Raw genomic sequence first — 288,358 nt, forward strand, 5'->3', positions numbered from 1 at the left:
GGGTCCTTATTTTCTGCGCCTAGCCAGGGTGTAGCCTGGTGCTTAGTCACGTTAAGTGTCAGGCCGCCTTGCAGCAACCCAGTTCCTAGAGTGGGAGGAAGGACTGGCCTGGAAAAGGTGTTCTAGAAACACCTGTCTCAGGCTGCTGTGTGTGTGGGTTGTGTGCTGCAAAGCTCTAGGAGGTGTCATTTACATTGTAGTCTGGGGGACACACGAGCTTGGAGAAGGGAGACCGTTTCGGAGGCTCATGTAGCATCCAGGCCCAAGGTGAGCAGGAGCCCCTGAGCAGGGCAGGTGGGCTGGAGGGTAAGAGGGAGGGATAGAAGGGAGAGGTACTAGGCGGAGGCTCGACGGGGCTTGGTGGCTTGATGGAGGGAGGAGTAGGACAGGGAGAAGGTTTCTGTGTGGGTGCTTGTGCATCTAGACAGGAAAGCCAGGAGAATGTGTGTTGGGGAAGGAGTGTGAGGAAGGGGCTGAAGGCCAAGGCCCCTCTGGTACCCCCTGAGGATATGTTGGGAGGTAACTGGATACACCAGTCTGAAGCTTGGGAACAAGTCCGGGCTGGAAAAACAGACTTGGGGATCACCAGAGTGTATCTGGAGCTGGAAACAGGCCCAGATTCAGGTCCCCCGAGAGCATGTAGAACTGGATTTCCAACTAAGGTGGGAGTAGGCCTAAGGGCCATTTTTACTCTTTTCCAAAGAGGGTGGAATTAAAGAGCGCTGAGAAACATCATTGCAGGGTGAGAAGACTGCTGAAATCTGGGCGGCTTGGCATTTGGGAGAAAGGCAGAGAAGAACAGGGCTGGGCCAGGACACGGCCTTGGGAGCCCAACGGAGGAAGTGCTCTAGCTCCATGACGTGTGAACTTGCAAGCTGGGTCTGTCCTAACCAGGCCGGGGGCGGTGGGGAGACAGTGCACTTTCCTCAGCCATTTCCGTTAGAATAAGAGAGATGAAAGACCCGAGGGGAATCTTAGATGTACAGTATAAAGTTTGAAAATTATTGCATTTCTTAATTCTGTTTTGGTCTTTGGATTTAAGAGTTTCTGAACCTGAGATAAGGCTTTGTTTTGTTTGGTAAAAGTGCTAGTCGTTTTTCTTTATTGAGAGCAGACTGAAGTAATGTTCATAGATTCATTGGCTGAGGTGCTTCCATGTGGCTTGGAAGCTTAGCAGATGTGGCACCTCAGTCTTCCTGAACTGCCATCGGTCACACACTGCACATCCTTATGTCACAGTAGATTAGAACTAAATAGAAAAGATACTGCTCCAGAGGAGATGAGGCTGATTCAGAGGCATTTAGTCACTTGGATATGTCATGGGTAAAAAGCAGCACAGACAGAATGAGGGTGCACAGCTCCTGATTTATTTTTTCCTTTTGTTCAGAGCACGGTGTATTGAACTGTGGAATTCGTATGGTAAAACTGTCTTGCCTTGTCTGGGTAAGAAACCTGTGCTTGTTGGGAACAGAATTATAAATACAGGCAATGCCAACCTTCCCTCTACCCCAGCGTTGCCTTTAATAGTGTCAGAAAGGAAAACTTAGAAGAGGGTATAGTTTTGTCCATGACTTTCTCCTGAGCTAAGCCACTGGGACTACAGAGGACAAAGAGGAGGGGATGGGAGAGGAGGGAGACTAAGGGTAGGATTGATGGGGGTTGGTGGGACCCTACTGGGTTTCTGGGTGGGCAGAGATGTCGGGAAAGCACGGAGGGTGCAGATTTGCCCCTGTGGTGGTACCACTCCCCATGGGGAAGATGAAGACGAATGGCGCCAGGACCCACACAGCTGGGTCCTTAAGGCAGCTGGGACCTGAGCACAGGCAGACATTGTAGCCAGGCACGAAGACACACCGCATCCCAGGACTGTGGGATGACCTCTTACGACTTCCAAAACACGGTCAGCGTTCAAGGCAATAAGAGGGAAGCACAGCAGAAGGAGGACTGAGATCTGGGATTTGGACCGAAAGACACGTCACAGAGCAATAAGGAAGAAATCGGGCAATCTCAGCAGGGTGTGCGCAAGCTTACTGATCACAGGTATGTAATGAAACATTTTCTACAATCTCTTAGGAGGAGGTTAAAAAACTTACAGCCATCTTTCTTTGAGTTTAAGAAGTTATGTTTTAACAAAAAGTAATGCTTTTCACATAAAGACTAAGAACAAGAACCTCTTAGATGTGGCAGGAGTGTCAGAGTCTGCTCTTCCCATGCTCACTGAACGCTTCTCTACTTTTGGTATTCTCACTTTAGAAGGAGTGTGGAGAAGCTGGAGAGGTTTCAGGGAAGAACTTTCAATATTACTGAAGTTATGGGAAGGAAAAATAATTTTAATATAAAATCTGAAGAAATAGGTTATGCTTAAGTAAGACAGGGAGTTTGGAGAAATATCCCAGTGGTTACAGGTTTTAGTCACCAAGGTAAAGGGTGAAATTTGAATATCTCACATAGATTTGATAAAAAGGGAATTGTAGTCAGGATTAGGAAACCAAGTATTTTCGTGGTAAGTAAACAGACTAATGGCTAGAGTAAAAAAATCAAGAAACTAAAAACAATCTCAATTATATGCCAACTGTTTTAAGCTTTACTTAAAGTAAAATTAAGAGTATGAAACCTATTTGAACAATACATGAGTACAAATCCAAAAAAAGCCCCCAGAACAACAAAAAAGCATACATAAATGCTCTGAACAATGCAAAAACTTCCACCTAATAAATACATAAACAGCACTTGGTTAAATGCAACATATATTTTATACTGACCTCTGCAGTCAGTTTTAATCAAAGGCTATACAAATTTTGATATGATTGGTTTCAACAGTTTAAATTAAACCCAGTTTTGATGTGAAACAGAAAAGCCCGTGAGCTGACGGCCACAGCACGTGTAAGAGGAATGACTCCCAACAGACTTATTTTTGCTAAAAAAAAGAAAAAAACAAAAGAAAAATCTGGATAACTGCTAATGTTCAGATCTGAAATGAAGAATGAGGTAATTTTATTCCTCCATTGTAGGATTCTGTACCGTGTTCTAAATCCTAGATCATACGTAAAATTTTAGACCAGGAAGGAGCCTTAGCAATGCTGGCGGAAGCCTCCCATTGGACGGATGAGCAAGGTAAGGCCGGACAGGCGTGAGTGACGGGGGAGGTCATGCTGTGGGCCCAGGCCTCCAGCTTGGATGCTCTCCTTAAAAGAATGAGCGTTGGCTTGTTGTGGAAGAGAATCTTGTGTGTGGCTCTGTCCGGTTTTCTGAAGCCCTTTGACTAGCTTCTTGGTCATACCAGCTTTAGTTAGTTACCCGATCAACACATCATTAAGCAAACCAAAATGTGTCATTGAATCCAGGAGCGCCACAGCAAGCCTTGGGGATGTGGCACCCCTGGCGTAATGGGCCCACCTCACGGTCACATGCCGATGCTGTGGGGTGCCGGATGATCGGTGTTGGTGTGTACCCTGTACCTCCTTTCTTATGCAAGAGCAGTTTGAAATTTGCCTTCCGTAGCTGGTTCAGCCAAACTGTGGGTCCCCCCCATGTTCACGGCCCCACATTCAGGGAACTGGCATCCACCTGGCTGTAATGTTTCCCAACTCCAAGGTGCCATTTCCTGTCTCTGGCTTATAGTTGGGGAACATCTGCCTCTAAATCTTACAGTAATGACCAGTCTCCATGTCACTGAATTTCCACAAAGTTGTATAGTGAAGGTTACAACCATTTTTAGCTGGTCTGTCCCCACCTGCCCCATTCTTTAACCTTAGGAAACCACTTATACCCCTGCAGAGAGAAGGGTTCCTAGTTCTTGTGCGCTTTTATATACATGTTGTAGAAGCTGACGTCAAGTCTTGTGAGTAAAGTGCACTTTAAGATACATGGCCTAACTTAAAAAGAGGTACCATATAAAAAACATTTGCTGAATCTGTGAAAGTGCATATATCTTATGCAGTCTTTTAGAGACCCTGGTTGACTGCAAATGAAGTGGAGGAAAAAATATTATCACTAAAATTAAATATTTTTGAAGGTATTGGCTATAATTTTCCTGGAACCACTTGGATTTGGCAAAGATAATTTTTTTCTTTTTTAAATGATTTTGGAGGCCCACCTTTGATGCTTTCCCTAGCGGAGAGCTGCAGCTGCTAACAGATCTACCCTCCCCTCCTGAGAAGAAAATGAAGTGTAAACTTAAAACAAGGTCTCATCACCTCTTCATTCTTTTTTCCTTTTGTGATCACTATGTGATTTATTATACCTTTTCTGGCATCTGAGTGGAGTTTGCGTTATTTTGATTACATTATGTAATTTCTCATTTTGACCATTTGTGTAATTAATTTTAGATGTTTTGCCTTTGAAAGGGCAGGCAACAGGGCCTTCCGATTTTTCTTCAGATTTTCTCTACATCCTGTTTTATGTGTGGTTAGATCAGTTGATGAGTCACATGATGTTTTGCTGCTTCAAATGACAGAAATAGAGATTCAAAATAACCACACAGAAGTATCTCGAATGCTCACCAAACACGTTGCTCAAAAACATGCTTTTCTACAGTTTAAATGCTTTTTTTTATACAGGCCGTCAGAGGGCTGGGTGTAAGACGCCATCTACAAAGGGCAGCAGGAGCAGCTGGCTGACTCCCACACCGTGTCGCTCAGAGCCCTACTACACGCTGCAGTGTCATTTTGGTTACGGAAATGGCAGGGACAGGACTCAGAACATAGAAGATCCCTCTTCCTGGACCGTGCACTGGTTTGACCGATGAAGACCTCATCCTAAGTGTAGAGGTCAGCGCAGCTGGAAGTTGGTAAAAACCAGCACATGCTGTCCAGGGCCCTGGTCTGCCCAGAGAGACACTGGAGTAGAAAGATGTTTAAATACAAGAAAATAGTTCTCAGGGAATGTAATTTAATCACAACAATATATTTTCTGTTATGCAACACACTCTCTTCACTCCCACCTTCAGTTTGAAGGAAAAAAAATTCAGTCAGAAAGCTACTGAGCCTTTAAATCGATGTGTTTCTGGAAACCATGGATACAGAAAAGGTTACCCTCCCCCACCTCTTCCCCCCAGAAGAAAAAAATCCCCACTTGGGGAATAATTAAGAGGGTAGGAAGCCGGTGACATTTTTCACTCTAAAGACGTAATTGGGTAACTTTTCTGATAGTTGGGACACGTAATGGCTGTCCCAACCCTGAGAGATCCAGATGGAGAGTGAGGACACAGCCTGGAGTCTGGAGAACTTGCCCCAGTCCCTTCACTGCCCTGGGAGCCCGCAGGCCTCCCGCCGTGTGCACTGCCCAAGGTTGTTTGGCGGGAGGACTCAAAGAGTGACATAAAGTGCTTTGCTATTGTAATGAGGCTTTCCCTCAGCCCCATCTGCTGTATCCTAAACCAATGTTATTATAAATGTTTTAGTTTCTTAGGGAATCAGGCATCCATGGACATTTCCCAGCCAAACTACCTGCTAATGCTAAAAATCAAAACAAAACAAAAAACAAAGAGTAATTCCGGCACAGGACAAGCCCAACACAGGCAGTGATGGTGGGGGAGTGACTGGCTTTTACCCAGAGATGCAAACAAGTGGCCTTCCGTGCCCAGTTAAAGAATCCTAAAAGAGTGAGGGTTTCTTGCCAGCATGCAAATCCTTCAGTACTCCCTGAGCCACATGGCTGGCAGGTCCAATCCTATCATGACTTTCCTGGAGCAAGCCTCGTCTAGTTCTTTTTGCTCAGTTCTTGGCTGTCTTACTGATGCCCTGTGCTGCTGAGATCCCTGTATGTCGGTGCAGAACAAATGGCAATTGCACATTTAGAATGACCTCCCATGTGCTCCTCAAAAAAAAACAAGCAAAACAAAAAAACAAGAGGGGCCACCAAAGGAGCTGATCTGACCTCAGCTTGCTCAGAGAAAATCCTTACTATATATTTACTTACTATCTATACTTTGAACTGCCCAAACTTATTTCTCAACATTAAAAGAAAAACTGCTTTATTGTCCTTGTATTTTTAGATTGTATTTGTCTACAAACAATCACTCAACTTTGAGAAAGTCACACTTGGTCTTTCTGTGGTCCTTGACATGAGAATCTCACAGGCATGGTGCTCTTCTGAATACATCTGTCAGCTGCACTCCCTGCAGTGAAAAATAAACAAGTATCGGGAGAACATTTCTTTGGTGAGTACAGTCAAAGGATTGTCTCTAACAACTCTGAAAAGCAGGAAGGAGAAATTTGCTCCCCCGGTTTGATCTGTTCTGCATTTATCTGAATGATAAAATTCTTGGTTAAAACAGATGTAGAAGAATAGACTAGCTCTAAGTTTTGCCTTAGGAGTTAAGGTATTTGTTAGGCCATGACTTAAGCGAACCCAGTGAAGGCAACGTATGAAGAATCATGTGCTTCAAGGTGAAAGTTTGAACAAGTCCTGCAAAATCACAGCTTCATGGCCTGAGTCTGCCATTGCTTCCTGTGTTCTCAGAAACTCTAACAAAATAGCCCATTAATCTTTATATCACTGAAGGTGTCTCCGGAGTTATAATTACATATTTTTGTTGCATAATGAAAAGGCTCTAACTTATCTTTCCTGGACTTGGAGGGAAAGGATTTGCTTTTTCAATTTGATCTTTACTGCTGTTTGTTTAATTTTCTAGTCATGTACTTTTAAAAAGCTAATACAAATAGATGTTTTTTTTTTTTTTCTATCTTCTTAGCTCTGCCCCTGAAACTACTGCAAAACAGCTATGTATCTTAATTTTCAGATATATATGGATAAACGGAGGAAAAGCCGCTTTGAGGAAGCACGAAGGACGTTTCCCCCATCGTGGGCATGCCCAAGGGCAGTAGGTATCCAGACATGTGAACGCAGCCCTGTCGTGGTCACAGCTGACTTTATGCCCTTCCATTCTTCTTTTCTATGAAGAACGGTGTGATTACATAGCACTGACAGCAACAGACACAAAAGACCTGCCTTTTTCTTTCTTTCTCTTTTTTGCCCTTCCAGCTCACACTTTCATTCTCACTACTGTCTATACCAGTGGGCCCATTTGGCCCCAAGTTACCCATAATGAAAAATAGTTCTCTTGTCATTTACTGACCCTTACATTCATATGCAAATGATGGGCTTTGTAAAACTGCTGCCAATAAGGTACAATTCTCACTGATACAATACGTTTCAACTGCAGGTATGTTGAGCACGCAAGCAATCAGCGTATTGTATTAGAGACATTTTATTGAAAATGCGAAAATAGGAAATGTATTATAGCCTAAAATAAATTACATAACATATACAGCATATATTTATATCTTTAAAATATTTTTTTTTGTTTGTTTAGGTTCTTTCAGTCTAGGAATTTTGACTAAATCAACAATTTAGTGAACTGTGTCCATAATTTTTTAAAGGAAAAAACCCGCTTTCCAAAACTTAGAAAAATATACTGCACTAAATGGATTTCAAATGCGTTATTTCAGGGAGTATCACATAGTGACTTTGATATCGTTAGAAAATGTCTTGCTGTATCATGTGGTGTGAGAGGGACGTACCACAGAACACTGGATTACCGGAACTGCACGGTTAGGACTAAGAGCGGCAGAACCAGGTAATACATCTACTTCAAAAGTTACGATACGGCAACCTGGCATTAGAATGCTAGATTATGACTTAAAGCTTCAGTTCACTGTAAAACTAAAACGTAAAGTTAGAATGCTCCGTTTCACTCGCTCTGGTGCCATCTTCAGGAAAGGCGAGTGAACAGCAAGCCTTTGGGGGAAGTCATGCGGAAGGATGCTGAAATTTGGAGATGCGAGTTTGTGACAACTTAGAAAAGTTAGCTCTTGTATGTACACGGTGGGGGGTGAGAACTGACAGCTCACTGGAATCTAGGAAAACACAAAGTGAAATGCTATCCTTCGACCGTGTCAGTTTGCTACTCCCATGGCATCTCAAACCTTTCTACGGATTATTTCCATACATCATCGGCCCGGCGTGGTCCCAGATCTCTGATCCTCGGTGTGCACGGCGACTCCAGGCTGCCACCCGCCTTCTGCATGTGTGTAGTAGACGGTTTATGTCTCCATGGCAGAGGGGAAACATACTAGGCCACCAGGGTTGCATCTCTGCACAGCCATGTGACTGGAAAGCAAATCAAAGGAAGCTGAGTTTTAACCTGTTGATTCTTAAGAGAGATGAAAAGGGACAGGAGAGAGTCTGTAGCCTGCTGGGCAGGGTGACCAAGAGGTGATGGCACAGCCGCAGTCCTTTGGTTCCAAGTGGAGATTGTCCAAGGGAGAAGGACACAACTTCAACCACGAGGCAGCTGTGTCTTTTGGGTTTTCAGGAAGCAGGGGCATGAAGTCAGTTGTTTGGTTTGTTTTTTACAAAGCAACAGTAAAGACCTTCCTCTAGGTCCCCACGTCAGTGTGAGCATACCTAGTATGCTGGAGAATTGACATGAAACCTTTGAATCAAGGCCTCTTTCATGACACAAAAAAAAAAAAAAAAACCACGATGGAAAGGAGAGGGAAGAGATGACAGTGAAGTGTCGTCCTGACTGTCCCTGTAGTGCCCCACGGTGTCCCGTGCCTTATTCATTCTCCTCTCTCATTTCTACGATGTCCGTCACCTCTTCGGTCTGAGGCATGTCAGTCATGGCGGAGTCTTCCCCCTCTGTGGCTGACTCATTCTCCATCTTCTTTTTCTAGATCAGAGAAGACTCATCAGTGTGGGGCTGAGGACAGGGACACACCACAGAACCACAAGCATGGAGAGGCCACCAGGATCTCATTTGTATTTCTGGTGACCTCACCGAGGCTGCCTCTTAATTCAGCACATTCCTTTCAGTTTGGTTATCTGTGCACCTGCTGTGTGCCTGGCATTTCAGGGGACATCGTGTCCTACCTCCCTGCCCCAGACAGTCCCCACCCTGCCATTTCAAATTCGGGGGGGCTGTGCTCTACCCCACGCCTCATGGTCACCTGTAGGCTCTTTTCCCTTCCTCCTCCCGAAAGCCCTGAGCCTGGAATGTCATGTTATCAGCGTATTTCTCCTTGTTCTGGGACAGCTCTGGGCTTTCTGTCATTCTCCCTCATCACTGCCTGTCCTAATTACTGGTGACTTTCTTGCTGCGTTGCCCGTCCTTGCAGTAAGTGGCCTCTCAGGGATCAGGCCCTTAGCCCTACCTCAGCGACTCTAGGCTCACCGCAGACCTTGTCATTATCCACTGTTCACCCACCATCTCCTGGTCCCCAATCCACCTTTCGTCCTTTCACTGTGGTCACTTCAATGTCCCCTTCCCCTCTCTCAGCAGCTTAAATGAAAAGCTCAATAATTGTAACACTTCCTGACCCTGCTTTTCCTTAATCCTACCTGCCAGGCAAAACCCTGACTGTGCTTAGGCCCAAATCTCCACCAGTCAGAGCTGTACCCCTGGGCCACCATGGCTGGGGCAGCCTGCGGCTGGGGGATGGCCAGTGTCCTGACGTGTACGTCACAGGCCGCCCAAACAGCCTGGCTGTCACAGGCTGGCGTCCCCAGCCCGCTCACTTCGCCACTCTCCCTGCAGCTATTTCACACGTCGTCCTCTTTCTCCCAACCTCCAGCATCTCTCTTTTCTCAGCTGATGATCTGGCTTCCTACTTCACTGAGAAAAACACAGCAATCAGAAAAATACTTGTGTGAGCGCCCCACCCACTGCTGCCCCCCACCCTGACCATCCCCTTCCCCAAGGCCAGCATCTCCTGTCTGCTGGATCATTCCCGACACAAACAAGCTGAACTTCACCCCGTCTTGATTGGTTTTCTGAAATCCACGTCCACACCTCTCTCTCCTTTAGAACAAACTCCTCAAAGGGGCTGTCTCTACTTGCTGTCCCCCTTTCTCTTAACCACTTCCATTAGGCGCCTGGGCAAGGTCACCAGCGAGCCCTGACTGATGACTTCCACTGTCCGACCCTGGTGCCCCCTGCACCGCAGTCTCACCTGCTTCCGGTAGACGTAGCACGCGGCGATGGCGACCATGGTGGATTCTCCCACGAAGCCCGCCAGGAGGGAGCCCACGCCCAGAGTGGCACCATGCACCCTGGGGATGAGAATGCACATCTGTTAAAGCCCAGCCGGGCCCAACGAAGTCAACGCCCAAAGCAGGAAAGTGAGTGTGGCCTAGAGAGGCGGAGACCAGCAGCGTCCTCACTCTGCCAGCTTCCACGAGGGCTGCACCTGATGACAACCATCCGTCTGCGTGGGGGGCCTGGAACTCGGGGCTGAGCCACCCCGCCCACAGCACGTGGATCCCACAGCACTTCCCTCCCTCCCCCAGGGGACAGAGCTCCCTGAGGGCAGGAACTGTGGCCTTCCTCGCTTCTGTGTTCACCTCCCAGCGTGTGCCCCAGCCCACCTGCGGTGGTAGGCACTGCTGACCATTACTCGCACATGGGCCTGACCCCAAAAGTACTTCTCTAGAATGGACCTCAAGAGCCTCAGCCTGGTGCTCAGGCAGAAAAACAAAACATTCTGAATCTCTAATGCTAGAGATGCTTGGGGATTTCACATGAAGACGTACCTCTGGACAGGGTGCTTAAGTGGCAGAAGGACCCACAGCCCCGAATCCCCTGGCGACATACCCCAGGTAGGGCAGGACCACGAGGCTGGCAATGAGGACGATGATCCGCAGCACGGAGCTGGGTGCCAGGACGAAGGTCTTCTTCAGTGTCATCAGCCACCCGGTGAGATGGGCCCTCACAGTGACTGCGGGAAGAGCACAGAGCGGTCAGCGACACCTGCCTCTGTCCCTTCCTGCTGCCTTGGCCAAAGCAGCACAGCCGAGGTTCAGGGGCTGATGCGGACCCGGGCCTTGCTGCTGTGGCCCAGCCCCTGTCCCTGCCCTGGGCTTCCCACCTTCTTAGAGCCCTTTGGATTCAGATGACTGGCGCAGGCAGGCTGCTTGTGCCACTGTGACCGCCATCTCCCGAGCTGATGGTCCTGTCCCACCCCCAGCCCAGCCTCCACCTCTGAGCATCCATCTCTCGCAGAGAAAACTCAGAGAAGAGCTGCACCTTGACAGGGCTGTACACTTTGAAGCTGGGTGAGCAGAAAAGCTGAGACCAGAAGCCGTGTTCCTCTCCTGCGTCTGACCCGACATCCTCGGTGTGGGAACTGCTCTATTCCCTCCAAGCTGCCCCGACCACCCCTCGCTCCTCCCCTCATCGTGCGGCCATAGTAGTGCATGTTGTCATTTCACAATGACGTGTCCCCCTGAGCAGGGGTGCAGGGTGCAGGGGACAGCAGGGATCGCTGCATAAGGGTGTGTGCAGGACACAGAGCCTTGCCCTTGTCAGCAGGAAGTGCCCTGAGCATCCAGATTCTATCTGAAGCTGGAAAGGGCTTGAGGAGGTACAAGCCAGGTGGGGACCTTGAAGGGAGGGGCCCTTCACCTTTAGGGGGTGGCACCAGACAAAGGCTCTAGGAGGGGAAGTGCTCACTCCTGGGATAGCAACTCCTTTCCAGAGCATGTTTGTTTAGAAGGAAGAATCTGGGTCTTCTGGGTCTAACAGAGCGTCCAGCCTTCCCCGGCTGGAAACCTTGTACTTAGGAAGTTCACCTTCTCCCCTTAAGCACAGACAGACCCACAGGCATACACTAACCCAGTTGGTCCAAACCAGACCATACTGGCCGGAGTGGCAGCTGTCTGGAAGCCCTTCATCTTACAGGCCAGGAAGTGCAAGCAAGAGGAGATTAAAGGCCATTCGCACACCCAGTGACAGCCTGCTCCCAGCGGGGCTCTCCAGGACCCTCAGATCAAGCCCACGGGAAATGAACCGTTGGTTCTTAATCTCTAAGTGCAGCTTCCTCTCGGCAGCGTCACTTTCCAGAGCTTGGCTCACCAAGTGTCCACTCAACACAGTCCAGGCACCATCCTAGTGCTATGATGTTCCAGCCATTCCTCCATTTCTGCCACAGCCCTGACAGTGACGCCACAAGACCTGGCCTCCAGGAGTGCTCAGTGTCTCAGAGTAGGGCTGCTTGTGGCCTACCTTGGGGACAGCACAAGGCTAGCAGGGTACACCAATGGCCCTTGCCAGGACTAGCTCCATGGCTCATTTCTTAGCCTAACTGAGGCTTTGTAGATTCTGACTTCTCGGGTTAATGATTTAGGTGGATTTTTTTTGGCAATTGATTTTTGTCTGGATGCCATACGCTTGGTATAGAATTTAAAAGGTACAAAAGGGAATACAGTACAAAGGTCTTTTTCCCAGTTGTGACTTCCCATACCCTTGTCCCGCTTCCCACAGGCAACCACTGTTAGCAGCTTACTGAGTTACTTCTAGAAACAGATTACAGCTATGCAAGCACTTACCATATACACATGATGATGAAGATATGCATGGATATTTCCTATCCATTTGTTATAGAAATGGTCACCTGATCAGCCGTCCTGCAGCCTGCTTTTCTCATTCAATCTGGAACTACCTTACTCTTGTATAGCCCATGCTGCTGTGTCAGCTTGGTAATTTTCAAACCGGCTTACGTGTTGGCCAGGGGCATTGTCCTTTCTGACCGTTCACCATTGGCCTCAACTTACACTGGAGTCCCTGTCTCCAGCAGGTCTCTGTGCACATCTCCGGGTTTCAGCAGTAAACGCATTCTATTTTCTTTTTCTTTTTTGCATTTCACTTTTTAAATTAATATACTATAATTTGTTTTTTTGCTGTACAGTTCTAAGAATTTTAATACATGCGTAGATTTGTGTAACCACCAGCACAATCAAGACAGAGGGCAGTTCTATTGTCCCCTCAAAACTCCACATGCTGTCTTTTCGGGTCTGTTTTCTTTTTTGCTATGTTTACAATCACTGCACGCACTTTAAAAAACAACTTATGCCTGTTTGATTCACTTCTTGAAACTATCCTACTAGCTCTTTCTAATCCATTGTGAAATTTTACTTTTTGTTGGTGATGTGCTTATAAACACTTCCAGTGAAAAAAGACTTAAATGAGCATGACGATAAATAGGAATGTTTCTTTCATTCTCTGTTTTTCCTTACCTGGAACTGGGAAGAAAGAGAAGATCCGCAAAGGAACGACACAGAGCTCTGCAAAGGCAAAGTCTACTCCAATGATGTCTATCAAAATTTTCTCAGAAACGTTGGGGGTCCAGAACATCACAAAACAGAGCTGGAGGGAAAAAGACATGGAGCAAGCGTGTAAGGACAAGGTATGAATGAGTGAAATGGGAAAGGCAGGTGTTGCACAACCCCCGAGGACCAACTGTGAAAGATGGCGGACCTGCCCGATGGTGGCAGCCACGCTAGTCCGAGGGCTGCCACCTCCCTGCTTTGCGAAGCAGATCAGGAAGTGCAGCAACAGGTCCCTCTGGAAGCCGGGGTGAGGGCAGGGCCCGGCACAGGCTGGCTGAGAGTCTAGACAGTAAGCAAGTCACTCACAGTTCCACTTCCAGTGCTAGCGACTGTGTCTCACTGAACTTGGCAGGACACAGGATTTTAGTCTCTGGATAAGGCGAAACAGGGTACCTGGCATGGCTAATAGCAGAGTGACTACAGGCGAGTATCCCTTATCTAAAATGCTTGGGACCGGAAGTGTTTTAGATTCTGGATTTTTTCAGATTTTGGAATACGTGCATTATAATTACTGGTTGGGCATCCCTAATTCCGGATGGCTCCAATGAACATTTACTTTCAGTCATGTTAGCAGTGCTCAAAATGTTTCAGATTTGGGGGCATTTAGGATTTTGGGATTAGGGATACTCAATCTCTACGTGGAAAACATACAGATTAAGGGAAGGGTGACTTTGTTGTCCCAGCTTTCTTCCTCTCCTGGACTCCCAGAACACGGGAAAACAGTAGAGTGCCACCTAGCCCACACCAGGCAGGAGACCCAGAGTGGTCTCGAGGAATCTGACCAGCAAGAAAGAAAACCTAGAGTTCCTGAAATCGGGCTCCCAACAAAGCAGCCCCACTCAGCCAGCTGTTGGGGAGGCCTGTACGGTGATCTCACCTCACTGTTCGCGGCTCCCAGCCAGCTCCTAGCGCCCCCTCATACACCCGCGGGACACCAGACCTTAACGAAGGCCTCTAATGTGAAGAGTTCAAAACAAAGGCACAAAAAACAACATGGAGGAAACAAAGACAGTGCAGAGACAGAGGGAAAAAAGCCTTTTTTCCACTGATACTCTGAGAGATGGGAGAAGAAACTGCATCCATGAAACAAGAACAGGACGGAAATGTTATAAAAAAGATACTCACAGAACAAAAGAGAAGTTCTGGGAATTAAAAACAGGAAAGCAGAAATGAAAACGTCACTGACAGGTAAAGTTAGGGATATGTACCACAAAGGCAGAACGGAAGGATAAAGGTGTGGAAAGTACAGGAGAAGAGACTTAAAGAGTAAATGTCCACCATTCAAGTAATAGTTGTTCCAGAAAGAGGGAACAGCAGAAATCTCAGCTGACAGGTCCCAGTTTCAAGACCGAAAGGCCCATCAGGTGGAGGCAGCGCAGAGGGTGGGAGAAGACCTGCCGGGCCTGTCACCGAGCACCACTGGGGACAGAGAAGAGAGCTTAGGAGCTTCCGGATGGCCTTCGGCGTCTCAATAGCAGGGACCGCTAGAAGACGTGGCACAGTAAGTTGGGAGGGAAAACGATTTCTGTCCTAGGACTCTAAACCAAACTGGCAATCAAGTTGTGTTTAAAAGAAATATTTTCAATATTCAAGGCCTTCCAAAAGTTTGCCTCCCGTACATACTTTTTCCAGAAGCTATTGTGGGGGGCGGGTATGCTCTGCCCAAGCAAGTGGGTCACCGGGGAAGAAAGGGAAAGTCATGGGATGGGACACAAGGCAAGAGCAAGGCAGGTCTCTGCGGTGGGGGGAAGGGACCCAAGGAAGGCTGCGATAGGCCTCCAGGGCAGCTCATCTGCACGGGTGGGGGCGGGGGGCGCCTCCAGGAGGCGCCAGCTACCTGAGGGGTTTGAATACACGAGCTAAGAAAAATTACAATTAAGACAATTATTAAGTCCAGGAAAAAACTGAAGATGTTAAGAAAGGAGGGGAACCAGGGCTCAGCTGTGACAACCTGTCAGAGGGCTGGGGGTGCCTGTGGGAGCAGGCGAGGGACGAGGGTGGGGAGGCAGGAGGGCTGGGGCATGGCCATTGTTGTTAACCATCCTCGTAGAACTGCACACTTCGTGCTGATTTTAAAAACTTGAATTAAAAAAAAATGTAATGACATCACTTTGGAAGATAATGTTAAAAACATGCCTGTTCCATCAAACAGTTCTCTCCTTTTCTTGAAATGCAAGAGATTCTCTGAAATAAAACTGAATATATTATATAAAATGAATGACAGTCATATAAAAACAGAACACTGAACTTTTAGAACATAGATCCTTTTAGGCTTTGGGTAAATTAAGTTTCATGGAATTAGGCTGGCTCTATTTACTGTCATGTTGAAATATTTCAAAAAATACACCAGAGAGCTATCATAAATATGTTTCATTTTATAAATGCAATGGAGCTGTATCCCTGAGTACTTTCAGTGTACTGGCAGAGGTACTATCATTTAATCCCTATTGCCTGATGCCAGTATTCACAACGCATCTTTCAGACAAAGGGAAAAATACTTCCTTAGATCTGGCACCTCAGAGCTCAGGGACTTTATTACCTGAATGCCCTGGACAAGTGGCTCTGCCGTGTTTGCCCGCTGCAAAGCTGGCAGCCCGAGATGGTGAGACATCACTCCCGGGTGCAGCCCAGGGAGGGCAGCAATTTCATATTATGACTCCAAAACAACACCGAGCACGGCGCTGGATCATAACTCATTTCCTGGTCTATATCCCATTCTGACAAAGAGATGGATCATCCCTGATCCCAGCTTTGCTTTATATTAGGCCCCAAATATTTCCCACAGCAGCAAAGCTGTAAAGAACTGAGATAAGGGAGAGCCGTCCGGAGTCTGGGCTGGACCCGTGCCAGAGGTGGGTGAGCCATCCTGTGCTTCCCTCACGGCTGGAGTGCTGAGCGTGACACCTGGGCCACGTGCTGCTAGAAGCTTAAGCTCCCAGGAGAATCATTAACATGCTTTATTTATTTTGCAGCCAGACAGGGAAGATCTGAATGTGAGATAATGCCTCAAAGGAATGTTGCACTCTCTGGGCTTTGCAAAATCATTATAAAGAGGCTTTAAAGTTACAAAGAACCAGGGAAAAAGGAGGTTGTAATTACATGTCACGAGAAGGATGGTGCCAGGGACCCCCTGTGGCTAACAAGCCAGGTAATTCCCCCAGGCTCCACGTACAGGCATTTTACTATCCTGTAGGAGATGATCCATTAACCTTCGGAGGAGGGAGTCCAATTTGAGGACACAACAATAGCGAGTGTGCCCACATCACTTGAGACATTTACATTAACATCAGCTAACTGCATGTGAGCACAGTGCTCGTTCCTTGGACACAACCACACCGGTTTGCTGGATCTCTAATGGGAGCTTCCTGGGATGGCGGCTCAATATTCCATTTCTAAAATTCCACAGCATAATTTAACTTGGCACTACACCAAATCACTCTGTTCTTGATCTGCTGTCTGTGCCACACAAGTGATTCTTCAGAGTTTTCAACCATATACACCCAGAACCTAGATTGGGTCTTCTGAGAGCATCGTTCCTGGAGCTGTCAGTCTGGCCTGGAGCTTGGACAATCAGTAGCTAAAGGGAAGGAACACTGCAAACCTCCCTTCTCTTTCTCTCTGAAGGCTTTGAAGCCTTTGCCATGCTTCCGGTATGAAAATGCCGCCTCACCCTCCAGAAAGGAATGCATGTAACTTAGAAGTGGGCATGGTGTTTGTTAAACACTACAATGCCCATCTGTGGCTCAGCTTCCCCTAAGCAAAGTACTGAGCCCTAGCATAATATCAGACCAAGTGTAACCAGCCCGTTTCAAAAAAGAAAAAGAAGCCTTAGAAGTTCCCCTGACAAAGACTGTTTCAGGGAAAGTGTCATTCTAACGAGTTCACCCAGAGTAGCCTTGACTCAGAACATGCCCTCCCCGCTGGCCATGACATGCTGTGTTCTTCAAATATTTGCAGAGCCTAATGGCATTGCCTTTTCCAAACCAGAACACAAACCTAATAAACTCCTGTCACTGAACGTGATTTGTTCCTCTGAGCAGATGCAGGGCTGGGTTTTCGGTTGTAGAGTTTGCCGTCAAGATCATCTCATTAGATAGCAGCTTTCAAAACACAACGACCCACCATGTCCCCAGACCTTGGTTTTTCTATTCTCCAATGAGGGGAATCAGGGCTCCTTGGAGAAATGGCTCATTCTACGACCAAGGCAGAGAGAGACTGTGCAAGACAATTAGCCTGGAGGATCCGTAGTGCCAGGAATAAGGAATTGCTCAAAAACCAAAACAATGGGGACCCGTCAGAGGGACAGGAGCCCATCAGAAGGAGCTTCCAACGGCCAAGGCTGAAACAATCCGAGCAACATAAATAATGCAGTATCGAATCACATCCCAAAGTATAAAATAAACATCCACAAGTCCATGGTGACGTAAACAAATGGGGGAGAAGGGACAAATCTACACAGAATTCTAAATAATTCATCAGATATTCACCACCCTCTGAGGCAGGTGGAACACGCCTCCCCAACTCCCTATGTGTGGGCAGACCGTCACTTCCTTCTAAAAAGTACAGTATGCAGAAGGACAAGTAGCTTGACGGTGGATAAATTAGCAAACGTTACCTTGGCCAGGTGATCAAGGTCAACTCCAGCAGTTGACAGTACTTACCCTTGATAAGACACAATGAGAACAGCACCTTATCTTTGTGGCCTTCCTCCCCCAAATCCATAAGCCCCGTCTAACCATGAGAAAAACCTCAAACCAACCCACGTTGAGGGACATTCTGCCAGATACCTGGCCGGTGCTCCTCACAACTGTCAAGGCCTCAGAAACAAGGAAAGTCTGAGAAACTGTCACGGGGCAGAGGAGGCTAAGGAGACATGATGACTAAATGTAATGGGGTGTTTTGGATGGGATCCTGGAACGGAAAAAGGACACGGAAAACAAACCAGTGAAATCTCAACCAACTGTGGAGTTTAGTTCATGATCATGTCCCAGTGTTGGTTCCTTGGTTGTGACAGATGTTCCACAGTAAAGAAAGGTTTCAGTGAGGGGCATACAGGAACTGAGCACTAAAAGGTTATTAAAAAAGGGAGAAGACCCATAACCCCTTTCTGTTTTGGGTTTTTTTTTTTTTTTTTTTTTTTTTGAGACAGAGTCTCACTCTGTTCTCCAGGCTAGAGTGCCGTGGCGTCAGCCTACCTCACAGCAACCTCAAACTCCTGGGCTTAAGCAATCCTACTGCCTCAGCTTCCCGAGTAGCTGGGACTACAGGCATGCGCCACCATGCCCGGCTAATTTTTTCTATATATATTTTAGTTGGCCAGATAATTTCTTTTCTTTTTTTTTTTTTTTTTTTAGTAGAGACGAGGGTCTTGCTCTTGCTCAGGCTGGTCTCAAACTCCTGACCTTGAGCGATCCACCCACCTCGGCCTCCCAGAGTGCTAGGATTACAGGCGTGAGCCACCGCGCCCGGCCCCCCTTCTCTTATTTGACAGATTGTGATTCTTTTCCTGAGGACCAGACACTGACTGTGAAATGTCTGCTTTGAACTTTGAAATACTTATGTGTATTCCAAGATATTTTCATCCCTACCAGAGAGTAATCCCCTTGCTGTCTCTTATTCTGCCTTCATGATTGCTGGGTAGGCTTCCTCAATTCTGTAATCGTAGGAGCCTCTTTAGACGCTAACCACCATTGGGCCACAACTCTTGTATCCCCAACCTGAACTCACAGTTCCAGTCAGTATATGTCTTGACAAAGTGTTACTACCCACATTAAGGTCCCCAAATAGGTGTAGAGAGTGCAGAGGTGATGAAGGAAGCCCCCAACCTTACAGAAATAGCACCCCTGTGTCTGATAGTGCCGTCGGAGTCAACTGTAACTAGAGCCACAGGAGGGAGATCTTAACCAAGACCTGCTTCCCTGGTGGAAGAGGGAGCCCTGGGTGGTCCCTGAGCTGCTCCAGGGATCATCTGAGTCGCTTTCCCAAGAATCTGAAATTGGGATTCAAAGACTCCTGTTCTCTCCATCAGCATTTGAACCTGGAAATATACAAACCCAGCCACAGTGGGACAGCCATTGCTGGGTGTCCTTGGAGAATCCGCTCTACAAGGGAACATTGCCAAGGGCTCTAGGTTTTGACTTAATTTCCATAAACCATTGACTGTGCTTTTGAGGAACTCACAAAGCTTTCTCCATTACCCCGAATAACTGAAATTAGTAGTAAACGAGAAAGTCTTTCACCCTGCAGTCAGAAAAAGTAAAATACATGCAGCTGTTTGGAGTAAAACTTATTGGCCCTGGACCTCATTTTTGTTTACCTGGGTTTAGTCCCACCAGTGGTTAGCCCCGAAGGACACAAAGAGCACGAGGAGGTGGCTCCAAGCCCGGCTGGCGGATGGAATTCCTGCCCCACGTTTCTTTGGAGTTTGCGTCTAGGCAGGTCCCGGGAGCACGCCCGGCCTCAGCCACGTTCTATGAAATGGGGATGGCGTCCCTTTCATGGGGCTGCTGGGAGGACCGGGGCCAGTCTGCCAACTCTTTGGACGGGTCCACGCTGAGATGAGGGGCTGACTCCATAAAGCAAATCAAGGCCCAGCTGCCTTCACTAAGAAAGTCTTGCCACCCAGACAACAGCCGCTGAACCACACATCACAGTGATCAAGCTGATTTACATTCTGGTGCCGGCTCCTCCCATCACCGCTGACCGGACCACCAGCACCGGCGTGTGGACCCGAGCTGGGGAGCACATGACACCTCTACCAGCGCGGGGCACGTTGCACGTGGTCGATCAATATCAGCTGTTATTGTACTTTTCTATGGTTTCCACAAAGGGATATGTGTTTTTTATCAGAAAAACATTTTAAAATAAAACAGACCCCCGTATGTCTTCAAGCACATATGAGATAAAGTCAATCCTCATGTGTGCTTGAGACAGGGATGTGAGGAGTCTTGTCTCAGAGGGATGGGTGGCTTTCAGAAGGTGGCTGACAGCTCTGTTTTAACAGCCAGCATCTTGGGAAACCGTGTCCCATGTCACCTCATGCGCGCCGATCTGATGCACTTGGGGGTGGGGAGGCCAAACAAGGCAGGACTCAGGTTACACGCGTGCCTGTCTTGCTGGACTTTCAGAGAGAGCTGACGCAGATCTAAGGAACAGCACTTGGCCCTGACTCTTAGCATCAGATTGCATTGGCTCTACACACGTGGGGCGGGGAAGGCATTCCCGAAGCGCATCACAGGTCACGTCATGCCTCTGGCTTTCTTGCTGAGAGAAATGGGAGCCACGGCAGGTTGTGGGTGGAGGAGGGACATGATCAGAACTACATTGTGGCAGCCTCACTCAGGGCTGTCTGGGGGCCCAGGGCAGAAGCCAGGGACCCCATTACGGGGCTACTGTGCCAGTCCAGGCAAGAGGCCATGAGGGCTTGAACCAGCAGGGATGGGAGAAATGGTTCAGTTTGGAGGTGTTCAAAGACAGAGCTAACAGAATGAGCAAAGGACCAACGTGTAGCCTAAAGAGAGGCCAGGGCAGAGCCGTGTGAGTGAGGCTGCAGGCGTGGCTGCCTCTGGGAGGCCCACTCGTGAGTTGTCCCATGAGCTAGAGGGGACCTCTCTAGGAGCCCGTCTGATGTGACCACAGCTCGCCACATCCCAGATGGAATGACACAACATTTCATCAGGACCAACTCTTAGAATCAGGGTGATCCCCAATGTAGAAGGAAAGAAATAGGCCATTTTTACCAGGTTGCAAATGCCTAAAGCAGACATGGGGTGTGAAAGGGACACTTCTGCGTGGTGCCTTGCTCAGCAGGCCAGAGCCGGGCACCCTCATGAGGAAGGAGAATGACTATTACGATCATACACAGTGGGGGGAGGTGGCAGACTTTTTATACAAGGTCAGGCTAGCAAAAATTTTAGTTGGCTGAAATAGGTGTAGCAAACCACACCTAATTACAATAGATGAAACTGCATGTATTACTGAGAGACACAGAGCTTAGTGTTCTAAGCTAAGGAGCTTGGAAGAGCATATTACAAAGTGCTTTTAAAGTCTCTGATATCCTGTTTGGCTTGTTGATAACCATAATTATTATCATACATCGATCTTGAATATTTCCATAAGAGAGTTGATGCTACCATCGACTGTTACAGCATATTCATGGTAAAATTAACATTTTAAGATGTAGCTTTATAATCATTTTTTCAAGATTATGAAAATGAAATCATCACTGCTGTCATTTAGGTTTAATGAAATTGCCAAATATACACAGTGTCTTTTAGATCTAAGGCTAAATTCTTACTAAGGCGCAGTGTTGGCTGCAAGACCCTTAGACAGCAGGGGGCGCCATGCATCAAGCCCACGAGGCTGCTCCAGTGGTCAAACCTCTGCCCGTTCCTTTTATCTGCAGGTTTAATTTTTTCCTATTCTCACTCCCCTGATCTGAAGGATATTTAGAAAGTTCCACATTCCAGCTTCTGTTTCACCTTTCCTTTTCCTCGACTAGTAACAGTCAATGTGGAACTTGTCGGGGGATGCAGGGAAGAAGCAGGGGAGCGACTGTTTAATGGGCCTGAGTTTCAGTTCTGCAACTCAGTGATGGCTGACGACAGGAGCACCACAGTGTGAATGTGTTTAACTGCACCCTTAAAAATGGTTGGGATGGTACATTTTATGTATATTTTACCACAATTTAAAAAAAAAAAATTTTTTTTTAAAATTGGAACCTGCTTATTACAACACCATGCTTGTTCATTTGCTATTTTTTTTTTTTTTTTTTTTTTTTGAAACAGTCTTGCTCTGTCACCTGGGCTAGAGTGCTGTGGCGTCAGCCTAGCTAACAGCAACCTCAAACTCCTGGGCTCAAGCAATCCTTCTGCCTCAGCCTCCTGAGTAGCTGAGACTACAAGTGCAAGCCACCATGCCTGGATAATTTTTCTATTTTTTGTAGAGATGGGGTCAGTCTTGTCTCAAACTCCTGACCTCAAGCGATCCTCCTGCCTCGGCCTCCCAGAGTGCTAGGATTACAGACGGGAGCCACTGCACCCGGCCAATTTGCTAATTGTTTAATAATACACACCTGGATTTGCCCTGGTTTTTTTTTTTTTTTTTTTTTTTTTTTTGAGACACAGTCTCACTCTGTTGCCCGGGCTAGAGTGCTGTGGCATCAGCCTAGCTCACAGCAACCTCAGACTCCTGGGCTTAAACAATCCTACTGCCTCAGCCTCCCGAGTAGCTAGGACTACAGGCATGTGCCACCATGCCTGGCTAATTTTTTTTTATATATATTTTTTTAGTTGGCCAGATAATTTCTTTCCATTTTTAGCAGAGATGGGGGTCTCGCTCTTGCTCAGGCTGGTCTCGAACTCTTGACCTTGAGCGATCCTCCCACCTCAGCCTCCCAGAGTGCTAGGATTACAGGCGTGAGCCACCGCGCCCAGCCATGCCCTGGCATTTTTATTATTAGGGCTTACATAGAGCTTTAGGGACCAGTCTTGTGTTTTAATCTCTCCTGTGTCCGCTCAAGCAAACCAGTCGCCCCCTCAAATCTACAATGTGAGCTGACAGGCAAACTTGAATGCTGGACTCCCAGGGCGTGCAGAGAGCAGGGTGGAGCAGGTGGAGGGGGCAGGAACTAACTCTTTCCAATCACTCATCTATGCCAAGGGCACCCCGTACATTATTTCATCTAATCCTCATACGATCTCGGGATGGCTGCCTTATTTTTGCTCCTCTGATGAGGACACAAGGCCTAAAGGGACTGTGTGACTTGCTCCAGGTCACCCACTGGTGAAGGGGTAGAGAGGGCAAGATTTCAATCTGGGCTGTGGGGACTCGGAAGCTTCCTCCCCATTTCCGGGATGTCTTCAGCTGCTGACCCGTCCAGCCCGGCACTCAGTGCACTGGTACAGCGAGGGGCACCAAAGCAGAAAGTTTTGAATTCCATTTCTTTTACCTTCGGTTCTCTTTCCATCCCCCAGGCACAAGAGAGTCATTTTGTTCTACTGGAGCCTGGGAACAATGAGGCAGCAGTCTCTACCTCCTGGTGCGGGGGCGGGGCGCCCCAGCAGTAACAAAGCCCCAAACAGGCCGCCTTTGTTCAGACAAAGGGTCAGCATGGTACCACAGCTGGAATAAGGCCTTTGGGATCCGCCCAGCATGGCTGAGTGACAGCGGAGGCTTTCGGGGAAGGCTGGCAACAGGAAGGTGAGACTGGGTCATTCTTACGAACCAAACTTTTGACTTCGAAAACAGGTGGACAAGGTCCTGCTGGATAGCGGTTTTGACTGTAATATTTATCAGCTGGGATTTTGCTGCTCTCTAGCACACAATGGAAGGAGTCAGGACTACTGCCCTCGACTGAGATGCAGCTTTGAATAACAGGATGCAACCGAGAATGAGGAATTCTCGGTGTGCTGTGCCCAGAAGCAGCAAGACAGGAGCAAGGAAAACTTCCCAGAGCACCGGGCCCTCTCCTCTGCACAGGGACAGCGTGTAGCAGTTGGAGTGGAGCCCATCCTGAATTGTGAGGTGCAAACTGGCCCTTACATCATGAAAAAAGGCTTCTAACTGGGGAAATGGAAGACTCAAGAGGCAGTGCTAGACCAGGCTCCAGACCTCCAACTTCCAGCCAGAGTGTTTCCCTTCCCCTTCATCTGCTAGCAGCGCCTTAAAGGAGCTGCTCAGACCCTCAGAGGCGCAGGTGGCCAAAGCCTGGGCTGTGCCGGGCATTAGGGACACTATAAATCCTGCCATGGTCTGTAACCTTGCTGCCTCTCAAAGATGGCGGCAGGCTCTGGAGGGGAGAGGCAGAGGCAGAGCTGGAATTCTTGTTTATATCTTTGGGAAAGGTGCTTCCCTAAGGCTTATCTAGTGGTGAGCAGCACGGAAAGCATTTTAAGGTTAGGTGCAGCTCACTGAAGGGGATTATCTCCCCGTGTTGTAGAGAAAGCCCCTGACGGGCAGATTTTTCAGCCAGCGTCCCTCTCTGATGCTGCGGCTCTCTGCTTTCTCTCCCTCCGAGCTCGGTGCTGCTGCCGTCTGCAGTCTGCAGTTTCAGGACTAAGAGGTTTTACGAGTGGAGCACCTTCATCGGGACTGAGCCGCCCTGCTCTGAGATAGCACCTACCGCCTCCCCGAGGCGACACAGCCCCATGGGGCAGCCGGCCTGTTGCAATCCCTGCTGGGATTGCCCCGGGAACGGAAAGTCAGGAGAGAACCTTCCAGACCACTAAGTCGCCACACCTGTCTCCAGCAGGATCCAACCCGATCCCAGTAGGCTGGCAGCCTCCCTGGAGGCACTGGTGACAGGCCTGGGGGCGATGGCCATTATGGGGGGAGAGTGACCTTGATCTCTTTGATTCACAGGAACCAGGGACATTTAAAAAAAAAAAAAAAAAGAAATTAAGGAAACATTTCAAAATTTGTGGAAACAAGCCAAATACAATCTAATAGCACCAGAGTCTAAAAGGAGGCTGGAAAGCTCTCAGAAGAGAAATTCCCTCCACACAACCAGAAAAGAGGCCGGCGAGGAAGACGGACGGCACCTGAAGTCGGGTGGTCCCGGGAGTGGAAGGGGGTGTCGACGGGCCAGCTCGCCTCCAAGCCTCCGTCCGCCCACGCACCCTCAGGCTGTCACACCCAGGTGCTGCCAGGCCCGAGCCACCTCTGGGCACTGCCTCCAGAGCCCGTGGGAGGAGGGGGCCCACCTGCAGTGCTGACGCACCTGGTGCACTCGGCCTCAAGGACCTGGCGGAGCGCAGGGCAAGGGGCGCCTGTCTGCCTGGGACAGGGGGCAGAGGAAAGGCCCCTTCAACCTCTGGGAGCAGCAGCCAGAGGTGAATGACAATCTGGAGGGTGCTGGGTGGGTATCGAAAGGTTTGTTTTCCGAGGGTCTTTGTCATTTCCGAGTCGGCCATGGGCCAGGGCAGCAAATGGGACGGGACGAGGGGAGTCCTGGGGCCGGTGGTACCAAAATGACACGTCCTAAGCCACAGAAGAACAAGGTCCGGAAGATGAAAGCCCAAATACTCTGAATGAGTAAAAGTGCTCAGATCAAGAAAGAGAACTTTAAAAAACTATGCCCCAGTAAGAAAAAGGAAAGAGCTGCCAGGGCCCGAGGGCACCTTCCTGCCCCTCCTCCTTACCTGCCCTCTCCGCCGAGGAGGGTCCCCTTAAAGCTGGCAAGGGTGAGCAGACAGGGTCGAGAAGGCTGTGAAGACCAAAGACCGACACTGACAAGAATGAGGAACGCACTTTGTGATAACTTTAAATATGGGCAAGGCTCGGCTCATCGGCTCATTCACATCAGCCGTGGCGAAACACCCGCAGCTGGGACTCAGCAAGCACAGAGACTCGCAGGCCACGAGCCTCCACGTGGGCAAATATCCCACAGATGACTCTAGAAGGCGCCGGTCCTCGGCTGCCAGGAGCATTCAATCAACTGGATCTCCCTGGGCCTCGTGTTTATCCTGATAACAGAGCCACGCGACTAATTTTAAAAGCCGATGTAGCCTTAAGGCTGCATTAATGAAAATCATGGACGTGTCCTGCTCTTACTGCCTCGTTAGGTGATCTTGATAAGAAAAACCCGCGCTGAAGCCACCTGAGACCCCCACCGCTCACGGAAGACTCGCATCAGCATAACACTAACACCTGGCCCATCAACTAACCTATTACCTTACCCACCTGAGACCCTACCCCTCGGACCACCCCAACTTAATAAAAGTGGGAAAAACCGGGTAGACGGGGCTCAGAATTTGGTGGTGAGACCCCTCTGAGCCCGCTGGTGAATAAACTTTGATTCTCCGTGTGCCGCTCGTTTTGTCCTCGGGGACCCCCGGCTGTGACACTCGCTGTAATGATCTGAGCAACAGGCACGTCCACATCTGCGTGAGACGCGGCGACGTGGGGGGAGACAAGAGAAATGGGAGGCTGGAGGAGCCGGCGAGTGTGTCACAGGAACAGGGGATGGTGGCGTCCTGAGGAAGCGCCACGTGTGCCCCGGAGGACACAGGATTCCCACGTACACGGGGAAGGTCTTTCCAGTCTGGGGACTCCAAGATGCAAACGTGCTTACGAGGGCCACGTGCGACTTAAAATCTGCCCTTCCTGGCATTTTCTAACGTGTGGCTGGTGTCCACAGGGCTATCACAAGTCCAGTGAGAGGACTAAACATATTAATTCCTCTTTCCATCCAGCACTGCGGCTTTGTGGGGGGCGGCGTTCCTGAGTTAGCTGGAGTGAGCACCGTCCTTCTGAGCAAAGGCCGTATATTAAAAGCAACTCAAGGGCTGCCTGCAGGTGCTGGAGACACCCAGGCTGGGAGAGGGACACCGGTGAACTCGTTCAGGGGGAGCAGCGTGTTTTGATTGTTTCCTTTTGTCCCTGGGTCAAATGGTATCTTACTTCATGGAGAACACAAAATGGCCATTTAGCATTCTAATCAGGTCCTCACTGTGCTCATTCACACACTGCTGGATGTAATTACCTCTGTTTGGTATTTTTGGAGATCTTTTGAAATGAGTTACAAAAAAAATATTTCGAGAAATTCTGCACGGGCTTTCCTGGGCTCGGCACCTGCTGTGGACAAGCACAGCAACGTCCCTCAGGAGTTTCAGGCCACCGGGAAGTGCTATGGGCAGAGCCCGAGGGACTTCAGAGCCTTTGAGCAGGTGCTGAACTCAGAAAGCTGAAAAGCCACGAACACCAGATTCTTGTGTTCCCCTGGATGTTTATGGCAAATTCTTGTTGGGAGCGTCCTGACCAAGCACCTTGTGAAGCGACGTCCAGTTCCTACACATCCTGACGTGCTCACTGGGGAAGAGGAAAGACGCTCCCCGGATGGGGTTTTGTGGGTTTTTTTGTCTTTAAGCTGAGACTAATAAAAACAATTTTTTAAGAAAGCCACAGGGAGTCATAAGATATTATTCCTGGAAGTCTATTAATGAAGCCCTATGCCTGTAATCCTAGCACTCTGGGAGGCCGAGGCGGGTGGATTGTTTGAGCTCAGGAGTTCGAGACCAGCCTGGACAAGAGCCAGACACCGTCTCTACTAAAAATAGAAAGAAATTATCTGGACAACTAAAAATATACATATAGAAAAAAAATTATTTGGGTGTGGTGGCACATGCCTGTAGTCCCAGCTACTCGGGAGGCTGAGGCAGGAGGATCCCTTGAGCCCAGGAGTTTGAGGTTGCTGTGAGCTAGGCTGACGCCACGGCACTCTAGCCCGGGCAACAGAGCAAGACTCTGTCTCAAAAAAAAATAATAATAATAATAACGGAGCCCTACTGAGCTACTTTGCCATTGTGTGGAACAACAGTTCATGACTGCATGACTGACATCTCCCTACGACAACTCTGCTATTTAGACCAGTGAAAACCGCAGGAGCAGAGCTGGAGCCGCGTCTGTGAGGGGGGACCAGGTGGGCAGCACCTGGAACGTGCCGGCATTGGCGGGGCCCAGGCTCCCTCCCTCAGTGCTCGGAGGGGCAGGTGATGAGTGCTGGTCGCAGGCCCGGGGTGCAAACAGCATCTTCTCTGCGGTTCTCACATTCACGCAGGTGGAGGGGGGCCCACAAGTGTTCTTGGCAGAACACGGGTATGAGCTGACACATTAAACTGAAAATAAGTGATTTTTATAATTTTGTGCCAAATCAGATACCATTTATAAGGTTCAGGTGGCAAACAGTAGAAGGGATCAAGATTTTGAGGCAATTTGGGGGATAAATACAACTGAATAAAATACTAGCAACTTACTTTTCCTGAAAATTGGGAAAGTGTTTGAGCTTTCCGGTGTTAGTCGTGGCACAGATTAGCCCTGGATTCTGCAAGGGCCTAGTTGAGACTAGATTGATTATTCAATTAACAAAAAGCAGAATAAAAATAAGAAGTAACCTAAGTCTAACACTGGTACTTCCATCCGATGCTATGATGCCAATAATCAGCCTCCCAAAAAAACCATCAGCAAAGATATAATTAAGCACATAAATGCAGGCTGTGCTGCACCCCATGAGAAGTATTCCTAAGCAAATTCTCTACTCACACGGAGAATCTGGAAATAACATAAAAGAGATGAAAGAGGCAGCCTTGCAAAAATAACAGGAAAATACCTAATCCCACAATTTCCTAGTCACAGTTAAAGATCCATCCACTGAGTTCTCACGCTAACAGGCACCCCGAGGGAATTCTGTTTTGCACAACTTCTGAAAAGAGCTGAACAGACAGATGGAAAAGAGATAGACATCTTTCTCTTGAAATTTGTTTTTGAGAATCTGCTTTTACAGAGTTCCCGAGAAAACAGCAGGAGAACAAGCTACAGCCTCAACCGTACCTTGAGGGCAGAGGCACATCTCCTGTGATAATCCGGTCCACAGGGACAGGCAGGGCAGCCAACTCTTGGACTTTGACATCCTCGCCGCCTTTGTCATCTCCCTGCCGCCAAGACAGACAGCAGCGGATGCAGCAGTTTCTCGACCGTGCCCTGCCATTTACAACCCCCTTAAAAAGCCTCAATGGCTGGTTTTCCTTTTCCACCTCCGTGCTGGTCCTTCCCAGACCGGGGAAAAGTAAATAAACCTCTTCTTTCTATCCTAATCTTTCTCTGCAGAAATCTTCCTCAAAACCCTCATGCACTAGTTCTCCAGCCTAACGTCTTGTGGAAACCAAAGGGAAAGAGAATCTAAAAGGAAGTCAGTTAAATAGTTAAATGTCTGGTTAATCAATCCATGTGGCCTTAAGGGATGACAAGAAGCAGCTTTTCTTTCAGAAACAATAGTATCTCAGTTTGCCAGGGCTCCTGAAACAAACGACCACAAACTGGGTGGCTGAGAACAGAAAAGCATCTCTCACGGTCCGCAGTCCGAAATCAAGGTGGGCAGAGCTGGGGAAGGAGCGGTGCCAGGCTGCCCTGGCTGCTGGTCCTTCTTGGCTGTGGCCGCAGGACTCCAGTCTTCACATGCTGTTCTCCCCGTGTGCTCAGAACACCAGGCACACTGGCTCAGAGGGCTACCGTACGCACCTCCCCGAACCCCACCTTAACCCTATTTCCAGATAAGGTCACGTTCTGAGTGACCGCGATTAGGACTTTAACATAAGAACTTTTGGCAGACACAAAACAGCTCCTAACAATGAGAACAGCAGGTTCTGGGTTGAGTGCAGGTTTACAGTCTCCCTTTTACCACCACTGACTGCAAAAAGCAAGGCTCAGCAAGATCCAGAAAGATCCTATTTTCACTTTTTAAAAAAGAACCAGCTCCAACAGCCACTGACCTCAGATACCCTTGGGTTCTATTGAGCAAGGCCACGTGGTCGGGCTGGCGTACTGTGCCAGTGTGGCACCCTGGCAGGCTTCCTCTCTCTCTGCCTTAAGCGACAGCAACACACGCACCCACACACACCACACCGAGCAGCCCCCACTTGTTGAGGCCGAAGGAGGCCAGGCATCAGGTGGCCAGCGGGTGCAGTCTGGGTCCCTGGCACTGTCCCACGACCTCGGCATAATCTGAGTGTGGGTGTGCAGGGCCAACGCTGGTGAGAATCCCACTCCACGTCTGCCTCCTTGGAGCAGGCCACTTCGCCAAAAAATCAGTCTGTGGAGTGACCAATCTGGCCAATTGACAATTTGTCAAATTTACTGAGTTCTTAAGAACTTGTCTCTTTTAAACTCTTCTAAAGGTTATAGCAGGCCGGGCGCGGTGGCTCACGCCTGTAATCCTAGCACTCTGGGAAGCCGAGGCGGGCGGATTGTTTGAGCTCAGGGTTTGAGACCAGCCTAAGCAAGAGCGAGATCCCTGAAAATAGAAAGTCTCTCCTGAAAATAGAAAGAAATTATATGGATAACTAAAAATATATATAGAAAAAAATAGCCGGGCATGGTGGCGCATGCCTGTAGTCCCAGCTACTTGGGAGGCTGAGGCAGGAGGATCACTGGAGCCCAGGAGTTTGAGGTTGCTGTGAGCTAGGCTGACGCCACAGCACTCTAGCCCGGGCAACAGAGCGAGACTCTGTCTCAAACAAACAAACAAAAAAAAAGTAAAGGGTATACCAATTTGTTCTGGAAGGGTTGGCAGGGCCTTGAGGGCTGTGGGGGCTCCAGGGTCTCTGGGGCCTTCTCATTCTCCCCATCAGTCTGTACCCCAACCTCTGCCATTCTGCTCCATCTTTCTCTGACTTGTAACCCCCTCTCTCTTTTTCTGACCATAGTCTTTCCCCCTCTCCTTTTCCTCCTGACCTTCCCGCTACTCCATCTTTCTGACATTCAGTCTTTCTCCTTTCCCTGATTCTTGCTCTCCCCCTCATCTGATTTTCTCTGGGCTCGGCATCCAGGGGATGCTGGGTATGGCTGTGTAGGTTGTTCACTGCACAAAAGTGCCCTGCTGGCTCCGCTTGCCAAGATCCATCTGGATGGATGCCCATTTCCATTGTGTGCAAAAGGGATTGGGAGGCCTTAGCAGCAGCCAAGCCTGTGCAGATTCTTCTCCACCTCTCCCGAAGCAGAGGGGCCCCCTCTCTTGGCACCAGCTCCCCAAAGCTAGAGCAGCAGGGAGCTTGAGAAGAGAAACACCAAATGTTCTTAAAATGCCATTGTGAAGTCAAAATGGAAACTAGTCAACTAAAAGTATCCAAAGCTGTTAAAACTTCCCCATTTAATAGGATTTGCTCTGAACTTCAGGAAGAGTTAAAAACAAAACAATACAAAAAAAGAAAACCCCATGTTCTAAGTAAATCAGCAAATTTTGTAAATTTAGCAGCCTGATTTGGCTTTCACAGAATTGGCCCAGCATCCAGGAATAGGGAAATCCGTTATCCTTTTGGGATACTTCTTCCCCACCAAAGGACTGTTGGAAATACACGGCCCACCATGGTTAGTGGTTTCTAATTTACCCCTAAATATGGAGTCCAGGAAGGAACCATGAAAGACCCCCAAGGAGTTTAGGGAGGCTGGGTTTCCGTAACTTTAGCGCTGCCAGCTGCCTCCTCCAAGCAAAAGGAGAACTGCTGTGCCTGCTCCACTCTTGTAAGCTCGTTGCCTCCTCAGCCTGTGGTCCTTGGATTGTCTACCGAGAGAAACACAGCCTTCTAGGGTCCTCTAATTATCACTGTGCTCTACAGTCAGGCACATGAGTGACGGAGACCGCGGCTCTCCGGGAAGGCTCAGGGCGAAGTGGCCAGGGGCTCGGACTCCAGCACCAGTGGCCACCTGTTTGCATCTTGCATTGCTGGTTTGCGATGTTGTCTCCTCCACGTGGCCGATACCCCGCACATCTCCACATGGAAGCAGACCTTTGAAGCTGTTCTTCCAAATGGCTTTACATCCTAGATATTTGTGAACTCTGTTTGTTTTCCTTTGCTTCAAACAGCAGCTTGTCTGTGCAGTGGCCTTTCTAACCTCGGTTTGCACTGTGTCTCTCCCTTCTTGCTACTGAGGGATTCATTTTCACCTGACAGGTGCACCGTTTTGAAGCTAATCTTTTGGATTGACTAAAGATACCCCTCTCCTCATCCCCACTCCATCACATGGCTCCGAATCCACCAGCCCCCCCGCTGAGCACGCAGAATAGCCACTCTGAGGACAGATAGCAAGATGCTGATCGGAATGGAAAATACACTCCTCAGAATTCACCTCCTCCTCCCAACTGGGCAGAAGACATTTGCTGCTTTTCCTGAAACTGAATGATATAAAAAAACAAACAAACAAAAAAAAACTTCTGGATAAGAGTATGAGGGCAGAGCCAACTTTTGGAGTAGGGTAGATACACTAAATTTAAATTGAAAACCTACAATAAGGAATAAATAAACACGCGTCACTGTAGCATGCTGAGATATTAGTCTCTTGTTAGCTGTCAAAAATGACACAGCTGTATTTTTCATAGGCAAAGACGGATGGATATCGAACCCAAAATGTCACGGCCTGAAGAGAGAGCTACTCCGATGGAAAGCGTGAATTTTTGTTCTGGACAGGGTAAGTTTTCCCTTGAAAAGCAGTTAGCATCACTGAGTCATTGAGTGTCTGTGGGATCCGTCCGTTCGGCCCTTTTCAAAGACCCAGGGACAAGAGGTAGCCTCCCCAAGGAAGCCGAGGGCAGGAAAGTGCTAGAGCTCACGTGAGGCCATGCACAGAAGGCTGCGGAATCATCATGAAGCTCATACCTCCCACCTAAAACCATCCACTGAAAGAAGCACAAGGTGTACTGCCCTTGAGTGTTCAATGACCTCGCTACGTTAATTTCCTGACATTAAGAAGTTTTTAAATTTGAAAAGCGAAAATAGGCCGGGCGCGGTGGCTCACGCCTGTAATCCTAGCACTCTGGGAGGCCGAGGTGGGCGGATCGTTTGAGCTCAGGAGTTCGAGACCAGCCTGAGCAAGAGCGAGACCCCATCTCTACTAAAAATAGAAAGAAATTATATGGACAGCTAAAAATATATATAGAAAAAATTAGCCGGGCATGGTGGCACATGCCTGTAGTCCCAGCTACTCGGGAGGCTGAGACAGGAGGATCGCTTGAGCCCAGGAGTCTGAGGTTGCTGTGAGCTAGGCTGATGCCACGGCACTCACTCTAGCCTGGGCAACAGAGTGAGACTCTGTCCCAAAAAAAAAAGAAAAAAAGAAAAGCGAAAATAGAATTGAAAGTTTAAGACCTCTTAAAAGCTTTAAAAATAGGACAAACTGAGCATGAATGTGGGAACTGTCACTCCCCAAAGGTAAATGCCCATGGTACCTTCCTGACCCTTGTCTCCTAGTTAGGAATTAGTTGATTTATATGTTTATTATGTTTATTAACCTGCTATTGTGCCTCTTCTAGGTGTCAGGCAGATGCTAGGCCCTGGGGATAAAAGGTGACGCGGACTCTGCCTTATGAAGTTCAGAGCCTGAGAGCATCAACACACGTACACGAATGAATGTAAGTGCCATAAAAAGGCATGCGCACGTTATACTGACAGTTTAATGTTCAATTTGGAAAAATCTCCCTTTACATTTTTTTCTGTGTGTCTTTATATTGCCCAGGCTGGTCTCAAATTCCTGGCTCCCAGCAATTCTCCTGCCTCAGCCTCCCAAAGTACCGAGGTTGCAGGTGTGAGCCACCGTGCCCAGCCTCTACGCGTCCCTTACCGACACTTCCTCTAGCCAAGATGCTGGATCAGTTGATTGAATCACTATAAGGATATTGTATGTAAGACACTGCCTAAGCTGCAAACTCAAACACCATGATTTCTAACATTGAAGAAACCACTGTTTCAGGCATGGCAGCCAGTGTCCAGGTCTGGAGGCCTAAGCACCAGGATTTGTTTCTGTCCCCTGGGAACAGCACAGGTCAGAGGACAGGGCCCTGGACAACAAGCCCAGAAAGCTTGGCTCTAGTGGGTTCTATTACTAGGTATTTGGACAAGTCACTTCTCCTGTTTGAGTCATTTCCTTTTCTGAAAAACTATGGGTTTTGACTAGCTCTTCTCCAAATTCCTTTCCAACAAAGGATTCTGAGTCTCTAAGGTGAACATTTACCCTGAGATACTTCAAGGTACAGATGGCTTTTAGATCAAAGATTAGAATAAGTAATAAATATCTATCTAGGAAATATAAGCATTTTCACAGATTGTAAGTAATTATTATTTCAAAATAAACTTTTTGCAGAATAATTTTTTAGAAGGTACAAATTATTGCCTGTGAACTAAAAGAGATAATATCTTTAAACCCATCAGATTCAACTCTAGCCGTGGGAAGACGTTTAAATGCAGTGGAGGAAGAGAGAGAGGCAAGTCTGATGGCAGAGCCAGCAGCAACCCAGCACTCCTAGCTCTGGATGCAGACGACATCCAAGTCACAGAGCCAGGCAGCAGAATCAACTCAGCTTTGGACTTCCCGTCCTTTAACCGTCTCTAAGTGCTGAGGTTTGTTCCTGGAATAGAAACCTTCTCTGTTCTGCCTAAAACGTTCTTTTAAACAGTTTCAAAGTTGTTCTGTGTTTTGCTAATATTTTAGGGAACTATGGAAAAACTTACACACCCTGGAGAGAAATAATGCCAGCACGGAGCAGGGCCAGCCGAGGAACCGGCCGACTCAAGCAGAAATTCAGAAATTCTCCCGCAGTGAGACAGCACTGGAAGAGGTCTCAGATGCACCCCATGTTCTACAAGGGACAGCCTGGTGGGAGGGGCTGTGTTGGCGGTGACAGGGGCAGCTGAGGACACAAGGTCATGACTCAGCGATGTCAGAGGTGTTCTGTGATGGGCTATTTGTCTCTGTTGCCCTCGTGATGATCTAGTCAGATGTTGGATCAGTGGATCAAATATTAAGCCATAGACTTTCAAAAATATTAAGGTACAGGCTTTCCAAATCACAGGGCTTGATTTGAAAGGACCACTGATGGGCTCATCAAGCCCACCGGTTCTTGTGCAGATGATAAGAAGGACCACAGTTCCTACGTCCCTGTAATCAGCACAACCCAATACTGTGGCCATAGGTCTTTATTAGTTATTTACGATGACAACTGCACGTAGCCAGACCTTTCTGCAGTGCACCTGTGTTGTGTATGTCAGTGCAACATTCTACAGGACTTGAAGGAAATGTGTTGCCACAACAAACAGGGACAATAGAACTGAGTCCAAAGACCCTTATTTCTTTTTATCCTCTTCTTATCTCCATCTTTTTAACCCAAAGGGCACAGTCTGCAATGTATGATTGTTTATAAATGTTAGGGTTTTTGCTACTGTTGATAAATGTTCTAAACCACCAGTCCTCAACCTTTTTGGCACCAGGGACTGGTTTCATGGAAGACAAGTTTTCCACAGACCAGGATGGTGGGTATGGTTTCGGGATGATTCAAGCGCATTATATTAATTGTGCAGTCATACCTCTCTGTTAATGATAATCTGCATTTGCAGCCATTCCCCAGCGTTAGCATCACTGCCTCAGCTCCACCTCAGATCACCAGGCATTAGGTTCTCATAAGGAGCGTAAAACCTAGATCCCTCGCACTCGCAGTTTACAGTAGGGTCCTCGGTCCTATGAGAATCTAATGCCACCACTGATCTGACAGGAGGCGGAGCTTATGTGCTGATGCGAGTGATGGGGGTGGCTGTAAATACAGATCAAGCTTCACTTGCTCACCCCCGGCTTACCTCCTGCTGTGCAGCCCAGTTCCAGTCTGTGGCCCGGGGGTTGGGGACTACAGTTCTAGACAACCTTAAGTTATATACCATGGCCTCTGGATTATAAAGCATGTACATATTTCCTCCATGATTTTTGTTTGTTTGTTTGAGCCAGGGTCTCTGTTGCCCAGGCTTGAGTGCGGTGGTGTCACCACAGTTCACTGCAAGCTCAAACTCCTGGGCTCAAGAGATCCTCCTGCCTCAGCCTCTCGAGTAGCTGGGACTACAGGCGTGTATCACCACGCCTGGCTAATTTTTGTATTTCTTGTAGAGATGGGGTGTCCTGATGTTGCCCAGGCTGGTCTCAAACTCCTGGGCTCAAGTGATCCTCCCACCTCGGCCTCCCAAAGTGCTGGGATTACAGTTGTGAGCCACGGCACCTGGCCTCGTCCATGTTTTTTGTTTATTTAAGGTTGTGCACAGAGACACCAACAGGCCCTGCTGCTGGTGTGGTGTCATCAGAGGTGTCCAGCTACATGGGGCCTGGGATCCAGCAGGGGCTCAATAAGTAAGTGCTGAATGATGGACTAGTTGGCTACATCAGCAGAAATGTAACTGCAAGGGAGTTTTACCGGGAAGCGGAAATAACACTGATTACATTTAGAAAAGGGGCAGGGATGGTTCTAAAGTTGGCTCTGAATATTTAAAAAAATGAGCTGGAAATTATTCAGCAAGACCAGAGTATTATTCAAATGAAAGGCAAAGCCTGCCTTTCTCCAGCAGATAAGAAGTTCTGACAAATGCCAAGCAGATCCTTGACTCCTGGATCCAATGGCCTCCTTCCATCATCGGTCACGTCGGGAGAGGAACATGTATGGAAGAGGTTGTTAATCCGGTGGATAGCACATTGTGGAATGCAAGATTTCGCCCTTTAAAATGGTAATCTCCCCCTTTACAAAAACCCAAACGGAGACAGGCAGACAGGCAGACAGACAACGCTGTCCTTACCGTCAGGGATAAGGCCATGCAGACGAAGGTGAACTTCTTGATGTGGGCTGCTGTGACCGTGTTGCTCGTGCTCACCAGTTTATTGCTGGGGTTATTCTGGGGAAAGAAAATGACAGTCGTGACTGGAGTCCGGCTTATCCTTGGCTAACCCCCCGCGAATCTTCTAGAGCATCCCGTTTTTGTTTGATTTGATGCATCTGCAGTATAAGTTTCAAGCGATAGTTTGCAAGGCGGCTGCCACGTTGAGTCTCTGACAGCTGTCAGGTTCCTGCACATGAACATTGGCCAAAGCGAATTCTGGATTCAACGCCCAGCAGGGTTGCCTGACTCAGTCGCCGCCTTGCCCATTCCAGGGCCTTGGCTCTGAAGCCTGCTCTCTGCCCCAGCAGAGTCTGTGCCACATCACGGGCATCTCCCTAAACGCCACAGCCCTGCTCAGTGACCTCGGGGTCCCTCTCCTCCCGACCAAATGGACATAAATTCCACTAGGCATTCAAGGCCCTGCCCAGTCTGACCTGGCTTCACTTTCTGGCCATTAGTTCTCCACCTACATCCCAAATGGGGCCTCCTGCCCTTCCGCTAGCACACTTGTGCTTTTGTTCCCCCTTCTCCTGTTGGATCTTCTGGTTTTCAAAAACACCCCTCTCTTTGAGGTCCATCATCCTCACAGCCCATCTGTTCCCTAAAGCCTCTCTGACTTTTGCCCTCCAAGCTGACTCTGGGTCCCACCTTCTGTAATGCCTGATGACCCTGGAGCTCTCTCAGGGCAGGCAAGGTGCCCTGCCACATGTTCAAAGCCTGGTGAGGCTGTGTGCACCCTGAGCTAAAGCCCTGTGTGTCAAGCCCATCTCTTCAGGCCTGAAGCTCTGAGCACAATCTCTGAGTAGAGAAGTCGCTCCAAGAGCATGTGGAAGCTACAAGCACCAGCCTCTGAATGATTGTACTTTAATTCTAGCCTCTCAATACATATCTGCACTTTTGAATAACAAACTGGATGCTGTAGCAAAATACAAATCCCAGTGTTGGAGATCTCCATCTCGACTCAGGCCCGGGGTTCTGTAAGAGCAGTGCCCTGGTGGGTCCGGTGAGAAGGAGGCCCACGTTGGAAGAATTAGGGAATCCCACCAGAACACACACACAGTCACAGTGATGGCAACAGCTCCTTCAGGGCCACTGCTATTTGTAAAATAGCAAATATTTCCTCAGAGACAGTTAAAACAAACTAGCACGTTTCATCAGACTGGCACTGGTGTTTCGTTTCGTTTGCCCACACTGCTCAGAAACATACTCGTTCACAGATAACTGACCATTCAAGAGAATTTGCACTAGTGGAAACCTCTCTCAGTTCAGGTTTAGCTAGAGCTTCTCAAAGGCCATGTGAGACATTTTAAATCCTCAAAGAGGCAAAGGACCTCAATTGTCAATGAAGCACATTCTGAAGTCCACACAGAGGTGTCTAAGATTCGGGTGAACAGCGGCTTGGTGTAGCTCGCTGGGGTGCCTGGAAGCAATGGGTGAGGTCTTAAAAGGAGTCTGAGCAACTCGAATTTCTGGCTAGAGGTATGCTTGTTAAAGGCATTTTTTCAAAGCTTCTAACCTCTGTGATCATGAATAAAACAAAGTTTTTCTTGGATGCTCCTGCTGAAACCATACAGTGCTGTATTGTTAAGTTTTATTATTTCGAGGTGGCCAAAAACAATTTCAGATGAGACTTTGGCAGCCGGGAGGTTCTAACACTTCAGCACCTGTCCTTCTCATCAAGTTTCATTAGATAATCATCTTATGCTCCAGGAGCTAGAATTGAAATTTACCAAGAAGACTTACGTCCACGTTGGTTTTCTAGGATTTACGTCTATACATGTGTTCCTTGAAATGAAAACAATGATTTCTGTCTATAGACCGAATTAAACCCACTCAAACACAGAGTGTCAGCTCTCTCCAGCGAGTGACTCGCGCCTTCCGAAGTCCACCGTCAAAGGCCTGGGAAGCAGGAATCAAAAGCATTTTGTAGGCTACGCTCTGCCTCCTGATGTTGCAACTAAGTATCTCCAGTAGGTGCTGGGTCCTAACTATGGTCTACCGAGGAAGCTCCACACCCAGTAAAGGGTTCTGGGCCTGTCTCCCGTTGGGTTACGTGGGGGGGCTCCAGTGCATTCTGAGGTGAGTGACTCTTCATGGGGGAAGCACAGGGACGGAACAGAAGAGGAAGGTGACAGTGGCCTGGGGATCTGGGCCGTGTGGAAGACTGCGTGAAGGGGAAGTGAGAGCAGGTGCGTGTGTGTTTGCACGCACACGCGCCGACGGGGAAACTCCGCAGGGGACCACAGAAGCAGAGGAGGCACTGCACGGAGCGTGGGTGATCTCTCCACGCTTGATCCTCCTCCCTCTCCACCTCAGCTCCGTCAGAGGTGCTGGGGGGGATGCCCTCGGGTCCGGGTGCAAGGTGGGGCTGGGGGGAGTCGGAAGCCTCTCCTGGGTCCCCACACCACAGGTCTTGCCCCCTCCCTGCAGGCCCCCCACAGTTGAAAGCAGGGCAAGGGGTTTCCTCTCCTCCCTCCACAGGGCGCTTGTTGGGGTAAGACAGGAAGATGAAAGCCCTGGCTCTGAGCTAGTTCTACAGGAATTCGAGGCAAAACGGCTGCTAGGAAGCGTACAAGTGGCAGGTTGTTTGCTTCTTTCCTATTTTTCATTTAAAAACATTACATACTATTTTGGGGTATGTTTCGCTAGCCATGTTTCAGAGTACAAGCCTGTGGGGTTAAATAATAAAGCTATAATGAAACAGACATTTGCTGAATGACAGAGGCATAGCCCCGACCAGGCCAGAGGTCAGGAGGGTGACGAGCCTTCAGCGGCTGGGGACGACAGAGCGGCTGTCAACAGACAGTTGCTAATCCTTCTGCCAGAATCAGTCTGCCATATCAAAACCACGCTGGACCCAAGTCTCAAGGCACGGACGGCGCGGGCGAGCGTGCAGCCCAGCGCAGCCGCGGACACCCGCGTGCCGTGAGCTCAGGCACAGATACTGTCTGTTCCTGAGCCAGCTGGTATGTGTTCAGTGAAGTGTTAGTTTAACTAAAGAAATGAACCACAGAAGCAAAATCCAATATATAACATTTTGGGGGGTCTATTTTCCCTGTTGCAAACAAATCATTTCTCTTTAGGACTAACCCTGTAGTGACGCTAGGAACATCGGTGTGGAAAAGCATCACGAGATCAGCATCAAGGTAAGCTTCAATGTGCCCTCGTTATTTTCTGAAGGAAAATAGTCCACGGTTACCTTCAACACCCCCAACATCACACGAACCTCGTAAAGGGAGGTAAGACTGAGAAACAACGGAAGTGTCCATCATCAGAGAGCCCTGTCTATCAAACCTAATTTTAACAAGTGTGCTTCAGACACTGTACCACGCGGGTTCTCACCTTGTCAAAAGCAGGATAGACAGCACGGATTTCCGTCAACCAGCCATATGGCATGTGACCCACGGGGTACGTGGCTGTCAAAATTGCCACTGCCTACAACAGAAGAGTCAGCAGAGTCAGCGTGGGCATCAGCAGAACGTCCCCCCAGAGCTGCTGTGTGTTACGTGACAAAGTGAGCGGTCTCAGATTCCTCCACCCTGGGTGACAAGCATCGGCCAGCTATGGGACGGCCTGCGGGGGTGGAGGGTAAGGCCTGACCACTAGCTGTGCTCTTAGGTACCACACGGTGTCCCTGGGAAGGGGGCGAGTGAGCTAACCGAGTGCACGTGAGACCAGGACAGTGTGTATGTCTTGTTTTACACAAATCCAGCAAGAAACAGGTTCAGATCCCAGGTTTGGGAAGCCAAGATTTCCACCCAGGTGCACCAGATTCCAGAATCTTTGCTCATGTCATTGAGCCCATCTGAACCTTCTGGCTTAGCCCTCTTCTTGATGCTCCAGATGGAACTGTGACCCTCCCTGCTCTCCGGAGAGTCTCTGCTCCACCTCTAAGCGCCGACTCTGTCCTTTAGGGTGGCTGGCATTGCTCCTGTTGGACTCTGCTGTCAACCAGCTCACCCCCAGTCTTCCCCATCAGTATGGCCCAACTCGATTTTTAACTTAAGAAAATTCAGTAAATATTTCATACAGGAAGGTATCCAGGGGTTTCTGTGAGAATGAGAGCTGCTTCTTTTATGTGAACGAAAAGGAAGGAAAACCAAAACGAGGCATCTGAACCCACGTTCTGGCAGCAACAACCGTAACTAGCTGGTAGAGGTACAGCACGGGCTTCATCTATGCTAATTAGCAGAACAGCGATGCACAGGTGTGTCAGGAGCGTGAGGCCAGTTCCCAGGTGTGGCGTGGCGTGGCGTGGCACGGTTTGGCAGAACAAAAAGAGCACTGAAATCAGGCAGATCTAGATCCAAACCTTCACCTCGTGGCTTCCCAGCTGTGCGTAGCAGGAAGCCTCCCGGGGTCTCCCTTCCTGCTCCTCCAGTGGGACAGGAATAATAGTCCCATCTCGCAGGGTTGTCGGGAGTCAAGGAAACGCACATAAATGCCTGACACGTAGTAGATGACCAATAAATGTCAGCTGGGTACCCCATAGGCTGTGCTATCTGTCACTGATGGCAATTCTGGAATGGCTCTAACCCATAGTTTGTCGAGTTCTTTTCAAAGGGGAAGATGGAAGTCCAGCACCCAGGTGATGCGGGTCCCATACTTTTTACCGGGAACCTTGAACTGAAGTGTTGAAGCACAAAAGCTGCTATGGTAGCCACCCAAAGTGACATTCATGATTCAAAAAACAAAATCCAGGAACACAGTGAGGCAAGAGAAAGTATTCTGCTTCTGATTTATGGGCTTCTCTTTCCAGGCCAACATGAGCAGCTTCCCAGGACATGGAAACTGGCGGCTGCTCCAGGCTGGGGACCTGCTGACAGCGCAACTAAGGGCTCCAGGCTGCGCCTTGCAAAAGCAACGCCTAAGCAGGAGCCCTAATGAGCAGCCTTTAGCCTTCCCTAGGACCGGCGGTTCCAGAGACACGATGAGTTCTCCAGAGGGCAGTGGAGGAGGAGACAAGTGAAGTCATTCTGTTTGTTCAAACCCAACTTGAGAGGGAAAAAATGAGTCAAGTCTTTCTTTGGAGTCGCTGCCAGTTTCCAGATACAGTTCTCGAGTTGTGAGCAAGTCAGTGGAGGAGATCCAAGCGGGTATGGGGGGCCGGGAGGGAGCAGGGAAGTCACCACGCGTGGGGTGGCTCGAGCGGGAGGGCGCGGGGCAGGTGAGGGTGGGCCAGGTCAAGTCGGAGGCCGCGGCCCCGCACCTCTGGGTGCTCCCACCTCTGCTGCCGCCTGGCACGTTCCATCGTCCTCTGCAGCTGCAGCGAGGAGCCACGTGCTGACGCCACGGGGAAATGGAAAACTGAGTGGGAGTCAGAGGCTGGGACACTGACACTCGCCAGCTTCCAGCCAGTTCTGTGTTTCTGTGTCTCGGTTCCCCATATGGCAAACGAGTATGAATTAGATGTTTTCTTCCATAATCATAAAAATGTAAAATGACATCATTATAAGTTACTGAATGAGATCTTCGTGGCTTCCTAGCGTGACTGTGTCATGTAACTGAATCTCACGGCATGACCTGAGCTCTCAAGATGACCTGGAAATACATTTTACCCCCTCCACCCTGCAAGGTGATTACAGGTGCCCGCATGCCCCAAAAGTGCCCTACCTCCGTAGCCGCCGAACTGCCACCGAGGTCCCGGGAGACAAAGAGGTTGACGATAGGCCTACTGATTCTCTGCGTAGCCAAAATTAGAGCCAAAGGCCACCAGAAACTCAGCATCTTTCTTATGGTTGCATCTCCCTGCATTAAGAAATGGAGAAAAAAGTTTACTAAACTCTAGAAGCAGAATAGGAAAAAATGATTGAGAATCAAAGCTTTTCCTTTTTACGCCAATCGAGAGGCAATTCACTACACTTGTAAGTAATATAAGGAAAATTCTCTGTAGACGAGCCAAGTTGAATTAAAATAAAATGTTCCATCGTATTAGAAATTAACTCAGACAGTTGGCAAGCGACTGTGAAATCAAAACACCCATCGAAGCTTAATAGATCCCAACTGCTATTTTCCCTGCAGGGAACCTCTAACCAAGGTAGAATTCAACCCCATGTCCTGAGAAACAGGTTCGAAATTAGTCTGTTTATGTCATCAAACTGACTGGCTAGAAGTCATGTTAATAAGTAACTCTTAGAAATAAAAAAAATTATTATAATTTATTTGGGAATCAGTCAGCTCATAGAAATGTGCCTAATTATTTCGGCACTGTATAAATCTAAGACAGAAGTTCTTACTCTCAAAGCTCTCACAGATGTCAAATAAACTGCTCAGAAGCACAAGCAAAACAAAAGCATGGTAAGGAACAAATGATTTTTTAAGACTTCTGCAGCAACGGTGTGTGGTATCCTTAAAGCCTGGCTTTCCTTCTGCAGTTTTTGTTTTGATTCTTCATGAGGGTGAGAGTTACATCATGGAACGACCTCAGCCACTTTACTGTACTCCCCTCTGCTGGTGGCTGGATGATCAGAGATGGAGTGTTACTGTCCAGACCAATTTGTGGTTGACCGAGTGATGGAAATAATAGATAGGATTTCACTGATGGCCTGACTCGGACAGAGGTAAGGTGGTCAATACCATTACTGTTTCGACATGACAAAGCTAACATGTGGTCCAAGCGGGAATTGGGGGTGGGGAGTGGTGAGTTTTTTCAGGGCTATATATGATCATTCGTATCTGCCTTATAGCTAAATGCAGAGAAACCCAATGATGTCTAATACCTGTGGGTAAGAAAAATTAGCATGCATGTGAGTCAGACATTGTTTATGCTTAGGATAAACAGAATGCTTTCGTCACTAGTGTAAGATTGTGTATGTTACTGTTTCAACTTCCAAGGCACAGGCCAAGCTCTACCTCCTCCAAGGAGGCTTCTCAGACCACATTACTATGTCTGTCTCAACTGTGGTGGCGTACTGTGCCTTAGATGCGTACTGTGCTGTCTTGGATTCGTGCTGACTGTTGCTTCTGTGTGGGTCTGATCTGCCAGGCGGGACATGAAGCTGCTTGAGGGTAGAGAACATATCTTAAAATTTTCTTGTTGCCCTATAGTACTGAATGCTCTGCTGGGTCCCTAGGAGGAACCTGAATAAGAGGTTGTGGTTGGCCAGTGCAGAAAGTATCAACAAAGCCTTGATCCCTGCTGTAAGATTAAAAATAATAAAATGTGAATGCAAAGGTATCATGGGCCCTAAAATCTTTATTGATGATGGAATAACTACGATAGAGAGTAAGAGAAACCATAAATGTTGCATCTGTTCCTTGGCCTGACACGACTTGCTGTGCCTCAGTCTCCTCATATGGGATCAGGACGCTGGACAGTGACCTCCACGATCACGCCCATCTCTTAGGGTCCATTCATTCTCCAACTGCCTTTCCCGGTGGATGCTACCTAGCACGTGGCCTGTGGGTGTATGGCATCATGGCCAATCTGACTACTTGATTTCCTGGATTTCTCATTTTACGTGGACGTGGAATACAATTTTTATTGATCTCTCATTTCATATAGACGTGGAACAGTTTTACTCTGCCCTGAGGTGTAAAGACGTACCCCCAGCTCCGGCCCACTCCTGTCGGGGATGATGTCGTGGATGTTCTTGTAGTAGCCCAGGCACAGGGTGGTGCAGCGCACCAGCGCGCCCATGTACAGGGAAAGGATCGGGATGAGCAGCGGCTCCCGGCACTCCAGGTGACTGTGAAGCAAAATGGCTACAAAAACAACCTGGGAGAAGGGAGACAGGACCCAGTCAGAGGGAGGCGAGGGCACCCAGGGACAAGCGCGGGCCCACCCTCCCGGACCCGGAGCAGACAGGTCTTTGATGCAGTGGGGACGGAAGCGTGGGTGATGACTCAGTGTTGCTCCCTTGTGGTTCAGGTGCGGATGTGGGGGGCTCACTGGAGGAACTCACTGATGATTCTGTGAGATCCACCTAAGAGATTCTTCGAAGGCAACTGCATGTCTGATTGAGGTTATTGCTTTAAAAAAAAAAAAACAATCTAGAAACGTTTGCCTCCCCCCCGACCAATGTAGTCGAGCTTTGCCCTCTCGAGGCTGATACTGAGGTGCACGTGTGCCCACACCTGCGCACCTTCCACGAAGGAAAATACAGTAGCGATCAATGACTGTATACAGGAAAACAGATATTAACATTCGTAGGATGGGAGTTACTGAAAATGCTGCAAAAAACACCAACAGTAATTATTATAAAACAACCAACATTAAAATTTTAAATACAAACTTATAAAAGTGGAATCAGTTGAAATACTCAGGGTCAGGACAGATTGACATTATAACAAAGCGTCAATCTTTATTCAATCATACTGTCTCTAAAGCACATTTAACAATGTATTAACCTCCTGGGTTAATCAGAGACTCAACCCAGCCTCTGTCCAGAGTCCTCCTGGGACCCGCTCATTCAGAAGACCCCGGTAGCATACTGAGTGCAAAGGTGGGGTGATTTGTCGGGGGAGGTGTATTTCTGAGCTACGCCAACCTTAACAGCCAAATACTCGTGGGAAAATAGGCATATTAAAATATAATGCCCCCGAGTGATCCTGACCAAAGGATTGTCCTGATCACTGCATTATCAAGAAATCAGTGATGATGGAAAATTACACAAGCTGGAGAATGGCGTGATTTACTGTATTGGTACATCCCACCGCCACAGGGAACCCAGAAGAGCAGGCAATGGAGAGAAACATTTCTGAATGAAATGAAGGGGTTAGGTGCTAGAGGTGGTTTGCTTATAGCATAGACCAACACGCGTGTCCTGGCTGTCATTCTGAAACCCTACAAATGAGACCCACCTTGTCACTGAATCACCAGGTGATCGCAGAGGACAGAGGTGCTGCTTGGACACAACCAGGCTGCCAGGAGCACAGGCAACGCCCGTGAGCAGACCCGAGTTGGGGCAGAAGTCACGCTCCCACGTGCTCACACTCACGTTCACACTCATGCTCACGCTCACACTTGCCAGATACAGTGGGGTTCAGTGATGGAAATAAGGATGTCCATGGCTTTCTCCATGCATCCTGCTTCCAAGTGGACCAACTATAATGTATTAATGGCAAGATGCAAAGGGACACATTTAACTTCTACAAAACCTACAACGTAAACTGAGATGATGTTTAGAGGCTGAAAACTAAGTTGTGTGGAAAATGAATGCTATACATGAAGATGAACCCTGGACGTAGTCTCTGCCAAGTCCAGGAAGGCTCTGCAAGACAGGAGACTGAGCAGCAGGACAAAAGCGGGGGTCTGAACGAGAGGGGAAAGGGAGACACGGGCACAAGAGCACTAAGTGTGGAGATGACAATACGATGCGGATGGGTCCAGCCAGGAGGGCTCCCAAGGCCCAGGTGAAGACGGTGTCAGCCTCCCCTGCATCGCACAGACCCACGCCAGGTGCTGCAGCACTTACCTCGGATCTGACATCTCTATGGGGGACTGTACTGTTTATCAACTTAAAATAACACACTCGTGCCTTTTGCATTTCAATCCAGAATTAAGATTCTGAGTCTGAGACAGCCATCGGATATAGGTCAGATTATTTCCTGAGGGAACCGACTGTCTGAGTGGGAGGCAGGTGTGTGCTGGCCCCGGACCAGGTGCTGGGATTCAGTGATAAACAAGACAGTCCCAGACTCTGTTCTTCCGGGGCTGACAGTCCTGGAAGAAGCAGGAATGATAACCAGTGGACGATGCTGCTGAGTGTCCACTGAAAAATGCCATGGAGAGCCGTGGGGAGGACAGGCGCCACGAGGGGCTGTGCCCTGTGGAGCGCTGTGCCGTCCGAGCTGAGACCTGCAGCCTGCACAGGGCGGGCAGGAGCTGGGAGAACCGAGGCAGGGCATTTCCTCCTGGACAGAGGGGGCTGTGCCTGCAATGACCCCCATGGTGGGGGCGGTGTCTGCCACACTGAGGCCCTGAAACGAAGGCCTATGGCCGGTGTGCAGAGAGCAGGGGGATGAGAAGACTGCCGGAGAGGCGCAGAGCCCCTGGGTCTTTAGCACCTTGGAGTCATGATCAGGATTTTGGCCTTTTATCAAGAACACCAGACAGTTACTTTTAAAGCAGGTTTAAGCAGAGGGGAGGTGGCCAGGATTTCACTGGGAAAAGATCACCCTGACTGCAGAGGGGCTGGGGGGAGGCAGGGCAGAGGGGCAGGGCGAGCGCGGCGGCGGCTTCCCTAGCAGTGCAGGGAGGGCTGGGCAGGAGGGCTGGGCAGAGTGGGCAGACTGCAGAAATACCTAGGATTAACATCTGAAAGGGTTGGGGATAAAGGGAGACTCTTCTTGGGTGGTTCCTGGCTTTCTGACGGGGTGGCAGAGCCATTGGCGAGCTCAAAAATGAAACTCTTGACACAGAGGGTCATTCGGTCAGGGTTCAGGTGCCTTTGAAGGATCCGAGTGGAAACGTCACGGGGACATTTGGGGAGCCTTGTCTGGGGCCCACAGGAGAGGGCTGGGCTACAGGTATTTATGTGGGATCATGAATCGTGTCACAGACGGGATAAACGGAGGGCGAGTTAGAGTCTTCAGGTACACAACACAGAGTGAGGAGAGGGAAGGGCTTTGGGGAACTTCAATGTGCACAAGTCAGTAGAGGACAGCAATGCTCCACGCCAAGAGAAAAACCAGGACCGCAGTGGGGTGAGGGCCGGTGGGAAGGAGTAGGCCACAGAGTGAAGGAAACTAAGGTTGCTCTCTGGGGTTACCGCCGTGAAGGTCACTAGTAAGAACCATCTGGGTGGAAGTCAGGCTCGAGTAGGGAACAGAGTAAAAGGGAAGTGAAAAGATGAAGGCCGTGAGTGGAAACCATCCTTCCGAACAGTTTGGTTATGACGCAATGAAGAGGGGGAGAGAGAACTGGAGCGAAAGAGGTTCGTGGGATCCACAGAAAGCTTCTTGTTGTTCTTTTAAGAGGGCAGATATCTGAGCTTGTTTATATGCCAAGAGAAAGCAGGGGAGAAAGAAGGAATCACTGATAACTGATCAGTGGGTTCCTGAGAAGTGAGACAGGGGGTGGCCCACAGGACGAATGCCTCCTCTCCTGGGATGCAGGGAAAATGGAGATGATCCAAGGGTTTGAAGGTTTGGTGGCTGGAAGTTGAAGAATGTGGTTGCTTCAGTTTACTGTGTGAGGTGGGGGAGATGCTCTGAAATCGTCCCTGCAGAGTCAGCAGAGGTGCGGGATAAGATTATGCATTTGTGGCTTGGTCGGTTTGTCCCGCTGTGTAACTTTTTGCAGAAGCCTTTGCTTCTGGGTCCAGGTGGAGAAGGAAGCACGACACGGGGTTGGTTCAGGATTGGGATTTTGTTGGACGGCTGAGATGAAAAGGCAGGGGATAAGGGAATTTACAGATTATGATCTCATCATCCTTGGGATGTCAACTGACCTCAAAAGGCAAAGGGCTGATGACACCAGAGAGGTCAGAGGATGAGGGAGCCCAGGGAGGGTAAACAACCTTGAGAGAATTTTCACTTGGATATTGAGCAGACTAAGAAAGTCTAGATGGCCATGAAATAAAACAAAAACAGCAGTATTTTTTCCCAAATCCCTTGGCAATATGAGTGACCAGAACATATAACTACTATAATAATGGTGGCAGAGAAAAGCCGTTGCACGTTTGAACCAAACCAAGAGCTTTTTTGTACTATTGTGTGAAATCGATTAGCTTAGTAACATTTAAAAAAAGAGAGAGAGCTGCCGTTGAAATTCAAGGCATTATAAATGATTTCCATTTTATCATTGTTGATTACTTGTTATTTATGCCAAGGTGGTATTTCAAGGTACTTTGCATAGGATCTATTTACCCATTATGGAATTAGGTAACTAACAAATGCTTCCAGGTAATGAGAGGAAACTTGGGAGTAAAAGACTTAAGAACAAAAAGAGAACTTAATTCCTCCAAACAAATTGTGGTAGGAACTCAAACAATAAGGTTTAAAATAACTATTGTGCCAGGAACAGCCTGAGGCCAGATGGCACCTGAACTGGCTTCCACACTCCTGCTAACCAGACTGCTTGTACTGCACTTGCCAGCCCGCACTCGGCAGGCAGCGACCAGGATCGGGCTTAAAACTGAGAAGGAAAATGTCTGTAGGTGTATTGGCAAAGTATTTCCAGATACATGCATTTTCCCCTCTGTCCTTGGATGCCTACTATATTTATTTTAGGCAAAGTTAAGGGTTTTCTTTCTTTTTTTCTTGCCTTTAAAAAAACACACATCTTGGCTGGGCGCAGTGGCTCACGCCTGTAATCCTAGCACTCTGGGAGGCCCGGGCGGGCGGATTGTTTGAGCTCAGGAGTTCGAGACCAGCCTGAGCAAGAGTGAGACCTTGTCTCTACTAAAAATAGAAAGAAATTATATGGACAACTAAAAAAAAAAAAATATATATATATATATATATATATATAAAAATTAGCCGGGCATGGTGGCACATGCCTGTAGTCCCAGCTACTCGGGAGGCTGAGGCAGAAGGATTGCTTGAGCCCAGGAGTTTGAGGTTGCTGTGAGCGAGGCTGACACCATGACACTCTAGCCTGGGCAACAGAGCGAGACTCTGTCTCAAAAAAACAAAACAAAAACAAAACAACAACAAAAAAAACACACATCTAAAACGTGTGCTCACAAATGCTCACTGAATTGCTGATGCCAACGTTTGAAATCAAAGGTACTTCCTTAATTTAAAATTAAGTGATTAATGTGAATAAGGTAGTTTAAGTACTTCTCTCAGAGGATGCTGAAAGTAAGACTGGGACAAAATTCTCTAATAACTCCACAAGAAAATTAATGGAAATATATCAAAGAATGATGTTAGCCAGTACTCAGGCGGGCACACACACACACACACACACACTCACACGTGTGCACAGTGTTAGCAGAAATTAATTTAAATTACTTTTAATAGTGATCCACAGTGTAATTGTGATTAATTTGGAAATTTAATTCTTGGTCTTTTGGGAGATACTAACAGTTCAGCCGTAGATTATTCCAAAGTGGTGGCTGAAAGATTAAGGCGTACAATAGGAGTAAAATGCATGGCAATGTTTGTAGAACAGAACTGAGAATTTGGAAGGGAGCTTAAAGATCATAGTCTAATTTCCTCTTCTGTGATGAAATCATTCTCCCAAGTCCCTGATTGTAGGAACTTAGTTTCATTTATAAATTTTAGGTATTAAATCTAATTTTCCACTACAATTTTTCATGGGGTATCCTTGGTGGAAGAAGGAAGGAAGGACAGAGAGCTGGGCTGCAAGCCAGACCTCCGAGAATTGGACCCAGCAGGGCATGGATGCAGGTCGTCTTCTCAAATTACGAGGGAAGGTAACAGAACCAACTTCCTGGGTCTTTTTGAACGTGGACAAATGACCTGTGAATAGCAGCCCTGCACGGCAGCAACGTAAGAAACAAGGCTTAGGAATAATTCCAAGAGTGCTCGCTCTAGAACTGAGTGACAGACTGCATATTGCCAGGCCATGCAGAGGGCACCCGGCCAAGTGCACGGCAATCCTATGACTACCCAAAAATGGACTGGGCATGACTTTATAGTCATTTCACATGCACATTCTTTAAAAATACAAGTCAAAACCTCAATACTAAATTTAAATTCATACAACCCTTATTCTTGCAAGAGTATACATACTTCTATTCCAGGGAGCCCCCTTTTCTCATCCATTTAACCAACATTTATTGGTGTCTACACTGATGTAAGAGGATGGCCGAAACCAGGTGAATGCAGAGTGCACTGCCCAGCGAATGAACACAAAACACGCCTCGGTTACACACACCAGAAGGGGACCCTGAGTAGGTCTGATTGACACACAGACCATATTTACCTGAGCTATGACGTCTGAGATTGAGGCACATCCCACCAGGAAACTGTACTTGTGTTTTAAGAGAATGCCAGCATGGGTCCATGCCTGCCAGAAAGAAAAGAATTTGGCATGAGATACACTGTCAGGATGATATTGTTCCTGGCTGTAGTGCTATACCAAGCATTCCTGAAATACACTTTATACCACAAAAAAACCTTAGCATGGTCGAGGTTTGATAAGTTTTTGGTTGGTAAAATTACTGTAATTTGGTCTGGTGGCCAGTTTTTCCACATTAGATTTTAAGTGGAATGACCAACCCCACATATTTATTTAATACGCCCTAAGTGGGCTAGCACACCGTTGGGTTTGTACACCTGGCAGGAAGCTGAGTGAGTCCCAAGAATGGAGAAAACACGACTCCTCTCTTGGAGCCGTCTTAATCACAAAGCAGAGGCAGCCTTCTCAGATGAAGCGTGTTATAATGAGGGCTCTAATTTGGGTCTGAGTTATTATTAATACAGTCATCACAGGTTCCCACTGGCTAATTAGGGTTCTACTGCTTTCTTCTCTGATTTTGGGCTGGATCCGATCTGACACTTTGTGTCTTCAAGGGAAATTAAGAGGAAGGTCCTAAGAGAAGAGCAGGCATTGAAGACCGCCCCGCCTCTGCCCCTGCCCTGGGACAGCAGGTTTGGGGAGGATTTCAAGTTCACGGTAGGATCTGTTTAAGGATCATCCTCCTTAAGGCCGATTTGGACTGACAGAAATAACATTCCACCCGAGCTGCATGCAATCAGACCAGTAGAATCTACTCCCTGGGTCTGTGTCTAGACTTTGTGCAGCAGCGGTTACTTCCCTTGCAGCAACCAGGTCCCCGGGTGCCAAATGTTAGAAGAAATGCAAACTGTAGACAACATTTGCAAATAGCAGCCTGTAGGCTCTCTGCTGTCTGACAGCCATCTGGACGATAATATCCTCTCTCCCACCGACACATCAGGGCCCTGCTGCCAGGGGTGTGTGTGAGTCGGGGGAGGAGATGACCTGCTCTTTATAAATGTTCGGTATTTGGGTTTTTATTAGCAGTCTCTTACTGTTTTACTAGGGTCTTTGGGGGAATTTATGGAAGAGAAGGGTACCAATCACAAATGTTCTGGTGTTACACTGAGTTGTAGAAACTCTCTCATGGCAAATAAATACAGCCAAAGGGAAGTGGACTACTGGGTACCTAAGAGTCTGCGATTCACTTTTATTAACAGTCCCAAGTTGTTCCTGGAATTCTCTGTACAGTTGTAATTCTTCTAGGTGTTTAGATTCCCACCACGAACATAGATGGAGGACAGATATTAGAGCAGTGTCGTGGACTCTGTCCAGGAAGTCAGGCCTCAGCCATTTCGGGATGTGGGAGGGGTCACCGCGTGCGGTTCTCCAGCTGATTGCAAAGCCCTGTGCTCCCACCACAGGCCAGTTCACACCGTGGGGAGCCGGTGCTGGGGACGACAGCCCCTTTGCCGCCTTCTTCTTCCTGAGTCAACTGTGTCACTCCAGAGTGTGTACATGCAGCAACAGGCAACAAAAAGAAAATCCGGATCCCGGTGTGCAGATGGCCCAATCCTCCCACCTACAGTGACGCCACAGCAATTAACCAGAACTTTCATTCACAGATCAGAGTTTAATATCGGAGGCTACCATGCAAACCAGTAGAAAGCTATCAGGGATTCGATGACAATATGCCAATAATCTACAGGCAAACTGAGACTTCAGATAACACGGGAGACAATGAACCCCACATATTTTTACCTTCCCTCATTCCTGCCAGGATTTGGGGCTGCTGCCTCACCTCAATGCAGACATCCACGTACCCCACACGTCTAATGTACACAAAACCTGGGGTAGGGGAGGTAAAAAACCACACAGACTAACACATTCTCGTTACCTCCCAAGGGACACTCAAAATGGAGCCCAAAGAAAGGGTTTACTTTCCAGCCTTGGACATTATTGGAATTTTTTTTTTTTTTTGCTATGTCTCTTTTATATCTATAACACAGTTGGAAAAAAAAAAAGCATTGTCTAAGAACTCTTCAGTATCATGACAAAGAATGTATGCAGTGAGCAGCCCTTAGCTAATATAGTAATGCTAGTTATTAAAGTAATAATAGGAGGGGTGGGGGAGCATGGGGCAATATACATAACCTAAACTTTTGTAAGTCCATAATATGCTGAAATAAAAAATAAAATAAAATAAAGTAATAAAACCTTGTCAGGGTGCACAAGAGGTTCTTACTCTACAACTTTGGGTATTTATACCACTAAGTGGTAAGTTTATCAGAAAGCTATTCTGACCCTCTGATGCAGAGTACACCAGAAAAGAACTTTATATTTGAGTCAAATTTGTCATATGGGCGCTCTTGCCATCCACCAGAACTTGTAGCAAATATTGCACAATTGTCATAAAACAAATTGACAAGATGGACTGATTAAAAGTCCACAGCCAACTGGAACACTTGTGCCCTGCCAGTGGGGATGTAAAACAGTCCAGTGGCTATGAAAACCAGTATGCTAATTCCTCAAAAAATTAAAAATTCCCCTATGGTCTAGCAATTCTACCTCTGGGTATGTACCCAAAAGAACTGAAAGCAGGGACTCAGGGAGACATTTGTACACCCATGTTCGTAGCAGATTACTCATAATAGTCCAAAGGTGGAAGCCACGTGAGTGTCCATCAGTAGAGTAACAAATACACAAAATGTGGTATATCCATACACTGGAAAATTATTTAGCCTCAAAAAGGAAGGAAATTCTGACAATATGCTACAACGTGGATGAACCCTGAGGATTATGCCAAGTGAAATATGCCAATCACAAAAGGACAGAGTCCACTCATACGAGGTAGTCAAACTCATAGCGTCAGAAAGGAGACTGGGGGTTGCCAGCAGGTGTGGGGAGGGGCGTAGGGAGTTACTGTTTAGAGGGACCACAGTCTCGGTGTTGCAAGATGAAATGAGTTCTGAAGATTGATTACACAACAGTGTGAGTGTACTTCATGCCATTGAACGGTAAACAGAAAAATGGTCAATTTTGTGTTATGTATACTTTACCACTGTTAAAAAGAAGACGCCAACAATCTTTCCTACTCACCATGGCATCCATGAAAGGGAAGGCAGCAAGATACAGGAAGGCCCTTCGTGTCTTGTTGCCCACTGACTCGTCCACATGGTGCAGTTTATTGATGATGTAGTAGCCTAGGTCACTGTAAGCTGCAAAGGCCCAAAAAACATACATGAAAATATTTAGAAAAAGATATCTTTATATGCTTCTTATTTCAAAAGCTTAAAAACAATTTTAAACGTAGCATTTATTTGTTATAGAAAAATTAGAAAATTTAGATAAGCAAATAGAAGAAAATCATCTCCAATCCCATGCCTCTACACAGAGGGGTCCCAGCTAACACTCTGGGTTCTAATCGCCAAGTTCTTTTATGGTGTGTGTTTTAACGTAAGAATGAGATTGTGTTATACATGCACTTTTTTGTAAACCATGGTAATCTTTCCATGACATGCCTCTACATTTTAATTCATTGAACCCCTTTTTGTAGGTTTACTTAGTATCAACTTACTCAATCTCCTCTTCTTGCATATTTAAGTCATTTCCATCATTTTTGATATATAAAAATGCTTGGATAGGCTTGAAGCTACATGTTTATACATATTCTTAATTATTTACTAAGAGAAAATGTCTAGATGTTAATATGCCTTTTCATCAAAAACTCTGAAGCTTACTTTTCCACACTGGCCAGTCCTTTTATTTTATTTCTGGGGAGGAGAGTAGCTACGTTGGGTATAGTCCTGCACAGTGGAAAATGACATCCACGAGGAGCTTTTGAAGTCCTTCCAACATCAGGATTTGTTACCAGTGTGTGTCTGGAACGTGGCGGGTACTCGGGCAGCAGAGGCTGAATGAGTGCATCCGAGCCCAACAGGTGTAAGGGAACACAGATGCTTCCTGATGCACAGCTGGGCATCCTGACAGGTGTTATTAGCAAAGGTTCAATGAACTATTGAGCTGTTTTCTACCTCATTGATATAGATTTAGATTACAGATGAAAATAATAATTTTAGTGTTTTTCACAGTTTGACAAGTGCTCTGACAGTAAGTGTTCCTGCTGCTTTCACTCTCCTCTAACTATGGATATCAATGTACTTAAGTACAGAAGCTGCTTTAAAATCAGAAAGGAGCTAGAGTACAGAAGGAGTCTCACTTTAAGTCAGCCATCCCCAACGTTTTTGGCACCAGGGACCGGTTTTACAGAAGATAATTTTTCCACAGACCCAGGGCTGGTGGGGAAGTGGAGCTCAGGAGCTGATGCGAGTGATGGGGAGCGGCTGTAAATGCAGATGAAGCGTCACTCTTTCCTACTGCTCACCTCCTGCTGTGTGGCCCAGTTCTGGTTCCTAAGTTTCATGGGAGATAGTTTTTCCACGGAGGGTGGGGGGTGGTGGCGAGGGGGGAGGCTGAGCTCACTGAGGCGGTGATGTGTGGCCTGGTTCCTAACAGCCCATCGACTGGTCCGGGCCGCAGCCCAGGGTGTGGGGATCGCAGCTTTATGAGGAATAATGAGAATCCTTCCAACATTTCAAAGTTTGGGGACAACTTATTACTGTATTAACTGGTAAAAAGAAATAACCCTCCATCCTTTTGTCAGGAAGCATCTTGAATTACGGGAATTTTGGATCAGGTGAGGTCTTGGGGATGACAGCCAGGATACCGACAAGCACAAACGGGAATCGCAGCGGGGGTGGAGGTGCACGTGAGTGAGTTCCCGGTGTAGGAGCTGGGATGGCTCATTTCCAGAGAGCAAGGTGGCACGGGGTGGGGGGGTGGCAAGTGCAGGAGGAAAGCTCACATTCCTCCCAGGAGGGACAAAGGTGAACAACCCAAAGCCCAGGTGCCAGCTGAGCAAAGGTGCCGTGTGGAGGTCGCAGGGTCAGAGCCAATGAGGCAGCAAGAAAGGGGATCCAGGAGAGAAGGTGTCCCGGGGCAGACAGAGAGAGGCCTGGAAGGGTGGGCTTACTTATGGCAGGGGACATGGCAGGAAGGAGGCAGCTGTGATGTCCCTGCCTTGGGATCAGAAGCCCGACAGAGACGGAGAGAGGATTAGAGGAGGCCTCACTTGACCTGGGAAGGCTCCACTCTGGGAGGGAGAGCTCCACTCTGATTTTGCAGCGCGGTAAGAACTGCATTCAGACATGAGCTAAGCTGGCTGACACACAAAGCCAGAGGGAAGATGTTGCTTAATCATACGAATGGTCTACTTGGGGTGCCAAACCGTGGAAATTTTGTCTCAAAGTTTATTGTTGCTGCCACTGTTTATTTGCACATTTGTTTTCATCCGGTCAACAAATGTTCACTGTGCAGGGAGGTACAAGGAGACAGTGTCGACCCTGCCCACGCTGCCACCCCCCCGACACCTCAGCTGAGGCCACTGGCAATGACAAAGGCAGCCACACCGGGTGAGCAGAGCAATGCAATGCCAAGGGCATGAGCACGGGGCTGGCTATGAATAGCTCATGAGCTAAAATCCCCTGGTAAAAGTTATAGTCCAGATAAAACACCAGCTGCGTGGACTTAACTGCAGTGGCTGGAGCTGGGACGATGGAACTGAGATAAGACTGAGATCTAGAAGGCTGGTGTTATAAGCTGAACTATGTCCCCTCAAAACTCAGACATTGGATGTGACCTTATCTGGCAATAAGGTCACTGCAGATATAATAATAGATAGGTAACATGAGGTCACACGGGAGTCGGGTGGGCTCCCATTCCAATACGGCTGATGTCCTTACAAAAGAAGAGATTCAGAGGTCGATGCACACAGGGAGAACTCCCCGCAAAGATGAAGGCAGAGAGCGGAGTGAGGCCTCTACGTGCCAAGGAACGCCCAAGATTCCCAAGCAAACCACCAGAAGCTGGGGCGAGGCATGGGACAGGTTCTGTCACAGCATCTGAAGGGACCAACCCTGCCACCATGCTGGTCTTGCACCTCCAGCCTCCAGAACTGGGAGACTATCAATTTCTACTGCTGAAGCCACCCAGTTTGTGGTACTTTGTTAGGGAAAACAGAGGAGGGCGGCTTCTGAGAAAGGGAGACAGAATTATTTCATGTTAAACTCTGGGGTCGTGGCAAGAACAGATGGACCATGTGACTTTGCACAGTTAGAGCAGAGCATGCCGTGTGCATGTAGTGCCTGGAAATACAGGGATCGATGTAAGGAAGGTTCTCCAGCCTGAGGAAGGACAGAAACTTTATCTGAGGAAGGGGAGCCCCTTTTAATTATCAGGCCCAGAAAGGCATTGCAGTGTGACAGCGTGAGACAGCAGTCACATCTCACTACCCACCTTGAGCTACATAATTACCTCTTGAAGCCACTTGCTACGTGGCTCTAGACTGACACCAGGTAGCCATCGAGTGCCCTGTGCTGGACACAACTCAAACCCTACAGTTCAGCAGTGCGCGGCCAGTCACCAAGCAATGCTATTTCTGTGAACCACCGAGAATTCCTGAGAACAACTTTGCGTCATCCCACTCCTTGTCTCCTTTTGCCTTTAATAACCTGCTTGTAACAAAGGCTGAACGGAGCACTCCCCAAGGCAATTTGGAAGTGTGTCCTCGGCAGCTGTCCTCAGTCCTCAACTTTGGCCCAAATAAACTTTTTTTTCCAGAGACAGGGTCTTGCTATGTCACCTGGGCTGAAGTCTGAAGTGCAGTGATGTGATCACAGCTCACTGCATCCTTGAATTCCTTGGGCTCAAGTGATCCTCCTGCCTTAGCCTCCCCAGGAGCTGGGATTGCAGGTATGAGCTGGGATTATAGTTGTGAACACCTGGTCCTAAACTCTTTATATAAATTTTGCCTCAATTCCTCTCTTTAGGTTGACAACCCCCTGTAAATTTAGTTACTTGACTATTCTAACAAAATCATCAAAGACAGTGCCTTTATGTAGGGTAAGTGGAATAAACATGGAACGTTTAACAGGTTCTGAAGGAACCTGTCTCCCTGGGATGAACCCGGCCCTGATTTCTGACTCTGCCAGCTTGTGTCCCCACCCCGAGCCTTTTTCAACATGCAGGGCTCTTCCTGGTCCCCAAGTTCTAGAGTACTTGGGGACCTCTGGGGTCCCAGCTGCTTTTGCGTTTTTTGTTTTTTTTTTAAACTTCTTTTCATTTTAATCTCTTCTTCTTTCAGCTGCTAGAGGAGAAATTTGGAGGCCAGAGGGAAGAAGATTTTTCTCTCAGATTTTCTTCCCTCCTTTAGCTCCTCTCCTACATGGTAGAAGAAGAGTCTGATTATAACTACAGAGGTTTTTTTCCACCCTGGTGCTGTAGGTATAAAACCCCAGCAATGGTTTTCACCTACTCTCTCCCACCTTCCATCCATCCCTCCCTCCCGTGCCCCTGCGCTATTTCTAGCTAAAGCTGTTGGAGGGAGGGTGATTTGTTTAAAGTGCTTTGCATAGAGTCCATAATTACCAGGCTAGCTGCCTTAGCAACATTTAGTAACCTTCGACTTCTATAAACCGCCTTACCAAGATTGCTGTGAAACAGCTTTATGTTCCTTGCAAAGAGAGAATGCTATATTAAAAAAATTAAACAAGGCTTTTGAACAGATGTAAGAAGGCACAGACTTGACCAGTTTACAGGTGGAAGCTTTGAGTCTGCCTAATACAGGGAAACAGAAAGGGCCCTTCATATGCATGGCTCCCTGGACCTCAGCCTGGATGACGGGTACTTTCTGGAAGGAGTGGTTCTCAAACCTGGTCATCCAGTAGTTATTAGCACTTGTTGCAAACCATGAAATGTTAATATTAATTAAAACAGGTCTAGGATAGGCGCGGTGGCTCACGCCTGTAATCCCAGCACTCTGGGAGGCCGAGGTGGGCGGATCGTTTGAGCTCAGGAGTTCGAGACCAGCCTGAGCAAAACGAGACCCCCATCTCTACTAAAATTAGAAAGAAACTAGCTGGACAACTAAAAATATATACAGAAAAAATTAGCCGGGCATGGTGGCGTGTGCCTGTAGTCCCAGCTACTCAGGAGGCTGAAGCAGAAGGATTGCTTGAGCCCAGGCCTTTGAGGTTGCTGTGAGCAAGGGTGACGCCATGGCATTCTAGCCCGGGCAAGAGAGTGAGACTCTGTCTCAAAAAAACAAAAAACAAAAAACAAAAAAACAAACAAGTCTATATGCATATATTTTTCTACATCCAAGAGGCAAATTTGAGAACTCTTGTAATTCAAATTCCGTAGTTCTCAATGCTTAAAATTCTCACAGGTCCTATTCGTTGACCTGCGGTATCCTGCTTACAAGGCTTTTCATGGGAGCAGGTAACTTCGCCCCTGTGCTTCTAGTGTATTCTTTCCAAAGTGTGTGTGTTCACATGGCTGACAGGCCATATTTAAATCACGTCGACAAATATGCGTTGAATGACCTGTATGTATCAGGGTACAGCTGTGAAGGGGCCAGTTTCCTACACGAGGGCTGGGATGTGGACATATAAATGATATAACTCATCCATAATCTGTACTGGGCAACATTTGTCCAGAAAATATAGGGATGGGAAATGTAAACATTGCCTAGGCTTTGAAGAGATACATAAACCCGTGTATAATGTAATTAAAGTAAATATGAAATTTTAGCACAAGAACAAAAATTCTATCTCATTGATATCAAGACTTGGTAGAGCGGAGTTCATAATAATTTACTGCAGGATATTTGCATCTTTCTAGAGAACATGTCTTATTCACGTCTGAAAACCCAGGATCTAGCCCAGTCTTTACACATAGTAGGTATTTGATAAATGTTAATTGAATAAATGCTTAAATCCACAATCCCAGAAGTGGTGACTGGGATAGATTGATAGCAAAAATGTCCCCAATTCTTTCCCCTTCCTTATAGCGCCACTGTTTGTTCACGTGATTTTGCAGCCCCACCTGTCAAAAGCTGGGGCCTCTTCCCCTCCCCCTTGAACCTGGGCTGCCCTGTGACCCGCGCTGAGCAACGTGCAGTGGAGACGATGGTGTGCTGGTCCTGGTTCTTGGCCTCAAGAAGCCATGTGTGTGTCTTTTTTTCTTAGTTGGAGGACGGCCACTGCCACCTAGAAAAGTCCAGGCAACTCTGCTGGAGGATGAGAGACTGTGTGGAAGAGAGCTCAGCTCTCCCAGCAGACACCATCCAGCCCAGCCTGCACCCAGCTGACAGCCCCCCAGGGAGCCCACCAGGACGGCAGAGCCACCTCCTAACCCTTGGCTGACTCCAGAGGCACAATTCCAGCCAGGTCCAAAAGAACCTCTCCACTGCCACCCCACAATCTGGTAAACAAAATTAAATGCTTGTATTTTGAGCTACTAGGTATCGGGGTGGTTTTTTACATGGCAATAAGTTGTGAGACTATATTGAACTTGCTCATTCCTAGCACCCTTGCTGGTTTAAATTATGTCAAATTGTATCAATTCACCCTTTACACAGCTGGTTAATAATCCATGAGTAATGGAAAAATTTGAAAAGACAAGTCTGGTCAACAGAATCAGTCTCAAAACTACTCCAGTTGCTCACTGCAGGGGCAGAGGAACCTGCAAAAGTTTTGTTCCCCTGGGTTCTGCCAACTGTTCAGGTCGCTTCAGAACACGGTTACAGGTTATCATGGAGAAAAAATGTGTAAAGAAATGTGTAAAGAAAGCTAAACCCCACAGCAATGGTTTGGACATCTCTGTGAATTGGGAGGGCAGGCAATACTCCATGCAGGTGTATGGAGTATTCCCCTAATTTCCATGCAGGTGAAACTAATTTGGACCCAAATGGAACCAAATACAAGGTCAGCAAGTTTTCCTCTTCTGTAGATTCATTAAGAGGGAGAAACAGGATAACACCTGTACTGCAACCACTGGCCTGAATTACGGTGTGGTGGCAGTAAGCTGTGTGTGCTGCAGTTTGTAAAAATAGTGTCTCATAGATGAGTCCATGACAGAAGTCCTGGCTACGGTTAAGCTAAGAAAGGGACACTTAACTGGCAGGTGCCCAACAAGGGCCAAGAGATAGTCCCAAGGCTCCTGCCATTTGTGTATCTTGAGCCAGGCTTTGGGTGCATAGAGTAGACAGTAACATGTAGGCCAGCGGACCTTCTAGACTTCAAGTCTGTCAGTCCAACACGATTCCAAGTGTGTACTCATTTGGCTCCTTGCACAAGGCTTGGGTGGGTGGGAGGTGCTGCTGAGTACATTCTCTAGAGCCATCTTCCCCTCACAGTCTCCACCAAGCACTCCTGTGTGGTCAGTGGAATCCGCCCCAGCCTTGACCGGGAAAACCCTTGACCGGGAAAACCCTTGACCATGTGCAAATGTCTCAAAGATGGAAGAATGCCTAGCTCACCAGTGGGGCCCAAAAAGAAAAAAAAAATCAGGAAAAAAAATGAAACACAAGGTAAAGATTCCTTAACTATAGCAAATGTAAGAAAAAGGACCTAGTAAAAGGCTTTTCCTTCACTGGGGCAAACACAACAAGGGATGGCACTACAAAAGAGCTTTCAGTGCTCTCTGACTTGAGCCTATTTCAATCATGCTCCTATCACCCGGTAACGGATGCTCGGAGAGGTAAGTGAAGGTGAGAAGCTACACTTGCCACTGATTTTTCAAAGCTGGAGATGTTTGCATTTGAAATCCCTTCTAAGTAAAGAAGATCCTCCTCCAAGGACTGGTAAATTATTAGTAAATGCCGAAAAGCATGAAGTGTTGAACTTCATCCAGACTGGGAGAAAAAAATCTAAGAGAAGACCATGCCAGGATCACTTTAGATGGCCATAGCAAAATGTTAATTTAGAGCATAGGGTCCAATTCTTGACTCCATTCTCTATCCAAGGTAAGGAAAGACTAGAAAGAGTTGTGCTGAAATGCAACTCATCCTTTCAGAGACAGTTAAGAAATGACACAGTCCCATAGTCCCCAACCTTTTTAGCAACAGGGACCGTTTTCATGGAAGACAATTTTTCCACGGACCGGGGAAGGCGGGCAGATGGTTTCAGGATGATTCTAGAGCATTACATTTACTGTACACTTTATTTCTATTATTATTACAGTGTAATATATAATATTTATATAACTCACCATAGGTTGGGGACCCCTGACCCAATCCCGAAGGCCTATCCCAACACCCCCAAAAAGATTCTCTGCTTACTGTGTATTCTCACATATTCTTATATAAATGCCATTGAAAAATTATTAATTAGAATAACTTGATAAAAAGAAATAAATTAAGGTGATGGGGAACTAGCACCTAAAGAAATGTTTAAGGCAATTAAACTAGTTTTTCCTTCACAAAAGAATAGAGAGAAATTCAATGTAAGCCTAGATTTCTCTGGTTCAAGTTCCCACTCCGTGAATCAAGCATGGTGATTTCGTCATATGTGTGTACGCACCCATTCTAGGCCCCACACAGGAGCTGCACACGCAGAGAATATATGCTCATTTCAATATCAGCCCAAGCAAATATACTTAGGAGACTGCTTGATATCGTATTAACATGATGGCTTCTCATGTCAAATATCTCTGGAGCATTTGCTTTTTTGCTTTATCTATGTCAATATTCCCCTTCCACAAAGCATAGTTACCCAAGAGCTGATTGTTAACAGCTGAGATGTAAGTAGCTGCTGTCAGCATCACTAGTAAGTGAAAACGGGTTTAAGTGTCTGATGTAGATGACACATGAAGTGGAGACTGACACTGGGAGGGAAATGTGCGATGATGTAGGAAAATGGTGGTAAGAATAGGTGGGGAATGGACAGAGAGCACCAACCCATTACGGAGCTTGTGGTCAAGATGATGGGAAACAGGGCCGGCGAGATCTGGGAACAGAAGAGCGCACAGGACTACTAAAAAAGGAAGGAGGCAGGAAGGTGAGCAGAGATGCATGATGCAGCAGATGGCAGAAAGCGAGGCAGCGATCAGAGGGTTGGGCAGAAAATGGAAGGGCGGCCAACACACCAGAAAAGGGCAAACCATTCAAATCTGAGTTGGAAGTGTTCCAAAGAAACTGATAAGTGCTTTCTTAGCAATTTTGGAAAACATTTGTTTGGTGAAAGAAAAAATGCTATAACTATAAAAATATCAACAGTGATAAAATGATTTAAATATATCTGTGACATAGAACCATTTTGGTTTAAATTTAAAATTTCATGATTCTATTTTAAAATTGAAAAACTTAGATTTGCTTGGAAAATGACATTGATTTATTTCAATGACCACACTTTCCTCTTGACAATTTCAGTAAGACAGTACGTTCAGCTTTTCTCTTCCATAATTATTGACCGCTGGTAACTAGCTGTTGGTCCTAAAGTCTCACTCAACCACAGCTGAATAGGGAATGCGAGTTTTATTTAGAAGACCAAGTAAAAAGACCAGTAGCAGAAGGGAACTCATTTACCTATTTAGAAATGCTCCTTATTTAAAAAATATGTGGCATTTTTTCCAAACACTTTACATATAATACCATCTTTTAAAAGGGCCCAGATCAAATCTAGCTGCAGAAATTTTCCTCAAAAACAGGTACACATGCAAACACTCAGTCCATGGTTAGCCTTCAGGGCATAAATTGCAAGAACAAAAGGCATCTCCTCTTCATCTCACGCCCTGAAGCTCTGAGCACAAATTAAATGATCAGTATTAACGCTTTGGCTGAATATTTGGCCCATCGGTAGACATGCTCTCTTCCACACTGTTCTGAGTACAAAATTCAATGCCACCCTCAAAAGGAAAACCACAAAGGCCTTACCTTCTTTATTTTTAGATTTCCAGTTATGTGAGTAAACATTAGCTGCTTGAGAATACACCGTAAATGGTTTGCGTTAATTGTCTCGGTCATTTACTCTTGACATTCATACTTCTCTTATAACCAGCAACAATCTTAAGGTACACAATGGATTTGTGAAGTGTCATTCACAGTGCTTTATGCAACTGGCTTCAGTAGATGTGCCATTCAATGTTTATGCCAGGAAAGCAAGGCTGTTTAAAGCCAAGAGGTTCTGAAATCGTGCCCTCAAGGTTTTATTAGTATTACCACCAAGATGGCAGTGGAAGTAGAACTCCAGCCATAAAGGAGAGTGCTTTTCCAAGATCTCGGTTAAACTGTAGACCAGTTACCCTATGTAGGAGATATTTTCTTGTTGTTCCATGAAAAGAATGTTATGCCAAGAGTATTTAGTCTTGTCTTTGAATAAAATACAGTGAGGCCCTAGAACAATTACTTTAATAAATGAAACAAACTGTTTGTTTCACTGTTTGTTTCACTGCTGATGAGCATTAATTCTAAATGACAATCATTCCATTTTCATTGTTAAGATTAAATAAGTCAGTATAACAATTCATGCATATATCTAACACAAGCACCTGCTATTTTACTGGGCTTACCAAATGCTATCCCTAGATATCATCACCTATTAATGAAATTACTCCATCTCTGACTTTGGGAATCAGGGAGACAAAACTACAGCTTTCCAGAGAAAACACATTTTATTTTCTTGGGCTAGGAACACAAACACCATTCCTCTCATTCCCTGAAATTTTCATAAGAAATATGTGATAATCAGTGAAGAAATCAGTTATCCCAATAAACACATTTAAGTCAATGAAAAGGAATACAAAACTGCCCAAGCTAGATTCTTCAGCGGCGGTCAGCGCCTTACCTATCAGTGTGTGGAAGATGGCAGCGATGGCCCCGGCCACCACCATACACAGGACGGCTTTGGTCCTGTCTCGCTTGCTGTTCACGAACACCAGGCCCACGTTTTTGAAGTCACTCATGGGGCCCGTGAAGAACTTCATTAGGGAGTACGCCAGCCCGTAGCTGGCCAGCATTTCGACTGCATCTTCCTTGACAGCAGCAATGCCCCGGTTCAAGGCCTGGGCAGGGGGAAAAGAAACCCACAAACAGCATTAGAAATGTCACCTCATCTCTGGGGAACCACACTTCTAAAATGAAACTCAGCACATCATGTTTCTATAGAAACACTAAGCAGCTTATAGGGCAAATCTCACTGTCATTTGATAAAAGTGATCGGTTTTCATTTTCATCTGCATTAGCTTTAGTTTGATCATCTTTTTGTGAAAGAGATACCTGTCCACCGCAGTTAAAGTAATAGAAAAAACCCAACAAGTATTTTATGTTAATAACAGAAAATAATCCTAAGAAGTTTTAGTTAAAAGTTGATTAAAAAAAGAACTAACATGTTACATTTGTGGACTGAATCTACATAGCAGGAACAGGGATTGTGGAAATGAACCAACCAGTTTATACTGGGGAGGGAGGTGTTCTTTTCCCTCTATAGCCACGTCTCAGTGCTGCCTTGGTATGTTCGCTAAAGCTAATTTGAACAACACTAAGTGAGCCAACAGGCGCTAGAAAGAGGAAAGGCGGAATACAACAAAGAATTCAAGATAATCCTCAGACGCACTTAATATGTAAGAATTGTACACTGTTACAACAAAACAAAGTCAAGTCAGTCTATTGGGTTTCACTGAATCTGGTACTGTTGATTGTAAGATAACATTATTAGTTATATACCGCCAAAAAAGAAAAAAAAATGCTCCCAATTATATCTGTAAGCCAGTGATTTTAAGATGCATTCAGATTTCAGAGATGCTAAAATATGGGGGTGGGCATGAGGCGTGCCTCAGAATCTATGAGGTAAGGTATTTCACATTACACTTAAAGTTACTCCTTAGTTTCGGGGGCTGATCTAGGTTTGGTCTCTAAATTAATACAGTGTCAGCATACTCTCAGCACAAGCACAGGTAGAACTAATCAGCAAAACCCAAGGCCTTCAGCTTCTTTGCCTTTGTTTCAGTCCTTTATGAGACACAGCTGACTGATATCATGAACACGTACAGTTGAACATTCTTTGCAAAGAACAAAATGTTGTTATAGGAAAATACCAATATGTAAAAATGATTTTAGAAAACCTTAGAATAAAAATTTATGATAGCTGTGGGAAGTCATTTTTCTGACAAAGTTGGTGTTATATAAGCTAGTTTCTGATAATTATTTCCAATTGTATCTCTAATTCCCTTTTCCTTTCTTCCAGTAATAACTTGAAGACTTCCATAAGAACCTTCTCAGCCTCTGCAGTGCACACCTGCTGCGATGCCTTTCTTAGAAACAAATCTTCCTTTACACCAATGCTGATCGAATGCCTTAACACCCTAAAGCAAAATAAAAACCAAGAAGCTCCTTTACAACGAATCCTCCTGTGTTTGACAGGCTTATCTAGTCAGAGGGCTCCTGCTGTGTCAAAACCTACCACTTGAGAATTTACTGAATTAATTCCTTCTGGACTTCTGTAGTAGACGCCACGCTGTGGGTTCCCCACCCAGATCCCCTCTCTTGGGAAGTGCACCCATCCGAGCTGCTGGGAGTTGGCACCCATGGCTCACAGCTGCCTTCTCTCAGGGCGCAGCACCCCAGCCCCTGCGCACTGGGGAAGCACACCTGGCATCTCTGCCAAGCCTCCGGGCTGGCTGACACGGGGTATGAAAGATCAGCGCCTGCCTCCACGTGGAACCACTCAGGTGTGATTCCCATCCCAGGATTCCCCTATCCCAGGATTCCCTGTGGCATCAGAGGAAGCGCATCCCCAGTGGAGACCAACTCCTTGCTTCACTTTCCCGCCGCCCAGCCTGCTTCCTCCCACACGCACCGGGTTGGCGTCTGGAGAACACAAGGTAGGACGGCTTCCACTTACTCATCTTTCAGACATCGGGAATAGTGTATAGTTTTTTTCTTTTTCTTCCCTATCCTTCTCCAAATCCAGGATGGTGAATTGTTTACTTGTTTTTATTGCTCAAATGTGTTAAAATTTATATGATATATATTATTTAGCACAGGTTTTAAAAGCACCTAGTAGGGCACCTAAATAACCGAGGACTTGACTTTATAATATGTCTTCTTAGCAAAGCTGTATTTTTTGCTAAAAACACATCAGCCCTGGCTGAGGCATCCTTTGCAATGAATTGTATTTCCACCAACAATTCTTTGGTCCTAAAGCCAGTGCTGGGGAGGTGGGAAGAAAGACAGGCCCAGGTAATGATAGCTCTGTCAGCAAGACCGAGTGGGAAACTTTCATTTAGCCCAACAATTACGGTAATTTGAGGAAAGAGCATGGGGTTTAGAGCCGTGCAGACTTGAGCTGGAATCTGCTTCTATCACTTAACTGCTGAGTGGCCTTGGCCAACGTATTTAATATTTATTCTCCCTGAAATAACCAGCGATCTTAGATGGAACACAGAGAGAGTGCGGCGCAGCACGCAGTGGCTGGCCTAGGGGTATTTGAAAGCAAGGACTTTTGTCGGTTGTGTTTACTGCTGTATACCTACCGCCGTGGTGACATCGTAAGCACTTCAATATTGAATGAACAAACAAATTAGCTATTGTCTACCAAGAACTTTAAGGTTCATACTGATTTTTATGAACTTAAATCACATTTTAACTAAGATATAATTGCTTGTAAGATATGCGATTGATTTAATGTTTTTAATGACCACACTAAACATAAATTATTCACAAAAGATCCTGATTTCAAGACACATTAAAGTGCATGAAGAAAAGCTTCAGAATCGAGGACATGTGCTACATCCATGTTATTAGCCCTTTGTCATTCCCACGTGTCGCGAGTATTTCCCCCAATTTGTTCACTTCTCAGTTTCATGATTTTCTTTGGATACTAGAAATAATATGTAGTCTGTCAATCATTTTATGGAGTTTCTGTCTATGCTTTTAGATTTGCTATTTTACCCCTGCCCCCATAGGTAATTTTGTTCTAATGTATGGCTCCATTTGCACACTTAACTTTTTAATCTTCCTGGAACTTATGAAGTGAGTTATGAATTAATTTCCTCAAACCACTTGTTGAATAAACCATTCATCTCCCACTTATTTGTGATGGTTTCTTACCATGCATTAAGTTCTCCTGTGCCCCTCAATCACCTGTTTGCTTCAGCTGTCTCTATTGGCTCACCCTGTTTTTCCTTGCAGCATGTTCACTACCTGACGTTGTATCATATCTACTTGTAATTTCTTTTATGGCCTGTCTGCTTTACCCGAATGTAAGCTCCAGAGAGCAGAGACCTGTTTCTCTGCTACATCCCCAGACTCCCAGCATGGTAGGACATCACCTGACATGATTGGTAAGTATTTGGAAGAATGAAGGAAAATGTACATAAGCAGTGTAAACATTTACTGTGATATGTACTGAAAAGAAAAAACACGGTAGTTTCCCCCCCTTATCCACAGAGGAGATGTTCCAAGACCCCTGGGGATGCCAGAAACTGCAGATAGCACCGAACCCTATATATACGTTTTTTCTTATACATACCTATGATGAAGTCTAATTTATAAATTAGGCACAGTAAGGGAGTAACAACTACTAATACTCAAATAGAACAATTATAACAATATACTGTAATAAAAGTTACATGAATGTGGTCTCTCTTTCAAAATACACTAATATTTTCAGACCACGGGTTTAACTGAAACCAAGGTAAGCGAAGCTGCGGATAAGATGAGACTATTGTGTGTCAATGAGCTGGATGCTTTTTGGAGAAGCTTACAGACAAGGCAACCCCTATAAGGAGGTGACATCTGAGCTGGGACCTAAAGAACAAGCATGAGCCAGGTGTATGAAGAGCTGGAGGAAGGCTTGTTATTTTTGAAGTAGAGAGGGTAGAAGGTGAGTTTGGAAAAGTTGGCAACGCTAAGCTCATTCCAGGCTGCGATGAAGAACGTGTGTTTTGTTGCAAGAGCAGAGGGAGCCGTGGATGGGGCTAGGCAGGGACAGGACGGAGGAGGCTCGTGCTGGTCACAGCAATGGAAGCAGACTGCGGAGGGAAGGGAGGCGCAGGGCTCTGCGGCAGGCCAGACCAGGGAAGGTGAGGGCCCAGGCTGGGGAAGCAGTGGAGAGAGAGGCGCAGACAGACCAGAGAGCATTTGGGAGGGAACATCAGTGGTCTGGTGATGGACCACACGGTGGGCATGAGGAAGGGAAGAACCTGATGATGACTGTTGAGCTTCTGGCTTGAGCCCCGGTCAAGCGCTGCTGCTATTTACTGGGGTGGGGAGATGGTGGGGAGGAAAAAGCAAGAGCTCCACTGGGAGCCTCACGCTGGTTTGAGACGCCTGTTGGAATTCCAAGGAGAGAAGTCAAGTAGGATGGTTGCCTCCGTGAGTCTGTGGATACACATTGGGAGGTCTTCAATACATAGACAGTATTTAAAGCCAGGGGACCGAACGAGATCGTCTAGAAAGGGGGAAAGGAAAGGAGCCCAAGATTTGGCCCTATAGCACGTCGGGAATAAACGTAAACATGCCAAGGATGTGGCGAGCCTGCCTTGTCATACGGTGATCCTGACTGTGCTGTAGAGTTCTGTGTTAATTAGCTAACGAGTATTCTTCTGGTAATGTCACTCCCAAATACTGCATTCTCCTGGTAATGTCACTCTCAAACACTGCCACTTCTCTAGCCAAGACCAGGAAGAAAGTGGCTGTGGCTGGTAGAGAGGAACAAGCTACGGTCGTGACATTCAGCTACAAAAGCGTCTGCGATGCCTTCAGCATGAACTGGGCCTGGAGGCAGAATTCCGGCCAAGACATTCATAAGCACAGAGGTTCACCTGCTGTTTCAAGGCAAGTGTCTAAATGTTCACAGGCCTTCCAAAGTAAAGACACTTTGCTTCAGATTAGGGCCAGATCTAACAGCACTCCGACAATTGTAAATACGGAGCTGCCCTTCCATCACAGCCTGGCTCCGGCCGCAGGTACATGGCACGGGCCTGTCCTCACACTTCACACCAGCACTCTCTACACCACAGGCACTCGGCAACACGCAACGCCTGACTTAAAAACATATCTGGGTCCAAAAATCACTGAGTGGGTCATACGTGCTTGCATATCTCCCGGTATCTGCCAGGTCCATGCTGTTCTGTTGCCTTTTTTTTCCCCCACAGTAAGTTTGCAAAACCACAGGATATTAAAAAGTAAAAAATACAACCTCCAAGGAAATGGTCACCAAATCCCACAGGTATGAACCGATCTCCCTGGTATGAGCTGTCTGGATCATTAAACCTTAAAAGAGATTCCCGACATTTTTAAACCTCAGACCTAGAGACCAGAAATATCTCCATACTGTAGATTGAGATTCTTCAGGACAAGAGTTGCCAACTCACCCCAGTCCTGCCAATCATTTTATGCCCATGTCAGCAACAAGCATTCCTTGCACGTGGGGACCCCTGGAGCCCAGGACACGGTGGGGGGAGGGGGAGGGGACGACTCCTCCTTGGGAGTGGGTCTGGTGCACAGGCTGCTCAGCCCATCTCCTGTCCGGGAAACCTGCGAGGCACTGATGTGTAGGCAGATGATTTTCCTGAGATCAATACAAAAGCTGAGCCAATGAGCCATGGTCACGGTGACAAGGTGGTACACTGGTCTGATTGCTCTGGGCCTCTGGATGAGAACGGTCCTTTCTCATCCTCCCTGCAAGTTTCATCATGATTATAAGACCCTGGGCAAGACCCTGAGGTCCTGCTCAAACAGCACCTCCCTGCCTCTGCCACACTTGTCACCTGCACCCGAGAGACCCTGCACAACCCCTGGCTGCTGCTGTCTACCCACTGGCTGAAACGCCTGAGAATTGCAGAGTTGGGCAAAAGGAGGTGGTGGGCACGAGGGAGGGCACTGCAATAGCATCTTCCTCGGGTCAGCCCTGCCCTTCCGTTCTGCAGGTGGAGTGAGCATCACCCTCCACGCCTGCTTCCAACCATCCACTCTCTGCTCTTCTGTAAACTCCCTGCTGCTTTGAGACTCACACCATTTAGCCATAGTCCTCTCTAATCTCATCTCCCTTTAGAATCCCAAATAGAGAAGTCAAGTCCCTTCTGGTCCCTTTCACTTTCCCTGGGGGGTCCTGCCACTTGGCCCATAATCTCCCCAGCACCTTAACTCTGGGGGAAGGTGTTTCGATATCCATCTGGTCAACCCATACAATGCCCTTTCAGTTCTCCGACCTCCTCCTCGCCAGTGACTTTCTCTACTCTGTTTCAAGCACCCACTCTTTCAGCCACACCTTTGCCCCATTGTCCAGTTGTTCCACCTCTCGTAGTCCAGTTAAAAATCTCTGGCTGCAATCTTCTGTCCTTCCAGATCTCTCCATTTCTCCCATTCCCTCAGTTCTAAACTTCATCAAACTTCTCACTCTCTTGATTCTCCTTCTCGCCTCCTGTCTTCCCCTCCTGACCACTCCAGCCTACACTTCATGGTCATCACTTAACCACACCTTGTGAATGCCCACAACTCACTGTCTGCAATCCCTAAGCCTGGATTCATCTGCTCACCTGCCTGTCCCACCCTTGTGTGTATCTGTAGACTTCTACCTGGGTGTTGAGAGCTGCTGGAATCAAATGTGCCACCGCACAGCCTGCTGTCACCACACACGTGTGATCGCCAACCTCGACTGGGCCGTTAGCTGCTCAGACGTCCTCCTTCCTTATTCCCTTCTCTGGGGGAAGGCCCAGGAACCCTGAGAGAAGCTTCCCTCCTGCTCAGCGATAACCTCACCTCTTACTTCATCTGGCACAGCAAATCCATCAGGTAGAAACTAAATTTCTTGTTGCTTCTCTCTCTCTAAAGCAACAAAACCCAACCAAACACATCTGTCCCCAAAGGCTTCCTCACCTCCTCTCTCCCGTGACACAGGAAAGTCCAGTCTGCCCAGGGTGAGTCTGAGCCACCCATCTGAGCTCAACATTCCCATCCCTTGGAACGTTTCGGAGCCTGCTCAGATTCCCCAGCCACCTCCCCCATCTGTCTGATCTTTGCTGCCTGAGGGCTCCTTCCCAGCAACCTTTACGGGCATAAGGCTCTTCCATCCTTCTCCTGACTCCATCCGTAGAGGACACCAGCCTCTTCTCGCCTCTTCTTACCTTCCCTCCTGTGTGGGGTCCCAGGCCCCTTACTGCTCTCATCAGGGGGTCCTGTGCCTCCTGTTTATGCGACTGCCCAGATCACAGCCTGTTAACTTCTTGAGGCAAAGGCTGGGCTTATTTGTCACTGGTTTTCTTGCATTTACTTAGCACAATGCCTGAAATTCAATACATGAACAAATGAATGTGTGTTAACTGTGATATATAATTTGTGTGTGGTCATTCATAAATAAAATCTCTCCACTGTAGATTTTAGTTTTCTGGGTAAAAAAAATATTTTTTTTTGGTAGAATCTATGAACTTAAAATATGCAAAGTGATGACAAGAGCACTGCACACATTCATGCAGTTCTGAGATTGTCTCGGTAAGCAGGTACTTCCTCCTCCACGCCGAGTACCGCCTGGCTGCTTAACTGCAGACCCACACAACGCGGCACTGGGCCACAGGACTAGCCTCTTCAGTGTGGGCTGCGGTAAAGACTTTTTCAAATCCCTTTTTGCATTTCCTTTAGTTGGATATCAGCTGAGATAGAGGACACACTGTTCCATTATGGAGTGAAATCCTGGAACAGAAGTTAGCTGCTGTAAGGAGAAAATCGGAAGTTTACATTCAAAGTGTAAGGGAGTCTCTTCTGACGGGACCCTGGAGAAGCTGAGAGAACCCGGCTAGGGCTGAGTGTGCTGACAGAGGCATCCTTCGTTCTGACAGAAGGGTGCTCGGAGGGGCGACAGGGCACTCGAGAGGTGGCCACGCAGTTCAGGGAGAGCTAAGGGCTTTCGTGGCCACAGGGAGAAAAAACGATCCTGCTCACATGGAAATGGCTTTTCAAATTCTTCCACGAAAAGGTGTCCAGTTGGACACTGGTATTGTTCCTTAAAAGAGCAAGAGGTTACTATATGGAATGTTGAAAGTCTCCCTTTTTTTTTTTTTTTTTTTTTTTACTTTTGGTAGGCTCGATACTTCCTTCCCTTGTCTTATCCCGGACGAGAAAAACCGGTGAGGCATTAGGGCTGGGTTATCCTTTGGTTTTGCTCAGAAACAGCCCGTTCCTCCCTCTAATCCCTTAGATAAAAGACAACTCCTCCGCATAAAGCTTCAGTGATCCCATGACACCTGTGATGACATGAAGTAAACTGACTATTGCAGCAGCTGACATCTAGTTTAATAATCTGTCTTCAACCCTAAGTGCCCAGAAAATTTACAATCGGGGAAGTGTGGAAAAGTCAGGAGGACACGTCGAGGCATAGCCACCTGTGGGAACAGCTTCCTCCAGTGACATGGATAATCAGCAACTGGATTTCAATCCTCCCAAGGAGTCTCGGTTGCAGTAATTTTCCACTGTTATTGTTCTGTTTGTCTGAGTTTTCAAAGGTGGTTTGGGTTAAATTGGATCATTTGTCTTCCCGGTAGTTTTCCAGCCATGCTTTATTTTCTCAGGGATCTATAGGGCTCTAAGCGAGGCGCCCTCCCTCTGTTTGGCTGCGGCTCCAGCCAGGAACTTCACGCCCACACACGGGGCTGCGGTTAGCGGGAGCAGCAGAGGAGGCCGGTCGCCAGGGCAGTGCACGCTCCTGCTCCGAGCAGCCCTGTCCACAGTCAGTCCCCCCTGAGCCCCCGAGACGACACTGGTGTTTTTTGTCATTTCCACACCTGGAGAAGAGTCTCTATAAAGAAACTGCCAAACAGGGTAAGACGATGTCTGGCCGACTCAGGTTTCTGTCGGTTTCTTCAATACTCAGGGGAAATCAAAAGCACTTTCCTGTGTGACCTCTTAATCTGAAAATGTTCCTTCTCTAAAGAGAGTATTTTAGTGTCGTAAGACCCTCTTCAGACCCTCCCGATCTCTCAGTGAAACATGAAGTGGATTCACCCAGCTAAATTTAACTTTAATTCAAGGTGGTGGAAGGCTTGACAGGGCAGGGACACTGCTAGGAAAATTCTAGCGTACTTAAAAAAAAAACCAAAGGCTTCCTGTGCCACTTACGAATACTTATTCCTCACCGTGATCTCACATCTTTGCTGTTACTGAAATTCCCACATTGTCTACTGATTTTTTATACTTCTATAGGGTTCCTAACTCAGGATTTTGCCCATTGTACTTCAGAGCTGAGTTTAAAATGTTTTTAAATTTAAAAACAATAACAACAAAAACGCCATAAGCAATAACCTGGAATAAAAGACTAACCCCTGGGAGTTACCCTAAACCTGGGACTCCCTGGGATCCTGGGAGTCTTTTCGCTGACTCCCTGTTCACTCTCTCCTTCCTTGGTAAGGGATTATTTTTCTTGGTTCTTCCAGCACCTTAACTCTGGCTGTGGATCTCTGAGCAGCCCAGAACCTCTGTTGCTTTTTCTGACTCGACTGCACCACAAAGCTGTGTTATCTGTTGCCTTCCAGTGACATTTATAAATGCATTCGTACTAAGTGGAGAAAGAGTGAATGCCCATTTGCATTTGGACCATAGGAAATCCAGTGACCACAATAATGATGACAGTGATCTTAGCAGTAGCATCTCCTAAATGCTTGCTCTGTGGCTGACACCATTCTATAATAGGATCTTTACTTCTCCTGACAACTGTGAGGGACATATTATTTCCCAGCTTACTAGGGAGGAAACTGCTGTATGGAGAGGCTAAATCGCTTGTCCAGGGTGGACACAGAGCTCAGAAGAATCCAGAGAGGTTGGCCTCAGAGCTGGTGACCCTAACCCTCACTCTATGATACGAAAACAAAACCCTCCTTTCACTTTGAATTAGATATTATAGGTGGTGCTAAATTCTGCCTGGTAGCAACATTTTAAACAGAGAGCATTAAGTATCAGATCAAAGAGAACTTTTGGATAAAGACTATTTTTATGAAAAATTTCAAAGATCCTAAAGTAAAGGTTATTTTTTTTTTCTTAGCAACCTGCATTGCTCAGGAAGTAAAAGTTATTTTTTAAACAATACCGTGCCACAAGCATCCCAGTGTAAACGTGGAGAATGAGCTGTGACTGAAGACATCACATATCTGAGCCATGCCAAGAAAATCAGGATAAGTAGGTTGATTACGTTGTGCAGTCAGCACCATGCAGCTTGCAGAGTTCAAAACCTGTAACTACGGCACCACGTGGGCTGTGGTGCAAAACTCAGGCACCTGCTCAGCCATCACCAGAGCAGTGGGGACACCACCGAGGCCTCTGCAGTGGCCTTCTGAAGACGCAGACAAGAATCTTTAGGGCTCCTTCTGTACACAGGATAATGCATCATCTCAGGATCACTAACTTGTCCAAAGTTTTTATTCACTTTTCAGCTGTGGGGTTCATTGACTTCTGAGTGGGGGTTCAGGTAGAACTCACTGTGGATATTTATGCAACTGGTACACATCAAGTTTTGGGAATGATTTCTAAGGGCCTGGGGCTTTTGATCTGATTGTTCACTCTGATTGTGTTTAGGAGGTGAGAGACAGTTAAAAGTAGTCACTAAAGAAGGTAGCCCAGGCCATCAGGCCTGTAATCCTAGCACTCTGGGAGGCGGAGGTGGGAGGATCGTTTGAACTCAGGAGTTCGAGACCAGCCTGAGCAAGAGCGGGACACCGTCTCTACTGAAAAAAATCGAAAGAAATTAGCTGGACTAAAAATATATATAAAAAATTAGCCGGGCATGATGGCACATGCCTGTAGTCCCAGCTACTCGGGAGGCTGAGGCAGGAGGATTGCTTGAGCCCGGGAGTTTGAGGTTGCTGTGAGCTAGGCTGAAGCCACGGCACTCTAGCCCAGGCAACAGAGCGAGACTCTGTCTCAAAAAAAAAAAAAAAAAAAAGGTAGCCCATCTGATCCACCACGAGCCTCACGGAGCCGAGTTTGTTGGGAATCAGCAACATTGCCCAGAACCAGAAGGACAAGAGAAAACCCTACAGCACAGAACAAGGGTTGTCACCGTTTTAGACACACACACACACACACACACACACACACGAGAATCCAACAAAATCCAAATAGACAATTGTGGCAAAGCTGTTTTGAGCATTAGCTTTGCTGTGCACAAGTCGGATTGCCATTATCTCTCCATCCCCTCAATGCTGTTATTGGTTTAAATTGTTGATTTATGATATTCTAGGTGAAGTAAAATATCTCAGTAAAGCTGTTTATAACACAAAGGACAAAAGTTATCATCATGGCATGAGCAAATTAGCAAAGAGTCGAACTTTGTCATTAGTTGCAGCAGTGATTTAAGAACTATATATCCTGAATTTATTTGTCTTTACAACTATAACCATGCTTTATGCCTAAGATTTTTCACCTAGAAAAGTGACATGATGAAGTAATAAGCTATAGAATAATGTGGATAAAATTAAAGTGCCATGAAAATTTCTAGACTAAAGATAGGAAAAGGAATTCATTTTTATCACTTACTATTTGATACATCAATAACACGTACGGTCGTAAATGCACATGCTGAGATTCACTCTGTAAACCCAGATTCGCTGCATTTCAGACCTTTTATCTTTGAGAATCAGGGTAGTCCAGAGAGTGGTCTTGCTCCAGCCCTACCACCTGCACAGGCAAGGGGACTGAGGGGACCCAGGGAAAGGAGACAGCTTTGTGCTCCACCTGGCCCGCAGGGCCGTGGGAGGATGCTATGACATAACGACATGTTTATTGATGAAGTATAATAATTCATTCAAAAAACATTTATGGATCACATGGAGAATAACAACCTCTTAAATAAGCAATGCTGCAGAGTCTTGAACATGGCTTCGCACGTTATCTAACAACTCTACAGCAACAGGTAAGAACAGAAAAGTCCCGCGTTATAGATCAGGAAACTGAGGCTCCAGGAGAGTCTGTGTCTTGCCCCAGATTCTTGGTTAATTTATGGTGCAGCCGAACAGCATCAAGGAGATGGTTGGCTGCTTGGTGCTCTTTCCTCGTCCCTTCAACACTGGACAGAGCAGGGTGGCGCGGCAGGGGCAGGATAAGCACCCTTCTGCCATCATGGGGAGAGCAAAGCTGGGACGGGGCGTGCATGTCCTCACACACACATGGTCTACTACCTCTGCAGACATTTAAGTATGAGAAATATTTGTTACTAAAGGAGATTTTTTTTTTTTTTTATGCCAATGCTATTCAGTTTGGGGAACTGGAGAGCCCTTTTAAAGAACATACGTTAGACTGCTGGAAGCTTTTCCCTTTGACTGGAGTTAGGAGCAAGGTCACAGCATCTGATGACAGTGTTGTCCTGCTCAACCTCTACCCTGCAGTCTGGGCAAAGAAGTTCTCCAGGTCAAGCAGCTTAATTAAGCACCCAGGACTGAAGCTTCCAGGGAGATCCCCGAAGAAAAGGGAAGTATCTCAAGCACACGTCACTCCTCTCTGCCTTCTCATTCCTACTTACCTAACGTGGGAGAGTGGGCCCTGGAGAGGCATCTGTTAAAGTTAGTACAACCCCAGTCAAGGCCCCAGTGACCCCAAACAGGAAGATTTGTGATGCTGTCCCCAATGGCAGCCGGACGGTGACGCAGCACCACCGACTGCAGAAAGCTCTATTGGTCACGCTCGTGCAGTGACTCTGGACAGTGCGTTAAATCTTCCGCACGTGGGGGACTCGGGGCTTTCCTTAATTTCTGTTCATCTGTCTGACGGCAGAAGGCTGAGAGCGGACGGTGAAACACCTCCCAAAAATGCCCACTGCCCAAGTGGGGTTCTTTTTTTTTTTTTTTTTGAGACAGAGTCTCACTCTGTTGCCCGGGCTAGAGTGAGTGCCATGGCATCAGCCTAGCTCACAGCAACCTCAAACTCCTGGGCTTAAGCGATCCTACTGCCTCAGCCTCCCGAGCAGCTGGGACTACAGGCATGCGCCACCATGCCCGGCTAATTTTTTCTATATATATCTTTAGCTGTCCATATAATTTCTTTCTATTTTTAGTAGAGATGGGGTCTCGCTCTTGCTCAGGCTGGTCTCGAACTCCTGAGCTCAAACGATCCGCCCACCTCGGCCTCCCAGAGTGCTAGGATTACAGGCGTGAGCCACCGCGCCCGGCCCCAAGTGGGGTTCTTTAAGCCTTTGTAAGTCCTGTGAGATTTCTACACAGACTTCAAAGCAAAAAAGACTAATATAATTAAGTACAAGTACTAAATCTTACCAGTTGAAATTGAAATTGTTATTTTTAAAGCATCACTTATGAAGATATTGATATAATGTATATGTTAGGAGAATAACTCCCTTGGTCTTCTCTAATAAAACTCCTTACTATGTATTTATTATTTAAAAGTAATATATGTCAAGGGGGAAAAAAGCCCATTTGTGTTTTATTAGAATGACAAACTACTTATGAGACTGGCATACTTATTAGACCAATATTAAACTAACAGACTGCCTCTCTCCCACTATAAAAGAGACACAACTATACAATTCTTGGGAATAAATTCAACAAGTAGTTCCCAAAGAAAACCAGAGCATTTTGTAGACGTCCAGAAAATGAGATCTGAACGAATGTTGGAGGCAAACCATGTTCCGTGATGAGAAGACTTGTCAGAGTTCTGAGTTCATTTGTAAATTTAATGGAGTTTTAGTCAGAATTCCAGTGATCTGGGTTTTCATTTGGACCAGGGAAAAATGAGTTTTAACTCCACATAGGAGAAAAACCAAGAAAACCGTGATGCGGGAGCCTAGTGAGGGGCGTTGCCTTCGCAGATACTGAAGGACGGGAAGGCAGCTCGCAGAAGAGAGGCTCAGAGGCTCGTGCAAGGAGGCCTCGCAAGCGAAAATTGAAACGAGATTGCCATCAGATTAAAAACATTGCAGCTGATAAAATCTAGCACTAGGGAAGATAAGGTGTAATGGGAAATGTCATGTAGTATTGGCAGGCACATAAACTGCTGTCATTTTGTGGAAAAAGAATATGTCAAGAGGTATTAAAAGAAAGTGTACCAACTTCTTAGTCCAGTAATCCCGCTTTAGAGATCTATCTAAACAAAAGTCCTAGTGCATAATGACATGCGTAGAAAGATGTTCAGTAAAGGGTTGTTTGTCATGGCACACAGCTGACAGTCCGTCCACCGCCATGCGAAAGGGGACATCTGGGTAAGGGGATGTGACATGCACAGCATGAAATGGAACTAACTGTACTGAACTAGAATGACGCCCGTGAAACAGTGTTAAGTAGAAGGAAGTTGCACCTCAAGCAATATAGTATATTCTCACTCTGTTAAACAGAGAGACCCTCAAAAATGTGTAAATATATTTGTATGAGCAGAGAGACGGTTGGAGACTGCCACACACTGAGCTGCTCATACTGGTTATTTTAGGAGAGGTGAGAGCAAAGGGGCAGGGAGGGAGAAATTACTACCGTGGTACACATCTGTACTGTTTTATTTATGACAAAGAGCAGATGTTACTTTTATTAGTTTAAAATGAAAAAAAGCACCTTTATCAATGCAAAGTAAATGAAATGCCTAGTTTCCTAGGGTGCAAAGCCAAGTAACTGCCCGGCAACGCAAAGGCCAATAAGTCATTGGTGTGCTTTTAGCGATCACCAGTGATATCTCTGAGCAGAATCATCCCTGCTCATCTTGCTTGAAAAACGCCGTGATTTCCGACAGTTGTAAATGCCAGGCTAAATACCAGGAGCTGTGTTGGCCATAAGATAGCTGCGAAGCTCCAAAACCCACACGTTTGGGCGTGAGTGAGTCACCCTGTTTGACTGACTCTCCTGCTGCCACTGGTTTGAGCCCTTTGAGACCCATTTCCCCCTTTCTTTTTGACTTCCAGACCTAAATCATGCTTTGTTTACAAATAGGTAAAACAATTTTAACAGTCTGATTGGAGCGTAAAGGCATTTAACCCAGTCTGCTGGGTCCCAGAAGGCTTCTTGGAGTCCTAGAAATATACCAGGACTATCAGTGCAGCCCCTGTTAGAACTCTAGATTAACAAACCCAATCTCTCAAGTTCCTGGCTGGGCTCTCTCTTAATCCAGTGGAAGTGCCAGCAGGATGCTTTCCTCTTGTCTGCTGCCTCCTCTGAGAACAAGGTCCATTCCTCCATCCCCCAGCCCATCTAAGCCACAGGGTCGCTCCTATCTCAGGGATTACGTCACCATTTATCCACAGAACTGCTTCATTCATTCAGATACACTTAGCGTGCCGTGTCTGCCTGGCCCCATGCTCTCTGTGGACACATGTACAGGATGGGGTGGCCAAACAGGTGGTTACCTTTTTATGGCCACCACATCACGTACACGGGTAATAAGGAGGCTGGGGCCAGGCAAACACCACACTCGCTAAGTCTATTTACACATTTCCTCATACCCCTCACAAACCTTAGAATTAGGGGCTTGTATGTAACAGCTACTGACTAATTCCAATAAGGATTAGGGCACTTCCATGGGAGGAGGAGGAGGATAGTCTCAAGGAGCAGAAGGTGAAAAGATGGGGAGAAAACAGTGGAAAAGCAGAAAGAAATACACATAGAAAGACTATGGCCAAAACAAAGGCTGAGGCAGAGACACAGTAGGGTGGCCACACAAGTCACACAGACGGGACAACAGCTAACAGATCAAGGTGAGTGGAAAAGGAAACTTCAGCACAGAAGTATATGCATGCTCCCTAAGCAGCTGTGCAGAAAGAAAAAACACGTGCTTCCCATGGCACAGTGTAACTTGGACTCTTGGGGTGTGACTGCACCTAAACTCGCCTGGCACACACAGCAGCAATCACAGAAGAACGCGGCCGTCCTCCCAACGCCAGTGTTAGAGCTGTTTTCACCAGGGCTCACTCTTGAGCTTCCTTATGGCTTCCATGCATTTTTTTAAAGCAAATTTAATATCCTTGTATCACATTCAGGTCCCATTCAATTACTCTAAACTCATGCCGTGCTTCCAGAGTGGTGGTGATTAAATAAAAAAAAAAAAAAGAAAGAAAGAAAGAAAAGAAAAGGAAAAAGGTAAGCTCCTTTTCTAAGCTGTGTCCATCTAGAAATTTTCTTTAGTGTTCAGCATTTGGCTTGGTAACCTCTCCATAACACTAAGGAATAAACTAAACATTTCTTCCTATTGTACTAAGAGTAAAAGGTTATTAACTTTCAAAATGGTCAAATGAAGATTTTTAAAGCTGCACTTTTAATATAAAACAGTGATAATTCTGGACTTTGAGTAGGATAGATGTTCTTTTTGTGTTGAAATTAACAGCTGTGCCCGTGTAGTTTAGTCTGCTTTGTGATACCTCTCAATTCCCCACTATAGAATGACGCTGCTTCACAAGTTAAGATGCACTAAGATTCCCTCCCCTCGATCGTTCTAAAAGTACAGAGCAACAATGTTTCTACATAATTACTTATTTCTATGTGAAGATAAAAGTACACTAAACAGATAAAACATCACACAAACTATTAAATTACCTAATTTGTTTTTTTTTTTTTTTTTGAGACAGAGTCTCACTCTGTTGCCCAGGCTAGAGTGAGTGCCGTGGCGTCAGCCTAGCTCACAGCAACCTCAAACTCCTGAGCTCAGGCGATCCTCCTGTCTCAGCCTCCCGAGTAGCTGGGACTACAGGCATGCACCACCATGCCCGGCTAATTTTTTCTATATATATTTTTTAGCTGTCCATATAATGTCTTTCTATTTTTTTTTAGTAGAGACGGGGTCTTGCTCTTGCTCAGGCTGGTCTCGAACTCCTGATCTTGAGCGATCCTCCCGCCTCGGCCTCCCAGAGTGCTAGGATTACAGGCGTGAGCCACCGCGCCCGGCCTATTACCTAATTTTTAAACCTCTCAAACGCACATGGAACTTAAGACTCTCGTCCCATATGACTGTGTTACATGTTTTCTTGGCTCATGCAAAAATTGGAGAATTCAGAGAGAAAAACACAGAACAGGCCGGGCGCGGTAGCTCACACCTGTAATCCTAGCACTCTGGGAGGCCGAGGCGGGAGGATCGCTCAAGATCAGGAGTTCGAGACCAGCCTGAGCAAGAGCAAGACCCCGTCTCTACTAAAAATAGAAAGAAATGATCTGGACAGCTAAAACTATATAGAAGAAATTAGCCAGGCATGGTGGCACATACCTGTAGTCCCAGCTACTCGGGAGGCTGAGGCAGGAGGATCACTTGAGCCCAGGAGTTTGAGGTTGCTGTGAGCTAGGCTGACGCCACGGCACTCACTCTAGCCCAGGCAACACAGTGAGACTCTGTCTCAAAAAAAAAAAAAAAAAAAAGCACAGAACAGGGAAAAACAGGAAGTCCCAACTTTGAAAAACACTCAATCCACCTTCTATGCAAACCACAAAAAGATTCGACAAACTAAGTATTTGTTGACACTGGCTGTAATTTTTGAAAAGGGATAGAACCTTAAAATATATCTGGAATGAGACCCAAATCACTTATTCCCTGGTTCTTTTCTTATTCTTTCTTTTTGTAAAAATATATTTTAGAGGAACTGCTAAGTAGAAATCTAAAATTATTCTCATATTCATCCCTGAATAGATTAAGAGAGTTGCATGGAGATTGGACTGTTTTCAGGGACCCTCCTACGTGTGTCCTGGGGTCTGTGCTGGGCATTCTCTCATGAGTTACCACATTTCCTTAATCCTCCTGAAAACAGCAAGGGAGGGAGTCTTAGCTCTTGTGAAAGACACTCACAGGGAAAAATAATCTACCCGAGGTCATAAAGCTACTTATTGGCAGAACTGGGACCTTGGCCTCTAAATCCAGCCAAGTAAGCGGGCAAGCACGTGGACCACCAGGTTTGTTTCTCAGTTTCGCCACATACTAGCTGCGTTAAGACCTCTCTGACATCCAGTGTCCTCAGGAACACAGGGATGCTCCTCCCAATCTGCCTCCTGTGGGACAGATTTTAGTGTTAACAGATTATGTACCAAGGGAGGCAGACCACCAACGCTCTCTTTCTCCCTCAATCAGAACACCGGAGCTGCAGGGTTTGGAGGTGTGAGTACCCGACCTAAGCCAGAAGCCCTGGCATAGGAGGGACTCTAAAGCCCCCTTGGGACTTCAGGATGCAGTTTCAGTTCAGGGCAGACTGAGTATTAGTCCTGAAGACCTCTGGCACATCCAAAAATCTTCTAGAATCTACTTGCTCTTAAGAACAGCCACAGTCGTAGACAGATGCAGGCCAAAAACTACTGCCTCGTTCATCTGGGTCACACTCTTGCGGCCCCTTAACGTGGTCTGGAGGGCCCAGGGGCAGGGCCTTCACCCTGGGGTGGGCGGATGAGCTCCTCTTCCAGAGGTGCCCGTGCTGACCCAAACCGACTGAGATTAACGACCCTCCAGTCAGCAGACGGGTGAGGAAGAGCAAGAACTGTGGTAGTTGCTTTGTGATCTCCATAAAAATGCAAAGATACAGACTCAGTGACTTAGTTCTCAAAGCGCCTTGTATACCATGTCCCTCTGCTGCCTGCCCAGGCTCCTCTGGCTTTAATAAGCCTCTTCTTATTTTCATTTTCTTTTTTATAAATATAGTTCCCTTGCTTAAAAATTCACCCTCCCCAAAGTCAGCTTTTGACTTTTGCTTAGTCGAAAGCTAAACAAAATCAGGCAAACTTCTCTTTACTCAATATTTATCCTCATCGAATTTGACAGCCTTAGAAGGAAGTGTGCCCAATGTGTACAATGAGCACTGGTTTTACATTTTCAAAAGCAGCTTCTCGTGATAGCTCACGAAGGCAAAATCTACCTACTTTGGGGCTCTCTGAACTCTCACCTTCTCCTCCGGCAAATCTCTGCCATGCAGGTGCTGCCGTGAACTGGCCCATGTGGCGATCACTCGGTTAAGAAGTGTTTGTTCAGTACCTGTTATATGCCTGGTGCTGTACCAGGCAAAGGCTGTGGGGCACACACAAGAGGTTTAAGGGGCGGCCCCTGCCTTTGAGGAGGTTACGATGAAAATCTGCAACGAGCAGAGGACAGTAACGGTGGCACTGATTCGAACAGCAAGAACAGCGTGCGTGTGCCAGAGAAGACAGGGTGGGGTCCTGGATCCCTGGAGAGAGGGTGAGGGCTTTGAGGGGGTGTGGGGAGCGACTGAGCTCAGCCTGCAGTGGGCTCGAGAGGAGACGAGGGTCGCTCAAGGAAGGGCGCAGTGGAGTGGAGGGAAATCGGGCCGGGTGTCTAGAGTCCAGTCCATCATACCAGCAGGGCATGGAGATCAGATGTGACTGGCACTAGGCAAGACTCTGAGCTTGTGACGCAGAGTTTATGACGACTGACCTGGTGGGAATGTGCACAGTGGGCCACAGTGCCAAGAAAATAGAGTCAGGAAACCAATTCTTGTCATGGTGCCCAGGGAAGAGCTGCTGTGTCTTGGACCCGTGTTGCTGACAGTGGGAAGGGAGAGTGGGAGCCATCATAGGTGTTGATGTGAGAATTAAGACCTGTTTCCTGTCTGCCTCCAGTACCCTTCTTCCCCAGGTGACCCTCCCTACGGTGGGGACTGCACCTCCTTCACCACTGGATCCAGGTTGTCAATCAATGAACACCGATCAAAGGGAAGAATGGTTTTGGGGTTTCGAGCTGAGGACACCCCCTGGGACTGACTACCCATCCTTGGGGTTCCATAAAATACAGCAATACTTAGTTACAACAAAGCCTAAAGTAAAAGAGAGGTGGACATCCTTACGAAAGTTGAAACAGGTCAGGGTGTGTGGGCAGAGCAGCACCGCCTTAGACTCGGTCTGCCTTCACACCGACATCTAAGGGTTCTGGGCGTGACAGAGGCCCACAGGGACACTGTGTGCTACTGGAGACCTGGTGAGGATGCACCTGTGCCACTTAGTCAGCCCACGATTCCACGTGTGCAGTAACAGCTCAGAGGATTCCCCTCTCCCCTGACAGTGCATGGCCAGAGACCTAAACCTTAAATGTCCTTCACCCCTGATGGCTCCATCTAGTAGCACACAGGAATCTCCCCAGTTCCCGGGGGTTGTGCCCATGCAGAGCAGGCGGCATGGTGAGGACTGCGGGGAATCAGGGGCAGTGAGACCACTGCACACGCAGGGCACAGTTCCCTGGGGATGCACCGAGGTCTGTGGGAAGAGGCTGAGCGACCAGGAGACGCACAGGGAGGAGGAGGCAGAGTCAGTGGGCAAGGGGCACAGAGCAGCCAGACCAGGAGGTTCACAGGACTGGTGGCCGCAAATCTCAGTGCCACTGTCCTGGCCTGCGCTGCCTCAGCTCCTCCTGCCCTGGAGAAACCCAAGCCCAAGTGAGTTTGTCCTGGAAGCTTGCAAGTGACACCTGGTGGCCCAGCTAGCTGGAGGGCCTCGGGAGGGCAGCCAGTGAGGCCCTGGCAGGAGAGCTTCCTGCCCCCTCGGCTCTCTCGTGGGGCCGTCGGTCTTCTCCCTCTGCATTTGCTATCAGTGCGTTTCCGTGTGGCTGACTGTTGAACAATGAAAGGGGCGACCGCCCACTGGGGGAAAAATGTTTTTCTCTAAGTGGAAGAAGTAATGCTAACCAATGATCCATTCTGGCCTGCAAAGCAAATGTGTTTGCTAAGCTAATGCTTATCTGATGGCAAACTTCTGCTGGGATAAACAGAAATATCATTAAGATCTCTTTACACTGGTGAAAACCAAATCTGGTAGGATGTAGACAGAGTCAGTGCAAAAAACTGCACGGCTCTGTTCTCTTGCGCAATGGATAACTGGCGTGTGGACTCTGGGAAGCCCTAACAGTTTCAGGCAGGAAAGCATGCTGGAAAACCAGCCTGTTCTGGGGCAGAACCTGTTTTCAAAGGCCACTCATTTTAGCCACAGTGGAGACCTGGAAAGAGCTGAATTGCACAAACTGGAACTGGATTCTGCAGTTTCCTGCGTGCCCAGCACAGACTGCCGATCCATAGCGTAGCTGTCGTGAGGACACACAGGAGGAGGCACTGGGGCTGCAGTCAGGAGCCTGCGAGAACATGAACTAAAGACTGCTCGGGGAGGGCCTTCAAGGGCTTTGGGGAGGTTCCAGTTAAATGCCTCTTCTCTCCCTCTCCTTTCTTCTTTCTCACTCTACTTAATAGTTCTCCTACCACAGAAACTCCTTTTGCTTACTATTAGATCACAGTCTAAAGATAAATGTTCCCAGGTTTGCTAACTGCTCTCATTTGGAAATGTGCTGTGGCTAAGGGCTGACCCCATAGGAAGATCACCTCTGGTACAGTTCAATTCTTTTTCCCATGCAGGTGACAAGCATAATAAGCAAACGAGAGAGCTTGCTACACGTCATACAATAAGCTTGCTTATTCACAGACATGGCCTTAAGATGGGTAAGCCAAGGTTTAGAACTGACCAGTTTGCTTTCCTTGGAATTATGTTAGGGTTGCATTCAGTACTGCATTGCCCTAGGATTTTGAAGAAGTATGTACTGCATTTGTCTCAGCACAAGCTGAAGCAATGGAAACAGACAGAATTCCTTTTGTGCACTGGAAGGTATGCTCTTGTGTATTCCCTTTCTGTACTGTGTACTTTCTGAGGTAAGAGCACTAGTAGTGGTGCACAGAAACAATGTGTGCCTCAGACTACCTGTCTGAGTGACAGAACAATGCCTGGACCCAAGTCTGGTCCAAGTGCATCCACCCACTGCAGCTCACTCATCAAGAGCCACCGTGCGCGGCTGCTCTTTTCTGAAGCGGGATCGTTCACGTTTGTGCACAGAAACTTGTGTTTTCTCTGAGACATGCTGATGGCAAAGCAAAACTTGGTCACTGACTTGGAGCCATTACTATCAGCCATGAAAGTGTAGTCAGCAACAAGAGGGTGGAAAAAATTTATCTTCAACAATGGCAGTAAAATCCAAGCATGGCCTACTAAACACTGTTGTTCATGATTTGAACAGTGAACACATTTTCTGCATTTGAAAAAAAAAAATGGAAGCAGCTTTTGTCCTGAACTAGAGAAATCCCCATAACAATACTTTGTGGTTCTTAAACTCATCTGAAGTGCAAATAATCCCCAAATCATGTGAAATTGATTAACAGGATATGAAAAAAACAAGAAGGAAAATGCTGCATTCTTTAAGCTAGTTTTTCAAGTGAGAACTGTACAAGGAATGTTGCAAAAGCAGATTACAGCCCCAAATGTATAAAAGCAAATATCCTAAGATGAGCCCAGAGACGGTGGGACTGGCTAATTGTTCCTTCTGCAATGTGACACCTTCTTAGCGTCCTGTTCCTTGGAGTTTTTTATAGTTAAAATTATTCTGGACTTATTTTCCTTCTGGATTGTTAGAGTAGATCTCAGCTTAAAAATTCTTTTTGATGTGAGATTTTTACAAAGAAATTTATATCTGTGCCTTTCAAATCTAGGCATGCCTTGTTTTATTGCACCTTATTTCGTTGCACTGTGCAGGCACTGCATTTTTTTACAAATTTTTACAACTCACAACCCTTAGTTGAGCGAGTCTATCAGTGAGATTTTCCCAATAGCATGTGCTCACTTTGTGTCTCTGTGTTACGTTTTGGTAATTCTTGGTAATATTTCAAACTTTTTCATTATTATTATTATATTGTTATGATGATCAGTGATCTCTGATGTGACTATTTTAATTGTTTTGAGGCACCATGAACCACACCCATATAAGACGGCGAGCTTGATCCATCAGTGCTGTGTGTGTTCTGACTGCTCCCCCCACCGGGTGTTCCCTGGTCTCCCTCCCTCTCCTCAGGGCTCCCTATTCCCTGAAATGTAACAATATTGGAAATATTGAAATCAGCCAAGTTAATAACACTACAGTGGCCTCTAAGTGTGCAAGTGAAAGGAAGAGTTGCATGTCTCTCACTTTGAATGAAAGACTGGAAAGCTTAGTGAAGAAGCTTAGGGAGGCCTAAGCTTTTTGGCGAAAGCTTAGGCCAAAAGCTGGGCCTCTTGTACGGGTTAGCCAAGTTGTGAATGCAAAGGAAAAGTTGCTGAAGGAAATTAAAAATCCTACTTCAGTGAACACATGAATGGTAAGAAAGCAGAACAGCCTTACTGCTGATATGGAGGAAGTTTTAGTGGCCTGGATAGAAGATGAAACCAGCCACAGCATTTCCTTAAGGCAAAAGCTAATCTAGAAGCAAGGCCCTAAATCTCTTCAATTCTGTGAAGGCTGACAGAGGTGAGGAAGGTGCAGAAGAAAAGTTGGAAGCTAGCAGATGTTGGTGCATGAGGTTTGAACCTGTCTCCAATACATAAAAGTGCATGGTGAAGCGGCAGGTGTTGACGGAGAATTTGCAGCAAGTTATCCAGAAGATGTAGCTCAGATAATTCATGAAAGAAGCTACACTAAATAATGGATTTTCAATGTAGACAAAACAACCTTCTACTGGAAGAAGATGCCATCTAGGACTTTCATAGCTAGAGAGGAGAAGGCAATACAGGCTTCAAAGGACAGGCTGACTCTCTTGTTTGGGGTTAATGCAGTTGGTGACTTTAAGTTGAAGCCAATGCTCATTTACTATTCTAAAAATCTGAGGGCCCTTAAAATTTCTGCTAGGTCTACTCTCCCTGTGCTCTAGAAATGCAACAACAAAGCCTGGACGACAGCACATCTGTTTACAGCATAGTTTACAGAATGTTTTAAGTAAACTGTTGAGACCTACTGTTCAGGAAAAAAAATATTTTTTAAATAATGTGATCACTCTTTGACAATGCATCTGGTCACCCAAGAGCTCTGTTGGAGATGTACAAGGAGATTAGTGCTGTTTTCATGTTTGCTAACACAACATCCATTCTGCAGCCCTTAAATATTTGTATTTTACACCTCTTCTTCTTCTATACTTCCTTAGGCTTAGAGAAACCAAGGTTTCAATTTACTGTATGATCATGTTGATTTTCAAATCTATCCCTTCCCCAGCCAAGCACTCTTTCCTGAGCTCCTTCCGCAGGGCACTCCGGGTACCTGTAACTCTCCGTGTCTAAAACGAACAACGATAACTAGTAATACCATTTGTTACTGGCGAGGACTGTGGGAACAGTTTTATCATTTGGTCCTATAATAGTCTTATGAAGGAGATAATATTATTTCCCATTTTCTACGGAGAATTTAAGTACTCATCCCAGATCACACACAGCTAGGAGAGAGCCAGTCTGAATACGGGTCGGTTTGCAATGCATTGCCTCTAACTCTGTACCTCCCCCAACACAGCAGCTCTGCAACACACTGTGATGAGGTGCCTGCTGCATCTCCCAGTAGATGACTGCAAGGTCTAAGCATACAGAGGGGTCATCTATCCTTTGTTCTCCCTGCACTTAGAACAGTTCTTGGCTCCACACAAATATTTGCTGAATGGCAGAATAAATGAATTTGTAAAGGTCTATGATTGATTGGCAAGTAGGAAGCAGGGAAGGAGCCAGCCAGAGTGAGACTATGTATCTACTTAATGTTTACTTTGTTTCTTCAGTAAAAATAATTCAATGTCAGGGATGCACTGAATGTTGTTGGAGCCTCAAAGGGGTTGAAGATTGGAATAAAATTTTGGGACACTACTGTTGACTTTCCTAAAATAAGACATATTCTTGCATAGGTATGTACATGTAGTTGAGAAAATGTATGTACATACCTACATACATTTTTTAAACAAAAAAAATAAAGACTCACTATCGGCCCTCATTGACAGTTCAAATAGGGTGATACCAGATGGAGAATCAACAAGTGTAGGATCTAGTTCTTTCTCTGGCACAATTGGTTTTGGGATATTGGGGGAGTCACTGGGTCATTTTGTGTGGTTCTGATGGCCTCAGAGGGCCTCTAATTATATAACTCTCAATACATTTGTATGATAGCCTACATAACTCTCAATACATAACTATATAACTCTCAATACATAACTATATAACTATATATATAACTATATAACTATAACTGTATAACTATATAACTCTCAATACATTTGTATGATAGCCTACAGGAGATGACCAAGGTTTGACTCTTTAGTCTCGCCTTGATTGCTTTCGATTCTGAGGTATCTAGTTTGCATGGAATTTGCCTGACCTTCCTCAATTACCTGTTGTCTGCAGACCCAATGCATACATTTATTTACATATTAGACAGTATCTCCCACTGATTAGCTGACATAATGTTATGAAAACTAGATGTACAACAACTTTGTAAATGGTTCCAACTGGCTGTAAATATATTCACCCTCTCTTGCTACACAGTTCGGACAAAATTGTTACTGGATAGCATGTGCTATTGTTTGCCTGGTAAAGCCAGACTCCCTACATAACCAGGTGTCACTTAATAGGCTGTTTTGACTGTGCTTCTAAGTACTCTGATTAGCATTGAGGTAGGTGTTTGGGGAAGATATATATAATATTAATATTTCTGACTTGTTTATAATCTAGATGGGGAGACAAGGTAAATGTATAAAACGAATAATACAAGTAGACATAGTTATGCAACTTGGGTGTAACTTGGTAACCATAATTTTTGATTCTTCTACACTTCTGCCATTTTAACACATTTGGTCAGAAAAATGTTACAAGTACAAGCAGCCTAATTCAATAGCTGTTGAACAAAACTAAAACGTTCATCAGTTAAAGAGAATTATCTCCCATGTAGCACCTCTTCCCCCTCACAACCTGCCCCACTCACAATCCCCCCCAATTCTAAATATCCCATTATAAAACATATTTGGGTGGGGAAAAAACCCAATCTATATGAGCCTACTGCTTATTCAGGGTTAAAACAAGAGACTTAAATGTTTTCAATGGAATGTTCACCACAATTTTGTTATCATTTAGTTGTCTTGGAGTCCAAAAGAACACTCCTAGCATGGCAGTCTCTGATGAGCATTTGCTAGTTTATCACTCGTGCTACGGATCCTTTTCTTTTCTTTTTTTTTTTTTTTTTTTGACAGAGTCTCGCTTTGTTGCCTGGGCTAGAGTGAGTGCCGTGGCGTCAACCTAGCTCACAGCAACCTCAAACTCCTGGGCTTAAGCAGTCCTACTGCCTCAGCCTCCCGAGTAGCTGGGACTACAGGCATGCGCCACCATGCCCGGCTAATTTTTTCTATATATATTTTAGTTGGCCAGATAATTTCTTTCTATTTTTAGTAGAGACGGGGTTTCCCTCTTGCTCAGGCTGGTCTCGAACTCCTGACCTTTAGCGATCCACTCGCCTCGGCCTCCCAGAGTGCTAGGATTACAGGCGTGAGCCACCGCGCCCGGCCCGGATCCTTTTCTTGAGAGTTCAGAGAGCACCCACTGTGGCTGCAGCAGGAGGTCATGCTCCTCCGCTGGGAGGGCAGGAATGACTCTGTGGACCATCAGCAACAGAGCGGGCGAGTTCCTGTGTCTGTTGTTCTTGGAGGCCCTTGTAATGGGAACAGCCGTAGTGGCTCTTCTGTTAGGTGTGGTCATCAGTTTTAACTGTCCTCTTGTGACCTCTTCTAAGTATAAAAACAAAATGCTGGAAAAGGTACAAAGAATCCCTGAACTGATACTGATAAAGTAACAATAGAGAGAGAAACACTGCAGGTAGTATCTCTGCACTGGAGAATCTCTGCTTTAGGAAGCCCATGTTATTTTAGATATAGAATGAGTTCTCCATATTCTGAGCAATATTAGTTGTTATGAATTCAGAAACAATAGTTTTATTTTTTAAAAAGCCTCATTTTTAATTTTTTTTTTTTATTTTCTCATGTGATGAAATGCTTCTAGTATCTCTTTCTTTCTGCCCAGGCATTACAACGACTACCAGAAAAAGTCACAGCTACGCAGTTATAGCTACACAGCTGTCCTATGTGGTTTGCCATAAGATTCCTTACTATGTTGTTGAGTCAACACAATGAGTTTGTGCGGGTTTAAGGATTATAATATTTCTTGAGCATTGTTTCCTTAGGTACCAATCCTTAACTTGAACCAGGTGTGAGAAAGGTAAACTTGTTAAAATATATTCCATTTTTTATGTATGCCTTTAATACGCCTGCAATACTGTCATGCGCTTTAGATTACAGATCTCGAAAAGGCAGGCACTGTGTCCCCCTATAGTAAGTCTATTATGTCAGCAATGTGGCACATGGAAAGGGAAGTGTTTAAATGCTTGGATGAGATGTATGGACATCACAACAGAAAGCTCTGACTGTGTTCCTCCAGTTTTCTAGTTCTCCTTGATACAAACTGTTCATGGGATGAAATGATACCTTTCTGTAGGTATGAAATACAGAAGCAAGAATGACCTGCAAATGTTCCATTCTCATCTTTCTGGGTTTCCCAGACATTTTGGGCCAAGGCCAGGGAACACCTGAATGAGAAGCCTCCAAAGAAAACTCTGGACCCACAGGATATAGGGTGATGACCAGCTGGAAGGATCCTTCATCTGAATCAGCTTGGTCTCAATGTGATCCTAGAGTAGGCAACGGGCTCCCAAAGCCAAAACAGAATTGAGATCTGAAACCAAGATTTTGTTCACAAAGGAGCCTACAGAGGAAGCTAGTTTCAGAGGCCAGCCGAATTCAAGCCACAGACACGGGCTCTGTTTTCATTCTCTGGTGGCATTGGTGCCTGTTATTCTGACTTCCTGGGTACGATGTACCACCAACAGCTTCTGGATCCCTCTGAAGGACGGAAGACGCAAGATACAGTTCTGAATTTCACCGGGGGGGAGGAAAATAACTACTACAAAAGCATACAAATTATTAACTTTTAAAACATAAAGTAGAACAGCGATGATTATGTCTGTACACGGTTGCACTGATAAGTCAGTTCAGAATTGACTTTCATAGATTTGGAGTTTAAAGTACCCAAGTGACGTGACAATTACATTAACCATGAATTCCGTGCCTGGACACTTATCCCAGCATTTCAAGCTTCAGGAACCTCTTGCAGCACTAAGAAGCCAGAGAGACAGCAGCATGTTTAACTTCTCCCTTCTGTCCCCTCAGAAGCTACTACTTGTCTGTGGTTCCCTGACTCCTTATTCCAGGCTGAACATAATGTTTCTAAATTTAAAAGTCTGCAAAAGAAAAAAAAAAAAAGACTTAGTATGAGATCAAACCTCATGAATCATTGTCAAGGTCATTTTTTACCTCTTCTATACCTAGACTACCGGATGGGACAATGCGTTCATAAAATTCCAGGTTCAATGCTATCATTTCCGTGGAGACAAAATGTCACTTCACAGAGAATTATGATTTCACTGGGGCACTGTGGGGTGAGGAAGGTAGGTGGGAAATAAATGGACTATAAAAAGCAGAAGATAAATTATGTTTGTGCAAGTACAGATCATGATCCCTCTGGTACAGCCCACACAGCCTCCTAAGTAAATTAACCTCTTTGCCCCGAGCAGCGCATTTGATTCTGATCACTTTAACTTGGCCAGTAACAAAATAGTTAGTTGGCTTTCAAGAGTCTGAGCTGTGCCAGTGAAACAAGCTCAGTCATTTCACACCCTTACTCATATGAGATGAAAAGACAGAGCTGACCAATAATGACAGCACAGAGACAGGGAAGGGGCAAAGAAGAGAAACCTGTGGTCTTAGTAGGCACCAGGACTCTTCTCTGTCGTCTCCACTCAGACACATACTTTCCAAAGGAAGCCTTGGTGTGCAATTGCACCACGGCAGGGGGAGGCAGGACTGCTGGTTTCAGCTCAGAAAAATCCCAGTATGCTGTAGATCCCTTCGAATTGCCTTGTGGGTGTGTACTGTTGGAACTGACAGCTTAAGAGCATTCCGATTATGTCACACATTGTCCCCAAATACAAGCAAATAATTAACCTTGTGTGGTAAGACAGCAACAAAAGTAATACTGAAACTTTGATGTTCAATCTGCTGAATTTTTAGTTCACTAACATTTTAACACATTTCTATTTCAGATGAAACCTCAAAACCTCTTTCCTTTGTAGTCCCTTGGGTCTAACTCAAAGAGGAGAACTTTACCACTTTCTCCTAAATTCCTGTTTTCGGCTAAACAATTCCTGAGCACTGTTAACCCTTTTCTAAGCTGAACAACAAAATCAGCCATGGCAGCAAGGCCCAGGCCTGGGATGTCTCCCTCACTTTTTCCTAAAGACTCAGTATTATCCATCTGAGTCCAGTTCCTTCTATTCTTAATCCTTTAACGTCTCAAGACCACAGGACAAATAAATGGCACCACGGTGGCTGATGAGAAGCACTTTTTAAAAGTTTGAATATAGAAAATAATCTAGTCTCCTAGTTCAATCCATGGTACTATCATCGTCCATTCTTCCCTCTCTATTTCCCTCTACAAAATTCTTGCTGAGATACTTTTAATCATTTGTTCCTGAAGATAGTTGTTTCTGTTAAGAGTATTTATCTTACAACAAAACAAAACAAATAAAACAAAATTAGAAAGGGCCCCAGGAAGTTTGGAAACTACCAAGGGAAAACAGACTTTACTCTAAGGGTTAAAATGTTCTCTCAAATTAAAACCAAAACCCCAAAGTTAAATTTTTTACCAAAATGTAAATAAATAGAGTAGTCAAATTTGGGGCAAATGTTTCTGATCTGGGCCATGCTCTCCAAACCCGCTTTCCTCGGCCCATGTGAACGCACGGCCAGCTCCTTCTCTGAGGACCCCTGACTACTGTTACACAGCCTCGAATGAGGCCTCCTGGTCTGGAAACACTGCACATGGGCATTCAGAACACCCCAGCCCATAACGCTACAAACACTGAACAAATAGTTCTAGGGCGTGTGGGTGACAAAGATTCTCTCCTTGACCAAACTTTAATCAGGCTCCTCTTTGGAGCCTCTTCTTTTCCTTGTCTGTGGGCCAGTTTTCTGCTTGCCTGGCCCAGCTGCAGCAAGAATCCTGCTCAGTGGGTTTAGCCAGAATCCCCCCCAGCTCACCCCTGATATCTGTCTGGTAAAGTTCCTTATCTCCACTGTTGATACCAGAGCCCTTGGCCTGCCTTCAGCAAGAATCCTGTTAGGTTGGTTCATCAAGAGTCCCTGACCCTTGATATCGCCTCTTAGTGATTTTCCACCCACTGACCATTGCCTATAAATCCCCACTTATCTTGGTGTTCAGAGTTGAGCCCTATTTTTCTCCCCTATGGGGATAATCTTGACACCGATGGCAATAGTTATCTTCCTTACCATTTTAGTAAGTGTCAGAATAATTTTTTCTTTAACATGGGGCACAATCAAAAGATGAATAAAGTACAGTCCTTGAACTCAGGTAATTGACAGTCTATCTAGAAACAGACATGCAATAAAGCAATGTGAATACAAGACACCATGCAATGAGTGCGACCTACAGCAACAGAACAAACAGAGTGCTATATTTTATTTTTATTCAGTGTAATCATCCTGGTCATGTTAATACATGGTTCAAGAGGTCCTTATTAGCATAACCCATTTTTCAGTGCATGTAAAAGTTTTAGGATGATATAGGATATGTTAAAAGTAGGTCCACAGATACTCACAGACTATGAATTTTGGCAAAAATACTGTGCAGATTAGTAATATGAATTGTCACCTGAATTCTCTAGAGAAATGTTAAGTTTAGGTGGCTATCAAAGAGTTTTGGGCAAAAATGTAAATTCAGAAGAGTCATAAAAAGAAAGAAGGAGAAAAACAAAATGTGTGACAGCGTCCTCAGCATTGTGGTGTGAAGGTGATCACAAAGTTCGGTGTCATTCTGGGAACCCCTGATGTGAGGACGAACTGTAGTGATGTGCACCAGGATGATCATCAGTGCCTGGACCCTCCTGTGGGCCCCTGGCCAGGGTGTCCCTCCGAGGCTGAGCTTCACTGGGACGAGGCCCCTAATCTGTATCTCTGCCACAGCCATGAACTCCAATTCTGTCTCTCCACTCTGCATCGCTTCCCCTCACTGCTACAGCATCACCTGCTCAAAACATGCACAAGATCATGCCACTTCCGTCTTCGAAACCCATTAAGGACTCCCACCTCTACAACATAAATCTAAACTTCTACCCACGGATGACAGGCTGTGTTCTTCCAGCTTCCCCTCCCACTGTCGGTCTCTTCACCCCGTGTTCCAGCCTCCCTGACCACTCGCCGGCCCGAGCATCACACCCGCCACTTCCCTCCCTGGCTTGGAAGGTGCCACAGGCCAGACTCTCCTCCCTCCTGTTTTCCGCCTTATCCCAGTTCTACTCATCCTTCAAGATCAAGTTCGGATACTGAGGTCCTTGAGACAGCGTGTCATCTCTCACACCAGAATCAATCATGCCTTTTTCAATGTCGTTTTCATACACAACTGTTATCCCCTGCATGACATTTTGACATTTATTTCATTCCTAGATAGCTTTATAAAGTTAGTTATTTATGTTTGTCTCCTCCACTAGATCAGAAATGACGTGAGGGCAGGAGACTGGTGAATGTGTATGTGTGTGATCAATGTACCAGCTCAGCTTCTAGCAAATACCAGGTATCTAAAAATGTAACTGAATGGACCCCAAAGTGGATAGATTAAGTTAGATCCCTTTTTTTTTTTTTTTGTACCTCAATAGTCTATTTCCAAAACCAAGGTGCATCTTATGGCAGTCCTTGACTCAGACTCAAGGACATACCTTGGATCTATCCATCCAAGAATCTATCTGAACAGTAAATACTTTCAACAACACCTCCTGGTGGCACTGAATTCACTAATAGTCACCCAATCCAATTCTCTCTCTCTCCCTCCCTGCGCTCTAAATAAAAGTACCTCCTTCAAATTTTACTGGGGGTGGGGTCCTAATTCCAGAATGCCATAAACAAGGCCTTTTTACTGTACCTGAACTTAAAAACACAATTGGAACATCTAACAGAGCTTTAGCCCTTCCACTCTGAAAAGTCCTAAGCTTTGAAGTCTGTTCTTAAACACCAGCATCACATCTCTGTCCTTTTAGACATGTGTCACTTGGCCCTCTCTGGAAATTCTGTAATTCTAGAGGCAAACTGTGTACAATATTCTAGGTCTATGGCTTTCAAGAAAAGTAAGGGCAGATTTCGTTTCACTTTCAATATCCTCTACTTAATGACACCCACTGGGCTATAGCAGGACCTCCAGGCTGATGTCTTCAGAAGAGACTCCAAGTCTCCTGGGTTGTACTGCGTACAAGGACTTAAAAGTTAGTGCTCATAGGGCTGTAATAACAGGGACAACCCCCCCATATATCCACTAGTTAGGTGGTGTCCAGGCTGAAGCTCATCTGTATGTATGTAGGTGAATGGGCATGTGTACACATGTCTGTATTCTGTACAACAAGAGCACACCACTGCCCTGAAATTGCTCACTGATAGTCATTCTCATCATCTGAGTCTTAGCTATTTCACCATTTCCTTTCACCCATCGATCATTAAAAAATCATGAAAGATCTTCAGGTCCGCAATGATTTCCAGGGACTCCTAGGGCTTCTACATGTCCCTGGCTATGTGCCAATTGTCTGGTTCTTGTGTCTAAGTCCTCAGTTCTCATGGATGGCGAATTACTCATTAGCCCATACCAAGGAGTATTCTTTCTTTATGTAGTAATAACTTCAGCCACGTTCCAAACAGAAAAAGGAACACCCAGTGTACGCACAAAGACAAGGGGCCGGGAGGTGGACAGACACAATGGCCATAAGTGTCCAGGGGCACAGAGTCACTGGAGACTTAAGAGCCAAATACTACTAAATACAAGTCAGAAAGGGTTGGGGGTTTTTCCTGGTTGAGTCTAGCCACTCTTACGGTAACGATCAAGGGCTCTGGCCGGTGAGCCAGTCAAGGCCCACGGTGCATGGCGGACGGCGGACGGTGGACAGGTTATTGTTGGAAATGGCCAGTTCTGAGTTCCAGCCCTATTTTTCTGTTTGCTCTTCCTGATTTACTAGGTTGCCCAATCCTGGTTTCCAGCTGGGTTTAGGGTATCGGTTTGACAAACCACTGAAGATAAGCTGATGGAAAAGTATCCCTGACCTACAACACACCCCGGTTGGTGTTCTGATACGGAGCACACATTATGCTAAATTCTTTTCTCTTCCAAAGCTCAACATATTTTACTTTGTTGATCCTAAAGAGGTAGAAGGAAAGAGATCAGAGGTCATTGTCTTAGGAGAGGACATTCTACTTCTAGGCCTGCACCTCTGAGCGAGTAGCCTCCATGGGCCTCAGTTTCCTCAGATACAAAATAAGAGCAGATTGATTTAGAAGCTCTGAGATAGAGAAGCTACTTCAAATGGGTCTAAGTTTAATGTTTTCTGAACCGCAAATAGCTTCCTGGAAGACTTTCTTCCCTCATAATGCTTTTACTCCCGACAATCTGATTCAGCATCAGTGACTTGGGGTATAAGAAAGGAATAGGACCCAGCGTGAGAGGACGGCGATGATTCAGTTTAGAAATTGTCAATTTCTGAAGTGAGAATAAGTCATTACTATCTTACAAGGGAGATGTAAAAGTCTTCGAAATGACGCGTGTCTCTGGCGCTACTCTCTCACTGAAGGTTTTTATTCAGGCATCAATATTTTCAAGAGGCCCAAGCATTTCCATCGTCTTTTCTTGGAACGTTTATGTCAAGTACAGCTGACTGTACCTTAGTAGAGTCTCTGTAACAGGCTGGTTTAGTACCAAGAAAAGCTTCTCAAAAATTGACCCAACCAAGAGGCAGGACAGCCAACACTGCAAGCCACGAGCAAACAAACTCTCCCACAGGGACAAGAAAAACACTCATTTGGGATGTGGCCAAAGACAGGACCACAGGCCGGGAGCTCAAGCTTATACCTGATCATCTGCATCTCAGCTGCTTTACATGGATTGCTATGAGTTGCTGCCGGGCACAATTTTTAAATTAAAAAATAATATACAGCCTGCTTTGATGATTCTGTGGCACAGGGTTTTCTAAATTCAAATATTTCACTGGATAAAATGCTGCAATTCCTTTAGACATGAGCGCTCATTTTTCTGTTGTTTTTGCCAAATAGGCAGATGGAAAGGATGTATCGTGCAAGAGTCTAGGATTGGGCACTGCGGGGTAGAAATGATGAATCAAAGCTTACTGATCCTGTTTGGCTTTCTGCGGTGCATTTTGGCAGCCTTGCGTGGATGTGTCAGAGTCTGTCTGACCATGCGCGGTGCTCCGTGATGGTGGTAGATTTCGATGTGTAACGCTAAAACACCATGGAAGAAAATGACGGAAATTGTTAAAAATGAGTGGAAATGAGTGAAATGGAAGGATGAAAATAAGAAGAGCAAAAAGAGAATGAAAGAAAAAACAAAGAGCCCAATGAATTTAAGAAAGAATATAGGTATTCTGAACTACTATGAGATGGGATACAATTGTAGTGTTAAATTAATCTTCTTTCAGTTATATACTCTGCATCCTTCCCCCACCCCCAACCTCAGACTGCCTAACCAGCTTTCTTCTTACTGCTCTCTCCTCCCACTATATTTATCCTACAGGGAACCAGTCAAGAAGACAGTCTTGACAAAGTGTGACACCTGCCATCACTTCATATGTTTAGGTTCACAAGTGTGAAGAATCAAAAGGCTGCTTATTTCCCCAAGGTATTTTGTCTAGTGAGCTGTCCCCGGGTGGTAGCAATGCCTCCAACAATTCTACATAACGGGTACACAGCTTCACCTGGATGGAGGTGTCAACCCACACTTTCATTGTAAAAAACAAAGAGTTCCTTGTAATAGGAGCAGTAAAATTTAAAATGTAAAAGCCAATGCAAACAAAGCACGATTTAAAGAAACCAATGGCTAAGAGGGGAGCATATCTATCTCAGTAGTCTGCCCATCGCCGTTATAATTCATTATGCACCCAGATGAGGCCTTTAGCTCTTTTCTCTCACCTATGTTATCTACATGGAAGCCCAGAGGATGACCGTACTCCATATTTAAGTCTTTATCACTGTCCAGTATAACTGGGGGGAGGAAAAAGTCCCACCTCCGCACTCCATCTCTCCCTCCTTGTGTGTTCACGCTCACTCTCACTGTCGCTCTCTCTCCCCTTAATGAGGCAGAAGCAGAAAAAAGGATCAGACTCCTCTAAATGCATCTATGCACATTGGTTTCCACACTACCCCTATTCTCAAGGTTGCCACTTTACTAATGGAAATGTAGCAATTCTGCTCCTCATTCTCTCACAAAGAAATAAAATACCTCACTAAAACATTATCATTCTGGTCTCTGCCTTTTTGAAATATGCACCCAATGGACACTCAGTAGAGGATATCTTAATTTAGCAAAGGCCTTAACCTAGAACTTATACTGAATTGCTTTTGAAGAGCTACTTTTGGAAAAAGCTAACTTTTTAAAATCATGAAATACTCTATTGTAAAAACAGACACATTACGGTTTTAACACAGAGATTGGAAGTGGCTTCACCATAAGGCACTGAAGGCTCAGCTCTGAATGGGGAGTCAACGGCCAGGCTGCTGGCAGGAGCCCCCCCCCCCCCCCCCCCGCGTCTGGTGCAAACGGGCACTGCAGCCCAGCATCCAGAAAGAGCTCGTGTAGTCCTGGGAAGGAACTCTCTGAGGAGTTTCCATAATTATCTTCAGAAAAATGAAATACTGAAATTACATTGTATTCTGTTATCTCAACCGCTCTCTTTTATATAACTTATAAAATAACATCATTGAGGACAGACATTTGGAAACAAAACAGGCTGATACACAAATCTATGCATTCAGATCTACATGGGATTATATTATTGCAATGCTCATGAAAATTTACAAGGGCCTGGGCTTTCTGATGAAATAAGCCTCTGGAGGGGGCCAACATTTGCACAAGGAGGCCCTCCCTGCAGTAACAGTGGCTCACTGAGGTTACAATGTAATTCTGTCTTACACTCAATGCAATATGTTTATTTCTGCCATAAAGACCCATGTTCTATGCAAACTTCCACTGACTTCCTACAAGTGGATTAAAATACATTAAGCCTAATACTCTAATAAATTTTGCAACTCAGTATACAGCATCAATGGGAGAGACATGCCCACATATTTTGAGTCAAACGTCATGATGTAAAATAAGAACATCTTACTCCTGCAGAAATGAGAAACCTAGTATTTTATAAAGTCTAAGGCCAGATTTTATACTTTTGTTGTACCCATAATAAAATGTCTACATAATAGTACTATAATAAACAATGAACTTTCCAAGTAAGTGTAAACTTCAGTTCTAACCGTAGAGTTTACTTTAACCTATCTAATACAGTTTTTTTTAGTTTCTTCAATGGGTTGAAACAAATTAGAACTTACGGTGTATCACTCTACAATGACATTGTCCTAAAGTTTTAATACCTGGGCTTTCTATGTAACTTATTATCTTGTTAAAGAAAAAGGTTATTTTGATGCTTGTTAAAATGGTAAGCCAGACTTTATTCAACACTATTGCGATACAGGGAAGAGTTCAGATCTCAACTCTAAATACAAAGAACAAGTGGAGATTATAGCCCACAAGCCAAGGGGATCAGGGGATGGAAAATTACTAAGAGGAGACGATAATGGTAGGGTATTCTTGCTAAACTGACCTAACAGGATTCTTGCTGAGGGCAGGCCACCGGCCTAAGACCAAGGGTGGGGAAATGCTGAACCTGTTCAGAAATCAAAGGCATCAGATACCAAGGATAGGAGGAGTCTCATTAAACTGAGCAGGATTCTTGCCAAAAGCAGATCACTTAAGGACAGACTCGGGAGGTTGAGAAGGTGGCCCAGAAGGAGCCTAACTCTAAAGCTTAGTCAAGGAGAGAATCGTTGTCAATCTCTACCATACAAAAAATTTAAGCTATTAAACTTCAAAAATATGCCAGGGCTTTATGAAAGCCCGACATCATATGAATGATAGATTTGTGAGTTTGTAGATACATTTCAAGTTAATTCCAAGCACATGCCTCTTTTACTAATCCCTTGAGGGTAATAATCTAGAAAAACTTCCCTCTCCAATCAACAGTAATAAACTCAAAGGTCACAGTTTTTTCAAAATGCAGGCCATCTGGTTGACAACAGCCTTTGTAATTGGCCAGGAAGACAGAGAGTGTTATCACCTCACTTAGAATTACAGTAACAGCTCTTTGACTCTGAAAATGGAATGACATAAAATAGTCCATATTCCAGGGAAGCCAGGGAGGAAAATCAGATCAGATAAAGACCCTGTGACATGTTCTGGCTTTGAGTTAACATTAATTGTTTTTGGTAATTATAGATTATACTTGCTACAAGGGCTGCAAAGCATTCCAAATGGCATCAAGTTCTCCACTGACCATACCAAATCGAAACATAAACATTCCCTAAGCAAAACTTCCACATTTTCAGGGGGGAAAGCCCAGCACGATAAAAACAGCCTTTAGTTGAAAAGTAATAAGATAACCAAAGAAAGCATCGTGACTATAACTGGAGCCTTTAATTTCTACTGTATCCCATCCATGTGGCCATGGCAACAGTAGAACAAGATATATGCGTGAAAAAAGGAATCCTTTACATTAAGGCTCTCTGATGTGGATTTTTAATTTTCTTTAGAAAATGACTAACATCAGATCAATGTTTGTGGGTTGGTTGTTTTTTTTGTTTGTTTGTTTTTTGTTTTTTTCTTTTTTACATGAAAATAAAGTCAAACTCTGCTATGGAACAGCATTTGACTTGTGCAAGTAAACATCAGAAATAAGGTTATATTTCCCAGAAAGTCCTGTCACCGTTTTCCTTTTCAAGAACTGACATTTAGTCTTGGGAAGACGAAGAGGCATGACAGATGATCCCTTTCTTCCTCCTATCTGAAGCTGCCATCAAGCCATGGGCGGACCTGTGCTGTCAAATGCGGCAACCACTGACCACACGTGGCTACTGAGCGTTTGAAAAATGGCTACTCTGAACAGTGCTGTTAGTGTAAACGCACACTGGATTTCAAAGACTTAGTACAAAAAAAAAGAAAGTATCGCAATAATAATTTTATTTTGATTGCATGTTGAAACGGCAGTATTTTGGATATACTGGGTTAAACACAGTACTAAAATTAATTTCACCTGCTTATTTTTACTTTTTAAATAAGGGTACTAGAAAACTTTAAATTACATATGTGGCTCGTATTACGCCTCTGTTGGCCAGTGCTGCATGAGACACTTCTTTGGGGGAGGCTGTTTTTCCTAGCCATCTGAACAGAGTGAATATTTCACACTTCAGAAATAGCTCTACCAGCTGAATCACACAATGACCCTACGCTGGGCCCATCTGCTCAGATACGGATTCAATTCTGTTACGTAATCTCTTTAATGTACATAAAAAGGTAGTGGATTTCATTTTTTAAGACATACAGCATACATTCAGAAGCAATACTAACTGCAATAGTCAAAACTCTGCCAATAAACAACAGAAACTTCATCAATACAAATCTTCACATCCAAGAAATCCATGAAAACCACTTTTGCCTTTTTCTTGTGCCCTAAGTACCTGCCATTAATTACCACTATTACTGTCATTAATTTGAGGTTATCTGGGGTTGGCGATATGAAGTATACACTAGTATGTAATTCTATAACACCAAATAAAACCAAGCATTCAATTACACATCTGACACTGACTATATTTGTTGCAAAGGCCAAAGTAGGAACTTCAGTGATTACTGGTAACAGTTGTCTGGATAGTCAGAAAGCTGAATCGATACTATTTTATACCTATATTATAAGAAAATTACTTATTTTATTGGTCCCAAGTGCTTTGAACTGTGATTCACTTAAATGTCAGTGTGTCTATCTCCCAGGGAATCAGGAATAACAACAATAATAATTTTTATTTTTATTTTTATTTTTTTTGAGACAGAGTCTCACTTTGTTGCCCAGGCTAGAGTGAGTGCCGTGGCGTCAGCTTAGCTCACAGCAACCTCAGACTCCTCGGCTTAAGCGATCCTACTGCCTCAGCCTCCTGAGTAGCTGGGACTACAGGCATGCGCCACTATGCCCGGCTAATTTTTTCTATATAGATTTTTAGTTGTCCACATAATGTCTTTCTATTTTTAGTAGAGACGGGGTCTCGCTCAGGCTGGTCTCGAACTCCTGACCTTGAGCGATCCACCGCCTCGGCCTCCCAGAGTGCTAGGATTACAGGCGTGAGCCACCGCGCCCGGCCTACAATAATAATTTTTAAATAAAAATATTTTTTACAAATCAAAAATCCTATTTGTAAAATGAACGACTTGCAATGTTACACGGCAAGAAAGTGATCACAGCATGGAGTTTGAGTGGGTGACCTTCCTGCAAATAATTCAGTAGTTGAGAGAGAGAGAGAGAGAGGGAGAGAGAGAAGGGTGGGTATTTTCAAGCAAACTGGAGATCAAAACTCGCAAATGACTTCCAAGTTCACAGCCTCTGACGCATAAAATGAAGAAGTCATTTCCACATTTAAACATTCCTTTCTTCCTGTGGTGCTGCTGCTGCCCAGATAAACAGGCAGCAGACAGAAACCCACTGAACAAGTAGGTGGTGTGCAGGAATATCTCATACTGACCACGAGTCTGCAGAACAGGCAGACGGCCCCGACTGTAGAAATAAACCCATCTCCATTACGTTTTGTCTCCACAAATAAAGACTGAAATGATCTGTTTCCAGCAGGACCATCCTTTCTTAAAAGAGGGAAAAAGTAGGCTCTTCTGAAATATGAATAGGAAAAAATGAAAAAGTGGTGTATATGGATTTTTTTTTCAGATTTCTTATTGGCAAAAAAAAAATTAGTTGAGCAGACCTAGCCCAGAAAAGAAAGATTTGTCTACTGCATACAACTTGTTCTCGTTTGAAAATCAAAACCAAAACTGGACTAGAAGCCTAAAAAGCAAAAATGACTGGATGATTTTTTCCAAGAATAGAAATATAAAAAAGAGGTTTCTTTTAATGTTAAAATTAAGCTGCATTTAAATTAGGAAGAAACGATAATGCACGTTCACTCTCGTGTAATCTAAAACACAACAGGTTAATGTGCCATAGAACCAAACAATATAACCCTCAATATTAGTTCATGGAATGAGAATAACTGTGTTACATTAATCATAAAAAATTAGCAGTCATTTCCAAACAATGCAAGTTAATAAATACAATGAGAAGTCCTGCAGTTTGTGAGATCATTTAATCAACTTATAGGAGTAATTGCCAACACTCCTGGTTGCCGGTGTGTTATAAAAGGGTTCCTGGCACTAAAGGATCAGGTCCCAAGTCCAAAATCTCTATTAAATTACCACTGTTACAGCCCATGGAGTCAGCCCTGGACACTTCTATGTTCTGCCTGGCCCCCAACTTGAGCTTGGCCTGTGAGAGCTCATACCAGGGTCTCCCCCTACCCACCTACCCCAGCTGTGGCTCCATACCCTGAAAGGTGAGCAATATCACTTTCTCGACTCAGTGAAAACTACTTTGAAGAACAAATGTTATAAAGAATATTATAACTTTGCACAGATGACAATGCTTTGAGATCTAGAGGTGAAAGGCATGACATGATTGCCTGGTAGTATTGGACAGACTAGATGGTCTGCCTAGTTGTTCCTCATTTTTTTATAAATCAAAACAAAGCAGCACGGAAAAGAAAAAAACACAAGCCCATAGAACAAACACTGAGGAATAGGTGCTTTCCTCATTCGGCTACCACTACCGGGATTTTCAAAAGGCAGATGAGGCCACACAAACGACTGGGCAAACACCCAACTCTCTGGTGGCTTAGCCAAAAGTCTTTAAGTAGATACTTGGGCACACAGAAATTCTAATTACTCAGCTATTCCATGGCCTATCAAAACTCTTTGTACCACTACACATCTGCTGCTGCTTCCATCTGACATCTGTTTAAATCTCCACTTCTCAGGGCTTTGACAAACACATCTTAGTTCCATAGAGGGAACGAACTCCATGGAACAGACACAGCCGGCAATGAGCTGACTCATCAGAACTGATCACGCGGGTTCTCTTCTCTTAACGCTGTCCTTGTACAGGGGCTCACAGAATTGAGCCTTCATCTTTTTTCTCTATGATGCTATACGTGAAAAATTAAAGCACAAAGATCAGTGACTTCAGGTTATGCAATCTCTATGATTAAAATGTTAACAGTAGCTCTAAGTAAGGGGCCTAGCAAATTTTGCAAGGAATAACTAAACAGATATAAGAGGTTAAGACACTAAAGCCACTTTTCCAGACTAATGCAATGTATGCATGGCTAAACTGATAATAAACACGGCATGTTTCTCTAAGCAAATAATTAAAGCAAACCAAAGGATAAAGTACACACCAATGTGTGTTTTTCCATGCACATGTGTATTAGGTTTTCTTCAACCACCCAGCTCATGACAAATTAATGGGTGCTGTATCAGGTGTAGTGAATCCACTGTACTACATTAAGTCTCTTCTGCTATATATCTGTATTTGGTCTCCCTAAGCAGAAAACGGAGTTGACAACTAAGTTCTCTCTCCACAAAACTTTACCAGCTTATGGATTAAAGGGACAATGAAAAAGACCAACCAGCAATTTTTTAATCCTGTTTGTGATTCTTCATTAACTCATACTTGCTTATTTGGATTAATGATGTCTCTGTAATTTAGTTTCTTCATCCAATAAATGGGGATAATTCTGGTACCTACCTTATAAGGGCAGTGGTGAGAATTAAATAAATTAATTTCATCTTATTAAATAAGATCAAATAAGTGAATGACTTAGTATTTGATACACAGTAAATGCTCCATAGACATTAGCTTTCATTATTTTATTTGGAAATGATACTGTAGCTGAATTTTTGCAGGAATATTAGAATTTGAATGTAGTACGTCAAATAAGGGAGTAGATTTTCATATTCCTTTTTTTTTTTTTTGAGACAGAGTCTCGCTCTGTTGCCTGGGCTAGAGTGCCGTGGCATCAAGCTCACAGCAACCTCAAACTCCTGGGCTCAAGCAATCCTGCCTCAGCCTCCCAGGTAGCTGGGACTACAGGCATGCACCACCATGCCCAGCTAATTTTTTTCTATATATATATTTTTAGCTGTCCAGATCATTTCTTTCTATTTTTAGTAGAGACAGGGGTCTCGCTCTTGCTCAGGCTGGTCTTAAACTCCTGACCTCAAGCCATCCTCCTGCCTTGGCCTCCCAGAGTGCTAGGATTACAGGTGTGAGCCACCGCACCCAGCCCAATTTTCATATTCTTAAAATTAAACTGGAGAACTGTATATGCTTCATACTGAAACCATACACTGAAGTCAAAATCAATTTGCTATCCACATTCTGACCAATACTCATGTTCTTCTCTGCTTTGTAGGCCCACAGCTAAACTACATTTCCCACTTTCCTCTGCAGTTAGATGGAGCCATGTGACTATTCCTGGCCAATGGAAAATGGGAGACGTAATGAATGTGTAATGACATCAATAGAATGTGAGAGAAGTAATGCAGTAGTGGAGCCAATGGGAGATGAGAGAGTGTGAGAGGCAGGCCCCCAGGAACTCCTCTTCCCTCACCTGCTGGCTAGAAATGAAAACTCAGTGAATAATCCAGAGGCCCTGGAAGATGGCAGAACTATTATCTACAAGAAACCCAGATTCCTGGCTGTCCACATGGAGCAGAGTCACCTCACTGACCTGAGCTAAGTGGCTGAGATGTCACCATTGTGTGTTCTGGCAGTTAGCACACTCTAATCCGCGGTTTTCCCTTCCTTCAGGCATGACTCTAACATATTTTAGTAACAACAGCTAATAATTTTACCATGTGCCAAACATTGCTCTAAGTATTAATACTTCCTATATATCTTAGTTCTTTTAACTCTCGCAACAACCCTAGCAGCCTCTCTTTTACAGATAAGGAAGGTGAAACACAAAGAGTTTAGGTGATCTGTCTAAGGTGCACAGCCAAGGTAAGTGGACGAACTGATGAACTGGGGCTGGGTACCAATTGCAGTCTGGCCCTAGAGTCCCTTTTCTCAGCCACTAGTCTAGGCTGGCTTTTACAGATATGCACACATATTAGACACACACCTTGGGGATTATTTACCTGAGTGTTATGTAGGATCAGTCCAGGCATAGTTGAGAAGAAGCCTGGTTATCAAGGGATTCCCAAAGCTCCTCTTCAAGGTGACTGTGTTGCACAATGGATAGTGCATTGGATTTCTTCCAAAGCCCCTTTTCATAGCGCCTCTCACTGCCTCTCCTAACCAGGTATCTTATCAGGTAGCAGGTAATCGGGTATCTCATCATTTCTCTCCGCTTCCTGGGGCTCCCAACTTAAAGGATCCTCTCTGTGAAGTATTAAAGTTCTCCCTAACTTTGTTGTATCTCTCTTTATATCAAAACCACTCCATCCTAAGACCTATTTTTCTTGGGATCCTGCTAACTGAGAGCTGATAATTCAGCAATTTTATACATAATAGAGGTTCTCTCTCTCAGATTATCCCTCATTTCAACGGAAGCCTTCGGGGGACAATGCCACACTCTGAAATGGTTGTATGATTGCTAACATTCCCAACACCCTCTGGTAGGTGTAGGAGCCGTAGCTGTTTGAATGAGGAGGAGTATTTGGCACACCTCAGATCACATACACCTATTCTAGCACAGGATAAATCACATTAATTACAGACAAACTAAAATACATTGCCTTGTTTCTAGACTGTTGCTGTAACACCCTACTGCATGCTGTTTAGAAAAAGGAACCATGGTCATCTCATGACACAATGAGATATAAAACAGGTCAGCTTGGATACCACCCAAGCATATCTTCCAACATCAAAAACAAGCTCCTTTCTTTACCATATAATGCAGTTCTTTGGGCCCATACCATGGAATCAGATCAGCAATCTGTCTTCTAGTGGGGATCTCAGTATATAGAAAATTTCCTTGTGAAAATCTTTCATGGCCTAGACTCTAGACATACTCTTGGAAAATATTAGCTTATTAAAATAAGGCACACCCCCTCGCACTTTGTCCGAATCAGAGGTAAAAGAACAAGCTAGAAATGATTTTGCCCAAGTCAAATACTTATCTTTAAGGTTAGAATCGCTCAAGGGAATTCTTTATATGGTAATTATTCAGAAGAAGCGATTACAAAGCATGGACCTTTACTAATTTTAGTTAACTGATGACTCTTACTGTCCATTATAATGAAGGGAACAACAGAATCCAGAGAGATTCATTTAGTCCAGGGTAAGCACTCCACTTGTTCTATCTAGTCAGACATTCACTACCGACCCATGAAATACCTTTTACTATCATCTCTTTGCCATCACTAACAGAGGAGGCGGCAGGCTGTCAGGCTGAGTGACTTGCCCAAGGTCACATTGTTAGCAAGTGGCAAAGCCAGGACTTGAACTCAGGTTAATTCATTTTTGACCACTACTATACCATATATAACCAGAAACACTTATTTTTATATACACATGACCTAGGTCTCTCTGTTCTCCTTCTGTTTTGATGGTCAGATTTTAATCCAATTAAGCAATCAAAAGCTGAATATGCTATACAGTTGAGATTCAGCTTCTGCTGGAAAATGTCAAAATTCTACAAATAATACAGGTTCTGAGATATGGAAGAGAAGAGTGTCAAATCCCTACGTTATAAATAAACTACCAAATGCTTAGGAAGAATGTATTTGGGCAAGTTGCCTGTTCTTGTGCAGCAAATCAATAGCAATGCCTGACATACAATCTAGCATTCACTTCTGCCAGGTTAGTGCTGCACAACCATTACACATCGTGTGTGTGTTAAGAATCAGTCTTTGCAAAACCTCCTCACAAAATCATATTAAATGAAAAGAAGGCCAGGTGCAGTGGCTCATGGTTGTAATCATAGCAGTTTGGGAGGCTGAGGTGGAAGGATTGCTTGAGGCCAGGGGTTCGAGACCAACCTAAGCAACGCAGCAAATTTTCTCTGCAAAAAATTTAAAAGTGAGCCAGGTGTGGTGGCATGCCTGTGTAGTCCCAGCTACTTGGGAGGCTGAGGCAAGAGGATTGCTTGAGCCCAGCAGTTGGAGGTTGCAGTGAGCTATGATCACACCATTGCACTCTAGCCCGGGCAACAGAGTAGGATGCTGTCTCAAAAAAAAAAAAATAAATAAATAAATATTAAAAATTAAACAAAAAGTTGTTAACATTCCCTGTGTTTCATTTAGGCAGATACCTGAGACAAATATAAGCTGTCTTCTCCATCCTCAAGATAAATAGAAGATGTAATATATACACATATATATTTTTATATACATAAGTTCTACATTTTCATCACAGTTTACAACATAACTGAATAATAATGTTAGCAAGGAAAACATCAACCTAGCCTCTAAAATGATTGTTCTTAATATTACCAAGTTAGCCATTTCATATAAATCCAGGTAATTATCGATATTTGACTTCTGATCCTGGTTTTGCAATTTCTGGATTGAGAGGAGTCACTTAGCCTTTCTCTGAAAGACAGACGGAAGGACGAATTAACCTTAGCAAAGTCCAGTGTTTTCAGCTGTAAGGCAGCTCATTAAATGATACACTGAAATCACTATGACAGATTGAATGCATACCTAAGGATAACCACTAAGTATGTTTTTTTTTAATGGGGGTAGTAAACAAAATTATGACATAGAAGTCTTCCTGTGTATGTGAGGCTGCCCTTCAGAATGAACCCCTGTTACTCTGGGCTCACTGAGCAACTGTGCTTCCCTAACGCAGCGCCGTATCAGACTGAGAATACACTGCGTGTGGCTTGCGCCCCGCGCTGGCCCTCCCTTCTGCCTGCTTACACACACCCGCATGGGCCGGAATAACCGAAGGAGGGAACAACATGAACAGGAAAGTAGGGAGAGCACACCCCGGAGCTGCCGAAGTCCAAACCAAACACGCCCGTGGGCTGCCAGGGGGAAGGAAGTGGCTGCAAAGTTATTCCCTGGTGGCTTGGGATAGTTACATATTGTAGGGCTGGCGGAGCGTGTGCGTGCGTGCGTGCGTGCGTGCGTGCGTGCGTGCACGCATGTGCACGTGCAGCTGGAGGGCTAAACAGCAACATCACTAACTTAGAAAAATAATTTGGTCATAACTGAAAGAGAGGAACAAGAACAGATCCAACCGAGACCGCAAGGAGCTGTTTAAGAGCTCACGGTTGTAGGCCTATTTTCCCAAACTGCCTCCCCAGCGACCGTTTTCACAAGCACTGCCTGGAAAGGAACTAGCTGGCCCTCCTGGTAAAGCACTGAATTTGATTCACCACTTCACCCCCAATACCGAGCCTGGTGCCTGGCATTCGGAAGGCACCGACTGACCTGGATTGCCCGGGACTTGCCCAGCTCTGGCACTGAACTCCCAGCCTGGGAAACCCCCAAACTGGGTCACTTGGCCACTCTACTCTACGTTGGACTCCTTTCTTCTGTCTGCCTTCATGAAGAGGTGGTTAAATTGTTCTTTTTTTTTCTTTTTAAGGACCTACTTTTAGATAAAGTGACTGTCTTCTGATAAACAGAATATAATTCAAAGTAAAACTATAACTCTGAATATTTCAAATGCTGAACCACTCACAGGGTGATAAATCAAAAGCATTTAAAGCTGTTTTTAAAGTCATATAAGAAAACTCATTTTTTTTACATTAAGATGTACTATTTAATGGTACTATTGATGGTACATTTAAAAAGCAATATTCTTTCAATTCAAATTTGCACAAAGTTTTGCAATTCTTGGTTTCAGAGAACTCCTCCCATACAGCGGTGAGCTCTGGAAGCCACGAAGCCCAGGACGCAGCATTCCACACGGAACTCTGCCCCTGGGCGGAGACGAGGCAGGTGCACACAAAACCCCCAGCTCCCCTCCAGTCTCCACTCTCCCTTTCCAGTGCCTGAAACCTTCCCTTCTCCACTCTCCTTCATGAGAAGCCAACTTCCCACGCTCGGTTGCTTCACTCGCTGTCTCAAGGGAGAGGCGAATGTGCAGTGGTAAGTCAAGGACAGACTCCAGCAGAGGGGGCAGGACAAGGCAGGGGACTCCAGGAAGGACTGCATCACCTTCCTCATCCTGGCCCCTCCGCTGTTCAGCCTATGCTGCAGCAAAACGCCACGGCCACGTCATCAGGCACTCAATTGCCCCTAGAGGAGTCCTCAGTGACCGCGGGCTGCCTGCCTGATGTTGCTCTTTCGCTCATTTTACTGCTTTGGGATTCTGGCGGAGGCACAGCGCGAGGCTGCCTGGGTTTTGTCATTGATTATTTGCTGATTTTGGAAAAGTCCCAGAACTCTACTTTTTTCAGCGGGTGTTTAAATACATGCTAATCATTTGCAAAGGTCAAGGATCAGAGAAAAAGCTAATCTTTGAAAATGCTTCAATTCCAAAGTGATGAGTTTCGGTGAATTTCAGCACCAGGCACTTCCTCTAGAGTTGATCAGAATGGTACCAGGACAGTTCCGCCGAATGGTTACTTGCTGGCTGGGCTACAAAATGCAGCTGTCCACTGGGTGGGACTGTGGTGTCCCACTCAGGAGACCTTGGAGAGATAAAAGCCTTAAAAGCAAGGGTGTGAAAACTATATAGAACCCGGATCTTAGAGACAGCCAACCCTCTTAATTCCTAACTGGAGAAATTTTAAACTTTCAATATATATTCAAACATGAGTGCTTGTACGAGGAGCCTACTGAAGTGAAAATCTGCCTAAAGACCTTCCTATGTGCGCTGTTTGAGGAAGGCATCTTACCTTCCAAGAGCAACTGCATTTAGGATTCACTGTCCTTCCTCCAGACAGCCTGCTGGCCCCGCCTGCTGCTCACAGCACCTCCGACCTGGGTTTCCTTGGTTTCTGCCCTGCTGGCCACCCTCAGAGCCTTCAAGGGTGGGTGGCGTGCTTGGGGTCCCAGCCCATGGGAGCTGAGAAAGGGCCACTTGAGCCCAGGAGATCACCCCGGACAAATACTAAAGTATCAAAAATAAAAAACTATTGTGTGAACTGAAAAAAAAAAAAAAAAAAAAAAGACCTCCCTATTTGCCATTATTATTATTGCTTCTCTTAGCTAAGTCACTAAACATCTAATAAAAAGACACTTCTGTGTTTCCCATCTCTCCGCACTGTGCTGTAGTTGAGCTCACTGGTGACTCAAGGCGCTACAATGACATTTGCTAAGATATACCACCCACGATCCCATGATCCCCCTGAGCTGGGGAAGGCTTTCACGGTATTTATAGCTGTGATTACCACGGTGCAAAAGGAGCCATGGTCAGATGCCCTAGGAGAGCCTGCATGCCAGCCCCCAACCCCGAGAAATCCTACGGTGTAACAAGCCATCTTCACTGCCCTCAACCTAGCATTGCCCAGACTCATTTGACCACAAGGTCTGATTTCCACCTAAGACTTCATATTATCTGCAGCATATTCTGGGAAACTTACTCAACTACGGTATTCCCAGACTTGAAAACAGTCTTTTCCTCAACTAGCATAATAATCTTGCTAATTAAGGAAAAGCAGTTACCAAACCATAGACGATTTCCCATTGATGAATCTTTTTAATCACCAAATTATTAAGAAACATAAGGAAGAGGAATGACCTTTAAGGAAAAAAGATTAATAATTTATGAAATATACTTTGTCTTTAAAACTTTCCCTAAATTTTGAGGGTGGAAAATTCTTACCCAGCAAAATATCCAATTCTCTGTGGTTTTTCTCAACAGCTCATAATACCAACAGTGCACAACACTATCCTAAATTATAGTGTAATTTCTTGGAAGCCCCCAAGAAAAAGCAATCTTTAGATCAATAACCTCCAAATACAGGTTTTTTTCATATTTTCCTGTGTGAAAATAATACCAAGAAATCAGTCTTTAAGCAGTTTTCTTTCCAAAATAGAACATAATCCCAACACCAAAAATGTAACAAAAAATTTGTAAAAGTTACTAAAAAGTTGTTGCCACAGACATAAATTTTATTATCTCTGTGGAAATTCTGACAGCTTTCCATGTACAAATAAATATTACTTCCACTATCGTGGTTTGTTAAAAGCTCCCAAAATAGTTGCAATGAGGAAAAAAACATTTCTAGATTATAAACAAGCAGTATCCTTTCCAAAAAATTAAATAACTAAAGTCAATTATTAAATTGCTAGTTTGTAGTCGTAAGGGTAAGGGCAGAAGTCAAAATAAACAGATTTTATTCAGTAAATAAGCAGATTTACAGAACTGTTCAAGTCACCTAGAAAACAGAGTATGAGTTTTAAAAACAAATTCTAATAGGTTTATTTAAAAGTGCTAAAGTAGGAGTTGGAGGAGGTAAGTTTCCAACAAAAGATAAATTAAATTGTAGTAAGTATTCATGCTTCAGTTTTCTAGTTTTCAAGTTCTCATCTACTTCACGGTGGAGCTTGTTGGGCTGTTAGAAATACCAATCTCTACGACACCTGGAGCAAGGGAGGCTGAAACAAGATTCACAATGGGAGGAGGACATAGGTTCCACTGTGAAAGCAACGAAAAATCTGGAAGGAATATGGCTATCAAGATAACGAAAAACATACCAACACCTAACCTTTCTGAAAAAGAGAAATTTAGTTCACAAAACTTATTTCTAGCCTACCTTCCCCATGGACAATTAAAACATTAACTAGTCACAACTGAATAAGCAACAATTTCTAGTGCTTAATATGTTCTCAAGCTCTTGATGCAATTACAGTGCTGCTTTGGGGGAGGGGCACAAGCTTGGCCCCTGCCCTGTGGGGTGGCTCCACCCACCTGCACTGTCACTCCTATAGTCTCAGATGGACCAGTCAGGCAACAAACAGGACCACTGCCAGGACAGCGGTTTCCCTCCTGCTCATGTAAGGCTAGCGATGGGGTTTACCTTCAGATGTCCCAGAGGCAGGTAAATAGTCATTTCATTCTTAAACCATAGCGTAGCCATATATTTTGGAAGTTCTACCAGAGTATAGACACTAAAAAGAAGAACCACTTGCACACGCGCATTAGAAACGAGCTGTCTTGATATTCCAACGCCCCTGCACTCCAAAGCTCGGGTCTTGAGGAGGTGTCATTCATTCATACACATGGGGGTTCGCTATTCACGGTAATGGGTAACAGCCTAGTAAGAGTTCTCATCTCCTAGGGAGGCCAAAACAGGATTCTTGCTTGCTCTTTCCCTGGTCTGAGCACATGGTCCAGGATTGACTCCCAAAAGTGACAGGAGAAAAAGGATGAGGATGACGTTCAGCATTCAGGATTGAAAAGGCTACTGTCCAACCTCAAAGGCAAATGCTGGTATCAGCCTGAGACCTTTCAAAATAGCCAAGATGTTACCCTTTGTGGAATGGTCTATGCTGGGCCTGCGGGAAGCGAGCCAACCCACCTGTAAGCCCTGCCTAACTTATAACCTCATGCAAAGTAGAAAACTACTTTATGCATAATTATATCGTTATGGATCCCTTCTGTATTCAGGTAACATAAACATTTATGCAAAGGAACTGCTGGAGCCCTGCAGTCCAACAACACTCTACTTCTCTTTCTTGTATTAGGACTCTCTTCAGTAACACAACTATGTCAGAGTTGGCAGCACGAAAAAAATCAGGAAAATCAGGAAACCAGACAGAACCAATGTGGTGCTTACGTGGGGCTCACGCCAACACACATGCACTCACACACCGACCCGGCCTAACTTCAGAACCTGGCTCACTTGCCACAAAATGCACTGGCATCTTTAAAGCACAGAGGCAGGCTACAGTGACTGTGCATGAAATTTAAAAGGACAATGACATAAGGACTAAGGAAGTGGTGAAGAACATGGGCTCTACCCTTTGTCTGGGCACAGATAAAAGCTCCGTTGTCTGCCCCTAGACAAGTTATCTAATGCCTTTAACCTTAGTTTTCCCACCTGTAACCTAGAGATAACAGGGCCTGCACCACGGGGGAAAGCATCCCGAAATGCTTAGCCTCTGCATGGGCTGGAGTAATAAGCCCTCCACAATGGCAATGGTGCTGCTATTGCTATTGCTAAGCACAGGAAAGGCACACGCTGGAAGACGACAGGAGAAAGGACACTGCTGTGTTGGGGTGGGGGGAACCCATATACTGGGGACTTGCCAGGGAATTTCTTAAGATTCTTAAAAAATATAAAGACCCATTGCGTGGCCCCGGCAAGTGCACTTACCCAACCTGTGCCTTAGTTTCCTCGCCTGGAGAAAGAAGGTAATAACAGTAGCAGCTTCCTAGGATCGTGTAGAGGATTAGCAAATTTGCATAAAGCACTCAGAGCAGTTACCTGGAACACAGTCGGGACCACATAACTGCTTGTTATTCTCACCATGATCAAGACAAAGAAGAGCACTGTTCTCAAATGAACAGTGCCAAGTAGGAAAGAAAGGGTTATTTACTTCACTGATATTAATCAATCAAGCAAGATTAATCATTACTTCTGATACTAGCACAATTCATTTAAATTTTTAGGTGATACAATCTTACAATGCTTTTTTGTTTTAAATAATTGTGGATTTGTGTAGAGCTTGTTACATTTCAAAGTGCTTCTACATATATATATATATACATATAATTTTTTTTCTTTTTTGCATGATCAGTCTTAACTGGAAGCCACATAGACTTTTTTAATTCTGTCGAGACTAAAAGAGATGAGTGTCGCCAAGAGATGAATGTTGCACCTCTGGTTAATCATTAGAATGACCTACCTCTTGGAAGAGTGTGTCCCTCTGTGAAAGGAGCCCTTGGAAAAACCTGACAGTCCATGCCCACAGCCAACCTGGGACATGTTGCAATGCTCGAGTCCAGCACTATTGACTTGAAAACCGTTCTGACAATCGAGCCCTTCATCTTTCCAGACACCTGGGTGCGTTCAGGAGTAAGAAGTCCTACACTATCTCCGAGCAGGCTCTGGTCCCACTTTCCATCCAGAAACTGATGCCGTGTCACCGCACATTTGTGGCTGGTGAGATTCTGGCAGGTGCCCCTGCTGGCTATTAATTACTTTTCCTGTTTGTCTTTTTGCCTAACCAGCCGCTCTCTTTGTGTCCTGACAAAACCACGCTCCGGGGCAGGCCTCTCCAACTCCAGAAAACCACACGTCTCTCTGGCTGGGGGGCCAGCCTCTTCCTACGTGCAGGCTTGAAGTGGAAAGCCCTGCTGGGGCCCGAGTGAGCGCAGGGCTGGGGGGCCACACCCCTGCTCGAGGTGACCAGAGAGGAGGCAGAGGATGGGACAAACTGCAACACAAACACCCTGCTCTGAGGGCTCTTCACTTAATTCCAACTAGATTATTTCACTTGGCAGATGACTCCTTGCACACGTTTCTGATAAAGGGAAGTTTAGAAACAGTTTATTTTTTCAATAAATCACTTAACGAGCATAACAAAACATTCCATGGTGTGAATTTTCCTGCCAGTGTACACAAACTGCAGGTGTGCCCAGGCAAAAACCCAGCCAAGGCCCTCCCGGCCCCGAAGGTGTGCATGTGAAGGCACTGTCCACGTGAAGGCAAAGAACACGAGGGCCTCAGCACTGGGTACTTGGGTGTTTGTTAGCGACAAACAGACTCTCCTCGAACAATGACCCAAGTAAAAAATTGTTCATAAAAATCTTAGCAAAGATCCTTAAAGGGATTTTGACCCAGTTATCCAAACAGACCTTTACTTCACTTTTAGCAAACTGAGCCTAGTGCTGTGTTATTTAATAGGGAGAAAGGTCTTGAACGTACAGCATGGGATGTATGAGTGAGTCACGTGTGTGTGGAGCACTGTGACCGCAGCACTCGCAGTCCTCACGTCCCAACTTGAGTCCTTCGGGTTAAACCTAAGCGCTGAATTCAGAAAGACATAGACTGATTTTTCGTTTCTGGTAAGGAAAGATTATGTTCTTTCATTATAATCCTTAACATCAACAGTAGTGAAGATAAGTAAAAAGAGAACTAATGTGGGTAAGTTAAAACTTTATAATTTGAAGACACACACACACACAGAGTTTTGGCTAAATGTCTCACCTGGTTTTCTCAAAGAACAGTATAGCTGTGTATTCTGCCAAGGCCAAGCATCTAACCTCAACTCTGAAAGTTTTATCAGTTAAAAGTAAAACCAGAGAGATTCTTTTTTTTTTTTTTTTTTTTTTTTGTTCCTTCAACATGAAAAGGGGTTTTTGTTTGGTTTTGTTTTCCATGCTGGCTAGATTTTGATCAATCTCCAAACTCACATTACCTCCCGGCTGAGCTGAAATCAAGACGACCAAAGGTCAAGCCCTTGATTTTCTCTTTCCTAGAAGAAAGTACAAGACACCAGAAAACAGAATGAAAGTGCTCATGGCACTCACTTTTCTCAGCCTTTCATTCTCAATATTCTAATTCTGCACCATGAATGAGGTACTTCATGTATGCCGTGCGTATCTGTGGGACCGAGTATTGACCTGAGAGGGAAGGTAAAGATGGAAGAACATTCCGAGTCAGAGGCAGAAACATTGTTTTGACTGGCAGAGCACCATCTAACCAACAGCCACAGGAAACCACCAGAAATCACCAATATGTGACCTCTTTGTGATTGAACCTAATAAACGTCCAGGCTGGACCTGTCTAAGACATTGAGCCCCATATTCCTCCATGCACGCCACAAGCCTTCTGAGAAAAAGTAAAGGAGTATCCGAGAAGTTCTTAAATGTTTTAAAAGGGGCTCTTGGCATATAAGCAACGGGTGATAATAGCTGCCCTGATCCTTAACCACTCCTCCTCTGAACACGTCAGGGCTGCTCACGAGGAGACTCCAACACTCTTCTAGTCTCAACAAGTGGAATGCCTGGGTGTTTTTTAAATAATGGCTTATTTTTTCCCTCCTTCTTTCATTCTAGCAGGGTCTAAACGTCCACTGTTTTCTACTTTGCCCCAGGACAGAACCACGTTAAGAAAGTTGTTTCATTTGGTGTGAAGGGCTGAGGTAACAAATTTAAAAAAAAAAAAAGAAAAGAAAGTTGTTTCTGCTGCAGTTTCCTAGGAAGGAGGTGCCTGTGGATGGCTGTTTGCTGGATCCAGAGCTCAACCAAATTCTGATTTTTCTAATTTGGTTTTGCCATATTTGATTTGGGATCAAGGTAAATCGAGTTGTGCCTTTTCTTGATTTGTGACAGTTGTTCTAATGGTTCATTCAGCTGCCCGTTTCAAGCAAAACTTGATGCTTATAAATCTGCTTCAAAAGATGGTGTCTAGAAATGACAAATGATCCGAGTTAGCAAGTGCTGCGTTTTCAAATTGTCTGCTTCAAAATTCTCCTGACTTATCAGGTGAAATGGCTTTCTGAGGATGCTCAGACAGCCTCACTCATCGTCAGCCCAAAAGGAGAAGGTTCTGACACCTAAAGTCAGCCAAGGTGCCTCCTGGAAGGGGACCCCAAGGACTTCTATAAAAACAGAAAACAGGGACTTCCTGAGTGGGCCTCAGAGCACTCACGCTTCTCCACAGGAGCCTGACGTTGGGCTTTTGTAACCTGACAGGTTAACACTCTACTCATGACTTGTTTCTCCTTCAGCCTGCAGCACGTGTCTGGAACTGTCCTGCAAGTTCTGAGGGTGGATAAATATGACTAACATGCATGACTGATGCTTCCAGGGAGATGAGGTTTGACAACCTTGTAAAGCAGAAGGTTAAGAGGGAAGATGAACTAACATACAAAGTTTTGTTAAGAAACAAAAGAAAAAACTTAGGCCTCTTCAATCTGGCCAAAAAAAGGGGGGTTCTAAGAGAAAATAATTAATGCATAAAATATGTGATACTCTTTTTAAAAGTTATTTTTAAAATCATGGTATATTATACATAATATAAAATTTACCATTTTAACCATTTTGAAGTGTGAAGTTCAGTGGCACCAAGCACATCCACAGTGTTGGACAACCGTTAGTTACCACCGTCCATATCCAGAACTTTTTCACCTTGCAGAACTGAAACTTTGCCTCTATTAAACACTAACCCCCCATTGTCCCCTCCCCTGGCAACTGTCCTTCTACTTTCTATCTCTATGAATTTGGCTACTCTAAGTCCCACGTGTGAATGAAATCAGACAGTATTTGTCTTTTTGTGACTGGCTTCTTTCCATTGGCATAGTCTTTAAGGGTCACCCATGTTGTAGCCTGTATCAATATGTGACAATTTAGTTCATCAAAATCCTAGAATTCCAGAATTAGGTGTCGATTCCAAAGTCTTCAGGAGTTAGCTTTAAGAAAAATAAAAAGAATTAGTGCTTTACAAAGGGATAATAAACTTTGAGAAATCTGTACTCCTAGAAGATAATAAAAGGCTAAATAGATAAATGCTTTCACTTGAATTAGATGAATTCCTGGGAAATAGATAAATAGGAAGCTATTCAATGTAAGGAAATTTAAAGTCCTATGTCAGCCTGCTTTAAGGTAGTGGTAAACAGCTCATCTGTGTCTTTTCCGAAACACCGACTGATGATGGGAGTGTGGTTTCTTCGCATGGCGACTGCCTTGCCAATCATTTGTGCACCTGCTGGGCCTGGAGATTGCTGACATGTTTCAGGCAGAAGCAAACCATAACAGTGGCTCAGCTCACTGGCATATCTGAAGGCCAAGGACAGAGACCAGCTTTGACCAAGCAACACCCTAACAAGACTGGCCTGGAGAATCTAAGCTAGTTTGGCAATGTCTTACAGAGTCCTAGGCTGACCCTGGCTGTTCAGTTTTGGCAAGCATGGTTTGGCCTATAGGACATAAAATCTCTTCTAGGGCCTTCCTGAGGGACCAACCATGTCTCAATTTGCATGAGACCTGGAGGAACTAAATGAACTGATACAGGCCTGCAGAGTGTCAAAGCCTTTAGTTTATAGCAGCCTAAGAAAACATTCCGCCAAGCTGCTTGGGCTGGACTTGGAACAGATGAAGCCGGCAGGGGCAGGGAGTGGGAGTTTTCTTCTGTCTAGCCCAGGTCTGCATGACACACACTGAAGCATCTCTTCTGTACGCCAAGTTCTCATGAGCTATGCATGAGCAACCCTGTCACCCATGGATGGCGATTTCCCCCGCTTTCTTCCTACAGTAATAGCTCCTGGAGAGAATGTTCTGACCATCACAAGGCAGAACATATGAAGATTCCGGTAGAAAACCTGTTCTGCCCAACCATCGCCTACGTCTGGCATGTTCTGTTCCCGTCTCGGTTCTGCTGTGGGACAGCCAAGTCTGTTCTGGGAGCTCCAAGGTGGCAAGGGCCTCACGTTGTGGCCAGACGCCTGGGCGTGATGAGAACACTCACAGACACTGCTTCCTGCATATGGTGAATGCCTGCATCTCAGCAGGACAGCCCGTCTCCTGGGTCACTTAGCGTCCTGACAAACGAGGCCTTTGCAGAGCCATCGGGCTTCTCATCTTCTGTGATGCATCAGACCCCAATGAATGAGTTCCCTTCCTAAACAACTGTGATGGGGTTGGTCAAAAAGAAAACAAAAAGAGCCCACCACCTAACAGTGGCAGAAGGATGAAGGGCAATGCTGAAGCCAGGGCAGACCAACAGACGCCGGGTGGAAGACTGAACACGAGCAAGGAGGAGGAGGAGGAGGAGGAGGAGGAGGAGGAGGAGGAGGAGGAGGAGAAGGAAACTCAAATTTAAGGTGGGTTTTTCTCCTACTGCCTTGTCCTAAGAATCCTCCACTGACTTTCTCAATGTACCTGGGAGACAGTCTGGGTGAGGGAGGATACGGGCCATCATCTGGAAGGAGTATAGAAAAGCAGCAGGAAGGAGAGCCTAAGGGTCACGGTAACGCACTAGCAATGACTGCCAAACCGACAGCTCCTGACAGCACCAGTCGCACACGGGCATCCGTTTTGCATATGAGGCATGTAAATAGGAGCATGGGCCCTTTTAGAAACCCGAATGTGACCTTTTTGTAATAGACATCACGTTTTTCTCTTCCTCCTTGAAGTCCAAGAAGATGGATAAAAGAGGAAAACGGTGTTCTTGCACCATCCACAGACCTGACCTGAAGTCAGGTTCACACTCACAGCGCAGCAAACGAGAAACTTGGCTGCAGTGCCGAACAGCTTCGTTAGCTGGGCGGCAGTAATCCGTCTCACTCTGCCTCGTGCCTTAGTCTTCTGAAGCTGGGGGTAATACAAAGCCTTTTTTAAAAATCCCCAAGGTTGGCAGTCTTGGGACAACTCTGATATCCTGCGTACCTCTCACCTCTCAAAGCAAAGGTGCTTATTTTCTAAAAGTACAATTAAGTTTCACTTGCCGAGTTTCTCTGACCTTACTTTTGGCCAAAGGTGTTTCTAGTGACATGTAGTACCTTCAGTGCTTTTGCCAAATTCCTTGGCTACCAGCTCAAAAGAAACAGTCAAACTTTCATTTAGAAGAGGTTTTTCAGCTACAGAAAGACATTAATGCTATTATTTCTCTCCACGTTGCAGCCTTCTGCCTCTTCAGACTTGCTCTCACTTTGTTAAGCTTTCAGTGTAACTATGCAGATTTTTATTAGGGTGTCTTAGCTGCAACTAAGGGATGTGGAGAAACAGTAGAAGTCAAAGACAACCCTGTATTTTCTCCATTCCCAATTGCAAATGGAAGCTAGGCCATCTGGACGCCGCAGGTGGCTGCTGAAAGGTGAGCCCCGTTCACTGTCTGTAACTTACTGCTTCCCAGTGGCATGAGAAGAGTCGCAGATGTGGGATTGGTTTGTTGGCACACTCCTCAGACTTTAAGGATTTTTCATGCTTGTTTTGAGTTTGAGAGTTATTTCTGCCTTTTGTGTCCTCTCCCTCTCCTCTTTTCTTTGTGCACAACAAGCTCATTGTCTTGGTCCCAGAGAACGCTAAGTTTCTGGGAGTATCTTCCAGGGAGGATTGGAGCCATAGGGTTGGGATCAATTTCCTGCTTAAAAATGTTTCCCTCATTTTTAAGGGGGAGAAATTACTTACCAGCCTATCATATTATCAACTTCTTCCTGCTCTCTTGTTCTTGTTTACCTGAGCGTGCAAAGGGGGAAAAAAAAAAGCAAGCCCTTTTTCTACAACTGAACTTTCCAAGAGGACTGTTTCTGAACTTTCCAAGAGGACTGTTTAACATCCCGATGAATGGTGTCAACAGAAACATGCTTTCCAATAATGCCTCCATTTTGTTATTTTGGCAAAGAACAAAAATGCGTATAGTTTTATCTCTTTCTTTAATGAGCATATATGGTGACAGTCTAGTTTGGATCAATAAATGAGTCCAGGACTGTGTATCTTCCATCTACCCTATACCTGAAACCACCGCACTGAGGTTTGAAGAAGTGACTGTTGGCAGAAGAAAATCTGGTGGTTTTTGTATGTTTGTTTTTGTTTTACCTTTCTGGTCTCATTAAGAAAGGACAACAAAAGAGGATAGTATAAAGTACAACAAACAAAATGGTGTGTGTATTTAGGAACTAAGTTCCGATAAGATAGTTCCAGTAAGAACTATTTTGGGATTTTTTCATAGGATTTTTGTACCTCCTGCCCTTACCATAAAGTGCTATAAACTTACAAGGGTCTTCTGAGCCCCTATACAAGCACTTGGGTTGATAGTGACTTCAGAGGAAGTTACTGTGGGTGCAGCCCTTGCAGAAGAAATACAGGGAGTGCTGGGGTTACCCTGGGGTTCCAATCCATTGGGGGGCCAGCAGAGTCTAATGTGACTGTCCCCACACTGAACTCCGAGGGGTACCTTTAATGTCCTACACACTGGCCAATGACCACAGGTACAGGGTGACCAAGCAAATATCTAACCAGCTATGAGCCAAAAGTGACAGATCACTACCCTGGAATGGCACACCATGGCCACAGAAAATCCCTGCGTATAGGCGTCTCACCAACTAAGAGAGTCTAGTAAAACTCTTACTGTGATGCAGCCAAATTCTACCTTCTGAGTATCTTTCGGTAATCATGCTTAAGGCAGACTGTTACCTAAGTGTCTAAGACTACGATTTCCATGGTACAAGTGTTTAAGGTGGCATTCCCATTGCTTTTCTGTAAGTTTCCATACAACAAGCAATGCCATGACACACCTCACCATAGAGCAGGAGGAAGACAGCAGTATTTACAATGACGTTTACATGTATACAGTTTAATAGCTAGTAGAGTTTGGATTATGAGAAGTGGACAAGATTTATTTAATAACTAATTTTATGTGATTTTCAGTCTTTCAGCTTTTCAAAGGATTTTTAAATTATTTCACCTATGTGCAATGGAATGAGGTTCAAGAGTAAATGACAAAGCCCTGGATAGGCAACTGATTATTGTCTCTTGGGCTGTTTCTCCTAGAGACCTATTTTATGTCACCCTGTATAATTCACTTAAGCGAAAGCACACATACTGGACACACAGGGAGAAGCACTGCTAAGGATGAACCTGGAGCTTGTGATTTTCAGACTATAGTCTTACAGGTCAGGCCGTCTTGTAAGATGAAGGGCGCTTCAACAAAAGCAGTGCGTTGCTCTCAGGGAGAGGAAGGGAGCCAATAAATCACGAAAGACATAGTGTTGGTTCACAAGAGCAAAATCTGTAATGTATTATTTTCATTCATATTGGGGAAAATAAAAAGGAGAAAAAGTAGGCACCTCAAGATGAATGTTTATGTTGCCAGTAAAGAAACCACGTAGGTCACTCAGTGAAAAAAAGAGCTTTTACTGGTTTTGAAATAAAGTCATCGCTACTGCAGAGGCTGATGACATGGTGCTGTGAGTAACAGCTGTGCACCAGGCGCCCTGACTGTAGAAGGAACTGCCCTGTCATGCCTGGGGACCTGCATGCTGCAGCCACACAAGGTGGAGTCCCCAGGGCTGCTAAGTGAACAAAAGGGTCTTGATGAAGGAGGATGGTGTATCAAGGGCTCCAGTATTCCTGAGAACCAGCTCCAGGCAGGACTGATCCTTTTAGCTGTCTTTTGGATCCCTAACTGCCTGGGGCCATGTCAGCTGGCTGACAGTCCACAGCTCAAGCTGCCAAAGCACATGGATTGGAACGGTAAGAATCTATTTATTTTGTGCCTATAGATATGGACCAGTCTCTCTGACAATCTTAGGATAAAGAGATTTTCTCCTACTCAATATGGGAAGACCATATGGTTTTGAATAACCATTGCTGTTTACGAGACACTAGGAAAGTGACAGAAAATTCAACAAGGATTGTCATTTTTTAAGTTTTACACTCTGTTCTACAAAGAAGAAAAATGTTAAGTGTCATATTGTACTTTTTTGGCAATAAGCAGTAATAATTATCAGGAAGAAAATATTTTATTATGGGGGGGAGGTAAATTATAAATTATTTTTAGTGATTCGTTGAAAGAAAAATATTGATTTATCCCTGTCTACTCTCCCAAATCCCACTCCTCTCCCCCCAGAGAAAACCCTAAAAGACACACACACACACACACACACCCCTAGAAACAAAACAAACAAACAAAAAACCCTGAAAGAGGAGATAAAGGAAGAAAAATGATTTCATGCCTAGGAGCTATCTACCCCTGAGGGGGGGAGGGGACAATAGCACATGCGTATTTTGGGAAACCGAACAGCACGTGCATATTTCTATATTTTGGGAAACCACAATATGTCGACTCCATGGAATCTAGAGCCACTGAAAGATTAATTGTATGGGACTCTGCTCCAGTTTGGGTTGGAAGCTTTATTTTTAGAAACCCCACTATCGTCTTTATGGCAAATTCATGCTTTGCTTTCTAAGGTTTTTGTTTTGCCATTTTTTTTAAATGAACTCCATCCCATTTTTAACATAATCTGGCCTATTTCAAATAGCCTGTAAATATCTTCTACCATGATAAGGGAAGCCTCAAACAACAGAAAACTATCAAAACGTTGCCATAGGTATGTATTCAATGATTTAATAACCTCAAAAAGGAAACATTCAATTTTAAAGTAATCCCACACAAGCACGCATATTGGCTGCGGGTTAAGGGTTTTAGTTCACAACGCAATGTTACAATGTTTAAAAACATACTATGCTTACTTCCATCTTTTCCCCTGCCCCTCATCCTCCGTCGCTAAGGAACTGGTACATACTAGAGATCAGATTTCTTCTCTGTCAGATTTGCATGGCAGGTAAGTCCCAAATATATTTCTTCTTCCATCTTCTCATTTGGACATGGGGGAGAGGTGTTCTACTTTTTTGACTACATTCTTCCTCTCTGTGTAACGGTAAATGATGTAACAAAGTCAGCATCCCTAAAGCAAAGGGCCTTCCCTCTTACAATGTTAACTGTGTACAGGTGGTCCATAGTCTACGGCTGTTCATGTGATTTGCAGAGAAAATTATTGTAAGCTATTAAGCTATATATTAGGTGGAGGGAGGGATGGGGGAGGGAAGGTGAGTCAATGAGCAATACTGTTTGCTAGCTAATAGGTTACTATTACTTCAGTGTTATGCAATGTCAGGTCTCATTGCTGACATGTGACACATTAAATGCTTTTCGGTTTGACCACAGCCACTCCAGTGATCAAAAGTGCAAGGTGCAGCACAGAATGCTCTTTACTAGGAGGTAATAGCTAATAAAATAACTCCTCTCACAAATGTTGCTCTTCACATCCAGTCTGTTCAGTCTACTCTAATCACAGCTGTGCAGGACGATCCCTCTGCCCTCAATGAAAACACATACTTGTCAATCAAACAAGACACTTCCCATTCAGGAAGACAGTGCTTCTCATGGTCACTTGGATGTGCATCCTCCAGAGAAGCTGGCCTTCCCTGTGGACTTCCATGGCTGGGGCGGGCGTGTTAACTAGGGTGGTCAGGGAGCCCTTTCCCGCACCCTTTCCTGCCGTGAATCTCGTCTGCCCATGGTGTACTCTCCAGGGTTAAGACCTTCTCCTAACCAGGGCGCACCCCTCTAGTACGCAAATCACCCTGACTTTGTTCCTTCAGGCAAAATTGACTCACCCGAAAGGCATGTTTTTGCATGTTTCCTCTCACCAACAAAGCATTTCTCGAACCAAACCCAAAAATAACTGTTTTTCAAGGTAGCTGGCCTCCCTGGCACTGAGATTATGACCAGTCGATGAACCCACATGTCAAGTCCATGCATGGCTAATCCCTCCCTGCCTGGCTCCAGATTCAGCCCAGGAGGAGCTGCCTCCTGCCCTGGGCGGGGAAGGGAGCCCTTCCCGGCTGCACATGGATGCACTGCCGGTTTCCTGCCGCTGACCTGAGCTACATGTGTGCACAAGGTATCGTGTCTAGGAAGAAATCTAATGAACTCAGTTTGGCGTCCCTCCATTCTGAAGGGAAAACGTGCTCCAGCTGATAGATGGGGACAACTTTGAGCAAACCACGCTTGGTAGCTTATATTTGCAGGCATTCATTCACTTCGTCTGTTGATTCCATTCAAGCCCCCTGAAGCCCCTACTGTGTGCCAAGTACTTCAGGAGAGGCAAGTTGGGAGACAGGGACAGTGGGTGGAAACACATGCCAGCCCTGCCTCGGGGGGTTCCTGCTACGATGGCGACAGCATGTAGCTGCCATGAGGAGGAAAGGAACTCATCGTGCAGCAACCTGGGCACCTGAATCTGAAGCTAATGAACGCGTGGAAGGGAAAAAAGTCTTTAGAAAGACCTGGTTTATGAAGAGGTGCTGAAAAGCAGAGAAACTGCCACGTCTGTCAGAAGACACAACCAGTTAAAGCCTCCCAGCCCTCATCGCCTGATGATTAGATGTGAAGAGAGTCATTGTCAGCCGTGGAGATAAGGAGGAAGGTCAGGTTAGTTTAGGGAGGGCAGAGGGGGCAGGGGAGTCAGAGGGCAAGTCACAGCCGTGTGTTAGAAGGTCTAAGGAGGACCAGCACCACGCATGCAAGAGCAGAAATCTAGGAGGACTGGGGCAGAACCTGCAAGCGACACGGAATCCTGCTAAGGCTGTGCTGTGACCCAGGCTGAAAGCTGCACCTCACCCCTTCATTAGACAGCGCACGGTCCTTCCAAGGGGGAGAGGGAGGAGGCCTAGGACACCAACACCCAGAGGAAGGGAAGGCTGCCGCTGGCTGTGATCCTCCTGCTGGGCCATGGGCAGGTCTGAGTCTCGCTGCCTCCACCCTCTGTAACAGTCTTCCGTAACCCCAAGACCGGACTCCACACTGCTCCAGGCTCCGAGAGGAGCCCTGCACAGACGCACCACCCAGGGCTCAGAAGGGAGATGGCTTCACCTCAGAGGACGGACACAAGGGCAGCCACTGGCCAGTGGGCTGTCACACCCACTGGGACAGCCTCACTTGCTTCTGGGCAGGGTCATCCCCAGCACCCACAGATGGTGGAGCAACTCTTATATTGATGGCAACATATTTCACACACTGTGAAGCGCTCTAAATGTGAAGGGTGCACCAGGCAAGGGAAAGCGCACTGTTCATTTTGTGGCATCCTAAATAAGACTGTCACTTCTGCTGAATTAAAAAAAAAAAAAAAAAAAAAAAGGATTAAGCACTTGTCTTCCACGTCTTCAATCTAAAGCATTTGTCTTACATTGGAGATGACATGAGTGATTCTCAAAAACAAGGAACAAGGCCGGGCGCGGTGGCTCACGCCTGTAATCCTAGCACTCTGGGAGGCCGAGGCGGGTGGATTGCTCAAGGTCAGGAGTTCAAGACCAAGACCAGCCTGAGCAAGAGCGAGACCCCGTCTCTACTAAAAATAGAAAAAAATTATATGGACAACCAAAAATATATATATATAGAAAAATTAGCCGGGCATAGTGGCGCATGCCTGTAGTCCCAGCTACTCGGGAGGCTGAGGCAGGAGGATCGCTTGAGCCCAGGAGTTTGAGGTTGCTGTGAGCTAGGCTGACGCCACGGCACTCACTCTAGCCTGGGCAACAAAGTGAGACTCTGTCTCAAAAAAAAAAAAAAAAAAAAAAAACAAGGAACAAACAAAAAGGGAACATGTTTGGATGGAATATATACAATTAGAGATATTCCTTTTACAAAATGGAAATGGTCTGATTACAGAAATTTTTTCACTTCCCCAAATTCTCATTTAAATGCTGAGTTTCCTAGCAGCCTGTGAGTCTCTTACTATTAAATATTGCTCTTTAAGTTATTCTGCAAGAAGAAACCAATTGAATGAAGGTATAGGAAAGCCTAAATTGATGGATACAGTTAGGTGTTTTTAAAATTTTACCCTCACTAAAAAACATAGCAATCACACACTTAAAAATAGAATGTGAATGCCACTTAAGGACTAATTAAGGAAAAGGAAACATGATAGGCAAGTGGCGGAGTCCTTGGATATTAGCTGGGCACACAGGACATGTTTAGGTCACAATAAATTGCAGGGCAGGGAACATGAATTTTAAAGTCCAGATAGCTACTGACAATGACAATCAGAACAAGCATGTCTCTAACTATAAAGAAATGAGAGTTATTTTCAATTGGAAAACACTTAAAACTGCCTTACTTGGTTGTCATCATGCTTGCTAAATTATAGAAAAAAACAAAAAAAAAAAAAACAAACTGCCTTACATGTGTCCCTAGTAGCAGACGAGTTGCCACTACCATACTTAAGATTACATCAAGTTACAGGCAATGACTTTCAATCCCTGCCCCTCCCACACACACACACATACACACACAGTCTTTCACATGCAAATAAAGAACGTGCATTACCTTCCTCTCACCCTACTCCCCAGGGCAACCCACTCCAGCTGTCCTGGGTCAAGAGCCTGCAGGGAACCCAGCAGGAAGCAGGAGTCTGCAGTATCCTCTGGGAGGGGCAGGGGTCCAGCCCCACCCAGGAGAATTCATCCCCGACCCCACCCATGAATTCCGCCCCAGATCTGTTTCACACCTACCTCCTTTCTTCCAAATCTTGTCACAGTATCCCCCTGGGAGTCCATGTCACTCATCTCTCATTAATGAGTTTTCAAATGATCATAATCACAGCTAATGAGTCATGTGCATCCAGAAGATGTTTTATTTTTAAACTAAACCAATCCGAAGGCCCCTGGCACCAACTTCTCCCCAAACTACCATCCCCTGCCTTACAAGGTAGTTAAAGTGTTCTTACGGTGTCTTTAATCAATGTTTTTCCATAATCTTGCTTTCCTCAATTCCTACTATTCTAACAGTGTGGGTTTCTGCTCCTCATTGCAAATATATAATATTTTAATAACATCAGAGGTTATATAACTTAGGTGGAATGGCCTAGAAACCCAATTTATAATATTTCTATAGAAAGACATATTCTAAATAAATTTTAAGAATTACAACCACACTGTAAGCTATAGACAATACTGAAAGCAAACAAACACACAAGCAAACATAAAGCCATAAAAGGAAACCCTCTAAGGTTAGTCTACTCCCTACTGTTTACACAGTAAACATTTACTGTACAGAAAGATAGAGCAAACCAAGGACCTCATCAAATTCAATTCCAGATGGTGTCTCTCTGCTGTCACCAGGCACCTGTACAACTGTAATGTTATCCTCAGCAGAGCATGATGATGATGCAGACAAATTTGCTTCCCTCTGAGGCCTAATGTATTCCAATGCCAAATATTAACAAATATTTTTTTAATTTTCTATATCACTATTTCATGAAGGCAAATGGCTGAGAACTGACTGTATTACAATAAAGCATTTTTATATTTTAAAGGAATAAATGAATATTCATAGAATTTACGTTTAGTAAAAAATGAACTCAAGAAAAGATGCCATTTATAGAGAATGTCTTGAAGTTGCTGCAGGGAGAGAGAAAAAGGGAGAAAACAGAGAAAGAGAGGGAGATCCAAAAGTATTTAATGCAGTTCCTACTGTTTATTCATAATTTGTATTCTTTCAGGCAAGCAATTTAAAATATTTCACTAAATCTACTAATAAATTAACGCTACTGAAACAGAATTCATTCTCTTCACTTCAACCCAGGCTTCCACTCTAGCCTCTCCCACCCCATCCAGTTGACTCTAGGTTGCTGACTCCTCACCCTTCCCTTCCTGCTGGACCTTGACCCAGGCCACCACCACCTCCTTTCTCTTTCTCTTTGGTGGTTATCACAATAGGCTCTTTTCTTTTCTTTTTTGTCTTTTTTTTTGGAGACAGGGTCTCACTCTATTGCCTCTGTCCCTCAGGCTGGGGATCACAGCTCACTGTAGCCTCCACCTCTTGCCTCAAGCTTTCCTCCCACCTTGGCCTCTCAAAGTGCTAGGATTACAGGCATGAGCCCCGCCCATGGTAGGCTCTTAATTGGTCTCCTAGCTCTAGCCTCAACTCCCTCTAATTCATTAGCCACACTGAAACCAAAATTATCTTTCAAATATGCAAAGCTGAGCACACCACACCCTACTGGGAACCCCTGAAAGCTCTGCACTGCCAGCAGGGCCAACCCCACGCTCCTCCCCCCGACTGGGCTCACCTGCCCGACCATCCTCACCTCCTGCCACTCTCTAAGGTCTTAATTCCTGCTCCAAACACACTAAGCATCCTTCTTCTTTTCCAGAATGGGGACAGGCTATTCTCTTTAGGACTCAGCTTGAACAGAAAGCTCCCCTGACAGTTAGGATGGGCTAAGGGTTCCTCCTACAAGATCCCAGAGCAAAGTCCCTGGTCTCCTCCTTCCAGCCCTGACCGCCTTGTTTGGTAAGTGCCTGCTTGTCTATTTGCCCTACTAGACAGACTCGCTTGAAGGCAAGGACTGCATCAGTCCTTTTTCCAGCTCCGTTTTCAGTGACTAGCATTGTGCCTGAGACATAGTAGGTGTCCAGGAAGCATGTGTTGAATGAACAAATTCATAAATACACTCTTGCCCTCTGTTCCATACTGCCCATTATTTAATAGTGAAAACACTCCACAAAGCATAGTAAGCATGTGGGGAAGTGAGTTACAACTTTTAGCTCATTAAGCAACCATCACACGTTGTTTCAGAACACCTTGATGTGTTACTGTCAAAATTGTCTACAAAATTGAGAAAGGATTGGTTCCATTTGTATGACTAGACAAGGAGCCAATGGTATATGGTAGCCACTCTCCCCCCAAGCCCATGTCAAACAGCAGCCTGTAATTAAAAGAAAATTAAGTTTAACCTATCATTTCAAAAAGCACATGTTGCTTAAATACTAGTAACTCAACTTAAAAAAAAAAAAAAAAAACTGAGAAAATCCAGCCTTAAAGGCCTTTCCCCAAATTGAAAAAAAAAAAAAAAAAAAAAAAGCAGCATGCTGACATACATGCTGCAAAATCCAAGTGTCCCAAGCATCTGTCACCCTCTTGCTGCTGCTTGCCCCTAATCTAGCTGGCTACAGTGTAAGAAATCCCCTTAAAGCAAGTCACTGAATGAATACAAAGCAAGAAAAGTCAGTCAAGAATGAATAAAAATACACAGGCATAGCAGCAGCAGCACACCAAGCTCAAAGTCTCTGCAATACTATTTTACATACGTGTGGTGCTTTATACTTACCAAAGCACTTTTGCACCCAGTCTGTTTGGTCTTTACTGCCAAAAAATGGTACATCAACCCTTTATCCCCATTTGACAGCTGGGAAAGCTGAAGCCCAGAGAGGTCAAGTTCTTTGCCCAATGTCATAAAGCCTGTGGGTGCAGGGACAGAGGTCCAATCCATGGTCCCGACCACCAGGATGGGTGTTCCTTCTATCCACCATGCTGGACTCAGCTGGCTCCACTGCCACTGGGAGCAGAGGACAGACCCCAGGAACTCAGTGCACTCCTGAATGAGCACAGACCATGTCCCCCGCTCCTTCCTCTTTGTCCCTTTTCTCCAACATGGACTCTGAAGAGCAAGACCAGGTGAGGTGGAAGAAACGACGGTCAGAGTGATAGAAAAGAGAAGAACGTCCCCTCTTCCATTTCCCCTAAATAGCACTAGCTCCGCATTTCTCTAACACACTGTCGACACCAAATATTCTCCTAGGAGACTTTAGGCTTTAGGCATGAGCCATCGGTCAGACAAGCCTGGCTCCAGAGCCAGCAGCTATTCATCTATTCATCTTCACAGCGGGGAAGGTCACTCCCAAGGTGACTGCCCCATACCCAAGCCCTGGCACAGAGGAAGGTCTGCAGCAAACCTTCTTCAGCACAGAGAACTCACTCAAAGAAAGTGCATTTCTCTGCCTTGAACCCTGCAGGAACGGGGATCTTCCCAGATACACAGGCATATAAAACTGGTAAAATCCCTGCCCTCCCCACGCTTCTGCCTAACCATATGTGCAGTACATATTTGGTCCCAAACGTGCTTATGGAAAAGAATGAAAGCCCAGAGAATTTAAAAGTATTATAATATGAAAAATTCAATTGATCTCTCAGCATTTATAAAAATGCTTTTAATAAAAGAAATTACGTAAAGGAGTTCAATGGTGTGGCTGAAGAGACTAAAAGGCAGATTCTCAATATAAAATCACAGGACAATAAAATACCTGCGAGGGCGGGAGTGCTCACTACGTGTCAGGGACCGGGACACGGGCTCACCCAAACTCAGCATCTCTGAGTGAACTAGAGCAGCTCGCTACAGAGGCGTGTGGGGCCACTCAGCAAGAGCCTGGAAAAGGTGCACACATGCAACAAGTGTTTCTAAGTAGTAATCATTAGTCCAAAGAAATAATCAGATGCATACAAAGATTTCTGTATAAAAACATGTTTCTTGGCATTATTTATCATAGGGACTAAAACAGAAACCACCTGAACATCTAATCACAGGTGATTAGTGAAATAAATTATGGAATATCCATGTGACAGAATGCCAGGAGCATTAATCATCACATTGTAGATGAATATTTAAAACGAAGAAAAATTGCCTATGATAGAAAGTAGGCAAGGGTTATAATTCTGTTCTAAAATATATGCATAGAAAAGAGATGAGAAGACTATGTACTCAAATAAGATACAGATCTCTGGCAGGTGGACTTGCACAAGATTCTTATTCTTAATACTTTTCCTTCTTTTTACAATGAAAATGAATTACATCTATAACTAGAATAAAATTAATAAATGTAGTCTTTTTTTTTTTTATAAAAGGGAGATCATCGTCAAAAACCACGGGCTTTCCCAGTAGCTTGTAATGTTAATTTAAATTTTTTTAATTCTGATAAATTACACATAACATTAAAATTTGTTTTACTAATTTTTAAGTAGGCAGTTCGACGGCATTAAGTACGTGCATAGTATTGTACGACCATCACCACCATCCATCTCCAGAACTTTTTCATCAACCCAAATTAGAACTCTATAACCATTAAACAACAACTCCAGTTCCCCTCTCCCCCTGGCCCCTGGTAACCACTATTCTACATTTTATCTCTATGAATTAAGACTACCCTAGGTACCTCATTTAAGTACAATCATACAACAGTTGTCTTTTTGTGTCTGGCTTATTTCACTTAGCATAATGCCTTCAAGATTCCCTTATGTTGTAGCATACATCATAATTTCATTCCTTTTTAAGGCTGTATGATAGTCCATTGTGTATATATGTTACATTTTGTTTTATGATGTTAGCTTTAAGCAGACTTCCATTTTTAACCATGTCTGAACATCAAAATGATGAGCAGTTCATGTAATTTAAGATGAATGTCCTTGGGGAAATTAAAAACACCAGATTAGGGGAAAGGCTATTTGACACAGAAGCTCCAATTCTCCACCTGCCTAAAAACCACTAAAATACCCAAAATTAAGCTGTATTTTGCAACAGGAAAGAATAATGGTGCCACACACTGTAATGACACTGTATATGTGTCATCTGTGTGAGCAACTGCAAAGGCTGACACAGGAATCGGCACAGGGGTTGCCTCTGGGAAGAAAGCCGGAAGACAGCAAAGGGGCACCACAGAACTCCCTGGGCTGTTAGGAATGTCCCACCCACATCCTGATGGGTGTGGATTACACAAAGGTATACATTTGCCATTTGTCAAAACCCATGGACCTGTATGCTTACGGTCTCTACATTTCACTGCATGTTTCCTTTAAGCCTAAAGGAAATTAGAACAAGTAAGAATTTTAGGGAAACAAAGGAGATTCTGCAGATCAGCTACTGAGGCTCACTGCCACCAAACTGCTTCAGGGTCTCCACTGTCCCTGGAATTAAGCCCAGGCTCCTTTCTATGCAGTGCTGCAACACTGGTTTAGCTGGCAAAGGCTGGTCAACACGCGGGTGGACTAACTGCCTTCAATGCCAGGAAACCTGCCCACGTGTAGGGACCAGCCCAATAGGTGTGCGCCCCAGGTGGTGTCAACACTTCTGTGTGGGAGTAGAAATGAAGTACACCCTGCTGCACCCCATGCTCCAGGACAGGTGTCTTCCCAGGTGATGCAAGGCTTCATCTGAAACCACACCAAAGCAACAAGGTCTCTCTCTGGAAGGCCGCGTGAGAACAACATCCGAACGTGAAGTGAGAGGTTGACTTACTTATCACGCTGGCTGCAAGCTGTCTTGACAGTTACTGTGGTGTGGGAGCTGGCTAGAATCCCGGTAAGGTGAAAGTTACCTCTTTCTTACTAAGTGTGGTTATTTGCTCCTCTCCTCTGTGCAGTTTGTCTTTATAAAATGTCAAGTTTAGGCCACATGTTGTGGGAGGCTTCAGTGTCCTGGCCACTGTGAATTTCCTGCCAAACCATTTAAAGCACTCAGAAGTCAGAGATTTTTTTTTTTTTTTTTTGTAGCCTGCTATTTTAGATTCTCCACACTACGACTCCCCTCTATTAAAATGCATGACCTAGTGGCCAACAGATCTCCAAGTTGTTTATGGCGCAGCATTAAAAAGCATGCAAACTTCTTATCTTAAAAACTGCTTTGGAAACAAAATATCCATACCTAAGCCAAATGGCAAATTAGAAAATGACAGGACTCAAAATACTTTCCTCGACTTAATGTTATTTAAATAATATATATATTTTACATTTTTTACAGGTACGGAGATTTGTCAGGTTTTTTCCTTCCTTTTTTTTTTTTTTTTTTTTGAGACAGAGTCTCACTCTGTCACCCCAGGTAATGTGCAGTGGCATCATGGTAGCTCATTGCAACCTCCAAATTCTGCGCACAAGTGATCTTCCTGCCTCAGCTTCCGAGTAGCTGGGACTACAGGTGCACACCACGACACTTGGCTAATTTTTCTATTTTTAGTAGAGATGGGGGCTCACTCTTGTTCAGGCTGGTCTCAAACTCCTGAGCTCAAGCAATCCTCCTGCCTCGGCCTTCCCAGAGTGCTAGGATTACAGGCGTGAACCATTGCCCCTAGCCTTAATATACATTTTTTAAATGGAGCAGGAATTCTGAAAAGCTTACTGGTATGGACTCACTGTCATTGTAGTTAAAGGCAATAACTTAAAGCAACTAGTTCCCACAGCATAAACACTCACACAGGACTACTGACCCTGAAACATCCCAGACCCAAAATATTCCTCTGGGTCACTCACAAAATTAGCTACCTTTACTTCTCAACTCCTTGGAAGATTACAGCATCAAAGCCCACTTCTGCCCCTCCTGGTTCTGGGCTCATCTTGCTCCCTAGGAAAAGCAGACATTCTGATGTCCAGCCATTTCATTTCAACTAAAAGTCTGGCGAAGCCTTGGCCTCACTTTTGACGTCACCTTTGAAACTTCCTATCTACAGCTTCTGCTTTCTGTGCATTTCCTCCCAGGCTGAAGCCAGAGGCCCCAAGGCCGGCTGTATCTCTGCCCTGGTGGGACAGACCAGCGACACACAGGACGTGTATGGCGAGGATGGGCGTGGAGGCGTGTGGGCAGAGTCTCTCCCCTCCTCATGCTGCAGGATGAGGAGCCCCTGCCGCACCCCAAGGCTGGGACAGTGAAGTCAGCCCATCTTGGTGAGGAGACTACAGATTCTTACTGACAGACGCATCTTTCAGCGTTGACTTCTGGAAAATGCTGTTACAAATCTAAACACCAGCCAGGACCCGTGAGCTAACTTAAACCAAAATATACTTCTCCAACTAGAAGCTGGTCAATCTGTACCTAGAGGATGCCTAAATTTCCAATGATACGAAAATGGTCAAATAAGTTACAATACACCTACAAAAAATGAACCAGGAAGCTCTTTATGTACCAGTAGGGAAAGATGGCCAAGTTATATTATTAGGTGGAAAATGCAAAAATGCCCAGAGGATGCAATTTCATGAACCAGATGTACAGGCTGTCTTTCAACAACTTTATATTATATCTAGGGGAATAAATACCCCTTTTGTCCTGACAAATAACCAAGTTACATTCCTTGCCATGATGGACGTTAAAAACATTTTTGGTATGAAGAAGCAACCATATAGGAGAAGCAGTAAGTTCTGACGCATAAACTTTCTAGTTGACGGAGGTACCTCCTCAATGTCTTTGTGATTTTAAGTTCATCTGTTTTCATAGGATCATGAGCTGTGTCTGGTTGTTGGAATAGAAACGGAATGATCCCAAAGCCATGGAAATAGCAAAAAACAAGCAAACAGAAATACCACCTGGGATCCTATGGCTTGATAACTGGCTGACCTATCTTGTGACTCGATCTTCATCTTTGCAGACTGGTGCTACCCACTTTCCTGACCAGAGCACAGGGAGAAGAGGCAGGGGCCACAACACCCAGATGACAAGACCCACGTCCAAACATCTCACTGCTTCACCGCCACCACCACAGAATCGCTGCCCTACTGCAGTCAGGGAGCACCTTGGCACGTGCTATAATAAACTGTGCTACACAGTTAGACATTTTGCTCAGTGCTGCTCTGATTGCAAAGGTGTTTCATGCGTGTTTTCTGAACCAGAATCTAAGCAATTTGAGGCCAGGGCCCGGGGTCCAAGACAGCAACACTTCCTTTCCTTGTTTAACGGTCACTTCACTGACATTGGATCTAGAATCTCTCTAGAATAGAAAAAAGATTAGGGCAAGAGAGTAAGTGTTACAAAGTATAAATGCTTTTCCCAAAGGAGGATCCCAAAGTTCTTTATTCTTCGTTTTTCCTGAAATTCTAATGAATTTTAGTTTCCCAGATTTTAGTTGCCCAGAGTAGATCAAAAGCAGAACACTAAAAAGCAGGAACTCAACTATTCTTATTGCCCTTTTGTCATTATTATTGAAGAGGACAAGAGGAGGAAACTTAGTTGGCAACTGGTTAGTCGTGAAATGATGAAAGCAGATACGTGACCTTAAAAAAAAAAAAATTTTAAACCCCACCGCACATCGGAGGGGCTTCAGAAACTCACGAGACTGATGGACACACAGGGCTTAGGACTGGCCAAAGTCAGCCCCCGTTGGTTGGTGCCAAACTATTCGTTTAAGTATTTTGAATATCTCACTTCGGGGGATATAGCTGATTGCCCATCCCAACAGTGGACACTGACAAGCCTCCAATGACATTACATTATGTTTTGCATGTGATATTCACTTAATAAGGTAGAGAAATGTGCTACCTAGGTTAGACGATGGAAACCCAGTGATTGCCACTAAGAAGGACAAGCTTCAGTTATCAAGAAAATTCACTCATGTGGGCAGCTCACACCCAGATATGGCTGCAGAAAATAGGGTTTTCTCTATTGCATCTCCACAGCAACTAACAGAATCACAGGTGTTCAGAAAGTACCTGATTTATTATTTTTAAAATGTAAATATTCCCCAAGTCACTGTGGTATGCTATACCAGAGGTTCAATGAGGTTATTTACTCCAACTCATATAAGACATTAAAGGAATAATTCTCCATTCATGATCTCTCCTTGTCCCACCCAATAAAACCTGCCCCATAGTCCCAAATTAAACATTATTATTTAGCACTAATATAAAACTGAGCTTGTCACATCTAAAAAGTGCTACAGTATCATAAACACAATATTATACTGTATACTTTACAAACTGCTTTAAAGAATTTAATCTATTACTAGAAAGAGCATTGTCTCTATGTATGAAGGATATGCTTGTAAGTATTCGGACAAAGTGGTATTTAGGCTGGCCATAAAACCACCTCAATAAATAAACAAATGAGTAAACCAACCAACCAACCTCAGGATTATACCTTTGTGGCTTTAGAAACAACCTGCTTACCAAAGTCATCTAGAGATGTATTTTAAATGTAGAGGGACATCTAAAGATAATTGGGAAATGACAGGAGTCTCTCAATTGGACTAAGGAGGTCACAGTGTCCTTGACTAAATATGGACTGCAAGAAAGGCATGACCTCATTTTCTATGTATGAATGAGAAAATGAAATAGGCACCGAATTATGCCAGGCATAAAGCACAAGGCAGTCAGAGAAAACACATTATCTACTTCTTACACAAAGATGTTCACTGAAACTTTATATTGCAACAGATAAACAAAAAACCTCAGTGTTTAAACAATAGGGTAATATACAGCAAAAGGAATTACGGCATGCTCGTATAATCAAATATTATGCTGCCATTTAAAATCATACTTAAATACTTTTAAATGATTTGGGAAAAATGCCTCTGTATCTTGTAAAGCATCATATACAGCCACATGTGTTTCCTCAATTAAGTTAAAAATATAGAGTGGACAAATACCACATGTTCTCACATATAAGTGGGAGCTAAACGATGGGTATATCTGGTCGTAAAGTGGTGTCATGGACACTGGAAACTAACAAGTGGGAAGGGAGGGAGGGGGTGAGGGATAAAAAATTACCTGTCAGGGACAATGGACATTATTCTGGTGACGGGTACACTAAAAGCCCTAACTTCAACATTATACAATTCAACTATGTAAAAAAATTCACTTGTACCTCTTAAATCTACTGAAGTAAAAAAAGAAATTAAAAAATAAAAAAAAGGATTGGCAGGAGATACCCAAATTTAGTTAAAGAAGTTTTCTCTTCACATTGGAATTACAGGGTATTTTCTGTTGTTTCATTTTAAAAATATCTACCAGACTTTAAACAATTAGCATCTATTACTTTTATAATTAGAAAAAATAATTATTTTCAAATTTACTGTTAATATAATTAGCATCTATTACTTTTATAATTAGAAAAAATAATTATTTTCAAATTTACTCTGTTAATATACAATAAATTGGAGGGGGGGAAAGTCTCCCTTATATTTACTTAGAAATTTAGCTTGGGATTTACATTTCTGTCTCTACACACTTTGGGAAGTGGACTAAATAACAGACACTCCTAATTACTTACGGCAAGCCCTGCCTGGAGAGGCTCAGTGACCTTGGATGAAGAGTCCCTCCCAGTAGGGGCCAGCGCCATACACTACATGTACCATTTTTATTCCTGCACCTCCTGGACTAATCGAAGACTTTTGTTTATTTGTTTGGGGGTGGGAAGATGCATTTCTGTACTCAGTAGACCGGAAGAACATTTATTAGGCTATTTTTCCTGGGCTTATCTTGTTTTTTCATTTTTTGATATTAATAATTTGAGATCTCTTTTTTTTTTCTTTTGATACAGTCTTTTTCTGTTGCCTAGGCTGGAGTGCAGTGGTGCCATCGGAGCTCACTGCAACCTCAAACTCCTGGTCTCAAGCAATCCTTCTGTCTCAGCTAGGACTACAGGCATGCTCCACCATGTGGCATGCCCTGCTAATTTTTCTGGTTTTTTTGTAGAGATGGGGTCTCTTGCTCAGGCTGGTCTCAAACTCCTGGCCTTAAGCAATCCTCCTGCCTCAGCTTCCCAAAGTGCTAAGATTATAGGCATGAATCACCAGGCTGGCCAGAGACTCTCTTATATAGTGGAAGCCTGGATAAGAGAGCTTTCCTAGTAGACCCAACCAAATTTAGTGAATCATTCAGGGCAATTTGAAATATCTAAAGTATTTGAAAGGTATTGAGGTATTTGAAATACTTCTTTCAGATTTGATGTGAAAGAGTAGATTACCTGGCCCTAGACAGAACTCATTTCTTCTGACTCCAAAACAATTTCAACTTTCTTTTTTTCTCTTTCAAAGTCTTCACAGAAAAGTTGTCCTTAACATTTTAAGTGTCATTAGTACCTTAAAAAAAACAAAAAGCTAACTCATTTATTCTACATAATTTGGTGAACTTGGCTTTTAAGGAAATCAGGGACTTGGTACCAAGTTTAGTTTTAAACAGAAATAAGTCCTTTGAATATGGTGAGATCAAATGGACATTTGTAAGTACTTTAAAAGAAATACATTGTTTAAAAAATATCTCAACATCCTCCTTCTTTCCTTAGCAACCTGTATTGTTCTAATGATAAAGACTAAGTGACTTCTAAATAACTTTATTGTGGATATCAGTTGTTTCTTATTTTCTCCCCTTGACCTTTAAAACTTATGCCAACTTTGTTAAAACAAGACACAGTGTTGATTTGATTAGCTGGGTAATTCAACTTTCCTTAAAATGAACTTATTTGTCATAATATTCCTTTCCTGGGAGCCCTCCTTTTGATTGTCCTACATCTGTTGAGTTTTTAAAATTCGAAATATGAGAGCTAAGCTAAGATTCAACTTTAGAGGTAGGCTGGGAGCCAGCAAAGCTAGAACTTACTCCTAAATTTGTAAGAACCAGGTAGTTGTCGGCTTGAACCTCAGCTCTGCCATTTACTACCTATATGATCTTTTTATTTTTATTTTTTTTATTTTTTTTTTTGAGACAGAGTCTAGAGTCACAGCAACCACAAATTCCTGGGCTCAAGCAATCCTTCTGTCTCAGCCTCCCAGTAGCTGGGACTACAGGCATGTGCCACCATGCCGGGCTAATTTTTTCTATATATATTTTTAGTTGTCCAGATAATTTCTTTCTATTTTTAATAGAGACGGGGGTCTTGCTCTTGCTCAGGCTGGTCTCAAAACCCTGACCTCAAGCAATCCACCCGCCTCGGCCTCCCAGAGTGCTGGGATTACAGGCGTGGGCCACCACGCCCAGCCTACCTATGTGATCTTGAGCAAGTGTCTTAACATGCCTAGGCCTCTCAATCTTTCCTCATATATCACATGTGCTGAGATATTATAAATATATACTAGGTACTTAATGAATGGAAGTGATTAATACTTTTGATTCTCAATCTGTAAAAATGGAGATAAAATAATTCTGGATATATGGTAATTATCATAAAGTATTTTACATACCTATAGGGTTCTACAAACATTAGTTTCTACAAATAAAAATAGATGTGTTCTCACTCTTTTCTATGCTTAATATTAAAAAGCAGATCACTTTACTCCATGTAGCTTTTTTTTCAGTGTAGAATTCAACCTTTCTCCTCACCCCCTCAAATTACTGCCACCACCAAAAGGGAAAAAATGTGATAATAGGTTTTGCTAGTTTTGTTAGAATACATACTCCATAATATTTGGGTTTTCTCCCTGACTGAGCTATAAAATGACAGAGAAATCTATATACAACAGATAATGTTTGTGAAGAATATCTGAAGTTCTGCAGAGATTGTTATAGGGCTTCTTCATAGCTGCTCCACACACACTGATGGCCTTGGAGTCATCAATGGGTAATTCCTTTACACAGTCACATTTGAGCAGTTTATTCACCTTTCAGTGGAATCTCTACATAGCTAGATCTCTAACGAAGCCATAAACTGTAATGTTTATAATCATAAAAATACCACATCTAAGAAACATTTAAAATGATTTTGCTAGTCTACTGTTCTTGATGAGCCAGAGACTTAAAAGCTAATGGGATTTTTTTTTTTTTTTAATTTTGCATCCTTAATCATCTCAAAAGCATGTAATCACCAGGTGTGGTGGCACATGCCTGTAATCCTAGCACTCCTGGAGGCCGAGGTGGGATGACTGAGCTCAGGAGTTCCAGACCAGGCTGAGCAAGAACAAGACCCTGTGTCTATTAAAAATAGAAAAATTACCCAGGCATGGTGGTGGGTACCTGTAGTCCCAGCTACTTGGGAGGCTGTGGCAGGAGCATCACTTCAGCCCAGGAGTTTGAGGTTGCAGTGAGCCACAATGACACCACTGCACTCTACCCAGGGTGACAGAGTGAGACTCTGTCTTAAAAAGAAGGAAAAAAAAAAAAAAAAGCCTGTGACCAAGAGGTTACATTTACCTTTGTACTCCTGTATCTCCTCTCCTCCACCTTAGGATTTATAAAGCACTGACATATGAGTCATCATTCACTTGCAGCAAGGTATAATACACCTGCCCACTCAGTGGCAAGACCTACACGTGTCCTCTGTCCGGAAGTCCATATAAATTCATGTCGAGAGCTGCATATTTTCAGAAGTCTAACACAGCCCCACTATTGCAAATTGGTTCATTTCCCCTCTTCTTTACTGTGCTTCAGAGCAGTTGGGGTAAAATGTTATTCTATTCATCACCCACACATACCAGGCCACTCCTTAGCTCCCACTGTAATTCTTTCCCTCTAGTTTAATACTGAGAAAGAGTAAGTACCATTCTTCTCACCCTGTACCATTTTGCAAAACAATTATTTGACACCAGAAGGCAAAGCAAGGTTTTGGAAACCTATCAATTTCTTCCCCCTATGGCTCCACCCCTAACTCTGTGATAAAATATCTCCACCACCAGGCAGCCCATAACCTCATAAATACTCCAGTGTTTGCGGGGAAAGGACCTCAAATGACACTTGTTGATAACATTTTGCTTCTGTGCAAAAAGACAACTCTTTAGTACTTTGCTTACAACAGCTATGATAATCAAGTTAGCAATGTTTTAAGGATGAGTTTGAATTATTAGATCCATAAACCATCTGTATAGTTGTTTCTTATGTCTAGCCTCCCTTTTGTGATCTCAGGTGATCCTTTTCCTTACACTAAAATCCGACCTCGTTACATCAGCCTTTTATTAAATCAGGCAAATGGGAGGCAATACTGTGGTATGCTTTAGGTCATTTAATTACAACAAACCCACTAGTTATCCCTATATGATTCTCTCTCTCTCTCTCTCTCTCTCTTTCATTCAGAACAGTCCCGGCTTCCTGACAATCTTTGGGGCAGCTCCAAGAATATAAGCCTTCAAACAGCAAGAGGTTCAGGTGAACATACAGCACTTGACTCATCTAAAACATGCAATGTAGTAAATTCATGTCTCAAAACTGACCCATAAATGATAGGAAATGCTCAAAATTACTAGTTACTTATGAAAGAAGGGAAGGTGGGCAGGAACGAGGTGGAGCAGGAGAGAAAGAGAAGCCCTTGGGGTACCCTTGTGAGGGACCTGGCAGGGCTGAGTGGAACAAAAAGACACAATATTTCATCAAAACAAACTGGTGGGCTTCCTAGGCAAAGGTCTCCAGAGAGTATGTCATACCATGAGCACCTATCAGCAATACAATTCAAAGTAAAAAGAAGTTTACAATGTGGGCTACATACTAAGGAGCTAATAGAGTTGCAACTGTTCAAAAGTTCTGAGCACAGAGAGACAAATCCAAGCAGGTATTCATCAGATGAAGGAGTCAAACAAATCTCTTATTTGTAACTGCCTTCTGAAAAGCTGTTTGGCTTTTAAAATCAGCAGTGCATCAAAACAGGTGCATACTCTATATAAATATCCTTTTAAGTCTCTGGACTTATAGGAAAAAAGTCGGTAGCACAATACCAGGGGTGTTGCTCATCACATGCCCTGATGACTTCGGACACCTGCCCATCAAGATGGCATGCAGGCTGGTCCGAAGGGAGTGAGTTATCTCACTTGATTGTTCACAGTCAGTTACAGATTGAACTCCTTGTTCTACTACTTTCCCCCCTCCTCACTACTGCACTTGACTAGTCTAAAAAAAAAAAAAAAAAAAGGCATACTGCTGGGGCCCCCATCCCCAAATCTTCTCTGGGCCTTAGAATGCAACTAACTGCATCTTGCTGGAGGCCCTGAGAAAACGGTCCTCACAGGCAAAGTGCAGGGTACCAATGCCCCGCCGCTGGAGAGCCTGCAGCGCACGATTTGCAATGACGCCACATGGAGAAAACATGAAAAAGAAACAAGGACGAGAAGGCAACACGAAACAAAATTGTGCTTCTCTTCTGTAGTGGTCCATGAAAAAAAGAAAAGAACTGCCAAACTAGAAATGGCCAAAGGTCAGCTTATCAGGACACAGTTGGGACACCCCCAATCTTTACCTGGGCTACAAAACAAATGCTAAAAATTAGAAGTACCTGGGAAATCAACTTGGACACGTTATAATACAAAATCTCCCCACAGCACCATCTCCACCAACCATGGATAAATACGAACCCCGCACTTAACCTACTAGAAACTACATTTTAGTTACGGAGCTGGGGTTTACATAATCGCAAATTATATAATACTCCTGTGCACTAAAAACCCTTCTATAGGTGCAGCTTTACACCATCCGGTCTTTTTAACATTTTCCAGAGAGGGCTGGAAAAGTCTGCTGGATAACTGGGGGGAGGGAGGGAATGGGGTGCTAGAAAAGTCATCCTTGACAAGCTGCAATCCCAAATGTTCCAGGATAAAAAGAGACTAGGAGCAGGTGACTCCCCACTGCTCCCATTCCCTGGCTCCCGACGCGTCTAAGGCCGAGGCAGAGCGATCGGGGAGCGCAGGGTGCTGGGCGCTGGGTGCGGGGCGCCGGGCGGAGGGTGCGGGGCGCGGGGTGCGGGGCGCAGGGCGGCGCTGCACCGGCTGGGCGGGGGGCGCGGCCGGGGCTTACCTGCTCCCCGAAGTCGATGGCTATGTTGGTGATGCCCAGGGGCACCAGGAACCGGATCAGGGGCCAGTAGTGCGTGAGCGCCGGGAATTTCACCATAGTCCCCTCCGTGGGCTGACCCCACACACATCTGCCGCCGCGAGGGGACTCTGCAAGGAGGCGAGGGGCGAGCGGGGCGAGCGGGGGCGCGGGCCGACAGAGGCCGCGTCCGGCGGGGCCTCGGGGCGGCGGCGGCGGCGGCGGCGGCTCCTCCTCGCGGCTGCGGCGCCTTCTCCGAGCGCGGCTGCTCTAGCAGGGGATCCGCAAGCTCAAGTCCATCCCTGCTGCCCTCCCACACAACAAAGATCTGCCGGGAAAAAAAAGAGGAGGGACGGCGGCGGCGGCGGCAGCAGCGGCAGCAGAAGGTTCTGCTGACAGCGGCTCCATTATAAGCGCTCTGGGGCCCGGAAATAAATAAATAACCGCGCGCACGAGGCGCCGCCGCCGCCGCCGCCGCCGCCCGGAGGAAATCGGGGCGGGCAGGGAGGCGCGGACACCGCGGGCCGCCCGGGGGCGGGGGAGGGGCCGGGCCGGGCGCGCCGCGGCCTCCCTCCCTGCGCCGCCTGCCTGGCGCGGCCGCGGGGGCGCTGCGCACGCACAGGCCGCGGGGCCGCAGCGTCCGGGGCGCGGGTGGGACTCGCCGCGGTGCCTCCGCCGGCCCAGGGGCGGTGGCGCCGGCCTGCGGGGGAAGCGGGACCAAGGGCGCGGCTGGGAGGGCGGCGGGGAGCCTGCGGAGGGAGGCGTCGGCCGGAGGGGAGCAGGGGCACGGGGCCATCCCGAGGCCCCGGGGCCGCCCTAGGTTGGCGGCCGGGCCCTGTCGCCCGAGCCCCGCGGGGCCGGGGGCTGGGGTTCCCGCGCTGCCCCAGGAGGGCCCGGGCGTCTGGAAGACTCGGCAGCCGGGGCAGGCGGCGGGAGCGCGGATGCGCGGGGAGGGACGCGGGCGCGCGGGGCTGGGAAGGGCCCCCTGCCCCACTGCGGGGGTCGTGCCGAGGAGACAGCTCCCCGCCGGCGACGGTGGCCTGCTGCGGGGGAACTAGGGACCCGGGAGAGATGGAGGTGCCGCCCTGGCCGAGCGAAAGAAACCGAGAAAAGGTCGCCAAGGAGGGAGCATCTCACTTAGGGTTTCCAGGGGAGACGGTGGCCCGTGTCCCTGGGGGGAAATGCGCTGAGGGCCGCAGGGACCGGTCCCTACAGGCTCCCAGACTAGGGCCGGCCGCCTTCTGGGGCGCTGAGCCCTGTCTCCAGCAGACAATTTGCTAACAGCAAACTGGGATTCTCTTCCATGTAAAAAACACTGCGGGGGCGGGGGTAGGGGGGACCTGTCTCTTTTAGAGAAAGAGAAAAATGTATTCTGTTTTGTAACACTGGGCCCAGTGACTTCATAGTAATTAGCTGTGCCTAGAGTTTTACCTAAATCTCAACAATGTGTCACCAAAGCCAGCATCCACCCCGCACCCTGGCATGCTATGACGGGGGGTTGAGGACCCGGTGAATGGAAAGGGCCGTTGCTGGGCTGGCTTCATGGGCGTGCGACCTGTGCAGCCGCAGACGGCTCTGCTCTTAGAAGGACCTGTGCTTGGTTGAAGGCTCTGCTGTTCTCTTGAAATTGTTAATTTTTGAACAAGGGGCCCTGCATCTTCATTCTGTACCGAGCCTGTCAAATTGTGTCCTCTGTCCTGCTCTAATTATTTTGTATCCCCCCATACACATCTTTTTAATAAGTGAATGAATTAAAATAACTCATTATTAAAATAAATAAGGTATTTTGTGACTAGGACCGAACCTATTAAGTCACATTTTAGCTTTATAAAGGTTATGTAAATAGTGATCTTGAGATCTCAATGTCCTGGGTTCGGGTATTTCACAACTATTTTGAAAGTATTAAAAGTTTCCATATTTTATGCCCTTTTAAAATACCTTTTTGAAATTCCAAACAGTCTGAACAACACCTTGAGAAACAGGAAGCTAAGTTACCTGGTAGCTCTGGATGTAACTTCAAATTATATCCCCTGTAATTAAAATGAAACTTTGGTAATTATTTATTGTGTTAAATGTGTCAAATACTAATACTGTAGTTAAAAGATTTCCCAGAAAAATAGGAAGTTCATGTATACAGGACCCTCCTCGGGAGCAAGTTCCTGAAAGGTGTGTTTTAATATAATTGAATCTTACTTTAAATATACAAAGGGAGTTTGTTATTCAAAGGACTTCTCTGGGAAAGAGTTCTTTTCTAAAGCAAATATCACCTCGAGGTTTACCATTCTCTTATTGTAGGTTTTCATGGGCTCCTTTTACTTAAAGCAATGCAATTACACCGACCTTTGTCTAGAATGTGGGATTGATGAGGTCCTAGATCGATCCTCTTCTAGTCCAGTTTGCTTTCGTTGGTCTCTGGGCAAGGACCTCCACATCCCTGCTGCTGGCTGATGCAAAAGCACACCTTTGGTCTCAAGGGGGAATGGTGAGAAAATTCTACTGAATCAATGCAAGGCCGTCATCCTTGTTTGAGTATTCTAAGTGCATTTTTAAATGAGTGATTTAGTAGGTCATCTTTGATTATGGCAAAGAGTTTAGATTTTAAAGGCCTATGAATTTCAATAATGCTATGGCAATATGGAAATGAATGGGACATTTAATAATTTTTTTGGTCAAAGAGACAGATTTCAAAGAGTTTTTGGCCGGCCTCTCTTTATTTTGTTTATTTATTTTTTACAGACAACATCTCACTCTGTCACCCAGGCTGAAGTGCAGTGGTGTAATCATAGCTCACTGTAAACCCAAACTCCTGGGCTCAAGGGATTCTCCTCCAGAGTAGCTGGGACCAAAGGGAGCCACCATGCTGGGCTCATTTTGTATAAAAAATTTTTTGTAGAGATGGGGGTCTCACTGTGTTGCCCAGGCTGGTCTGGAACTCCTGGCCTCAAGCAATTCTTCCACGTTGACCTCCCAAAATACCGGGATTACAGGCATAAGCCACCACACCCAACCTCTCTCTTTTTAAACTCCAAACTATTGGTGATCGATGTCTAGTTTTCGAAATGAACAAAGCTTCCCAGTGTAGAGTAGACTAGATATAAATCTAAGCCTTGCTGTTCTATATCTGGGCCTAGAGCAATTTTGCTCATGGCTCATGGGGAATGTGGTGAGGGGAAGTCTCCAATTCTAGCCTATTTAATTGTGTTCATGTAAACATCGTCATATTGATGTAGGCAATAGTTTGAAAGGATCATTCCAGGATATAAGTGATGATAATGAGCAGTAAGTTTTGTAAGTTAACAAGAAGCCAATAAGAGGTCCCAAAGCCATTTAAATTAGATTCAGAGGGTGTTAGCTTTTGGAAGGTATAGCTTTTTCATCTATTTATAAAGTCTCAGATTTGATTGCTTTTGGTCAAAGATCATTACAATATTTACAGACTCTACACTCAGCAATGTAAAGAAAAAAGTGTACATGTAGGAAAAAAATACTGGAACAAAATATGCTCAACTATTAACAGTAGTTATAGCTGCGTGGTATGAATTTGGGCGATTATTCCTTTCCTTTTATACTTTTCTGTATTTAACACAATGGGCATGTACAAGTTTATAAAAAGAAAAAGAGCTTTAAAAAATATTTACAAAACTTCATGGGATGTGCAAGGTAGTCTTGATTTCAGAGCCTGGAAAAAGTTACTTTTTGCAAAATAATTTCATAAATGACCAGCAATATCATTTTGGTGCCTAAAATTATTGTTGATGCCAATTTTTTGAAGGAGCAATGCAAAAAGACTTAAAGTTGTATACATGTCTAATTAACCTTTTTTTCTGAGATTGATCTTAAATGAATAGGTTCAAGTGACCCCAAGGAAGATATGCTGCAAAAGGCAGAATAAAACATAATATTTAAGATTATCCAGTCCTAGAACTCTGTAACTCAGACCTCTGTGACTTAAGGAGCACAATGACATCAGATTGGGGTTGTAGAAAAGAACGTGATTTGGAAGCAGATGCCATATAGATTTGTGTAAGCCTGACCTTACAGGGTCATCTATATTGGTTACACATAATATCAGGTATTTCGTATAACCAACTTATTTAACAGATGGTTTTGATGGAAGACTTAGTCTTGGAGAGTGGTGTCTAGTTTTAAAATGAATCATAAGCTCCCCTCTTATAGAGTAGACTGGATATAAATTTAAGCCTTAGAGTCCTACATTTGGGCCTAGAGCAATTTGCTCCATGCTTCATGGGGCCTGTGCTTAGGGGGAAGTCTCCAGTATTAGCCTAATAAATTGTGTTCATATAAACATCATCCTACTAATGAAGTCATGATTTCTGCCCAGATGCCAGTTTCCAGAGAGCAAAAAGAGAAGTTGTTTCCTTGCCCCCAATTGTAGGTTCTACTTTTACCATCTCTGTGTCATTCCAGCCCAAAGCCTTTGAATAATATGCCTGTGCTGATTATTAAAGTCGGTTTCTGTGCTCTGAGCACTTGCCCACAGTGAAGGTAGAAGGTGAGTGAAATGGGTAAGTGATCCTGAAACTGACTTTTGTTGTAGATAAACTACAATTAGCTAGTTAAATTCTGCCAAGAGTTATAGTTCTCACTTTTACTGACTTCCTTAATAATATTTTTAAAGAGACCACATAGATGCTTCAAAATGTGTGCTGTAAAAAGAAATGGAGAAGATTTCTATATGCTGATATGGAATGATCCACAGACTATTTTAAGTGAAAAAAGCAAGGTGCCAAACTGTATGCTATTTTGGGGGAAAAAAGGGAGAGAAATATAAATATGAGTGTATGTGTGTGCATGTGAATTTGCTTATGAAAAGATACACCGGAAAGATAGGCCAAGAATTAATTAAATTTTTATCTATAAGAGAAGGAAAGGAACAAGGTGGAAAAGGGTGGGAGAAAGATTTCTCTGAACATACCTTATTACCAGACTTTAGCTTTGGAAACCCTCCTGTTTTGCATGTTGAAAAAATAAAATTAAAAGAAAAAAATGATGGACAGGAGACAAATGTCACACAAGGTTTTTCCTTGTTTATTTCCCTTTTATTCTGAGGAAAGGATTTGAGGCAGCTTCAATTAGAACACAGATACACGCCTTATACAGGTTTATAAATTTTGATTTTTTTTACAATTGCTAGAGCATGAAACCATTTGGAGAGACTCTGGCCAGGTCAATTATGTAACCCTGTGGCCTTGTGTATTGGTAACTGTTAACTCACTGCTACCTCTGAAAAGTGACCTAAAAAACAAGAGTGAGTTTGGGGATGGATTCTGCCTATGCCCATCAGCAACGATACCATCACCAACTGACTTTCAGGATTCTTGAAGTAATGTACTTTGTGTAGGTGAGTATTCGATGATGTGCTGACATATTTGGCTCATTATAGTGAAATATAACAGGTAAGCATATAAGTAATTCATTCTGGCTAAGCAAACCTTAGGTCTGGCAATTCTTTTTTGTTTTGTTTTGTTTTGTTTTGTTTTGAGACAAGGTCTCACTCTGTCACCCAGGCTAGAGTGCAGTGGCACCATCACAGCTCACTGCAGCCTCCAACTCCTGGGCTCAAGTGATCCTCCTGCCTCAGCCTCCTAGCCACTGTGCCTGGCTTATTGTCTTATTTTTTGTATAGATGGCATCTTGCTCTTCTGCCCAGGCTGGTCTCCAACTGCTGGCCTCAAGCAATCCTCCTGTCTGGGCCTCCCAAAGTGCGAGCCCTGCACCCGGCCAGGTCTGGCAATTCGTAATGAAGATAATGGGATAGAGAGATGAAACTGAGATTAAAATGTTAACTATTTGGCCGGGCGTGGTGGCTCACGCCTGTAATCCTAGCACTCTGGGAGGCCAAGGTGGTTGGATCACTCGAGGTCAGGAGTTTGAGATCAGCCTGAGCAAGAGCGAGACCCCCGTCTCTACTAAAAATAGAAAGAAATTATCTGGCCAACTAAAAATACATATAGAAAAAATTAGCTGGGCATGGTGGCACATACCTGTAGTTTGAGGTACTCGGGAGGCTGAGGCAGGAGGATCCCTTGAGCCCAGGAGTTTGAGGTTGCTGTGAGCTAGGCTGACGCCACAGCACTCACTGTAGCCTGGGCAAAAGAGCGAGACTCTGTCTCAAAAAAAAGTAACTATTTTTTGTTCTTCTTTTTCCTCTCTCTCTTCAACTTCTGATTGTTTTATTTAAATGACCAGGATAACATACAATGCTTATAATTAAAAATATTTAATTAAACCATAAATTATTATCCTTGTCACCTATTCAAGATCTTTTTTTATTTTTTTAAAGCTTTTGAAATACCCTGTCTTTCCTATCTCACTTTGAGCACTTCTTTCCCATTTTATATTTTGGCAATCAAAGTCAGGGCTGCATTAGTTTCTATTTCTAGTGTATAAATCTGATCACAAAATATGATCTATATTATAGATATGGATAAATATTATCTATCACAAAATATTAAATATCCTGAGGATGGAACAATTTAAAATATTGTTACATCTCTTTTCACCCCCCTCTACTTTTCACCTCCATCCCTAGGACAGTAATAGACACTAAATAAAATGTTTTCCATAAGTTTTTTGTTTTTATGTTTAATCTCCAACTTGACAAGTATGTTATCCTTTCCATAATATAGTTCATGCTAATCAGACATCTTTCTCGCATTCTCAAAATATATAGAAATCAGATTCTCTTACTTTTCAGACTTTACTGTCCCAGAGAAAAGATAGACAAATAATGGTTCTTTAAATTGTTACTGCATATTAATTGAATCTGTTTTCCCTTTTCAGTGTTACTAATTAGGTTAGAATAGGTATCAATTCATCAGACAAATAAGTACTGTGATACCACCTTCACATTAAGCATGTAGCTTATCCCTAAGTTCTTGCACCTGCACTAAAGGATTTTTATACTTGAAAATGTTCTTGATTTCAAGGTGATATCCCCCTATTTATTTCATGATTTTACTTATGACTAAATAGGTCGATTGGTTGGACAAGGTGTTAATGAAACCAGTATCATTTTTATTTCTATATAGATCAGTCAATGTTGTTTTAATTCATTTAGCAATCTCTTTTGAGTGCCTACTGTGTGCCAGGCATGGTGCAAGGTGCTGGGTATATAGTGTTGAACAAACCATCATGGGCCGGGCGCGGTGGCTCACGCCTGTAATCCTAGCACTCTGGGAGGCCGAGGTGGGCGGATCGTTTGAGCTCAGGAGTTCGAGACCAGCCTGAGCAAGAGTGAGACCCCATCTCTACTAAAAATAGAAAGAAATTATATGGACAGCTAAAAATATATATAGAAAAAATTAGCCGGGCATGGTGGTGCATGCCTGTAGTCCCAGCTACTCGGGAGGCTGAGACAGGAGGATCCTTTGAGCTCAGGAGTTTGAGGTTGCTGTGAGCTAGGCTGACATCACGGCACTCACTCTAGCCCGGGCAACAGAGTGAGACTCTGTCTCAAAAAAACAAACAAACAAAAAAAAAACAAACCATCATGATCTGCCTAAGATTGGGAGCAATGTAAGAAGTGCTCTCTCATTCCCATTCAACACCAGAGTAAAGGTCCTAGCCAATGCAATCAGGCATGTAAAAGAAATAAAAGCCATATATATTGGAAAGAAAAAATAATATTTTATTCACAGATGACATGGTAGTTTACATAGGCAGTCCCAAAGATTCTACAGGAATGCTAAGAGAACTACTATGACAGCTTAGCAAGGTCACAGGATACAGTCTCATCATCGCATTTAATTCTCAAAGTAATCCTATGAATTTGCTATTATAATTAGGTCCCTTTTGCTCAAGTCTGTATTTCAACCCTGAGTGGTCCAGCTTGGGCCAGGTGCCCACCCCAAGTCAATCAGATGGGTCAAGGGTGGAGTCATGTCTACAATGACCACTGAGTACCCCAGGGAGGAGCAGCTGAGCAGACAACTCCGCAGGTGTCTTGCACAGGGCGCCCTCCCCCTTGGCTGTGTAACATGTATATACATCGCCCCACATGTACGATTTTTCAAAGATGCCTCTGCCTAACAAGGCTCAGCTATTCTAGCTACAATGTGAAATGTACACTCTCCTTTCCCAACAGAAGGCAACTCAAGGTCATGTCCAGCCACTCTATGTAACATTGGGGTCCCGGCACCAGGGTTCATAGACAATCTCGTCTTTTTCCATATAAGGTAGTATTGACCCTTTTGCTATATAAGGTAATATTCTCAGGTTCCAAGGCTTAGGGAACAGATATCTTTGGATGGCCTTATTTAGCCTATCACTAGTAGCTTCATTAAAAATGTAAAACAAAACAGGTAAGGCAGGGCGTGGTGGCTCTTGCCTATAATCCCAGCACTTTTGGAGGCCGAGGTGGGAGGATCACTTGAGGGCAGGAGTTCAACAGACCAGCCCAGGCAACCAGCCTGGGCAACCTCATCTCTACAAAAAATTAAAAAATTAGCTTCCCCTCCCCTCCTCACCTCTCCCCTCCCCTCCCGTCAAAAAAAAAAAAAAAAAAGAGGGAAAAAAAAAATTACCCAGGCATGGTATGTGCTTGTAGTTCCAGCAACTTGGGAGGCTGAGGCAGAAGGATCTCTTGAGCCCAGAAGTTAGAGGCTGCCATGAGCTATGACTCCACTGTACTATAGCCTCGGTGACAGAGTGAGACCCTGTCTCAAAAAAAAAAAAAAGATAAAACAATTTTAATATATTTTAAATATCAATGAGATTTTTATATGCTTTTTTCCTACCAGTCTTCAAAATCCTGTGTGTATGCACAGGCTCTCTGTTCTCTCTGCATCCTGTGGTGGGTTGTTCTTGGGTTGGGGCACAGCTGCACACACATGGGGTCCTGTCCCAGTAGAGGGACCCCACTCAGAATCTCTCTTTTCATTGGGAAAGGGTGGCTTTGCCCAGGGGAATAAACACCTTGTGCCCAGTTGCCCAGAGCACTAAGCCTAGGGCCAGATGTCTAGAGGACAGGTGCTGCCCCGGCTCAACCAGTTAAGAAAGGACCTTTGTTTAGTACTGGAGACCTTGGCTGTGGCTTGCCCCATGGGAAGCTGAATTCAGGCCCCGCCACTTTCTCTGGCAGTTGTGTGTGGAGGGGATGTCCTGGCAGGGCTGAGTCCTCGGATCTCACTACCTTGTTGCCAGGAAATGAAAACAGAAAAGTACCCATAGTTGCCCGCCGCGCAGGCCTGCTGTTCCACACAGCTGAAGATGGTAGAAATAGGATGTTAGGTCTCTGATTGCAAAGCCAGTTCTCTCAGCTACTCTCTCTTCAGTTCCTTCTGGCCTGACAGTATCCATGCAGGTTCGGGCTTGGCTCACTCCCTGAGGTGGGCCGAGACAGGGATGGCTTAGGAGGGCAGCCCCACGTGGCACTGAAGTAGGACGGCAGGAGGGCAGGGCAGGAATTGGGACAAACCAGGGTGACCCACGTGGCCGAGGGAAAGACTGGAGCTTCAGGAACAGCCTCCAGGTGTGGCCAGGCTGGGGGAGGAGGCCGTGGCTGGGCTGGTCACAGGGAGACTTGTTTTGGATGGAGATGAACTGTTAAGTTTGTTTTTCAGTGAACTGCCCCACCCAAGAATGTTCCAGTCATGTCTTAAAAGGCTCAGCCCCTCCAGAGAGGGTCTGGTTTCCCTGAGTCAGTGATTTTGTCGCCTTCTGTCTAAGAACCCTGCCAGTTCGTCTCCAAAAGAGTGTTTTGCCCTTAGGGTGGAGGGGGTCTCTGGCGGCTCTGGAATGAGACACAGTCCTCTTAGCCTTTAATTTTGTAACTTTCCAATTCCCTCCCAGGGTTGGGGCCACAGGTGGGCGTTTGGCTTGGACCTGACACTGACCCCATCAGCTCCAGTTGCCAGGGCTGCCTGCACGTAGCACATATCCATGAACATCGTCCACTGGCACCCCATATCTTGGATGGCTCGGCTGCCCACCAGGCCAGAGGAGCTGCTGCTGGGAGCCCCATCCTAGAAGTAATGAAAACGTCTCGTCCTTGCGCTGGTGTGTCCCAAGGACTCTACTAAGTGCTTTTAAAGCATGTTTACAGCAATGTGTTGAATGTGCACTTGCCTCTCTTTGATGTGTCCACATAGAACATGTAGCACAAACCTCAAAAAAAATGTATGGATCAATAACAAGTTAGATTTGTATCCTAGCTCTCAATGCAAATGACAGCACAAGTTTATTTGGTTTGCTTTTCCCAGGGCTTGCCTTTTTCTCACAATATTTCATGATTTAAATTTGTACAATCTCCAAAACGGCAATGATGCCTCAGTCCCCTTCAAAGTAGGCACCTTGGGACCGCACACAGTTCTCCCAGCGTCTCTTAATCAACCTGTACACGTCTAACATTCTCAGTGTTCTGCCTGTTGCAGGCCTTCCAGAACGTGGATCACTTTCAACAGATTCTCAACCATCTTTGAGGCGTTTGTGCCACACTTTTACTAGTGCTGCACTCATTGTATTGTCCCCGAAAGCCTTCTGAATCATCTGAGTAGACTGTGTGGAGGAATGTTCAAGCTTAATGCAAAATTTGATGCAGATTCCTTGCTCTACTCACTCAGTCATTTTGAATGCGACAGCCACACAGCACACACGCTCACTCAACGGCATCTGGCCCCACTGACTAGTGAAGAGACACAGTCATTGTTCACGAATGCGCATTTCGGTCCACTCTCTTTGGCTGCCAAGTTACAATCATGTGGCACAAACTGTTCTCGTTATATTAACAATGGCTGGGGCCGGGCGCAGTGGCTCACGTCTGTAATCCTAGCACTCTAGGCGGCCAAGGCGGGAGGATCGCTCAAGGTCAGGAGTTCAAGACCAACCTGAGCAAGAGCGAGAGCCTGTCTCCACTAAAAATAGAAAGACATTATATGGACAGCTAAAAATATATATATAGAAAAATTAGCTGGACATGGTGACACATGCCTGTAGTCCCAGCTACCCAGGAGGCTAAGGCAGGAGGATCGCTTGAGCCCAGGAGTTTGAGGTTGCTATGAGCTAGGCTGATGCCATGGCACTCTAGTCTGGGCAACAGAGCAAGACTCTGTCTCAAAAAAAAAAAAAAAAAAAAATTGCTAAGAGAGTAGATTTTAAGTGTTGCCACCACAAAAAAATGGTAAGTATGTGAAATTAAAGTATGCTGCTATTAAATAGCATGAGTTAGCATTCCACAGTGTGTACATATATACAAACACTAATGCTGTGCACCATAAATATTAATATATACAATTTTTACTTGTCAATTAAGAAAAAAAGTAACTTGCCTGGGCGCACCGGTGGCTCTTTGACCTCAGAGGCTCCCTGCTGCATGCCCAGGGCCACCCTGGAGATACACATCTCCCTTCCTACTTCTAGTTTGTACGTCCTGGGGCTTTTCACCTCAGCTCCCAGGTAAACAGCGACAGTGCCCCAGGGAAGAAGCCTGGCTCTCCGTTTGGAGGATGATAGATTACTGCAGAATTTTCTGAGGGAATGATTCAAAATGGGGCCAGAGGGAGGATAATGTGGAGCATTTCCGAGCAACCTGCCTTGCCACTTACCTTCGGTTTTAACTCGTGATTGCTTTAAACATTTCTTATTAGCATGGGGTGGGGGGAAGGCTGTAAATAAAAAGTTTTCATACCAAAAAATGTAGTGGGGGATTTGCAAGCTTTGCTGACAGATTGCAGGCTGCAAAACAGATTTGGGGGTGAAATCTAAGCTCTTTGTGTTTGTTCCTTCTCATTTCCTCTCTTTTATGCTTAATGCATGGTAAAGAAAAGCTAATTAGGCTACTGTAGGAATAGCATAAATAATCCTCATCCCTAAATAATGTTATCTATTCATTGCAAAATATTTTGCATAAAGAGGCGGTTTCTTTCTTTCTTTCTTTTTTTTTTTTTGAGGGGAAAAAGTAGCTAATGCACTGTCCTACTTTATACATATATGTATATAAAATTTCTGACTGCATATTATTAAAATGTCTGAATACTCTGAACATAGATTTTTCAAATCTGGGTTTCCCAATCCAAAGCCAAATGGATTTAGAGTAGGTTTTATAGCCTCTTAGTGCCAATACAGTTTTTCAGATAATAGTTATAAAAGGAAAGATTCTCAATTTCAGTGTAAATTCATTTCCTAGGGCTTCCAAAACAAATTGCTACAAACTGGGTGGCTTAAAACAACAGGGATTTCTTCTCTTACAGTTCTGGAGGCCTGAGGTTTGCAATCAAGGTGTCAGCAGAGCCGTGCTCCCTCTGAAGGCTCCAGGAGAGAATCTTTCTTCCAATCTGGTGGCTGCAGGACTTCTGTGGCTTGTGGGAGCATAAATCCCATCTCAGCCTGTGTCTGCATACAGTTTCTCCCTGTACCTCTGCGTGTTCAATCTCTCTGCCTTTCTCTCATAAAGACACTGTGATTGGATTCAGAGTCCACTCGAAATCCACGATGACCTCATCTCCAGATCATTAACTTAAATTATATCTGCAAACACCCTTTTCCAAATAAGGTCACATTCCCAAGTTCTGGGTCTTAGGATTTGGACATACATTTTGGGGTCATCATATTTTGGGGACATACATTTATGGGTCACCTTTCAAGCCACTATACAATGTTATACCCGAAAGTGGGAAGGAATTAGAGGTCTAGGGCGTAGCCTTTCCTCTGACGTGCATTTTTAAGCATTTGCACACAGCAGCACACTCAAGAGAATATAACAAATGCGTGCGAGCGGTCAACAGAAACGCTCTGTGTGCCGTCCTTGCACGCGTGCAGAGCCACAGCAGAGCGGAAAGAGCATGAGTTCTGGATCCGACACAGCTGGGTGGAAACCTGCTCTGCTGACTCCTGGCTTCGTGACCTTGGCGATTTCCCTCAGTCTAGCCTCCATCTCTTCATTTGTGACAAATGAGTCATAATCCTGACCTTGGCGCATCCCTGGGAAATCAAAGAGACGCCAAATGTAAAGCCTGAGTACCACGCCTACACGATTCTGCAAATGTCAGCGTCCTGCCCTCTGTGCTGAGCCGAGATGCCTGTCTTCCCTTCCACTCACCCTTCGTTATTAACCCTGGGAGCTCCCCAGCATTGGGAGAGGCGGAAGCCCTGGTCTGGCTCCTCATGTCAAGGCCAGCGAGGCTGCTCCAGCCCTCTGTCCCCACAGGATGCTTCCAGTTCACTCACTCAGTCCTTCCTCGTTTACTGCCTTTGCCCCTTGACCACGGTGGCTTTTCTCACCTCTTCCCTAGAGTCCCCTGGTGTCCAGTGTCAGCCGCTCAATTTAACACCATGAGGCATCCAGGAGGCTCGTGAGGAAAGGATGAATGCCACAGTCCTCACCCCAGGACTGGGGTGTCTCTGAGCTAGATAACTGGGGGCCCAGAGCCGGGTTCTGGTGGCTGTGTGCGAAGTGGACTTAAGGGGGAAGAATTGAGAGCGGCCAGGAGCAGGCGTGTCTGGCAGTTTAGGAAGTGCGGACCGGGAATGGGAATGGAAATGAAGGGTATGGCGATGGGAGCAATTGCTTGGTCCTGGGCCAGGAGGAATCCCAGGAGTCCAGGGGGCAAACGCTGGGCTGCTCGGCTTAAGGAAGGAGCCCTGGACTGGAACTGGAGGATTTAGGTGTCATCGCATAAAGTCACCTAATGTCTCTGAGCTCCAGTTTTCTCCTCTGTTTTAAAACAAACAAACAAACAAACAGAAATTAATAGATTATTTGGAAAGATAAATAAGATCTTGGGCATAGAGGTAAGTGGATGCTATTTAATTCCATTGTTCTTTTGTAAGTAGCACAATAGGGCAGTCATAAGTCAGGCACCTCTAGGGCAGAGCGCTTCTCGCTGTCCCATGACTATTATCCTCTAGGACATACAGATGCGCACTAAATGCAATCAAATAAAGGTAAAGTCAATCCAAGTCAGATGAAGGCTTTTGACGTTCAGTCCCGACCCCTCGACCCCTCGACCCCTCGAGTTGTTGACTTTTTTACCAAGCATTGGGCTAGGGCTGCACTTCTCCAACTCTAAAGGATTTACTGATCCCCTGGGGATCTTGTTAAAATGCAGACTTTCACTGAAATTCTGCATTTCTGGCAAGTTCCGGGTGACATTGACACTGCTGCTCAGAGAACCACACCGTGAGTAGCAAGCAGCCAGTAAGCCCTGGGATCCGGTCACCCACACACTCTGGTTTCCTCAGATGTGTGCTTAGGGTTTCCTGAGAGCCAGCAGCTGCAATTTCTCTTTTCTTTTCACTGAAAGCTCAGCTTCTTTAGGTCAGAACTGATGAAGAAGAATTTCCTTAGGGCAACCCAAATAGAATGGAGGCCGGAAGGCAAACGAAAATTACTGCTTTAAGGAAAGCCCTTTCTTCAACCAATAAACCCGGTGACCCAGGGTACTTAGTCTGCCAGACTTTAATCTGCACATTTTAGATATAGCACTATTACAGTCTAATTCTTATTTAAAAGCCTAATTGATAATTTTTGTTTTGTTTTATTTTAATTTTATATCCTGTAAGGTTTATAAGGTTTATATTTTATAACCTATAAGGTTTTGCTCAGACCCCACCTCCTCTGAGAGACCTCTCCTTGTTCTCTTTTCTTTTTCTAACTCTCAATCCTCCACAAGCCCTGTTGGGCTCCAGGATTTGCCTCTATCCTAATGCTGGTCTCCCTGTCACTGGCCATGCTTTTATGGGTCTCCTTTGGATGGTGAACTCTTTGAAGGCAAAGATGGAGAGACTTTCAACCCTGTGTCTTAGACAGTATCTGGCATATTAATAGACACTCTAGTTCTAGTAAGAGCTATAGTTAAAAATTCCTGGTTTGTTGAAGCAAAGACCCTTTGCTAATCCTCATAACGATTTGGTGAACTTTTGCTCTCTTCCCATTTTATAGATGTGGCAATGGCAGCTTTGAGAGGCTAAGCAACTTGCCTAAGGTCAGCCAGCTGTCAAGTGGGGAGGCTGAGCCTTGGACGCTGGTGTCTGAATGCTTCCTAACTGTTTAGGAATGACAGATGAATAAATCCACCCACAGTGAATTTTATGTCTACCATTACCTGCAAAATGTGGGTGGCTAACTATAGCTTTGGTCGAACATGCTGATATCCAGAGCAACCACTTCCAAATATTGGTCCATGGCCAGAGCCAGCTCAGTACCAAGGATTCACCAGTCTCTGATTTGAGGAAGATAAGAACATGAAATTAAATCTATTCAATTAAAGAACTGCCTTAACTATGTGATCATGTCCATTCTTTTTTAATAGTTAAGTGACCTTCCTTTCGTGAAATAATGACGATAGTAACTGATAGCTGTTTTTTAAAAAACATTCTTGCAAACTCTGGCAAAATAAATCAACCACAATGAGCTTAAATCTCATTTTTTTTTTAGATTTCTGTGAAATTCCAATGCCTAGGAATGACTGCTCTAGAGAAAGTAAGAAGGAAGAGCTGAGTCTCTAGCTGAGAGCAAATAGGCAGGTGCCTTTAATGGACAATTTTAGGGACGACAGGAATAAAAAATCCTGTTTGTAAATATTCCCTTTTTCACCTTGCCTACTTTGCTTTGAGCAGCCCTAGATAATAGGACCCAAAATTCATGAAGGGAACACCCCTTTGATTTGAGCAAAATGGTTGAAGGCTTTGTTCTTTACAAAGTTCTATTCGAATGGGTACTCTTCGAGGGGGCACCGGAAGGGAAGAGGCCCCTGGGTATTGTGTGCCTTTCTCCACTTGCACACTGTCTTGCTCTATTTGGGCTTCTGTAATGAAATGCCATAGACTGGGCGGTTTATAAACAACAGAAGTTTGTTTCCCATAGTTCTGGGGGCTGGGAAACCCAAGATCAAGGTGCCTGTAGATTGATGTTTGGTGAGGGTTTGCTCTCTTCTTCAAAGATGGTACTTTCTTGCTGTGTCCTCACGTGGTGAAAGGAGTGAACAACTTCCCTCAGGACTTTTTTAGGAGGGCACTAATCCCATTCATGGGGGTGGAGCCCTCAGGACATAATCACCTCCCAAAGACGTCACCCCCTAATCCTGTCCCTTTGGAAGTTAGGTTTCAAAGTATGAATTTTGGGGTGGGGGACACAAACATTCAGATTGTAGCACACAGGCTACTTAATTTTCTTGGAAGGGATAGAAAACTCTTGCTTGGACAGCGTGTGTTTCTAAAGGCTTTGAGCGAGGCAGCTAGAATTTCTGGTAGGGGATGGGCAAGAAGTGAGGTGGGGTGGGGACGAGGCACTGCCCAGGCAGGCTGGGCTTACTTAGCTGAGAGGACTGGGCCAGTGAGAGGAAGTCTCAAATAATGGGGCTGCCCAGAGGGATGTTGAGCAAGTGCAAAGAGATAGATGATAAAAAATGATAAAAGCCAGATTTTACCTGTTGATCTACCTCTAGGCAAAAACACAAACCAAGATAAACACAAAAACCAAAAAATAAAACTCCCATAATGTCAACAGAAATGAGCCGGCTTCCACATGGGAGTGGCAGATAAGCTGATGAAATTCTTACAGATTCTCTATTTCGGGAAGAATAGTCACGTGGGATGTCTTTGTCACTGTGTTCATATCATTGTCTGATGATTAGAATGACTGACATGATAAATACAGGTAATCACAATCATTTCCTTACCCACATTTCACAACACTCAGAATTGATCTGGTGCCCACGGCTGCAAAGAGAATATCCTTGTATAACGCGGTAGATCACAGACTGCAATGCAGTTAGGCACGTACTATGACCCCAGACAGGGCTTGGTGTGTGGCTGGTCTCACCTTTATTGCCCTCTTGGTGAGTCATGAGTCACTGTACCCCATACACTCTGATACACTTTATAGCCAGCACTTTCTATACCATCGTGATAGTATAACTACCTTTCATTGCTAAGTAGCTCAAAAGTGTAAAAAAAAAAAAGCCACCTTTATGAGGTAACAAGCTTTAGTGCAACATCAGAAAGACTGAATGTGATTACAGTAACTGACACTAGTTTCCCATGTAATGGATTTATGATGTCTGTTGTGTGTAATGGCTTTTTGATGAGCCATATAATGTTGAGATTAGCAGTGGTCGAGTATCAGATCTGGTGGCATCTGTACATTTTTCAATAATTATAAGGAGACAGGGGCTTCTGGCTGGCAAGGGAAAGAATGGTCCAGCAATATTTTTTCACTATGAGAGATGTGACCCAAGGATGGAGCCTAAGTTTATATTAATGTCTTTTTTGATTTCTCAGGGAAAGCGGGAGTGAAATATTTGTAGAGTTTGAATAAGGGTGGATCTCTCAGTTCAAAACACCAGGCAAATACCCTCAGCATCTGTCTCCTTGGAAAGCACATGAGATTTGGCACCATGATGACAAGTCAGATGGAGTCCGTATCCATAGGATACTTGAAATCAAGATCAGGATGTAGGACATGTGTGTGCATAACTCTAGTAAAAGGTAGAAATGATGAAAGGCTGGAGTGAGATACAAAGGCAGTGAGAAGGGAGAGGTTTCTCCCAGCTGGGACAGGAAGGGCAGCTCTGTGGAACACAAGTGTCTGCATTGAACTTTTGGGGAGGGAGTCCAGGAAGGTGACCTAAAAGCATTCAATATCTTAGTAATTAAGATTAGGGCTTATCGAGAGGTAGGGAAGTGCATGTCTGCAAGATGAAACAGCATGAGTATGAAAGCACAGGGCTTTTTCCATGGAGTAATCTGAGGCGGTTGGAACAGAGGGTTTCTTGTGATGTGCGGTGGGGAGTTAGGTTGAAAGATGGGATGGGCTTAGATTGTGGGCAGCTTTGAAAACTAGACCACAGAGTTTGATATTTATTCTGTATCTGACTGTTGCACACAGACACTGTTGTTTGTGTACCTAGCAGGTATTATTCCCTTTTTTCTTTGCCAACAGAGCCACAGCGGTCGTGAACTTTATATTTTATAGGCTGTCGGGGTTTATTTTTTATTTTTATTTATTTATTTTTTTTGAGACAGAGTCTCACTCTGTTGCCCAGGCTAGAGTGAGTGCCGTGGCGTCAGCCGAGCTCACAGCAACCTCAAACTCCTGAGCTCAAGCGATCCTCCTGTCTCAGCCTCCCGAGTAGCTGGGACTACAGGCATGCACCACCATGCCCGGCTAATTTTTTCTATATATATTTTTAGCTGTCCATATAATTTCTTTCTATTTTTAGTAGAGACGGGGTCTCGCTCTTGCTCAGGCTGGTCTCGAACTCCTGAGCTCAAACGATCCGCCCACCTCGGCCTCCCAGAGTGCTAGGATTACAGGCGTGAGCCACCACTCCCGGCCGGCTGTCGGGGTTTATAAAATGGTTTTGTAAGCATTTGGCTAGAGGAATGGGCAGGAGCTGATTAGTTCTTTATATGGATGGACTGGAGACATGATGGGGGGGTTAGGAGGGGGAAAGACTGGAGACAGCCCAAAAGTCTAAATGAAGGCCATGAAGGGTCGTGCCTATGGGACACACCTGAAAACTTCCCAGGATAAAAATGCATACAAAAGTAATTTCACAAAATACTGGAAAGACAATAACATCCTGACGATACTGGGATGATAACACATTTATTTTGATTGGCTTCATTCTAATGGACAACTTAACTGCACCCCAGAACTAAAAGGGTTGCAGTATGGCTTCTTGTTTCTGTAAACATGGTCTGTACTAATCAAGGGACGTGCCAGCCGGAAGACTGTCACCGTGTGCTTCAGCCTGCACTGTTGGCAGCTCTCCCCTCCGGCAGTATCAGTGATTATGTTAAATGTAAATGGATTGTAGTGGGTTGAACTGTGTCTCCCCAAAAAGACGTTCACGTCCTAACTCCCAGTACCTGTGAATATGACCTTATTTGGAAATAGGATTTTTGCAGATGTAATCAGGTTAAGATGAGGTCATACTGGAATAGGGACATCCAACGACTGACGTCCTTAGAAGAAGGGAGGGAATTTAGATACGGACGCACCCAGAGGGAAGATGGTGGTGTGACAGAAGAGGCAGGGACTTGTGTTACTCTGGCACACACCAAGGAGCTCCACGGGTTGCCACAACCACCCAAGTCCAGAGAAAGGTCAGGAAGGTTCTTCCTTAGAGCCTTCCAAGAGAGTGTGGCCCCACTGACACCTTATTTTTGGAGTTCTAGCATCGAGAGCTTTGAGAGAATAAATTTACATTGTTTTAAGTCACTGAGTTTGTGGTTTTGTTATGGTAGCCCTAGGAAACTGACACACAGACCAAACACTGCAATTAAAAGACAAAAATTATCATGCTGGAGGAGAAGAAACTTAAATGCTGTTTATAAGAATATGCTTTAAATAAAACATACCGATACGTTGAATGTAAAAGAATGGAGAACAGCGTAACACACAAGTGTTAGCCAACAGGAGACTGTTGTGGCTATACTGGTGTTAGACTAAGTAGACTTTAAGGGAAGGTCTACCAAAGAAAACAGGGACATTTCTTACTGATAAATAAGCTGTTCACAGGAACACATCACAATCCTACAGTGTATACAGTTAGTAACATAGCTTTAAACTATATGATGCAAAAATCAGCATAACTAAAAAGAGAAATAAGCAAACCACATCATAGCTATAGATGTTCACAACAGACCTTCTCTAGTAACTGCTAGAAGAAGCAGGAAAAAAGCCAAACAAACAAACTCCGTACACACAAAAGAATGTGAGCAACAGAATTTACCAACCTGACCTTACTGACATAAACAGAGCAATGAACTCAACGATTGCAGAAGAATCACTCCGCCCCGTGGCAGGTGGGTGTCCATGGCACAAGGTGTCTTCCCAAGTGTTGGCAGGTTTTTAATTTATTTTAGTAGGAAGATTCCTCCTCGTGTTAGTTCCACAGACTTTCTATAAAAATAGAGCAGGGATAGCGTGTAGTTTTCCCACTTCATTTCCTATTCCCCACTGCTTTGGTGGCACAACAACCAGGTGCAGAGGAGAAGAAAGAGACCAGGACACTTAGGAGTAGAGTGGCTTATGAAATGTGTAAGCTACGATAAGACCAGAATCACAAACACAAACATTTATTTGGGGAAGGTGGGAGAGGGAAGTAGTTAAGAGGCCACAGTAGTGTTAGCACAGGAGCCAGTGTGGTCATCATTAAGGAGGCGAATCAAGAGTCCAGACTCAGGTCAGCCTTGCTTCTCTCCATTGAAGTAGGGCAGAGGCGAGGCTGTAAAAGGGACCTGAGATAAGGAGTGGGTCAGTGGAAAATGATGGGAGGCAGTAAAGGGGATTAAGAATGTGGACTTTGGAACCACACTGTCTGGGTTTGAGTCCAGCTCGGCTGTGTGACCTTGAATAAGTTACTTAACATCTCTGTGCCTCATTCCTCCTACTGATAAATGGGAATAACAATGGTATGAAGTCCTAAGGTGGCTGTGAGGATGAGTTGATAAGATATTTGTGTTAGACACACTATTCAAATGTTTGCTAATTCTGGGAGGGGCACAGCAGGGAAACTGCTCGAGGTGTAGCCGTGTAGCAATTGAAGGTATGAGTGCAAAGATGTAGGGCAGATCAGAGGGTGCCTGGCCAGTGGTACCATTTTCATAGCCTCAGAGGGAGCCCTAGGCAGGTGGCCTCTGGAGAGCCCTCTGGACAATGAGCAAGAAACCCATGTCAGGGAAGTAGAAGTGTCCGTTCCACTGGACTTAGCAGTATCCTTCCTCACCTTCTCTCCAGTTTATGCTGCTGGTGTTTTAAATGTAATGACGTTTATACTGATTCTGAAGGCCCAGAGTAATTGCAGCATTATTTGTAATAGCTAAAAATGGCAAATAACCTAAATGGCTATTGATAAAGCAATGGACAGGTTAATTATGGTGTATTTGTTTGATGAATACTCTGTAGCAGTTAAATTAATGAATTGGTTTGATACAGAGCACCCTGAGTGGCTCTCAAAAATTTAACATTTAGTGAAAAAAGTAAGAGTGTGATAAAATTTATGTAGATTTTGAAGAATACCAAAAGCAACATTATGTGATGTTTATGAAAGCATGAGCTTATAGAAAGGTCTGCAAACCCAGACTAGACAGATGCATACTCAGGAAGAGACGGGTCTGGGGCTGGGACCAAAAAAGATTCAAAATTCGTCTGTAACATTCTATTCCTTTGTTAAATATCTGAAGCAAAAACAACAGTAATGCTGGACAGAGGAGTCATTATTTTCCTGCACTTTCCCACAGTTTTTATTAAAAAAATATTTGTATGCCTATTGTATAATATTTAGGAATAAAAAAAGTATAAAAAAGCAAGTAACTAGCACTCAGATATAATTGCTACCGTCATTTTTTCCTAATATGATGTGTATGTAGACATATATTTGAAATTGTATTGAATATACAACTTTGTAAAATGCTTTTTAATGGTTTTTTTTTTTTTTGAGACAGAGTCTCACTTTGTTGCCTGGGCTAGAGTGCCGTGGCGTCAGTCTAACTCACAGCAACCTCAAACTCCTGGGCTCAAGTGATCCTCCTGCCTCAGCCTCCCGAGTAGCTGGGACTACAGGCATGCGCCACCATGCCCGGCTAATTTTTTCTATATATTTTTAGTTGTCCAGCTAATTTCTTTCTATTTTTAGTAGAAACGGGGTCTCACTCTTGCTCAGGCTGGTCTTGAACTCCTGAGCTCAAACGATCCGCCCGCCTCGGCCTCCCAGAGTGCTAAGATTACGGGCGTGAGCCACTGAACCCGGCCGTAAAATGCTTTTTAAACTTAATGTGTTATATTTGCCAATGTTAAATATTCTTTAAACACATGATTATCACTAGCTGCAAAGAAGTTCATCTTCTGCACACACTAAAATTCATCCTATCATTAGTCTATAGCTGGATATATAAACTGTTTCCAAATTTGTGTTACTGTAAATAATGGGGCTGTGAACATTGTAAATTTCAGATTATTTCCTTAAGATACATTTGTAGGAATAGAACTATGGGTTCAAAATATATGGGTATTATTAAGGCTACTGATACACATTGCCAACTTGGTTTTCCAAAAGGTTAGACCAGTTTACACTCCGATAGGTAGTGCATGGGATACTTGTTGATTTTTAGGTCCTTTAATTGGATATGAAGACTCCTAACTCACCCCATTTCTGTTGGACATTTGTTTTTCCTGGGCCTCTGGGTCTATTTTCTTTTGGATTTCCTCTAGCGGTAGTTCAAACCTCAGGAAGGGAGTGGCTTCTGGCCGGAGGACAGGCTTGGTGGGCGATTTCCCTAATATTTGCTCCTGTGGGAACCTCAGAGCCAACCCCCTCCTTCGGATGAATTCAGTCACTTCCAGTCATTAGGTTGAAGGCCTGTGTTGTTACTGCTCACCACCTCCTACACTGTGGCTAACACGCATACTACAGTCCTCCTCCATAGAGGAAGGACACCCTGTTATTTTGTAGTTGTTGCTGTCTTATATCAATAGGAAGCCAGAGACAGTACTCTCAGCAAAAACACAGACTCGCCTCAAGTGGCTGTTCCTTTCTAAATGTGATAATCCAGCAAAAATCCCTTCCAAATGGGAATACCTCTCCGAATCTGAAACTGATTCTGGCTAAGAGGCTATTGATGGCCTGCAAGTTGGCTCACACCTGTCATCCTAGCACTCTGGGAGGCCAAGGTGGGACGATCACTTGAGGCCAGGAGTTCGAGACCAGCCTGAGCAAGAGCGAGACCCCATCTCTACAGAAAACAGAAAAAGTAGCTGGGTGTAGTGTTTGGTGACTGTAGTCCCAGCTACTCGGGAGGCTGAGGCAGGAGGATCTCGTGAGCCCAGGAATTGAAGGTTGCAGTGAGCTCTGATGACACTACTGTACTCTAGCCTGGGTGACAGACTGAGACCCTGTTGCAAAAAAAAATAAAAAAGGCTATTTATGAGCATTAAAGGCTCAGCAGGAGAACTAATGATTTCGTCCTGGGCCTATTAATTTACATGTAACATCTATTTGTTATTGTCCACATATTTACTTCTAAGATATTTTTAGACACAAGCCCCACTTATTTTGAAAGAGCATTTCACCTGTGATAGTGTATGGCTTTTAAGCTTACATTTCTATAAAGTGGGAATTATTCACACACCCAACTGTCACCATAGGATTTCCATCCAGTCAATATTTTAAAGTGAAAAAGTAGCTGCTTCCTACCGCTTTCAGGGCGAACAGCCACCACCTCATAGCCTGTCTGCTTTCTTTTCATGCAAACTCTTCCTTTCAAGCCTCTTGACCGTCTTTCTAGGCCTCCAACACAGTATGTTCCCCCTGGCCTCAGGGCCTTTGCACATGCTATTTTCTTTGCCTAGAATAGTCTGCTTCCTCCTGGAAATTACTCCTGACCAACAGATCCCACCCCATCAACCTCCTCTGCTGAATCTTACTGGAATCTTTCAGATGAACTAAAAAATCCCGTCTTCAGGAAAGGCCGCCCCCAATGCCTCAGCGGTGTCTGGACTCTGGTTTATATTATCATAGCATCTTGTGGTTTTGCTAGTGACGCTTTATAGTTAGTAATTTCTATGTTTGTCTGTGCCATCAGGGTTGGATGTCTGCCTCTACCATTGGTCTGTGAGCTCCATGCAGGGACAGCTTTTTCTAACTGCCATAAGCGTACGGCTTGCAGTACGATGCTGGCCAGATGGGCGCTGAATTGACGCTTGTTGAATGAGTAAACGGATCCTGACAGACACTGAGCGGCTGAGGAGCCTGGCGTGCAATTTCTTTGTAAGGGGCTAACTTATTCCTCATGCCATGTGACGGTGCCACGCAGAGCAGAGGCTTTGAGAAGATGAGCAGGTTTTCTCGCCTACTAGTGATGAGACCTTATTACTACTTTTGCCTCAGTCTCATTTTAAAATGGGGATAATATCTTGGCATTTCCTTCATCCTAAGGCACCATTGGCTTTAAGATGATCGTCACTTAATAATAACTTTTCAGTGTAAAAATCTCAAACGATATTAAAAAAAAAACCCAAAAACCTCACCATAGCTCCCACGTTGAATATACGTGTTGATTGTAAAATACACTCACTTCCTGAAAATGTTAACGTTAAAAAATGAAAGTGAACATCTTGGAATTTAGACAACATTGGCATTACCTGCCACAAAGGATAACTGTAAATATTAAAACAGATGAATGCATGTTAATTATTAATAAGCATGTATTACTATGAATACTGTCATTTTACTTTGACAGTGTTAACTTGTTTTTCGCCCATGGGTTGTATATCCCCAATGACATTAAAGGGCTCAGGTCTTCTATTTCTTTATAAACTTAATCGCCCCCTTTCCCGCAGTGTTTAGTAAGACGCAGGGTACACGCGGCAGCCGTCAACAGTGTGGATTAGAGGAGGAATTCGTGCCATGAAGAACAAAGCTGTTTTGGACCCAGCTTCCTGCAGGGGAGGGACGAAGGGCAAGAGGCCAGAAAGGGGGGATCCGGCCTTCCTCAGCCTGTCTGCACTCGGTATCTGGCTCCTTAGCTAAACAATCGAGGGAATAAAAGCCCCTGTTTGGTGGGCCTCCGTCCCCTGCTGTGGTCAGGATGTTATTGTTGTCTTTTCTGTGTTTTCACGGAATAACATCGGAGCGTGTTTGTTCTCGGAGATCTCTGTTGGCCATTTGCAGGCCACCGCCACGACCTGGCCCCAGCCATCGGTCCTTCCCGCTGGCCCCACACAGTGGCCCCCTGAAGGGTTCCTCGCAGGCCTGCAGACTCCCCTCCCTGCAGCTGTCCCCATCTAATTCAATTCTGTACAAACCAGCAAGGTGCTGCCCCCCGGGGTCATGCAGCCAAGTTCGGGACACGCTCCGCTCACTCCCCTGGACTCCCCCAGAGGACAGCGAGGCTGCTAAGGCCGACAGCCACAGACAGCGTTGTTCTTACTTTATTCTAGAGAGTAAAGCCAATGCCCGGGGTTTGTCTGGGATCCGAAGCTTTGCCGTCTGAAGTCGGGTCCCCTTCCAACTGCCCTGCCCTCCTTCTGCTCAGTCCTGGTTTGTTCCTGACTCTCTGCCTGGCCTCAGGGGCTACTCAGTCAAGGCTCAGCCGCCTCTGATTTCTGGAAAAGTCTCCTCCGCTGTCACCTCCCTCGGCTTGCCCTGGCTAGGCTTCTCCTGCAGCACCGATTCCATCGTCCTAGTCTGGAGCACGGTCAGACGTGCACAAAGCTCGGTCGCCTTCTAGATTATGAACTCCTTCAAAGCGGGGGCTCCACCTTACCTATCTCTATATTGTCGCTTTCGCATATAGTGCACATAAAATGAGCAAGTGGCCTTTTGATGACTGAAACATCGAAAGGAACTTATTATGTTATAGGGCTTCAACTCAGGCGCTAAAAACCAGTAACAAAGTATTTATTATTTGTTCCATAAATTAAATCTGTGAAGGAAAAAAGGGGGCCCATGAAGGGATCTTTCTTTTACAACAATCATGTCTTTTTTGTGTGTGTTCTTCCTTTGAACTCATTTCAGGGTGCAGAGAGGACTTGCTTTTCTCTGACGGGCAGAGGAGGGATGTTTGTGCTGTCATGGTGTGCTGTGTTAGCTATGTGTCCATTCATGCATGTATCCGGTGCTCAGAATGCAGCCAGTTATACATTTTTAAATCAACACTGGTGCTTTCCTGTGTGAAGGGTGGGCTGACTGTGGATGTGAGCACCAGGAGCTGAAGTCAGCATCAGCTCTGGCTTGATGACCTGGATTTAGGTCCCAGTTGGGTGGGGCCACGCCGAGCTGCTCAGCTGTGGTTCCTGGGGCACAATATGAAGATACTGAACACCCTTATCTTTAAGAACTGGGCTGACTATACCATCTTTCAAGAAAACAGGTATCACAGAGAATTATCTTTTTTTTTTTTTTTTTTTGAGACAGAGTCTCACTCTGTCGCCTGGGCTAGAGTGCCATGGCGTCAGCCTAGCTCACAGCAACCTCAAACTCCTGGGCTCAAGTGATCCTTCTGCCTCAGCTTCCTGAGTAGCTGGGACCACAGGCATGTGCCACCATGCCCGGATAATTTTTTGTATATATTTTAGTTGTTTGGCTAATTTCTTTCTATTTTTAGTAGAGATGGGGGTCTCGCTCTTGCTCGGGCTGGTCTCAAACTCCTGACCTTAAGCGATCCACCCGCCTCGGCCTCCCAGAGTGCTAGGATTACAGGTGTGAGCCACTGTGCCCGGCCACAGAGAATTATCTTAAGCCGATGATCTTGGGATATCCAGAAGTGAGAATTCATGGTGTTTTAGGTTGCCCGACAAAATAATTCAGTAAACAATACAGCCTGTTGGGGGTTCCATATTGCATTTTATGGATCCCTCAAGTTTTACTTGTTCTTTTGAAAGTAATGAATTTTTTGCACATTTAAAAATTATGTATGGATATAATTTCTGAATCCAATCTCTTTTCTTTTTCAGTGACCAAATTACATTGATATCTTTATCTTGTGGCAGACACATGTTTCCAAGTACAGTCACTAAACAATAAACAATATGATTTTACTGCTGGAGAGATGATTTTCAGATTTTTTTTAATTATCAAAAAGTGAAAATAGCAATTTTAAATTTTTAAAAAAGTAGAAAAATGGAGAAGCCCTTGTAAATGTTTGAACAGGCTCAGGGGTCAGTGAATGTGGGTTCCAACCTCAGTGTGAGTTGATTGAACTGGGTGATCTTGAGCAAGTTGTTTTCTCCTCTCATCACCTGTCTCTCCGGCTATAGAACAGAGATAAAGATGACAGACAGCCCCTACTGACCTCAAAGATGTAAAGTAAATGAAATAATGTTCGGAAACATATCCTTAGGATAAAGGTTATGTACAAGTTTGAATTAGTGAACATGGGTTGTTTTAGGTGCTGCTATTTCTGTGTAGATCTCATAAAGTATTTCTATCTCAGTGACAGATAAGTTACTTATCTGCTATAAACTATTCTATAAAAGTCATTTATCTTTCCCTCCTTCTCTGCACTAGCACCTTTATATTCAGGCACTGCAAAAATGGCCTGCTTTCAATGGCAGGCGTTCCCTGGGTGGCCATTCTGTCTTTGTGTGTTCCATGTCACCTCTACCTCCTGGCAGTCAGGAGCTGGCCCCAGCGTGTCTCATTGGCGGGGTTTTCTCTTAGTGCTGGCATCACAGGCATAGGTAACCCCCAGACTGCTTCAGGGCAAGAGGTTTTAGGGCACGGTACTCTTGAGTCTAATTTTTCTTGCATTATTTTAACCAGATGCAAATAGAAAGAAACAGGTGGGCCACCTCTCATTAAGCTTCAGGAAATGTCGCCTCCATGTCTTAGATAGAAACTATTCCATGAGAAATGTCATTCTGTATGTAGCTTTATCTGAGTCTTGTGATTTTTAGCAGCATAAAATTATTTGCCTTAAGGACTTTTCCAAACCCATTACTTTCCTATAAAATATTCTCCATTGAAATAATACATTTTTCATTATGTAGTTACTTTCATTGCTGGAGACTCAAAATACTTGAAAAATATTTTAAACTCCTATTCAAGGACCATTTTTGGCATTGTAAAATTCACATACGGTGATATATAGCGACTATTTTCATATCTTGCTGCCATATTAATAAGATCCAGACATCCTAAGAAAGAAAAGGAGTCTGTGTCTTAATGATAGTGCAGTGCTCTTTTAGAGGTGCTGAATTGGAGCAGTAAAAGCATTATTTGAAGAGCGTCGTACGATGCCTAATCACCTAATGAAGGTATGACCGAGCTTTCCATCTAATCTGAAAAGTAGCCCTCCGCAGATCAACTTTGAGGGGTCAATGCCTCTTAACGCCACATTTGCTTACTTGCCTTTCCTTACACTTACATAAAGATGCTGGCACTAGGGTAAATCCCATATAATCGCTAGTGAATTTTTGCGTATCAACCCCTTTCACGTAGACTGCAAAGTTCATCTTTGAAGTGTTCCAACCTTATCTACCCAAAGGTCTGCTTCATCTGTTGGAGCTGCCCACCTTGAGGAGTGATTTGAAGGCTTATGTAGCTTGTGCTTTGAATACCACTCTAGCCTGGCCAAAATGCTACCATCATTCAAATAATACTTTGTAAAACTTCCGCACCTTTTATTTGAAATATTTTTTTTTCCTAGAGACAGGGTCTCACTCCATCACCCAGGCTGGAGTACAGTGGCACCAACAATAGCTCACTGCAGCCTTGAATTCCTAGGCTCAAGTGATCCTCCTGCCTCTGCTTCCTGAGTAGCTGAGACTCTAGGCATGTGCTAATTAAAAAAAAAAAAAATTTTTATAAAAATGGGGTCTCACTATGTTGCCCAGGCTTATCTTGAGCTCCTGGCCCCAAGCAATCCTCCCACCTCAGCCACCCAAAGTACAGGGATTGCAGGCATTAACCTACTATGCCTGGCCTATTTGAAATATTCAAACTTGTTTTGTAGCAGGTAATTTTTTAATATTACATGTAAAGAGGGGAAACTATATGGTCTATGTGAGTATTAGCCAGAAAAGGAATCTCAATAAGGGCTTGCTCTAGCAAAATGAGCTTTTCTTTCTTTCTTTTTTTTTTTGAGACAGAGTCTCACTCTGTTGCCCAGGCTAGAGTGAGTGCCGTGGCATCAGCCTAGCTCACAGCAACCTCAAACTCCTGGGCTTAAGCAATCCTACTGCCTCAGCCTCCCGAGTAGCTGGGACTACAGGCATACGCCACTATGTCCAGCTAATTTTTTCTCTATATATTTTTAGTTGTCCAGATAATTTCTTTCTATTTTTAGTAGAGACGGGGTCTTGCTCTTGCTCAGGCTGGTCTCGAACTCCTGACCTTGAGCGATCCACCCGCCTCAGCCTCCCAGAGTGCTAGGATTACAGGTGTGAGCCACCACGCCCGGCCAGAATGAGCTTTTCTAAAACCAATATCTTTTTACTTAAAAATAATTGTTAAGTCAATATTTAATTTTTCTCTCCCTCCCATGGGAAGGACTTCCTGGGTATTAAGAATATTTTATAGTTACATAGTTATTTTATTCTTAAGATATCAGGGCCTGAAATAATTCATTCCAATAACGAAGGAGTGTTTCCCCTCAGCTGTAGCATGAAAGGGTTACATTTCGCTTAAGATTGGAACAAAGTTATGATAATTGTGTCACCGAAATATCTAGAGTCCTTTATTTATTTATTTTTTTAATCACACATTTTAGTAAAGGCTTTATATTTGTCCTAGTATTGTTGCTCAATGGTATGTTTTGACCCAAGGACTAGATTATTAGTTGCCAGTGGGTGAGGTGGACAATTTAAAATTCCTTTGCAAATTGTCTTTCAACACTTGGAGGGTGGGAGTTCAGCCTACACTCACCAGAGGAGACGCCCCTGTATCCGGCACTGCGATGGAATGTCTGTCAGCATCGTCTGCATCACGCAGGCTGCTCTTGCCACTCCTGCAAATTAATGCTCAAAGAAAACTGTGATGAGTGTATAATGGAATATAGGCGAGTCAAATTAAAAAAAAATCTTTTCAGAGGTTTCTTTGTTATACTTATGTTATAATTTATATTTGTGCTATAATTTCTTTTTTTTTTTTTTTTTTTGAGACAGAGTCTCGCTCTGTTGCCCAGGCTAGAGTGAGTGCCATGGCGTCAGCCTAGCTCACAGCAACCTCCAACTCCTGGGCTCAAGCAATCCTCCTGTCTCAGCCTCCCGAGTAGCTGGGACTACAGGCATGTGCCACCATGCCCGGCTAATTTTTTTTTTTTATATATATATTTTTAGTTGGCCAGATAATTTCTTTCTATTTTTTAGTAGAGACGGGGTCTCACTCTTGCTCAGGCTGGTCTCGAACTCCTGAGCTTCAGTGATCCGCCCGCCTCGGCCTCCCAGAGTGCTAGGATTACAGGCGTGAGCCACCGCACCCGGCCATAATTTCTTTTTTTGAGATGTGTGAATGGATTAACAACTATTTATCGATATAAAAATTACCCTGTGAATGGACCCAGTAATACGAAAGCTTGACAACCAGTGGTGATAAATGATTGCTCTAGGTTTCTTCAGTTTTTAAAGATCCCCTTCTTACCAATATTCTGCATTTGGGAGACAACAGATCTCATAGAAGGCTATGGTCTATGGTGGCATTTCCCTAACTGATCATTCCCGGAACTCTAGTGTCTCACAAAATGTTAATAATTTTCATGCAAAAAAGGATGGTCCCTGACTTATGATGGTTTGACTTAACAATATTTCTACTTTATGATGGGTTTATCAAGGTATTAAATGCATTTTTATCTTAATATTTTAGCTTGTGATGGGTTTATCAGCACGTCACTCCATCGTAAGTCCAGGAGAACTGTGTTTGTGTACATGTAAATATAAAGAGAGCCATTATGAGGAATTGGCTTATGTCATTACGGAGACTGGCAAGTCCAAAATCTGTGGTATGAGCCAGCAGGCTTGAGACCCAGGAGAACCGATGGTGTAGATGAAGTTCAAAGGCAATTTATTAGAAAATTCCCTCGTGCTTGGGGAGGCCAGTCTTTTTGTTCTGCTCTGGCTCCTTGGATGAGGCCCACACACATTGTGGAGGGCAATCTACTTTACTCAGAGTTCACTGATTTAAATGTTAATGTTATCCAAAACCACCCTCGAGGTTGACACATAAAAGTAACCATCACACTAGTAAAAAAGGAAAAAAAGAAGCAGAGGAGGTTGGAGGAGGAGAGAAATACTGTGTGTTGTAGTTCTCTTACAGACGGAGAACCACAACACACACTAACATAAAGGCCCTGAGAAGTCCTGCAGTAAAGATGTCACTTCGTACTTGTATAACCCCATCTTTCCCAAATTTATTTGCTCATGGAAGCTTCCTTCTCTCTCATTTTTTTTTTTTTCCTGTGAAAATTTATTACCATCTTGCTGGATTACCAGTGTTCAGAGGAACACATCAGGTAAAAACTGGTCTATGAAATTAGAGTCTGTTTAGGCAGTAGGTTCACTTGGAGATTAAATTGATGATATCTGCTTCATTAACTGAACCTAGCAGCCTGGATGGGTATTTATCCATTGGATTTGTTGGCTGCCACCCACTCAAGTGTGTACAGAGGGTCCCCTGCATGAGATTCCACACACAACTGGTAAAACACCAGTGCACTTGTGGGTGTTGTCGGCACAACATAGCCACCATTTTTCCACTTGCAAATTCATAGACTTTTGATGTATATATTTGAAACTGAAGGAAATAATGATGCTTCTGTAATCCCATCAACCTGGAAAACTTGAGGAGTGTCTGAGTGCAGAAAGGCATGGAGATATCCTATTATTTGATAAAAGTTTTCTGAAGCCTACATTCAGGTATGTGACAGTCCTGGGTGAATCATGGAAAACCCTGCAGCTGTGTAACTTTGCATGAAAGCAAATGCTAAGTTTGCAGAGTTAATCCACAGATAACCATAATAGCATGTTGAGATAGTGATTGCCTCGCGGCGAATGTTACTCCTGTTTTATCCCATTCTCCTGTGCCCACCCTCAGTTGTCAGCCCTGGTGCTCAGCAGCAGAAGTGGGCGAGGCACAGTCAGGTGGAGGAGACAGCAGAGGGGTGGGGAGCCAACGACCAAGGGCTGCCAGGTCTTGATTTGGAAAAGATGTCCTTGAAAAGGACACTCGCTGAAAAGGTGACCTGTGTGCTCAGTTATGGAACATGGAATTTACCCACCATGAACACCTGGAGAAGCACAGAAGGCTCTTGGGCCAGGAGAGATAAGAAGAGATATGCATTCCAGTCATTCTGCTATCCCCTGAAGCACAGGTTACTGGGTGGGGGTCATGGGAATCCAGGTGAGAATGGGTCTGGGTGTGCTTTGTGGGTGTCTATCTTCCATATTTAATAAGAACATGGCCCATGTTTATTGTGGGTCTGTTTTGCTGTAATGTGGGCTTTTAGGACCTGATTTCCCTCACAAATGATTTGTAAATAAGGGAATAATGACAGTGGCGAACCCAATTTTGCACCTTCTATATCTGCTCTGCACCCCATCTCCTCCCCTTTCCTGGCCAGAGAGGCCTCAGGGACGCTGGTGCAGCTACCTGGTCTCCTGACCGGACCAGGGTGGAGGCTGCGACAGCCGCAGTGCCCACCTGCCCGATTGGCCCCTCGGGGGCTCTGGTGTCCTCAGCTGCTGCTTCTGGTGTCTGGAAGTGGGACCCCCCCCCCCCCCCCGGCAGTTAGCAGAATTCTTGTTCTGTGAGGTGAGCTCTGCCAATGTAGGACAGGAGACGAGAAGCTGGCAGATAAACTGCTCGCCTCCCCTTCCCCTAATCTCCCCTGAGACATGTGGTTCCCCGAGACCTTTCTCAAGATATGGCCACATGACCCGGAGTCCAGGGCTGTTGTTGTGAAGCTGTGGCCGTCTTGGGAACACACAACCTTAGATTTGTTCCCTCTTTCCCTGCTTCATTCCCCTTTTTCTCTTACTCTTGCAATGACCCCTGCCCCCAACAACCAGTAAGCTTTGCCTCGGGGCTGTTTTCTGCCGACTCAAGTGAAGACAGGCAGGAAAGCCAGAATAGATGGTGGAATTATAACCTTCATCAGGAGAGGAGAAGCCTCTTTCTGGGGCTCCCTCCTTTGCCAGACGTGGCTCTGGGCTGGCCAGGTTGTGCTGCTGTCCGGGCCCAGCTTCCCCCGCAGCCCACCCGGGCTCAGAGCGCCCCTCCCGCCCGCATCCCTCGCACCCCCCCAGCTCTGCTCTAACGAAAGCGTCAGACATTTTCACTTGGTTGTTTCTGTGCATTTTCAATGGCCCAGTGGCAGCCTCCAGCCGGGCTGAGCTGCCTGCCTGGTCTGTCTGTTCCAGCTCTCTCCCTGGGAACCAATTATTGTTTCTGTGAGGATTCTGGTTACAAAGTTGTCCGGGTTTGGAGTGGTCTGGCCAATCCTATTTTTCTCATAAACACTGTAATCTGAGTGTGTGATTTTTGAGAATGTGGGGTGTGGTCAGGTATGCATCTGTTGCAATCTAGCAGAAAGGTTGATGTCTCAAGTAGACAAGAGATAAAGACTTGTTGAATAAAGAAAAATGTTTTTAAAACTATTTCCAGGGATACGGAAAGTAACATCCACATAATAGCATAATTATGTTTTTTTAGCTTTTTGCTTACTTTGGAGAGGATTTTAAGCCCTCACATTGTAGCTAATTAGAAAAACAAAGTTTGCTCCATGGCAACAGTGTATCACTGGATAACGGAGGGTGGGGGGGTGCGAGGGTAAGAAAAGTATACTGAGCATCTTTCTTTGGCCACTCTGAATCCACCCGTCTCCCTTTTTCGCCCTGGGAGGCTGTCACACCGATGGCAGCTTTCTTGCTGTAGGGCCCCCTTGGGTCCAGGCAGTGCAAGGCAAAGGAGGGGTCAGAAAGTGGGAGAAGAGTGAGGTGAGCCCACATCTTTGTTAATACTCCTGGTTTGTGGGTGCCACTTGTTTCCTGCTGGGACCCTGCCTGCTAAACAACTTCCTTGGAAGGTTTGTGTGTTTTCTAACCTTCAGCAGGTGAATGAGCGAGGAGACTTCATTAACGCTTGTTATACCCATTCTCAACTAATTAGAAATAACAAGAAATGGGCGGTGGGGAGTGATATTTTACTCTGTCCTTAAATGTCGGCAGAGTACCTCTGCCGGCATCCTTGGCACATGCGTATCCAGAAAACAACATAATAAAGTACATTTGAAAAAGTGCCATTTCAAACATAATTCAATCTGTTTTTTTTTTTTTGATGATTCAGAAGATACTTTAGTAGACACAGGGCCTCGGGAGTCATGGTCATGACTAATAATTATAATTGTATTAAAGATGTGTGGAGAGTCTGGTTCACAGGATACCGGAGAGCAGAATTTCCTATACTTTGGGTGTAATAATCCTACATGGCCACTGTAAAAAGCTGTTGGGAACATTGCTAAACTACTAATGAAACAGACCCAGGAAAATGATCCCATCAAAGGTTTTGGACTTAAAAGGAGTCAGAAATGTTGTTCAGTGTCTCCTACACTACAGACACTGTTCTGGTTTGCCTAACACATTTCCTTTCACCTTCGGGGCAATCCAACAAGGTGGGTTTTACTATTATCTTTGTTTTATGGGTAAGGGAACAGGTTGGGAGAAGTCACAGAGCCAAGGTCACATACAGGGGGAGGGGCAGAGCCTGGGTGAGAGGCCAGGCCTGTTTGACTCCAAAGTCCACGTCGAAAGGAAATTCAGGAATTGACAACCATGTGGGCTTTTCTGAGCTTTCATGGTTGCGAGTGATCCCGAAGAGGTTAATCCCAGCTGGCTAGTGCTTCTCTTTTTGTTCTTTCTTCCCGATGGAGCTGATTCTTGTGATTTAGGCGTCGCTGTGTGTCATTACCCACTGCAACGGCACAATGCACCAGATCAGCCTGCGGGACGATCCTTCACAGTCATGGCCGCGGGCTGTGCTGCGGCGTCCTGGGGTTGAACTTTTCACCTGAGGAAATGGTGGGGAGCCGTCTTGTCAGGCGGTCGCTTACCATGCTGTGCATTGAGTCATGGAGCTTTAGAGCTGGTGGGAGAGCTTATAATGAAAGCAATAATTTTTACTTACTCCTGAAGACCTGTCTCAAAATAGTAGACTACACTCAGCAGGCAAAAAGGCAATCTTGGTTTTTCACATCCCATAAACAAGGCAACAAGCTCTTGTGTGAGAAGGTAAAATGAAGACTTATTTTTCAATATTTTATGTTCCTCAGACATATGTCCGGGTATGTGTTAAATCCTAAAGGATGATCCAGACCTGGCAAGTCTCTCCGGCTGCTTTGGGGGACATGGGAGCAGTGGCCAAGGGGGAGGATGGCTCGCAAGGAGGCGCAATGGTGGGTTTCTGCGTGTGTTTACGAGGGGCCTGCTGTCAGCAAGCTGGCAAGGCAGTAGAGTTTTTGAGAGCTGGGGCTCTGGAGAGAGGCTGCCTGGGTTCCAATCCTGACCCTGCCACTTACCTCTCTGGGCCTCAGTTTCCTCATCTGTAAAATGGCAAGAGCAAGCACATGCACCTGGAGGGGCGGTTCTGAGCCTCATGTCATGTGAAGTGCTTTGCACAGGGTAAATCAAATACGTGTTAGTGATGATTCTAACAATTCTTATTTTTCAGAGTCCCAGAGATGCCAATCAACCTGTCTAAGATCACACAGCTACGAAGTGAATGAATTGGGACTGGGACTCAAATCTGCCCAAATTCAAAGCTCTTTTCTCATTTTTGAGCTGAAAAGAGTGACCCAGGAGAGCTGTTGTCAAAGTTCACGATGCCCACCTGAAGTCCCGGGATTGCTACTTAGTGTTTAAAGAGGCATGAGACAACTGCAGGAGCTGCCTGGGGTAGGGGGAAGGTGTGAGCATCCCCCATCCTGAGACTGTCCAGGGACCCTGAAGTTAGACCCGGGAAACCAGAGACAAGTTTGAGGTGCCAAAGGTAAGAGTCGATGCTGGAAACCAGTACCACTTGAGATTCCCCTTCAAGAGAATTCTACAGACCTGTGGATTCAAGGTAGGCTAATTTTGAAATATCCTTCCTTCCTGGTTCCACCGTTCCCGTGTTTACAGTGTTTAGGGGTTTGCTCTGTTGAGAAAGGGTGTCGTTCGTGGCAGTGAGCCGTTAAGAATAAAGATATCCACAGTCTTTCCAATATTGGTTCAGTTGTGATATCCCCAGCTCCTAGAACATTGCCTGGCATGTATTAGGTGTTCACTGATGTTTATTGAATGAATATTTATTCAGCGAATGAATGGATGGATGAAGGCAGGGAGGGAAAAATGACTTAATGAATATAACTTTTGTGTGCCAGGGGAGGACAGAGAGGAGCTTAATGAATTCCACCCCAGGGCAGCTGGCTGAGAGACCAAAGCTGGGCCTGGGAATGGCAGGTTCTCTTCAAAGACGCTGCATACGTCCCCCTCTTCTCCCCTCCCTGAGGTGGGTGTGTAGTGGGTGGACAGTGGATCTGCCCACATGGGACCCACAGGAGGGCTTTCAGAGAGACAGAATCCCTGGCATATCCATTTGTCACTTCCATGGGTGGCTCCTGGGGCATTACCAAAAAGTATATTGTGGCATTTGTCTGAAGATGGGAGTGAAGGCGAGAGCTTGGCCCAGCTAGACCCACTGGGAGGCTGTTTCAGGAATTCAGGTGAGGACTGAAGAGAGCTCAAATTCAGACACAGGTGGTGAGAATGGCCTGGAGGTGATGTATTCTGGAAATATTTGCAGGGAGGATTGTCGGCACTTATTGGACTCATCACATCCTGCCCTGAGGCCTTAGATGTCCCCAAATACAGTGAGTTTATAGTTTCCAGCTGAGAATGTTGGCCAGCCACCAGCTATTGCTAGGAACTGGCTTTTTTTTAGAAAGGCCACTAGATTCATTGTTTTTGAATTTCTGAGTACCATCTGCTTGGTTCTACAGTGTGTTTCTTTCCCTACTTAATAGAGACCTATTGTAATGGCATTTAATTCAGAATTTTTGCACCTATGAAGTCACTGTACCTTTTCCCACTAACCTGCCTTGCAGCTTCTCTCTCCCTCCCCCTCTCTTTAGCTGTGAATGGCTCCATACATTGCAGACATACCCTGCCCTATAACTTCGATTCTAATGCCAGGAATGGAAAACTTTTGCAGCTCAAAAGCACCCTTAAAATGCATTCACGATTCCTTGACCCTAAACCATAGGGTAGCAGGAGTCTGCGTGTCTGGCAGAGACATGTTCGTCTGGTGTCAGGGACCCCATCATTCTAAAGGCAGGTTCTCACCCATTCTTATGAGCCTCTCTGGAATTCTCTGGTTCTCTCCCTAGAGATTTGCTGCTATTGCTAACAGCTTCAGGGCCTGTCCTCGCTCTGGTGGGTAACACCTGACTGCCAGACATTGTTTGCCCACCCCAGGAAGGTTGCCTGAAGCGTGGCAGAGGGTAGGCCACGGTCAGTCTACTTCCAACGATCCACTTCATGGCCTCCTCTGGCCTCCTCCTTCATGCATTCTTGCCTTCTTGCTACGACCAGTTTTCTGCGCTCAGTTCCAATACCTCATGCTGTCCTCTAATCTGTGCCTTCCTGCTTTACCTGGGCTTTGGCACTGGCTTCCTGGCCTTGGCTTTGCCCATGTTCCAACCTGTGCCTCACTGCCCAGCCTGGACCTTGGAGTGCCATGTTCTGACTTATTGACAGAGACTTGGGAACTTCTCTGTGCCCTCTAGGTTGGTTTGGGGACCTGGGGTCTGACCTTGCCTTTGCCTTTTCCATGTTGCTTCTCACCCGTGGTGCTGTGTGTCCCTGCGTGGCAATGGAAGCCATTTGGTTTGGCTCTCCCCCCACGAGCCTGTTTGTCTGAAAGACCCAGATCATTATGCAGGACACCCTGGGCACCTTTCAGTCGTTCCACATTTGGGCCTGAGGTTTCTAAGTTCTGCCTCTCCCGTGATTCATCACTTTTTGAAAAATCCAACATTTTATCCAGAAATTTTATTTGATGAACCTAATTACTTTGATTACACCTTGTAGATTCACGCTGTGCTCGTTGGTTTATGTTTACTTAGTTGGCTACAATGGGGTTCAGGACATGCTATCCCTAAATACACTACCTTGGCATCTGAGAAAACAGTAGAAGCAGGAAGGTCTCTCTCACCTTTCCCTCCCCTTCTCCCCTGAAGCAGGTCATAGCGTCTGGTTTGAGATGTGCCCTCACTATGCCCAGAGGAAAGGAACATCCTTGTCTCTGAAGACACAGGGACACAGAGAAGAATCTGAACAAACAGGTCTTGCTAAGTTCCCCCAGTTTATTACCATTAGATCACACGCCTTTGTCCAATCATACTTCTCCACGACTACCACCTCTCCATCAGACCTCGCCTAAAAAAATACACAACTTTACCTGTGTCAAAAGACAAAATTATGACGAGTTTAAAGATCTTAATTGGCTTTTGTGATTTTAGATGTGGGTAAATTCTGTATAATAGAATGAGTGTCTTTCAAGCTGAGCAGAGGAGGTTGGCTTTACAGCCAGAGACAGGCTGAGGAAAGCAGCAATGAAGAAGGAAAAGTGGATTGGTCATAACAGTTACCTTTCTTGTTAAGGTTACAGCAGAGGGGGCTTACCTCTGCTGGCTAAAACTGGCCTGTTTAGAGATGTGGCTACATTCTTTCTTTCTCCTGATTTCTCGCAAGGTAAGATAAACAACTGACTAATGGTGTTAGCGTGGCGGCTGCACCTTCAGCATGAGTGACTCCATTTTGGTTTGCTTTGCTGGGCCTGGCATAGGCGTTCAGTCCAAACCCGTGGCCTTCTACACATTTTTCAAAGAAACACCTGTTTCTTTGGGTCTGCAATTCTAAAGGCTCCTGTGTCATGTAAAAGTTATATTAAATAAATCTCTATGCCTTTCTCTTGTTAAGCTGTCTTTTGTTAAGGGGCCCTCAGCCACGAACCTAGTGATGAGAGAGAAATTTCTCATCCCCTATAAGTACCTTCTATTTTTTTTTTTTTTTTTGTAGGGCAGGAATTACTTTTCTGCTTAAATTACTTGGTAATGTGTCTGTTGGGGCTCAGAAAACGGTATCACAAAATGAAGGCCACAGAAGCAAAAGTCTTTCTCTTATCTTGTCCTGCTCTCCTGTCTGCCTCCTGCTCCCCCGAGGCTGGCCATAGAAACTAGAATCCCTCTTTCCCAAGGTGAGTCACAGAAACCAGAACCCATTTCCCAGAAACCAGCCTTAAAACCCAAAAATATTACTCTAACTGGCCATAAAGAAATTATCTGTCCTGCCTTGTTTGCTCATAGGTCATCAGACCCCCATTCCAGAGAGGGTCCTGCCCCAGACCCAGAAGGAAGGAAAGCCACTCGCAGAGGCCGAGAGGAATCTCGACAGACAGGCCTTGCTGGGTCCCACCTCGGTCTATTAGCGTTAGATCAGACCCTTTTTGTCCAGTCATATTTCTGCATGGCTGTTCATACTTTGTTGAACCTAAGCATAAAAATGGACAATTTCCCCTGTATCTTTGGGTCTTCATTCTGAAGGCTCCCATGTCATGTAAACCTATGGTCAAATAAATTTGTGTGCCTTTTCTCTTATTAATCTGTCCTTTGTCAGTTGATGTTTGGGAACCTTCACAGGGTGAAGGGGAAGTTTTCCCCTGGCCCCTACATAATCAATGCACCCAATTATGTTGTAATGCAGCCAAGAATAAGTTTGGAGAAAATTAATGCTATTGATGATTACTGAAAAGTAATTTCTTTGTAAAACAGAGGTAATCCTAGGAAAAAATTTAACCTGGTTTCTATTTGCACTTTGGAGTAGGTTACCTTATCCCTGCTCAGCCCAAGGTAAGGGGAGGGGCTGGGGTGGATAAATGGATTTGTTGACATTCCAACAGAAATGCCAAGGGAAATTAAAAGATTGTCAGCTTTTGACATTCAAAATAGGATTTTGCTGCCAAACAATAGGCTTGAAAGCCTGGTTTTGCCTAGAGAGGATTCCTTAGATTAGCACATCAAGGTCTAAAACCCATCCCTCTGTTCCTGAGGAGCTGTCGGGAAGAGAGAGAACACCCAGAAAGGGCAGGGAGGAAGACACGTAGTCTTTCTTGGTCACATATTTCTGGGAGAGAACCCAGAGGAAGGGGGGGTGTCACTTAAGCTGACTTTTGCTCCAGTTTTACGTTTGCAGCTGTGGGAGGAGATGTCTTGCAGGCCGCTCCCTCGTGAACCGTGGGAGAGCCACCGTGAGGTAAACTAGGCAACAGAGAGTGGGCCAGGATTTAGTTTGCCCGAGTTGCTCTTGCTTCTGGCGGGGCATGGATGGGGCCTAGAATTTTCCTCACGCTCCTGGTGTTGGGGGTGGGGGGGACACAGAAGTGGTTGAGTTTCCAGCCTGCAAGTCTCAGCCCAGGGCCCGCTGTGGTGGGGGGCCAGAGGCCGAGGATCACCACTCAGGCTAAGAGAGCCGGGGAAGCCCCGTCAGCGAGCACGGAGCACCTGAGCAGGTGCTATAAATGACTTACTTTGACCTGCCAAAGGAAGGATATAGTACAGTACCTGCATGATCGCATTTTCCTTAAGAGCAGAACTTGGAAGGACATGCTTCAAGAACTTGATGGTGGTGGCAGTAGTTGTTAGAATTATACATAATTTTGACTTTTTTCTTCTGCTTTTCTATTTTTCTAATATATTTTGTAATGAGAAAGTGTTAATTTTATAAAAAGAAAAAGTTAAACTATCTTCAACAATAAAAAACAAGAGAATCCGACAAGACACTTTATTCTGTAACTTTTCTTTTAATATTACAAAGCCATCCCTGTAAGTCACATAAATCTCTTTTTTTCTTATTTCTTTAATACATACATATGCTTTTATACCAGTGAAATTGTACTTTTTGGTTCAGTCTCCTTTTTCCTTCCCCTTCCCTTTCTCTCTCTAGTTCCCCAGAAAAGGTGTTAGCACCCCTGGTGTGAACACTTCAGTACCTTTTTCTATGTAACCATATGCCATATTTCCACATATGACTGTGTATAGACATGCATACATCGTACACACAAGCACATATGCAGACATATGTCAATACATTTACAAGTTTGTGGGTTCTTTTTGTATTACAAAGATGGGATCATCCTATGAACATATCTCTGCATCTTACCTTTTTGAACTCACCACCACTTCTCGGAAATCCTTCAAGTCAGCTGGCTTAAGTCCTGTTCATTTTTTCATGGCTCTGTAATATTCTATGATCTTGTCATCTTATAGTTCATTCATCTATCTGTGAGAGTTCTGAACATTTCTTTTTTCTTGATTCTTGGAGATGATGGCTATTTGGCCATTGTCATTTGAAACCTTATGATATGTTCTATATTTCCAGTAAGTATAACAATTGTTTTATTAATTTAATGATGGTAACACACCTAGATTTTTTATCCACTTATTCCTAATGACATTCAAATATGTTTTTTCATTCTAGGACCAAGACAACACTCCTTGGTTAATGTGAGTGGTATAAAGTAACACTGTAGGACAATTAATCAACAAATACTCGAGAATCTCTATTATGTAGGATATAAACCTCACTTTAATGAGTGGTTTTCCACAAAACTCTTTAATAAGACTTACACAGTTTTCTGTGGAGGGATTAAAAATGGATCAAAATCAAGAAGGTGGAGACTTCTTTTTGAATTAATCACTCATTGGAAAATGGGCTTGGTCTTCAGAAGATAAGAAAGTTTTTATGGTTTTATTAATATTTTCATTGCAATTATTGCATATAGTATTTTGCATTCAAGTGTAGCCCATATCTGATTTTTAGAGGCCAGTAAAATGGTTTAACTTCTTATTGTCAAACTTTCCTTGGTCTCTTTAGTGATTAATTTATGCCCAAAAGATTTGAGTTATAGATCACCAATACCAAACTAAAATAATTCTTGGTTATACATCTAAGTCCAAATTTTAAAAATGTTTTGTACATCTATATTCCCATTTAATTTTTTTTAACTTTTTGGGGTTATGAATGTCATTGTTTGACAATGGATGAAGATTACTCTTTTCATTTTAGTTTGCTAAGGGTTTTAGATCATGCTAACCAATGAAATAAATACCAATATTACTTAGCTGTACGGACTCTGATGACAGTTTATAAATCATTTCCTATCATTTTAACCACAGGAAGGAGAAGTTGTTAGCCTGTTATACTTGCTTTAAATGTCTCACTGTGGCTTCCATTGCAAACAAAAATTATGAAACACACTCATCCACTGTCCTAAACTTTTGACTATTACAAACAAGTACATAATAAAACTTTTTACTCTTAGCTTAATTTTAAGATCAGGTATGAGGACAAAGAGGTTTTCTAATGTTGAACACAGATCTTCAATCACAGGGACAATTTGTAGTGTATGATGGATGAGGTTGATTTTTTTAAAAAAAATTCTAAGAAATAGAATCAGAATTACCTGAGAATCTGTCCAGCGTTTCTTTACTGTATCAATCACTTGACAGAAGTGACGGCATCTTTACCACACAGTCAAGAGACTCAAATAAGGGGCACTGAAGCCCTGGTAGAGCTGATGGCTTGTCGAGAGTGGTAGGGTCTCCTTTGTAATAACAGGGCTTAATACCCACCGTTGCCTCGTTAGTGTTTTTCTACTCATTGCATCTCATCTCCTAGGAGGGCAAAGAAGGTGAAATGCAGGCAGCTGTGGTGAGAGATTTGCTGTGAGGAAACGGTCTCCACCACCCACACATCCCTGCCCAGTGTGGGCTGAGTTCCGGCTGGCTGGCCTCTGCTAACCTCTAGGCTGACTCACTCTGTGCTGGTGACCTAGTCATAGCCCCAGTCTCTGCATTATTTGTCCCACAGGCAGGGCTGGCCCCATGGCTCACCAGTATTGGGAAGGCACCATAGTCCTCCTGGGGTCTTCAGTGTTAGAACTGGAAGATAACTCTGTGGCCACTCCTCATCCCCCTGCTTTATTGGCGACAGAATTGAGGCCTAGGGAGAATGCCTTGTGGTCAAGTCCAAATGGGTACAGATTTCTTGTCTTTCAGATGTGTCATTTCTACTCTACCAGCCTCATTCTACTACTTACCTACAATTCTCCCTACTAGAGACCCATCTCTTTGGAATTACCAAGTCCCATCAAGTCAAACACCCTTTGGAAGAGCTGGCATCTTGGCCAAACTGAGTGCAAAACTGTCAGACATCTGTCTTATTAGAGAAGATAGCTGTAAGTCCAGGTGCTGAGGGTATGGAACTTTTGTTGAATAAGGTGATAAGATTTCCCCTGGGGCATGAGGCTCTGGCCTGGGCCATTGCAGAGGACTGGCTGAGAGCCTGGGAAAGGAAAGAAGGGACAAAATGGAAGCTGTCCCTTTGCCAACAACACTTTCTTCTGTGGCTTCCTTTCACTCAAATCTGCCCTGCTATCAGTACCTACCACCAGCTTTCAGCACCTAAATTGCTAATCTGTGCATCCCAAGGACATGGAGAAGACAGCTGTGTCTCTGACTATATCTAGCTTTGAGCTTCTTGGCTGAGAGATGCTCCATGCAGACAAAATATTATTACTGGGACCTTTGGATCATTAAGATTTCCAGCTGTATTAGCTGCTCAACTCCTTTTAGTTTCTTTTGTCCTGTGATATTTTCATTACCTGAATGAAGGAAAATTGAGTTCTAATTCTGGATGATGTCAAATGGTGACAACTCCATTGGGATTTAGGTAGGATTAAATTTCTTTATGAACAGTTTGAATTCTGAATGGACCTAAATGACTTCCTCATATTTTTTTCTCTTTACTTCAAGAAATCAGAAAGTAAGCTACATTTTTACCTTGTTCTCTTGGATCTTTCCAAAGAAAACTCTACTACTGGGGGCAACCAGGTATAGGTAGTGAATGAAATAAAGAACTTCTGGAAATATAGAGCCTTTATAGTAAAAATTAATGACTATGTTTTAAATAAAAGATGTAAGCAAACCTTAGCTGGAGACAGCATCCCAAGTTCCTTTTCAACAATGTTATTCACCAGTGGTTTCTCAGTGGAGAGGCTCATTATCAGGATTTGAAGTGACTCTTAATTCAAATGGGTTCTATGAGATGTTATAGGTTATTCTATAAAAGGAAATAGTAGTCATGGTTTTTTTTTTGCACCTTCTAAATTGCATTTAAAACTTGGATGTAGGCCAGGTGCAGTGGCTCACGCCTATAATCCTAGCACTCTGGGAGGCCAAGGCAGGAGGATCATTCGAGGTCAGGAGTTCGAGACCAGCCTAAGCAAGAGCAAGAGAGACCCCGTATCTACTAAAAATAGAAAGAAATCATATGGACAACTAAAAATATATAGAAAAAATTAGCCGGGCATGGTGGCACATGCCTGTAATTCCAGCTACTCGGGAGGCTGAGGCAGTAGGATTGCTTAAGCCCAGGAGTTTGAGGTTGCTGTGAGCTAGACTGACGCCACGGCACTCTAGCCTGGGCAACAGAGTGAGACTGCGTCTCAAAAAAACAAACAAAAAAAAAAATTAGATGTAAAAAGATTATTTAACACTTATGACATTCCATCTGTCAATGACACTGAGACAGCTTTTCATTGGCTGTCAAATTGACATAAGACCATAAGACCATGATCTGTGCTATGTATTGTATTCCTTATCTTCCATATATATAGTAGTCATGATCTTTCATGCACTTAGGGTACTAAACAATTATATTACACTGTAATATTATGAGATATATATACATATATATACATGTTTTCAGTTTTCATCTGCAAGTTCTGGCTCACAACTCCCATATCCCTTGTTATAATGTTGGGGCACTTTCGGCCTCAGAAGACAGCATCTCTCTCTGACCTTCTCCTGCCCTCCTTTTACCTGCTCCCTTTTTCTCCCCAAGGTAGGAATCTTCTCCCACCTTTCTATCTTGGAGCTGGCCATAAAGCAATTCTCTGATTTATCTTGTCTGATTGTAGGTCATAAGACCCTCATTCCAGAGAGGGTCTTGCTCCACACCCTCGAGGAAGGAATGCTGCAAGGCTGGCCTTGCTGGGTTTCCCCACTCAGTCTATTAGTATTAGATCAGACCCTTTCTGTCCAATCACATTTCAACATGGTTGTCAATCATGCCTACCCAATTAAGTCTCCATAAAAGGCCCTAGAGGACAGGGTGTGAAGAGCTGCTGGACAGCTGAACACACGGAGGCTTTTAGGAAGGTGAACAGGAGCTCATCCACATGCAGAGAGGGTGCTGCACCCCAACTCCCCTGAGCTCGAGACCTCAGCCTAGGTATGTCTTCGTCTGGCTGTTTGTTTGTATCCTTTGTAATAAACTGGTAAGTGTGTTTCCCAGAGTTCTGTGAGCCAATCTAGCAAATTATTCAAACCCAAAGGGGGGTGTTGTGAGAACCCCAAATTGAAAGCTGTGGGTCAGGAGTTCCAAAGGCCCAGACGTTTAACTGGAGGGAAGGAGGGGGAGATCTTGTGGGACTGAGCCCTCAGCCTGTGGTTTCTGAAGCTATCTCCACGTAGCCAGCGTCAGAATTGAATCGAATTAGAGGACACCCCGCTGGTGTCTGTGGCAGAATTGCTTGCCTGCTTGGTGTCTGGGGAGAAACCCCCACACATTTGGTCACCGAAGTCTTCTGTGTTGATTGTTGTTGAGTGAGAACAGAGAAAAAACACTTTGGGTGTGAGTTTCTTACACACATACACAGATGTACTCCTCAAGATCTATAGCTGACAGAGGAAGATTAAACAGAAAAGCGGGATATTGTGATACTCAAACTACATCTAATATAAATGAGGCAAAATAGAAATACTTTAAAGAGGATATTACTAATCACAGCCTTTGATTTCTATACAAATTATTCAACATCAATACATTTAAAAGCAGCCGAATTCATGATTACTCAATTATTATAACACTAGCAGTACACATCTCTCCCTTTTTTTTTTTTTTTGAGACAGAGTCTCACTCTGTTGCCCAGGCTAGAGTGCTGTGGCATCAGCCTAGCTCACAGCAACCTCAAACTCCTGGGCTCAAGCGATCCTCCTGCCTCAGCCTCCCAAGTGGCTGGGACTACAGGCATGCGCCACCATGCCCCGCTAATTTTTTCTATATATTTTTAGTTGTCCAGATAAGTTCTTTCTATTTTTTTTTTTTTAAGTAGAGATGGGGTCTCACTCTTGCTCAGGCTGGTCTCGAACTCCTTACCTTGAGTGATCCTCCCGCCTCGGCCTCCCAGAGTGCTAGGATTATAGGCGTGAGCCACTGCGCCCGGCCCATATCTCTCCCTTTGCTGTGGTGTAAATATAAGATAGAATTTTTCATATTACCCTTCAGTAAACACAAAATGTGTGAACTTGAAGTTTGCATAGCTATTGAGATCTTGGGGTTAGTATAATGAAATGAGTTCACAGCCAGACTTTGGCTACATACTCTCATGTTGAGCAAGTTATTTAACCTCACTAATCTTTATGGAGTAAATTTTTACTTATTTATTTCTTATTTATAGAGTGAAAAATTCAGAAGCAGACATCTCAAAGGATTATTTTGAAGGTGAAATGTAAACTGTTTAGTGCAGTGCCTGGTATGTAATAAATGGTCAGTGCAGATTAGCTATTTTTATTAATTATTTAGGCTGCATCTTACATCATGATTTGATATAAAAACATCATTCTTCCTTCTAGCAGCATATTAAAAGGGAAAAAATTATTTCCCAGTTTATTTTCTGCTCTATTAAAAAGTTTACAAATATCAATTAAATTTGGAGTCATTTCTTGTAGCAACTCAAGTTAGTACTTTATTTAAACTCCTGTTAGTTTTTAAGGCTGAGGCAGGAGGACTGCTTGAGCCCAGGTGTTCGAAGTTGCAGCGAGCTACCATTGTGCCACTGCATTCTAGCCTGCTGGGACAGAGTGAGACCTGGCTCTTAAAAAAAGAAAAGAAAAGAAAAGAAAAGAAAAGAAAAGAAAAGAAAAGAAAGAAAAGCAAAGAAAAGCAAAGCAAAGAAAAGCAAAGAAAAGAAGCTTTTAAGAGTGTTTCTTGATCAAATGAGCTTAGGAAGCAGTGAGATAAGCCACAATTTATCTACATTAAAGTGAAAAAATTACTAAACACAGCAATAAGATTGAAATGACTTTTCCATGCCATTATATACTGTATTTGATTTAAACAATCTTCCATAGTTGAACATTCAACCTGTTCTCACTTTTTGCTAATATAAATAGTGTATAACATGTATAATTACAGAAAACAAAATTAAAAATCATATTGGTTGAAAACCCTTTCTGAATGACTATAAAACGAACCCCAAAACTTAAAGACATAAAAAGTGTGACTCATACATTGCTAGTGGGAATGGAAAATGGTGCAGCCACTGTGGAAAACAGTTTGGTCGTTCCTCAAAATGTTAAACACAGAATTACCACATGGCCCAGCAATTCCATTCTTAGTCTATACCCAAGATAATAAAAAACAGATGTTCAAATAAAAACTTGTGCAGGAATTTTCATGGCAGCACTATTTGCAGTAGCCAAAAGGTGTAAAGAACTTAAATGTCCATCCAGGGATGGATGAATGGATAGGTAGACTGTGGTATAGTCATACAATAAAATATTATTCAGCCATAAAAAGGAATGAAGTACCACACATGCTACAACATGGATGAACCTCGAAAACATCACAAGAAGGCAGGCACGAAAGGTCACATGTTGTAAGGTTCCATTTGTAAGAAATATCCAGGCTGGGTGCTTGTAATCCTAGTACTCTGGGAGGCCCAGGCGGGAGGCTCTCTTGAGCTCAGGAGTTCGAGACCAGTCTGAGCCCTGAGCAAGCTCGAGACCGCATCACTACTACAAATAGAAAAAATTAGCCAGGCATGGTACGTGCTTGTAGTCCCAGCTACTTGGGAGGCTGAGGCAGGAGGATCACTTGAGCCTGGGAGTTTGAGGTTGCCATCAGCTAGGCCATGGCACTCTAGTCTGGGCGACAGAGCGAGACACTCTCAAAAAAAAAAAAAATCCAGTGTAGGTAAATCCATGGAGACAGGAAGCTGCTAGTGGTTGTCGGGGGCTAGAGGAGGCAGAAGGGGAGTGGCTGCTCAGGGAGTACGGTTTCCTTTCGGGTGATAAAAAATGGGAACTTGACAGTGGCAATAGTTGCACAACATTGCGAATGTGTAAAATACACCGAATTTTACACTTTAAAATGGTAAATTTCTATGTTATGCATATTGACCCCAACAAAAACCCCAGAAAATTGCTCCATGGTGCCCCCCAAACACTAATATGTGGGAAACCCTGAATTCAGTTGGAGATGTATTTTCAAGTAATTTGTCCTCTTGGTCTCATGGTATCTCACCCAAATTGCTCACTCTGTTGCCTGGACTAGAGTGCCGTGGCGTCAGCCTAGCTCACAACAACCTCAAACTCCTGGGCTCAAGCGATCCTCCTGCCTTAGCCTCCCGGGTAGCTGGAACTACCATGCACCACCATGCCCGGCTAATTTTTTCTATGTATATTTTTAGTTGTCCATATAATTTCTTTCTATTTTTAGTAGAGATGAGGTCTCGCTCTTGCTCAGGCTGGTCTTGAACTCCTGACCTCGAGCGATCCACCCACCTCGGCCTCTCAGAGTGCTAGGATTACAGGTGTAAGCCACCGCGCCTGGCCCCAAATTACTTTTATCCGTGTTCTTTCCTGCCAAACCAGGAGGATCTCATCTTCAGGGAATGGTGTCAGGCGTTTTTGCTCTAATCTCTTGGACTGGACTTAATTGAAAAGCATTTGGATCAAAATAAGAAATCTGTAGTTTAGGTGAGGTGCTGTCGAAAAATCCCTTTCCCAATAGACACTTCTTGCTCACACTCTGCTTTTTACTCCCTCTTTTAATTTCCCCCCCCCGCCCCCCTGGTTTGCATTTTCTCCTTAACTGTTGCTTATATTTAAGGCTCTCCAGTTTCTTGCATATGTGAGAACATTCTCTTGGTGGCACTGAGAATTTAGAGTGGATAGTGTTCCTGCCTCTTTCTTAGTTTGAGACAACCCAGTCCTTAAAAACACTGAGTAGACAAATCGATCTCTGATAAAGAATTTTGCATGTTTGGATTCACATCAATATGTGTATTGGGAATACAACTTTCTTCTTAAAACAACAGCAGGGAAATGCCTCTATCTGTTGTCTATTCCTGGGCAATTCTCTGAGCTAGGCTGACGCTCACAGGTAGTTTTAAAAGAAACATATTTATCACTTTTTAAACTCTTTGTCCCTTAAAGTGATTTTTTTAAATTTTATTTTCCAGAGAAGGGGTCTCACTCTGTCACCCAGGCTGGAGTGCAGTGGTGCAATCATAGCTCACTGCAGCCTTGAACTCCTGACTCAAGAGATCCTCCTGCCTCAGCTTCCCAAGTAGCTGGGACTACATATGTGCACTACCACACTCAGTTAGTTTTTTTCTCACTTTTTTAGAGACGGGGTCTCACTACGTTGTCCAGACTGGTTTTGAAAGGGACTTTTAAAAAGCCAACATGATTGATATTTAATGTGAGAAAGTATGAGAACTAGGAATGTTGGGTTGGAATTTTAAAAATATACTATTGTTTACCGATACAGTAATTGGATTTTTTTATTGACGTGAAATTCACAAAACATACATCAGCAATGTTCATACTTCTTCATTGCCAATACTGATGATTTTTCATTTTTTTTGGTTATAGGCATTCTACCTAGTAGTATGATATAGTATCTCATTGTGGCTATAATTTGTATTTCTTTTTTTTTTTTTTGAGACAGAGTCTCACTTTGTTGCCCAGGCTAGAGTGAGTGCCGTGGCGTCAGCCTAGCTCACAGCAACCTCAAACTCCTGGGCTCAAGCGATCCTCCTGCCTCAGCCTCCCGAGTAGCTGGGACTACAGGCATGCGCCACTATGCCCAGCTAATTTTTCTATATATATATTTTTAGTTGTCCATATAATTTCTTTCTATTTTTAGTAGAGATGAGGTCTCGCTCTTGCTCAGGCTGGTCTTGAACTCCTGACCTTGAGTGATCCACCCGCCTCGGCCTCCCAGAGTGCTAGGATTACAGGCGTGAGCCACCGCGCCCGGCCTGTATTTCTTTAATGACCAATGATGTTAAAAATCTTTTTATGTGCTTATTGGCCATATGTGTATCTTATTTGGGAAAATGTCTACTCAAATTCTTTGCCCATTTTATGCAGGATTTTTTAAACTTTTGTCCTTGAGTCATAACAGCTGTTTATATATTCTGGATACTAAGCCTTTGTATGATTTGCAAATATTTTCTCCCATTCTGTAGGCTATTTACTTTCTTGATAACATCCTTGAATACACAAAATATTCTAAAATTTATGAAGCCCAGTGTTTCTATTTTTTCTTCTGTTGCTCATGCTTTTGGTGTCAAATATGAGTCCATTGCTAAATCCGAAGTCATGAAGATTTACCCCATGTTTTCTTCCAATAGTTTCATATTTTTAGCTCTTGTTTTTAGATTATTAATTTCTTTGAGTTAATTTTTGATTATGGAATCAAGTAGGTGGTCCAACTTTATTCTTTTCCATGTGTTCACACAGTTTTCCCAGAACCGTTTGTTGAAGAGACTATTCTTTCCCCATTGAATGATCTTGGCACCCATGTCCAATTTGCCATAGATATTTGGGTTTATTTCTGGATTGTTAATTCTATTCCATTGGTCTATATGTCTATCTTTATGCCAGTACTACACTGTTTTGATTTCTGTAGGTTTGTAGTAAGTTTTTTTTTTTATATATATTTTTAGTTGGCCAGATAATTTCTTTCTATTTTTAGTAGAGATGGGGTCTTGCTCTTGCTCAGGCTGGTCTAAAACTCCTGACCTCGAGCCATCCTCCCGCCTCGGCCTCCCAGAGTGCTAGGATTACAGGCATGAGCCACCACTCCTGGCCTGTAGTAAGTTTTGACATCAGGAAGTATGAGTCTTTCAACTTTATTTTTTCTTCTTTCAACATTGTTTTGGCTATTCACGGCCACTTGTAATTACATATGGATTTGAGAATAGACTTTTCCATTTCTGCAAAAAAAAAAAAACGACTATTGGAATTTTGATAGGGATTATATTTAATCTGTAGATTTCTTTGGGGAATATCACCATCTTAACAATATTAAGTTTTCCTATCCATTATCACTTATGTCTTTTCATTTATTTAGGTTTTTTAAAATTTCTTCCAATAATATTTTGTAGCCTTTAGTGTACAAGTCTTTTACCTCCTTAGTTAACTTTATTGCTAGGTTTTTATTCTTTTGGATGCTATTGTAAATGAAATTCTTTTCTTAATTTCCTTTTTGTATCGTTCATTGCTGATGCAAAAAACACAGCTTACTTTTGTGTGTTGATCTTGCACCATGCAACTTTGCTTAATTTGTTTATTAGCTCTTGTAGGTTTTTTTTTAGATTATTTGGAATTTTCTATATATAGAATCATATCATCTGGAAATAAATATAGTTTTAATTCTTCATTTCTAAGTTAGATATCTTTTATTTCTCTTTTTTTCTTGCCAAATTGCCCTGGCTAGGACCTCCAGTACAATATCGGACAGCAGTGGTGAAAATGGGAATGAGACGAGGATCCTTACTTTCACTGCGTCTAGTCACCATCCTACTGAAAGTCATAGATTCTGCAGAAATTTTTTCATGTACTCCAGTTCACAAACTAAGGCCAGTGGTTCAATAATGCACCACTTTTTCTGAGGTTATATTTCTGGGCAAATTTGCTATATAGAATATATATATTTAAGAACATAGAAATACTGGAATAGTTCTCTTAGGAGGCAGACAATGTCCTCAAAGCTATGTGTTTTATTCTACGAGAGGGCTAGCTCTACTTTCTTTAAAAAGCCCACTGACTCAGAACTGTTTCTAAAATTGGGGCTACTGATTTAGGAAGGGTATTTGCCTTAGAAACCTCTGATTCTAGTTTATAATGTGCAATGAATCAAAAGGGGGTAGTGGAGAATAGGGAACTGCCAATGTCAGCATAGAACAGAGAAATGACAGTTGGCAACAGGAGAGAATGTGGCAGAAAGGCACAGAGCTGGACTTGAGTGGGAGGGCAAGCTACATGCTAATTACTTCAGTGGCCCTTGTGGTGTCACCATGTCACCCCACAATGCAACCAGTAACTTTTTTTTTAACCGAGTCCATTTCCCAGCCCTGCTCCTGGCCTCTCTGAGGTGTCCTCCCCCAGCCCCATGGCCAGGGCAGGGGAGGGCCGTGGGGACTGGGATGTGAGGGCTGCCCAGGGCAGTGCCACCAATACCTTCTATGATGATCTTGAGTTAGATGAAAGACCAACTTGTATTTAGCATAAATTCAGTACATTTAACAAAATGTTCTATAAACACAAAAATTAAAAGCTCTCAGAGGGAAAGGTTTGATTTAATGGATTTTATACTTACATTGTATATTTCATTCCTTGTCAATGCAAGGGAAATTTGTTATATGAAATGATAAAACAATCTTTTAAAATAGAGTTTTTCTGACACATTTCTGATGAAGGGGATAAAATGTGAAACTTCATAGTAACTTGTCCCTATAAAAATGCGCTGACGATTTCCTTCTATGAGAGCCTTCATGGGGGGTGATTTGGGTGTAGCTCCATCAGTAAATATCTGTCTATCTATTTATTTACAGAGGTAGGGTCTCGCTTTGTTGCGCAGGCTGGAGTGCAGTGGCACAATCACAGCTTACTGCAGCCTCAAACTCCCGGGCTCAAGCAAGCGATCCTCCTGCCTCAGCCTCCCAAGTAGCTGAGACTATAGGCACGAGCCACCATGCTCGGCTAATTCTTTTTTTTGTAGAGACAGGTTCTTGATATGTTGCTCAGGCTGGTCTTGAACTCCTAGCCTCAAGTGATCCTCCTGCCTCGGCCTACCAAAGTTCTGGGATTACAGATGTGAGCCACCATGCCCAGACCCTACCTGAGTTTTTATTCTCATTGTTATGACTGCTTTGTCATGGAAAAAAATTAGTAGCAAGAGAAATTTTTATTCTTCAAAGCTATAAGCCAGATTTTCAATGTAGAGAAAGTTAAGGTAAGAGTCCATGGTTATGAGCGGTGCCCTTTCCAGTTCTCCCCTGTGTTTTTTTAAAGTGGCCTATTCAGGTGCTGTGAAGCTGGACCGAGATGAACTCAGATCAATTTGACACGGAGTGTGGGCAAGACAGAGCTGCCTGGTGGGTTAGGTTCATGTAAAGACCAGAGGGAAGAGGAGCTGGCTTCAGCCCAGAGCTCTTGGGCCATCCTTGTGCACCCCACATCCAACTTCATGCCAGTGAGGCAGCCTGGGACCCCCTAGGACTTACCAGGGCCCACAAAGTCCTGAGATTTGGCTGTAACTGAATTGGTTTCCAGGGATTAGCAGGAAGTGAGCAGGATAATTCTCATTGGGAATAGATTTACTCCCTGACACTTTGTTGATAAGTAAATTTCCCAGCAAAGCAGTCACCAAAATAATAAAAGCTATTTTATGAACATAATCATGTAAATGTCATTTATGATTCCAAGGACTAAAGGTAATGATGGTTAAAAATCAGAAATGATCTATTTTAGGTAAATGTTCTAAAGGTTACTCATTTGGCTTCAGCAGGACCTCACATTTATTAATATATTTTTTTTGAGACAGAGTCTTGCTCTTTTGCCCTGGCTAGAGTGCCATGGCGTCAGACTAGCTCACAGCAACCTCAAACTCCTGGGCTCAAGCAATCCTTCTGCCTCAGCCTCCCGAGTAGCTGGGACTACAGGCATGCGCCACCATGCCCGGCTAATTTTTTCTATATATTTTTAGTTGTCCAGATAATTTCTTTCTATTTTTTTTTTTTTTTTTTTTAGTAGAGATGGGGTCTCGCTCTTGCTCAGGCTGGTCTTGAACTCCTGACCTCGAGCAATCTGCCCGCCTTGGCCTCCCAGAGTGCTAGGATTACAGGCGTGAGCCACAGTGCCTGGCCAGGACCTTACATTTAATAATCAGTCTCTAATATATGATGTGAGTATGTGGATTACTATAATGACGACATAGTGGGTGAGGACGGACGGCTATTAGAACAATGATAAAAGTAACGGAAGTCTTGAGTTCAAGTAACAAGTCTCTACAAAAAGAAAAAAGAAAGGAAAGAAAAAGTAACAGAAGTCATCTGTGAGCATCTTTTATGTAGGAGGCACAAATAGTTTGCCCAAAGTAAATGTGGTTAGCCAGTAGCAGTTAGGAGCAGAGCTGGAATTGAGAGCTCATGCCTTTTCCACTCTACTGTACTGACCCCCAGTCTGCAGACATTGTGGATAACGGAAAATGCATCAGGGACCTGTGTCCTAGTCAAAGATGTGTCTTTAATAATGGCAAGTCATATGATCTCTCTCAATCATAGTTTCTTCATTTGTTAAAGGAAGTTAATACAGGTCCTACCTGAATCCCAGGATGGTGGTGAAAATCAAATATGATGTATATGAAAGTATCTTGAAAATACTTTCCATGGTATAAAACACACTGAAAAGAGTTATTAAGAAGATTCTGTCTCAATCGCACTTGTATCATGACATTTAGGAAAAAGTCTCTTCTCTATTTTCAGACGTGCAAAAGACAGGGAGAATAAGGATCTTTTTTTCCCTCACTCATCCCAGGCATTCCTCATAAACACTTTTCAAAATGGTTTCCATGGAGGGGCCTTTGTCTGGCCACCTTATTTGTTGTTTGCAGGTACTAATAACTAGATGGATCAGCTCATTTCTGAATGCATCCCACTGTCCTTAGTGATTATTAAGAATCCTTGAGATTTTTAAATGGTAAGTGAACTTTGGTTTTACGTAGCAGAAATTTCCAACCCAGAATGATTTAAACATCAGAAAATGTAAGGAACTTTTTCATCTCACTTAACAAGAATTTCATAGTAAGGGCAGCTCCTGTTATGATATCTCAGGGCCCTAGATGTGCTTTCTGGCAATTCTATCTCTTTTGATCTTCACCATGGGTGTTGACCTCATGGTTGTGATTCCAGGTATAGAAGCATACAGGACATCATTCCAGGGAAAAAAGAGAAACTAACCCCCTCCCCCCTGAGTTTTTTGGCCAGGATTGGATTGTATGCTGCCTCTAAGTCAATTACCAGCAGGAGAAGGGGATGCCATGGCTAAGCATTTAGGGTAGAATGTATTTTGGGGAGTCAACCACTAATACCACTGCAATAAGGCAGGTTGGAAGGAAGGATTGAGCTATTTGACACTATGTAACCTCCCATTCAAATTCTGCAGAGTAGACTTTTTGTCAGGCTGCTTGGTTGAGGGAGATGGCAAAGCATCTACCATTTTGCACTTGTCACCTAGGCAAATCATGACCAGTATGAAGAAACTTAATGTATAGTTCCTGTTCTGTTGCCACTCTAATTGGTTTATTTTGAGATTTCTATGTAGCTTTTCTGTGGAGGCACATGAAGGATGGACGACAGTCTCTATTTTTCCCAATTGCAGTACCCACCCCAACACAAATACATTCATTGCCAGAATTTGACATACCAATTTCAAAGTAGGCCTTTTTGGGAAATTATTTCTTACCTTCTAGAAATGTACATGAAATCCTCATATGTTTCCAAGTGTTAGTATGAGCAATATTCCGTTAATGTTGGCATCCCAGAAACTCAAAGAACATTGATAATAACAAGGGAGACCTGGACAGAGGCATTTTGTAGGTTATTCTTTCTCGTCCTTTATTAATTTGCTCAAAGTAATACGTCAAAACTGTCAGAAGCGGGGTGTTCTGGGGTTAGCCTGTGCAGGTTCAAGTCCTGGTGCTCCATCACTTACCAGCTGTGTGTCCTTAATGCAGGTTACTTAGCTTCCCTGCGCCTCAGTTTTCTCTTTTGAAAAATAAGTATAATAATAGCACCTACCTCATAGGATTGTTGTGAGGATTCAATTAGATAATGTTTGGAAGGTGTTGAGACCAGGGAGTGGCATATAGGAAGCAGCCAATTAATATTAATTCCGACTACTTCTATGACTACTGCTATTACTACCACCAACATCACTACCTTTGCTATGTACCAATGGGCGCACAGTCCTGAACAAGAGCAAGGCATGGTGTGAGATCAATGTATTTTTATATCGTGATTTGGTGGGGCAGAGGTTGGGGAGGGAAGAGGGTTAGTTAGCTCTGCGTCACTACCAAACTTATTTCTTTAGGGAATTAAGAAGCAGAAAATGAGGTGGAGCCTTATTTTCATCTGTGGATAAAGTACTATAATATACTATAATATATTTTAAGCCATGCACCACCCATTCTGTTTTTCAATTAGACTAAGTCTAAAATTCCAACTATAGACATTGAGATGAAAGAAAATTTTTGCTCTTTTTGGATTTGTGGGAGAAAGCTATTGCTAAGAGTTCTGAGAGGGGATTGGTTGTATCTTATAATGACTTTTGCAGAGAACAATGAGCCTTAATACCTCAAGGTAAGAAAGAAGTAACACCTTTGAAACCCTGCATCTCTTTCCTGAGCAGTTTGTCTCAGCCGTCACCCTTCTACCAGCCTATAGTTAATTCAGACTAGAATACTATTACCCAGTGTTGAAAGGACAACTAACTAGTTTCGGGCCACCCCTATCTCTTCCTCAATAAAGGAAGTAACTCTCATCTGATAAAAAAAAAAAAAAAAGAAATACCAGCAAGATGTTATGTCTGTTTTGATGCGGTAGGAAGTGTTCTTCCTGATGAAATCTTGTTGGAATAAGACAAACCCTTGTTTATTTTGCGTCTTCATCTACAAATCTGTGATGGCAGCTGTTTATGGTGCTTATAATTAAAGCTGCTGCCAGAATGAAGAACTATTTCTATTGTTCAGTCCCCTGAAGGAAATATTTCAGAACTTAAAGCTTCCACTACCAATTGAGATAATCGGGTAAATTCCTGGTCTGAACAGCCTACCTAAACTGTTTCATGATTTGTTTTCCTGATTGATTGGAATTTGTTTAAAAGATCATGTCCGGATCAGCTGAGAGGTAACTACTCAGTCTCTGGCTTTCTCTTTTACTGACTTCTGGCCCTTTTTCTACCTTTGAAGAGACATTTGCTGTTGCAGCAGAACAACTCATTATGCATATGACAAAGCACAAAAACTGTCTAGAAAAATATCTACTGATCATTTAACCATGAACCATGACTAATAGTTATCTAAATGGAATTAGGGTAATAACTCCAAGAAGTTCACAGGAAAAAAGTGCTCAGTGTTTCCTAGCAGTGACATTTGAGTAGTTTTTTCCTCTTTCTTTTGTAGAAATTTTACCCTTTAATCTCCAAATGCCTAGTAAGAATCCTTTCATATACCCAGGAATACGTCCTTTTGAAAAGCTCTGTAATACTGTCCTCAGAAACATTATGATATAGAGAAATCAAAATAATAAGCTTGAGGTTAACCAAATTAGTTAAAAGAGATTGTTTTTATTTTATTTATTTATTTATTTATTTGAGACAGAGTCTCACTCTGTTGCCCAGGCTAGAGTGCCACGGCATCAGCCTAGCTCACAGCAACCTCAAACTCCTGGGCTTAAGCAATCCTCCTGCCTCAGCCTCCCGAGTAGCTGGGACTACAGGCATGTGCCACCGTGCCCGGCTAATTTTTCTATATATATTTTTAGCTGTCCATATAATTTCTTTCTATTTTCAGTAGAGACAGGGTCTCACTCTTGCTAAGGCTGGTCTCGAACTCCTGAGCTGAAACAATCCACCCGCCTTGGCCTCTCAGAGTGCTAGGATTACGAGCGTGAGCCACCATGCCCGGCCAAAAAGAGATTGTTTTTAAATTCTCCTAACTTGTCATTAACGTTATTAACAACTTTCCCCCTCTCTTGGGAACAGCAGCTATATCATATGCTTCTGTGAAAATATTTTCTAAATGTTCAGATTCAGGGCATGTTTTTTACCTTTTAATTTTGTTTTTAATATAGTTAGAGAAGGCAGAGATCTCTGATAGACACTATTCTTCCATTATACTTTGGAATGAAAAAAAGATAGAAGTGGTAGATATTTTTTACATTGACCGAAGTCATCTTTTGAGCTGGGCTTTATATTTAGAGTCAAGGGAAAATTAATTCCTCACAGAGCATGTTTTGGATCAAAGGTACGAGGACGTACCTGGTGTAATATCCGGAAACAGGGGCCCGGGTCCTCGGCTTCTGCTCAGCACCTTGTGGATGAATGAAGAGACCACATCTAGCCGCAAACCTCACCTCCTGTGCTCGCAGACCCAGGGGGCCCGGAGTCATGAAGGGCATTTGCTTCATTTTCTGTGGAAAACTAACCTATCATATCAACTCGAATGTACTTTTTATCTTACACATTATTTCTGGGTTATCTTTTCACCTCTCAGCATAAATGACGGCTCAGCAGGTTGGAAACTGTGACATCAGCTTGGTTCAAAAATAACCTTCTGAATTCATTATCCAGCCTATTTAACAAGTAGGATTTGAGAAAACAGGTCATTTGATATTTTTTTATTTTATATTTTAGCTCCATTAAGAGCCAAATAAACATAAATAGTAGTCAAGATGAACTGAAAGCCCGAGTCCCCGTATTCATGGAGGTCTTTCCTCCCAATTCCATGGTCTCAAGGGGACGGCATGATCCGTACGTAGTCACAGAAGCAGGAGCTAACGGATTACCTGCCTTCAAATCCTCAACCTGACAGCTCCTTGCATCTGTCACATTAAATATAGTTCGGTCTCTTCACCTTACTCACCGATGTGGCATTTATCAAATCCTCATACTAAGGCGTAGGTTGGAGAGAATGACAAGATCACATTATTTAATAGACTGCTAAAATCAACCAAAAATAATAAAGTTTTTAGATGTCTTTCCTTTTTTTGTTGTTTAGGGCTTAAATGAGTGTGCACTAATAATATACAGTACCACTTGGGGGGCTTATCTTTCAGGAGAGGGGTTATTATCTGAAGTGATTTGTACTTAGAGATATTGGTGTGAGAGGTAATCGTGTTGATGCTCAATTTTTCATAGAAATGACAAGATACCCTATTTAATCAATCGTTAAGTGATGTAACTGAAGAGAAACATTATAGCTTTAAAAACATATGCGTTAATTAAACCCTATAGCTCTATAGTTGCAATCATGTAAAGTGGCATTTAGAGTTATATAGCATCACGCATTGTTCAAAATTCTCATCTTCCCCCGTTCTGCCTATTTTACTATGACAATGCATCAAATGAATAAACAGATATGTCAGGACCATACAATGCAGAAGGGCTTTCTTGAGCAAATTTCTCAGGTACCTGATTACCTAAGCTGCCACTACTGGTAGCTTTTACCTGATGTTACAGAAAGCATATCTGTTATTTACAAAAAATTGTTTACCTTTTCATCTCTCACTAGGTAGTTGTTTCTTCCAGAAGTCAAAACTCCCATTTGACATACATGATGGCTGGCTTTCAGGCATGATCCTGCATCTCCAAAGCAAGGCTTTCTGTCCAGCTCAAAGCTCAGCATTTTTTTCTGGGATGTTTTCAGCTGTTTTTTTTTTTTTTCTCTTTTGTTGTTTATTATTAGAGAAATATATGACTTAAGCCATGGGATTTATTTTAAACAAGCATAACAATATATGCATCATCCTCAAAGTGGGCATTGTAACTTGTTCAAATAATAGAACATTTCTGGAATTCCCTTCAGAGGGTGTATTGCCCACACAAGGGAGTGAGTCATCATTTTGTCTTGAGGCTTCTAGTCTCTGGTTGTTTCTCTCCCCACCCGCCCCAGGCCTATGTCACTCACCTGGGCTTTCTCCCGCCTTGTCCTGCCTCCTTGGCCACTTGAGTAGGCTGTTCATGAGTCCATGAGCAAGCCGCACCCTTCCATAGACTCCTCTGGAATCTACAAAAGAAGAAAAAAACAAAAAAGCTTCGTGGGAACAAAGTCAATCTTTTCCTACAACTCAGCCTAAATCAAACATCCAAGAGAACTGTTCTCCTCCATGAATCAAACTATGGTATCTTCTGAACTCTGTTTTTCTTGTCTTAGATTTCTTAAATGTCATAGGTTTCTTCCCTGCAGTCCCATCTCCCATGTTTTACCCACCCAGGGAGGTGACACAGACTCTGCTTCTATTTGCAGCTCTTCTTGTCTTCTGCAGGAAAATATTAAGAGTCCCTAGATCTCAATTATCTTTACTTAGTTAACAGCAACACTGAGAGTACTCATTCTTTACATATGATTATTTTTCCTGCATATTGGTGTTCTGCAAATAGTACATGGCAGGCACCATGGACATATAGAAACAGCCTCCAAAGATAATACTAATAATTAGGAGCCTTGGAATTACCTCCCCCGCCCAGGTCCTCTACCCTTGCATATAAATCAATGAGATCTTTTAAAACTGAACGTGTACGCAGGGCTTCCACTTAGTCAAGGGGAACTTCTGGTTATCCTACATGTTTAAAGATTGTCCTAGTTATTTCCATGAAGTTAATAGTTGTGTCTACTTTTGTTCACTGTAGAATATTCTGTGTTTAGAACAGTATTTGGCACGTAGTAAGCTCTCAATGACCGCGCAGTCAAGAAGTTCAAAGATGTCGTTGATGGTGCTGGTTTGTGAACCAGAGCATGGGAGAATAGGCATTCCACACTTGGGACTGAGTAACTGGGAATCATGTTTGGCATACCATGCTCTGAATGATCGAGATTGGAAGCTGTCTAATGTGTCCGTACAGGGAAAAGTAAATAGGGAGGTTTCCATTTGTATAACATGTTAACTGGATGCAGATTTTAAATTTTGCCCAGAACAATTTAAAATGCCTCTGATAGGAAATTACATCCTGTCCAAACATTTGGGAAAACAGAAATAAAAATCCCCTTCCTGTTTAATAACCATCTGACTAGTTGGATTAAAAGAGTTGTGCTGGTTTTTTGGGCTCCATTTAAGAATTCTGTTTGTTCCCAAGTCACTGTAGTGTAAAAAAAAAAAAAAGGAATTCTGTTTGTTACTGTGCACTATTACATTCAGTGATATGTGAAAGACAAGGAACCAGAAGTCATGGGCTTAAATGGCACAATTGCCTGGTAGAGGCTCACGCAGAGCAGACACAATCTTATGCTCTCAAAACACAAGTTCTCTGGCAGGGAATGAATGAAGAATGGTGGCTTTTCAACACGTCTAGTTATTATTCCAGTACGTGCGGCAAAGCATTGGCACATGCCTTCCAGGCGAGGGCGCCAGCGCACAGTTCGGCTTTAGAGTCCATTGTACCAAGGTAGAGTTTCAAACAACAACAAAATCACCTTAAAGGATTCACTAGGGTATCAAAGAATGTTTGCTTAGTGACCATTCAATCAAACATCCATTTTATGGACAAAGACAGTAAGTGCCAATAGATTCTGTGAGCTGGCCCACACCAAACAGCGAGTCGCAAACAGAACCAGAACTTAAATTCAGTAGCATCTCCCCACTGCACTACACCTACCTCCTTCACTCTCTCCTAGCAACATTACTGATCCAGACCCTGACTAGGAAGAGCTCATTTCTGCAGGGGGATCTACAGCCCGGGCAGGCAAACGTCTTCCTGTTGAGGGATTTTGCCCTGGAAGTCTCCCCCTTTGCGATACCACAATGAGCCTTTGTGGCATTCCTCGGGGGAAATGGTCAGGACACTTGTTTCCGTTTCTGGGCCGCTGTGGTGCTTCGGGTGGTACTGATATAGTTAGGAGAAAGAGATTTGGATTTAAGATTTTAATTATTTTTGCTCAGGTCTTGATGTGATGTCATTGGGTGGGGAATAAACAGCACCATTTGTTTATTATATTATGTAGATTTCTTTAGGGCTTTTAGAAAATCGAGTGGAAAGAATGTAATGAGAAATAAAGCAACAAAAGGTTATTATAAAAGCTCAAAGGATGTCTTTGGAATATTTGGATGATGCCTTTGGAAGTCATTTGAGTTTCTGTATAGTCTTTTAGTCTTCCAAAGCTCCCCATTCAAATCTGAGGCAAAATCAATACTTTCCATAGTCCTATATTTACATATTTTTGAAGAAATAACTGTTCTCCCTCCCCATCTACTGTTGTTTTTATGCAATAGTAAATGTACCTTTTTGGTACGTTAAAACATAAACTTTTTATTACAGCATAACAAAAATAGAGAAAAAGATGTAATGAATTTTCACAAGGTAAACACAAATTATAAATGTCATCCAGGCCAAGACACAGAACATGACTGTCAACTCAGAAGCTCTCCTCAGGACCCCTCCCAGTCACGCCCCGGGCCTCCTGCCCCATTGCCCACAAAAGTAACCGATATCCTGACTTTAGTCACTGATTTAGTTTTGCAGGTTTTTGAATTCTATATAAATGAAAGCATAAAGGTCCTCTTTAGTGTCTGGTTTCCTTCATTTAACATTTTGTCTGTTACATGTAGCAGGCTTGTTTATTCTAATTTTCATGTAGCATTCTATTATATGAATAAACCAAAATTTATCCACTTGCTTCTGATGGACTTTTGAGTTGCTTCCAGTTTTTGGTTACTATAATAAAGAATGCTTCTATGAGCATTCTGATCCATGTCTTTTGGTACACAAATATACTCATTTACTTTTGAGGGTATACTTAGGAGTAGAATTGCCAGGCATAGGGGAAGCACATGCTCAGCTTTAGTGGATACGGCCAAACTGTTTTCAACTGGTTGTGCTAATTTACATTACCAACAGCTGTCTATGAAAAATCCAGCTGGTATGTTCTTACTTGAAGTTGGTGTTCTGGTAGGCATATATTGGCATTTTATTGTGGTTTTAATTTGCATTTTCCTCCTGACTAATGTCCTTGAATGCCTTTTCATATGTTTAATGGCCATTTGGATGTTCTTTTTATGAAGTGCTTGTTTAAGTTCTATTGCTTATTTATCTTTTGGATGGTCTGTCTTGTTTTTATTATCTTGTAGGAGTTTTTATATATTCTAGGTATGAGTCTTTTGTTGGATATTTATATTACAAATATTTTCTCCCAGTCTGTTGTTTGTCTTTTCACTTTCTTTTTTTTTTTTTTTTTTTTTTTTGAGACAGAGTCTCACTCTGTTGCCCAGGTTAGAGTGAGTGCCGTGGCGTCAGCCTAGCTCACAGCAACCTCAAACTCCTGAGCTCAAGGGATCCTCCTGTCTCAGCCTCCCGAGTAGCTGGGACTACAGGCATGCGCCACCATGCCCGGCTAATTTTTTGTATATATATTTTTAGCTGTCCATATAATTTCTTTCTATTTTTAGTAGAGATGGGGTCTCGCTCTTGCTCAGGCTGGTCTCGAACTCCTGAGCTCAAACGATCCGCCCACCTCGGCCTCCCAGAGTGCTAGGATTACAGGTGTGAGCCACCGCGCCCGGCCGTCTTTTCACTTTCTTAATGGTGTCTTTTTGATGAACAGAAATTCTTACTTTTAATGTAGTAGAATTTATCCATCATTTCACTTAGAGTTATTGCTCTTGTGTCCTCTTTAATTTTTTTTTTTTTTTTTTTGCCTACCCAAGGTCATGAAGATATTCTTCTTTCCTCCCCCTAGAATATTCATTGTATTTAGACCTACTTTTCCAGCTACAATCCATCTGTAGTTGATTATTATGGGGTGAAGTAGAGATTTAATATTTTGTTTCATATGGATTCTAATTGCTCCAGTGCAATTTATTGAAAAGGCCATTCTTTCCTCATCTGACTGATATGTCACCTTTGTCAAAAATCAAGTGACAGTTTCTGCCTTCTCTTTTCTATTCCATAGGTCTATTGGTCCATCCTTGAGGTTATACTACACTCTTAATTGGAGTAGCTTTATAATGTGTCTTGGATCTGTTCATGTAATTCCTAAAGTTTTTTCTTCTTCCAGATTGTCCCAGCCCTGCTGGGATATAGATTTACTTGGGAATAAGTCAGATCTTTATAACACTGAGTTTTTTCCATTCATGAGCATGGCATAGCTTTCCACTAAATTAGATTTTAAAGAGTTCTCTCAATAGTTGTAATTTTTCAGTACAAAAGTCTTGCAAATCTTTGTTAGATTTATTCCTGGCTATTTTTTTTTCTTTATTATGCTGGCTAAAATCTCTAGTCATAATAGAAGTGATCATAGTGGCATACTTAGTTTATTCTCTATTTCAGGGGAAGAGCGTTTCATATTTCACCATTGAGTATAATGTTTGCTGCACAGTTTTTGTAAGTACTCTGTATCAGGACAAAGGAAATTTTCTTCCATTCTAAGTTTGCTAGAAGCTTTCATTTTGTTAACACAAGTGCTGAATTTTATCAAATGCAATTTGTTCATTTGTTGATATGATCATATGACATCTTTTTCTGTTATGCGATGAGTGACACTAATTGATTTTTTTTTGGCTTATGAACAATGGAAATGTATTTCTCATGGTTCCAGAGACTAAGAAGTCCAAGATGAAGGTGCTGGCAGATTTGGTGCCTGGTGAGGGCTGGCTTTCTGGTTTGCAGATGCCTGTTTTCCCACTGTGTCCTCACGTGGTTGTACAGGCACAGGAGCTGTCTAGGGACTCTTCTATAAGGCTATGTTGATTGATTTTTGAATAGTAAACTAATTTTGAATTCCATTCCTGGAATCAACCCAACTTGGTTGTGATGTATTGTTATTTTTATATGCTGTTGGGTTTGAGACATAAATGTTTGATGTAAATGTTTGGTGAGTACTTAAGCATCTGTCAATGCCCTATAGCCAAAGACCACTGGGAACCCACTTGAGGTTGAACAAGTTGGGTTTGTTGCTCATTGAGAGGGAGACTGAACATAATAGGAACCATGGGGCATCCCAGTAAGAGAGAGTTAAGAAGGATTTATTACAGGATTTAGTGTTTTCAGAGAGGGTTTAAGGAAGCAGAGCTTTACTCCAGTCATGCTGTCAAGAAGCAGGGATAATTCTATAATTGAATGTCTTTATAGATCTTTTCCATAAGGCTAGAAGAATGCATCAAGGCTAGATTGGTAAAGAGGCAACAGCCCCTTATAATAGCCAGGATGAGAGGATGTTTGGTCATTTTTTATGGTTTGAACAATGGTCTTGATTTTGTCCATGTTAAGAGATGATTATGGTGTGGTCTCAGTTTGCCTTCATCATCACAGTTACAGAGTATCCTTTGGTATCTTGGCCTCTCAAGCTCACTTTTGTAGCCTCAAATCCCAGTCCTGTAAAATTGCTTGAAGCCCTGCTGGCTTCTCTGCCTCTTAGCATCTGCTAAGTTTCTCAGTCTCTAGTCCAGTACCAAGAATTGACACCTGCCCTGGAGGTGAACTTGGAATGCAGGAAGTTGGGCTCACCTCTATAAACTGCCTTTCTTTCTTGGATCTGGTGCCCTAATTCTGTCTTGGCAGTTCTCCTATGCCTTTAAGCAATTAAAAAATAAAAAGATTTGATCTGTTCTTTAAGTTTATCTTCAGTTTTCTTTCAACTACTCATCATAGCCAGAAGCAAAAGTCCTATAATTAATTATACATTTTGTACATATATTCTCTGGCATATGGGAAGCCTTTGGTCATTTAACAAACCAACTAGTATGTGTTGCTTAAAGAGTGTGTATAGGAGAGAAATGAGAAGTAATGAAGAGATTGCCTTGTCTTGGGGAACCCATTGCCAACCCCGGGCCCTCTTTCTTCTACTCCAGTCGGCTTCTAGTGTGGACAGAGAGCACCTCACTTACATCTCACCTGGCTGCACCCCTAGAATGACACCAATAATGCGGGGCTGACTGCCTGAGTGTGTTGTTTGGGATCCTGGAGGGCCCTCCAGCCTTCAAAATGCCTTCTCACCCTCCCTCACCCCAGACTACCCCTGATGCCTTCCATAAGGAACAGAGGCCACAGCTAGAGGAAGTTTGAACTTTCCAAAACTCTGAGCCCCCAGGGCAACACACAGACTTTGGTGAACAACAGATACCAGAGTCTTCCTTGAGAGCAGGAATGGGGAGCGGGGAGAGGCATGCTATGACAGAGGGAAAGAGGCAGAAAAGAGAAAAACAGTCTGCCAACATTATAATCATGCCTCGGCAGTGTCCTGAGGCAAAGGCAGGCAATTCCTCCAGTGTCACAATAACCAGGGGGCAGGGGGCCCTGATACCCTTTATCTCCTACATGGCCAGGGGTCCTGCAGGAGGTGAGTAACTGAGAGGGTGTCAGCCAGCCCATTTCTGACTACCTTCACCCCTGTGCCGCTGCCTCCCAGGCTGGAGGAGTGGACCCCATTTCATGCTCCTCTGATCTTTGGGGTCTTCTCTAATTAATCATTTGTCAGGGGCACAGCCCTTTCGACAAACTGACTACTGCTGAAGCTTGGTGTGCTTTTCGTGTACTGCATATTCTTCCCTCATCTGTTGTCTGTTTGTGTGTGGCGTTCTATAAATACATTAATTGGTGCCACTTTTAATTTAACTGTCACTGCTGTCTCTCTTCTTGACAAGCTTATATTAAACTCTCTTAGGATGGAACAAAATAAAACCACCCAGCCATAAGCAGCCTATTTTGGCTAAAGAGGAATGTAACAGGAAGAAAAATTGTGGGGAAAAGACCATTAAGACTCATCGGTGATAGTTTGTATGAAAAATTTAGAGTAAAACTTCCTTCTTAGAAGTGGGGGGAAAAAATCCTCCAGGAAACTGAACTAAGGAAGGTAAGGTGGAATTATCAGAACAACAGCTGCAATTTAGGAAGTGGGCTAAAACCAATTTCAACTTCATTTTAACATTCATCAAGTCATACTTATTTTGGATGGACTTTGGTTTTGGTAGAGTTTCAGAAACCATATTCCATACATGCCTTAGAAGGCTGCAGCCATTTCATAACAACGGAAACCCAACTGGTACAAGTTTCCGTTTCAAGTGTCTTTTATATCTGATAGAAAGTGGGACTAACTAATTGTACAATAGAGTATATCCTTACTAACTCCCATGTAGATGGTATTTAAGGACAGAGTAGCAAATAATTTTAAATTTCTGCTATTCCGTGTTCTAAAGCTTGTAACACCAATGTTTGGGGATTTGGCAAGTTTAGGGTAAAATGAGGCCCTTTATTTCTAGATAAATTTAGATTGGTATCAGCCAAGACCAGCAGACCAGTGCATCAGTCAGGGTCTGCCAGAGAAACAGAACCAGCGATTGTGGGAGCTTGCACGTCTGACATTCCTGGAGTAGGCTGTCAGGAAGGGCAGTCTGGAATCTGTCAAACCAGGGCTGACGCTGCAGTCGACAGGTGGAATTTCTCCTTCCACTGGGAAACCTCAGTTTTGCTCTTACGGCCTTTAATAGGTGGGATGAGATCCACCCAGATTATCAAGGCTAATCTCCTTTCTGTAAAGTCAACGGACTGCAGATGTTAATTAACCACATCCACAAAATACCTTTGCAGCAGCACTTAGACTAGTGTTTGATCACATAGCTGGGTACTGTGCCTTGCCATGTTGACACATAAGACTAAGCGCCACCACTGGTCAGGAAAACTCTCCTCTGGTTTGAACGGAATTATCTGGAGGTGCCATTCAGTGTCTGCAAACAGCATCAGTCCTGAAGGCCTGGTCTGCGTGGTCGGCTCTCTGACTCCTAAATGGAGTCTATCTCGTGGCGTGGGAGAAAGCCCAGCACGTGCTGTCCTTGTTCTCACAGCTCCTAATGCTTTGATAGGGGCATGAGCTCAGGACGCAGACTGTAGGGAAGAACGTCCTTATTTTTCATGAAAGCTGCACAGAACGAATGTCCATACTCTTAGTCATCTCCTTCCCTCTTTGCCTTTGCTTCTGGAGGATGGTGTGTAGGGAAGGGCTTTTGAGAATTTGTACTATGTGTTTAGTTCTGAAGAATGCTTAATTTAAATGAATCAAATGAATAAAATTTCTGTAAGTATGGATTCTTTACTTAAAAGTATGTTTCCCTTTAGAACAAAGAGAATATGAAAAAAGAATATGACCATATGACCATAAAACTGTAAAGTCTTCACTTGGCCAGCCAACATTTACTTTATAGATATTTTCATTGTTATAGCTAGAATAATCTTAAATGTGACTCAATATAACTTCTTTAGTTTGTTTAGTAATTTTATAATTTTAAGTGTATATTATGTTGGAATATGCACAATGAATGCAACGGGATAGAATGTAATGCGAATGAATGTACACATTCAATAAGAAGAGAAACACATCACATTTGAATTTAGGCTTAGATTCTATTCTTTGGTCACTAAATACTAACCCAGCAATAGTGCAGTGTGAAGGGGAAAAATTATCCAATGTATGTGTTAAATGTAGTGTATCAAATAGGATTGTAGAAATTTTTCTTCTTCCACCCAAAGCTATTTCAATCCTCTTTTCCAGTGTTACATTTATCAAATGTAACTTTAAAATACAAGTTCTGTGGTTATGAATGTATTAAGCACCTACTAAGATGCTTTGATGTTCCCTGAACATGAAACACACTCCTTGTAAAATCTTTGGATTTTTTTTAAGGCCTCCAAATTCTCTATCATTGTACATGAAGAGGAAAAGGAAAGTTTAAATATTTTGATTTTTATTGTCACAATAAAAATATCTTGTGAGAATTCTAAGGGGAAAAAAAGCAATGTTATTGCAATGTTATTGCCTGAATAAGAGGCAACGTTTTCATATTTTGTGCAAATGGGAAGCGAGTCCCAGTATTCACAGTGCATATCCAGTGAGCTGACAAGAGCAGGGCCCATAGTAAGGACAGCCGCCTGGGAGTGGCTAGGGCGTCATGCTGGCCGACCACAGCATCCTTTCAGCTGGTGGTGGTAAAACTCAGGGGTCGGAACCTGCTGCATGCAAAGGAAAATTTTTAAACTAGCCTTTTTCATCTTGATTGAGGATAAAAACATAAAGGGGAGTGTTTGAACCTCTTGCAATCATATTCTTGGAAAGTAATACCTAAGTGTTTTCTTAAAACCTCATTTGAAATTGAAAATGCAAACTGTGGGGCTCATTAGTTTGTCCAGGGTGGTCCTCAGAGGTTGGACCAAGGCTGGGTGTCTGGGTGTTGGTCTGTGTGGGCTGAGTGACGTGTGAGCTGAGTGACCAGGCAGGCCTGGACACGTCATTTCCGGGAAACCTTGAAAATAAGTCCCACAATTTGTCTGCTTTCACCTCCCTTCAGCCACAGAACATTTGGCTCCACAGTGTCCCAGAGAGGCCACACTGCAGAGACTCACAGGGCTGGAGAAGCCCTTGCTCAGCAGGGATGGGCTCACCCTCACCTTCGGACACTGTTCAACAAGCATTTTGCTGACACATGAAGCCAACATGAGCAGTTCTTGATCCATGGGTGAAAAACTGGCAATCACTGGGGATTAGATGAAGTCTCATTTCTATTATCAAATTATAATCAAACTTTTTGATTACGTAGCATCCATTTTACATTGTGACTTAGAACACAACTCCAGCTGTGTCTGTGCACACACGCTTGCATGCCAAACTTAAAGTTTCACAGACTAGCTCTCCCCCTTGTTACCTGTGGTTTGCTCTGGTATTTTCTATTCTATCCCCTCCTACCCTATCTATCCTATCCTATCTTATCTATCCTCTCCTCTCCTCTCCTCTCCGTCCTGTCCTATCCCACCTTATCCCATCCCACCCCATCCTAACCACTCTATCCTATTGTGTCTGTATCCAAAGTGCTAGTCGTGACTCATTACATTTATATTACGACACTTTAATATCTGGTGGATCTACTTCTAGAACATAAAACCAGCAGTGGTACAGCTTCGTGAACATTAGCAGTAAAAGAAGCTCTTCTGTACGAAGCAATCTGCAGCCCGAGACATGCTGATTTCTGACAAGGTGCCCAGCTCTTTTCCTCCCAAGTGAGAAGGACAAAGAGGAGAAGAGGTAAGGATTCGCTCTTTCGGTAGGACACAGATATACACAGGGACGTATGTACATATATATGTTATTTTTTTTTAACCATGTCTAGTCCCCAAATTTGACCTTCCTTTCCCTGAAGTGGGATAGGAAAGAAGAAAATCAGTATCCATTGAAACTGGACAGTACAAGAATTGGTCCTGGAAATAGGAACTTTTGCTGAAACTCTTACATGTCATTGAAGCTTGTAGTAAACAGAAGTTACCATCAGAGAGGACTCTGAGTAGACTAACTGGTGATCTGAATTAATGTCTTGATATAGCATGAATTTTCTTTCTGTGGTCGATTCTGGGTGACATTCTAAAAGCCCCTGGAAAGGAAATTCATTGCCTACTTTCCCTGTGATGTTAACGGTGCTCCCTTGGGCTTTCAAAAGCAACTTTCAAAGGAGAATGTGATTTGGTCCATAGTTCTTGTTTATTTTTGGTTTTCCAGAGTCTGGACTTCTTTACTAAAGGCTGTCAACCTAGGGCTTTGACCACAGAGATTTAGCACCATGTTTTTAAGAAAAAGAAAATCAAAATTGGGATTAATGAAAGTTAGAAATCTTTGAGTCTCCTTGTAGTTCCCCTGTACAGACACTTGTTTTGCAACTGTCTCTGGGCTGGGTGCGCCAGGTCTTTGCAGACCAGCTTGACCAGAGGGAAAACAAAATAAACATTGCCAATGGTGGCGGTTATAACCGGCAGACTCCTTTTTTTTTTTCCCTACCAGACAAATCTCTTCTTTTTCCCCCCATTAAAATTTTGTCTGTATTTGACATTTTGAATCACCCTAGAAGGTGGAATATTGTTTTTGTTGAAGCCACTGGGTAAGTGTCTCCTACCTACCTTGTCTGGAAAAAGCCCCAGATGTCCCCTTCTCATTTGTCCCTGGCCTAGGAATACTGCCCTTCCTGGCCTCTCTGGGTCTTGCATGGTAGACCACCTGGCCTCAAGCTGGAAAAAAATACCTTATCCAGGGTACCTGAATGCCCCAGGGAGTTACGCCCTCAGGCTCCAAATAGCCCCCAGACCTGGTCTAGGTGGACCGGGAACCTTCAAGGGGCCTGCCTAGACTTCAGAGGGCAAATGATGCTCCTAAAGTCTGAAGATATCAGCAAATCATATGGCAAATGAAAAATAGAGATATTCTTGGAGGAGGCAGTGGTTGAAGCATTAGAATCAGACTTGTCAAACTACCTCCTCATCATCGCTTGGCCTCAAGAGCAGGTGGGTGTGGAGGTGGCGGCCTGATTCTTAGGCTGCTCCTCTGACTTTGTATCTCAAAATACTCACCGTTGATTTCTGGTTCTCCTAAGAGTTGGTTCCAGCACTTACCTGCTCTTTTCTATATATCCGGGCTCTCCTTTTTAGATACTGGCTCTTTCCTTCCCACCGTGAAGACGTGTTAAAATCTCTCCTGTTTTGGAGGAAGGCCCAGGAGGCGGCGCACGGCCTGACTGTGCTGGAGAGGATCCCTGCGGGTAATATCTGACGTACTCCTGAGTGGAAACTGAAAGTGTCGTCTCCCCTTCTCCCCTCCCCTCAGGCCGGCCTCGGGCGGGACAAGGGAAGGCTCAGCGCGACGGGCGCCATCAGGGAGGCCATGGCGGCGGTCGGCTCCCCCGGCCCGTGGGCCTTTTCCCCGGCCTGGGCGTTCTCCGCCTACCAGCCCTTCGAGCCCCAGGCGTGGGGCCTCAGCCCGAGCTGGCGGCTGACGGGCTTCTCCGGCATGAAGGGCTGAGGCTGCAAGGTCCCGCAGGAGGCGCTGCTCAAGCTCCTGGCGGGACTGAGGTGGCCCCCACCAGGCCGCGGGCTCGAAGAGGCGGCCCCCAAAGCCGGAGGCGCAACCTCCCCAGCCCTGGGCATTGGGTTGGACTCCTGCGTCATCCCCTTGAGGCACAGGGGCCTGTCCCTGGTGCAGACCACCGACTTCTTTTACCCCTTGGTGGAAGATCCCTACATGATGGGGCGCATCGCTTGTGCCAACGTGCTGAGTGACCTCTACGCCATGGGCATTACTGAATGTGACAACATGTTAATGTTACTCAGCGTCAGCCAGAGTATGAGTGAGGAGGAACGGGAAAAGATAACGCCACTCATGATCAAAGGCTTTCGGGATGCTGCTGAGGAAGGAGGGACTGCGGTGACTGGTGGGCAGACGGTGGCCAACCCTTGGATTATCATCGGTGGCGTTGCCACTGTGGTGTGTCAGCCGGATGATTTCATAATGCCTGACAGTGCCGTTGTGGGGGATGTGCTCGTGTTAACCAAACCCTTAGGAACCCAGGTCGCTGTCAATGCCCACCAATGGCTGGATAATCCTGAAAAGTGGAGTAAAGTGAAGACGGTGGTCTCCAGACAAGAGGTAGAGCTGGCCTACCAGGAAGCCATGTTCAATATGGCCACCCTAAACAGAACAGCTGCTGGGTTAATGCACTCATTTAATGCCCATGCGGCCACAGATATCACAGGCTTTGGCATTCTTGGACACTCTCAGAGCCTTGCGAAACAACAAAGAAATGAAGTATCCTTTGTCATTCATAATCTGCCAATCCTTGCCAAGATGGCTGCCATCAGCAAGGCCACGGGACAGTTTGGGCTCCTTCAAGGAACCTCAGCTGAAACCTCGGGGGGATTACTGATTTGTCTGCCAAGAGATCAGGCAGCTCACTTTTGTTCTGAAATCAAATCTTCCAAGTATGGAGGGGGTCACCAAGCATGGATCATTGGCATTGTAGAAAAGGGAAACCGGACGGCCCGGATCATTGACAAGCCTCGCGTTATTGAGGTCCTACCTCGTGGGGCCACTGCTACTGTTTTTGCTCTTGACAATTCTAGTGCCTCCTCGGAGCCACCTCATGACATGAAATGGCAGAAGTTGTTTGGACCTTAGAGCCTTCATACACAATCATGGGCAATTAAAACAGTTAGTTTTAAGAAACTGCCAAAGAAGGCTGCCTGTATAGTGGTTCCAGCTTCCCTTTCTAGATGATTTGAATCAGCCCATCAAAAGCTGCCTCCATGTACATTCCAAGGCCAGAAGTAACATTCTGAACTTTGGGGGGACATTTGTTCATCTATGGATAGAAGAGGAGCAGAAAAACCCATTTTCTCTTTCCAAAGTAAGATGAGGCTATTCCATTTTGAAGGATTTTTCTTTGCACTGGGTTGATTAACTTCTGCACAGACAATGAGATTATTTATTAAAATTGCACACACACACAAAAAAGTGAATTACAAAATGAAAAAAATTTAGATCAGAAGCAAATGAGTTTGGACCAATGCTGCTGAGAAATCTAAATTGTTAAGAGAGATCTCATAATGTAATGTCTAATTCTTTATTAGATTTTTCTGAAGTACTGGCTCTTTCCTGGTCTGGACAAGAATTGAGCAGCTTGTCCAACGACTGGGAAAGGAGGATCTGCCACCATCCGACTTGGTCTCTGTTAATGACGTCTCTCCTTCCAACCCCACTAAGGGCTGGGAGAGGCAGAGTAAACCTCAGAGCCCAGACCTTGGTGGTCATTACCATGTTAAATCTTGTGCTGACAATTTCTGGTGATTTAACCAATAAAGAGTAATTTCTAGCTAAAAAAATTTTTTTCTCCCATTTTGGAACACGAAACCCTTCAACTATCCTCCTTTTCCTTCTAATGGTTGCTTCTCATTCTCTCCAGGTGTGAACTTTTCTCCAGGTGTGTCTCAACTTTTGGTGTGCACCAAAATCTCCTATAGAACTTGTCAGAACACAGATTGCTGGGCCTTATCCCTAGAGTTTCTGATTTGGGAGGTTTGAGGTAGGGTCCAAGAATGCGCATTTCTGACAAGTTCCCAGGCGATGCTGATAGTTAGGGACCCACATTGAGAACCACGGCTCCAAAGAGCAGCCTCTACATTCAATGGCTTCACTTGCTGTTTTTCCTTTTACTACCCAACTTGGGACTGCCTGCCCACTGCCCCATCACCACTGACCTCCAAAGGTCAAATCCAGTGGACACTTTGTGTCCAATCTTACTCAAGCCCTCTGTGACATTGGTCACCCGACTACGTCCCTCTCTTTCTTCCCTGACATCATTCTCTCCCACTTGCTTCCTCCCTTTCTGGCTGCTCTTTTTGAGTTGTCTTTTCAGCAACTTCTTCTACTCATGGTGTGTGTCAGTCTTCATCAGGCACTGTGCTTGTCCTCTGCCCTTTTCACTCTGCGTTCTTCCTGGGCTGCCTCACCTACGCTTACGGCTTCAGCATATGCCAGTGACCCTCACATTGACCTTTCTACCGCAGGCCTCTCTTCTAGCTCCATATCTGTCTGTCCACAGATTCATGAAGTTAGACACATCCCCAACAGGGCTATTATATTTACCTCCAAATCGTCCCCTTGTTTTCCTGATCTCCATGAAGGGAAACCATTTTTCCCTGAGCTAGAAATCTGTGTGCTGTTTTTATTTTTTTCTCCCTCATCCTTAATCCTGATGTCCGGTTCATCATCAGAATATCTCTTACATTCCCCTCTCCCCTTCTTTTCATTTTTCATTGCTAATGCCTTGGTTCACTGCTGTTTGCCAATATTACAGGAAGACCCTCCTAACTCTTAACTCTGTTTCCAGGCTGGGACAGTACAGGGATGGTTCATGGGTGTTAGCTTTCTGTTATTTCTGGGCACATTTTAAATACTGGGAATATATGGGTCCCTCAAATCATGTAACATTTTGCCATTCCATAAATTCTTGTTTTGCCATTTGATGCTCCATCGTTTTATACAACAAGAGGACTCATCATATACATCTGAAGCATGTATGGCATTGCTGTTCATTGGTGGAAAATCTATAATTTTTCTCCAGTGCAATGTGTATTAACTTCTGGCATTCTGGACTTGGCTGTTGCAATCCTTTCTTCACGAAATACCACTGCTGAGAGGGGAGAAACTAATGGGACCCCACCCCGCCCCCAATTTAGATTTAGTGCTAGGAAGGAACATTAAATACAACAATATAGGAGGTATACATTCTTAGCTCCATTTCACAGATGAGGAAACTGAGGCTCTGAGAAGGTAATAGAGTTAGAAAAAGTGGAGCCAAAGATACAAACCATGCCTGCAAAAAGCAGGTTGTGGAAAATGAGAAATGTCTAGCTCCTTCTGTGTGGAAAAGTATAGTTTCTGCAGAGTATAGTTTCATTATTTTTTTGAAATGTGGTAAATTTTAATAAACCCAGACATCCCTATAATGAAGCAGATTCCCATAATAAAGTGGAAAAAGTCCTAAAGCCAAATATGATTTGGTGATCCATTTTGGTAGGCAGTTTTGTTCTGTGTATATGTGTGCATGTGTAGTTCTATGAAAATTTAAAAACATTTTATTTGGAAATAACTATAGATTCCCAGGAACTTGCAAAAGTAGTGCAGTGAGGCCCTGGGTATCCTTTATCCAGGTCCCCGGTGGTTACATCTTGTATAACTATAGTGCGATGTCAAAGCCTGAAAACTGACCTTGGTAAGATATGTGTGTATATAGTTCTTCACATGTGTAGATTCATGTAAGCACCACAATCAAGATATAGAACTATTCCATCACCAGAAATATCTTCCTCATACTACCCCTTTAGAATCACTTCCTCTTCCCTCCACCATCCCTAACCCTGGCTACCACTAATCTATTTTCCATCTCTGTAATTCTGTCATTTTGAGAAGGTCATATAAATATATAGTATGTAACCTCTTAAGACTGACTTTTTCCACTCTATAATGTCTCTGCATATAGTTGGGTCATGTTTTTAAAATCTTCTCTGCCAATATGTGTCTTTTAATTGTCTCTCTCTTACTTCAAGATTTTTTTTCTTTACCTTTATTTTTTAGAAGATTAAATATGTTATGTCTTGGCATGGATTTCTTTAGGACTATCTTCTGTAGAATTTGCACAGCTTCTTGATTCTTTAGGTTTATGTCTTTTATCAGATTTGGGGGATTTTTAGCTATTTTTCTATAACTTTGAATACTTTTTTAGCCCCACCTTCTTTCTCATTCCCTTCTGTAACTCCAACAACATGAATGTTTGATTTCTTTGTTATGGTCCCATAGGTCCCTGAGTATGTTCATTTTTTCAGTTTATTTTCTTACTGTTAATCCAAAATGAGTAATTTTTATTGTTCTATCCTCAAGTTCACTGATTCTTTCTCTGTCCTTTACCTTCTGCTGTTAAGCTCATCTACTGAATTTTTTTTGTTTTTGTATATTTTAGTTCTAAAATGTACATTTGGTTCTTCTTTACATCTTCTATTTGTTTGCTGAGATTTTCTATTTTTTCCTCTGTTTCAAACATGTTTTTGTAATTGTTCATTAAAGCCTTTTCATGATCGCTGCTTTAAAATCTTTGTCAGATAATCCCAACATCAGTATTTTCTTAGTGTTGGCGTCTGTGGACTGTCTTTTCTTATATTTAATCTGAGATTGTCCTGGTTCTTGGTGTGATGAGTGATTTTTTATATTATCGTGGGCATTTTGGGTATTACATTAGGAGTCCCTAGATCTTAGTTAAATTTTCTGTTTAGCAGGCTTCTGACACCCTGCTGGAGGGGAAGGGGTGCCCTGCCTTGTCACTGCCAGGTAGGGGGGAATGTCCAGGTTCCTCTCTTGGTTTCCTTAGTGCCCCTGAGGAGGTACTCCCCGTTACTGCTGGGTGGGGGTGGATTCCAGTCTCCTTGCGGGCCTCAGCTGGCACCATGCTGGCTGGGAAGGACAGGGATGTCCCGCTGCTGCTCTCCATGGGAGACAGCTGGAGAGGAGGAGGCTGCCTTGTTACTTCTACATGGGGGTGGAAGTCCAAGATCCTTGTAGGGCCTCCACTGACACCATGGAGAGGGGGTTCATCTGCTGGTGAGGATGGGGGTCCTGGCTCTCCACTCTAATAATTCTCCAATGGGGGAGACGGGGCGTGACTGTTACAGCTGGGAGAGGGTGGTGGTTTAGGCTCCCCAGCTGGCCTGTGCTGATGGGGGAGGAGGTGGGGCTGCAGTTTTCCCTGTGGTGTTCGGGCAGGGGTAGAGTGGTTATTGCCTGAAAGTTTTCTGTCTTACTGTGTTGCACTTTCCTTGTTCTCCAGTTAGAAAGAGCAGACTTTTCGTGGGTGTGTTTTTATTCTGTTCCTGTCATTGTTTTGAGTTGCTGGCTTCTCCAGCACGCTGTCTGGGGTATGTGAGGCAAAAAGAAAACCCAGGAAACTGGACACAGTCGTCCTTGGGTCTCTTGTCAGTTTGCCTTCTTCTCTCCACCTTTTAGAGTCTTGTTATGTTGTGTTATACATAATATGCGGGTTTCCAGCTGTACTTTCAACATCATTTGTTTAGATAAAATGTGATTTTGCTTTCTTAGAAATGTTCCCCGAACACGCACTAACGGTTCGTGGGTGCTGAAATGTGCTACCACCTCCCCAGGCTTCGGCCCCTCCCCAGCGTCTGTTCCTGAGTGTCCCGCGGGCACTCAAGCTCAGCAGATTGCCCTGATTGCTGCTTCTGTTTTTACTATTTCAGCTGGTGATTCCACCACCAACTTCATCATCTGAGGTCACACTTTGAAAGGCAGGCGAGACCCTTCCTCACACGTCATCATGTCTAACTGACTCTACTTCCTAAACATCTTCTGACCTTACCGTCTCCTGCCCCTTCCCTTGCTGTATTTGAGCCTTTGTTCGCTCTTGCCTGGGCTGTTGCCATAAATTCTGGACACGTCTCCATGCCTCCGCTTTGCCCCCTCTGAGTCACTCTCCCACTGTTCTGAAATGCATCTTTCTAAAATGAACACTTTAGACCCTTCACATCTTTCTGTGGGTCTCCCAAGCCTGTTAGCCAATGGGCAGGGCACTTGTCAGTAGGCCTCAATCTCCAGCCTCACCCTTAGTCACGCCCTTCTGGAATGTTCCGGCATGGTACCACTTGCCGCAAGCTGTCTCATTCCTCTGTAACTTCCCCTAGTTCTTTGCAGAGGTTTGTTTCCTGTTGGGAATGCCCCCACGTATTCCTTCCTCCTTGTTCACCAATCTGATCCTCAAATATATCACTTTATTTGGGAATCTTTCCTAAATACCGTGCTCCTATCATTGTACTTAGTACAAAGTATTGTAGTTACTTTGGTTTACGCATCTGCCTCTCCTAGAGACTACAAATACCCTTCTGAGAGGGGATTTATCTGACCATGTGGTAGCATAGTGTAGTGCTTAAAACAAGGACACTGGAGTCCTGAGTTTAAATCTAGACTTCTGCTTATTACTTCTGTGGCCTCAGGGAATTTACTTAACCTCTTTTGTCTGAAGTTCGTCATATGTGGCGAAGGGATTATTGTGAAGATTGAATGAGATAATACATTTAAATTGCATAGGACAGTGCCCGGCACAAAATAACCTCTTAACAGTTGTTATTATGATGATTATTGTTACTGTAATCTGCCAAACCATCCTCCCATTGTGGAATATTTGGGTTGCTTCTATTTTTTTTTTTCTTTTTTGCTATAGCCAATCCTGGTAGAAAATGGTGAAAAAATAACAAGAGATGACTGAATTGGGATGACTTCTATGCCTTTTTATCTGAAGTTGACAAAATCAACTTAATTTTCCACCTGTGTTTGAAATGGTTGCTGAAAAATTTTTATTACTTGTCCTCTTTTACACACCATTTAAGATTAATTAAATGTTTCTCTCCTGCCAAGTTATTGGAAGAGAAAAACATCAAAGGAAGCACATGACAAATGGATTCGTACTTGAGTAAGGGGTAGGGTGAAAGCATTGTAATTCTGTTTCTGTATTTGGATTGTTCTGCTCCTAGGTAGGTATACTGGAGGTTATGAAGAACTTCTTGACCTTGTTTCTTCTGTATCTTTGTCCCCAAATAGCTGGGTTTGTAAACACAGACTAAGTGAAAGGCACACATTTCCTCTGTGCTAAGAGAAAGCTCATTTGAGGGAGTTGGGACTGTCCTTTCAGCATTGAAGTCATACTAATTTTATTCTCTTAGTCAGTTTGGGCTGCTGTAACAGATACCATAGACTGGACAGCTTAAACATTTATTTCTCCTAGTTGTAGAAGCTGGAAAGTCCAAGATCAAAGTGCTGGCCAGTTCAGTTCCTGGCGAGGACCTTCTGCCTGGTTTGCAGATGAATGCCTTCTTGATGTATCCTCACATGGTAGAGAGGGAGATAGCCTCTCCCATGTTTCTCTTTATAAGGGCACCAATCCCATTAATGAGGATGCCCACCCTCAAGACCTAATTACAGTTGGTCCCTGACTTATGATGGTTCCATTTACGCTTTTGCAACTTTACAGTGGTATGAAAACAATAGGTATTCTGTAGAAATTGTACTTTAAGTACTCATACAACCATTCTGTTTTCCACTTTCAGTACAGTATTCAATAAATTACATGAGATATTCAATGCTTTGTTATAAAATGGGTTTGGGTTAGATGATTTTGCCCAACTATAGGCTAATGTAAGTGTTCTGAGCATGTTTAAAATAGGCTAACCTAAGCTGTGATGTTCAGTAGGTTAGGTGTATTAAACACGTTTTAAACTTATGATATTTTCAATTTTTGAAGGGTGCGTCATAGTGCAACCACATCATAAGTCAAGGAGCATTTGTACCTCCCAAAAGCCTTACCTCCAAATAACCTCTTATCGGGGATTAGGGCTTCAACCCATGATTTTTTTGGTGGGGAGGGGGCCCGAACATTCAGTCCATAGCAGTCTCCCTCAGGAGGGGAGGGGTAGGAGTTTTCTGAGAGCAGATCCTCTGAGGTGGAAATGTGGCCTCCAGAGACAATTGTAGTTTTAGGACTGCACCATCTGATTTCAGCTGATGTCACTGAAGCATGGCATATTTACAACTGGAGTTTAAAAGGACCTACCAAAAGCATGTTCTATCTTTGCCTTCCTCGTTCTTATTAAGTGTCCTTTCTCATTGTTTCTTATTCTTATTAGTGAATAAGCCTCCAAAGTTTTTAATACTAACCAAAATCTATCCTATAGTAATTTAGTACTTTTGTTCTATGTCTTTGTTAGAGTGAGTGGGATGAGGATAAAGATGAATGATTCTCAGCTTTAGAAGTTCCCTTAATATACTCTTTCTATATATGAAGAGAATTACTAGGAAGAGAGTCTGTTTTCTCCAAGGTTACTAAGCCCAAATTCATTCCATCCATTGACAAAAATTTCAGTTTCAGAACCAAACCACTTAATGGTCTGTGACTCTCCTGTGAAGCCCACCATTTGGCCTTGGGCAGTGTTTTGGATCTGTCCTTTCCCAGATCTGGCTTGAAAATCAGCTCCATACCATGAATAGCTGCTTTTCAACAGTCTGCATTATTGTGGGTAGATTATCTGTTCTTTGCCTGTGAATTGTATTGGGAAAAGTTCTAGCTGTTTCCTCTGTCTGGAAAGCTCTTTCCCCAGAGCAAAAATCTTGAGACAGGAGCGTGACTGGCATTCAAGGAACAACAAAGGGCAGTTGTGGCACTTGTAGGAGGGTGGTAATGTGTGCAGTGGGCAGACATGGAAGGCCTTGATAAAGGTAGTCAAGGTAGTCAGTATGCAAGTTGAAGTCATCACAATCCAGAATGCAGGGTACATTTAATCGTGTGTATTGTGTCTTTACTTCTTGCTAATTCTTAAAGTTTATCTCATTTATTGAATAATCTAAAGTCTTTACTCACTTATGTTTTTGGCAATGGCTAACTCAGTCTATAACTCTCTCCTTGACTGTGGTATTCGTTATAAAATTTTTATTGCATCACTTAAAAACAAACATAGGTGCGGTGGCTCACGCCTGTAATCCTAGCACTCTGGGAGGCCAAGGCTGGAGGATCGCTTGAGGTCAGGTGTTCCAGACCAGCCTGAGCAAGAGCGAGACCCTATCTCTACTAAAAATAGAAAGAAATGATCTGGACAGCTAATAATATATATAGAAAAAAATTAGCCGGGCATGGTGGCGCATGCCTATAGTCCCAGCTACTCGAGAGGCTGAGGCAGGAGGATTGCTTGAGCCCAGGAGTTTGAGGTTGCTGTGAGCTAGGCTGATGCCATGGCACTCTAGCCAGGGCAAAGAGTGAGACTCTGTCTCAAAAAACAAAAACAAACAAACAAACAAAAAAACAAACAGGAAATGATTACTGATGAGTTCGCTTTTAGATTATATGTTAATGGTTTCTGGAATTCCATGTCTTAGTATGAGGAGAAATTTTAAAAAATCTATTGATTTAAACAATATGAGACAAGCACTTATTTATTTCTGTAAAATTTCTCAACACTTTAAGCAAATGTCGCAGTTCTATGAAAGCGGGACTTGGCTCACTAAGCAGCTGTGGTGGTGGAGACACATTTCCCAGCCTCCTTTGTGGTTAGGTATGGCCATGTGACTGAGGTCAGCCAATAGAATGTGAGTGGAAGTGAGCCATAAAAATCTCCCAGGTCTTTTCCCTTCAAGGGCAATCTTGGAGGGAAAACGTGGAAGACAGTGGGACCACAGGTCCCTGAATTATTGTGCTTGAAAGGATCTTGTTAATCAGAAACATTCATTTTAGAAATTACATGAGCAAAAATAAGCTCAGTTATATTACTCTGCTCAGATTTGGGATTTATCTGCTCATCAGCTGACAATTCCTTAACCAATATAAAAGCTGTAGGTTTTGGGCTTAGATTTAGTTCTCATTTTCAGTTCCCAGAATAGCAATGTTGTTAAGACAGTGAGGCTTGGATCAGATAGAGCTTGGATGGGATCCTGTAACTAGCTATGTAAATATCTTATGTTTTCAGAAACTCAGTTCCTTTATCCATAAAGTGGGGATATAATATCTACTGCTTAGAGTGATTGTGCAGACTAAATAAAAAATAGTTTTCACAGTACCTGGCACATAATAAATAGTCAATGATGGGATAGAAATCATGTTTTATTTTTTATCCTTCTCACTTCGGTGGAAAAAATGATTCTGAATTGGTATATTTTTACTATTTTCCTTAGGATTTCAATATTATTTATGGTCAGATAACATGTGTTTCCATCTATGTGGTTATTCCCTTCTGCTTCTGTCTAAACATTCGTTTTTTTCACTTGGAAAAAAATTTTCATCCTTCAAGTTCTAAAAAATTACCTCAGTTTTTAGTGGCAGATTTTAGTTTTCCAAAATGGTCACAGCAATATTTCCAATCCCACAATCTTCTAGACCCTTACAGTTTCTCCATTCCAGTTTCTCCAATAAAACTGATGTGTGAGTTCTGAGGATAGCTCATAGACGGCAATATGGCTCGCATTAACTCTTCTCTCTCTCCCTCCCTCCTTCCTTCTCTCTCTCCCCCATCTCTGCTTCTCTCTCCTCCCCCCACTCCCACTGGAAACTAATTCAGCCCTAAAATGCAACCGTGTTGTAAGGGAGCCCAGGTTACACGGAGATGCTGCGCGTAAGTGTTCTAGCTAATGGTCCTAGGTAAGGTCTCAGGCAATCAGTGCCAATCTTCAGAAATGCGAATGAATGAGCCTCCAGATAATTTCGGTTCCAAGGCTTTGAGCAGTCCCAGCTGATGCTGAGTGGAGCAGAGAGAAGTCATACCCACCGAGCCCTGACCAAATTGCAGATTCAGGAGCAAAATAAATGTACTCATTGTCTTAGGCTATTACATTTTGGGGTGGTCTGTTAAACAGCAATATATAGTGGAATAACTCCTCTGTGAAGCCATCCTATGACCTCTTGGTTTTTTCTCTTTTCCCCAGAACTAAGAGCATTTCTCTGTGCTCCCTTAGCATTTTATTTGTTTCACTAACATTTAACAGTTTGTTAAAGTTTGTGAGATCCTTGAGGGCAAGGATCAAAGCTTATTCTTTTTTGTGTTACTTGTAGCATCTGATTCAGTGCCTGGTATAGTGCATGTACTGAGCAAATGCTGAGTAAATGACAGTTGAGCTTATTTTGCCTTTCCTTGCCAGAGCTGTTATGCCATGCATAGAAATCTCTACTCTGTATTAACTTCTGGTGTGAAATGGCATCTGGAGCACAAGCAAATCGTATGAAGCTCAAGGATCGTGTTGATATCCCAGAGTTTGTAACGAGAGTAGATGGGAAAGCCAACCGAATGACATGCAGAAATGTCTAGCGGTCATTAAACAATTCACCAGTCATTTCTGGCGCTCCATAAAGCAATTTTAAAATGTGATCATTGCTGTCAGGGACACTAAACATTCCAGAGCCCTTGATTACCCTTACTAGAGTATCCTGTGTAGAAAGAGGTCTTAAATTTTTTTATAAGCTCTCAATGACTTTCAGTGATGCTCTCTTTAACTAGATCACAAAACTCTGCCATAAAATGTTCTGATACACTTAGAAAGCAAAATTCTCATTCCACATATTTGTTTTCCATGCTCTGTCATTAGCAGCTTTGGTACAGCAAACACATGTTCATTTTAAAAGCTTCAAGGTTACTTATTTCTCATGAATGGAAAGACCATTCCATTGAATGTCCAGAGACTCAGCCCTGCTCCGTAACTGACTGGATGTGTGATCTTATAAAATCCTTTTTTTTTTTTTCCTGTTCAGATTTCAGTTTCCACATTTATCAAGTAAAGATTGATAGTTTCTAGGGCCTTGTCCAAGTCTAGCTCCACCATTCTGTGAACAAAATGATAGCAACATTCTTTTTGACATATAGGTGAAAACTTAAAGTGCTTATGAACTTTTTGACCCATAGAAAAAAACTAGTGATGTAGAGAGTATTAGGATTTTGCAATTTGGACTATCCTCTCAACAGCTGCACAAAACTAGCCTGTTTATCATCTGTTATTTTTGTGGATTAGAACAATACATTTTAACCACTAGAAAATAGTTATGGAGTGACACTGTTGTGAAGAGGAAGTCACAACAGTTATTGAGGTCTTTGATCTACCATATTGGAGTCCCCTAACTGTGCACATTCATTGTGCTGTAAGAAGAAAGAAGTTTCTGTGACCCATTGAAAGCTAAATTCATTTTAGATTTGTCTTTAATAGAGACTGAGAAAAGGCTAAAAGATTAACCCAGGGTTCCATTTTGAGACAGTAAGAATTCTCAGCAATATAATATAGAAAACAATGGCAAGCAGGATTACATTTTTTTTTGAAGGTATTCTATAGTAAAACAGAATAGAACTTGTCTATTTACAACATTTTTCAATTTTTCTGGGCAGTCAATAAAACATAACATTGCCAACATCATTTTCTCTCACCTCTTCTAGGATATTTTTCTTTTTGTCATTTTTATGCTTTACCTGTTACGAAGGTTTTTCACCTCTTGCATTTGCAATTACTAATCATAGGAAATGAAGTGCCAATTTGTTTGAAAACCATGTAAAAAGAGCATCTTAAAGGGTACCAAATGATTAAACGCGTGGCATAGGCTGGGCGCGGTGGCTCACGCCTATAATCCTAGTACTCTGGGAGGCTGAGGCAGGTGGATCGTTTGAGCTCAGGAGTTCGAGACCAGCCTGAGCAAGAGCAAGACCCCCGTCTCTCCTAAAAAAAAAAAAAACAAAAAATAGAAATTATATGGACAACTAAAAATATATATAGAAAAAATTAGCCAGGCATGGTGGTGCATGCTTGTAGTCCCAGCTACTCAGGAGACTGAGGCAGAAGGATCGCTTGAGCCCAGGAGTTTGAGGTTGTTGTGAGCTAGGCTGATGCCATGGCACTCTAGCCTGGGCAACAGAGTGAGACTCTGTCTCAAAAAAAAAAAAAAAAAGAAAAAAGAAAAAAAGGAAAAGAAAAAAAATAAATGCATGGCATATATTTAATGGTTTGATGACATTGGACCATTTCAGGTTTCATCTTACACTTTCAAAATCAGGTCTTCTTCAAGATTTTGTCATAGCTCCTTGTGCCCAAATATGTTTATGGGACATTTGTGTGTATTTTAGCAGTGGCAAAGATGAAAATAGTTTGAGGTTTAGAGTAGCATTATTTTTCAGGCTCCAAGAACAAAATTGGTATTTTCTAGGGCACAGAATGCCTACCTACATCTCAGTGATAGTGTCTGGAACACAACACGCTTTTTTGTTCTGAGAATCAGACCACATTTATTTTATTTTTTTTTTTTTTTGAGACAGAGTCTCACTTTGTTGCCCAGGCTAGAGTGAGTGCCGTGGTGTCAGCCTAGCTCACAGCAACCTCAAACTCCTGAGCTCAAGCGATCCTCCTGTCTCAGCCTCCCGAGTAGCTGGGACTACAGGCATGCACCACCATGCCCGGCTAATTTTTTCTATATATATTTTTAGCTGTCCATATAATTTCTTTCTATTTTTTTAGTAGAAATGGGGTCTCGCTCTTGCTCAGGCTGGTCTCGAACTCCTGAGCTCAAACGATCCACCCACCTCGGCCTCCCAGAGTGCTAGGATTACAGGCGTGAGCCACCGCGCCCGGCCGACACATTTATTTTGTGACTTCTCCCTGTTTTACAATCTTGTTGACTTCTACCTATCTTGTGTTGCTTTTTCAACAAAAATAAAATTATTTACTGGGCTGATTTTCATGACTGACCATAAAATTTTTCCTTGTAAACTTACCTGTTAATAAAGGGAACCGGCCCTTCCTTTTCCTGTATTCTTGGAATAAATAAGATAAAAAACAACAAACAAAATATCTAGAAATATTTGACTAACTGGAAAAAAAAAAGCATTGAGTTTAGTCTTAAATTGTGTGAGAGTCTCAAATAGTCTTCAAATATAATCCTTAATTTAATTTTTTTAAAAAAATGCTGTGTTTCCTTAAAACATCTCTCTTCTTTCCTTCATCCCTCTACCACCACCCTGGGAATCCTGTACGATAGAGAACTATCCCTGGTAGAGTTGTCATAGGATTTACATGAGATATAGGTTATTTTTGGGACAATGGCAGATTAATTGATAGGTGGCTAGGGCAATCTTTATTACTTAGTATCACTTTCATTAAATACTTAGTAGATAGCTGTCCTGCTTAAATTTGTCTGTTAAACACAGTAGCTTTGATAAACATTGTAAGAGGACACAGTAATGGAACCCTCTTTTAGTGCCATGATATTTTATTTGAGTGGGTTTTTAATCAATAAAGAGCAATTCAGTCCTCAGAGATGCATGGTCAATTCCCATTGATTTGTATAAAATTCTCATATATGTTTTAGAGTGATGGATGGTTTAGTCTGGTTGTTTAAAAATAAAATCCTGTTCTTGGGCTGGAGATTCCATGCTGGAAAGAGATTGTGTGTAATGGATAAAACTGGTCATGGAAGTCCCTGATACTTCCTGATATTGGGGTGACCAAGTATTACTGAATGCTGGGCTTTTGTTTCCAGGCTGAATAATGTTTCCCAATGATTCTCTAACACATGCACCTGGGTGTTCCTACAGGGACATTCTGGACAGAGGTACAATTTATTGCTGTGAAACTTTTAATGAGTTATTATGTGTAGGTACTTAGAATGCTGTCTGACACAGAATAAGCATTATGTAAGTATTAGAAATAATTATTACTGATCATCCCAAGACCAGCTCAAACATCAACTCATCAACCAGATGAGATGGAAATGGAAAGCATGAATCTGGAAGGAAAGTATATCAGCATTTTCTGTGTGACACAGAAATCTCATATATAATGGTTTAAAAATAACCATTTATTTAGCTCAGGATTCTATGGGTCATCAAGTTGGACTGGGCTCAGCTGGGTGGTTTTTCTGCTTTTGGCTCTGCTCTCTTAAGCTTCTGTGGTCAGCTGCTAGGTCATCTTCTGCCTGGCTAGTCTAGGCTGGGCTCAGCTGGGATAGCTTGTCTTTGCTCCACAGGTGGACTTGTGCTTGATCCCATGGTGAAGACAGAGAAGCAAGTCACAAGCAAAGTCACAAAGACTAGCATAGGTTGGCCAAAGAAACCTCCAAGTCCAATCTAGATTCACTGGGTGGAGAAATAAACTCTGTTGATGGGAGGAGGTACAAAATCACAGTGGAAAAAGTGTGGATATGAAAGAGTGAAAGATCTGACCATTTTTATAATCAACCATAGAAGGTGGATGATGTGAAAGATGAAGCCAAGAAGGAATTCGAGGAGTTGTATGTGCATATGTGCGTTTGTCTGTGTATAAGTATATGCATTTTTAGGGGATGGGAGCTGATGTTAGATATAAGACAGAAAAGAATAAAAATGACTCCAGAGTCATAATTGCAGGTCACTTAGGACATGGTGGCACTATGTAGATAAATAGGAAATGTAGTAGGAGAAGCATTCACCTTTGAATGTATAGAGTTTGAAACAGAAATGAGGTGGTTAGGAGAAAGTTTCCAGTAAGAGATCCAGAAATCCAAAGAGAAGCCCAGCCTATAGATAGGACACTTAGGATGTGAATAGATATAAATAAATGTAAACACCAACATCAACAACATGTTGTTTCCTCTAGCCAGCATCCACTCCTCTTCTCTGGTAACCACATTGATTGGCTTCCTTTTGAGTTTTCTCTGGGGACACTCTCTTTCCAACTTTAGTTCATGAGATTTGGACGAGCCCAGTCCTGGCCACACACTCCTCAGGCCAGGCCAATCAGCACATTCTGTCCCTCTGCTCACAGTGACTTGTTTAGGAATGGCACCTGACCAACTTAGGCCTAATAAAACTAAATCCTGGCCAGGCACAGAGGCTCATATCTGTAATCCCATCACTTTGGGAGGCCAAGGCAGGAGGATCGCTTGAGGCCAGGAGTTTGAGCCCAGCCTGGGCAACATAGTGAGACCCCGTCTCTACAAAAAACAAAAAAATTAGCTGGGTGTGGTGGAGTGCACCTGTAGTCCTAGCTACTTGGGAGGCTGAGGCAGGAGGATCACTTGAACCCAGGAGTTTGAGGTTATGGTGAGTTATGATCATGCCTCTGCACTCCAGAATGGGTGACAGAGCGAGACCCCATCTCTAAAAATAAAAAATAAAAAACCCCCTAAATCTTGGCACTTTTGTTGGAACCACTGGAATTTTTCTTTTCTTCCACAGGAGCAGTGGAGCTACTGGAAGTCATTTTATCAGTAGAGTCTGCCTGGGAGGGAAGCCAACAGAGACAAAAGTAGAACTGTTAGTGAGAGAGAGAGAGAGAGAGAAGAGAGATGCAGTTTAGACCCCTGTATCCAGCTGTATCTAAAGCCATATATGAGGGCTGTCCAGAAATTACCCAGCTATTGTTAAAATAAAAATGTCTCTATTTTTCACATGACATGGCTGGATACTTTCTGGACATCCCTCATATACTTCCAAACTTTTCAATTTTGGGAACCAATAAATTACCTTTTTTACTTGAACCAGTTTGAATTGGGTTTCTGTAGTATGTTACTAATAGCAAAAAAGAATATAAACTTAGACAACAATTGCATTTTAGGGGGCTGAAGAAAAATTAAAGAGGAAGTGGAGATAAGAAATCCAAGAAGGAGACTGACGAAAAGGAGTAAGGGGGTTGATGTTGTCACATGCTGGGAGCAAGGGCTCTGTGCAGTGTTGACTTGGAGGCCAGGACAACCTCCGAGGGAGAGCTCTTGGCAGCACAGTGTCGGAGAGGAAGGTGCTCTGCCAGGAGCTAAGGAAAGAGTGGGCAGTTTCCTTCGTCCATAAAAGGGACTCCTAGTCACTTGGGCTTGAAACTGTGGAGTCAACTCTTCTGCCTCCCCCTGCCACAGCCCACACAGCCAAACAGTCATCTTGTCCTGTGAATTCTCCCTCCACAATCACTCTTGGACTCCGACCTTCCTTCGTGTTTCCACTGCCAAGAGCTGGGCCCAGGTGCCTGGTGCTCCTTTCCTGGAACCCGCAGAGGCTTCCTTGCAGCTCCTGTGCCCAGAGTCTTTCATCTCTGCCACCCATTCTTCATTCTGCTGCCAGATTATGCGTCCTAAGGCTCAGTTCTGATTGTGAAATAGCCACACACAGTGAGGAGCCCCTGGACTGGGAATCCAGAGCCAGCTCGGACTTGCTATGGGATCTTGGGAAAGATTCTGGACTTCTCTAGGTGCGGGGCTCTGATCTTCGAAGTGAGGTGTTGAACCAGGTGCTCTGGCATTCATGGCCTCTCCACTGCCTATGAAATAGAATTCTAGCCTTCACCTGCTTTAACCCTCCCGCCTTGCATGTGCATATAACTTAGCCAAAATGAAACACTTCTTGAGTCTGAATGTCCCCACCTTGTGCATTCCTATTTCTGTTCATTTTACCTGAAATCCTTTGTCTTTCTATGTGGTAATCCTATCCATCCTCCAAGGCCAAGTTCAAATACTGTGTGTGAAGTTTTCTGAACTCCCAGCTGACAGGCTCTTAGCCATGTTCTGAGTCAGGACGCTTTGCTGTGTTCTCTTTTCGTTCACGCATACATCTTTCCTCCTGCCAAACTGCCAAGGACTTGAATATCGAACTTCTGTCATGTTCATTGCTGCAGTCCTCAAGGCGTTTACCAGAATAGCTAGTTCTCAGTAGATGGTTGAATGACTGAAAACACATACTTTATTGCTGTGTGACCCACTCAACCATCTTGTAAATCCTCCCAGGGCAGTCTAATGTCGTCATTCTGCTCAATAGGGTTATATGATAATAAAGAAAAGGGCCCTTTGAGCTTTCTGGCAAGCATCACTGGAGCAAGGACAACCGCATTCCTGCCTGGGCCAGGTGTGTGTCAGCAAAGTTAGTGCTGGGTGAAGGTCTCAGGGAGGTCCCTTCTATAGCCACGTTGAGGCCAATCCAGGCAGCCTTCTCCCTACTGCTTGCAAGATCATGGTGAGCATGTTCCAGGCAGAACAGTGGTCTCCATCTGATGCAGCTCTTCACAGTGGACAGGAGTGTGGAAAGGCCAGTCCAGAAGAGCAAAGTGGAATGGAGAGAAGGAAGAATGGGAGAATGGTGGGTTTTACAAACGGGGAGTGTGGAGGTGCCAGTGTTCCCCATAATCCTTTCCATAGCAAGATTATCAACTCCAGATCTGCAAACTTGTTGACGTGTTGTGGTGAGACTGAATGTTGACACAGCCAGTGCCCGTAGCCAGTAGTTAGAATTATGTGGCTCTCTCCTACCTTACACAGTGAACCTTGAGACCTTCCTCTGGGACGCTGGTTTTTCTATGGGGTCCAGGGGAGGCAGACGGCTGTACTTGGGTGAACCTTTGCTCCTTCCTTATTATCTTCCCCTCTCCGCCCACAGCAACTTAAATCATTAAAATCCTGTATAATTAAAATTTCATCCAAGTTACACCAGTCATGTTTGCTGGCCACAGTGGAGTGTATAAATATCTTAGACAGGCGTAAAGGCAGAGGCTGCTTCCTGTCTGTGGTCTCCGCCTCGCACAGATTGCCGTCTGCCGCTGCGTTGCTACCAGCAGCCTGGTGGAGGCTGAACTCGCTGTCCGCCAGCCCTGCTCTGACTGGACCTTTGTTCCATAGGTTTATGGCAGGGCGCGGGCTAGGGGTGACATGTTCTTGGTGGGGGTGACTGTCTTTGCCTTGCTTGTTACGGGAATTTCTTTTCTCTCACTTTCTCTGTCCCCACCCCGCTCTATGTAGAATTTGGTCCTTTGATTTTGAATATATTTAGATTAAAATATCTAAATAAATAGATTCATCCTCTCATTTAACTGGAAAATAGGAGATTATCTTCCTTCTTACCCATCCTTTCTGCCAATGCCATATTAATTTCTCTTCAATAATTTGTATTACCATTTCATGGTTCAAAATCCCCCATTACACAATTGTGTACATGTATGAAAACATCATGTGTACCCCAAAATATATACAATTATGATGTATCAATAAAAAATACAAAAAACACCAGAATAGTTTTGCATTACTTACAAAAAGTTAAAGTTAAAGTTAAAAGTCTGCCGTACATTCACTGACTGAACAACTAACTTTTGAGCACTTGTCACATGCCAGGCACTAAGAGCTCTCTTGTCATAGATTGTCTAGCAGCTCCAGGGGGTCATGAAGAAAATGGCCCACAGATTGGTCTCTAATGTGGGGTGCTGCAGCCCTGTGATTGGGGCCACCTTGTGTCCTGGACAGTGAGTCTAAGTCATAGATTATCATACCTGGTGTGGGTATCATCATACTGGTTGTGACTTCACTGTTGTATCACCTCAACTGAGATGCTTGTGACAGCTTTGGGATCAGCATGTGTGTTGGTTCGGGTCCCCACATAGCAGACCTTGAGACAAGGATTTAAGTGCAAATAGTTTATCTGGGAGATGGTCCCCGGTTAAGTGCGTGAGGAAGTGAGGCAGGAAGGGAACGGAGCCGCTAGAGGGTGTGTTATCAAACCAGTTACCGCTGTGGGCAGCTGGAGGCCCAGTCCTCTGGGGGAGCTCGGGGAAGCAGTGTAGAGCATGCCTCAGAGTTATCCCGTCTGAGGCTCTAGGAAGCTGGGTGTCATCCGCCAGGTGTCCCCAGAGGGTGTGGGTTGGGGGAAGTTCAGGGGGCTGAATGTACTTCCTGCTCGCCTGCATGTCCTACAGTCGGATCTCAGGCAGAGTCGCTAATGTTGGCACTTAGCAGCCTCTGACACGTAGCAGTGAGGGCTGTGAAGATACGTCCGAGGACTGATAGATCCCCTGTTTTGTGCTTATAGAGCACCCTGTATAGTTGATTCTCATTATTTGCAATAGTTGTGTTCTATAAAGTCACCATGAAGACCCAATTAGCAAATACTGAACCACTGCTTCTAGAGGAAATACAGGGTTAGGTACCCGGGGGCTTCTGGTCACATTTAGTGAGCTGATCAGTACATAACCTTGTTTGTGTTTCTGTTTAAAGACAGCTTGTTTAATACATAATGTCAATTCATTAATGTTGGACTCATGGCCAGCGGCATTATAACTCACGTCTGAACAAAGCTTATCTGATACATGTATTTTCTCCATAAAGCAAATCACAGACTTTTTGTGCTTAGGAACACTAGCCAGCACTTCAGTATTGTACTTGGATGCTATTTTAGACAACAAAATCACCAAGAAAATGCATAAAAATATGGCACTAAATTGATCACGAAAAGAACACTTGTTTTCAGTATGAGAGCTGAGACAAGGCAGAGTGTCGCCTTGTGGGACCTCAGCTGGGAATGTGTGCATTGCACGACTCAAATTTTTTGCTGATCTGTTCATGTCTGAAAATGAGCATGATGGTGCCTTGAGTATTGATTTTGGGGTTGCAAATACGTTGTTGGGAGTAGGTGAATTTGAAAATATGGACTCTTCGAATAATAAGATTCAACTGTATTTCGCCTTATGAGAAACATGGGGAAAGCATACCATCATGCTTGGTGGGATCTAGAAAACTCAATCACATGGAATTTAGCCTGTGTTACTGTGAGGCTAAAGATGGATTCAGGCAGACCTGTGCAATAGTCACAGAAGTCTGTCAGTTGTAAACAGTCACAGGTTACACGACTCAATGAAGAAATATTTTGAATTAAAATAATTTGTTTCTGACAAATCTGGATTTTCTTTATTTGGATTGGCACATTCAGTCATTGGCACAATGACTGAATTAGGTGACTGTCTATAGGATTATTGAACTGAGTATATTTTTGGCTACTTTTTAAATGTGTTGTGCATCAAGGAAGGAATTCAGAAAGATGGTTTGTGGATAAGAAAGTGAAGCAAGAGGGGTTAATTTGTGTAAGACAGGAAGTAAGATATATTTCCCGTGTATGACTATATTTATATATAAAAGTAAAAATGTTCACATTTAAACATGTATTAGATATATATGTTTTAAGTGTAAACTGAACCAGTTAAGGCTGAATGCTGTGTTTTCTGGAAGCAATGGAAAATATTGGGCAAAGGGAACTAGCTTCTGTTACTGACCTTGGCCATCTCTAAATGGAATATGGTCCAGTGAAGATGGTTAGAATGTTAGGGAAATGAATGAGCTAAAAACATTTCCATTTTCTTTTGAAATATTTTCAGTTGCTTTTGTCTAATGTCTGTCTTGGTTTCATTCTGGCTGATTACACAGAGAAAAACCTGCAGATTTATTTCCAGATAAATTTTGAGGGTAATATAATAATAATTATAATATGATAATAATATGTGACAATACACATCACCCATGAGTTTCTGTTCATAAAATCCCACTAGGCTACAATCTTCCATGGTATTTCACAATCAGCGCTCTCATGCACGCATTCATCCATCCATCTGCCATATACTGAGTGCCCACTCCGTGTCAAAGAGCCTTCAGGGTGCTGGGAACAGAGCAGTGAACTAAACCTGTGATAATTCCTGCCCTCATGGAGCTTATACAGTAGCAAGGAGAGACAGACAATGAATGAACAAATACATATGTAAAACATAGTATTTTAGGTGCAGGTAAGAGCAATGAGAAAACAGCAAAGGGAAGGAAGACGGGACATCTTTTGTGTAGTACCACTTCAAAAGCCTTCCTGGTCCTCCCTTTGACTCCAGCCACTGCAGCCAAGACCAGGTCCTTGCAGGTTCTGACCAGCTCTGCACAGGGACAATCTGGAAAGTGCTTTGCCTCAGGTCTTGTCCTTTTTGCTTCCTGCCCTGGGACTTCTCTGAGGCTGAGCCTGGCGCACCCAGGGGAATCGGCTCCGTACTCAGTTACGCACAGCCGAGAAGGGCAGGCAGTCAGTGCCTAGGGGTCCTCTTGAACAATGGCGGACAGGAAGGCATCAGTACACGCTTCCTTCTTCCATCTCCCAGAGGGACAGTTCTGAGACACATTTCCTAAGGTCCCCAGGAGGTGCCTGGAAGGATCAATCATCACGTGGAGACAGCCAGTGGGATTACGCATCCTTGACAGCTCTTCCCTCCTTTCCTCTTTCTCTCACCGTTTCTGCCATTGGCTCCCTGGTATCTATCTCCTTTCAAATAGCTCCCTGAGTGCGAGCCTTCCCCCAGGCTCGGCTTTGGGGGCCCCTGGGTCAGGATGGGGAAGGTAGCGGTTGGAATGGCATCACGAACATAAGTATAAGATGTCACTGGGAAGGTGCTTTTGACCAAAGTCCTAAAGAAGGGAGGTAGTCGTCATGCAGATAACTGGGGGGAGAGCTTTCCAGGGAGGGGAACAAGAGCAAGGGCAAAGTCCCTTTTATCAGTGTGGCTGGAGTGGAGCGAGAGGAGGAGAAAGAGGAGATGAGGGAGACCCGGATCTCATCCCATGGGGACACTCTTACGACCTGGATTTCCTTCCAAGTGAGATAACCAATTTTATATTTTCAGAGGTTCTGTGTGTTTTGCTCATTTTGTATTTAACTTTATTATTTTATATTTGTGTGGCACACTTGGATCTTCATTTTATAGGCAGGTCAGTTGAGTCTTTAAAAAATATTGTTTACTTGATCAGAGATATATATTCTCATTCTCAGCTTCCTTGGACTGCTAATGAAGTGGTAAGGTCTTTGGGACTGAATTACTAATATTAATATACTAATATTGACAGATGTTAATCCTAGAGTATCATTCTTACCTTCATTCATTTAACAAGTACTTATTAAGTATTACTAAGTGCATAGGACAGGCCAGGGACAACAGGAAGTTACAACTCCAAGTACCTGGGCATGTGGTAATCCATGATGTTTCTAAATTAATTAGAACATGATTCCTGGACGTTTTCTAACTCAATATTCCATATTCAGTTGGTCTCTTGTACATTATTTCCTTTCCTTTTGCTTTAAAGGGAAGAACTTTCATACATCAAACTATATTCCTGCCTACTTCAAATCCTATAAATCTCACTGCTATTTTTTGACGAACTGACATATCATTTTCTATGGCAGCTGTATGGTTTTACTTTCCCACCAGCAATGTGCAAGTGCTCCAATTTTTTCACATCCTTGTCAACAGTTGATATTTTCCATTTTTTTTTGTTAATAGTCATCCTAATGGGTGTAAAGTATCTCACTGTGGTCTTGATTTGCATTCCCTTATTGAATGGTGATGTGGAACATCTTTTCATATGCTTGTGGGTTGTGTATTTTGTTTGGAGGAATATCTATTCAACTCCCTTGCCCATTTTTAAGTTTTGTTGTTGTTGAGTTGCATTAATATATTTTTTAAAAATGAGAAATACTAGCACTTCATAGAAAGCACATTTAAAAGGGGCTATGGTGATTAATTTTATGTGTCACCTTGCCTGGGCCATGGGGTGCCCAGATATTTGGTTAAGCACTATTCTGAGTGTCCCTTTGAGGGTGTTTTTAGAAGAGATGAACATTTAAACTGGTAGACTGAGGAAAAGAGATTGCCCTCCCTAATGTTGGTGGGCCTCATCCAATCAGTCAAAGGCCTGAATAGAACAGAAAGGCTGACTGATTCTCCCCTGAGTACGAGGAAATTCCTCCTGCTTAACTGTCTTTGAACTAGGACATCAGCTTTTTCCTGCCTTTGGACGTGAACGGAAACATTGACTCTTGGTGGGTCTTTGGCCTGCTGGCTTTTGGACAGAAACTATATCATCAGCTCCTCTGTGTATCTAGCTTACATAATGCAGATCTTGAGACTTGTTAGCTCCTATAACTGTGTGAGCCAATTTCTTATAATAAATTTCTTTTTACATATATAGAGCCATATATTCTATTGGTTTTGTTTCTCTGGAGCACCCTGACTAATACAGGGACCAATTTGTTGAGGAGAATCAATTATAGTTTCTGTTCAAACTCTTTCTGTTATAGAAACAATGGCGGACAGGAAGGCATCAGTACATGCTTCCTCCTACCCATTGCTCATAATGGGTATAAAATAAAATCTGTATGAATTAAAATTGAGTAAATATTTTCATTAGCATATTTTTCCACTGGTACATCTTTACTTTTTAGGTGACATTCTGGCCTTTGTCTCATGTTCAGACTTCCACCTAATTGGTTCGGGGCAGCTGCTGTGTGATGTGCCACATGGCGGCAGGCCAGGCCTCTTAGGAGTCTAAATGTGGTCATGTGTTCAATATTATCCCATGAATGGGCATGACACTTACTGTAGTGAGTGTCATGTTCCTTAATCGTGTGCCTAAGCCCATTAAAGCACCGATCTTCTTCATGATGTCCTAACATCAAGAGCAACTATTTTATATTATTATTATAGTTTGATTGCTTTTTTGAGTAATTAGAAATAAAAAATTAAGCTCCCGATAAAGGCCATTTTTGTCTTATTTGTTCTGCATGATTGCTTCAAAATGTGGCAATAGCCCATTGGCAATAAGTATTACTTTTTGAATGAAGAGGTAGCCTTTATTTTTCTCTGGTCACTCCAGAGAAGCCTTTTTATGGTCCAGTGGCATCAGCATCATCCGGGGCTTTTTCTAAACGCAGAAACTCGGCCCTCACCTCAGACCTGCTGAATCTGAGTCTTCATTGTAACAAGATCCCAGGTGATTCATCCTACACCTTAAAGTTTGAGAAGCACTGGTTTAAGGTATCAACGTGTCCTGTATTTGTTTCGCTCCAAGTCTTCCAATAAAATAAAATAATTTTACAGCTTGAAGGAGACTTAGAAGTTATCTGATCTGATTTTCTCATTTCACAGAGAGAAAAAAACTAGAATTCAAAGAGATTAAATGACTTGCCTGTTGTCACACTGGGCTTAGGTATAGACCTCATTACTGCTGTCGAGATTTCTTTTTGTTAGAATATATTATCTCTCTATGTTCTCAGTGCTAATTCAGATAAAGCCTCTATAGGCTTTGAAGTTGGCAAGGCATTCGTGCTCAACACCCTCATTTTGCAGACAAGAAAAATGAGGTCTGGGGAGGTGAAGTAACGGATTTAAGACAACAGAGTAGATACAGTCAGGATAAGCAAAATTATGCTATAGAACAGACAACCCCAAAACCTCAGTGGCTTTAAACAACAAAGCTACTCATGCTCCTACTCATGTGTATGTTCATGTGGATTGACTTGGGGACTCAAGCTCTATCACATCCTCCTTTCACTTTAGCATCCATGCTGGTGGGACAGGTCTAATTAGAGCATTGTTGTGGCAAAACACACAGTGGCTTTTAAAATTGCCTGGAATTGACACATGCCACTTGTTCTCATATTATTGGCCAAAGCTAGTCACATGACCATACCCAAGAATAATAGAGCCAGACATAACATCAGTGTTGTGCTTGTAAATATGTGACAACTGATTTGTAGCCATTGCTGATTTCTGTTACAAATACTCCATTTATGGCTGATATCAAGCTACCAACATGATATCATTGAACACGGTGGTGCAAAGAGATGTGCACAATTGGCCTTCCCTAGCTGATATAAGCCAGTGGGAGTCAGCTACACAACACACTGCATAATCAGTCCTGTCATAGGGATGATATTGATGAAGAATGATACTGCATATCAAAGAAGGATTGGATATAAAAGTAGCAGGGGGTTTGAAATTAACACAAATATCAAATCCAGCATGGCAACTAACTCAGAAAAGAGTTAAGGACCCATACAATGATTAAGTTCTGATAGGTGGTCAAACACCTTTACAACAAATTTCAAATGTTTTTACTGCATGAACATTTGTACTCTTAGTTATCGTTGCATTAGTAAACTTGTAAATACCTGAAACTTAATTCTCTTTTACCCCCAAATATTTCTATTTGTACTTGAGATGGGATTGACCTTGCACGGCCTCCATGACTTCTGAATCTTCCTTTAGGTCCTCTCTTTCATTGAACTATTCCCATTTTATTCAAACTCACTCACTGTTCTAGGCCATCTGATGGGAACATCACATTCCCTTTTGACCCTCTGTAGGTTGTAAGATGGGCAAAGATGAGCTTTGAACAATCACAACAAAGCCAGATGCATATGCATGCAGAAAGTCCTCAGACGTTTCCACATAAATATCTTACCAAGAAGACATCATTCCTCAATTTAAGATACCTTTATAATGGTTTTTAAGGTTATCTTTCATTTTCCTTACCATATAACATTATGTAATTCTGTTTACTGTATTCATTCATCACATCAAGGACTTTTCTAACTTGATTTTATTTTTATTTTTTATTTTTATTTTATTTTATTTTTTTTTATTTTTTAATTTTTTTTATTTTTATTATTTATTTATTTATTTATTTTTTTTGAGACAGAGTCTCACTCTGTTGTCCAGGCTAGAGTGAGTGCCATGGCATTAGCCTAGCTCACAGCAACCTCAAACTCCTGAGCTCAAGGGATCCTCCTGTCTCAGCCTCCCGAGTAGCTGGGACTACAGGCATACACCACCATGCCCGGCTAATTTTTTCTATATATGTTTTTAGCTGTCCATATAATTTCTTTCTATTTTTAGTAGAGATGGGGTCTCGCTCTTGCTCAGGCTGGTCTCGAACTCCTGAGCTCAAAGGATCTGCCCACCTCGGCCTCCCAGAGTGCTAGGATTACAGGTGTGAGCCACCGCGCCCGGCCTTCTAACTTGATTTTAAAAGAAACTCAAGGTTTGAAAAGGGTCAAAATGTCTAGGACCTAGGTTAATAATTTCATTTTAATTTTTCTGTTTTTGAGGAGAAGGAAAGAGAAGTTTATTAGTTTGCCTGCAAATGAGGAGGTCGGCAGACTCCTGTCTCAAAGTACCAATGTCTTCTAAATTTTGCTTTATATAGTCTGTTTAACGGAACATATTAATAGTTGAAATAATTCACGTAATCCATGTGATGAGAAAACAATGGTAGCTCTTCCATTCCTTGGTATCCCTTTAGCACAGTCATGTGGAAATTAACTCTGTAATAGCTACTCCAGGAGCTTGGCAATCAACCCTCACAGCAGAAACTTTCTCTGTTACGACAGACTTATTGGTGTCATGCCAAACAAGACATTTAGAAATTACTTGAGGTCTCTGTTCTATAGAAACTTACAATCAAAACCAACAATAGCATACATGCAGACCTGTATTTTAGAGATGAGAATACTGGAATTTGGAGAGGTTAAGTAATTTTCCAAGGTCACAAAGCTAGTAAGAGGTAAGTCTGAGATTCACCACCAGGCAGATGAACTGCAGTGTCCAGGTTCTTGACCACTATGCTGTTCCACCTGCTATAAAGCAAGAAAGACAGTGCCCCTGCCCAGGCAGAGCGAGCCCCTGAGTTCGAATGGCCATTTACAGTAAGGGGATAGAAGTTGAGGGCTGAAAGGAAACTTTTAAACCACTCAATAAATGCTTTGATCTCTTCAAAATTATCTTCACTATTCCTCCATTCATGCCCACAGTCTATTTGGATTTGAGGCAACCAACATCTCCACCAAATGATTTGTCCAGCCTCTGTTTGCATAATGCTGGGAAGAGGATTACACCATGCCCTGATGCCACTTTGGGGTAATGCTAACCCTCAGAATGTGTCAATGTCTATAAAGTCAAAATTTGACCTTCTAATTTTGTTCTCTGATGCTTACAAAGTAATTCTATTCCTCCAGAATGGTTCTTCTCTAGGTTAAATAGCCTCAATTGAGACATCGTTTATCATCCACATTGCTTTCCTCTGGACAATGTTCAGTTTGTCATTTTTTTCTCAGTTTAACCTTTATAATTGGGACATAGCTTGAAGGATCATCATTTTTCCCAGTTACTAATGCAATACCTCTATTGAGAGAGAATATGGAAGCAAAGCAGAAATTGAGCTCTGTTACCCTTCTGCCAGCCTGAAACTCTTCCACTTACTCTGCTCATTCAACACGACAGAGATTCTTTAGTGGGTGGACATGTCTGAGAATGTCTTCCATCCTGCTCCAAAGAAAGACTCCTTCATAACTTTAGACCTTTTCACCAGCCTTACATAGTCTTGGTTTTAGCATCGCTGGCTCTATTTTTATAAATCTTTTTAGTATTTTGCCCTTGACTTTGCAGAGATTGTGACTATGTTGTCTACTTTTCATTTTCATTGGCTTCTCTTCTCTCTTCAGCCATTTCAGTCTGAGTCATCCTACCTCTCTTTCCTTGGAAACTGTTGGGATCAGTAGGAGGACACAAATCTGAGTGTGTGTCAGATCTCACATCTCCTACAAGTTCCACATTACTAGGGAGAATTATGTGCTAAGTAGCAGTTCCATTGCCACTTCCTTTATTTTTTGAGAACTGAAATTGTAGGCAATGCAAGTTAAGTCTAGACCTGATGAACTAATTTTCAGATGGAAATTTCTAGTATTTTGGGGTAATTGAAGCTTCTCCTTACTTCCATAATTTGTTTAATGTGCCAATTTTATGATAATTGTCAGGAGTATACTAACCAATTTCTCCAGCGTACTCCTCTTACAGCACTTCCTTTATTCTTCTCTGCATATTGTATGCGTGTATATGTGTGCATGTATGTGTGTATATGTACATATTTATATTTATGCACATATACATACACACATTCATATATTTGCCATTATCCAGATTTCTCTACTATAATTTTATTCTTGTATTCACAGATTTTCCCAAAGGTTAGAGTGACCATATATTCTAGTTCTAGTTTGCCTGGGATGGTCCTAGTTTACCTATTCCAGAAGTAATTAATAGTTAATACTCCTCTTTTTGTTATTAAAAGTGTGCTAGTTTCAACTATAAATTGTGTGATCACCCTATCAAATCTTCCTTCCTACATTCTGTATCCTGTCTCAAAGTCTGACTCCTAAATTGGAATCAAAGATAAAAACAACATCTGTGTCCCCTGGCCCGCTAATTTCCTGGCCAGAACTTCCAGCACTTGGGGATTTTCCAGTCACATGCTCCTGGCTACATGATGTCCCCATATGGCTGGAGGGTGCCATATACCCTCATGTGTTTTTCCTCTTGGGTTCTTTGACCCCTTAGCTTCAATGTGCTGGTTCCCCAGATTGTTTCATGTAGGATGTGTGGTCATGGCTGATCCTTAGCAAGTCTGAATTCATTGTCTGTGGGTGACTGGCTACACCTGTTGTACCAGTGATCTAGCTGTGACTATCTTTTCTTTCTCTTCTTTTTCACCAACCTGTATCCTGAATTATTATTTTCTTTGTTTTGTTCCGAAGTGCTTTATTGTGGCCAAAAAGCAGGTGCAGATGGGAATGGTCTCTACCTTCTCACTTGCTCTTCAGCCAGTGAGACCAGCATGGCCAACTGGTGGCCCCTAGCAGGAAAAGAAACCAGAGAACCTGTCCTGTATGCTTCTCTACTTCTGGGAATATAAGCCCTATCGAGTGTCAGGTTCTTTGCTCCTCCCCTAACAGCTCCTGGAATGAGCTCCTCTTTGACCTGCTGCAGTTGGAGGAAGGCAACACAGCTCAGTGGTTAAGATCCTGGCCTCAGAGTCAGACAGCTTTGGGTTTCATTCCCCTCTGTGGCCTCAGACAAGTTACTTGGTTACGAGTCTAAGTTTCCTTGTTTGTAAAATGGGGTTAACAATTCTTACCTTATCAGATTGAGGGAGAGTTAAATGAGATTATATATAGAATATGCTGAGCATTGTGCCAGGCAATTAGCATATGCTTAGTAAATAGTTGCCATGCTTATAATAATAATAATAATAATTATTATTATTATTAGTTTTAGGGTCAGAACTATAATGAACTATCATGTCATTCAGGCTCTATCTCTTAAGAAGGGGACAGCAACCCCTAACACAATGACACCAATCACAGGGCCAGCGGTGACGTTCCCAGCGCAGCCTAGTTCTGTTCTCCTGGGGGGCTATTGGTGACTGGGGATGGAAGTCAGTCAACCAGTGCATAGACCACGCGATGAAGTAAAAATGATTCTCCAGCTATTAATAGATAGGAGAAATAAATTATAGTGTTCTCTAGTGCTACAGGGTGACCATAATAAACAACAATTTATTACATATTTTCAAATAGCTATTATAGAACAGATTATGAATGTTTTCAATACAAAGAAATGTTTGAGGTGATGCCTATGCTAATACCCTGGTTTGATCATTATGCATTATATACATGTATTGAAATATCATACTGTACCCCATAAATATGTGTAATTATTGTGTCAATTAAAAATAATAAAGGATTACCCATGTGTGAGCAATTGGAGTGGATTTGATTTTTGGTTTGCGTAGTCCTTCCTTTTTAACTCAACAAGGAATAACATGCACAGTGGCTTTTCTTCTTGAGGAAGGATTACTTGGAAAGAAGGATGGGTGGGGAGAAAACAAGATCTCAAGTTCATCTTGAATGTGTAGCCTGACCAGATGTACCCTTCTAAGAAGGCCTTCGGCGTGCCTACGAGTGTGAACCCCGAGTGAAATCTGAGTGCTTCCGCTCAGTTACATTTTCCCCTGGGGATCAGTGGTCAGACCCCCAAATTCTTGACACTCCTCTTCTCTAGATTCTTGGTTCTTTCTTTGATTTTCTTCCCACTCTACACTGTTTTCCAGATACCAGCCCAGTTAGTACCCGCAACCAGCTGAACCAGCACTTACTAGAAGAGCCTTTGATGACCCCTTTCAGTTGGTAAACTAATTAGAGGATCCTGTTTTCCTTCCATAGCCCTTACTATCCATTTCCTGAAGCTTTGTGTTCATGTGATATTATTTCTTTTTAGAGCCAACCTCCCTCATTTTTTATTGTATATTGTCAGTTTATCTGATTAGTTCTGAGCAACATCTCTAGGTAAGAAAAAATGGATAAACTGAGGCTCACAATGCTTAAGTGACTCGCTTAAGATCTTACAATGAGTCAGCGAGTGAGACAGGAATAGAAACCGCGACTCTAGTCTCCTAAACTGTTTTTCTGACCACTAGACCACACTTCCTCTCCAGACTATGAAACACTGGAAAATGGGACTCAGGCGGCGAGTAAATATGGAGGCAAACCCACAGAAACACAATTTTACTTGTACCCAAATCATGTCATTTAGCAAAGGAAAACAGCAAAACACCCCAGTCTTTTTGCTGTCATCCAAAATTATAACCCAAACCCACACAATGGATATAGACTAGGAAATGAGTCTGCCCTGAATTGACATACTCTTTCCATTCAAAATAAATTTGAAAAAATTGTTGATTTTTCAGTCCTGATATGTTTTTCCTTTATATGAAATGAGAATCTAAGCATTCAGTTTTATTTAGGTTTCAAGGTATGCAAATAAATCATCTTTATTGCTCTCATTCTTTGTACAAAAAGAGCCTAACCAATAATTGTTTGAGTATTTATGGCTTTGTGGGAGCAGTAGGTTTATTAGGCACAGTCATTGTCTTTAGACTCAACATTTAATTAGACAGAGACTACACATACCCATGAAAAGCTGAAGGCAGTTGATGATGGATAGCAAATGAGCAGGAGTAATTAAGAAGCAGCCTGTGATGTGCAATGGCGAAAAACCAAAGCAACATGTACAAGACTTGAGTTTGTATCCTAACTGTATCACTAGCTAACTCTCAATCTTGGATACCAATGGAGTGATAGCAATCGCCTGCCTTGTCTATTCACGGCATTGGTGTGGAGACCAACATGAGAAATTCCATGTGAAAAGGGCAGTGAGCTGGAAGATGAAATATAGGAGGTATCAGAATCATTCCAAGATTGTCCAGGCAAGCCTTTCCCCTTTCTATTTAGAATCTCCAACGATATAGCTATTAAAGCCTATTCGTTGTGCCCAGATGGAAATTAAAACAAGAAATTAAAAACAGGCTCCTTTTGAAATTATTGTTGGCTATGAGAACTGAAAGCAACAAGATATTTTCCCTTTGGCAGCTAGCTCATTGCCTCATCGTTTGGAGTACGTGTGAGTGAGAGGTATCTGAACACCTCGTGTGAAATCTGATAATGAGTGTGAAGAGAAAACTTTTCCATTTGGAGGAGCGAGGCATGCAATTTGGGGAAGCTGAGTCCCCTTCACTGTGATGGAGAGTGCCAGAAAGCCTTCCCACTTGTGGTTCCCAGGAAGCAACGACAACAGTATTTCATCACCAAGACAATGTGGCAACCAACAGGAATCTGGATTGACCCTCTCACGGAAACCAGCCTGAAACTGTGTTCTGTGCTTCCCGCTGTGGATGGCGTTGTGTATGGCTGATATGGTAAACTTGAGAAGCAGCAGGAATTTACTTTTAAAATTAGGCAGGGAAAATTTACCATAATTATTCTTTTTTTTTTTTTTTTTTTTGAGACAGAGTCTCACTCTGTTGCCCGGGCTAGAGTGAGTGCCGTGGCGTCAGCCTAGCTCACAGCAACCTCAAACTCCTGGGCTTAAGCGATCCTACTGCCTCAGCCTCCCGAGTAGCTGGGACTACAGGCATGCGCCACCATGCCCGGCTAGTTTTTTGTATATATATATTTTAGTTGTCCATATAATTTCTTTCTATTTTTAGTAGAGACGGGGTCTCACTCTTGTTCAGGCTGGTCTTGAACTCCTGACCTCGAGCGATCCGCCCGCCTCGGCCTCCCAGAGTGCTAGGATTACAGGCGTGAGCCACCGCGCCCGGCCCATAATTATTCTTAATCTGTAGCCTACCAGGACATTTTAAATCCAGGAGGTCATGTGATCTTTCTCAATGGAGGAAACAAAGAACAGTAAAACTTTGTTAAGATTCTTTCGCTAATCTCTGCTTACATCAATTCACTTTTTGTATATCAATAGTTCCTTACACTTTATATCAGCAAAAAATACAGATTTTTTAGGTTGTCTGTGTGATCCTAATTTTTATATCAAGATACCTATATAAATTGTCTTCTATCTAAAATGAAAGAATTGGAATACAATCCTTCTACCCTTCTCAGGGTAGTGCATGACCCAGTCTAAGGAGGATTGCAGAGCCCTGTGCGAAAAGTAGAATAATGGGCAACATTTAGAAAATAATGCCCTGGCGCCTGCCAGCCTTCATGCACACGTTTGATTGTGTAGTTTATGTGCCAAGCCAGTGGGTGGGTTGTAATATATTAGCACCATCTAGTGGTGATGGGCAAAGCTGTCTCTTCACGACCCCCCACCCCACCTGTGTGAAACAGATTCCAGCCAAAGCAGACCCCATGTGCTCCATTTACATGGTCTTTCATCTCAGTGTATCGCCGCTTTCCACTCTGAAGTTAAAGGTGCTGCACAGCTGGGGTAAAAAGATGGAGCAGAAGTGTGCAACCAGTGAAAACACTGCCTGCGTGATAATAATAGCTAGTGTTTATTGAGCACTAACTACACGATAGACTTTGTACTAAATGCTTTCCTTTATCATTTTATTCTATCATCACAAGACTCTATGAGGTAGATATTATTCTTATCAGCCCTATTTTACAGGTAAGGACACTAAGACAAAGAGAGCTTAACTTGCCTAGGTTGCGCATCTGATATTTAGGGGAGAAAAACCTTCCTGTCACACTGATAATGAATTTTCAGTTCCTGTCAGCTTGGTGCCGTTAGGTGCACCACCACTAGGATACGATGGCGTAGGTGGAAGTCAGGAACTTTCACAAATTGACGAAGTACCAGCAGAAAAGCAAACAGTGGGGCAGATTGATTGACAATGGGTGCTCCAGGGTCCAACTAGAACTGGGTTCAAGTCACAACTCAGCCAGTTATTACTTCTATACCCTTGGGAAAATTATGCTATCCTCTCAGAACCTCAGTTTCTTCTTCGGTAAAATGGAGATAATACTACCTTGCTCATGGAGGAGGAGTTGGTCGTATTAGTTGAGATATGTGTGCATAGGGTCTGGCTCATAGGGGCAATTAAGGAGCTATTATTAGATTCTATTTTAATATTTTAAAAGATTTTGTACATTTCTGTTTTAATTTATTTGAATGCTGAAATAATACAGTGATCAGTGTCCTCTCTCGCTCTCCCAAGGTCTCAAAACCCTTATTTTGTGGATGGGCAGGAATGGGACAAGAAGGATTTGTTTCAGGGTTCAACAGCCAATCCAGGGTGGAAAGGAAAGTAGTGTAAACCTAGACCTAATTTGTAGCTTATTGCACAGGGAAGGAGCGGCTCCTTCACAACTAAATGGCGTGGCTGCCATTGGCAAATCTTGCTCACACACGGAATTCAGAGAAGGTTCACACAGCGGTCAAGTGGCTTTTCCAGCCTGTACAGAGCAGAATATTTGGGAACGCCCCCATCTCCTCTCCAGAGTGTACCCTCCACCCTTGCGGGAGGCACCTGGCTTTTATTTTCCATTCTCAGGGCTCCGCAGGTGGCGACCACCATGGGTCAGCAGAGAAATCTCTTTCCTCTGCACTCTTCCTTCGTTCTTTGTGCTCTTGTCTCTGCTTATTCAGTACAGCCTCGGTCTACTGCTGGAGGGGCTGAGAGTCTGGGGTGGGCAAAGGGGGAATTTAGACCTGGACGGTGGAAGACAGGAGGTGAGTGGAATTGGTGTGGGAGAGGTGGTCTCACTGTGGCTTATCTAAAAGGAAACCAGAGCCTCCCATTGTCCAGGAGAGCTAGGAACGCCTGCCCCCGCTTCGCTTGGCTTGGCATGACCACGGCCCTGTTCCTGTTCTGTTATCCTGCTCTTTCTGCAGCCTGAGCTCCATCACTATAGAGGGTACCTTGGGTTAATATCCTGATGTCATATCACCTCTGATGTACTCTCTGCCCAGTAGTTGGAGATGCGTTTGCAAATACGAGTCTGATAAGTCACTTTCTTGCCTAAAGCCATATAGTGAGTTCCCACTGCTCTTAGTAATGTGTGAAAAATCTGTAACTTGACTTACCAGGGCCATGTGTGATCTAGCTCCTGCCTACATCTCCACGCTTACCTTCAGCCTCATCTCTGGCTCCTCCCAGCATCCTCCTTACACACCAGACACCTTGTTCCCAGAATCCCCCAGGCTCCTTTCGACCACAGGACCTTTGTATATGGCATTTCTTCTACTTGGACAATTTTCACTAGACTCACTGTTACTTATCTTTAGACAGGTGTTCCCAAACTGTGTTTCACATTAGAATTGCCCAGGGAGCTTTATAATATCCTGATACTCAGTCTTCACCCCATGGCAGTTCATCAGAATTTATCGAGGTGAGACCTAGGCAAAAGCATTTTTTAAAGTTCTCCAGGTGATTTCAATGTAGGCAAGTTTGAGAACCAGCTTTTAGCTGAAATGTTTTCTCCTTCCAGAAATCTAATGTCCTGATTTCCTAGTCTAGTTTGAGTTCCCTCATTAAACGTTCTCCTAGTACTCTGTGTGTTTTCTCCTTTGTTGACTGTGTCTCCCACTAGATTGTAAGTCCACGAGGCTGTGTCTGTTGTGTTCACTGCTTTATTTCTGATGTGTAGCACACAGCCTGGCACTTAGGAGGTGCTTAATAAATAACCATGAAAAGAATGAAAGCTCTAATGTGGATTGATCACTTTGCCCACCATCAGCTGATGGGACTCTCCAAAGAGTGGGAAGCTGTAGCAGGGGCGCCGGCTCAGGCACAGGCACCACATGGTGAGTCTATGAGATGGTTGCTGTGGAGAGGAGGTCTCCCCACTGGGAGGGGAACACAATTTCATCACCAGGGAAGGACATCTGCCTGCCTTTGGGAATGCATCAATTCCCGGGTCATGGAAAGGACCAGAAATATCAAGGGTTCCATTTGACCACTGGGCTATTCTCCCACAAATGTATTGGTCTATTAACTTATTTTTAATTTATTGTCTTCAGCAGTGAATATTCACTGAGAAATACATTTTCAACACTCAGTAGCTGTACACTTTTGACTATTACAGTATTGAAACTGTATTGCTTGGTGAACATTCACTGCTGAAGACAATAAATCAATACATTAAAAATAAGTTAATAGACCAATATGTTTGCTGGAAAGCAGCCAAATAACATCACTATAACACTGGAATGTGCTTTATATAGAGCAGAAATAGGTTTAGTTTATGCTCCAAATATGCTATCTTGAAGGATACCATGAAATGTGCTCAGAAGGATAAAAAAAACTAAAGACAGAGTTTTCACATATAGTTCACTGTATAATTAAAGCACAATGACAAGTCCATTTCAATAGCGTGTATTCTCTCTTTTGCATTCTCTTCTATAGATTTGTTGCACTATATTACAAACATGGAAAAATATTGAAGGAGAATGTAAGAAGTAGTAATATCTAAGGAAGATTCATCTGAGCTAGCATTTACTGATAGATTTTGCTTCTGACCCTTTCTGCAACTGTGGATGATTCATTTTATGCTAGAGTCTCATTTTCTCCATCCCTAAAAGAAGAGTAATAAAATTTGCCTTTAGTTAAAAGTCTCTCTTTTTAAAAAAAGCTCTAGGGAAGTTAGGTCCAATGGAAAAATGAAATACTTGAGGATATGACTTAGTCTGTGTTAGGAATTTTATAGGCAGTTCACCAGGATTTTTTTTCCAAGTAATTTACACAATATGCAAAACGTATTTTAAGCCAAATGTCTCGTACTGGAAGCTGCGCACAATAACCTGTCCCAAAAGCAATTATCACATCAGGACACACCCGTTGGGATTCAATGTTCCTATTTAAAGTCTGTCCAAACACCACAGCCCACATCTATAATGGCTTTGGCAGAAGGGTGAGAACCAGCATCTGCAAAAACCTTATTTAACTGAGCAGGAAATGGATGTTTTCCGTACCAACATTTTGAAAGTTGAGAAATACCTATTTTGTGAACAGGATTTACGGTTTCATTCCTATGAGAAGAAGAAGTGAAAGCAAATGGACAAAAATTAATTCCATAAAGAAATCACAGCTCTGCAGCCCATTTTCCAGTGGGAATTGGAGGCGTTTGTGGAGCATGTTGGCTTGAGAGGTAAACTCCCTGAGACACAAGGACTTCTCTAAGCATGTTAAAATATGTCGCTCTCTCTAGATCTCTGAGATTTCCAGTATAAGATTTAGTTCAGGTTTTGCCCTTTTCAAGAAGTCTTTGCTAATTGCCACACCCCCTGTCCTCTGGGTTAGAAGCTCCTCGCTTGTGGCTTGTGCTGCACGCCTGTCACTGGGTTTCCACATTGTTTTGGAATTGCCCTCGTCTCCATTAGCTTGTGAATTTCTGACCATCAGGGACACAACTTCATTTCTCCTTGCTCCTGCTGTTCCTATTACAGTGTTGTTCAGTAAGTGATTGCTGTATAAATGGACAAAGGCAGGAGTACTGTCATTACCATTCTAAGCTGGGGAGAGTGTAGGTGGTGATACTTGGAATCCAAGCAAATAAAGCTAGTCAAGGGCCACTCTTGTTTGTGCATGACTAACTTGTCCCACTCTCGTGCGTCATCCCCAGGCTGAGAGTTCGGCGTGTCAGGAAGCACTGTGGCTCCGGGCAGCCAGTGTGTTTTGGCCCTAGTGGATTCTTGTCGTTGCTGCTGCAGCGATGTGGGGAGGCAGGGAGGAGGGGTGGAGTGAAGCCCAGAGTGATTTCTCAACAATAAAAGCCTGTCTTCTTTAAGGGCTTCTTTCTCCTTACCCTTAAAAGAAAATACAGCCTTAACCCATCATTCCTTAAATCACCTTCTAAGAGGAGAGAAACATAGAAAATCACGTAACAAAGATGATCAAGAATTATCCTGGTCTGGGGGAAAGGCTGTCTTGGCTCAAGGCCCAGGTAGTCTTTGGTTTTCTGCGGAAGATGCATTTTAGAAGCCTCAGAGTTATGGGTGGGATGTTGAGGCTAAGGCATGTCAGCAGGTGGGTTAGGGATGCTGGGCGAGAGCTAGGCATTTGGCACAATAATCAAAGGTGGTTTGATGAAGGGTAGAGGAAATGGGTGCAATCCTTCAAAGCTATCACACAGACTTAAGAAAGGAGACGGAAGTTAAAACAAAAAAGCAACAAAGATCACTTGGTTTCTTAAGCAAAGTAAGTGTGACGCATAATTTTTGTTTTTCCAAAGAAAACTCAAATTAGAAAATATGGGTGATTTACATTATAATGGTATTAAAAATACATTTAAGTTATTCCAATTGTTAAAATACTAGGATGAGTTTTGTGAGAGGACAGTGCCTTCATTTAAAATCATCGCTCCCCCAAATTATACAGAAACAGATGACTTTCCTTAACTGTGGTGGAAATGTCCTCTCTACACAAAAGAATAGACCCCTCGGTATCCACAGAGGGCGGGGGTCTTCGCAGCTTTGTCTGTGGCAATTCAGTTCCTCAGACCCAAGGAACACTGACCTTTGTAACTCTTTGCACTTTGTCCATATTTACTTTATAAAACTCTGTGACATTTCCCAAGGGAGTACGTGAAACTGAACTGCAGCAGCTAAATTACTTGTTCATCAAAAGGCATTCTTTTGAATAGAGAAGAAATATTAAAAAGCATCCATTGGCCGGGCACGGTGGCTCACGCCTGTAATCCTAGCACTCTGGGAGGCCGAGGCGGGTGGATTGCTCGAGGTCAGGAGTTCGAGACCAGCCTGAGCAAGAGTGAGACCCCGTCTCTACTAAAAATAGAAAGAAATTATATGGACAACTAAAATATATATATACAAAAAATTAGCCGGGCATGGTGGCGCATGCCTGTAGTCCCAGCTACTCGGGAGGCTGAGGCAGGAGGATCGCTTAAGCCCAGGAGTTTGAGGTTGCTGTGAGCTAGACTGACACCACGGCACTCTAGCCCAGGCAACAGAGTGAGACTCTGTCTCAAAAAAAAAAAAAAAAAAAAAGGCATCCATTGACATATTGTTGTTGCAACAGTAAAAAATAATAATTTCTTTGTTCCTTACTTTTTACAAACTTTGCTTTTAGATCACATTTTTCTCACCAATCAACCTGTGAAGAATAGGACAAAATATCACTCAAGCCAGCATACTTTACACACCTAAGATATGAAGCCTTTATTCTGAGTGGGTGATTTCCTTATAGAAGAGTTGTAGAGAGAATGGCAATATAATATATGCATATACATATTTTATTTTATTTATTGAGACAGAGTCTTGCTCTGTTGACTGGGCTAGAGTGAGTGCCGTGGCGTCAGCCTAGCTCACAGCAACCTCAAACTCCTGGGCTTAATCGATCCTACTGCCTCAGCCTCCCGAGTAGCTGGGACTACAGGCATGCGCCACCATGCCCGGCTAATTTTTTCTATATATATTTTTAGTTGGCCAGATCATTTCTTTCTATTTTTTTTAGTAGAGATGGGGTCTTGCTCTTGCTCAGGCTGGTCTCGAACTCCTGACCTCGAGCGATCCACCCACCTTGGCCTCCCAGAGTGCTGGGATTACAGGCATGAGCCACCGTTCCCGGTCCATATTTTAAAACATCTACTAAGTGTCAGGCACCACACTAAATGCTTTATATTTCATTTATTCTACCCTACAACCTCAGGGAGGCATTGTTAGTCTGGACATAGCACAGATGTCCAAATGTGGCAATAGACCCAGAGAGGCCAAGTGACTTCTCTCAGCAGCAGAGCTGAGATTTGAATGGAGGTCTGGCAGCTACCTCAGCTTGAGTTTTTACTCACTTCACTGTAGTGTTTTTCATAAGTAAAGGTCTACGAGAGGTATAAAACATGTTTATAAGATGTTTTCACTCTAATTTAGGAAACAAGGCCAAATGTAAAACAATGGATACATATAAGTGTGGCATTAATATAATAAACCACACTATATCTTACATATTATAATGATAATATCATAAGCCACACTGTATCTTACATAATAATAATAATATAGTAAGCGACAGTGTGTCTTAGCTTACATTAATACAAAGAGTCATACTGTATCTTGTATATCAGCGGTCCCCAACCCGTTTGGAACCAGGGACCGGCTTTATGGGAGACAATTTTTCCACAGACCAGGTTTGGGGGTGGTGGTGGTTTTGGGGTGATTCAAGTGCATTATGTTTATTGTGCAGTCAAACCTCTCTGCTAATAATAATCTGTGTTTGCAGCTGCTCCCCAGCACTAGCATCACCGCCTCAGCTCCACCTCAGATCATCAGGCATTAGGTTCTCATAAGGATCATGCAACCTGGATCCCTCACATGCGCAGTTTACAGTAGGGTTCCTGATCCTATGAGAATCTAATGCCACCGTTGGTCTGACAGGAGGTGGAGCTTATGCAGTAATGTGAGCGATGGGGAGCAGCTGTAAATACAGAGGAAGCTTCTCTTACTTGCCTGCCACTCATGTCCTGCTGTGCTGCTTGGTTCCCAATGGGCCATGGACCAGTACTTGTCCACAGCCCAGGGGTTTGGGACTGCAGTTATATATAATAATAGTAATATTATAAGCCATGCTGTATCTTTTTTTTTCTTTTATTTTGTTTTAAGTAAAGACAGGGTCTCACTCTTGCTGAGGCTGGTCTTGAACTCCTGAGCTCAAACAATCTACCCACCTTGGCCTCCCAGAGTGTTAGGATTACAGGCGTGAGCCACTGCGCCCGGCCCAAGCCATGCTGTATCTTGAATTATATTAATACAATAAGCCACACTGTATCATTCATATATATATATATATATAAAAAATATAGTAAGGCACACTGTATCTTTTTTTTTTTTTGAAACAGGGTCTCACTCTCTTGCCTAGGCTGGAGTGCCATGGGGTGATCATAGCTCACTGCAACCTCAAACTCCTGGGCTCAAGTGATCTTCCTGTCTCAGCCTCCCAAGTAGCTGGGACTATGGACACATGCCAACATGCCCAGCTAATTTTTCTTTTTTCTTTTCTTTTTTTTTTTTTTTTGAGACAGAGTCTCACTCTGTTGCCCAGGCTAGAGTGAGTGCCGTGGCGTCAGCCTAGCTCACAGCAACCTCAAACTCCTGGGCTTAAGCGATCCTCCTGTCTCAGCCTCCCGAGTAGCTGGGACTACAGGCATGCGCCACCATGCCCAGCTAATTTTTTGTATATATATATTTTAGTTGTCCATATAATTTCTTTCTATTTTTAGTAGAGACGGGGTCTCACTCTTGCTCAGGCTGGTCTTGAACTCCTGACCTCGAGCGATCCACCCGCCTCGGCCTCCCAGAGTGCTAGGATTACAGGCGTGAGCCACCGCGCCCGGCCCCAGCTAATTTTTCTATTTTTTGTAGAGATGGGATCTTGCTCTGGCTCAGTTTAGTCTTGAACTCCCTGCCTCAAGCAATCCTTCCACCTCAGCCTCCCAAAGTGCTAGGATTACAGGCATGAGCCACTGTGCCTAACCATGTATCTTATATACTAATAATAATAATACAGTAAGCTACACTGTATCTCAGCTAACATTACTACAATAAGTCACACTGTATCTTATACATAATAATAATGTAGTATACTACATTGTGTCCTGTATATAATAAAAATAATATAGTAAGCCAAGTTGTATTTTAGTTTACATGAATACAATAAGTCACACTGTGTCTTCTATATAATAACAGTAATATGGTAAGCCACACCGTATCTTAGCTTACATTAATACCCTAAATCATACTGTATCTTATATAGAATAAAAATATATCATACCACACTATGTCTTAGCTTATACACCTTTACTTGCAAGCCAACCCTAAGTGAGTTCCAAGCTACTTCTTGGACTATGCCTTGTCTTTCCAGAATATTTGAAATTAGAATTACTTAAGGCCTATGGCCTTTGAAAGATTTAGATGTCTGTGTTTCCCATGAGGATGAGAAATCATTAATTCTCCATAAATGATACAGATAGGGGGAGATGGGAGAAAGATAATGGGTGGAGACAGATACTATGCTGGAGGAGTTGGAGGGAGTTAGGATCTGATCCTTTTTTCCTCTCTTCTTCCCTAACCCAAAAAGTAAAAGTGGGGAAGTGGGTTGATGGGCACGAGGTGTCCATGGAGCACCTTTCAAAATGATTCGTCTTCATTCTTGTATATTTTAAAATGCCCTGGAGAGACAAGCACGGCTCCTTTAAGAAAGAGCTGTTGCGTGCTTTGTCACATTCAAAATGGCTAGTGGGCCATTAAAGCGCTTGGCTTGGAAAGATGTTCACTTACTGGTACAGGAAAAAGCCCACTGTGACGCAGTGCATGGCGAGATCCCACTGTTGGGAAGGGCATCCAGAGGGCAGGATAGACACGTGAACCCTAGTGCAATAGCTTGCTAGGGCTTCCATGACAAAGTGCCACAGATCAAGTGGCTTAATCAACAGTTTGGGAGGTTAGAAGTCTGAGATCAAAGTGTCAGCAGGGTGGCTTCTGTCCTTGGCTTGTATATGGCCATCTTTTCCCTCTGTCTTCATGTGGTCTTCCATCGTGCCTGTCTGTGTCCGAAAAATCTCTTCTCATAGGACACCTGATTATAAGGATATCTGATTAGTCTCTTCCCTAATGATCTCATTTTAACTAAGTTATCACTGTAATATCTCCAGATACGATCCCCTTCTGTGGTACTGGGGGTTAGGACTTTAACATGATTTTTGGGGGGACAATTCAGCCCACAGCAAGCGTCCTGGACGGGGAGTCGGGTGCCAGCCCTGCTTTGGCTGGGGTGGGAGGCAGTGCTGCGTGGGGGGCAGCGCGGTTCTGGGCAAGGAGGACTCGCCCAGTGCACCCCCGACTCCAGTTGGGGAAACTGGAAAACCTCATGTCTTAGGAAATGGTCTGAAAATTCAGTCAACTCTTGGATTTCAGTTTTTTAATCCAGTTACCACAATACATTTTTGATGTGTACTTTTGAAAAGAAGGACTTCTTGAAAGTCATTATGAAAATAAAAATTCAATCTCTTCAAAAGGCATGAAGAGCAGAGTAACAACAATGACAAAATACCTAAAAAATGGGGTGGGAGAAAGATGCAGAGTTGAAAAGAAAGATGTGCTCACAAACCGTAGTTCAGTAAATATTTGTCTAGGGCCTGTCATCACGGAGGCAGCAGGTGAGGCTCTCAGGATAAGAAGAGGAGTCATTCAGAATCTCTGCCCTCCAGGCACAGGTGGGGAAGGGAGATGAACAAAGGGTTTCAGGGCTATGGGACGTGGGCTGTCCTAGAGTTATGTCCCAACATAGCTGGAAACCGAGCAGGAGTTAATTAGGCAGCTGGGGACACGTGGGTGGGAGTGTTCCAGGTGCAGGTCACAGCACAGGCAGGGGCAGGACAGGGCCTGCTGAAGTTTGGGAACCGAGAGTACTGTGGCCTCTTGGGGGAAGTGCGGGTCTGGGGGAGAGGGGGGCTTCAGTTCTGGCAGAGGAGGTTAGACTTTGTGTGCAGACCAGGTGAATCCTTAAAGATCGAAAGCAGACTCACAGAAGGAGGTGCTGGTGTGCGGAAGGGTGGACAGAACCGGTGAGCACGGACACAGAGTCTATTTAATAGGTGATCGCAAGAGTTAATGCAAAGAACATGGAAATCTTGGACAAATTGTTGAATATGGTGTTAAAGAAAAAGTTATTCAATGAAACGTGTTAAAGCATGGTAAGGAAGGCTGTATTCAGGACCATTGTGATAGTACAGGAACCGCAGCAATGGGATTTTGCAGTGGGGAGAGAGACAGGGATCTACTCCAAATGCAGCCTGGGCCAGTGGGAATTTAGAGCTGAGAAATGGGGTTGAGATCAGTGGGTGGAAAACTACTGAGAGCAAGCATCAAAAGAAAGGGAGGGATTTGGGCTGAAGCGACCCGACATGATTCTTGCTGCGGGCGAGCCAGGATGGTCCCACATCACCTGGGGACGGTGGAGAACTGCGAACCTGATCAGATGGCGAAGGTGGGGGATTCTTGCTGAACTGACTCATCAAAGTTCTTGCTACAAGGGGATTTTACAGGAAGTGCACAGGTGGGCCCAGGAGAAGCTTCAGAAGTCTCGCTAAAGTTTGCTCAAACAAAGAATCTTCGTCCATGGAGAGAGAGGGAGAATTAGAGAGACATTTAGGAATAGACTCAGGGCCTTGGTGACTATTGGAAAGTGGGCAATGAGAGAAAGGAAGGTGTTTTGAATGTACAATATTCAGTGACATTCATTTAACCAAGATTTACTAAACCCTCACCCCACGACAGCTACGCCGTCAGACTTTGAGCACACAGTGGGAGGTGAGATAAATCAGATTCCTACTCCCGCTGAACGGCACTTGATGGAAAACAACCAAGCACACGTTTAACACGAAGTGAGAGACACATGGTGGTGGTGGATGCCTTCCAGATTGTGTCTTGGCTTCTGCTAGCACTACCAACCAAGCCAGAAAGCCCAGAAGACAGAAAAGACAACGAGCCTGGTTTTGGATGAGTTTAAAGTAGAATATGCAGAATAGGATGCATTATTCTCTACTGCCATTGGAAACTAGGAATATTTTTACAAAAGGGAGTCTTCTTAAAGGGAAGAAAACATACTGAGGAATTTTATACATCCCTAGTTTGTCGCTTGAGTATATATTTGAGGAACAATGTCGCCCTCTGGTGTTCAAATCTATGTCTTTTACTTCACGCTGGGAAGGGTGGTAAAGGGACCACCCAAAGTCAAGTTCTTGTTATTGCTGGTCTTTGTGACATTTTTATAAGTGAGCTTTTCAGTTTTCACAAAAGTGAAAATATTTCTAGTGCTTTCTTTTAGTTAATAGGATTAGTCCACTAATTGGAAGAGACCAGGAAAAAGAGTTTTTTTTTTTTTTTGAGACAGAGTCTTGCTTTGTTGCCCGGGCTAGAGTGCTGTGGCGTCAGCCTAGCTCACAGCAACCTCAAACTCCTGGGCTCAAGCAATCCTCCTGCCTCAGCCTCCCGAGTAGCTGGGACTACAAGCATGCGCCACCATGCCTGGCTAATTTTTTCTATATATTTTTAGTTGTCCAGCTAATTTCTTTCTATTTTTAGTAGAGACGGGGTCTTGCTCTTGCTCAGGCTGGTCTCAAACTCCTGACCTCAAGCGATCCACCCACCTCGGCCTCCCAGAGTGCTAGGATTACAGGCGTGAGCCACCGCGCCAGGCCAAGAAAGACCATTTTGACCAATGGCAGAAACCTAGCAGATCCTTGCTATAGGGTCAGAGCCAATCTAACACCTAGTGACAGCCAAACATAGTTGACACTGTTCTAAGGCATTTGCAAGATGCTCTGGGCTCCCTTTAGTGTCAAGTGCTAGGTACATGACATGTACACGGCAAAATTTTATACTCAATATATAGAGTTTGAATTTTTATTAAAACCATTCTTCCAAGACAAATTTCTTGAAATAAAATAATTTTTAACTTTAATTTTTTCTCATCTTGCTACAAGTATGGACAAATAAATTTTTATTTTGAACTCATAAGGATATTGCTTTTTGGAAAGTCGAAGTCAAGAGAATGAAGGAAGGATATTAATATTATTCTCCATTTCCAATTTGGGGAAAAGGACCATATAAATTAAAAACTGGCAACACATGCCAGATGCTATGGCATGTACTTATAGTCCCAGCTACCTGGGAGGTTGAGGTGGGAGGATCACTTGAGCCCAGGAGTTTGAGGCCAGCCTGGACAACATAGTGAGATCCTCATCTCTAAAAAACACAAAACCAAAAAATACTGGCAATATACAGGAAGGATTGTTCTGCAGTGTGTAGCCTCCCCTCCCCCCTTTAAAATTTTTCTGTAGAAGCTGTGCACATCCAGGGCCTCTCTGGCTCATGATAAATTGTGTAACACAAAAGTTTATAGCATGGACTATCAGACAAATTCTGATGAGCCCTGGAATTGCCAGTTTTCACTGACATATTAGGCAAGCTATCCAAACTCTCTGAGTCGCAATTTTTGTGCAATGGAAACAAGTGATCTAATTTATCTCCTAGAGACATGAGGATTAAATGGGATAAAGTATGTGAAGCATTCAGCATGCTGCCTAGCATGGTATGCATATTTTAACCATTAACAAACGGAAACATGACACATCATAGATTATTTGCATTAATGAATTCGGCTAACAAATAAGAGAGTACTGCAGGATAAAATAAGCATACATTTTTGCATTTGGATTTATTTTCAGCAGTGATATAAATATACACTCTAGGTCCTAACGCAAATTCTATAACCCAAACTGTAAACCCCTCTTTCTGTCTCTTGCAGGCAAAGCAGTCATGATTTTTGGTCTCTGGACTGAGCAACTTACTCTTTTCTGTTCCTTCCAAACTTGCCTTGAAACTATTGCCAAAAGTCATGAATCATTTATACAATTCAGAGTGAACCCTTCCGTGGGAGTAGGTCTCCCCTCTTTCATGAACGTTATTACTTTTCCTAACCCTTTAGAAACCCTTTTGTCTTTTAATTTCCAGTTGATCCATTGTTTAGGATTATCTTCCCATCAAAGTTGGCCTCCTATTTTACCTATTTTATTATTCTCCGTGGACTTTGGAACAAACTTTCAATTAACTTAAATTTCTTCTTGGATATGGTCTTCGATCAGTGTGAGTTGGGGACTGGGAGGTGGTACCAGCCTGGTCTGATGTAATATGCGTCTTCTCCATCAAGCCCCATTCTTGGAGCTTATGCAAACTTCAGCGTGGTGAGGAATGAGACTGAAAATCACCTTTCCCGGCAATCGCTAATCTCAGTAACTCTGGATGATTCAAGACTCTTCCATCTGAAAGACACAGGAGCCCAACTCAAATTAGTTTGAGCAGCAAAGGGAATCTACAAGTTTGAGAGACTTATGTGTCTAAAGGAGATATCACTTTGGAGATACCTCGATCTAGGTGCTCAAACAATATTATCAGGATTCTTTCTGGGGTTTGGCATTTTGTTTTTATGTCCCATGTATGGAATACACAGTTAGGACTTTGTCTTCAATGGTGTGTGTTAAGACTCAGTCGCCAGGAGAGCAATGACTCTAATATTCAGTCTCTTCCAGCTTTGTGCGTGGACAGTTCGTCTCCCAGAAATGCCTTCAACACTGCTCAGTACCCCTGGGGGGTCGTCAGCTTTGAACGTTGTAGACAAGGCTGGCTCAGTGCAAAATGAAAATGCAGGACCCCTTTCTTTCAAAAAGCAGGAAAAAAATGCCATTAAGGGTACAAAAATAAAAACCTTACCCTTTATTCTGTGGTCTCTCTGTCCACCTTTCATGGTGGACAATTTTCTATTTGATGGCACGCTTCCTTGGGCCTGGGGACACAGGCCAGGCAAATCTAGACCTTCACAGGCAAGCAGGTGCCCAGCCCTGTGACTCGGCAAATTCACTGACCAGCTGCCAACCTCGGGACCAGAGGCCATGGCTTCCTGGCACGGGGAGGGGTGGAGTGGAGTGTGCAGCTGGGTCAGTCTCCTTTCCTGTAGCTGGTGGCCCCCGTCCACTGTCGGAGGGCGACCTGTACGGGCTAACAACCTCCACACCAAGTGCTTCGGATCTTGATGGGGGTGTGAGAGAGAGACAGACAGACAGACAGACAGACAGACTGCCTAAGGTGCCACAGTGCTGCCAGGTGGGGTGAGGACAGCCGCAGCCGTGCCCGCTGAGACCTGTTGCAGGACACGTGCATCTGGACTCTCCCTGTGCCCGGGCCTTGGCCCCTCTGAGGGTGGTGGGCAGCAGCAGTCCCTGGTTGGGAGCTAGGAGGGGCCCGAGGCGGGGCCAGCAAGCCCCGAGTGGCAGGAGTGGTCTGTTGAGACTCTGCCTGGGAAGGTGCCGTGCACGCTCCACTGTCCCATTGACTTCACTTAACAAAGTGCAGATTCAATGATAAAGTTTTTACTAATTTCAAGTCGATGACCACAGAGCATTAACCCCCAAGTGTGGGGCTCTTCTGAAAGGGAGCCCCATGTGACTGCACCCCCCAAGCCCCCCCTGGGCCTAGGTTTGTGTTCTTCCAAATTTTCTTCCTTTCATTTAGGCCTTTCCCACACGGCACCTGCAAATGGGGCTACACGCTCAGTCATCACTCCAGGGCAAAGACCCGGGCTTCAGGAGGCAGCTGGTTCTGCCCATGCTGGGCTGCTTTTAGACCTGTCCCTTTGTTGGGCTCAGATTTTTTGAGGAAGTTGGGGTCATTTTCATGAAAATAATGACTCTGACTTTACCGTGTTCTGGCTGTTCCTCAGAAGCTACAGAAGAAAGACCCAGTCATCCTCTCATATAAAAATATTAACATAGAATTGTTGTCTTGAGTCTCGACCAAGTGAATTGAGAAAGAATTACTACCATGGTTTAACATATGCCCTTTGCCTTCAAGTGCTGAGAACCTAGTTCATTCCCTAAGGCAAGAGGGAAATGAAATTGTCACACTTCCTTTTTATAGTCATTCCACTTTGTTTTTTAACAAGGGTTTTGTGTATGTTCTCTAGCCCATGTTGCTGAGTCATTTGGTTTCCATTTTCTAAGTCATTCCTGCAGGTTTTTTTTTTTTCTTTTCTTTTCTTTTTTGAGACAGAGTCTCGCTCTGTTGCCCAGGCTAGAGTGCTGTGGCGTCAGCCTAGCTCACAGCAACCTCAAACTCCTGGGCTCAAGCGATCCTTCTGCCTCTGCCTCCTGAGTAGCTGGGACCACAGGCACGCACCACCACACCTGACCAATTTTTTCTGTTTTTAGTAGAGACAGGGTCTTGCTCTTGCTTAGGCTGGTCTCAAACTCCTGAGCTCAAGTGATTCTCCTGCCTTGGCCTCCCAGAGTGCTAGGATTACAGGCGTGAGCCACTGTGCCCAGCCCATTCCTGTAGCTTTTCAAAAACTGGCTTGCGTTTTCTTTCTCCTGTGACTTTATTTGACTTGGTCTTGTAGAAGACATTTTTTGTCAGTGTCTAGTACAACATCTTCCTACTCATCATTCTCGAGTCTGCACTTTGGGAATGAAGGCGTACAAGGGAAATGCTTTCTGTGTTGTGTGCCAATGTTGCCATCCCCTGGCAACACCAAGTTCCAGACAACTGTCGTGGTGACCCAGTGACTTTCTCATATTAGAGACCAGTGCCTTGTGTTTAATGTCTTACTATATCTGACTTTTGAGATTCCAAGTGCGTTGAATACTTGAGGCTCTGTTGTGAGTCCCCAACCTCTGAAAAGAACAATAATAACAATAAAAAAATGAAAGCAACTTTTCTTCCATTTGTTTGAAAGACAATGTAATAATTTGAGCATTTTTCTTCATGGGTGGAATAGTTGTGTCTGTACAGTTGAGTTGAATAGGATAAAGCCAGTTAGAAGTTACATCTCTACCTATTCTTGTCTGGCTTCAGAATGACTCAGCTAGCCAGTGTTCTTGCCCAGAAAAAATTCCCCCTGCCCACTCTGACCTTGAGGCCTTGCGTAGTTTTCTACTATTCGGTTCCCTGCTGATTGCACGCACACTTCATATCTCCACAGTGCTCCTGATGAACCAGTAAACTCCCTCACAAGAACCAGACCCTTCAGATGGGCTATAAATTAGGACACTCTTAACCTACTTTTCCCTGGGGTCTTAATCTTTCACTGAAGACCAATTTTCCTTAAATAGATTTTATAAGACTTTCACGGGAAAATTACATTTAGATTTTACCACTTTCCCTCATATATTCATGTATTTTAACTGAACAGTCATGCATCTATTCAATTTATGGAATTGCAGACAGTAATTTGTATCTTGACTTTTTAATCTGTTAAACGTTATCTATTTCTTTTATTAAGCATTTACAATGAGGAGCTTTTGTTAGTTTTGTCAAAGAAAAATCCTTGAATTCTTGTTTCAGATATATGCTCTTTGTTTTGAAAATAGAGCCATTCAGAAAACCCAGGGCTCAGGATGGTGCTACGATGAGACTGAGGCAGCAGAGAGGTTGTACGAATGCAGCGATGAGAACCCTCAGAGAAAAAGTGTGGAGAACTGAGATCCAGTTAGAATTATGCCATCAATTGAAACCTTTTATTTAATAGTTTCCCCTTTTTGTAAAACAGGAAAATTAACAGCAATGCCAGGTTCCCAACATCTGACTGTGATGTAGAAAGGACATGTAAAATAAAAGATACACATGGTTTGAGTTTTATGAAAAAAAGGCATAGCACCAGAGTAGTCTTCAAATGAGTTTAATGCAACAAGCTCAGTAGTTTTCTTAAAAAAAGGATCCTCTTAAACAAATATCTAATGTATGTGTTGTTTGTTTCATTTTCTAGATTAACTGATACAAAACATTTTCATGGGAAAAGAGAAGGTGAGCGAGAAGCAGAGCAGCAGAGGAGGGTTTGTGGAGGGGTAAGGCTCTCTCACTCCTTCTGCCAGAGATTATCCGTGTCCCTCCCTTCCATACCCACAGGGCAGATTCCTTTCCTTCCCTGAGAAAAGGCTGGGCTCCTCAGGTTTGAAATAAAACCTAAAAATAGAAACAGAAAGGAACCCAGGGACAGGGTGAGCCAAGCCAGGGCTGCACATACTCTTGGGCGATGAAAAAAATGCAGATCTTCTAGGTGAACGTAATTTCAGTGGAGCAGACAGAGGCTCTTTGGCTGCTGTTCTTACAGTTGGATTTACTTTTACTTTTGGACATTTGGAACATACATATTTTCAACACAATCCATTCAGTTGGAATTGAATTAATGTGTTACTGAAATGACGTCCCGGGATCCTTATGAAAAGAGGTCGGCTCTTGACATTCTGGTGCCTGACATGCCTTAGGCCAGCCCTGGTCTCTTTAGTGGGCAGTTTCAGATGCCACCTAAGACTTTCAGTATGTCACCACTTCCCGTCACTGCTGCAAAAGCAAAGAACATGGCTCTCAGCTCAGGACTGAGATCAGTCCTAGGGATCAGGCTGTTGTTGGGGGAATTTCAAAAGTTGTAATGTGAATTAGACCTTATCTACCACGATTTCTGACATGTGGGGAAAAAATGCAAGCAGCCCTTTCCAGTGACTTCTTTCAAAGGAATGGAATTTAAACTCATTTCTACGAAGAGTGAGAGGCTCCAGGGGAAGCAGCTTTTCCCACATCGTTTCTTAGAGTTGGTTAAAAACATCTCTTGCAACAGTGAGGACTGGTTGCGTTTCATTGCTGGCAGGTTGCAGGCAATTGTTCTACGGCAGAATTAATTTTCTTTTAGAAGCCACAGAGGAATCAAAGTAGAACGTGAGTCTACTTTAAAAAGACATTAGCTTCTGTATCTCTCATCATCTGTGTTCTGTTGTCTCTGAGATAGTGGTTCTCAGGGGACAGAGGTGGGAGGGTGATTTTGCCTCCCAGGGGACATTTGTCCAGGTCCGGAGACACTTTCAGTTGTCACAACTGGGCATGGGTGTTATTGCTGGCATTGGTGGGTAGAGGCCAGAGATGTTGGCAAATATCCTACAAAGCACAGGACCGTGCTCCGCCCTACCTGCAAATACCTAGCCAGAAATGTCAGTAGTGCCACTCTTGAGAAACCCTGCGCTGCGAGGGCACTTTTTCTCCCATACACGACACATGTCCTCTGGTAGCAGACCAGTGGCCACATAGGGACACAGGGAATACCAACTGTGTTTTGCCATCAGGAACGGGCCTAGTATTTTTTATCAGTTTGCCTAAAATTAATGTCATGCAATAATATATATTCAACAGCTCATCCTTTCCTTTTAAATAGTCTTTAAAAACGTATAATCAGAAATAATGATTAAAAAAAACCCTTAATTTCAAAATCCATTTATGAGTCCAAATGATCCTCACATACATATAGACTAAATTCCACTAAAATAATATCTAAGGTGTTATCTAGTATTTTAGAGGGTATCAAAGGTAATTCTGTTGTGTTGCTCATCACCGCAAATAACAACACTAGCAATGCTTTGGGGGCCAGTGCCATCTTTGGTTGTGTATGGCTGCTCCGTGGGTCCACAGCAGTGCTTGGGTGGGGAGGAGAGAAGTGAGGGCTGGGCATAGCCACGAGCAGGAAATTTTATTTCCAGTCTCACGGTACTTAAAAAATTGGGGTGAAAATTGCATGTTACTCCTCAATGTCAAAATAACATTTTACATTGCTTATCATTGAAAAAAAAACTGATGCCCAAGAAAGGTGAGCCCTGTTTATGTTGGAGCTTTGAGTATGTGAGCAGACTAATGTGCACTCCTGGGGGTCAGCTCATCTCAGTGTGAAAAGCACAATTATAAAGGGAAAAAATGAAGAAAAGACAGAAAAACAAATGACTGTGGGTCTGAGGAAGGGGGCTGACATTCACACAGCATATCTTTTTGTCCACCTGATTATTAAGCATCTCCGGTATAGTGGATGCCCTTTTCTGTGCATTTACAGGAGGCACAAGGTCTCACAGTCTGACAGGTTCATACACACACCAATTCCCACATTTCCTTGTCACTGTCTCCAGACATGGAAGCCCATGGTCATCCAGCCAAACCATTAGTAACTGCCCCTGAATTGGTGTAGATCCATACCTCCGGCCATCTCTCACTTCAGTCATAGTGGACATCGACTGCTCAAAGATCTGCCTAGTGGAGGACTGTCCTTGCCCTCCGTTGTCATCCTGAGTGGGCTGGGAGTGCCACAGCTTCCTACTTTCTGGTGGTACCAGCATAGCATGCTGAAGTTTTCCTCCCTTAGTCAATCAGTCATAAGGGATGCCCTAGGAGGTCATTGGCATAAATTAAGGAACAGGAGGCAGTTGCATCTGGAGTTGGTGTTGAAGGAGTCTGAGCCACCTGCTCATGGAACTTATTTGTACCTTCTGGATTTGTTTGAGCTTTTTCTCTCGTATACTTGTGTAAATCAGGATCCAGCCAGAGGAGAGCTAGTAGTACTTTCATATACATGGGATTTGTTACGGGGAATTGGCTTGTGCAACATGGGAGCTGGTTGAGCAGTCTCTGTAAGGCTGCTGTATGCTGCTTGGTCACCTGATGCTTCATGGTGAGGTCTTCAGTCTTTACCAAGGTCCAGTAAGTCAGAAGCTGTTTTTCAAAAGGAGAATGGTTTAAATCTCCATGTTTGTCACATTGTATCCCCATATGTAATGTACTCATTATGGACTTTCTATTTTTTATACATATATATGACTGTTCATGCACCAAGACCCAGTACATAACAACCATATGTGTTAGCTGATAGAACTTTATAGCTCGTTTTGGTAATTGGTAAGTCAAGTTCCTCTCATTGCTCTTTTTTATTCTACATTTTCTCTTCTCTTTTGTAATTAACCTGTCAAGTTCAATAAAAGGTCTGTTGAAATTTTGATTTACATTGCATTGAATTTCTCTGAGTCAATGGATTACTCTTGCAAGTATCCTTAATATATTATTTACAGACTTTCATTTCATACTCTTTTTTTTGGCCTTGTGTATTGAGTTCCAAAAAATTTTTCAACTCTGTCTTCCAGCTTAGCAACTTATTCTTCAGTGGTACCTATTTTGATACTTGGCATTTTGAGATTTTTATTTTGGTACTCATGTTCTTTTATTTTCAATATCTCTAATTGGTTCTTTGTCAAAATAACTCATTTTTATTTCCAGAGATGAGATAGCCTCTCTTATAACTCTGAGGTTATCAATTATACTTCATTTAAAATCCCCTCTTGTTTGCTATATTAGCTTAATCTCATTGCGCATCAGTTTTTCTATTTGTTGTCTTTTGTGCCTCTCTGTTAGTGTTAGTTTTCCCTAAATGCTTTCTGTTTTTTGCTCATGACTAATTTTTAAACTTTGATATTCCCTGTTTACACGTGTGATTGTGTTGCTGTTTGCTGCAACCTGCCTCCAGTGATTTTGAAGAAAGGGGTAGGGTGTACTCCCTGGTGGAGCATTTGACTACGTTGTTTTTGAACACTGAGGCTGCCTGTTTCTTTTATTTGTCAGCCCTTCCAACCCAAGTATTCAAATCGATGCTATAGCCTAAGGGAAAATGCTGTCTTCTGATTGAAGTGGACGTGTAGGGTGAGGACACAGTGAAGGCAGGTGAACCCACCCAGCTGCTCTAAATTTTCCAAATGTGTTCCCATAACCCTGATGGCTTCCCCGGCTCCCTGGAGCTGGATGTCCAGACTCAGACAATACCTAGCTCTGCTTCTAGTTTCGCAGTTCCCACCTGCTGGGCTGAGTTTTGGGCTCCTGTTGACCCTATCAAACCAACCTCATTTGCCTTCCATCTTTTGGGAATTGCCAGATTTCTGGTCCACTGATAATTCTTTTTTTTTTTTTTTCTAATGCCAGTGAACAATTATTCTCCTGTACACACACACACACTCACACACACTTTCCCATTTTCCTGTATTTCTGGGGTCTTGGGACAGGAGAGGGTCTATGTTCTCATTCTGCTGTCTTGATCTAACTTGATTTGATGTTCTACAAGTGATTTAGGTTGCCTTTTGTGATTCTATAATGCCTCAGGCCACAAGTTATTCCGGGGCCTATGCATGTCAGGTGAAATATTCCCAGTTTTGCAGCTTAAAGGCACTAGACATAAAGCTACTGGAACATAATGACTCACGGTAATGAGCTTTCATTCGAGGGTAATATGAACAACTGGGGACTCTTGTCTCTGCTCTCTGAGTTTTGGAATGTTTTCACATTGGGAAAGCAGGAGGCGGTGGCTGGTTCCTTGGCTTTTGTTCATAGACTCTCTAGCACACTGTCTGCCTGACGGATGTGTTTTCTCATTGCTGGTGATAATTCTATTGGGGGTGATTCACCAGCAAATGGAGGCCAAAGTAGCGCGTTTTCCTCCCTCAGCACACGCGTGCTCATTCACTTTGCTATTTGCTCTCAATGTCCGTTTCCTCTGCTCAATAAATCAACTCTTGATGAGGAAAAGAAAGTACAAAATATTAGTCAAGTGAGGATTTGGAGCATGTTTAATTTAGCACCAACGAAAAAGTTTTATCCTTAATCCAGTAGCTGTCAGAGCCACAGCCTGCACTTGCCAGTGGCCTCGTGCACACGCCATCTGAAGCCCGGACGGTTGGCTCCCAAACCAGCTGGGGCCTCCGAGGATGTGTGCTACATTCCTGCTCTGGGCTGAGACTCTAAGCCTAGGGGTTAAGCTGCGAGTCAGGAATGACTCAAAGCAACATTGCTAAATCCAATCAGATTCCATTTTTCTGTTCTTCTATTACTGACCAGAACATCCTGGGTTCAATGTTACACTCATACCTAAGATTAAGGGGCCCAGGGGAGCCACGAGTGTGCTGAGCTGCCCCGTCACTTCCACAGGGAAGAGATGGATAGGCTCTCCTCCAGGTCTGCATTAGATCCTCGCATGTCAGAGCAGACTGCCTGCTGGCACCTGCTCATCTCTGTCTTAGGTCTTGTCTACACACACAATTAGAGAACAGGTTGATCACAATGATCAGACTGCTCTGTGTGTGTGTGTGTGTGTGTGTGTGTGTTTGCTCTCAGACTTAAGTCAAAGCCGTGAGGTATGAAGCCATGAAGCAAGAGTATGTTCGTATTTATGCTGACCAGACTCTTCTGCAGGGGTAAGACGCTGGAGCCAGTGGCAGCAGACCCTGAGACAGAGTTAAGGGCTGGGTTTTCCAGAAGTCGTTGCTAACATGGATCTTGAAGTGCAAGATTTTATTAGAAATCAGCAGCTGTGAAAGGAAGGGTGCGGTCTGGGCAGAGGAAACAGTGAAATGGTGCCGTAGGCCTGAGAAATCTTGGCCAGAGTTGTCTTCCTTGGGCCAAGATGGCAGTGTCTTCACACCCCGGCCATGTTTGGGAGCTGGGTGTGGGCTGTGACCGAGGGCCAGGCGGCCCTCGCAGCTGAGGTGGAACCAGAGCGAGCTCAGAGCTGGGGGCTGTCTGCTGACTGGGCTCCCACAAACGAGAGCACCTGCTTCCCCGAAGGGCGATCTGGCCGGCACGGCCTGTGTCTGCCCCAGGTGGAGTAGCTTTAAGAACAATTACCTTGGGAAGAGAGAAAGTATAAGTGCCCAGGTTTTTCTGGGGGCTGTGGTAAGGGGACACTTGTGAGTTCTTGATACCTAAATTATTTCTCAGTTCAGCCCTCTTTTCTGATCATATTCCAAGCTGAAACCCTTTTTTTTTTTTAATTTTGAGACAGAATCTCGTTCTGTTGTCCTGGGGTAGAGCGCAGTGGCAACGTCATAGCTCACTGCAGCTTCAAACTCTTGGGCTCAAGCGATCCTCCTGCCTCAGCCTCCCGAGTAGCTGGGACTACAGGCACCCATCACCACACTCGGCTAATCTATCTACTTTTAGTAGAGATAGGGTCTTGCTCTTGCTCAGGCTGGTCTCCAACTTCTGAGCATGAGTAATCCTCCTGTCTCCGCCTCCCAGAGTGCTAGGATTATAGGCCTGCCTGGCCGAAGAAGAGGTTTCAATAGGAAGTGAGTCACATGTAAGAACTGTATTGCTCTAAGCTTCATAAAAAATAGAGATAAAAGGTAACTTTGATTTTGGCTTAAGAGCAGAATTCAGTTCAGGAGGGAGAGACTGAATGTCTGAATAGACTATGGGCAGAGCAGATATAAAAGTAGAACTTTGATACACGATTTGCAGCAACCAGCCTAGGAAAAACACCCATCACCTACAGCTGTGGTCCCCAATCCCCGGGCCGTGGACTGTTACCAGTCCATGTCCTGTTAGAGACCAACCCGGAGAGCTCAGCCGTGCCCCCACCCCCTGCACCCTCTGCCCTCACCCTCCATGGAAAAATTGTCTTTCATGAAATTTAGGAACTGGGGGCTGCATAGCAGGAGGCTAGTGGTGGGCCGCAAGCAAAGCTTCATCCGTAGTTACAGCTACTCCCCAGCTCTCCATTGCTTGCATCACCTGCTGAGCTCACCACCAGTCGAGCAACCGTGCTACAGGACCTGACTGAGTCCACAGGTGCACTCTTGTTTTGAGTCTAGTTCACCCCAGAGGGTGGGACATACACAGCAACAAACATCCAGTGAAACGTTCATCAAACATTTAACATTTGCCAGAATCAGGTGCGCGGCACGGGACAAACCAATGAATGAAACAGGAATCTCACAGGCATCATTTTCCCCACATCCAGCGTCTAGCACTAGGAAGCACCTCATACTACTTTTATTGTGTAAAATATCAGAAATGGACTGGTTAGTGTGGCTTTGAGAAGTTTCCTGCCTGAAAATCCTAAACCAGTTGATCAGATTCCTGAAGGAAGGAACAGTCTAGTCTTAGCTCCATTCTCTGTGTGTGTGTGTGTGTGTGTGTGTGTGTGCGCGCGCACGCAAACACACATTTGGATATTGCCTTGTGCTAACTATCCTCTGTATGCTTCAATGTCTTCCCGTAAAAAGGTTATTAATAACAGGTCTCTTTCCTATCATGGATGTGAATGAAATGATAAAATAAATGTAGATGTGCAAAAGAGTTTGCAGATACTGTTATCGCCCTTTTCCCCATCACCAGCAGGAGAGCCTGGAAAGTGGCGTGTACCCACGGATATTTCTAGGGTGGCCAACTCTCCTTAGATGGCAGAGGGTGACATTTGCAACCTTACAATCCTATGTCCAGTCCAGTTCAGATCTCTCCTGCTCCATGATGGTTTCTCTCCTTCCTGGTCTCTTTCTTTGAGAAAGTCTTTTCTCTCTTAAGTTCAGTGTCCGTGGACAGGAAGGAGGGTGATATGGTTGGGACAGTATCACTGGATCTGCTTCCCTCCCATTCCCACGTATCCTCCTGCACAGCTTGGTGGGAAGTTTGTGGAAGGGGCCAAGTTTCCCGAGGAGGAGGCCATGCTTGGGTCAAGGATAGAGAGGTACATGGAACCCTCCGCTTGAGTCATAAGGAGACCTCTTGCCTGAAGTACTACAGGAGCCTCCACCTGGCCTCTCCGAACCCACTCTGCAGCTTTCTAACTCACTTTCCCCGGAGCCGCCGGAGTCGTATTTTGAAAATGTAACACTGTTTATATCATACCCCTGCTCAAAACCTTTCAATGACTGCTTGCTGTTCTTGTCAGACAAAGCCATCAGGGCATTCCAAAATTCAATCTGATGTTACTTTAATACCTAAAAATTATGGTTCTAAAAGATAGAAAGAATATGACAAACATTGAGAATAGATTGAAGTGGTAACTAGATTTGTTAACTCCAATCAAATGGAGAAGCCACCTGGGTGGGAGGTAGAGATGAAACTAACATACAAATTAGGTAAGGCTGGGACTCAGTTCTTAGCTATAAAAAGGACTAAAAACGGGACTTGGCTTGGCAGTCAGAGTGGGAAGAAGAATTGCTCTTGCATGTCTGTAGCTCCGGCAATTATAACACTTGGAGATTAAATGTGGTTATTAAGCCGTCTCAGCATGCCAAGAAACCCCAGATAGTCTCCTGGAAAAGCAAGCTCAGAATTGTTTGAGGTAACATAATTTTTCCTTTAGTAGATAGGCCCCTTTAACTCCAGGGAGATTTAGAATTAAGTGCAGATATAAAGAAAATAAAAACCTAGTAGTTTTGATATCATCTGTATACATTTGTTATGTTAATTATCTGTAGCATTTAAGAATATCTGACTTACAGTGTCAATGAGTTCACCTTGTGATTTCAGTTTAAAAATGCAAAAATGAGTAAAATCAATTTAGGTTTGTGATTTCTTTGAAATCATACTAAGCTTTGGGACATTGTTGGGATGTTTAAGAGATTAAGAATCATTGTATTTATAACATATTTATAATAATTGCTTAAGTAAATACTCAGGAAAGTTGTAAAATTGGAAAGAAAATCAAATATTCAATTTTTAAATGCAGGATAAATTGTTTCAAGGCAATAAGTTAATTGAGTTCTTAAATGGGGTCAAATATCAGTCAAACCCCTTAAATCAGCAATCCCCAATCTTTTGGCACCAGGGACTGGTTTCATGGAAGATGATTTTGGGATGGTTTTGGGATGATTCAAGCACATTGCATTTACTGTGCACTTTATTTCTGTTCTTATTACGTTGTAATATATGGTGAAATAATTATGCAGCTCACCATAATGAAGAAGCTAAAGCTGCTGCCAATCTGCCAGGAGGCGGAGCTCAGGGGATGGGAGCGATGGGGAGCAGCTGTAAACACAGAGGAAGCTTTGCTCGCTCCCCTGCTGCTCACCTCCTGCTGTGCGATTTGGTTCCTGACAGGCTGGTTGGGCAGCAAAGCCTTAAATGATCATTGAAATTTGAAATTGAACCATAAAATTCCTTAAAAGCTTACAGTAGGGCTAAGTTTATGACCTACAACTTTAGTGACTATAGTATTAATTTAAAAATGAAATAAACTCTGAATATTTTTTAATTTTGGTTCACCAAAACCCTTTCATTTCCTAGCTCTGAGAATCAAATCTAGATTCTTTAGCAATGCCTCCAAGGCCCTCCACAATGTGGAATTGCTTTGGATATTCATCTGCGTCTCAAGTCTCTGTTTCTCCCTGTAAATACCCTCCAGGCACATGGCCCCATTTGTTTACACACCAAATTCTTCCCTACCTGATGGACTTTCCGCTTGCTGCTCCCTCCTGTGGAGCGACTTCCCACACTGTCCTCCTGCCAAGCTCTACTGAGCGGCCTTTCCCAAAGCGGAGTCCAGCAAGGCCTCCCACTTACCTACTGGAACTGCTCTCTGTACTCTGTCTTCCACCACCCTCCTTCTCTCCTGCAGATGAATCATCTCCATTTTTAATGATTTAGACTGTTAACGCTATTTCTTTACATTTATCATTCTCCAGTAGAACGTACTCCTAAGAGCAGAGAGTTTGTCATGTTTACAGCCCTTGGCAGCTAGAAGGTGCTAAATAAATATTTATTCAACAAATGATTGAATAGTATAATTATATTTAAAGCAAAGATGAAATCATACTATTCTGTCTCTTCAATAATTTCCTTTCCTCATCTAACAATTACTGAATAAGTTTTTGCAAATTAAATATGTATGTACATAATAATTGCTAAAGACTATAGCAGTTCATTACATGGATACATTATAGGTGGTAGAATGATGAACAGAAGAAGTTTTAAATTTTAATGGAGTCTAATTTACCATTTAAAAAATGGAGAGAGAAACAGAGGGAAAATTGTTTAAAAGATAATAGAAACCCAAGGATGAAGAAATATAGTACCTCAAAATTAGTTATCATAACAATCAGAAAAAAGGTGTTGGAAAATTATCTCTCTAAAGGGACACTAGAAGAGTTTATCTTTATGTAACAGAGATAGTAATTATAAGAAAAAGGAAGCAAAACAAACAAACCAGGCTGAGATTGAAAAACAACAGGATAATGTGAAATAATGTGAAAGTGCAAATGAGTGAGAAAAGGAAATTTAACGAATTAAACCATTAGTATTAGAATTCAAATTCTAATTGACATAAAGTGGGCATTGTGGAAAATAAACTTGAAAAGCTTTTAAGGTAAAGAATCAAGCCGAGAAAATAGTGATATGGAAAATTATAATAAAAGACATTCAACATAAACATTATAGTTGTAAATCAGAATAAATGGAACATAAGCTTCCATATGAGGGAGAACAAACCGTTGATTAAACTCCTTAAACATTCTCATTCTATTTCCTTAAACCAAAGAGAAATACATACCCAGAGAGATTCTGCTTAAAATTTTGAAATGAGCTGATAAAGAAAAACTTATCCAAGATTTCAACAAAAAAATATTATTTTTCTATAGAATCTACAGACCAAAAGACAATGGAGGGAAAACCGTGTGATCAAAGAATTTGATGCATAGAGAAGTTGTCCTGCATAGGAAAGGCAACAGAAAGATATCAAGAAAGCAAGGTTTCAGACTATAAATTAAAAATTCAACAATGTGGATGTCATGTATTTCTGACTTGGAAATGAAGAGGTTAAATCAGGAACTCTTTGTATTATTTGCTGGCTTATTGGTTCAGGAGATGACTGGTGAAACTGGAAACTTCCTGCTCTGTCCTTAATTCTCTTTTGCTTCTTTTTGTATACAAGGAAATGAGTTCTCGAATGCACATCTTTCAACCCACTGTTCTGATTGACTTATTGAGATATTTGATCACTACATAAAAAAATTACTGTACTTTTCAGTTTCCAGCACTTGCAAAGAATGTGCCAACTAAGACTACAGCAGGACATAATGTAAGGAGAATTGTTCAACAGAAAGCCTTTTTTGATTTCACAAAGCCCAGTTGCATAGGCCTCCACAAAGCCCATTTCGTTGCCAAGGAATTCAACAATTTTTGATATTTTATATCAACTGGATTGAGTCACTACTTAAACCATCCAATAGCAAATATTTTTACTCAGAGCACTCTTTTTCAAATAATACTCCACTCTGGATCTGTGTATATTACTCAGTTAAATCTCCTTAAATGAATACATATATAATATGTATATGGATTCTGTCAGCTATAATATTGACCATGTAAAAATGGCACAGAAAAAATAACTTTATGGAAATTTACTACACAATTGTTGTTTTGTCGGGATGGAGGTGTAAAATTTGTTTTTGTTTTAACATTTTGTACATTATTTCAGCAATTTTCCTTTTCTGTAATACATTTTTGTGCTTTCTTGATCATTCTCATCAGCATATAAGCATGCTGTGGGAGCTCTTCTCATCTTAAAAACCGTATCTTGAACTATTTCCAGCATAGTGATCTCCTTTCTTTACTTTCTTTTGCAGCAAAACCTTGAGAGAGTTGCTTATATACTTGCAGTCTCCAATTTCTCTCTCCAATTCTGTCTGAAATCAACCCAAACCAGGTTTTGCTTCACTAAAGGCTTTCTTGTCAAGGTCTCCAATGACCTTCACATTTCTGGTCAGTTCTCATTCCTCACCCTACTGGCCTCCCAGCAGTCTCTGACCCATCAGCCCACCCACTCCTTTCTTCATAGACCTCCAGGACACCCCTCACTGGTTTTCTCCACAGCACTGTCCTTTTCTGAAGCCTTCTCTTTTCCCCAGCCTTTTACAGCTGCTCGACCCTGGGGCTCCATCCTAAATCCACATTCACTTGCCACATTCACTCCCTTGGTGATTTTATGCAGTCCCAATGTTTTAAATTATGTTGGATTAGCTTCTTAGGACTACAATAGCAAATTACCACAAATTTGATGATTTAAAGCCACAAAAATTATTCTCTCTCAATGCTGGACACTAGAAGTCCAAATCTGGCAGGCTCGGATGTAGTGGTTCTCTGGGGGGAAATATATTTAGGTAATGATCAGAAAGAAATAAAATTCCCTTTTAAGGGGCAACTATAAACTCTGACTCCAAGGGTCTCGAGAAAGGTAACTGCAGTTCAAGAGTAAAATTCGGCTCCCATTTCTCTCCTTGGTTCTGCAGAAACAGAAGAGTCTGGAGTGTGAGCTGTGCAGGGCAGGGGGTGCTGTCTGCTGAGAGACCCCTAGACTTTGCCTCCACTTTCCTGCTGCCCTGTGCATCCAGGTCTCCCATTAGTATTTTCATCATGGGTCTTGTCTTAGTCTGTTTGATGTTGCTATAACGGAATGCCTGAGACTGGGTAATTTATAAAGAACAGAGATGTATTTCTTGCAGTTCTAGAGGCTGGGAAGTCCAAGAGCTAGGGGCTGCCATCTGGCAAGGGCTTTCTTGCTGCATCATGCCATGGTGGAAGGTGGAAGGGCAAGACAATGTGAAGGCATAAGCGGGGGCTGAACTTGCTTTTATAACAAACCCACTCTGGCAACAATGGCCTTAATCCACTCACAAAGGTAGAGATCATGATCATGACCTAATCATCTCTTAAATGTTAACCCTTTCAACACGGTTGCATTGGGGATTAAGTTTCCAACACATGACCTTCAGGGGACATATTCAACCCATAGCAAGTACTGTTTAAAACTTTTTCATTTGGCTAGACATGATGGCTCACACCTGTAATTCTAACACTTGGGGAGGCCAAGGTGGGAGGATCACTTGAGGCCAGGAGTTCAAGACCAGCCTAAGCAAGAGCAAGATCTTGTCTCTACAAAAAAATAAAAAAAAGTTAGCCAAGTGTGGTGGTGCACACCTGTAGTCCTAGCTATGTGGGAGGCTGAGCCAGGAGGATCACTTGAGCCCAGGAGTTTGAGGTTGCAGTGAGCTATGACCACACCACTCTACTCTAGCCTGGGTGACAGAGAAAGACTCTGTCTCAAAACAAAAACAAAAACAACCTTTTTAATTTGCATGATTTTCTTTGAGTCTCATAACAGCTTTACCTTGTAATTGGTAAGACTAAGGATTTCTATGGCATTTTCCAGATGAAAGTCTGAACCTCAGAGAGGACAAGGCCTGCACAGTGCAAAAATAACAGGTGAGCAGGGCCCCAGGTTCTGAAGGAAATCACTGCTCTTCCCTCTCGTATGATGCTTCTTTATTTTATGTTGAACCTGAATGCTGAGTACTGTTTCTGTGCTGGAATTGAGTTGATAGTGAATGTTTGGGAAAAGTCAGAGTTGGGAAAGTTTTCTTCTCTCTCCACCTGCCAGTATTTTGAGTTGGCAATCCATCCATAATACATTTTACCCTTTATTAGAAGAACCCTCTTTATTTCCTGCTTAAATCAAAAAACGGTCTGATCAAGTGGGCCTGCAATAAGCATGTTGTAAATAAACAGTTGTAAAATGAAGATGTATTGAGTTGAGAACAGTGGGAGATTGATCTGACTGTATTTTATGCATTGTGTTAAGATTTTCAGCATGGATCATATACATAATTTACAATTTCTTATAAATTGGTATAGAATAAATTGTAGAAGCAAGTTATTTACTTGAATTTTTCAAAAGAATGATATTTCACCCTCGAGGTCATAGAAACTAGGGACTTAGGATTAAATTTTCTAGTGGTTATGAGCATAAACTTTGGAGTAAGACTGAATTGGACTTGAAGTTTAGCTATACTATGAACAAACTATGACTGTCAAATACTTTACCTAATGCTTAGTTTCGCTATCTGTAAGGCGGGATGATATCAGTTCTTATAGGACTGTTAGTATTTAAAGGGAGGATTTTGGTGCAGTTAAATGGTGGTGTAGCCATGGACTAAGAATGTTGAATTCTGCCCTGCTTGGGTTCTTCCCTTGTCTACATGTTCCCACGAGGTTGTGACACCTGGAACAATAGCAGACTGGGGCTCCCCCTCACCTTCTAATCAGTCATTGTAAATGTAATTCTAACATTTCTACAAAGAGCTCTGGTAAAAAGCTGAATAAGCACAGGCAATGCTTTAAGCTGAAGTGTGGGCTCTGAGACTGCCCCGGAATCTACACTCCGGGATCTGCACACACACATTTACATGTACATATGAGGAGAGAGACCCTGGACTTTGACTTAGCTTGTCAGGTCCATGGTATGATGTAGCGGAAGTACAAGAGAAAGAAACAGGATGGGGCCCCTAGGGGAATGTGTCCCCATGGATATCCTGGGCCTGAGCAGTCAGATTGGAAATTCTTCCTTCCTTGGGAGTGGTGGGCAAGAGGAAGGAAGGGGATGACCAGAAGTGGGCATCACGTGAAGGGGGTGGAAACACCCATTGCCAAAAAGAGTTGTAGTGAACAATGAATGAGAGAATGCGTTAAAGGCTCTGACATGGTGTGTGCCCAGCGAGGGCTGCCTGTTGGAATTATTACTAAATTTCTTGGTGCAGCAATATTTCTGAAAATTCCCACAGAGGACCTCTTTTTAATACTGTTTTATTTTCTGGATCATTTTCAGCACTTGCATTCTCTCTGATTCATATTCGCTTTCTCTCCCCACACACTCCTCCTCCTTCTGCCTCTGTGTGTGTGTGTGCGTGTGTGTGTGTGTGTGTGCGCGCGTTTGTGCTCGCGTGTGTATGTTTGCCTAAATTGAGTCTGTTTTCCCATATTTAAGCGAAGCTAAGTGAATTCCCAACTCAACGCTAAAGATGACGGCTAACATCCTAGCTTCTAGGTCTTTGTTCACAGGAACAGTTGAGAATTCACTGAATATTTTTCTAAAAGAATTTTATTTGGTTCACTTAATTATTTTTCTAGCAGGTGGTATTCTCCTATAAGACTACGAACCTTACTGTATGATCAGATTACTGAAATCTGTAAGTTAGGCCTTGTCAGCTCATAAAAAGGGCTCAGACTAATGAAAAAGTCCACTTATTGGGCACTACTCTCTTATTCTGTAATTTTTAGCAGCTTTGAGGGCATTGCTGGAAGCAGTGGAGTGAGGTTTGGCACTTTTCCCCCATTGTCTAGCTTGTAGCACATTTCAATGTCTTTTAATATAGTAGTTCTCTAGGGGGAAATATTTTAGGTAATGATCAGGAAGAAATAAAATCCCCCTTTGAGGACAACTATAACCTCTGATTTAGTTTTTTACACATAATTTTTAAGACAATGATGGAGTGAGAAAAGTATGATACTTTTTACTTGTGTTTACCATGGTGCAGTATACGACATGGTCCAAAGCAAAGATTTACTTTTCACACTACTTAGGATGTATTTCCACAGTGTTAAAGGGGAAAGAGAATGGAAATGTGAGTTTATTGCTTTGCTTTCCTTCTCTCCTTGCACTAGGCTGCATCTTAAGTAGATGTTTACCCTCAAGTCTAAATGAGTTTCTTTTTGTGTTGACACACACACCAATGCTCTAATTAGAGGAAATTCGGCACAACAATAGCCAAGCATAGTTTCCTTGCGCAGGGGATCATACGTGGGGTGATTTTGGGGCTTCTTGGAAGCACACCATAAATCTAGTGCATTTCACCCCTTTATTGTCATGTACAAGTGCCCTCGTTCCTGTTTATCCAGTTCTAAGCATGCAGTCTAACACGTTCTATCATACATCTAGCTACAAAACACCCATCACCCTCCCCCAACTTGCATCCTGCTACTAGGCAGAGTGCTGTTATGAGCTTGTCCACTGGTGTGGTGGCTCCACTCTTCCCCAGCCTGGAAGCCTGGACGGCTACTGGTCTTCAGCCCTGTGGGACACTCTGACCACTTTTCTTGGGCACTGCAAGGCTGTCCCTTGGCATAGAGCAGTGCTTTGTCTGACTTGATCTGGCCATCGATTCTAACACTCCCACTCCTCTTAACAGAGATCATGACAATGCTAATGAACTCAACGAGATTTTTCTGGCTTGCTTTTATTCCCTGAGGATGAGAGCCAAATCTGACATCAGGAGATCCTGTGGGTAATCAAAATAGTTCATTCATTCATTTTTATTCAGCACACATTTAAAGAACACTTGGTTGAATGACATTGGGGACTTACAGAAGTGAAGGAAACAGCCATAATCTAGTAGAGAATAAAAATGTCAAGTCATTAAAAGGGCTCTGGGTGTTGCACATGGAAAATGCTGGGCATCAGAGAGAGACCATTTGACAGGTCGTGCTCATTCATTCACATATTTGTGTATTTATTAAAACATACTAATTGAACACCTACTATGTGCTAGGCACGGATTTGGCTACTAGAATATAACAGTGAACAAAACAAAATTTCTATCTCACAAGGTTTATATTAAAACAAAAAAAACAGTAACACTTTAAGGTGTTGTCAGGTGGGGTAAGTCCCATGAAGAAAGCAGTGTAAGAAGCAAGAAAGTGATGGAAAAGAGGTGCTATTTTTGATAGTGTGGCCATGGCAGCCTTCTCTGAGCCCTGGCCAAAGCAAGGGAGGGTACCCTGTGAGTATCTGGTGGGAAGCATTCTAGACAGAGGGATCGGCAAATACAAAATCCTAAGTCAGGGTAGCAAGGCGCTCAGCAAGGAGTTAGGTGCAGAGAGGAAGGGGAGAAAAGCAAGGAGTATGAGGGGAGGCATAGCCTAGGACCAGAGCATACAGGGCTGCTGAGCTATGGAAAGGACTTTGGATTTTATTCTAGTGAGATGGCTCTGAGCTGGGCAGCGACACGATCTGATACATGTTGTAAGAGAGTCACCATGGCTACTTTGTGGAGAACAGATTATATTTTTGAAAGAATTACTGCTATTTTTTGAAGAAATTGTATGTAAGCCTATATATTTATAGGCTTACAAATACTGGTTATGATCTAGAAACTGCGGAACAGGCTTATTTCCATTTTTCTGATAACCACAAATTTTCTAGATTGGTATGCCAAGGTGAAGGGAGATTTATTGGCATGAAATAACTAAACCATGACAATTCCATTAGGAAGACCTGATAGTATCTTTATAAGAGCTGGAACTTCATAAACACACAAGGGAAAATGACATTACCTCCTTTAATAATATTGCAAACCCTGTTCAGTGCCCATCTGGGAACATTTTATTGGTTCTCTTGCTTTTGAGGGTATGTTAAGCAAGTCAAGTTCAGTTCTCATTTCTCATAGCCATTGTCCATTCATGAAAACCTTACAACAATAGACTCAGGAGAAAGCAAGACGTCTGCAGCAACTTTCCAAACTGTACATGCTCTAGTTGAGCATAAAAAGTGGCTGGGTTTAGGGTTGAAGGTCTAGAGTGGGTCTTGACCACGTGCTAGCAGAATTAGCAAAATGATAGGAGCATTTTGTTGAATAAGTGAGCACTTTGTCAAAACAGAATTGTTTTATGAAAAGCAAGCTATGCTTTTTCCCCCCTCAAGCTATGTTTTTTAGAAAAGGGCTGCCAAATGACATTTTGGGCAGAAGTTATTAATTTTCTTTTAAATAAGTCACAAAAGGGAAAGTCTTACAGCCCTCAGCGGCAGGTGGCAGGGGGGCAATTTAACAAAATCACAAGCAGCAAAGCCATGAGCAACTAGGAACTATGGTTCTGTAATTGGCTGGTGATTTAACAACCTCTTAGGTTGGGCATTTTCTTTGGATTTGGGTTTATCCTGGAAGCATGGCTAAGTTTTATTAATGGTTTTGCAAGCATGAGACAGAATGCAATTTAGTAGAGTTTTTGAAGGGACAGTGGGAGATATGGAAAGAATGATTATGTCAAGTGACTTTTAAGGTCTATTTCAACCCTAAGATTCAATTATTATAGGAGAGAATCTTGAATTCAAGTTCAAGTCCAGAGGTCTTGAACTCTGCTTTCTATAATCTAATCTGGTGATTCAAAATTGATCTATAGAACATTTTGAGGGTTTCTGTGTGAATTTGAGGAAAGCAATTTTCCTTCTGGGAAAAGAATGTTTCAGCCCTTCAACATCCAATTAAGCCTTCTTTTAATGGTAGAAAAAATGTGTAAGAAAAAAATTCCAAGATAGCAGCTGTCCAAAAGAACTGTGAGGATAAAAATATTCTATATTTGTGCTGTTGTATTCAGTAATTACTAGATACAACAGAAATACTGAGCATTTGAAATGTGACTGTGTGATGGAGGAACTGAATTTTTAATTTTCTATAATTTTAATTAAACTAAATTTAAATTGACATAGCCATATGTGGCTGGTGACTAGTGTATTAGATAGCACAGTTCCAAGACAACCTGAATTGTTCAATACTAAATAACACAGAAGGATTGAAAATGCAAGTATTTCTATTTTACCCTAAGCAAGCATGGTCACTTAGCCACATTTAACCTCCAATCCTGGTATGTATGTATGCATGTATGTATACATTTTATATAGCTGTAAATGTGTCTATTTATCTATCCATCCATCATCTATTTACCTATCATCTATTAAAGGAATGTTTTCAATAGCACATTTTGCAATGTGTGGGGGAAGTGGAAATATGAAGCATTAGAGGACAGAAAGACCATGATGAAAGTTCTTTGTGTGAGTTTCAGAGATAAAATTATCGTGATTTCTTCCAAAAAGAGAAATAGGGAAAAAAAGGACATAGAGAAGTGTGAACAACCTACTTACTTAGTTTTTGACACCTCATGTGGGCAAATCAGCTTCCATGGTGCCTGGACATGCATCTGGAAAATTGAAATCACATGCTCCCTGTCAGCAATGGTGCTTCCTCCAATCCACTATTTCAAAATAATAATTTCCAGGTCCTTTGGCCTTTGCTAACACTTTGTGCTCTGCAAAACATAGACAAAGGTAAGAAAAAAATGTTTGGAACAACTGAGTCCAGGTTTACTTTTCATAACTTGGATGCTTTTTTTTTTTTTTTAATTTTTGTAATGACTTTGGGGACTGAGACTTTTAAAGAGAGAGTAGCAGGAAAGGATTGATGGGTAGAGAGCAGTTTGATAACAGCTTGTAAGAGGCTATGTTATTAGCTTAGTGGGCAAAGACTAGAAATAAGACAATTGGAAATTTTAGCAAAGGGTTTATTCCTTCCTTTACCTCTCCTGAACATGCCATTATGTGAGGAATCTTCACTTTAAACTGAAATCATTGCAATTTCAGAATCTCTCTCCTCCAGTTTATTGTCCTCATAGGCTGATATAATTCTTCTCCTTTGAACTTTATTTGTTTTTATATTTCAGTCTATTTAGAGGGTACAAATGTGTTTTGTTACATGTATCAATTGTATAATGCTGAGGTCAGGGCTTTCAGCGTACCCATCACTAGAAGAGTGTACATTGTACCCAATAGGTAGGTTTTTATCCTTCATCCCCTTCTCACCATCCCCTCTTCTTAGTTTTCAATGTCCGTTACCCCACTTTATGACTTCCACTTATAAGTGAGAACATGTGGTATCTGTTTTTTCCATTCCTGAGATACTTAACTTAGGATAATGGTCTTCAGTTCCATGAGAGTTGTTGCAAAACACATTATTTCATTCCTTTTTATAGCTGGGTACTACATACACACACACACACACACACACACACACACCCTGACCACATTTTCTTTATCCACTCAGCAGTTGATGGGCACTTAGGTTGATTCCATGTCTTCACAATTGTGAATGGTGCTGCAATAAACATTTGGGTGCAGGTGTCTTTTTGATATAATGACTACTTTGTTGCTGCTGTATTTGCTTTTGGAGTCTTAGTCATAAATTCCTTGCCCAGGCCAAAGTCCAGAAGAGTTTTTCCTATGTTTTCTTTTAGAATTTTTATGGTTTCAGGTCTTTCATTTAAATCTTTAATTGATCTCAAGTTCATTTTTATATATGCTGAGAGAGAGTGATCCAGTTTCATTCTTCTGTGTGTGACTATCTACTTTTCCCAGCACAATTTATTAAATAGGGCTTCCAGCATATGTTTTTGTTAGCTTTGTCAAAAATTAGTTGGTTGTAGCTATATGGCTTTATTTCTGGGTTCTCTATTCTGTTCCATTGGTCTGTTTCTACTTTTATACCAGTACCAAGCTGTTTTGGTTACTATAGCCTCATAGTATAATTTGAAGGCAGGTATAGTGATTCCTCCAGATTTGTTGTTTTTGCTTGGGATTGCTTTGGCTATTCAGGTTATTTTTTGGTTCCATATGGACTTTAGGATTGTCCCATAAGTTTTGCGTGCTTTCTTCCTCTTTTTTTATTCTAATTTCTTTTTTTTTCCCTTTGACTTGGTACTTTCAAAAGACCTCTCTTCAAGTTCAGGAATTCTTTCTTTTGCTTGATCAACTCTTCTATTGAAGCTTTCTATTGTATTTTTTATTTCACCCATTGAATTCTTGAGCTGCAGGATTTTTGTTTGGGTCTTTTTTCATGATATTTATCTCTGTTAAATTTCTCATTCAGATAGTGAAGTGTTTTCATGATTTTATTGAATTGTCTACTTTATTTTCTTGTAACTCTGAGTTTCCTTAAGAGCATTATTTTGAATTCCTTTTCTGGCCATTTGTAGATTTCTATTTCATTGGTGGGTCTGTTAGTGGAGTGTTACTGTGTTCCTTTGGTGGTGTCATATTTCCTTGCTTTTTCATGTTTCTCTAACTCCTGGCCTCAAGCGATCCTCCTGCCTTGGCCTCCCAAAGTGCCAGGATTACAGATGTGAGCCACCATGCCTGGCCAGCTCTTTCATGTTTCTTGTATTCCTGTATTGATGTCTGTGCATCTGGTGAAACATTCACCTCTTTCAAGCTTTCTAGAGTGGCTTTCATAGAGAAAAATTTTCACCTGTAGTTGGGTCTTAGTGTGCCAATTGGAAGGGTGTGGTTAACTCTGTTTTGGGTAGATGCAGTGGTATAGTCTCCATGGAGCTTCTTCACCTGCATTCAATGTTGGCAATGTATGTGGGTTCCTCAATGGCCTAGGCTGTTGAATTTTGTGGCAGTGGTAGTGGTGGCATAGGCTGTTAGGGTCTTTAGTAGCAAGAGCTTTTGGAATCCTCCTATGCTCTTTTTCCCCAAAATGGGTAGGCTTAGCCAAGGGGATACCTCTTATTGTTTTTTTATTTTATTTTATATATATATATATATATATATATATATATATTTTCTTTTCTTTTTCTTTTCTTTTTTTTTTTTTTTTTGAGACAGAGTCTTGCTCTGTTGCCTGGACTAGAGTGCTGTGGCATCACCCTAGCTCACAGCAACCTCAAACTACAGGGCTTAAGCAATCCTTCTGCCACAGCCTCCCAAGTAGCTGGGACTAAAAGCATGTGCCACCATGCCCGGCTAATTTTTTTTCTATATATTTTTAGCTTTCCAGATCATTTCTTTCTATTTTTTTTTAGTAGAGACGGGGTCTCACTCTTGCTCAGGCTGTTCTCGAACTCCTGACCTCGAGGGATCCTCCTGCCTTGGCCTCCCAGAGTGCTAGGATTACAGGCGTGAGCCACTGCACCTGGCCTCTCTTATTGTTAAGGATCCCTCTTGTTTTCATGGCCTACAAACAGCTGTAGTCACACTGGGGTCCTGGTGCAGAGGCTCAGGGCAGCTGTGGGGCCAGGGTCCTAGGCTTCAGGTCTCATGAACTTTGTGGCACCTGGGTGTCCTGGGGCACAGATTTGGTCTCTGTGTCAAGGTTGGATGTACATTTCTCACTGAGCCAGGATCTGTGACTCTGAGGCACCCCCTAGCAGCTCAGGCCCAGGGGGCCAGATTGCAGTTGTGATTCTACCTGGGGAAAGGGCACACCAATGGCCTCACCCTGGGGAAGGAGGAGTGCTCTGGAGGTTTGGGCTCAGGGATAAGGTTACAGTTGCAATTCTGGAACCTGGGCCAATAGGACTCAGTGGTAGCTCAGGTCCCAGGGCATGAGGCACCATGTAGTGGTGACTCTAGACTCTGGAATGGTAGGGCTCAGCAGTATCCCATACTCTCTGAGTCCAGGTGCAGTGGCATCAAATACCCCATAATGACTGTAAGTTAAGCCTTGCGGGGCAGGGAGCAGCATAGCAATGACTTCACTCCTCAGTGGGGGGGTATCTTAGCAGCTCAAACTCTAGGGCCCGTCCAGCTCTAGGGAGAAGCAGGGCACTAGAGTTTTTTGGCCTGTAGGATGAGATGTCTCAGCTCAGCCACTACTCTTTTTCCCTGAGACGTGCGATACTATTGCAGCTCAGCTTTTAAATGTGTAACTGCTCAGCTTGGCCAAGGCACTGCTTTCCCAGGTGGTGATGTGTCTCTTCAGCTCAGGCCTGAGATGGGGGGGCGTGGCTGCTCTGGGTGGCCATGGCACCATTTTCCTGGGATGACTGGCATTGCTGCTTCTCTGGCACAGCAGGGTAGGGTGGAGCAGTGAGTGGGAGTGGTTTTTGGAGCAGCTCTTCCCAGGCACCATTTTCTCAGGAGGCACTGAACAGCTGCAGTTCAGGCCCGTAGGGTAAGGATGCAGCAGTGACTGGAGCAGGGCTTATGGAACAACTCTGCCAAAGCACTGTTTCGCTGGGAGGGAGTGTGCAGTTTTAGCTTGGCCCTGAGGTGCAGGGCACTGCAGCAAGTGGGAGAGGTGGATGGAACAGCTCTGCCCCAGCACCGTTTCCCCAGGAGGGAGTGTAATGCTTTAGCTCCGGTTCCCAGGTGCAGGATGCGACAGCAGCAACTGGGGCAGGTAAATGTAGGAGCTCTGCCAAGGCACCATTTCCCCATGGGACAGTGCACAGCTTCAGCTCCGATCCTAGGGGGCATGGCGCCATGGAGACGGAGACCTGGAGGGCTGGG

General features: G+C 43.8%; 2 protein-coding genes across 3 annotated transcripts; one reads left to right on the top strand and one right to left on the bottom strand.

Moving 5' to 3' along the window:
• Nucleotides 1-7,318: 7,318 nt before the first annotated feature.
• On the bottom strand, nucleotides 7,319-144,866 carry ANKH (ANKH inorganic pyrophosphate transport regulator). 2 transcript variants are annotated; one of them, XM_069492743.1, is made up of 12 exons: nucleotides 144,402-144,866; nucleotides 63,816-64,032; nucleotides 53,233-53,351; nucleotides 50,119-50,202; nucleotides 43,828-43,998; nucleotides 41,895-42,029; nucleotides 39,624-39,716; nucleotides 36,201-36,296; nucleotides 13,018-13,147; nucleotides 10,598-10,721; nucleotides 9,957-10,056; nucleotides 7,319-8,677 (listed from the first exon to the last, which is right to left on the bottom strand). In XM_069492743.1, exons 1-12 carry the CDS (start codon nucleotides 144,495-144,497, stop codon nucleotides 8,564-8,566), a joined length of 1,479 nt encoding a protein of 492 aa, XP_069348844.1. In that variant the 5' UTR covers nucleotides 144,498-144,866; the 3' UTR covers nucleotides 7,319-8,563. The 2 variants fall into 2 exon arrangements, with proteins under 2 accessions (XP_069348844.1, XP_069348845.1); XM_069492744.1 differs by lacking the exon at nucleotides 144,402-144,866 and adding an exon at nucleotides 92,579-92,635 and having other exon boundaries at nucleotides 7,321-8,677.
• A 70,672-nt stretch (nucleotides 144,867-215,538) lies between these two features.
• Nucleotides 215,539-216,746, top strand: LOC138398156 (selenide, water dikinase 2-like). Its single transcript, XM_069492387.1, is given in 1 exon segment — nucleotides 215,539-216,746. A coding segment is annotated over 1 exon segment (1,164 nt). The 5' UTR covers nucleotides 215,539-215,568; the 3' UTR covers nucleotides 216,733-216,746.
• Nucleotides 216,747-288,358: the final 71,612 nt, after the last annotated feature.

The sequence above is a fragment of the Eulemur rufifrons genome, chromosome 17 (assembly GCF_041146395.1).
Source record: "Eulemur rufifrons isolate Redbay chromosome 17, OSU_ERuf_1, whole genome shotgun sequence".
Lineage (NCBI taxonomy): Eukaryota > Metazoa > Chordata > Mammalia > Primates > Lemuridae > Eulemur > Eulemur rufifrons.

Bases quoted from the DNA above. Each gene is read 5' to 3' on its own strand.
- ANKH (XM_069492743.1), bottom strand. From the start codon at position 144,497: ATGGTGAAATTCCCGGCGCTCACGCACTACTGGCCCCTGATCCGGTTC. The intron at 13,148-36,200 runs GTAAGGACAGCG...TTTTCCCTCCAG, and splicing joins GCATGGCCTTATCCCTGACG to CTCTGTTTTGTGATGTTCTG. The intron at 8,678-9,956 runs GTGAGACTGCGG...TCTCTGATCTAG, and splicing joins GCTACGTCTACCGGAAGCAG to AAAAAGAAGATGGAGAATGA.